At 43.6% G+C, this 288,358-nt stretch overlaps 4 protein-coding genes across 5 annotated transcripts; 3 read left to right on the top strand and 1 right to left on the bottom strand.

The window, feature by feature from the left end:
- The first annotated feature begins 14,119 nt into the window (after positions 1-14,119).
- TENM2 (teneurin transmembrane protein 2) lies at positions 14,120-140,255 on the top strand. Its single transcript, XM_066329554.1, has 24 exons — positions 14,120-14,231; positions 25,991-26,196; positions 32,848-33,043; positions 35,809-35,910; positions 54,557-54,751; positions 60,078-60,278; positions 61,888-62,073; positions 84,843-84,989; positions 96,526-96,736; positions 101,070-101,189; positions 103,191-103,452; positions 104,139-104,406; positions 105,562-105,705; positions 107,249-107,498; positions 110,439-110,459; positions 114,298-114,530; positions 115,983-116,137; positions 116,632-117,506; positions 123,763-123,938; positions 125,490-125,725; positions 130,612-130,908; positions 131,780-133,394; positions 136,027-136,157; positions 137,396-140,255. Exons 1-24 carry the CDS (start codon positions 14,120-14,122, stop codon positions 138,155-138,157), a joined length of 7,101 nt encoding a protein of 2,366 aa, XP_066185651.1. The 3' UTR covers positions 138,158-140,255.
- Positions 140,256-151,866: 11,611 nt separating this feature from the next.
- On the top strand, positions 151,867-218,141 carry WWC1 (WW and C2 domain containing 1). The gene is made up of 23 exons (XM_066328953.1): positions 151,867-152,125; positions 182,219-182,328; positions 187,080-187,283; positions 188,968-189,044; positions 189,941-190,020; positions 190,926-191,055; positions 191,400-191,546; positions 192,584-192,657; positions 197,843-198,085; positions 199,527-199,616; positions 201,881-202,419; positions 206,469-206,577; positions 208,303-208,383; positions 209,242-209,328; positions 210,068-210,260; positions 211,060-211,212; positions 211,693-211,793; positions 212,560-212,707; positions 213,382-213,546; positions 214,926-215,018; positions 215,859-216,089; positions 216,776-216,897; positions 217,397-218,141. The coding sequence occupies exons 1-23, from the start codon at positions 152,007-152,009 to the stop codon at positions 217,461-217,463; spliced, it is 3,363 nt and encodes a 1,120-aa protein (XP_066185050.1). The 5' UTR covers positions 151,867-152,006; the 3' UTR covers positions 217,464-218,141.
- Positions 218,142-219,138: 997 nt separating this feature from the next.
- On the top strand, positions 219,139-235,946 carry RARS1 (arginyl-tRNA synthetase 1). Of its 2 annotated transcripts, XM_066328950.1 has the most exons (15): positions 219,139-219,197; positions 224,502-224,636; positions 225,141-225,329; positions 228,494-228,605; positions 229,612-229,712; positions 230,123-230,244; positions 230,568-230,688; positions 230,997-231,126; positions 231,454-231,558; positions 232,431-232,609; positions 232,954-233,063; positions 233,714-233,819; positions 234,498-234,670; positions 235,211-235,458; positions 235,799-235,946. In XM_066328950.1, the coding sequence occupies exons 1-15, from the start codon at positions 219,153-219,155 to the stop codon at positions 235,906-235,908; spliced, it is 1,986 nt and encodes a 661-aa protein (XP_066185047.1). In that variant the 5' UTR covers positions 219,139-219,152; the 3' UTR covers positions 235,909-235,946. The 2 variants fall into 2 exon arrangements, with proteins under 2 accessions (XP_066185047.1, XP_066185048.1); XM_066328951.1 differs by lacking the exons at positions 228,494-228,605; positions 229,612-229,712.
- A 1,828-nt stretch (positions 235,947-237,774) lies between these two features.
- Positions 237,775-285,844, bottom strand: LOC136367391 (rho GTPase-activating protein 7-like). Its single transcript, XM_066328949.1, has 11 exons — positions 285,724-285,844; positions 250,591-250,662; positions 249,036-249,117; positions 247,617-247,680; positions 244,937-246,285; positions 244,430-244,600; positions 243,565-243,724; positions 242,040-242,238; positions 240,152-240,368; positions 238,382-238,496; positions 237,775-237,986 (listed from the first exon to the last, which is right to left on the bottom strand). The coding sequence occupies exons 1-11, from the start codon at positions 285,842-285,844 to the stop codon at positions 237,969-237,971; spliced, it is 2,568 nt and encodes an 855-aa protein (XP_066185046.1). The 3' UTR covers positions 237,775-237,968.
- Positions 285,845-288,358: the final 2,514 nt, after the last annotated feature.

Raw genomic sequence — 288,358 nt, 5'->3', positions numbered from 1 at the left:
TATATAGGCCATGTAATTTATTGCAGTGTAGACCCTTCTCTGCATACGTTTTCATCACATAAATTAAAATCCTAGGCATAAAACATTTTGGTTGGTGGGTCCCAATTTTCTCACATTTCTGCTGTTAGACAGTGGAAGTAATTCCTTTATGAGCCGTGCATCCACGCTTTCCAAATGACTCCTTCAGCAGCAGTACAGGGCTTATCTTTGTAGCATTGTAATGCTGGTATCCTCGTGAGCATCACAGTGCTGGCACAACCAGCACAGTGCCTAAAGGTGAGATAATCAGAGAATACACGCAGGGACGTTATTGGAGCACCATATCGTTGGACTGCACAGTATGTCCCTCGTTATTGAAAGGGCTACCATGAAATTTAATTTAGGATTTTACAGGCACATTTTGAATTGGAAATCTCTGTAATAACTTTCCCTTTGCTCAGCCTTTTAACTGTGAAATTCAGTTGGGGAGTTTTGAAGCAGCAGGTAGTGTCTCAGCACTCTAGAGGGATTTCGCCAGGATTCAGCTAAAGTGCTTGCAAGTGTCATTTCCATATTTAACTAATTTCAGTTTTTAATTAGCTCCATGTGAAAAATGAGAGTTCACGCTGAGCTAAGCTGTCAGCATAGAGGCTTGTTTCCTTTCTAGCCTCTCAGGACAATTACTGCAGCATCCCCTGGTTTTTTCAATGAGAGTGCTCAGCCCCTGCACGCTCCGTCCCTCCACTGTTCCCTGCCAGGAGCCGGGGAGTGTGTTGTGTCTAGCTTGCAAAAATGGAGCAGAGAACTTCTGACAATATTTCAAATGCAAAATTGGTTCAGCAAAGGTTCAAAGAACTTGAGAGGTCTGGCTCTGAAGCATCCAGCAGCACGGAGCTCGCTGGCACTGTGCAGTCAGTGCCATTGTTCCGAGCTGTGTCTGATCCTTCCACATCCATCCCTGCTGCACTGGGCAGTGCTGCCTTCCAGCCAGCACAGTGGGAGAGCAGCTTTTCCTGCTTTTCCGTGGGATTTCTGCAGCCCTCTGTGAACAGTGCAGTGTCCCAAAGGCCTGGGGACCTCCAGGAGAAAAGAGGTGCCTTTGTGTAAAGTCCCACCATATGGGACAGGCGTGGAAACTTGGTAACTGTGCATCTGGGCTCACAACTTACCTGTGAGGACCTGAATGCAAATGCTAAAGTGGTTCTAAGAACAAAGTGGGAGGTGCAGTTCATGTAAACTCTGCAAAGCCATGGGATGTCAACAGATTTCTAAAATAATTTTATGAACTGATAGCAATCCTGACTTACATTTACATGCCAGTCATATAATGCCATTGTTATTTTTGAAAGAGTGTAGTCATTAAATTTTTGAAATTACATTTAAATGGGAAAATTGGTGCAGATGTTACCTCAGGGTTGGTTTTGAGTTGTTTGTGGTTTTCTGAAGCTGTCCGATAAGATGAGATTTTTTAAAGATTTATGAATAGGTTAGGTAGTATCTTCATTTTCATTTTGGTTTATATCCTAGTAAAATACAGGTTGTGTGTATTTTATTCTCCACTAATTAGTATGGACAGCCACTTCCAGTAGGAAGAAGCAGATTTTCTCTATTAGACCATAAAATCAAATGCATCTTTTCCAAATTGGGATGGATGAGGAAAGAAAATCTCAGCTGTGGTACTTTTTGTGTTCTTAATGTTGGTAGTGAAAGAAGAAGGTAAATACATTGCAGAAACTTGTCAGATACAGTGACACTGAGGAGTTCCTAGTCATTTTTCTTTTAAGATGCTGAAGATCTGCTTTGATACCTGCTTTCAAGCTGAAGCAAATTCTTGAAGGGAAAAAAAAAAAGGAAAATAAATTTCATAGTGAAGAGTGAAGCTGAAATGCTAGATAGATTTTCAGTATAGTTTAGGTTTGGGGGTTTCTTTAAAATATAGTATTTACTGTTTCATCCATCAGAGGAAAAAATATATATAATCCTGGTTTGATTGCCAGCCAATTGGGTGTAACAGACATGAAGAAGCAGAACTCGAGTGTTAGCAATGAAGTACCAGTGTGTAGTTCTAGCTACCATATATATATTATTTTTGGCCCCTTGTAGTGTGAGTTATCTTCTCTTTGAAGGATAATTCCTGGTTATTTTATTGGTAATACTAAGTAAAGTTGTTACATATATTATGCTTGTATTAATCACTTAACTCAGTTATGCCTCACAAAGGGCGTGTAATTGAAGGCAAAGGTTTCTGAGGGTGTGTAATCTAGCTTGTATTTTATTCTATGCTACTTTAATTATTTGTATACAGTGATGCATATGCTATTGCATTAGAGCTCATGTCCAATTCACCCTCCAGTTTTAACCATTGAGTTTTGATGGGATGTGTTGCTGTTGCCTGTAGAAAACTGGTTTTTTCAGGCACTGGTATGAAACTCACAGTCTCAAATACTTTAGGTAGGAGTTCTGAAGGAAGCTCTCTCCACTGAAGTCAGTGACAATTTTGACCTCGGTTACTGGGCCCTGATTTTAACCAGCTCTAAATGGGCTGATGAGGAGCATTCTGCATTGCTGACCTCAGACAGTGCAGAGGCTCCTGCAGCATTTCATATGCAAGACAGAAACTTCATTAAAGTGACCAGGTATCAGATGCTCTGTACATTAAACTGGCATCATTTTTCTGTTGAGGACAGCAGCTCCATCTGTACAGTGATTTCTGCAATCTCTGCAGTGATTAGTTTTGGTACACCAAGAAGATCAAACTGAGCTAGTCTTAAAACCCCATCTTCTACAAGGCAATGTGAGACATAAGAGATAAACAAAATTAATAAAAATATTAATATATAAGTGTATATTATGATCTTCCTTATATTAATCAGGATGTAGGTGGCCAAATTAATTAAAAATATTTTCCATTATGCATGGTGCACAGTGCTTGGAGTGGACTTAGACTCTGGTGTGCTGTCATGGTGTCTCTTGGGACATCAGATGCACAAGCAAGTCCTTGTTCCCGTATTGGCTGATGAAATTGTGTGACAGATGTTTTGGTGATGCAATTCATAATCATATATGAACACAACACACACAGAGGAATTCCTTGTGAAACGTCCATTGCTGTAGTCTGAAAACTTGCAACTCTGGCACTTCAAAAAGGCAGTGATCTGAAATCAAAATCCTGGCACCATGAAACCCTTCACTGTTTCCTCATGTGCTTCCATACTGGTGTGATCACACAGAAATCCTGTCTTCACTTGCAGCTTGTATTCCCTTACCAGCTCTACAGTTCTAGAGGAGAAGGCACAGATGCCAGAGGGCCAGCTTTTAGTCTCTGAAAGCTATAAAATTCTGCTATAAAACTTGTTCTTCCTCTGCACATAAGCAAACTTCAGAAAGGTAAGAGACTGGAAACAGTTACAGTAAATCCATTATGGGAAATAATTAACAGGAATCATGTAAGGACAATGGGAAAAAAAAATCTCCAAAACATAACTAAAGTCCAATTTGATATTTAATTGCTTATTTCTTTCCAAATTACCACTAAAAAAGCAACCCACACAAAGGAATATGAGTTACAAGGCTGTAAGTGATTGACTATGTAAGATACTTATCAAATCTGTACATTTTATTTTCATAGGTTTCTGTTCTGGCTCAGTAGGATGTCTAAATCACAATACATTAATAATGTCAGCCTTTCAAGGCTTATAGAAAGTCTCAATCTGCATAGATGCCAAATATAATCTGTGCCTTCATGTCAGTATCAAGATATGATTTAGGCTAGGTTTATATATACACCTTTTGAAGCACATTGTGAAAGAAATATAAACAGCTTATACTGTTGAAAATGAATTAGAGGCTTTGGGAGAAGAAATCATGTTTTCTTTTCATCTTTGGATTTCTTTCCTCTTTGTAATGAACTTTTAACTCCAATAATTACTTTGCATAGAGAGTAAAACCTTAAACTTTATCATTCACGCAGTGTTTTAAATTGTGATTTTATCAGGTGATTAAATTAAGCTATTCTGTATCATTCCGTAAATTAATAAATTAAGCTGTTCTGTATCATTTCTATTAAGAATATACTTTATGATTAGTAATTACACCTTTTTTGTACTGTGGACAGAAATTTGGCCATTCATAATAATGCAGTTTCACTTCATTCAGTGTATGCAAAGGAGTAAGAAAGGTAAAAACTATTCTCTTAGCAGTGTGGCTAACAGAGGTTGAGTCAAGGTCTGAATGCTTTGGAACAGTGAGATTATGAAAATCTTGTTCAACATGTTTGTAGAAATTAGAGCAGTTGCAGTTTCAGAAGATGAACGTAGTTGAATAAATGTTTGACATGATATCCCTTAGGTTTATGATCAGTATTAAAAGTAAAGCAGTTATTTTAATTCTTGTAACTTCAGGCCTCAGTGATTTTCAAGAGTATATTTGTGTCTATATTCCTTGAAACACCAGTTTCAAGTCTCATCTAGGTTCTTCCTCCTCTTGGAAACAGAATAAAGACAAGCTGGGTACTTTGTTCATGATAATGGTGTCTTTTAGGTGTGAAATTAAAATTGGATTCAATTTGTTTTGTATTAACTCTGAATGCTCACAATTGCTCAAAAATAGAGCAAATTTGAGTTAAGAGCATTCCTTTCTGCTCTTCTAAGCCTGTTTCAAAAGTGGCAGTATTTTGGCAAGGAATCATGTGATCCGGGATCCTCCAGGCTGAAAGATGCTGTATTGGGGAAATAAAAATATATACACTTTTCTTATTAGTTACAGTCATCTAGTTCAGATGCAAGACCAAAAAGATTGCAGCCTTGACTCTTGAAATTGCCATGAGAAGCGAGTTCACGTTCCACAGTCTCAGGAACTGATTAATCGTGTGCCAGTTCTCTGCGCTCTGTACAATCTAAGGCCTGTCATGAGAATAAATGAGCAGTGCATGGTATTCTGCTTCTCTTTTAAGGTCTTTGTCATGAGATTCCAGATTCTGAAGGCAGCACGCAGGGCTGTTACCCTTCTTGTGACAAAAAGATTGCTCAAAGTGGCACAAAATCAAAACATTTCAGTGAAGAGGAGTGAAAGGAGCAAAGTGGAGGCCTGAGCCAGGGATCCTTTCTGTCCCATCACCGTGGGGACTGGGGAACAAACACCCCCCAGGGTACAGCTCGTGTTCCTGGGCTGGAACTCTGCTGGCCTGGCTTTATCCTGGGAATTGGGCACCAAATCTTCACATCCTGCACTTCTCCCTACCCACAAAGAAGCTGCGAGTGTGTGTAAGCTTTACAACTATTTTTGGAAGTAGAAAAACTGAAGATGGAAGTAGAGGAATGAACTTTCAAAGCATTGCACGGCAGATAAGCACACAAATCACATTACTCCTAATGGGATTTGTGGGTATATCTTTCATGCTGTGCTTTGAAAATCCATTCCATTCAGTTTATTGACGTGCACAGGGAAATAAATCAGTCAGCTTGGAGGGGGGTGATCAATTTGAAAAAAAAAAAAAAAACAACAAACTTTTTTGGGGTCCCTCTGTTTCTTCTGTGCGAACTCAGTGACAATGAAGCATCTTATAGCCCTTCTTCCATCTCCTTTTCAATCTTTGATAACATTTATTCAAAAGAAAGCAATTAATTCCTAGCAGAAGTTTGTCTGCTGCTGACAACAGCACAGTCACTCCTAGATCCTTTATGGTATTTCTATAAAACGCTTCTTGGGCTGGGTGCTTTAAAGCAAACATCTCGTTCTGAACTGTTTATTGTCTAAAATAAGTTGACATGCTGAAGGTGAAATTATGCCTAAGGATTCCTTTCTTATGTTTAATACAGTGTGAGGTCAGCTCTCCTTTCCATTGTGCTTTCCAATGGTTCCTGCCTTTCCCTGGTGAGTGGAAGGAGCACGGCTGATGCTGAGCTCATCCCTCCTCCACAGCAAGAACTGCCCAAAGCTGAGGGTCTGCCTCCTTTCCCTTGCTTCCTGTCCCAGAAATTTAGGTGCTGGAATTCACATTTCCCATGTCTGTGTTTCTAGGAATGCTCTGGGTGAGAGAAGCCCAGAGCTGGATTCTCCCTGCAGCAGTGAGGAGGCCAGCAGCAATGGCAGCCTGAGATTCCTTACGCTGATTTTTTATAAACAGTCCTCACAGCTTTCCTCCTGAAGCCAGAAAATACACTTTCTGTGTCAAAAGTTACAAAATGTTGCTGTTGTTGTTGTTATTTTAAGTATAAAACTATTGCAGATGTCAGGCACAATTAACAAGAGTATAAACCTGTGGCTGGGTAACATACAGAAGCTTGTATGTGGGTAACAATATGAGCTTAATTCAATTGATAGAGAAGTGGGAAAAAAACCACGCAGCAAGATATAAAAATACGCAGCAGTGCCATTATAGTTAATGGAATTTTCCATTTTCAGCACTGTAAACTGCAAAAAGTGACTCTGAGAAGTGAGAGGTCTGGTTCAGTGTTATGGGCAGGATAAATAAGACAGCAAAATGGGTCTTTATTTTGCTCTCTAGGTGTAATACAGGCAAGCCTATTGTTTTATTGAAAATAGTGGTATCTGTAAATTCTGGAAGTTGTGGATTTTGATCATGCTTTACATGGAGTTCCCAAATGAACTTTTAATTTAAATTTATTACAAAAACGTTGTGCATAGCAAATAGCATCCTGATGATTAAGATGAATTGCTGAGAATGAATGACCTTGAAAGTAAGCCATCTATTTGTTGTGGAGTTTCAATGGTCACAGTCAATAAGCAGGACATTTTGCATATATTTCACAAAAGAAGTATTAAATTTACATCAAATGATCTATTTTTGAAATGCTACTTTAACCTTGCCTACAAGCAATTGAATGGCCACAAGTAGAAGAATCAATATAATCAGGAATATATCCAAATGTTTTTATATGAGTTCTGTAGGATTCTAAGTCATTAATATTAAACCATAAGTTCATAAATACCCCAAGTACTGGTGGTCCAGACAATGATGCATTTTTTTTAGCTGACCTTTGATCTCTGCTATTGACCCTGTAAAAATTAAATCCTTATCTGCTGTGTCCCTGAGATCTCCCACAAAATATTTTGAAAAGGCATCTCTCATAATTATAACTGAATCTGCTGTGCTATTATTTAGAGTATTTATCATTGTATCATGAATAGCTGCACTGGGTTGAGACACCTGCAAAAGTTGTGGCATGACAGCAATTGCCATTTATGTGCTGCATTCTCTGCCTAAAATCATTCTGCTTCTAGGAAACATTTTATGGCCTGAAAATCCCAGGGCTTGCCTGTGATGAGTGAACCAACCATTCCCTGGATTGCCAGGCCTGGGTAGAGAAGTGGGACACGCTGCAGCAACTTGTATCAAACACTTCAAGAAATGCTGGCATTAGTGGACACACTCTGGGGTGTTGTGTATGTGTAGCAGCAGCTGTGTGGGGTCAGATACAATTCAAGTTATCTATTCATTCATCTCCAGCACGCAAAAAAGGTTATCCTGTAAGAAGGACAAATCATGCATGTACTTTGCCCTACTCATTCTCTAACTTCTGGTCATTCTAGGTGCTTTCTGAGAAGAGGGGTGGTAGCCAGCAGTATTCCTTGACTTGTTTACCCTTCCCATAATGATTCAGTGTTTGACTTGAGATTTTCATCTAACCCAAAATTTTCCTTCTGTTTCATATTAATCAGTTCACAAGTCATTGTTTTATATGTGGAGTTAAAATTACTCCTCTCCAGCATATTTTATTTTACGGGTTTGAACTTCATCTGCCAATTTCTGTCCCAGTTACTCAGTTACTTTATGTCCTTGTGCAGTTCTCGGTCAGGCCTCTTCTTGAATAATGCATTATCAGCAGCAGACTGTGCCCCTTCCCTGCATGGCCTGTTTTCTATGATAGAATTTGGACTTTTTAAAACAGTGCTTTAGACTTTCCTGCAGATAATACATCAAAAGTGGCAGATGTCCACCCAGCAAGCCATGTGGCTTTTGTTTTGTTTTAGAAAAAGGCGTGGGAATGTGATCAATTTCTGTGACATCTCTTGGATACCCTCAGGAGAACTCTGGCATCCTTGTCACAGTCACACGAGGTATTCAAGGAAGAATAGAAAGTTCTGACACTTCTGAATTTTAGGAGAGACGTCATTGTTTCTCTAGCAAGGAAAGGTGCTACTTGCTCACGTTGTTTATTTTAAGACTGCCCCTTTTAAGTAGCAAGACTCACATTCTTTGATAATGATATTTCAAGCCCTTTAATCTATGTTTAACGAGTGGATTGCAGGTTAGAGCTCCTGGAGACACTGTCCCTTTCTGCCAATAGCAGAATGTGAAAGGGCATGAATATAATTGTGAGCTTTCTTTGACACACCTTCCTCAGCCCTTGTCAAGGACTCCTGTCCCATCCCAGCTGCATCCTGACAGTGCTTGTTCTGCTCCTGCTGCAAATGTGGCTGAAGGCTGGCCAGCAAAATTATTGAGCAGAGGGTGGTGCCAGTCTCTGTAAATCATCTGTGATTTATTGAAATCTTTGTCTGGCATATGTGTTGCCAAGTCCAGTTTTTGTGGGAGAGGACTTTTACAGATTGTCCCCAGAGGACTTTTACAGATTTTTGTCCCCGGTTGTGACATACCTTGTACATAAAGGAACATGTGCAGTGCTGCCTGTCTGACAAAGCCTCCCTTCCCTCTGTTCAGTGCCTGTTAATGGTGAGGCAAATTAGCAAAGTATGGATCTCAGCTGAGATTTAATTCAGCAAATTCTGACCATTTGTGAGTTTGTGGACTCTCTTTCAACCTCTTCAGATATGAGAGGAGCTGGGAAAGGCTTCTTACTTCCCTTCTTACAGCAACCAAGAATCCACACTGCTCAGCAGAGAGCCCTGAAAGCCCTGCTTAGAGTCAACTGGAGTGTTTGCAGCACTGGGCAAGTTTTTCCCATGCAGTTCCCCCATTGCTCTTCCCTGACTTTCAGCCCTCTGCTATTCCTGTCTCGGGCATCTCTTGAGGAGAGGTTGTCAGCTGTGATGGATTGTGCATTCTTTCTGTAATGGGGGCAAGTAATCACTGGGGAATAGGCCTAATGCACTCGTTTCACTTGTGACTTGGGTTGAACTTGAACCTCTTTCTCCAGAGGAATAATAAAACTTTAAATTACTATGTTTCTAATCTTTTAAGTAACTGTTATTTTATGAATAATAATTGGGATCAGTAAGATCAATTTTTGGTATTCCTCAAGTTCTGCTGCATGATTAAGAAATAGTATCTAATAAAGGACCATGAGTCTCAGCTTAGTAAGATTTAATACAAGTAAGCATGCAATAATGTTTAATTTTTTTTCAATTTTGGGGGGAATACATTTATTCTTTTCAGGTTATTTGGATACCCATCTATATGCACCCAGAAGTGCAAAACACTAATTATTTTTTGCTTCATACAAATATTGTGGTGCATTAAAACAATGTTCAGAGCATATGATATAAAAAATAGGTGTGCAGATAGGTCTTTGAATATAGATACTATGAAATTATTATGATAAGATTTATTAGGTACCTTTTAGTTTCGTCACGTCTGTGATTCATTAGACCTGGCTTGGAAATTAATTAGATGTTGCTGAAAACTACATAATAAATAGCAAGAGTTGCATCATCGTTCACCTCATGAGTGGATGGAAAGGAAACTTTGAATATTTCTGCTCCTATAACAAACACAGTGGCCTTCAAACAGCAAATGTGCTTTTAGTGTACGTTTGTTCATGTTGTTTGTGATACAATGGAGTGATTTCTTGTTCATGTGAAAAGAGGTTGTCTTGTTCCAGACAAACACTGGATGTATCCTGACAAAGTGAAGGCACAGTTTGATGGGCTCATTGTGGATGACGTTAATTCAGGGGTTACTAGGCATGAAATTGGAAATTTGGAAATTAAACTATGGAAACATTCTTAATTCTGTTCAATTGTATAATCTTCCCATCTTTTTGAGTTGCTTAGGAAATACTGAATTTTCCAACAAGCAGCAGTGAGTATTTTACAGACCCTAACTGGGAAGATGCGGTAGGAATGGGGGAAATGATGACTCATTAGTCTGCACATTTCTCCCTTTGAGAAAGAATATCATCAAGTAAAGGGATAAGTGAAAATCCTCTTTCTGCTCTGCCTATTGGCAGACACTGAGCTGTACTGCTGGGAGATCTCCAGCTCACAAGACACCAGAGGTCTCTCCTTTTAAAAGTACAAGGTCAAGAGTGACAAGAGCACAAAGACAAGACAGAGAGCTTCCTGAGCTTGGAAACCATTGTCCTTTAGAGAAAACTCTGACTGAGTGGGCACTGGGTCCATGGCCAGAATGAGAGAAGACCAATGAAAGAGGACTGTGGGGACTAAACTGCTGGGTTTAGAGAATTTCAAGATAATTTGCATGTAAATTTTATCAATTTCCTGTGGCTTTGTGTGCCTTTTGGGACTTCTTAAAACAATATGTGATTCACTCTAGCAACCTCTATCTTATATAAGTCTTAGACTGATCCTTGGCAGCTCTGCCACCTGGAGTGATGAACCAGGTCTCTGTTTTTGTTCTTGCTGGGCATGCAGGTTTAGCTTCCAGGTGCTTTTACTCTCTCTCAGTAAATGGTGCTAGAGTGGGAGTGAGAGGCTGATTATTATTTTCGACCTAAATCTCAAAGGTTTTCCTTCAAAATGTATTGTTTCTGAATTCTCGTAGTTTAGAGAATATAAATACAATATTCTGAATTGCTAGATATTAGTGTTAAATCAACCCTATAAATTCTGACAAGCTCAGTGTTTGAAAATCAAGTAACAGAGATAAGAACTTTGAAAATATGTTTAAATGTTGAGGGGGGAAAGCAAACACATAAAACATAATACCTATAAATGCTCTGCAAAATATAATTTGTGGATACACAAATTGTTGTTGGAAGAAAAAAAAAATAAAACAAAGTCAGTTTCAAACTAGAAAAGAAAAGCAGAAAAAACCAGCAAACAGGCACAAATTGACTAGCCCAAATTTCTCCTCTGAGACACACACACTCAACTTCTGCGTGGATCCCCCCATTTCTAATTAAACGGGCTTCTACTTATTCCTTTGCTGGAGGCATTTTGTTTGATTAACAGAAGGAAAGGTTAATCATATAAATTTGCCATCTCACGGCGTTGTGAAGCAGCAGAGAGGAGGCATCTCCTCGTTCCCCCTGCTCGGCTGCTGCTCAGCTCTGCTCAGCCCGTGCAGACACGGAGCTTTCCCCCCAGGCCCCTGTGACACACTTTCCTGCACTCACTCCTGGTGCAAGGGGAACGTCCCTGGTGTTTGTGACTGCAGCTGTCTTAGTGGAAGTTTGTGCATCACCTCATGGACGTGTGAGCTGTGCAGGAGATTCTGTCTCCGCGAGGGATGGAGCAGACCTGCAAATCCCTGCCCCGTTAGGAAGGAGCTCTAATTGCTCCTACCTAACATACATCCATGATTAAAACACGGTTATTAATGAAACCATGGTGTGCTTGGAAGCAGATGGATAACAGGGGTTTTTTTAATACCATGTTAATAAGATCTTTTATAATGCCTTGTCTGAATTTACCTGGTAATTATAAGGTAGCCACTATAATTTTCCTGGACAGACTATTAGTTATGATTTCTTTATCTCTCTGTTGTAAGGACTGGTTCACACTTGAAGCAGCAGGCTTTCATCTCTGCAAGTGACCTACATTTATGGTTACGCTCACAATAAAATAAAATACAAATGGCAACTTTGAATAGACAACACTGAGAGTATAAAACACAAAAGTCTGATTCTCCTCTGTGACTTGTTTGCATTGTGGAGCTTTGAAATCGACTTAATCTTTATGCACTCTCGGCTTTCTGGGCTGGTCCAGCTGAATCTGGTGCCTGTGCAGGGTGTGGGGATTGCTGACAGCACAAACACACCCCGAGCTGCTCCTCTGCTGTCCCAGCCCTGGCACAGCTGTCCCTGCCCAGGGGGGCAGTTTGGATGAGCTGCATTTGGGTGGTGTTTGAGCTTTGGGAATGATTTTTCAGTTTCATTTGCCGTACTTAAAAAAATTGGTTGCTTGAGATTAGAGGGGAAGAGCCTTTTAAAATGTTTGTTTTGGCAAGACAAATAAGTTGTAATTGAATAAATCATTTGATCCCATATAAATTTCTTGTCTATTTTCAGAAATAAATTTTGAATAGTTTCTTTGCAAAATATCCTTTCCAGGTTCATGCCTGGTATTTAACATACCAGAGCCTTTAAGACATTTTTTTGTTTGGTTTTGAGATATTTTGATATAATAAAAACAAAACTTGCAAATTCAACATGAATATGAAATCTGGCAACTACCCTCTCCACATAAAATGTGTCCTGATTTTAGTTACTATTCTTAGACATCTGCTTAGTCCATAGGATGTCCAGGGGAAGATGGTTTTTGGAAAGATATCTTGCTCCCCTGCTGCTTTTGTCAAAAATACAGAGGTTAAACTCTGCATAGATTGCATGCTGAGAGATTTCCAGGGCTTGGGATAGATGGCTTCTGGGGGTGGGGGGTGCTTTTTGTTTTCTTGGGGCTTAGGAATGCACATAGGAATCAGTCACATCTAAATGGATTCTCTGCATTCTGAGATCCTCTGATAGGTAGCTCCCACTGTAAATGGCAGTTTCTGTGAGAAGTGTTTTGCCTCTCCTATCCCTAACATTTACTCTTTGAACACTTAGTGTGTGGCCACTGCTGGGCCATTTGTGACCACTACAATCACTTTGGATTGCATGCAAAATATCTGATAGTCTGGATCTGACTCTTCAGAAGAGAACAATTCTAAGGGTGCCCATAATCATATTTTTTTCCTGCCCACGAATGGACAGTGAATCCTCTCAAACACTTTTTGATATAACTGGAAATGCTGTTCTCCGTGGTATGTATGTTTACATACATCCTGTGTAAGCAGAAAGATGGAAAGAAAGGGAAAGAAGCAGCTTGGTGGGCTTTATCCCTCACCACTCTTCTGCACAGAGAGTGCCATGGGGATAATGCAATGAGAGTGCGCAGGTAGCTGTGTTTATACAAGGTGAAGATGCACATAAATCCACTGGCTGAATGATTCAGACCTGTCAAGTCTCATGCATTATGCACAGGACTTATTCAATTAGCCCTGCCACAGTGCCTATAACTCAGGCGCTTGTGCAGGGCGCTGCTTGGCCTTGCTCCCACTGCTCAGCTCGTGCTCCAGGTGCAGCTGCCCAGCCTCTGACGGGGCCACACCGACCTGGCTGCCACAGGGATGGCTGCACACCCAGCCTGGGGTGGCTGTGAGCAGGCAAACCTTCCCTGCCGGGGCTGTGCGGGCCTTGGCGTCCAAAAACTGTGAGGTGAAAGGTTTGGCACAGCCCTGGGTTGGTCAGGGAAGCTCAGTCTACAAAATGAAGATAGAGGCTCTATAATGGCTTCACACTGAAAGAGAATAGGAAGGTTGGGTGTTGGGAAGAAATTCATCCCTGTGAGAGTGGTGTGGCCCTGGCACGGGTTGCCCAGATGAACTGGGGATGCTCCAGCCCTGGAGTGTTCAAGGTGAGGTTGGACAAGGCTTGGAGCAACCTGGTGTAGTGGGAGGTGTCCCTGCCCATGGCAGGGGATTGGAACGGGGTGATCTCCCAGGTTGCTTTCAGCCCAAACCGTTCTGAGATTCTATTACTCTAATGTATTGATTTAAATAAGTTGTGCTAAACACAAAATAATTGCATTACCAAGTCACCACTTTACATAGGGCTAAAGCCAATTTTATAATCAACATATAAATTACCACCTATAATTTAAACTCGGAGCTGGTGCTTGCAGCAAGTGCTTTGTTTCCCGAGATGTTGGTGCGCGGCTCTGCCCGGAGTCGTGAGCATTTTGCCTTTAGTATTTGTATTTGTATTGCCTTTTGTATCGGTGCCAGACAGATGCGTGTGAATCACCAGGGCTCGCTTTTGTTTATGCGGCGTTTCGGGGGGTGGGCTGGGGGAATCGGGCCGTTTTCGTGCCGCTGCCGCCGCCGCTTTTAGCGCCCCCCATCCCGGCGAGCCGAGCGGCTCTGCGGCGGCCCCGCGGGGCTCCGGGGTGTCCGCGGCCGCGCTGACCGGTGTCTGTGTCCCCTGTGTCCGCAGCCATGCATCTCCTGGGGCTGAACTGGCAGCTGCAGCCGGCCGAGGCTCCGACCTTCAACAACGGGCTGCGCCCGCCCGGCGAGGACGGCCCGCCCGCGCCCCCTGCCGGCAGAGGTGGGTCCGCGCCGCGCCCCGACCGGCCCAGGGCCGCGAGCCGCCGCGAGCGCCGCATCAGCGCCCCAAAACGCCCCAAAACGCCCCAAAACGCCTCATGAACCGCCCAGAAACGCCCCAAACGCGGCATGAACCGCCCCGAAACACCTCATGAACCGCCCCGAGCGCCGCATGAACGCCCAAAAACGCCCCGAAACGCCCCAAAACGCCTCATGAACTGCCCCGAAACGCCTCATGAACTGCCCCGAACGCGGCATGAACCGCCCCAAAACACCCCAAAACGCCGCATGAACTGCCCCAAAACGCTGCATGAACGACCCAAAACACCTCATGAACTGCCCCAAAACACTCCAAAACGCCTCATGAACCGCCCCAAAACGCCGCATGAACTGCCGCAAACACGGCATGAACCGCCCCAAAACGCCCCAAAATGCTGCATGAACGACTCAAAACGCCTCATGAACTGCCCTAAAACACTCCAAAACGCCTCATGAACCGCCCCGAAACACCCCAAAACGCCGCATGAACTGCCCCAAACGCCTCATGAACCGCCCCGAAACACCTCATGAACTGCCCCGAAAGGCCTCATGAACCGCCCCGAGCGCCGCATGAGCGCCCAAAAACGCCCTGAAACGCCCCAAAACGCCTCATGAACCGCCCCGAGCGCCCAAAACCGCCCCAAAACGCCTCATGAACCGCCCCAAAACGCCTCATGAACCGCCCCGAGCGCCGCATGAACCGCCCCAAAACACCCCAAAACGCCGCATGAACTGCCCCAAAAAACCCCAAACCGCCCCAAACGCGGCATGAACCGGCCCGAAACACCTCATGAACCGCTCCAAAAACGCCCCAAACGCGGCATGAACTGCCCCAAAAAGCCCCAAAACGCTGCATGAACCACCTCAAAACACCTCATGAACCGCCCCAAAACACTGCATGAACCGTTCCAAACGCCCCAAAACGCCACGTGAACTGCCCCAAAAAGCCCCAAAATGCCGCATGAACCGTCCCAAATTGGCCCAAAATACCACTGGAACCACCCCCAAATGCCACCTGAACTGCCACAAACTGCCCCAAAACACCGTCAAAACCTCCCCTAAATGCCACCAGAAGCCCCACAAACTGCCCTAAACCACTGTTGAGCTACCTCAAAATGCTGCCAAACAGCCCCAAAATGCTGCTGAACCCCCCAAAATCGCCCAAAACCACTGTCAAACTGCCTCAAAACACCCCAAATGCCCCAAAACGCCACCAAACTCCCACAAACGGCCCAAAAATGCTGCTGAACCCCCACAAATTGCATCAAAATGCCCCCAAATGCCACCAAACTCCTGCAAACTGCCCCGAAATGCTGCCAAACCACCCCAAAATGCCGCCCATCCCCTCCCGTGGCTCTCAGCATGCCCTGGCCAGCCCTGTGCTCAGCGCTTGTGTTGGATCCTGTGGTTTCTGGTTTATCACTGATGAAGCTGTGCTGCTGCAGGGGCTGGGGAAGCACTCACAGAAGTGTGCTGGGTTTATTGGTGTTCTTTTTCCAGGTATAGCTTAGAGATCTCAAAGAAAGCAGAGACTGAGGGAGCTGGGGCCGTTCAGCTTGGAGAGGGGCCTGGGAGGAGACCTCGTTCATTGTGCAAATATCTGCAGGGAGGGCTCAGAGCATGGACCAGGCTCTTCACTGTGCTTCCAGCCACTACAACAGGAGGCAGCGGGCAGGAATTGATGCCCTGGAAGCTCCACTGAACGTGAGGCAGAGCTCCTGTGCAGTGACCAAGCACTGGATCATACTGTCCAGACTCCCTCACTGGGGGTATTTCAGAACCTTCAGGGCACAATCCTGTGCCATGTGCTCTGGGATGAGCCTGCTGGAGCAGGAGGCTTGGACCACATGACCCACTGTGATCCTTTCCAACCTGACCCTTGCTTGATTTAGTAGAAGTGCATTGTAGCGCTTGAGAGAAGTCAAGAACTGGCTTGCAGCCAGGACCACATCCCTGGTTTTTCCTTCTCCTATGAATTGTAATAGCAAACACCAAGGACAGCAGAATTTGACCCATGGTAAACAGTCTGTCCTGTGATATTAATGTGAGAAATTAGACAACAAATGGGGTTTTTTTTCTCTTAAAGAAAAACTGTGTTCTAGAGGAGGATGACAAAGACATGGCAGTGGAAAGAAAAAATAAGTAAAACCTAGAACAAGAAATACTTTCTTAAGTCGTGAAAACGTGTTAAAAACACAGAGAAGTTACATGTCACAGAAAGGATTTTAATCATTTAAATGGAATGCATTTTATTGGTGAGGTTCAGGGGTTTTCTTTGCTGCATCACAGTAAGGTCTTCTCTGGTTATTACAAAAATTGTGGGGAGAAGGCAGAACAGAATGTTACAATTAAACAAAGCACCTCCCACGCTTTAGTGTGCTGGGATGGTGGATGACAAGACTGGAACAGGAGAAGTCTGAGCTCTTGATTTTTGTCAGATGAGTTCTGTTCAGAGGCTGAGCACTGTCCCAGGCTCAGGATTTGTGGCTCATGTTAAATTTGATAATTGCCAAAGCAAGTGTTAAACCAAATGCTGACACAGGATACTCATATTGGGAAGACAGTTAAAATAGAGCTGGGAAAGGAAACTGAGTTGTTCTTTTAGGAGCTTGATCATTTTATGGATTTGCTTCTGTTTTCAATCAATGGTGCTGCTACTGCACCTCAGCTTCTCCATGCTTTCCACGGAGGGTCTAGTTTTGACTTCCTCCTTGTCATGAAATCCTACATCCTGATGGTGCCAAAAACCTGAACATTTTTAGACAAGTGTTCATTGGTTTGGCTTTCATCTCTGACTGGCTGTAGGTCAAAGTGCATGAACAGCACATCCCTAAGTGCAAGGCAGAATGTTTGCATTGCTGCTGAACTGCCTCCAGGTTGTGCACAGGTGAGAGACCCTGTGGTTTTGGACAGGAACCTGAAGAGCTCAGGTCGGCAATTATGGTCATTTAGCAGACAACTGCAGGGCTTTAACACCTTTCCCAATTCCCTCCCTGCAGCTTTTTGTTGCCATCTCTGTGCAAATACAGGGTAGCAGGACTGCAGAATTGGAATGTGCTCCCCTGCCTGGGGCACTTCAGTGCAAATTCTGGCAGTTTATCCCAGCCCCACTCTAATTAGCTTTGCACATTTGAAGAGGCTGAGATGCTGTTTTGGGAGTGGTAACCTCCTGTAGAGGAGACAAGGAGACAGAACTGCTGGTTATGTCTTAAATTGCTGCAGTTAGCTTTCCTGAGAGCATGTTGGAAAAGTTTGCTTGTTCTTCTGACATTTTGTAGAAGGTTGCTGAAATGCTGAGAACGTGGGGGAAGGAGGAAGAACAATATTTAGGCAAGTAATCTTCCACAGTGGAATAAATGAATGACAGGTTTGGATGAACGCAAGAAATATCGAAAAGACAAATTCTTAGAGCTGGGAAGGGTGAAAAGTTTTTCTAACTCATCTTTCTTTTTATTACGTCTAAGTTAATATTGCTATCCCAGCAGTTTTTAGGAAAGCCTCTGACAGCTTTTAACACAACAACCATTTCAGGGCTCTGGCTGTGGAGAGTGACCTTTCTATAATTGACATAACTCAGGATGAAGCCATTCTTTTCAAAACATGGGTCTCCCAAAGAAACCTTTAACCCCTAGTCTGAGAAGGGCCACTTAAACACAAGCTGTGCCTACTCAGCAAGCAAAGCATTTTAAAGTAGAGCAATTTGAAAGGGAAAAAAAAAAAAAAAAAAGAAGAAGAAGCAGGTATTCAATTTGATCTGCCTGTCCCTTATTAAGAGACTAAATTCTGGTAGGAAATAATAAAACTGCAATTTAAGAGGCACGTAAATTACTTTATTGCTGCATTTTCCTATCTGAATGAAAACAAAATTCACTATTAAGATAACACAGTTTCAGGTTTTTGTAATTACACACTACATCTCACTAATAGTGGGTATGTCTGAAAGCAGGAGGCAAGTGCAATGGGCAGAAAAATCCTCAGTGCTGCTTTAAAACTACAAGTGAGGTCCACCATGCTGTGAAAGTTGTGTTCAACTAGGGATTTAAATTAAGAGACAAAATTTCCTTTCTTAATACAGATTATAAGGCTGTATTCCTTCATAGTGCATAAAACCCCCAAAATTGATATGGCTGTGGAATTTCTACTGGGATGAGATAGATTGTAATGACATTTAAAAAGCTTTCTGAGGAAGAAGCCCATTTATCTCTTATGTATGTCTTATGTTACATAAGGATAATGTTTGAATTTGGGTGTGATAAATCTAAATTAAGGGGGAAAGTAGGGGGAAAAGAAAAGAGGCATGTTTGGGAATAATTGCTCTTTCAAAAAGAAGTGAAATAGATGACCTTATGAGATTTATCTGTGCCTAAATTCTGTTCATCTATGCCAAAAGTTTTCTACATTTAAAATTATGTGGTGGGCTAGACACACACATTTCCATAAAATCTGTGACTATGTGCTGTTTCCTTTCTAATTGACAGAATATACCATAAATTCAACTTTAATCTTTTCAGAGGGACACTTAAGATAACCTACAATTTATGTGGAAATATCCAAATTAACCCTAGCTGAAAATGCATAAAAAAATGCTTTGGTGTCAGGTTTTTTTTTGTTTAGAACCTATTGTCTTTGATGTGCTCACAAATTTAGCAAATTTTCTAGTAATTCAAAATTGGGATTTAGTGGGGTTTTTTTCTTGATTGTTTGCTATAGCAATGTTCTAAAAAGCTGAAAAACACAGGAAGAGATTGTGATCTCTGATTCTAGAACCTCTCATTTTAAAAGACACCAAAAAAAATTGTGGACAGTTGTGGAAAAATCACTTTAGGTACAATAAATACACTGACTATTTGGAAAAAGCTGATATGAATTTGTTTTTTTATGCTTACATAGTCCAAGGTTTGTTTCTCTTTGGATGAACCAACCTGATCCAAGTTCATGCTCAGTTTGAGGTCTTTCACAAAGTCTGCCACAGTGTTTGTGGATTTCAGAAAGACTTTGTCCAAAAACATTACAGTTATTAAATATTAAAATACTTAAGTGTCATGAAAGACACTTGTTTCCAGATACCAAATTCAGAATTGGAAATATAATGTCAATAATGAAACTAGGAAAGTTTTAATTAGCTGTTAAAATTGGCACCATCTAACTTGCTTGAGATGAGAGAGAGGAAAAGCAGATTTCTACTGATGTAGCAGAAATTTTCTTTGGATAGATGTGGAAAGCTGAGCTCAGCAGTCACTGTGGAGCCGTACAGGTTGTCTCCAGCTCTCTCCAAATGATGTCGAGAGCTCTGCCAGATGCTGCAGCTGGGAGTCACATTTTGGTGTGCACAAATTGTTTCCTAATAGTTAAGATATTTTATTAACAACGCAGCACACAGGCAATGCTAAAGGAGTAACAAAGTTCCGGAATGCGAGGATCTGCCATCCTGACAGAGGGATGAGCTGGGGGTCAGATGCAAACAGAGCAGCTCCTGACTCACTGCCTGAGGCAGCCGTGCTACCCCCGGCTGTGCTGCTGCTGCTGAAACCCACCCAGCACTGCAGGGAGCTCTCTGTCGTCTTGTACAAGATAAACTCATCCCTCATTAACAATGTAAACAACATGAATCTCTCGGTTTCTGCTATTTCCTGTCAGACGCTTTGAAGCAGGCGATCAAAATGGAATAACAGTCAATGTGTTTCAAATGTCACTCCTGTTACCTTCCTTCAGTTTAATCAAGACAAGCCATGATTTTCCAGGTGGATTAATCTTATTAAGTAGTTACGTGGCTAATGTAATGTAGATCTTAATTAACATGTTAGCAAGCAGAACTATTAAGATGGAGGCTATGAAGGCTTCAAGATACGGTCTTCTGAAAATACACCAGACTCAAGGGCTGTCTCAGAAAAGCAAAGGATTTTGCTAAATTCAGCAGAAGAGGAGTTTTAGGTTTGTGGGTGTGTTAATGGTGATAGCATGAGTTGCTCTGTTCAGAGTTAGGTGATGAAGTTTGGTATATGCCATCAGAGATGACTGTTACCCTGATTTAGAAATCCATACTAGTATGGATTTGCTCTTTGTGAAATGCAATGAACCAACAGATCTTAATTTTACTTCAGTTATAATTGGCTTTTGATTCTGAAAGCAGTGACTCTTGTGAAGCCATGCTCACATGAATGTGAAGAAGTGCCTAAATTTTTAGGTGTATCAGGTGTGTCATATTTTAGTAAAAGCAAACTGCTTCATTTCACTGCCATATTGATTGGCTGCAGCTAAGCCAGAGCTGGGGTCTTATGCAGTCACTCCCTTTGAAGATCTTTCCTCTTGCCACAATAGAAATTTAGGATGCTGACCAGACAACCTGAGGTTTTGGTTTTATACCAGCAGCTGTTTTCCTGGGCTTCTGAAAGCTCATACCCTCAGAAGCTTCATTCCTTCTTGCCTCCCAAAGCAGAGCTCATTGGTGCCTCAGCGTCAGCAGCAGAGTTGAAGTTCAAATGTGCCCCAGCAGCTCCTCCAGACAAACTCTCATTGCCTGGCTTTTTTAGCTCATTGCAGCTGAGGGAATTTGTTTTGCAGTAGCAGTCAATCTATTGTACACATTCCAGAAATAATCTGTTCTCACCTGAGTCCTAGGGCACTTAGGTGATGGTAGATAATTTGAAGTGCAAGTTCATATAGGGAGTTGTCAGTGTGGTAACAGTGCATAGCACTGATTTTTCCACTGAAGAGGTTTGTATAGAAAGGACATTTTCTACTTTATTTTATTTGTCTTTCCGGAACAATAAGACATGTCTGGTCATATAAGTAGCAAATTTACCTAAGGAAGAAAAGTTAAACTATCATGGAGAACCATAGTAATTCTCACACGGTCATTTTTGGCAAAAAGTCAGAGGAGTCTGTTTTTGTATTGAATGGTTCCCTTTACACAGCTGTACCATAAATTTCTTCAGAATTCCAAGTCATCTGTGAAAATCCCTGGCTATATAAAAAGAACAACAGAAAAATAAGCTGGATAAAAAAGGTAAGGTAAGCTGTGTCTGTAGCAGTGATTTACAAGAAATACAGAATTACAGGAAAAGAAGGTAAAGGGAATTTAACCAGTCCTGGTGGTATTTATTTTTTGTATTTAATTTGAGGCTTTCCACATTATCCTGGTAGTTAATTTCTGATCCGTTGGAATGGTTATTCTGCTAGATATTTTTCGAGAGTGCTATCAAGATGCAATTTGCAGTCATCCCCGTGATAGAGGCACACAGTCACAGGACTGCAGTTAATTGCTGTTTAAATGTGATGTCTGTAGTGTGACACTGCTGGTAGCCAGATTTCATTTTTATTTTTAATTTTAGCTACAGTGTAGGATACTGTAGTTATAAATAATCAAGTATATCTGGTTTCAGTGTAAATACAGCTCTGCCTCCATAGCTGACACTGCTTGACATCAGTTAAATTAAAGGCTGACTGGGCATGTCCCAGCCACTGCCACCTTGAATTGACCTCCAGCTCACAGATGAGACCTGCTGACAACTTAGCAGGAGGAGTTTGCATTGCTGTTGTCATGGATTGCCTGTCTGATAGCTTCAAAGGCAAATACACTTGAATGCTAAAACAGTCTTTTCAAATGTATATGCCAAAATAGTAATTCAGCTGGGTAAATAAAACAGCAGTTTAAATGAATAAGTGTTATTTAGTTGATGAATATATGTTTGACTGAGAGATTGAAATGGCTCCCCTGGGTAAGATGAAGAAGTATGCTTTTAAAACTCTTTTGTAGATGTTTATAGAGAGAAAATGACAGGGGGAAAAATCAAGTATCTATGGGGTTATGACATAAACATGGAACTTTACAACAGTCACCTACAACAGAGACTGATCTTGGGATTCATTTGTTCACAGCAGTATGAATAGTTTGGGTTAGTCTTTCTTCAGAGATTTGTCAGTTTGTCACATCTGTAACTTCACTTAAATGCAGTTGATGCTCTTTGAATGTGATCTGCAGTGGTCCATCCAACGGAAAAGCCTCTAAAAATAGCTGGAGGGGAGCGAGTCAGGTGGCATGAGACATTCTCTGCATTAGGAGGTGAGGACTGAAAGGAGCTATAAAAAAAGCTTGAGTCCCTAGTGACAGGGTTTGCCAGTGAAGCTGTTAGTGCAGAAAAAGGCATTGCAAAGCTGAAAAGATGGTCTGTTTTTCAGGTTAAAACAAAATAAACTTTAGCCTATTAACTAAGGTAGATTCAGTGCTCATATCTACTTTGCACTTCCTCTCTGTATTTGTATCCTGGGGAGGAAGGAGCATGAAGAGACCAGTGCTGAGACAACTCTTATAATATTTATATTTACTGCTCTGCCTTCCTCATCTTCAAGGTGAGAATTGTCAATAATTCTGTCATTGTTAATAATTCTGTTTTACAAGTAGGCATCTGAGAGCAGCAAGATCAAGACCAACCCAGGTGCACTGGTATTGTCAGAGCAGGGAGCAGAACCAAGATGCTGTCACTGGTTTTGTGTCTCACACAGGCAAGGGTAACTCAGGAGGAATTTATGAGAGCATGATTCAATAATCTTTAGAGTTTATTGATATCTTGTTGGACTTAAAACTTTATAAGTTGTTAGCTAAGCTAGCAAATATGAGACCTAGATTTTAGTATAACTACAAGCATTTCTGAATTTTGTTATTACAGCGTTGTAATGTAGCTCCGTAAAAGCAAGATGTCATGAATTAAATTCTTAAAAGCAAAAGGAAAGGATCCTTTCAGCATGCCAGAGGTGAGGCAGCAGCTGTTCCTTGCAGATGTGGCACAGGCTGGGTATGGAGCATGCTGCACTACAGAAACACAGACTGAAAAGAGTCACCCATCTGCCCCATTCTGTGCTGCAGGTTAAATGTATCTCAATCACTTGTGAGAGAGCTGATCATCTAACCTCTCTTAAAATCCTCTGCTGTGGTGAACCCCTGTCACAATTCGCTTCCCAAAGAGATTTTCCTAAGATGTTCCAGGAGGAGTGATTTGGAGAAATACCAGGTCATTGGTGCTGTAGAGCAAAATAAAAGTGCATCTATGGGGATGCTTCCAAAGATAATATCAAACTGAACAGAATCATTTCAGAGTTAGGAACCTGAATCATGACCCTAAGCTCAGTAATAACTGCAAATTTAATTATCTTATCTGCAGTTTACCAACTTTTATTTCACCATGATAACTTCAACATTTTGATCAGAAATACAAAGGAAAGATCTTCTAGTATTTGGGGGAGGGGGGGGGGGAAGTCTGACATCCAATACATTTTTTTTACCTTTGCATGCTGAAGTAGTATGAATGTAACTCTGGTTCTCCTGATGGCTGAAATTTTATTATTTTAGCTTAATTGTTGTATTTGAGGATCCTTGAGTCCTGAAAAATGCCCTTTCCCAGAGAGAAATACAGAGCAGTATTTTGGATATCCAAAGGAAGCTGAGGCTTAATTTATCCAGAAATACTAAAACTTGATCCTCCATTAGAATTAAATTTATTTACAAAGTTAGAATTCTAGAGAATATATGCATAATTAGCAAAAGCCATTGAGAGTTTTGGAGTTGCTTTAATAGCCAGTGAAACTGTAACTGCCAGCAGAGACTATTGTGGCCTTACCATTCACATGCTCTATACATTTGCTGCACTGGATAATAATAACAATTCCTGGAAATAGCTTTTTCTTTGACTGGTTGGCTCTGGATATATTGCTCCTGAAGAACAATGTTCTTTAGAGTGTGACAAGGAGCCTTTTGCAGGTTAGATGCAGTTGATGTTCATTGAAGAATGCTCAGTCTGCTTCCAAAGCAAGTATTCTGCTTAAAAAGCAACACTTTTTAAGAATATTGAAAAGATATTCATCACATATTACCATATGTTGGAATTGTGAAGCAAATGTAACGATCTCAAAGGAAGGGAAGGTGCCTGCAGTCTTTTGCTGACTTCCCAGCTCTGCCAATGATTCCAGCCTAACATGCCATAGGTGATTTTTAGTGTGTTCTCTGCCCCTGATTTTCCTCTCCACATGGGTGGGTAAGAACTAATTTAAATTCTAGTGAGATGGTGCCTGCCTTCACTGAGATAGGAACCTTGAGATATCCTCTGCTGCAGTAATCCATTAGAAATGAAATCCTGCAGTTTCCATGAAGCAGGACGTGGTTGGATCTGGTTGCTCTCTGTGCTTCTGGTGGCTCTAAGGGCACACTGCCTGACACTCTCAGCCATTTTCCCTTCCTTTGCAGCCTCTGGTTGCAGCTTCTTCTGCTTTCTCTTTCTTTGTTAGTGCTGTGATGTTATTGTAGACCCATTAACATAGAAAATGAAAAAACAAACAAGTTGCCAAAAACTGTATAGCAGTTGGTATTCAGAGCATTCTTTTACCATTTCAAAACACTGCCAACATAGTATCTGTTTCATTATGTACAAGTGTAAGTGCTGGTAACACAGATAATTTAGAATCTATAATTGAAACCGTGCTTTTGCAGCTCTCTCAATTAAAGATAGTCAAGACAGAAAAGCTGTTATGTACTTACCTGCTGGAATTATATGTTGTTCTGTGCCATCCCATTACATTCATACAGTTCTGGAATATATTTCAGAAGTAACTTGCCATTTATTGAATATAGCTTTCCACCATGGCAGAAAAACCCCCATGAAGTAAACACTGAGCTTTTACAAATGCTCTCAGGTTGTATCAGAGGTATCACAGCCATCCAGTCTGTGGTAATAGTGAATTTCTGTGATTGTTAACAGATACTTTCTGTGGTTTTCTGGTTTATTATGGTGTCTGTTGTAAGAATTTTTAAATGGATTTCTCACCATGTTGTTTGGGAATACAGAATCAAACGTTGCTGCATATTGTAGCTTAAAAACACTGTTAACTCCATGTTCTGCACTCCATGTTTAAAATATGTGTAGCCTCAGAACCTGTTCAGTTGAGAACAGAAGGGATTTGCACCATATTTTAGGAGTTGACTATTTCATGGGCTGAAAGCCAGAGCACTCAACCAGAAAGGTCTTGTATCTTGTCTTCAATAATGCATGCTGAAAAACCAACAAATGATGGATTTTAACTAACCACAGCACAAGGGGAAAAGACTTGTAGATAGAACTTGCTTCAGGCAGAGGGAACTTCAAAGGCACTGCACTGAGTTGTGCTAACTCTGTTTCAAGGAGAAGATGCACATTAGAGTACAGAAATTGTCCTCTAAACCCTTTTGTGTGCATTTCATTTCTTCTGTCAACTCTCTTGTCTGTGACCTAAAGTCTATTGGACTACTTTAGTGAAGAAAACAGTAGTAATAAAAATTTGTAATCAGTTCATTTAGATTGAAGTTACCCTTCAGTTCATCTTTCTGGCAATTTTTTATACCCTGGTTGTGTACAAGATGCAACTGAAAAGAGCACAAGGAAATTCACATGTGCTTAATTGACTCTCTGCTGCTGCTGTTTGATCAGTGAGGAGCAATCACAGAATTAAGGGGTTTGAGGGATGAGAGGATTGCTGATACCCCCCAGAAAAAAAGGGTTTGCAGAGTTCTTGCTTCATGTATAAGGGCTAAATCCTTACATACTGAATAAAACAGCAGGCAGATTGCATCAGAATAAGAAAGTTACAGTTTGATTTAAGAGGTGTCACTGCCACAGATGTTCATCTTGAATGAATAAAACTACCTGCATTAAAAGCCATTATCTCATTTGATTTATATTTGCTTTTGTTTTGTAGGACCATGGGTCACTAGGAATAGCAGCATAGATAGTGGAGAAACAGAAGTTGGCCACAGGGTCACCCAGGAGGTGCCCCCCGGAGTTTTTTGGAGGTCTCAGATCCATATCAGCCAGCCACAGTTCCTGAAGTTCAACATATCCTTAGGGAAGGATGCTCTTTTTGGTGTTTATATAAGAAGAGGACTCCCACCATCACATGCCCAGGTACTTTATCAATGTGTTTGTTGGCTTTGAATGTTGAATTACAGAAAAAATTACAGAATTTTTGCAAAAAATTAATTTTGCAAAATCTAGGTCATCTTCGTTAGGTTTGTGTTGGAGTTTACAGAATTCGAGTTTAGGGAATTCCTGAATTCCTTCATTTGTGATATTTGACTGAACCACCCTCATCTTAACATTTTTTGGTTGTCACATACTTCAGCAATATATTATAAAAGAAGTAATTATATCCATATCCTTGCCTTTCAAACAATGCTTTAAATCTCTGCTATAATCTTGGCATGAATTGGGATAAAACTATCCAGTTATCTATGAGACAAAAATGATGAGTTGAGGACCAAAATCTTTGATTAGACTTGGGAGTAAAGGAGTGAGGAGGTTGACATGGGTTTATTACCTCTGCTTCTAAGAATTTGTGCAGAGGGAGCTTTGGCTGTGCAAGATTCTTCGACTTACTGTAGTAAGCTGCTTTCCAATGTTCTGTGAGTTACTGAATGGGTGGGTTTGGTAAGAAATGAGGATCAGCAGTGCACAGCCCAAGGAGGGGAGGACGTGTGGTCAGTTTTCCATGTTAGCATATGGTGTTCTGAATTTTGATACAAAGACTAAAAAAATTTGGGAAATTGCAGAGGGCTGGTGAATGATTTTCAGTCATTTCCAGCCATCCAGGCAGCATAAAACATATCAGAGAATATGTTCAGGGTGGGAGCCTTTCTTAAGAATGCTTTGATTTTGGCTGTAAGGCTTCATTCAATATGCTGTCTTGAGGGTGAAATTATGTCTGTGGATCTTCAGCTGTTCCAGTGAGGTAATGGCATAATTCATTGCGCATGTCTCATTTAATTCAGAATTTCACTGCTCACTTTCCCTATCCTATCATGAATAAAATGGCAGTTTAGTTGAGGAAAACAAATGAAGTATAAATCATTAAATGAAAATTACTTGGGGCAACCAAAGCTCCAAAGCAATCATCAAAGTTTGCTATAAATACAAGTTAATTTTAATTTTTTGACTAAGACATGAGAGAGATATGCCTGTATCTTTTACAGGAAATCCAACTGGAAGTAGCTCATAGTACAAAATATTTTTTTTCATTCAGGGTGAGCTTTATATTGCAGTATGATCAGATGTGTTTGTTCTAGGTTTCATTATGATATTCTCATCTGAGAAGGCTGTGATCAGGCAGAGTTTTTTCTTTTCACTCCACCTCACATGAGTAGAATAGAAATTTTGTGACCTTTCCATTAAATTAAATAATGAGAAACATCATCTGTGTTTCCTCTTGAGCTGGATTCCTCCTCAGGGGATCTGTTTTCCAGTCTTCAGAGGAAGCAGTTCTAAACCTCTTCATAAGTGGGGTTAATGAAATCCGCTGTAAATAAACTAGTATAGATCTGGTCTGAATCTGCAGTATAAACCAGAATAAACTTTCCCACATTCCCTCCCACACCAGGAAGGGTCCTGGTGCTTGTTAACAGGGTGCTACAGCTGGAGATTCCATGGCATTTTTGCCCAGCAATCAAAATGCAGTCAAGCTGCTACCAAGAGAAATTATTTTAGAGTAAGAAAGGCAAGCTGTTACAGACCTGACTTAGTGAAAAGAAACCTTGTTCTGACAGAAAGGAGCACAATACTTCTGTATGAATGAAAACAGTCTGAAGTTGACACCAGACGATGTTTTAAAATTGAAATTTAAAATCCTTGTTTCTGTAGGTTAGGGACATGAGCTCTAAAGCAGTGAACAGCTTGACAGTTCATCACTGATCAGTGCTCATGTGTCAAGCTGAGTAAAATCCTTTGTGGGAACAAGTCAATAATCAGCAAATTAGGTACATGATTAACCTGAGACAACAAGATGCAGTTCCTGTCTGAGAGCCCTGCTGAGATTTAACCTTCTCAGTATTACTGTTTAGCAAATATTCCAAATGCCTGGTTTAGTCAGTCAAACTGATGTAGCTGTGAAGTTGTCTGGATGCAGCCTGTGTGCCATGGGCATGGGAAGTGGAGCTCTGGAGGAGAGGCAAAAAGGCAGTTTTGAGTGGCAAGCAGAGCACAAACAGGAATGCAGTGCTTTTGGGCAAAATCCCTCCAACCTCTCTATTGCTATGCAGAAATAACAGAATGCACACTGCAGGCTTGAATGGTCAATAGGAATTTAGCAGAAGAGAGTCATATTAATGGAATTGACAATGTATAGAAAACCAACTGTAAATGTCGAATAATGCATGAAGTGACTCTGCAGAGCTTACAGCAATTATGGTGTTGCTACATGCTGGTAGCACGTTCCAAATGATGCATGAAATGAGGGAACCTGAGAGGAACTTCACTGGAATGTCTGGAGAAGGCAGTGCATGGAGCTGGATTGTTTTCATTTCCAGCAGCGTGGTTTATACTTATAAATTTTTCATGTCAAAATGAAAACTGTTTTCATTCAGAACAGGAAATGGCTTTATTTAAAAAAAAAAAAAACAAACTTGGAGAGCAGGGGAGCATCAGTGTTCCCCTGTATTTTAGCAGGTGCTCAGACAGTTCTGGGTGCTCTGAGCACCTCAGAGTTGCCTGGTGGCTGCAGGGCTGGCCTGAACGGGCTGGCTTGTGACACATCCAAATGTGGGAACAAACTGGTTGGTTGGCTGCCATCATGGGTGTCAGATGTTTTGTGGCTGCATTTTAATGAATAATTACCAACTGGATTTTATGAAGAACTAATTTTAGAGTGCTTTGCAAACAAGTTTCCCTGCCATATGTTTTCCTGGCTGCTTAGATGCTACAGGGCTTTGGCATAAAGGCGAATGCTCCCCACCATGCTGAGCATGCTCCCCTTCTCCTGTTGAACATTACTTGCTGAGATAAGAGCTCTAAGGCATCTTTCCTTCCAATTCCTAATCTCAAAAACTCCTAGGCGTTTTGTGGAGGCATGCAAATTGTTTCAAATCTAAGAAAATCCCTGAAGCTTATGGTGGCTCTCTGCATTTCCAGTCCTGAGTCCTCTCTCTGCTTCACAGAGGTCATGAGTGATTCCCTTCCCCTGAGTGTGACTGAGCTCGGTGGGTCTGTGCAGTGGTGGAGTCACAACCCTAGGTGTAAAGTTCCCAAACTGTTTTGCTGACTCCCCCATGGTTACAGGAAAAATAAAGTCTTTATTAGCCTATGAATAAAATGCATCAGAGGGTAGAAAGCCTTGAATGGGAAAATTATAAAAACAAATTGCCCAGAAAGAACTTAGCATGAGATTTTAGGTTTGTAAATAAAAGTAAGCAGTAGGATTTCAGTGTGCTGGGTAGTAAAAATAAACAAACTCACCGAGAGAGTGAATTTGGAATTTGTTTAGCGATGTAGGCTGGCAAGTCACTTGCTTATATTGAGCTTTAATCATAGTAAGTACTCCCTGCTGCAAAATTGAACTCTGATGATGTAGTCATTTGGGATTTCTGCTGCATGTTGTTCCGGGGCTTTTTAGCCATTTTTATGTGATTTTTGGTATGCAGCCATGAAATATGAAGGATCATAAAAAAAGAAAACAGAAAAGCCAAAAGTCAGTGAAACTTCCAAATTACTTCCGAGATTTAATTTGGTTTGACATGTCCGTTCCCTAATTCATGTGATTTAGTGGCCTCTTCCTTAGCAGTTGTGTGTGTGTGTGTTACATTATGAATTCCACAGTTGCTTTTTAATGATCATGAAATTACTTGCCTCCTTTTCCTAGATGGGTCTTCTAATCTATTCATATATGCCAATAAGTAGCTTTAAAGCAAGAGTGATATCTTCAGCACAACATTATGTAGAAGTAATTAATCATGCAAGGGTGGTAAATCAGAAAATCAGCCGGGCCATGAAAAGCAAAATGATGGTTCAGCCAAGCATGTGAAGAAATCTTATCTGCTTATGAGTTCACAGTGTCATCCTGGTGACCCTTCAGTCAGGGATTTTCGATTTTGGGGCACGTATACCTAGTCCTTACTGGCATATTAGGATTAATACACCCAGGGAACCACCAGCAGATGCATTAACTTCCTTCTTTTTTTTCCTCTCAGAAATCCAAAGAGGGATAAAAATGTATTATTGTTTTCTGTATCACTTTGCACCGATATTCAGCATTCAGAGAGTTGTCCAGATTTGATCATTTTGCTTTTGCCTGGGCGTTAAATTATTTGTCCTAGTTCAATGAAAGAGGGGCAACACCAGTCTTAACTGTACGGAAGCTAAAATCATTGTGCCAAGGGACCTGCTCTCACTAGGTCACACACCATCATCGTGAAAAGAGATTCTGCAGCTAAAACTGCTTCAAGCAGTTTCAGGCTGAAAACTCTTCCCCTTCGATCTGGCCAACTGCTGAGCCTTCTCCACTATATGAGGTAGAATCAGCATCAAACAGAGGGAGGCAGAGGAACCTGCCAGCACAAGCAGAGACGAACAGCATGTTGCCAGTGAGAAATGTCAGCTTTTATTGCTGCTTCCTCAGTTGACCCTTTGTGAACAATTGCTCTGAAGAGCACAATTTCTTTTTCCCAAGATGTTGCCCAAGTAATAACATTTCCCAAGGAGGTGATGAGGCTGTCCTTAACCTCTGACTGTTAGACAATGGGCTTTAGCAATCCTTCCAAATGCCATTGATTTCAGAGATAGATGTATGTGTGTTTGGCACCTCACATATGCTGAAAGTTACTGGCATGCCAGAATCCTCTACATCTTTGGCATGCTTTGCCTGAATTTTGCTAATTTATCTGATTTACCTTTCCCTATAAGAATCATATGTGGAAAAAGCTCAAGTGACTGGCAATCTGATATTGAATGAAACTTTTTATTCCACTTCTCTTACTTTGGCCCTTGTTTAAAAGCATAGAGTAATAGGCAGAGTGGGTAATGCACTTACTGTGATGATAGCTCTCAAGATTAGTAGACTGGGGCTCAAATTCCTCCCTGCCATGGATTTCCTTTGTGGAAAGGCTGCAGGTCAGTGTCAGTTCCACATGTTTACTGGGAAGACAATAGCTCTCCCAGACATCTCCCTTTGCTGTAAGGCTGAGCATACCAGGGCTCTATAATGCTGGTACATAAGAGGTTTTCAGCTAGAAAGGTGAAGTTTTATACCTCAGTTTTGAAGAGATGTGATGGCACTAGTGTGTAAAATTTGTCTGTCTCTTCCACTAGAAGGGAGAATCTTCATTATTTTATCACATATCATGAATAATTTACTAGGGCTCACAGTTAATGAGTGGAATACAGTATGCAAGACAGCCTTCTCTGCATGTTTACTCTATTTAGGAGGGAAGGTTACAGTTTTCTGTTTTAACTGAAAGCGAAGGAAGGTGGATGTTTTCTCATGGCTGTTGTGGGCACAGCCTGGAAGTGTTAGAGATAACAGAGGGAAATGTAATGAAGCTACTGGCAAGCAAGCACATACTATTACTGTATTTTATTGAACACATACATCTTTCTTTAGACATGTCTATCTATCTCCATCTACTCCTACACTGATAAATGTGTCTAAAACAAGATGTGTTTTCATAGGGGACTTGTTATACAGCTATCAAAAGATTAGATATATTGGTTTTGGTGTTTCTTAAGGGCTTCCCTTAGATAGGGGCTGTGAGATCTACACAGTTGAGCTTGAGAGCTCCAGAATCACAGACATTAAAGACAGAAAAAAAGTCTATTAGAGACAGCTAGTTCAGCTGCTTTGTTATGCAGAGTTATTCCCTGTTGTGGACTAACCAATATTTCTTCCAGTCCTGTTTAATTGTGGCGTCTCCATTGGGAGGCTATTTACTGAGCTTAATAGATGGGAAGCTTATCTGACATTCATCTTAAATTTCTTTCTTTCTTTTTTTAGTTTCATGCCATTAATGGTGCCATCGCTCTTATGCTCTAAATAATCACTTGCTCTGTTTGATCCCTTTTCCAAAGATTAATGCAATGTTCTACCTTATTTGGAAGCCATCCAAACAGAAGTTCTCAGTTTCCTTAATATAAGCTCAATTCCCTTATTTGTGTTATTCCTTTCCATGCTCCCTCTGGTTTTTGTATCACACTTGTCCTGATTGTTCCTCATACAACCTCAGGTAAGCAACTTTTACTCTGTGATGTAAAACTTGTGCAGTGTATTTTTATCTGGCGAGGAGTTACATTAGACAAACACATTTCCTGTCTGTACTATTCCTGTTTCACATTCTGGGGGCCTCCATTCAATATGTCTGGAGTTACACCTCAGATGTCAGTTCCTTTTGCAAAGAGAATTTATTGCAGGTGATTGCTTAGGAAAGGTTGTGGATCTCCTGAGTCTCTGAAAGCTGTGCAGGAACCTAAAATTAATGGGTCAAATAATAGATTTCAAATTGTTTCTCAAAAACCATCCTCTCGATTTGTACATTTTATGATCACCTATGCAGAGGAAAGATGCTCAGTTCTAGGTCACTGTTTAAGAAAGAATAAAAGCCACGGACTCTCTTAATGTTCCATGGTCAGCTAGTAAATGTTAGATTCACATTTCTTACAGAAATATAACAAAGTAGAGAAGAAAACAGAGTCAGATTTTGAGCTGAAACATTCTGTATTCAGGTCTGTTTGTTTGGGGGTTTGTTTGTTTGTGTTCTCTTTTTTTTTTTCCCTTGGTTTTGTTTTTTTTCCTCCCTGCAGTACGACTTCATGGAACGTTTGGATGGCAAAGAGAAGTGGAGTGTGGTGGAGTCACCCCGGGAGCGCCGGAGCATCCAGACCCTCGTGCAGAACGAGGCCGTGTTCGTTCAGTTCCTGGATGTGGGTTTGTGGCACCTGGCCTTCTACAATGATGGCAAGGACAAAGAGGTGGTCTCCTTCAGCACAGTCATTTTGGGTAGGTGTTTCCACCAACTGGGCATTTTTCCTTTCTGTTTATACCCTCTCTTTCCTGAAGCTGTAATATTTACCTGCAGTCCTCAGTATCTGGCTTATTTGTCTTTATGCTGTGCGGTTTTTTTTCCCTCAACACTTCTCTGGCAAAAAGTCATTAATGAGATGTGCTGACTTCAATTCACTCATTTCTCTCTTAATAGTTTAGCATTCCCATAGATCTCGGGTTTAGTTTTGGAAAACAAGGCTCAGAGAAGTTCAGTGTGGTTTGAAGCATTCCCCAGCTGATATTCCTCTCCCTTATCTCTGTCATTTTGATACTTTTTATTTGCTTCTCTGAAGAAGCTTCTTTACACTCAGGTGGAATAGTATCCAATGGGAGAGTTCTTTAATCTTAGTGGAAAGACAGCTCAAGAAACAGATACCTGCAAATGAGATTATTGTTTGCAGCCACCCTAGAGATTAATTGAGCCAGTTAATTAGCTGTGTGTTGTTTTACAGCTTATGACTCACCTAATAGTGAATCATCTCAATGTGGTGGAAGAACATCCAGCTGCAATTTTGTTAGAATAGGATTACATTCAGTTGAAAACCAAACTGAGTCTAAGTTCTCTAAGCTTTATTAAATTTGTTGACTTTTGAAGCTCTTAATGAACTTTCTGACTATCTTTTCACAGTGGCATAACAAATTCTGAGGTATCATGTGTGATATTCTGTCCTGGCTGCTGAAGTCTTAAATGTTATATAAATCTGTAATTCCTCTTAGCTTAGGGAAACTGTAAAAAGTAAAAATGAGGTTTTAGATTTGATGAAAAATAGTCAGAGGTGTTTTCTAGTCTTGCCATATTAATAATATGCGTCTTGGGGTGGTTTTTTTTTTTTCCTTTTACATTAGTATAACATTCAGTTTGTTGGCCCACAGGTTTTAGGTGAATAATCAATATTGTTATTAAGTACAAACATAATTGTTTCTGTTACCCTGAATTAAGATGAAAAAACACTTTTCTATGAAAGTAAATATAAATAGATTTTTTTTTTCTGCTCATTTCTCCATAGAAGGTTTTTCCCACTTCTCTAAAAACAAGAGCATTTGTGATTCTGTCTTGTTATGTCCCTGTTGTGCTTAGAAAACCTTAGGATAGTATAAGCTGCCCTTTAAAGAGTTGCCTGGTCAAGGCTATAGCTTTCCAGAGCATCAAAGGTGTAATAGCCAGGTAGGCTACTTGATAGAGCAATGATAGTAATTGAAATGAAATCTGGAGAAAAATACAGTGTTTTATCTGGTTCTATAGACACCTTGTATCAGATGCTTCATAATGAAAGCGTCTGAGACAGCTGAACATCTCTCTGGTGTGGAAAAGGAGGAAGAATAACAAAAATTATGTTAACTCCCAGACAATACTAAATTTACCATGATTTTAAATGCATAGAAAATGCTTTTGTGTGCCATGAAGCAAAATAATAAATAAATCTATGAACAAGCTTCTTCATTAGACAAATTGATATCTTTGAGCATTACATTTCAATTTTTCTTTTCATTGTTTACATGAATCATGTCAAGAGGCCAAGCTAATGACATCTCTTTGAAAGTTTGCTTTAGACATTTTGTATTTGGTGTCCTGCAACTGTGAAATTAAAGTTCTACTTGAATCCTTTTCTTCTTTGCAGTTTAATTTGACAAATAAAAAATATTCTCTATAGTTCTGCTAGTTCCAAATCCAAATTTTCTTTTCTGTGTTGTACAGCAGCTTGGTTTGGTTCCTGGGGCTGACAGAACCATTTAGTTTGGAACCACAGGTCCCACAACAACGAGTGAGACAGTGAACAGTAATACTCCAATTAGATTTTTTTTTCCAATAATTCACTGCTGAAAATATGTTCCACTGAAATCCAACAGCTTTCAAATTAAAATAATTTTAAGAATTAATTTCAAAAATGGATTTTTTTATTTTTAGATTGTTATTATGCAAAGTAGTGTATGCTTTATCCAAACTATAACAGAAATTGTGGAAAATAAGTATTTTGGCACAGCTGAAATGTTATCAGGCTGATGTGTCTACTTTTCTCATATTATTGAAGTTATCATGTCTGTCAGTCACTCAAACTCCGATATTAAACTTTGTCGTCTATTTTTACAGAACTCTTCTTGATCCTCTTGCACACCCACTTGCACCTTTTTAATTCTTTTTTTTTTTTTTTTTTTTTTTTTTTTTTAAGGATCGAGTAGATTTGCTGGAGCAAAAGAGCTCCTCTTTGTCATGTTCAGCAGATATTTTTGTCAGCTTAATTAATGAGGCTTTAAATGCCTGTAGAAGGAGAAGAAGACACAGTCCTTGGGATAATCAGTTTCCCATGGGGGAGTGGGTGAGCAAGAACAAAGTGTCATTGCAAGAGGCAGAGTGTTGATTTTTCTGAGGAGGAAGCATTGTGTTTGCTACACAGTAGAAACTCAAACATGGCTGTAGAGGTCTTAAGACCTCCTGCCTAATTTTGGAACTCTAAGATTTGAGCACTATCAGAACACTTTGGGTTCTGATAAAGCCCAGAACTTCTTATGTGACTTCAGTATGGCACTAGATCTCCACCCATACTCCTGCTGTCATGAAACTCAGTGCATTCTGCTGCACCTGAGCCTTGTGGTGTTAATATTGTCAGGGCTTGTGCTTCTAAATATTGAGGACAAGTAAAAACGAAGAAAAATTAAACAAAAAATCTGTAGCCTAAGTAGGAACCAACCAATTGATGTGCCTGTGATGTTTTTCATTTCAGATTCAGTGCAAGATTGCCCACGTCATTGCCATGGGAATGGCGAGTGTGTGTCAGGTGTCTGCCACTGTTTTCCAGGATTTCATGGAGCAGATTGTGCTAAAGGTATCATTTTCCCTGTATGTACAAATAACCACAGACTGTGTCTGTGATCTACAGTGCCTGCTACCTAGCTTGGGTCTGAGCTACATTCAAATAGAACAATTTGTTTCTTTTATTCTTAGATCTTAAGTTAAATATGATCAAGAGGAAGGATTGCCACATTTCCAGTGAGCTTGCATAGCTACAGCTTTTTTGGTGGCAAAGGTAGTGGCAGGAATGGCAGAAAATACTCATTTTCTGGAAAAATGATGAATTATCAATGCTTTCTGATAATCATTATCTGATGTGCAAGAAAAGACTGATTGTCTTCATTGATAGAGTGTAGTACATGTAGTACATGTTCTGGCTTGCCTGAGCCTTACTTCTAGTACAAAGCATCTTTCTTGCATATAAAATGCAAGAGCTTTGACCAAAAGGAATTTTGCCCTTTGTAGAAAAATAGGTAGGACCTGATAAAATCTTAAAATTTTATCAGAATTATAATCAGAAAATAAAACTTCTTCTGTAATATCAATTGTAAATTTTAACAACTAAAAGTGGGAAATACATTGTTATCAAGGACTAAGTACAAATCCAAATGCCAGATTGGCAGTAAGTTTTTCTGAGAGTTTTGGGTGGCAGTCTTAGGGAAAGGATTGATAAAGGAGAACCTCTTTAGCTTGTCCAGCCAGTAGCAGATATGCTGTCTAAATTCAGTGGCTTGGTTTTATTCCCCTCTGCTCCTCAGCACGCTCAGAACATTTTACACTTTGCTTCCTTCTTAGTTTGTGTGAGATTTAAGCGCACTAACAATATAATGCTTGCAGTTATTTTCCAGGGAAAATGTTATTGTTCCAAAAGGGAAAGCCTGGTGTTTGAAAGCTTTTTGAAATAACTTGAAGGGCCTTAGAAATTAGCTCATTTCTTCTTAGACCCCCTGTGCAGTCATGAGGAGAGTTTATTGTGCCCCACCTCTGTCACTGCTGTAGCATATCCATGTGTCTATGAAATACTCCTTGAGTAGCTGCTATAGTTGTACTGGAGTGAGTAACTTCTGGGTTTTCTCTTCACATTTGGCTCCTGAAGGTGCCCCAGTACAAAAAAAAAAAAAAAAAAAAAAAAAAAAAAAATAAACCCCAAGGGCCTGTAAAGCTAAGGCTGATATTTCAGCACTCGCCCTGCTCATTTTACAGAACACTTCAGATAGTTGTTTGATTACCTGAGAAATTAAGACAGCTGGCAAATCTGGAGAGGAGATATCTGTATTGCACAAAGTAAATGGTGTGATAATGTGAGCTATAAATACAGACTGACAGCTCTGTGCATTTCTGTGGTGTTAACCTGTGAAAGTGTGCATGCAGTGACTGTGTGCTTCACTGCCACCCTTCACACATACATGACCATTATATCAACTCATTTGCATTTTGAGTTGTGGAGCAATCCTGCATTGTCTACTGAACCTCTGTGTAGCACTGTATGCCGTGTTAGTGCTAGAAAATACTTAATTCAGGCTGTGACAGATAAATAGCTTTTTTATAGGGTGCTTGTCAAACTGTATTTGTCAGGCTTCTCCTGCCCCTCAGTGATTCCCTCTGCTTCCTGCTTTGTCCTTTCTGTGTTGTCTCTTTCCCCTCAAAAGCAGAAATGGTTTCATGGAAGCTTCCTTCAACTCTTGTACTGTTCTCTTGTCTGACACCGTGGTATTTCTAAAGAACAAAGAAGTTTGAAAAGCTACACAAAATGAGAACATGGGTGTGTTGACAGAACTGGTGTTTCAGTGCAGGAGCAGCTGCACAGCATTACCCTCAGAGTTGGGTGTGAGGGTTTTTTGCCTCACCTGGTTCATGCCTGTTCTCACAGCCACAGGCTTTTCTGCTTACTTGAATGCTCTTCGTCTGTGAGAGCAGTTTCAGAACACAGAAATCAAAACTGGGATTCTATGCAGGGTAAGGCACAGTAAAATGAGATAGAGAATTACATCTTTTACATCATATTACATGTATGGACACATGTTTAATCTACCATAAATTAAATTTCTATTTGAACTGTCACAACTATGGAAGGATAATGTTTATGTTCGATTTGATTTTTTTTTCAATTATTATTTCCCTAGCTATGCATCTTTCAATATCTCATTTCTCCGCCATAAAATAACTTGAGGCAAGACTCCTCAGATGGCTTTTAGAACTCAGTCCATGCAGTAACAGCAATCTGAGAGCTTCCCTTTGTGTGAACCCCAGGTCTGATAGGAAATACATCCTTTATCCCACAAGTATCCTGTTCCAGGGCTGACCCTGAGGCATCAGAGGCAGTGAGACATCAGGGGAGCCTCTGCAAACCATTTGCAGGCTGTGCACAGGGACCCCTCTGTCCATGTGGTTCTAAAAGATAAAAATGAAGAAAAATGCTGTGAGAGACAGCACAGATATGACTTCAGATCCATTAGCTTCAAGAAAATACTGTGGAAATTATTGGAATGAGATGAACTTTTGGCCCAACCCACAGGCTGTAACACACTTTCCTGCCTTGATTGAAATGGAACAAACTTCACCCTCTCCAACACTCCTGCCAAACACTGTGTGGGGTATTTCTCACTCTTGTTCTGTGGGAATAGCTTATTATCAGGTGTTCAGTATCAGCAGATTTACTCCATTCTTGCCTAGGCAAGATTCCCTTTGGAGTTTAACCTTATTAAGGTTAAAGAATTTCATCTGACATACAGAAAAGGTAATGATACATTTTGATCTCATGGGGATAAGATATGGCATACAAAGAAAAAGAAAATCTGATAATCAAAGGATAATTCCATGCAGAGATGTGTCCTGATAAGGCAAGTGTGTACAGTTAAAGCCAGTGGAAGATATGCTTTGGATTGAACTGCACTGTGAGTAACCTCTTGTCCACAATTATGTCAAGGAGTTATTGGTGAAAAGTGATGCTCTGGCCAAGGATCAATTAAAGAATCATAGTTGCAACTGTGATTATCTTATTTTTTGGTGTGTTGTCACCTTTTGCTATTTATCTCTATTTTTCTATAACCACTGCGATATAACCACTGAAATATATCAAGAAGTCCTTCTTGCTTAGAATTCTTGCCGTTTATGTCTGATGATAGTTTGGATTTTCAGGGTCTGTGGTGAATCTGCAGGCAGGCTACCTCCATCCTGCCTTTCACCACCTGGGAATGGAGTTCAGTGTTAAAATGAGTTGAGTTCCTAGAAGTGACTCAGACTTAGCTATAATTTCATTTCATCCCATAAGATATTTGAAGGGCAAGCAACTCTTCCGCTCCTTTAACAAAGCCACTTCCAGAGACACTGTCAAATACTGTTTTGCAACTGGGAGCAGAGCCTCCCTTAATTCTGCATTTAAAAATACTTGGATTTGCATCCTAAGCATCTTCAGCTAATCTGAAAAGGTGAACAATGCACCATCACATCAGGTTTCTACATTGATATGGTGAGCATGGCCTGCTAAGAGATGGTGTCCAATTTGTGAAAGAAGGACAAAAGTTGAGTCAAGTAGCTTATGTAAACTGCCATGAAGTTGCCATTCAGCAGATACTTCTAGTTGATTATGCAATGTAATAAGAAACATGTTTAATATTTTAATCTAAATGAAATGAAGGCTTTGGGATTTTTTTAAACCAGAAATTTGTGCGATGTTTGATCAGTTGACTTTTTAATCTAATTTTAAGAACTCTAATTATTCAGATTTATGTTATTCGCAATTTCTTTTCCTGTTCTCTTTGTGTGGGTTTTTCATTATTTTATTTTCATTCTGTTTGTTTTTGGCTTACTGGCAAAGGACGGCGCCACTTTAATAAGTATAAAAAGAAGGGTAGGTTTTTTTAAATTTCTTTTTATTTCTTTTGCAACACCTATTTAGTTTGAAATAGTTACAAAGCTGTAAAGTGTAGTCTCTCTTTAAATTTATTCTAATGGATTTACTGTTTGCACCACAGTAAGAGTTCTTACCATTGCCATTTTCTTTGTTATGTGTGGGCTATTAATCTCTGTATAAAAAATGCAAAAAGCTGTCAATTATTAGGTAAGTAAGGTATAATTGCTAGAAGTAGCAACTCTTGCATTTTTTTCAGTTGTTATCTAATTTCAGTTGTTTGAGACTCATCTTGCTCTGAGGCTTTTCAGAGGCTTCCTGCTTGGACAACAGTGCATAAAGTAATGTTTTTTCATCCATTGAATACACTGCTTGAAACTGCTCTCGTTGTGCTGTGTCCAGAATGCTCCCAGTGGCATACAATGTTCTGGGAGTGATTGCAATGGGGACAGCATGAAATTTTGGTGTTCATCCTGCAGAATAACTCAGTGCTTGGTTCATTGCTGTAGAGCTCTTGGCCCACAGGAATGAATGATGCCCAGCACACACTGTTAATGTATAGGAGAGTAAATTTCCTCTCTCTGAGAGTCAGGGAAACACTGTTTGCCATTATAACTTGGCTTGAAATTTTAGGGACTGGAAATAGCTTAAGCAGACAGAAGCTCCCTGGACTCTGGAGGAAAAGGTGAGGGGACACAGAATCCTCTTATCCATTGCCTGTGCTGCAGATGGCCATGGCCTCACAGAAGAGATGAGGGCTGAGGAATGGGGGAATGGGTCTTGAACTATTGAAGTCACTCCCTGCAACTGCAATAAGAGGCCTCAGACAGGTGAGGGAGGGTGGGTCAAACATGGTGATGCCATCACCAGATGGGTTTGCAGAGCAAAGGGCTGCAGAGGAGCAGCACTGTAGGAAAAATGCCAGGTTTGTGGCATTACTAAGATATTGTCCTGAGCAAGTAATGTAAGTTAAAGGTAACCTATTGTGGTTAATCCTTTATATGCAAAGCTAATAAATCAAAGCAGCACCTGACTCCAGAGATGTACCACCTCCATACAAGTTTAAAGGGAATGAATGGGAACCAGTCAACAGATATGAAGATGCAGGAAAAAATGGTGATAATGCAGTGTAATAAACACACCAGCACTGTGACTGTTGTCAGCTTGGGGGAACACTGTGGTAAAGGCAGTTTTATAGAGGGGTGATGGGACAGATAACATCTTGTGGATAATGGAGGACAAATGAGGCTTTTAGAGGCCTTTCCTATGGCTAAGCATAGGAAACAGCTCAAAAAAAGCAGCAGTTCTAAAATTTGACTTTCAAAACCATCCTATCCTAAGTCCTAGAGAGGTAGATGTCAGAATTCAAGCAGTAAACAGTGCGGGGTGAAGAGAGTCTGTAAATGAAGTTAGAGCATGGAGCTCATGTTCCATAAGATAAAAGACCTCAAACAAGAATGGGAAAGAAGAGCCACAGAGCTGAAGGTTAAGTTAATAAATTAACAATATGATTATTGAAGCAGTGCTGCACATATACGAGACTGAAGAAGACTGAATTTATCAATGGGGAGAAAAACGTGTTTATTTAATGTAGGTTTTAATTACAAGAAGCCAGGGCAGAATTCTGACCTAGAGATGGAACGCAGAAAAGTCTGTAAAAACATTGTCAAAGCCTGAATGTGAGGCAAGAAAACGAGTCAAAAACAAAAATTCAGACTATGAACCTTAATGAAAGGTAGAATGATGGTGTTTTCCACTTTGATAGAGCAAGAATGCAGGGGAGGGCTTCTCCAGAAGTGAGATAGAGAAAAAAGATAAGGAAGAAATAACTATTGGTAAGCATTTTAGATGTTGATAACCATAGCACATACCATCTTACACTTACACTGTACTGTTGAAGGAAGAAGAAAAAGTGTGCTTTTCTCTTGAAATGCTGCATTCCTGACTTGTCACCCACACATATCTCACATCCTTTCTTACAGTTGACAGAATTCAGCATGTTCAGCTTCTCTCTTTGTATCTCTTTCTGGGTGGGTTTGTTTTTGGGTTTTGTGTGTTTATGTGTGTATGTGTGCCAACTTCTGTGCGTGCTGCAGCAGCAGCACAGCCCTGGCTTGTCACTCAAATCTTCTCTCACAGTGGGTGGAAGCATCATTTTGATACTTGAACAGACAAGGCTGTCTTTGGCAGTGTTCCCCTCCAGCAGTTCCCACCTCTCTGACTCAGTACCTTAAAATTCCTTTGTTATAAATTTTCTTCTCGTTTTCCCAGACTCCTATTTTATTACCAGGCTATTTTCATTTCTTGCAAACTGGTCATGTCCTCAGTTGCCTTCCAGTGATTTTTATGTACAGGGCAGTGATTGCCTGCCTACCCTTGTTTTTTTTTAGATTTACAGGACTGCATTACACTCTGAAAAGGGACTTGTGCCATTAACTCTGCCTAAAATTAATTACAGAATAAATAAATAGTCATGCAGCCTATTTTGACAATGACTGACAGCCCTTGCTGTCTATCAGCTGCTAGCCTGCCTGCATGAAATGAGATAGTAGCTTTGATCCAGTGTCAGGTACACAAGGAGAGCCAGCACAAAATCCATCACTGCAACTCTTTCTAATTGGCAATTTAAAGAGGAGCCAAGGGCTGCAGGGGTCACAGGCTGAATTCTCTCAGATTGTTTAGTGGCCATGGCTCCAGAAGGAGCTTGGGGCACACAGGCAAGAGGAGCCATCGTGTCTGGTCTGCAGCTTCCCTCATCAATCCTCATGGATCCTCTTGGAGATTACAAGAAAGAACAGGGGGCTGGAGGGTCTGGGCTCTGGAATTCTGCAGCAGATACCTTGTTAAATCTGTGTTACAACACAAGGCATTTAACAGGGTAACATCTCACTGATGCTTAGCAATATGTACCTGTCCCTCTGGTACGGTGTAGGTTGAACAGCGGGATGAGCAGCACTCAGATTGCTCCCTTTCCTGCACCAGGCTGGAATTGGTGCTTATACCCTCTGCATTCTTTGTAAGAGAGTATTTGCAAAGTTGAAACAGAGCCCAGGAGCTGCTTGGGAATACTTGAGAAAACAGACTTTAAGAACATTTCGACGTGCAAAATATTAACTTTACATTGTTCTTAAAGTTTCTATGGCTTCTGCTGATTCCAGCATTGAATTTAGGGTTATAAAGTATTTATCTTCAAAAGATAAATTCTTGAATCATTCTAAGTGGGAATTCTCCTGTTGTTTAGAAGCACATCCTTCATTCTTTTTCTTATGGCTGGGCCTCTACAGGACAACAAAAAATGCTTTAATTTTTTTAAAGAAATGTATTTCATGTTGTTAGATACACCTAACAGTTGCATCTCACATGGCAATTTCTTAGCATGCTTTGTGTATTAAACCACCAGTAAACATACAGGCAACTTCGTGCATGTGAATCACATTGTCCTTTCATGTGTTTCTTAATTCACACTACGGCCTATGAACTTGAAATTACGTATGATTCCTTTTCCCAAAGAGCTTGTAGGATAGTGGTGCAGCTAAGAAGGCAGATTTATTCTGCAGGAGAAAATTTCAGACAAAGCTAAAAGGATTAAGAAAAAGAAAATGGGGAATACTGAGGAATTCAGTAATGAAGGAAGAAGAAAATAATTGAACAGAGGTCACAGATGCCAGTGATGGACAAAATGTGATAGGTGAAAAGTGGACATGTAAGGAATTATAAGTCTCTGATTTCAGCAAACACTCAGGTATTTTTATGTGATCATTCACTGCCCCATCTGGAGAAACTTAGAGACCAAAGAGAGCCACAGGCAGTAAGCGCTGTAGCTGAGCTGGAACCAAATTTTATTGGCTTAGTAGTATAAGAAAGTTTGCTCTGCTTATGTCCATGATGGAAAGGCCATGGAAACACAGTAAAATCTTATTAATGGATTTTTCTTCAACAGAATTATGTAATATTTTCATATTTAATAAAAACTGGGTACATTCATTTGATCTATTACAGCTGCCTTTGAAGACTGCTGTATTATCAGTTACTTCTTGCTTCCCTTCTTATATAGATGCAGCACAAACACATCTATTTGCACAAATATTTTCTGTTTCAAGGGAGTTCCAATCAGTAGAATATTCCAAAAAGTTCTGAGTACAGCAAAGAAGTGGACATCCATATAAATACTTGCAGGACAAAAATCTCTGTGCAGCTTAGTTCTGGCAAGCCAAAAAGCTTTTCTCCTTCATAATACTTTTACTGGTGGCCAAGAATTTGTCTGCTCCCACTTGGTTCTGCTGAGCTGAATTGTGTTCGCTGTGCTGAATGCCTTGTAATTTGTTTTTGTGCTTAATTGGTTAGCTTATCTAATTGTGTTACAATCTACATTTTGGTTTTACGTTGCTTTGTCTCCCTGGAATTGTACTGGTGTTTGTTTATTTTATTAAGTTCTAAGTGTTCATCCTGGCAGTTGTGTTGGGATCATCTTGGAGTCCTTGTGATGATGGTAAATTTCACTGAAGTGACTATGATTAAGTAATATTGTAAATCAAATTCTAGATATACAGCTGTTGTCAGACATCCTTAGACATTTGCCATCCCTGAATAACAGAAACAGCCCTGAATCATAGCTTCGGATTTCAGCATGCATGACTTCTTTCACACCTACACTATATCTGGATTTTAAACTGTAATTTAGATATTTTTCTATATTTAGTCCTTTCTTCAGTAAGATTAAATTCAGTTAACTGTCATCCCCCTTTCACTTTCTCAAACAAACAAAAAATCTCTAATTCAAACGTAGAAAAATGTTTGAATATCTGCAGCTAATGTGGACCTGTGCAGTTAAACATGTTATGATTCAACTTTTCTGATAAATTTAACAAGGCAAATAATGGTAACTAAAATGAGACCAAACCAGCCTGAATAATAAATACCCTGAATGCTGCAGCCTATGGGTGCAGTCCTGCATCAATTCCACTGCCGTTTAGCCAGAACTAAGCCTCTACCAGAGGTGCAGTAGTTTTTACAGCATTCGCTGAGAATGGTGTAAAACTCAGCAAAAATACTTGAAGAATTATTTCACTTTTTTTGTTCCTTCTTCTAGAAGCATACGTGGTTTCGTGCTCTTAGTGCTTTTCTGTTATGGGTCACAACACTTATGTTTGGTATTTGATGTTTGTCCTTACTGCTGCTTTTTGTGAGCTTGAAGCATCATCTCTTTGATTCCTCGCTGACTCTTTCCACCGAGACAGAAACTGAAACCTCTGAAATAGTTTAGTTTTTCCTTCCTCCGCAGCTTTCCTAGTGATGAAGTTATCAAAACATACGAATGAATATCTCCATGCTTGTCTATGACAGTAGCTGATTTCAACATCTGTTGGTTTCCATCTGTTGGTAGGAAGTAAAACTTGTTTCTCTGCGTGGTCTTGTGTCGACTTGACTGCTTATATCTAAAGCAGGAATTTCACAGCTCTGATTCTGTGTTACTCACAGAAAAAGAGTTGGTTTGGTTGCTTTGGGTTTTTTCCTTCCTTTTCAAAGGCATAAAATAAGTGGCAAACTGATCAGTCTCATTCTCTGTGGTAAATGAGAACCAAAGCAAGGGAACTTCCATTTCCTTGAATGCATTGATGCATGCAAGAAAGAAATTGAACTGTGCTGCTCTTTGACAATGTAGCAGAGAGGAAGGACTGCAAATCACATTTCTGTACGGTGTGGGGAACTGCAGTCTGCCCTTAGCACAGGCAGTGACAGTGGCAGAGCTTCTGCCGTGGTGGAGAAAGAAACCACCAGGCTGACCAAGAGTTGAATCCAGAATGTACTGGCTGACAGACATTTGACTCCTGGCACAGCCAGCTGATTTATCAAGTGTCAGTGCACTCAAACATCCTCTTTTGTCTCCATCTCCAATTTGTAATTTGTTTTATGCCACTTGAAATTCTTTTTTATGTGCAGCTATGACTTCTCCAGTGAGACAGAACAGTGGTCTCTTTCCCTCCATGTGAAGCACTCCAATATCTTTATCTGAGACCTTTGTTGATGGTTAGTGAGATTGAGATAGAGAGCTCATCTTCACAAAAGCAGTAATGGGGCTTCAGTCCTCTCAATCCACCATTAAAATAGTTCTGAGATATTTGATATTGGCTTGGTTTTGATTTCCTTATTCTTATGGGCTGCTAATAAAAATTGTTATTTTTACTGAAAATATTAGGGGTTAAATAATCAAGCAAAATTTACTTTCAATAGCAGAGCACCCTCAAAGAGATCATTTAAAAAAAATTACTGTGTTTCTGGAAATTGGTGCTGGTATGAGAAGATGCATTTGTATTTCTTAAATAGATTTTTTGTAACAGTTGTTAAGCAAGCAATTATCTAATGGAAATAGATACTTTGTACAATGGTAGAGGAGGGAACAGCAAGTGTTTCCTTTTTGAAGGATAAGCTCATACTGAAGGAGTGAGACAAAATATGACCATTGTGATAAATTTGGGCCAAAGCAAAAGTTTGCTGAGTGTTCTGAAAAATGTAAATATTAATTGTGCACTTAATGCTGTCCAGTCACTTCTGTAAAAACCATGCCATTCTTTTTGTAGAACAGCTTAAGTACTTATCGATTGAGAACTCCTATAACTCCCAAAATGGAGGCATCCCCATATCTCTACAGGTATTCTAAATGAATTGAATTAATCATAGGCTTAAAAGTCTCTAGTGATCTTTGTTAAGTTTCCTGGGTTTAATTAAAACATCTGTGCAGTTTTAATTTATCGATTCATCCAACTCATATGTCATGTTTTTAACACACCCCAGCATGCTCTGCATCATTTTTAACCCGATTTCCACTTAACTAAAGCAATTAAATTCACCCCGGATTAATTAAAGCATCCATACTTTAGTGCTTAAGTCAGCGTGTGCTGCTTTCCCCAAATGGTTTCTGAATGTCAGAGATTTGACACACCTGATGGGTTTTTTGTCCTTCTGGAAATTCTTCTGTGGGTTTCCTCCTCACTTGCTAATGTGCAGTTTGGCAGAGCTTGGGAGCTTGGTAGGGCTGGGTTCGGGCAGCTGAAGGAGGGAGAGCAGAGCTTGGCTGCTGTGGGAGACATTCCCTCTGGATGGTGACCTGTGTTAAACCCTTTAAATTAGCACTTTGTTCTCTAGTCAAAGCAAACAGTTTCATGAAGTAACTATTAAACCACTTCATGTCAGTGACAGTTTTTCATAGTTGTTCATTCTCCTACTTCTGGGTGAATTTCTAGATGACTTCTGCTTGGTAGAGCACCTAAAGCAACCTCGAAGACATTGTAGATCTTTTTAATTGTCACTGTTCTTAAGAATGTTTCAGCCTGATGGGAGTTAGTGAATTTAGTGATCTCTGAAGAGCTGCCAGACTAGTCAAAAACCATTCTGCCTGACTGTGCAAATAGTAGGTTTGTGAGGCAAAAGGAGCAGGCAAGAGAAAACGCTCTTGGATTCATTCAGTCTCCCATTCCAGAATGATTTTCTTGGGTCTGATTTTACTAGGAGTGGAGCAGCATCTCCCAAGGAAAATAGTATAAAATAAGTGTAAACTAGTAAAAGAGAAACAACAAAAAACATGAAGTGGTCTTAAAAGTTATTTCAGATTTTCATATCCACAAATGAACTTCAGTAAAAAAAACGAGTAGATTTGCAGACAAGTAGTGAAATGTGCAGCCAAGTGATTAAAATTGGTTTAAACAGAAAATATGAAGGGAAGTGTCGTCAAACAAAACCATTGTATTTTCAGACTACCACTAAGTAGATTTATATGTCTTCTGATTTTTTTAGAAATTTCTGTGGGCAAATACTTGGTGTAACAAGGGATATGATAATTGCAGGCAAATATTTGGTGTAATACAAGACATATAATAAAACAAGGGATGTCTCAGTACTTTTTTATAATAGGTTTTAATAAGTTTATAATATTAATGTAAATTCTAGAGCAAACATTTTTGAATCAAGTTGACAGCAATTAATTTTTTTAATAACTGGGCTGATTTTCTAAAATGCAAATGCTTTAGATTCCTTTGGGTATAGTGATTTTTGTTGATTTTAAGCTATTTAGATTAAGATCGTTCATACAAAAATAGGAATGACTTCATTTTAAGAAAACAGAAAGTTGATGTAACTTTTGCAGTGAATCTAAAATTATTTGGGGCTTTGGTAGACAGTTGTAGGATCCAAGTCTTGCATCAGTGAAACACATCTTCTCCTGCTTACTTATTAATCTAATCTGTCCATTGAAGAGAAATTAATATGTGTAGTCTAGATGCTGCATTTGTATCACCAACATAAAGACCAAAAAGAGAAAAATGCCAGTACAGTGTGACTCTGCTCTCATCTATCAGGTTAGGAACCAGGCAGTTGCACACAACAATTGTCTTGGCTATTTCCTCTATTTCTGCTCCAGCTTGGGGCTGACCTGGAGTCCATTTATAGGCTTCAGATTAGACTGTCAAAAACTGGAATCCATCTTCTTTATATGTTGGCAAAGTCGTGCATAATCTCTCAGCAGTAGCAGCTTAATCTCTGCTAAAAGGAAGTTCAAGTGTGAGGTATTACAGAGTCTGAATTAATTATCCCCTAGAGGAACTGCACCCAGAAGGTCCCTGGTAGGGCTCAATGCTAAGAAGTTTGACCTACATCTGTCTTCAGTTTAGTTCTGGTGGCCAGTGAAAAAAAAGAACAACTTTAGTTTCATTATGCAAATGTGGATTTCACTCCTTTATATAACAAGGAATTTGTGCAACTCCATGTCCAAAGAGCATAGCAAGACTGCCCAAATCAGTTTAGTGGATTTTTGTGACTGAAATTTACTTCCTCCTCCTAAACAGGAGCACCCACAAATAAAAATAAATATTTTTCTTAGGTGTGGCAAAATTCTGTACAGTTCAACAAGGGCTGAACATATCTTACATAGGAGTTTATATAGTGTCTCCTCAGAATGTTTTTTTTCTGGATGTGTTTATTTGTTTAGAGGGAAGTTAAGCTGTAATGGCTGAGACCAAAATTTCTTTCACCCAGGATTTCAGCTATGATGGTGACGTGACAGATAGCTGAGAGAGTGTAAAAATTTTACCTGTCTTTTTTTCTTCTCCATTAAATTCTTCTGGTGCCAGAGATAGTGTGTTAGGACTTTCTACAACAGACAAAGCCTCTTTGTGTTCAGTAGCCTTTGCAGATCTTCATTCCATGAATTTGCCGAAATTCTATGATCGACCACAGAATGTTCTTCCATGAGTTTTAACTTGTCAATTAATCTTGTTAAAATTGTTTGATGGAACAGTCAGCAGTACTCAGGCACTGTAGATGATTTCCAAGTGCTCTTTTAGTTCAATCTTAAGCTCACACTTGAACACTCAGTCCTGATTTTCTGTACTATTTATGTGGTGAACAAACAGCCAAGCTTGTGTCTTTTGCACACCAGCTTGTGGTAAGAATAATGTGGTTTCTATGCAAGATTGGGGCTTGCAAGCATTAAGGATACAACCATTCTGGCCCTTACCCAAATAACATTCCTTGGTGCAGTTTTGTCATGGGCATCTCATCACAAAATTCTGTGGTACACACATTAAAAAATTAGATGGGACCTAAAATTATATTCTTCCTCTGCCATATTTGAAAATTCACGTTCGAATGTAAAGCTGAGCTGCTTGCAAAGTAAAAGTAATATAAGGACATTGCTTTTGACCTAGTGCAGGACAGGGAAGCATTGTAGATGCAAATTCAAAAACCTTTCAAGTCTGTATGTATTTGTGCCCAGAGACTCAAATAACTTTGAAGAGAAATATACCAATTTGTCTATTTTACGAGGAGGAACTGCAGAAGGTCTGCAGTAGAGAACTGACAGCCTAGATCCTAGTGGTACAGGAGTCTCTGCACCACGGTAATGTTTGCTCTACAGCAAGAGAAACCAAGCCAGAACTCTGCCTGTTTGGAGCTTCAAGTAGCAGGGGAAGGCCTGTCAACCCAGCAGCTGTGTAACTAACCCAAGTTCTTCAACAGCCTCCAAGAGTTTGTCTCCTCAGATATCCTTTGTTGGTTTCTTGCCATGCTCTAGAAGAACTGCTCTGGTGAGTATGTGTGTGTGAGCACTGGAAGGGGGAGTGTGCAGGGAGCATGTACACAGACTGCAGCTGGGACACCCATGAGTTGTCAGTGGACAAACTGGTGGATTTGGATGCCAGACCCTTTGAGCATTAGCCCTGGCCATCTCCTCTTCTCAACCGTGTTTAATAGGCTGTGACCAAATCACCTTTCCTCATGCATCATAACAAGAACATAGCTCCAAAATATCCTTTAGAGAGAGTTTTTGGAGGGATATTTGGCTTGTATTTCCTGCTCGTTTGATGTTCTCAAATGTGTGCAGCCCACAGGACTCAGAGGTCTGTAGTGTTTGTTCATGTTAAAAACTTAGTCTGATTTTTTTCAAATACCAGTAAAGGGCATAATCCCATAACCAAAGAACACTGAGGGCTAATAGCTGTTGTGCTTATCCAGACCTCACTCAGGATATACCCTTGGGCCTGAGTTGCCTGAGTGTTGCCATAACTACTCCTAAAGACTTCTGTCCACTTTTTGCCAGTGCTAGTGTGAGATATGCAATCGATCTCTCCACAGAAATGAGATGGAACTTGGTTGTTCCATTACATAAACCACCTTCCTTCACATTGCTCCAACAGATTTTGGGCAGCCAGTTCTGTCCTGGACCAGGGGCTGTCCACTTCATGTGGGGAAACACAAGCAGTCCTAGATAACAAGAACTCCAGAATATTCTTGAGGAGTTTACACATCAGCTGAAGCTGCCAGGCTGTAGAATGAGGGTGGACTGGTTTCATTCTGCAGCAATATGATCTAGGAAATAGGCACAGCAGAATTCTTTTTAGGCTACCTGCTCCTGCTCTCTGTAGAAAAGCAGCTTGACTCTGTCTCTTTCTCACACAGGACAGACTATAAACCTATAGCAAAAAAAAAAAAAAAAGAAGCAGTCATGAAGAATTACATGCTTATTACAGTAGTGGCAAGCCAGCTTTTTATAATAACCTAGACCTTCTTGCATTCTTGCTTACATGTTTCTCTTGCAATCTTAGTGACATGGCAGTCTTGGCAATGCTAAAATTTGTCCCAGAATCTCTGTCATTTTTCATATTCTCAAAGTGATATTCCTATAGTTTGCAGAAAAACTCCTGCAGAGAGTTGTAGATTAAACTGTGGCTTTAAGTTGCAAGTGTCATAGTCTTAGCTGTACCACCTTCATCTCTATGGTTAAGTGACAGATTCTCTTGTTTGTCCAAAGTCAGTTCTGGTGTCACTGGCACCGTGACTGCCCTGGCAAACCCTGAAGGCAGATTGCTGTTCAACTTAGAGACAAGCTTCACAAGAACTGAATAGATCCATGAACCACAGCACGACCTCTGACCTGACAGAAACATGAAGAGAGGAGTGAAAAGCTGTGACATGGTTTTCAGCTTTCCTTAAATTCCTGAAGCAGCATAGCAGAGTCAGAGAGCACTAAAAAACTGCTGTGGGAGCTCTTTAGCCCAAGACCCAGCACCATCCAGTAACCTTTCTTCTGCCATGCCAGGCTCTGGTATCCCAGAAGCTGAACCCTGCAAATCCAGGTCAAAAGCAGGAGCTAAGAATGACTTACCTACAGCTAAGTTCCAAATAGCAGATACACATCACCTTTAGCTGGGCTGCAGTTACCCACTGCTAATGACACTGAGGGGCAAAGCAAGCAGAGAAGTGACCTTATAGCAGGTGTCTGGCACAGAATTACAGGTCCAGACCACTCTAGCTAGTCTAGACTGGTCACAGTTAAGTGGCTTGGATGTTTTTGTTGTTTCGTTTTTCTCCTTTCATTTATTTTTAAAATGGTTTATTTCTGCTCAGTCCCCCTTTCAAGAGAGTGTGCTGTTTAAATTGAGTTATTGTCTTTATTTGAGTTTTCATGCCAGAGGAGAGGTTTTGCAGAACAGAAATCCTTTCAGGAGTTGAGTCACATGTTGGTCTGTAAAAGAACAAAACAAAAAGAGCTGTCCCTCACTTGCATCTGGCTGGTGACTCAGCTTTAAGTTTTTGTCCTTATAACTACTTGAACAAATGTGGTTTGTCCAAATAAACTGCCTGAAGCCTATTAGATTGTCTAGAGAAACTGCCTAATGCCCACAGATTCATTTAGCCTTCCTGAGACCTATTCTTTCCATGCAGCTTTATCAGTGTGGTGAGGAGTTGGTGGGCAGAAACAAGTGTGTCCTAGTGCAGCTGGGGAATCCACAGTGAGGAACCATCAGTAATGACAGCTCTGAGCCTCTGCAGTGGCATGGAAACAAGAGCATTTGCTTCCAGAAATATTTAATTCCTTCTGTGGTGGACTTGACCAAAGGGACTGCAGGCTTGGCCACCACACAAAGGAACTGAGGGGTTCTTGTCATAGAGAGAGAAGATTTTTTTGTATTAAAAGGGAGTTCCAAATAAAAGACCAGCATCTGTACAATGTTTCAAGGTGTGCAAGATGACACCAAGAACATGCCACTCATGATCACTCCAGGTCTTAAGGACAGGTTGCCTTCTGATCACTTGCCCAAAATCCTCTACACCATGAAAGAGCACGACTGAAATTATTACCTTTCTTACGCTGATTTGAGAAAATTATCAGTGTCAGCCCAAAACAAGCCTTTAAACTGCAGTGAAATTGAGAGTTGTGGACAAAGGAATTGTTCCCCCAGGTCTTCATAGCCGAAGTGGGAGTGGTGCCAGGTTGATCCCTTTCCTTCTGGCTCACCTGGTGACTTGTAGGAGCAGTAACAGCACACCTGGGCAGGGAAAGGCCATGCTGGGAACTGGGCCAGGCTCCTCCGTGGAACATGCAGGCAGGATTGTCATACAGCATTCAAGCTGCTGTTAGTCCAGTGTGTGGTACATGATGGAAAGGTGTTTGATGCTGAGGGGCAAAAAGATGTAAGACAGACTGTCCTGGAGTGGAGTGTGGGGATAATTTGTCTGTGTGGTATTTCTGTACAGCTGGCTCAGTAAAGTTAGTTCTGAAACCAGCTGCTGATAGCAAAACCAGTAGAAATTTAGTGTAAACTTCTTCACTGAACTTGGTAAAGCACTTGTGAACATACATCACATCTGAAATTAAAATGTTGCTGATGGAAATTATATTTTATTCAAATTTCTGTTCATTTTTGCAGTGCCTAAGAAAGCAACTGGACAAAACTTATAGTAAGAGAGAATGCCAGGAATGAAGTAGAATGAAGTCCTCTTGCTCCCAAAGGATGATTATTATGGATCTAAGACATAGGAGCAGTAACAAACCCCAAAGTTCAGCATACTGACTTTGATATTGTTCTGCAGAAGAAGAAAAATAGGCCAAAAAATTATTATATGACATGCAGCCCATGTATCTTTAGTCTTAATTGAAATAATTCTCAGCACTCTAAATTTTAGCTAACATTTCAGGTTAGACATCTGAATTTTATTTTTTATGATCAATTTTTTCCCATATCAAATAAGAAAATTCATAAAAAAATCTATCCTGAAATGTGTTTTCACAGCAGATCAATGGGACAGCTGAGATTAATAAGGATTGCAGGACTGAACAACGGTGAAGTTGAATAACTGGACCATTGCACATTTCTTTGTAGGAAATCAATTACCTGGGTTCTTCTTGATCATTCAGGTTAAGGGGATAATAGAAGCCAAGAAGACATTAGGACCTTTTAATGATTAATAGTAGCCTTTGAGTATATTTTTGGCACTGTAAAACTGGGTGTTCATTTCTAATTACTTTGAAAAGGGGAAAGACAGTGAAATACTTTTCTGTCTTTATCAAACTGCATCAGAGAGAGAGCACAAAAGTTCTCTAAGCTTTTCTCAAAGACTCACTTCATTACTCCCATTTTCTGTTACTTCTCTGTTATTATTTCCATTTCTCTGGCCAGTGACCACACACCCAGTCTTTGACAGGCATGAAATTCACAGATTTCCATGTTACCAAGGGAGACATGAGCACATAGGAGTGAATATGACTTAGTGAAACATTTATAGGCACCTGGGTTTTAATCAACCACTTGTTTCTCTCCATTGCTCTGCATATGTACAACATCTGATTCCAAGACCTACTGGCTACTTTTATTATTCATAGACTTCACTTCATTTGCATAAATTAATATTTGCTCAGAATGCGCTAGTCCCTTGAGTAATACAATGGTGAGGGGTAAGGGTTAATGGTGCTTTCTTGCCAATGCACACAGGGTAGAAGCTGTCACTGGGATTCAGGGAAACGAGGTTTAGCAGGGACAGTGGTGGCAAGGTGCATTTGTAGTAACTGAAAGCTTGTGCCATTCTCGTGTTCAAGATTGTTACACTGAAAACCAAAGGCTCTAAAAAAGTTTGGGAACATTACATCAAATAAGTGTTTTGGTAGAAGAAAGATGCCATATAATGAGCTGTTATGGGGACTGAATGTTTTGTGTTCTATCTGTGAAAATCGGATGTTACCTAGAGAAACAAAGCAGAGTAATGTCAAACTCAAATCTGTTCACATAACCTCATTAGTTATCCCAAACATTATCAGTATTCTCCAAAGAATAGGAGTTGTTTTCTCAAAATGCCCAACACAAATGTGCTTTATTAAATAGCAATCAAATTATTTGTTTGGGAAATGAAGAGCTGAACCACTACGAATTATCTCAGAATTCTTTTTTTTCCCTTAGTAAATGAACATATTTGAGTTTAAGTGTTTGATAGTGGATTTTTAGTGCACTTTCACACTTTGACATGCATGACCCTGTGTGTTGTTTCTCTCTCATTCATTTTCCAGCTGCCTGCCCCGTTCTGTGCAGTGGCAATGGTCAGTACTCCAAAGGCACCTGCTTGTGCTACAGTGGCTGGAAAGGTCCAGAATGTGATGTGCCCACCAGCCAGTGTATTGACCCCTCCTGTGGAGGTCATGGTTCCTGCATCGAAGGGAACTGTGTCTGTTCTGTGGGCTATAAAGGAGAAAACTGTGAGGAAGGTAGGATATTTATTTTTTCTATTTATTAGTTTGTTTTCTGGGTTTTGGAGTTATTTAATGGCTAGAGAAAAAGGAAAAAAGAGAATAAAAATCTTAGCATAAAGCTCCTATAGCAGGTAAAAGAGGGTAAAAACAGTGTATCACAATTTTACTGATCTGTTAGAGTTCAGACAAAACTTCAGGCCTTCTGTATGCCTTGCTTTGCAGTGTTAAGAGTGTCTGCCACATGCAAATCTGAGTAATTCCTTTGTTGAAGAGCAAAGAAAAACTTTTTCTTATGGATTATGTTTACTGAACAATTTAGATGTGACATTCAGAGGAAAAAGAGCTGGGGTAGACAAAATTGTATAGCTTCAACTTCACACGAAGCACATATTAATCACTATTAAGACAGAAACTGATGAAAAGTATTTGAAAGTCTTGGATATTCATGTTACTCACAGACTTAATGGGGGGTAAATTACTCGTTGGCCACAATCACATGGGATTAAGGAAAGGCAGATGGCACACAGGAACAGTAACTGTCCTTTAAATGCAGAAAAGCTTTTCAGCTTGGAAGTGTCCAATTCCTTGAGTATGTAAAACGAACAGATTAAAAAAAAAAAACATGCAAAATGTGGGCATAGATTAAGCTCAATACTGGTTGTATTCACAGAGTTTTCTGTTAGAAAACACAAAGTAAATTGGACTCCTTTTCTTTTTAAAATATATCGCTGTGCTCCAGAGTTTATTAATCCTCCAAACAGAGAAGCAGCTAGAGTATGGAAGTGATAGGGCTGGGATGTCATGCTGTTAGGACTGAGGAGTCTCTCTGGATCGTTCTGAATGGGTTGCAGAGCTGTATTGATACTGTGTGTATCGATTTTTATCTTACCCTATAGTAAACAGCTGTCTCTCCCATCAGAAAACAAAGGGAAGAAAACTGTGGATAAACAAACCACTAAGGGTTTTATTCTCAGGACCACAGACATCACCTTTAGGACAAGATCTTGCATTAGTCTGAGTGAACTTCTGGTAAAAGGCAAAAAAAAAGCCAGCAAACAAAGGATCCTCAGTGGTGGGATTGCAATTGTTTGTTCAGCTCATTCCTGTCACCTTCTTCCACTAAATCCTCTCAACACTGGTTACTAGAGCTTTTCTCCAGGATTCATTAGAAGCCAAGAGTTTTTGCATTGTTTTTAATGGATTATGTTTTAAACTATATCCAGAAAATGCTGTAACATCTTTTTTTTCCCCCTTAGATATAGTTGTCAGTTCACCCTGAGTGTATGATACTAGGAGATATTCAAATATTATCTGAAATGCCTTGCTTTAACTATCATTCTCATCAAAATCAAAGACGGAAAAGACTGTCTTTAACATGCTCTACAGCACCCAATCTATTCCCAAGGAATGCAGAACCTCTCTTTCTGGTACTAACTGCAATTATTTGCTTGGTCTCATTGAGTTTTATGCATTTCATCGTATTTTCTGTTGTTGTATAAATGCTTGTGTTATTAGAGAGATTATGGTAGATAGCCTAAAATGATCTTTGTTTCATTTAATTCAGGAAATTTTAACTTGCAAGCCATTCCCCCCTTACTCTGCAATTTCCTTGATTGTACTTGCATGGAATTCTCTCTCTGCTTTCAGTTCTCTAGAATGGCTGAGGGCCATGGATCCCCATGGATCTATCTACCCTGGATCCCCAAACTCCTCTAAGAGAAATAGGCTCCTGTAGTGCTTAACCCATCTTATCCTCAGGCGAATGTTTGGAATGGTGAAGCAAAGACATCAGCAGCTCCAGAGGAATTTATAGAAAAAGCCAGTGCAGGCCTTTTTGCAAAGGTGTTGTGTTAACTCCAGCCAAAACTGGAAACACAACAAAACCATCAGTCAACAGAGCTTTTTGGGAGGTGAATGGCTATGTGAGATGAAACGATATACATTATTTAATCAACATCGTGCTTGGAAAGACTTGTTTCTTCCTAAAAAGATAAATGGGTTACAAAGGCAGGAGGTATCGATTGCAAACTTGAAAGGGGCCAATAACTTGACAGGAAAGGTTAAAGTAACCTTTTGCATATATGATTGGGCAATAAATAAGTCAATGAATTAATTTGGAAATAAATAAAAATCACCCACCATGTTTCTGCTCTAAAATTCCAGTTCTTTTGTACATATTCATCACATTAATTTGAGTGCTATGGGAGAAAGGGTACACTATGAAGTGGTGTCTCTCTAATTAATCATCTAGTCTTAGTTAAAGTTTTTGCATGAATAGAAATGTTACACTTTTAATGGTAGAATGATAGAAATAATATTTCTGTATTTATATATAATATATGAAATCTCCCCTATTGATTTGAACTTCCAAAAGGAATGGCAAAGGTTGATTCATTTGCCATTTTCCAACAAGGATATTGAATTAAAATAAGTGGGTCAGCAATTTTTTTTTTTTTCTTCCCAATACCTTTTTATTTCTGATATTCATCATGGTTATGTTGTTCAAACAATTTACCTGAAATGAAAGTGACACCAAAATCAATATTTTTGATGCACAATTTTTGCAGCATAAACACTGTTTTTCTATTAACAAATTTGCACAGAAGATGAAGTGGGGTATTTGTCAGGCTTCATTCAGTCTGCTTTGTGAGGGACACAAGTGAAATTGCCAAATTAGGTTAAGTTAAGGGTGGTTTTCTTGTCACTTTCCTGGTAGAGTCATTTTTCAATGACATTTAACTTCGTAAGTGTAATTCATGGCTCTTTGGGGACTTCATGGTACATATTGTTCGGAAAACTCCTTGACCTCCTTTTTTGTCCTTAAGGATATAAATTGCTTTCAGTACCTTTTTTTGTCAAATCTACAGAGGGCCCAATACTAAATGAGCTCTAATGATCTGAGCTGCCAGGGGGCTGTGAGTTCCAAGCCTCACGTACTTGCTAAGGCGCCTTCTCCTTTGTTTAAACACCAAAGACGGTCCATTTATAAATCCTGGTTAAATACTATTGTAAACCCTGCTACACCTCAGGGCCAGACCCTCTGCAGCACAAGTCAGTGCAGTTCTGTTGCAGGTAATCACATTATGCTAATTTCAGCAGCGAGGATCTGGCCCGAGATGATAACTCTGAGCATGTATTAAAATAGAACGAGATTGGAGCTCAGAGTAAAAACTCTCCTCAGTTTAAACTTTGAAAGCTACTACTTACGCAGATGATAGAACAAAACAGCTGTAAAGCACATTTGTCTAGAACAAAGGACAAAGGTGTTTAGTGTGTTATTCTGTAAAACAAGGGAGATTGGGGGCTTAGGGGCATTGATAGGCTTGTTCTGAAGAAATAAATCAAAGCTGCATGAGCACTGTAATTCAGGATAGAGGGAAGACAGTTAATTTCTGTAGCAGAAGGTGGTGCTTTTCATATGCTCCACATTCCTTTCATTAGTGCTTTCATTTGAGAAGGAAGATGATACATTCCTGACAAGGAGGGTACGTTATGGCTTATCATTATCTCCTAAAGTTAGCTGTCCTATAATGATGTTATATATGTAGTACCCTTCTACATTTTCAGTTAAAATATATAGTCTAAAAAAACCAGAATAGACCAAATGTAGGGGGGAAGTAACCTTCATCCTTGAAGCAGATTGACTTAAGTTTTTGTGTACTTTACTTCTTTATTCAGTCATACTGTTTTATCACAGCTCTGTGTCCATTGAGTTCAACAGAAATTCTATAAAAGATGCATTGTAAACTTCAGACAGGTTATAATTTGGCTAAGCACAAAGGAGAAGTAACAATCCAGGACTAGAACTCTTGTGTCATTTAATACAGTTTATGAATTTGTCAACTTTGAGGTGAACCACAAAGCAATCTTGGTTTACCTATAAATACCAAATTGCATTATAATATTTTCATGTCCAATTAACTCAGCTTTAAATCTTAAAGAAAAAAAGAAAAAGCAAACACAATATAGCCAATGTAATCATTAAAATGAAGATAGTTTAAGAAATTTTACAGTAATTTATTCCTGTACTACTTTATTCTGAATTCTATACTACTGTATTCTGATAAATCATTTTATTGCATCTCTAAATGTGTCTGTGTCAATCCTCTGCCTGTATCTAATCTATATATAATCTTGCTTTAAATGTTCTGCAACTAAATAAAATAGTTTGGCGAGGCTCTGTGTTTATAGAAAAGTTGAGATTTGAAAGAGCAAGCATTGTTCACATCAGGTGGAGTGAAAATGTCTCTGCCTTAATTTAGAAGAATCAGTTTGGGAAAGATGAGAGATAAATCACTTTCATTATAAACTCAGATCTTCCTGGAGCACTGAGAGAGAATGCAAATCATTCTTGGTCCTGCTGTTGTGAGCTAATATATACCAGTCATGAGATGAATTCAAGTTATTTAAGACATGAATTTGACCTTGGCCTTCAATTCCGCAGCAAAAGACATTTGGTAAAGCCTCCACGTGGGTATTGGCAGCAAAGCATAGTATTGTTATACAGATTCATCATATAAGATAAAAATTTAGAAACTCATAATGAAACTGATAAAGTTTATTTGAAAGACAGCTTTTAACATTCCATTATGGGACTGAAACAGCAACTGAAATTTCATTGCATCGTTTTCCATCATAACTATTTTCACTTTGTTGTTTCTGGGTTGAAATCCATATCTATGTCTGGTTTTACCTCTCTAAGAGAAATAATCTGCTGGTTAGAATATGGGTTGAAGTAACAAGGGCTCTCAGTTTCACAGCTCAACTACTAATGGACCATGGATCAAACATTCAGAAGTGCCTGAATGATTAGGAGTCTAAATGAAGCTGAAAGCCACTGACATTTTGACTTCTGTGTACTTGAAGTGACTGTCCTAATGTTCAAACAGTTCTCTAACATTTCAACAGTAATAATGGCAGTTTTTATAAAAATAGTCCAAATAAAAAATCATTTAAAACTGCAAATTATTAACTTACTTTGTAATTGAAATACGGTACATGAGTCATTGGAGCTTCAGTGTATTTCAGAAGAAATGTCTCCAGGTTTATGTGTGGAACTCTGACTATATATATATTTAAGTGCTATTTTTAAGCCTTCATGCTTCTCCACCACAGCATTCCTGCAGTAAACTGTCATTGCAGAGTCAAACCCTGCTTGATTTATTTAATGTAAAATGTAAATTACTTCACTTTCCCATTGTCCGACCAGGTATTAGTATGACTTAAAGAACTATCTCAATTTGCTTTACTGATAACGCACTTTTTTCAGAGCGCGTTTTCCAAACATACCCTTGTGTGAAGTGACCCTTCTGTGCATGGCTTTTTTTGTCCCCTCCTGCAGTGGATTGCCTGGACCCGACGTGCTCCAACCACGGGGTGTGTGTGAACGGGGAATGTCTCTGCAGCCCGGGCTGGGGCGGGGTGAACTGCGAGCTGCCCCGAGCCCAGTGCCCCGACCAGTGCAGCGGGCACGGCTCCTACCTGGCTGACACGGGGCTCTGCACCTGTGACCCCAACTGGATGGGCCCCGACTGCTCCGTTGGTAAGAAAAACAGTTTCTCCTCGTTTTGCAATCACCTTGCTGCTTTGGTAAAATGCTGCTACCCGTATGGCAAGTTTGAGATGCAGTAGTAACTGAGAAAGTTGTCTTTGTTACACGAATGGGCTCTTTTAATTTTGTTGGGAAGAAGTGTGTGTATACCTCTATTTATATTTTTTTATATTTATATATTTTATATTTTTATATTTGTCTATCTATATTTTCATGACATTCTGAATTTGGGGCTGTGAGGTGGGTGCAAGTTAGGAGTCTGTGTTTTTGTTCTAACACTGATTCTCTTTTAGACTGAAAAAGTTATGTAAGTGTACTTCTGTTTCCCAACTGTAAATGAAAATGTCTATCATTTATGGGAAAAAAACACGGAATTTTGCTTTTACATTGTCAGTTGAACCTTGACATGGTGCTGTAGGTCAAAGCCAGGTCTCTCAAAACAATATTTACATTTTTCACAGTTATTCAGTTATTTCCTAAGGTTAATCAGCTGGAATACCCCACCAGTGATATGAATATCAAGATGTGTTTTCTGCTTTAAGGATAAGCAGTCAGAAAAAATCAAGAATGAGAGTTTTGCTGCCACTATCTTTGATGATGCATGGGGCAAAGACCCTCTTGCTTATCTGCAACTTCAGGTGGCAGAGAGCAGTAGAATTTTTGGAGTGAGACACTGGATAACTGACCATGTTAGTAACAGGAATCCAAAATCTCTCCTTGGAAAGTGACTTTTACCCATCATTCTAAATGACCCTGAATTGCTGCCATTCTCTGCCAAATGAGTTTTAGGTGAGTTTCAGTCTCAATTCTTAGCAAATCAATATCTGTCAAAATCACCTGAGGTCCAGGTTTCAGTAAAGCAGAGCCACCTGCTCCCCTCTTTTGCTGTTAGGGACAGCACCTGTGACACATTTATATCTGCGTGGAGGATGCAGCTCTGCAGCTCTGTCCAGCCTACATTAGCAGATTTTTTTAAACTGATGCCTTTGAGTGGCTATCTAGAACAGAGGCTAGACAAGCTTAAAAGAATAGAAATGAGTATTTATTAAAGGCCTTCTATAGATACACCTTGGGCAGTCAAAAGCCTCCAGGAGACTACACCAAAGATGTACAGTGGTCATAAGTTTTTCAAACAGATGTAAGTATGATCTACTTACATATCAGGGGTTTATCCTCCAATAACAGCTTCAGCTAATGAAGTCATTTACCTGCAGTTTGCTCCCCCCAAATTCACTTTTGTTTATACTTTTTGGGGCCTGAGGCTGTAGGATGTCCTTGAGTTTCAGGCCTAGAGGAATTGTTTAATTGTAGACAGTAGGTAACACTTTATATGGAGTTTAGAGTTACAAATGCAGTACAATATGGAGCTTACATGGAGTTTAGAGTGCTAATGCAGTACAAGATTTGAAAAATATAAAGGCTAAAATCTCAAGGCGTCAAAAGGACTTTTAATTCAGCTTGCTTTTCGACAAAAACTAGATGCCGGCTTTCATCCGCAGGTGAGCAGGCCAGCCTTCGAGAGGCTGCAGCCCTGTGCAGAGGCATTGCTCAGCGCTCCCTGTGCCTGGAGGCTGGCTGTGACTGCTGTTCTCTCTCCTAGAAGTGTGCTCCGTGGACTGTGGCACCCACGGCGTGTGCATCGGCGGGGCCTGTCGCTGCGAGGAGGGCTGGACGGGAGCGGGCTGTGACCAGCGTGTGTGCCACCCCCGCTGCACGGAGCACGGGACTTGTAAAGATGGGAAGTGTGAATGCAGAGAGGGCTGGAATGGGGAGCACTGCACCATTGGTAGGCAAACGACAGGCACCGAAACAGGCACATATTGCTTTCTTTTCATAAATCGTAGAGACATAGTTGCTGTCGTGGACTGTAATGGGCTGTTCCCTTAAGGACCCAAGTGCTCTCAGGTATTAACCCTGACTCAGTTGGGGGAAATGCAGATAGGCTTTTGGAATAATTTCAAATCAGTGACAAACCAGTTTATAGAGAAGAAAATAAAAGAAAAACAAACAACCCAGAACAACAAATTCCACATTAGTAAGTAAAATTGCAACAAATGATACCATGTGTGATATCAACAAATACAGCACATGGTACTATGGATGATGTCTCAGTATCATCCAAGCCTGAATGATTTTCAAACTTAACTAAGCATTCCCTTGTGTGAATGGCCTCTTTTTTTTAATTTCCCTGTCTGATGCATCAGTGCTCTCCTGCGGTTGTACAGCCCATGTGAAATACACCCCCAGCAGCAGCAGCACGAGCAGGGCTGGATTGCTGGGGGAATGTGTGTTCCTGGTGGTACTGCAGCTCCCTGCCATTCCCCCGTGCTGTGCTGGGACAGTGACCCTGCTGTTTGCACAGAGACAGTGCCAGCATGGGGGGACCCGTGGGCTGCTGTGAGCCCCTTCCCTGAGAGCCTACAGCTCACTGCAGCATCAGCATCACAATCTCAGCTGGGCTCCCTCAGCCTGGGAAGTTCAAAAAGGTCATCCTTACACAAGGCAATGATGTTCTATCCTCTCAATTGCCGTGCTTGAAAATTTACTCTGAAGAGGAATTAATTGCTCCTAAGTTCTTTATTTTGTCTCTACAAGCAGTCAGGCAGTCTATTTGGATCGTTTTAAAAAGCTACTTAAAACAAAGGAAAAAACTGTTATTTTCTCTGAGCTGTAATCAAAAATGTGAAATTCTCAGTGATCGCATCCCTTCTGAGAAGCCTGAGCAGATTTAACAAGAGTATCCCATCTACTGAGACTCTGAGATTCAGGCAAGTGTGCTTTTCTCCAGAGAATTTTTGGAGAACTCTGAAGTATACCTTAGAAGAAATCTGGTGAGTTCAAATCCAAAGTCATGTTGTTTTCATTATCTTAAGGTAGTGAATTTAAGAAAGAAAGGAGTAGGTCACTTGAGATTTTTCATGGCAATCAGGGACCCTAATGGGACAGTCCTATTACAAGTGAATTGTTATTTCTTTACTTAAACGTATGGTGAGATTCTTGCATCCCTCAAGCTGTTTTTCTTTTTCATTCCCCTCTGATTTCTCTTTGGATGTACAAACCATTTCCAAAACACACGTGAGTTGGAAACTAAAATATACTCCTATTGGAGAGATTAAAATAAAAATTAAAAAATAAAAAATATAGATATTTTCAGGGCATATCCTTTGATGTTGTGGTGCTGCATGCTTCCGCCACACTGTGCTAATATGATTTAAATCAAAGCTTTTATGACTGAACACTTTGTGACCAGCACAGATGCAGAGTGTTTTTTTCATAATTGCTTTCAGACTTCCATCATATCAACATACCTCTGCTAGATCAATCCAGGCATTTTGTTTTCAAAGTTCTTCCCAGATCTTTACAAAATGCCTGGTATGTAATTTTTTCATTAAATTCTATAATAATTGCTTATTTCAGAAGTTGATGCTTCGCACAAAATTTGTTTTGCTTTATAATCTCTTAGTAATGTGCCGATGTTTAGAAGTAATTAGTGTATGTAAAGTCTTCATTACTGTGCAGACAAAAAGATGCCTTTTACCAAGATCTCAAAATTGCAAGCTGAACTAGTGAACTCTGAAGTGAGATTTTAAGTCTAATTTTCAGAGCTTTGAACTAGATATCTTCCTTATTATTGATGTATATAATCAGTTCTTTCCAGAGGAAGGCTGATACTTCTAAAGTGATTAAAATATCGTAAGCTTTTTTTGTTTGGTATGTATTACACAGATATCCTTGAAACTTAATGTGCTCCTGCCTGTGGCAAAGATGAGACTAGTGCAAAAAATCCAGGTATGCCCTTCTAGTTCTCATGGATGAAATTTGTGCAGTCAGAAGTTGTCTGTTGCATGCAGACAGATATTCTTGTGACAGGCCTGTATTAGTATGAATTTTCACATGGTCGTATCCTGAGGCTATTTAAAAAAGCACAAAGGCTGATGCCAGGAATGGGATTGAGTTCAGAGGGACAACTCAGTGTGACCCCAGTGGTTCATGTTGCATGGAGCTGAAACACAGAGTTCAGAGGAAAAGGGTGGTAAAAGTGATTTTTGTCAGTATTGATACATAATTTCTAGAAGTTACCACTGGAAAATTTGTGCTTAGAGTGAATTGAGACTTTGGTACAACCATAAGTTGCTCAAGATGTTTTAAATGTTTGTGTGAAGAATTAAAGTGCACTTAAATTTTACAGAAGCTCACTGTCATTTAGAGTACTGCCTTTATGGTTTCATTTTCAGATGGATGTTTGACACACCATTTAATGTCAGAATTACTGAGGAGTGTCCTCCTAAAAAGATGCCACAAATTAGTCCGTTTTGGAAGGTACCTGACAAACTGCACAGTCTGTTTGTCCTAAGGCAGAAAATGCAAATCCTGTAGGAGAGGTTATTTACTTGGAATTTCTGGTTTTGCTACACCTAGTGTGAAATGAAGTCTGCAGAAAAACTTGCTTTGATGCCAGTAACTTTAAGTCAAGTCCACTCAGAACAAATTGATCTGTGAGGAAGAAAAAAAGATTTCTATATACAAACCATTTTCTTTTGTTTGTGGTTCTTTACCAGTTTCTTTGTGCTATATTTACATGGCAGTGGAAAAGAAATCATCATAGCAAGCTGCAGGTATCCGAGTTCATTCAGGATATTTTATTCCAGTTAATATCAAGTTAGGCTTTCATAGATGCTTGACAGAATGCATACTCCTTGTCATTTCATTGTTGAGTATCTAAGCTCAAAAGTTGTAATAGAACTGCATTTTTTCTCTCTGAATTACCTGGTTTAAGAAAAGCACTCAGAAAATCCTCCCAGAACAGCAGTGTGAGCTCAGTGTTAGCACAGTGTTTGTGCAAAGCAGCTTTTGCCTGTGTGCAGTAGAATTATGTGTAAGAATCAATGCAAATACAAATGCATGCAGTTCCAAGTTACACAGATTTTGATAAATCTATATCCAAATAATATAAAAGTGAAAGGAGTGGGTGTCTGGTCTTGCTCAGCTGCTTTTGGAAGCAGAGCAGAACTTCAGTTCACTTTGCTGCTTCAGGTAAGAAAAGAAATTGCTTACTGGAGTGGTGATAAAGAAAATTAATCTTTTCCCAGTGCAAAAATAGACCTGTCAGGATATGTTTATTAAGTGATTACTATTCATTGATTGCAATTATGGAGGAAGTTATAACTAAATAATAGAGGGTAATCTAGATGAAAAAAATATTGGAAAACTAATAACAAAGTGAAAGAAAGGTATAGAAGTTGTTAATCTTGAGCCCATTTCATGACAGAAATTTAAGATGGAGGATTTAGCTTTTCCTTGAATCATCTGAATGTTGTTAAAGCATGCTGTTATAAAACAGATCTGTTACTTTCACTGAAAATAATATCTGGATGTTTAAAACTGTTGTTTTTAAATGCTTGCAGAGGATGTTCTGCATATAAACTGTCAAGATAGTATTCCAAGGACAGTGTGATATATATGGAGATCTTATGAAACAGTCAGAAATACCATTTTAAAAGTGTAATTCCATCTGTAATTCATATCCCTGGAGCATGGACTCTAAGTTATTGGTAAAAATCTCACTGGGAGACCAGTGAAAGCAGGGTTTAATCCTAGATACTTACAAGTAAAATTTAAATGTCTGCAAATGGATCTTTTAAGGTAAGCTCTGACCAGAAGGTGATAGAGGAGGTTTTTCTTTGTGGCTGCTTGTCATATTCCCAAGCCTTGCTCTTGTCTGCTCATGTCCCCCATTAGATGTAGGTTAAGCACTCCTGTTCAGACAGAAAGTGAGGGAAAATTGTACTCAAGGCTATTTGGTAATATGAATACTCTACTGCAGATTTTGATCCAGACAGCTCTAATTTTTTATGTTCTTTTTTTTTTTTTATTTTTTGATGTAAATGAGCTATGCCCCTGGTATAGACACTGAAGCTGAACCTCCACCTGCCTGGAAAAACACAAGCAGGTGATAAGTCCATCTCTTCAGGCTCTTCTTAGGTTCATTTAGCTTAGAGAAGACCCTCAAGATCATCAAGTCCAGCCATAAACTTCACACTGTTCTGGCCTTGGTGCTGCTTTCTGAAATCTAACTCCAGAGCTGGAGATCAGCAACTTGCCCCCACTGAGTCGTTGGCCATTGTACTAAAGCTGTCAAAATTGTAGAGCAAGTTCCTTAGTAAAGAAGGGGTTAGGAAATCTGTATTAGCTCTGTATCTTATCTTCTGTGTTTTCAAGGCCTTGAATAAAGGAGAATGGTTTGAAAAAAACTAGGATTCAGTCACCTGTGTGGTGGAAAAAAACCTAATATTTTCATATGCATAAAAATATACAGGAAAAATAAAGGACTCCATATTCATGATGATTAGGAAGTTTAAGTTAAGCAGAAAATATCTATCTTAGGAAAAAAGCATGTTACCAGTAAGTGAAAAACTGAAGGAGGTTGTCCAAGCAAGTTGTGAATTCCTCATCATTGGAGGTTTTTTTAGCGACCATTTAGAAAACACTTGTCAGGAATAACAGAGGTAATTCATCCTGCCCTGGGGCAGCAGGCTCACCAGAAATCATTGAACTCTATGAGCTCTCTTCCAGCCTCCTTTTAAATGAACTTAAGAGGAAGCATTCCTTCTAAGGACTTTATTTTTAATGGCCTACCTTAGGAGTTGGACTGTCATTCCCTTTGAGAATCCAATGCCACTGCTGGAAGTAGAATTTATCCAGCCAGGGAGACAGACTTATCTATGTGTTCTGTATTCTCAGAACAATGGGTTATCAATGTGGATGCCACTCAGAAACAACCAAACTAGCCCACACCCAGTAGGTAAATACTTTAAATACTCTCCCTTTAAAGATGAACGCTATGTGGACCATATTCTACTTCTGGTTCCAATTAAAAAATCGTTCACTAAAATCTTTTCCCTCCTGAGTGCTTTGGGATGACCTTTCCAGCTTTTAGACATGTTTATATGTTCTATCAGCTGGATGGAATACCACAAGTAAAGTGTAAAGATTTGGTTCTTTACCTTATCATGGACTCAATAATCAATAGAAACATTAATAACGGGGCATTGTGTTATCTTTGGATATAGCAAGATATTTTTGTCCCATGATAATGCTCTTTGTGTCAAGGTTTTTTTTTTCTTCTACTACTGATTTCTCTTGTTGTAATTACAATGGTAATGATTCAAAGATGAGGCAATTTTCAGGAGAGATGGAAAGTGTGTGGGAGGAGGCAGTGGAAAGCCATCGTATCTGACAAAGAGCAATTTAGAAGGAGCTAGATATATTAGACTTCTCCAATGGATTTCTAACTTAAAATTAATCTGTAACAGTTTATAACCTATCAAGGCATAAAAAACCCTCTAACCACGATGACAGGAATTCAGATTGCACACTCTGAGGAGGGAGGAACACTGGGTTTTTTTCATTTTATTTGAAAAATGCATAGAATATTTAGGTCATGACCACTTCTCATTACTGCTGATATAGAAATATGTTGGTAATATATATATATGATGACATGACCAAAAATGTTCGAGAGGTTGGCTGTTCCTGAATGTGCAGATTCCTGTTCATCTCCTGTATCACACAGTTATCCCACTGTTTTTACACTGGGAGCAGATTTCTCGTGATGCAGCCTTTTGAGTACGTGGTGCCAAGCATTCACTGGGGTTTGAGTTGTTCCCCCTGTGCCTCTTCAGCAAAGCAGAGGAGCAGCAGGTATCTCATGGGGCAACCTCAGAGATTCTCAATTATTTCTGTCACTCACCGCACATCTTCACATTTTCACTTCTGTCATTCAAACACAGAGAGATTCAAAAGGTAAAAATCTTCCTTACAGGGTGGCATTTTGGAAATACACGTTATGTCATGTTACATTTTATAACCAAAGCCAAGGAAATATACTCATCACTTAGATAAATAAATGCTCATCTAGACCAAAATTTCTGTGCTTCAGTAAAGGTGTGAGTTCCTGGTAAATAAATACCTACTAAATAAATTTCTTCCTGGAAATCTGATGCTTCTTATCTATCCAAACTACATTTGCTATTGAGGTCCTTTGTTGGTTGCCTCATCTTTGTCATCTTTTATTTCACCTCCAGAACTTCTGAATAAAATGTCTTGGCTGTAGAGTCCCCAGATTCCAGACTATGTAGATTGCTCTTGCTTGGGATTTTTGGTTCTGGTTTGTAACTTTGCAAATTCCTATATCAAAAACTGAAATACAGCAGCTGATTTTGTGGATCAGGGATGAGTAAGCTTTCAAAATAATTTCTATAGCACTAAGGAATCCAGAACTACAATATGCATCTACTTAATTTTATCATAGCCAAGCAAAGTAGCTGATTATGACTATTTGGAAGGAAGCATTCTGTGTGGAGATTTATGTATAGTGAGAGTGGTTTGTCTTTCAAGGAGTTTAGAAACAGAATTCCTTTTTCTTTGCAGAATTTACAGGGGGCAGCTGGGGATCTTTTTTGGCTGAAAGGCAAGCTTATTCATGAGGAAGAACTTTTCCTGTTTGCATTCTTTGCTGAGGGCTTCCTGTAAATGATTGAAACATGTCACTGCTCAGTGTCAGAACACTTGAGTAGCATTTTTTTCTTTCTCCTTTTACAGGATATTTGCAGAACATGACCTTATTTCTTTTCTTTTCTAGCCCAAAAAATTTAATGAGTATGTTTTCAGCTAAACTTCCTGCATTTTGTCTGGTACTTCAAAGGTGCACCCAGAAGATACTGGTGAATAGTTTCCCAAACTAAAACCACATTTCTCTTTTCTCCTTTTGGAGGGGCTTTAACATGAGTCAAATTGATTTTCTGGCCAATTCTTGAACTCTTAAAAGACCACAAAAAGGGAGGGAGGGCAATCAATCAGGGAGCTGATCTAACTTTTGAAAGGGCAGAGCCGATTATGCTGTACATAGCAGCATTCCCAGAGTCAGACAATCTTCTCTTCTCCTGCGGATAATATTTGCTGTATGATTTTGTACCCCATGGTGTCAAGCAGAGCTTCAGCAAGTGAGTGAATTACACAGTGTTGCTGGAAACAAAACAACAAAGACATGGGAATGCTTGGGAGAGGTCAATGGCATGGATTGTATAGAGATAGAAAGGTAGAGCTGGATCTTGAGAAATAGACATGTACATACATATAGATCATATTTATACTTACTAAGAAAGAAATACAAAAGAGAACAATACCTGTCCATCCTTTTGAGATCTACTGTTCACATTCCTGTTAAAGATAGTTTTTTCTTGATCAGTTCCATTCTTGCTTATACATTCTCAAGGTATCATTCTTGCATCTTCAGTATCAGTTTCACATAATCTTTCATGCTTGAAGATGCAAATAAAGCCAAATATGTTTTGCCTGACTGCTGCAAACTCAGTGGAATAATATTTCAGATGCAAAGCTTTGCAAAGGTTTGGAGTTTTTTTACCAGCTTCTTGCCAATCTAGTATCAAATTAACAGTAGGATGCATTATAAGTTAGAGACTTGTCTTCCTAAGATATTTAATGCTTTTGAAATTCTCAGTATTTTCTTAGTTTAGTGTTGTATTAAAAAATATTAATGTCAGAAATAAAAAGGAATTTTTTTTCAGGATTTTGCTGTGTGATCTATTTAGGGCTTCGGGGGAAAATGAAACTATTGAAAGCCTTCTCTTGAAGCTGTCAGTTCTCTCTTGTGCAGTAACTACTCACTGAGGATGAATACACGCTGATGCTGAATATTGATACATCCTTCTTTCACTAAAAGCCCTTACTTAGACAGTTTTTTAACAGATCTTAAGGAATGAATATGGGGACTTGTTCAGAGCACAAGTTACGCGAGGTATCATGAGCCATTTTTATTGAAGAAAGTTTTTACAAAATTTATGTTATCCAGCTCTTTTCTCTTGTTCCTTCTTTCTTTCCATCCCTGTTCTGACCTGCTTATGAAATGCTCAATAGGATAGTGATGCTTCTGGAGATTATTCCTGTGTGTAGCCTCAGCCTATTTCATTTTACATACAGCTTTTCTATACATATAAAAAGAAGCAAAGTTTGCTGTCCAACAGAAATCACCATATAATATAATATATCTCATTTGCCCAAAAAAATTACAAACATAATTTTGATTACTGAAATGCAAGAGCTGAATCCAAATGTGAGTATTCTTAAAGGCATCTGGGTCTAATGTTTTAGACCATGTTCATCTCTTCATGTTGAAAGTGAAAATAATTGGAATAATCCTGAGGTTGTTACCTGATTTATAGCTTCCAAGAAATTGTGACTAACTGAGTAGATTTGTACAATTTCCAGCACATTCTGCTGTTGTGTCTGCAGTGATGTAGTGTTGATTGACATATTACTGTCCATCTCAGGCTGTCAGTTGTCTTCAAAACACATCCATGCTGGGATAGATGGAGACAAAGCAGTGCGGGTGTCTCATTAATCAGCAGTCCAGAGCCATGCTGCTGAAAGCCAAAGGAAAAGCAGGACATGATATATTAAGGTTGCTGTGTTTGTCATCATCCCCTCTCCATTCACTAACGGGATTAGAGCAGAAAGAATTCATAGCCCAGCTGTTCCCTGAGGATTTTTAACTCTGAGAGCTGACCCTGAGCACTGCACACTTAAACATTTCACTCCAAAAAAAGTACCTCTCTTAAACAGTTAAGCAGTTTTCATGGAAAAGTAGCAAGTTTGCTTTCACAAAGGCTTTGCTGTGACAGGGATCAAAACATTATCCTTAATGAAAATTTAGGCAGGGGAGACATGGCTGTCTGCTTATCCACATAAAGATTTTCTCCCTCTTGCTCTACTGCACTTCAAAGATATTTTTGCTCCTGCCATACTGTGCTCAGCCAGTTGTGTGGGCCATGGGTGGTGTCTGACATCTGGGATAGAATTTCTTGTGGTGGCTCTCTGGTTTTTGGGAGCTGGGCAACAAGTCCCAGATGTTCAAGTGTCAGTCTCTGGGTTCTCTCAAACATGATTTGAAAAGCAGCCCCCAAGTCCTGCCCACCTCACTGGCACTTCCTCTGTTCCACAGTGCCTCTTGCAGTCCATGGGTGTCCTGGAACTAGGGAGCCATAATTTTGACAAACAACCATCTAGGTTTATTGCTTTTTTCCTAATCCCACTTAATTTTTAGTTTCTGTTTGCGGTTTTTAACAGTCCAGTGCAAAGCAGGTTGATCAAACTCAACATCAATAGACTGTAGCCTGCTTTTAAAATGCTGTAAAACAAGATACTATCAAAAAAGCTGCAATAAAAGGTTTAGATTTTTTTTAATGTTCTGGCTTGATTAGGGTAGACTGAACTACATGAGCTAATAGCTAATTGTTCATATATTTGAAAAGTATAAACACTTCTAACATCTCAGTATATTTTTACATGAACCCATATAAAGATGAATCTTTTCTCTGTTTAATTATAAAATTTTAGATTACTATTTTTTTTAGGTAGATGTTGGAAGACTAAAGTTATTCAAGTTATGATTTGAAAAACAGGTAATATTTATAATTCATCTAGACCATATATGGTTTAATTTTCCTTCAAATAGTTTTTTATAACATTGAACAACTGAGCTAAAGAACCACAATGCATCAAGGTGCAGTCCCTGTTCTGAAGAGAATTAGTAGGGATAATAACTGGTATCTAAGAAGTAAATGTAATGGTGTAATTGTGATTAAAACCATTCTTTTTAATTAAAAACTACATCAGTTTGTAGTGGAAAATATTACTAGGTTGCTAGGTTGTGATTTTAGGTTAGAAGCAATATTAAGAGGACAATTATCCAAAAGCAAAAATTAGAAAAAAAAATCTGCTTAGGAATAGCATTTTTTGCCTGAATCATGGTGGTTTATTGATTTTGAAAGTGGTGCTGCTTCAAATACTGTGATTTTCCAGTTGTTGGGAATGAAAAGGCATTGCTGAGTTTCTTGTGGAAGGAGCTCCTCAAGAATAGCACTGAAGCTATTTTTGTAAATTCAGCATGTACAAACACAAACCCCTAAACGTCCCAGAAGATGCTGATTCTCCTAAAAACAAAGACACATTAGTACAGATGAGAGAACTGACTTTTTGTTTTAACCACTGGGAATTCCGGAGAGCAGAACTCAGTCCCTAATGCAGCACGTTGCCATCCACCTTTCAGCGCAGTTTAAATATAAACTGATCTGACTGCTTTCTATTTCATAAAGCAAGGCAAGATGTGTGTATGCTGGGTTACAGATCACTTATCTCCCAAACTAAGAATTAGCATTATAGCATTCAGTCCTACAATGGAAGATAGTGTGCTCAGAATTAAGTACTTCTATAAAAAAGGTGTTTCTCTTCCCCTTCTGTATTTTGTTTTTAAATTGTAGAATCCCTTGCACTTGGACCATAAAGATATTACTGCAAGCAGGAAGCCATGAATCATTATTTGTTGTTGAAAAGTGATTTATTAAAATGTTTGCAGTTTCTGATTAATCCTTACTTTTTCTTTTTTTTAAGAGTAGTTTTATAACAGTACAGGAAATGCAGTAGCAATGTGCCTTTTTTCAAAAACACTTGAAAAGATGTTTTAGATTTAAGACAGAAAATCACTGCACAGGGCTTTGTTAGGATTCTGAAATGAAGGTTAACATTGCTGCCATGTGCTGTTGCTAATAGCCGAATCAGGGTGGGGGGAGTAGAGTGACACAGATTTTCAGATACAATTCATCTTTTCATTGGCTTTGGAATAGGGGTAAAACTGCTTTTTTGTTACTGTCTCCCTTGGAGATTGATTCTTTATCATGAAACCAATCCATATATGTCTTCATGGTGTCCTGTGAATGTTTGAAACCTTGTTTTCTTCTAAATAAGTCAGAAATATTAATTTAGAATGGAGAAAGCCTGCCATATTTAGAGAACAGGGTATCGAAGTCAAGGTCACCCTGTTTGTGAAGGCTGAGTGGACATTGGCTGATTTCTCATTGGAATCTTGTTGTATATTCCAGAACAATTTTGATTGCTGGTATGCTGAGGAAAAAAGTGAATTAAAATCACTCAGACCCACCCTTAATTACAAACAGTAGTTCATATACTTAATGAAAAGGGTTAATTAGCAATGAAATATCACTCAGCAGACTTTTTGGATACACTGAAATGTCTCCTAAAATTGTTAATATTTCCATTCCACATAAAAGGTTTTTTTAAATACAATTAAGACAATGCTTATTACAATCTAATTATATCCCCATTCCTTTCAATCTTTCAATCTTCCATACACAAAGAATATGTTAAGTAAAATCTTTGACCAGTATTTGTGTTTCTAGTTACCATGAAATTCCTAAGAACCTCATTAACTAATTTAAAAGCATCTACTGCCTGGAAATTTTAAAGTATGAGACGCTTTGTAAAGGGAAATATTTATTCAGCAAAACTGGGGTAATTTAACATGTGTGCCTTCCATTGAAGACTGCATCTATTTCCTCAACTTTTATAGTTACAGTTTCCCCTATTTATTAAGGATTTTTGTCAGAATTTCTGAGATTAAACACTGCAGTTGTAAAAATTTCTAGCAAGTTGTATATAATGTTTCTGGTTTCTGAAGTGAGCATTCCCATTGATACTAAATGGGAGATTTAATAAAGTTATTTGCAGAATATGTCCCCAGATCTTAATTATTTATTTTCTGTATTTTAATGCTTGAGATAAAAACATAATGAAATGTGAGGAGGCAGGTCACTCAAAAGTGAACAAATGACAATGAAGTAAAAAGGAAAATGTCAGTTCTCATCAGTATTGCTTCTGAATTTTTGTCCTGTGACTAAAGATTATAGTTTTATTAAAGATGAACTTCCATAGGGCTACTGCTACTGATCCCTTACTTGGATTAGGTAATTTCAGCCCAGCCTAGGAAATAACTACAATTAGTTAGTGGCTTCCTTCAGTGAGAAGCAGGTAAGCATGCTGGAGATCCCACAACAAAGTCTTGTGTTGACAGATTTGTACCTTGAGGAGCAAGGCTGTGTCACTAAACTGCAGGAGAGCTTTTCCAGTGAGTGACACCGTTAAAAGGGATTTTTGCAGAAACTTCCTGAGTGCTTACAGCAGTTATTAGAGTAAATTGGATCTGCACTGTGCCTGATTAAGCATATTCCCACAGACGTGTTTACCATGAAAGCCAGAGCTGTCCCCAAGTTCACTTTGCTTGATTGTGATCCCTGAGATCTCACAGAGCCAAACTGCATTAAACCTCGGGGAACATTCTGGTGTGGCAAAGTGTTCCTTGGTCAGCTGCTCGTGGCACATGAGTGGGACCTGCTGGAAATCAGCCCCAGTCCAGGCAGGATTGTCTTGGTGCTGAGCAGTGGAAAAGGGCTGCACACTGCTCAGGTTCACAGCTCTGAACAAATGGTCATTAGCTAAAGGAAAGCCTAATTAATATGTTTCTAACATTCTCCTTGAAACGAGGTGGCAGTTGAGCTATAAGCAATGGACAATGACACCATACCCCACTGAAATTATGGGAAACAGGCAGAGCGGGGTCACCTAAATTAAGATTTTATTTGAATGCTGAGGTTCAATAATGCTGACCTTCAGGGCAGTCTCATGTTCTGGTACCTTTCCTCTGGAACTTTTCTAAGAAAAGTGATAGCCTGGATAGAAAAGAAAAATTTCTTTGACATCTGTTTGTTATGTTTAGAGATACTATGAGATACATTGTATTTTTAACATTACAAAGAAAGAGTTAATTACACAAAGCTCTAGCAAGTTCTTTTAGATGTCCCTTACATAGACCATAGATTTGCTTCATCATCATTATTACTATTATTATTATTATTATTATTATTATTGTTACTGGAAGTTTCTTTTAACCTTTGTTTCTGCTTTTCCTTGTTCTGTTGGGTTTTTTTAAACTAAAGCAAATATCCTGACAATACATAGCTCTATACTTTTTTGCTTGACATGAATTGGTGAATGAAGTTTATTAATTCAATATATTGATTGTCCTGGTTGCACAATCCTATTACAGATGAGGTAGAGTGGTCTCCAGATTTCTTGGCTGCATCTCCCATTCCCATACCTTGTGTTTCTCTTCCTAAGTTATTCTGGAAAACAGTCCCCATGTAAGAAGTGACAACTTGCCTGGCCCAGGATGGCCTAAAAGCTGTCAAGTAGAGATGCAAGGCAATCAAGTTAAAAGTCTCATTGGTGCTTCTGATGCCTTCTACAGAGAAATGGAAAATAAATGCTCTGCCCAGCAGCAGAAAGACTTAAGTATTCGTTCCAGAGAATTAAGGACACTTCTAGTGAGGCGAGGGGAGGAGCAGAGCCATCAGTTGCCTGGTAGTAAATATGTTTAATGTAAAGCAAGAGGAGCTTAAAGAGCTCGTTTCTCTTCCAAATTTCTTCCAAGTGCAGATTAAATACTCTTGGCTTTCTTGGGGGTGAGATGGAGAAGATGATCTCCCTTGTAGATCAAAATCACTTTCACAGATTTATTTAGTATATAAATATCAAAGCAACTGGCTATATCTGAAGGATTATGAGGTTTCTTCCTTCACCACATAGATAAAAAAGGAACAAAAAGAAACTGTTTTATGCATGCAGGATTTAAACCAATTCATTTGTGAACACTATATTTTTACTTCTGTAGCTTTTATTAGTTATTTGTGCAGTTAGTAGATAAAAAAAAAGGAAAATGGTATGATATTCGTGAAGCTTATGGATATTGACAAGGGATGCAGAATGGTGCCACTTTAGAATTAAAGTGATGTTTATAAAGTATATTTTAAGTACTGAAATATTCATCCTCTATCCTATATCTGCTAAACAACTCAGCATACACAAATACTCACATAATTCAGAATACATTGCTTATCTATTTTAATTTGTTTTGCATACACTGCCCATGTGTTGGAATGCTGCTCCTAGGTCATGAGCATTATTTCATACTTTATATTTGTGTGTATTCGAACTCTATAAATTCTAGCCTAACAAACGTGAGATATATTTATTTTAATATTCAAATACCCATTATATTTGGTCAGTTGTAATCATATTTTAATGTCATGAAGATTTAGGATTTATGCAAGCCAGAAGGCATATGAGAAGCATTCAGTGCATTGCTACTATTTTTCATTCCAAACTATTCCACAATACTTCATAAAAACTTCTGGGGTTTTTTTTCTCTGGCACATTCTTTGGGTTTTTCTTTTGGACAATTGGAACTCCGAAGTCCAAACTCATGCAGTGTTGCAGCCTTTAATGGAATTGATGTGATTAATACTTTAAGAAGATCAGCTGCAAAATATAATGCTCATCTAAATAGTGCTTTTCATCCTGGAGGGATTCCAAAGTTCTGTACCAAATTTGAGGGACAGAACATACTAATCTGCCACACAGTAATAGAGGAAACTGCCTACTTCTGTTCAGGCTCATATTTATTCTTCTGTTGGAGATAACCTGCACACTTACATGGGATCAGCATTTGCATACCTGAAAGTTAATTGCTAAATTATAAATTCTATGCAGGCATTAATATCTAATGAATAGCAAGCAATTTTATTTTAATAATGCCTCAGAAAACTGGGATTCCCTACCCTAAAATTATGAAATACAAAGCTCTAAAACTGAAGGGACCAGAGATAATTCAGTTTAGAAGGGATATCAGTAGGTCAGCTGGTCCAGCCTCTCCTTCAAAGCAGGGTGGTTTTGAGGTCATACACCAGACTCAGGCCCATAGATTTTAGGACAGGCTCCCTACAACTCCCCTACAGGCTGTTACCTCTCAGTGTCCTTGCTGTGCTTCTGCAGTGTATGGAGCTGCTTTTGCAGGTTTTAGCATCTCACTGCTGTTATACTGTTCTCACTGCAGCTCCCTACTTGTGTATTCCTCTGTGTGTGCTCAAATCCCATTCCCTCACATTACCGAATACAAACTGAATTTGAAATACTGATGCAAACTACTATTAAGTAGCACTGGCAGAAGGGGAGCAGTTCTATTTGGTCATTCTAAATGCTAACTTGGCTTACTGGGCATTTTGATTGACTTAAACTCCTCAATTTGGTGAAGTTTTTTTGTATGTTAAAGGAATTATGGTCAAAGAAATGCAATTAGCATTGGGAGAAAAAGCGTGTAACGCGATTTTTATTTTTCATCTTATGTGAAGGTTCTCATCTAAGGAGGAAAGGAATTCATTTCTCCTCTATGCAATATGGGGAGGATTTGTGAAGTGGAAAAGGTATTTGGAGCTAATTACTGAACGGAGAATGTCTTCCTACAAAAATCCTCAATTGCATTAAGTCTAGATTACATTGTAATTAGGTTAGATATTCTTTCAAACATGAATTCAGTGTTTTGCTTGTTGCCCTTCAATTGACTGAATTTACACATCCTATCTGAACGGTCACTTTATCATTACGCTGCCACAAAACTATTTAAATAGATGTTATTTCAGAGATAAATTCAGCTTGAGAAGGCTTCTTTCTCAGAAAGGATATTATATATTACAAAGGATGATGCCAGTGCTTGTATGTGATATCAGAAACATTAATACAATGAAAGATTATGGTTGTGGTAGTAGTTTTATGAATGCAATTTCACCTGGAATTATATTCTAAATGGATTTTGTTACAGTAAGATTAATTTGAAAGACCCAGCTATCTTAAATACAAATTTTACTGGATCTTTTATGTATCTTTTTATTGAGTATATGAATAGGAGTTGGATATGAGTCTTGTTTGAAAAGAATACACTGTGTAACTCAAGTCTGCTGGTAGGGTCACATTTTAGGTCCTGCTCAGAATTTGAGCAAATAACCTGCTTGGCCTCTGGAAGGAACTGTGTGGCTCTGCTTCACTTACATTATGTGAAATATAAGCTTCTTAACTTATATTTCATATAACTTCTTCGCTCATGCTGGTGCTCAATTGGAACTCAACACCTGATCACAGGGCACAGCATTGGGTTCTGTGCAGAAGGAGAGGTGTGCTCCCATTAACAATTTTGGGGTGCAGGGAGAACCCTGCCTGGCCGTCACACAGCCCCTGAAGTTCAGCACTGCAGAGACTTCTCAGTCTGATGACTGACTTTCCCATAGGGCAGCCTCCCTTCCTTCTGGAAACTTTTTTGCTATGTATAAGGAGCCCAAATTCTGGGCTCAGTTGTAGCGCTATGTACACACACAACATTATGATGTAGGCATTTGATTATTGATCTGTTTTGTTTCCTCAGGTCTCAGGACACTGTAGCACAAACTGTGCCCCTCTTTTTCCTGCCTAGCTGTTGCCAGCTTGGAGGGGGTCACACCAAAAGCTGGTGACAGAAAATTCTGTTGGTTGTGCACAAGAGGGAGACCTCAAGGGTGTGTCCCTCCAAGTTACAGAAGCCTCTCTGCTTGAGTCAATTCACATGAAGTTGGTTAACGTCGAATGTTCTGGGAGCAATCCCCTGTTTACAAGGCATGAAAGCTCTTGCATCCTGGGGTTTTCTTCAATCTCAAAATTTTTTGACCTGTATTGCAACATGAGCTCCCCTCTCTTTTTGTTAGCATGTGTCTCTGTATCTTTTTTTTTTTCTTCAGAAAGATGCAAGTTACTTTAATTGAAACTCTACTTTTTCCTACCAGCAATTCCCTTTTGTGTGATCTTTACTTCTCTTCTAAACAGCACACATTTTTTTCTCCTATTTCTCTGCCTTGTTTGGAGAATTGGATGTTCCCTGAGTTCCTGCCCTTATGTGCAGAAGACTGGAATTGCAGAGCTAGATAGTAGACAGAATTTAGGGGGAAATTCTGTTATCACAAAATCACTAGGTTGGAAGAGACCTTCAAGATCATCAAGTCCAACCTATACCCTAACATCTCAACTAAATCATGGCATGTATTATTACATACATATCTCAGGCAATTTAAGAAATCTTACTTAAAATTCCTAATTGTTGTTGCAGCAGCCCTCTTATTAGAGGATAAAAATGAGCCAAGGCACAGACTTCTTGTTAAATATAGCATAAGAAAAGTCCTGGTTTATTCATCTTCACAGCTTATTCACCTTAATAACTCTAACTATTCACTGGCTCTGGCTGCAGCAAGCTCCTGCTTCAGGTTTCCCTTGCAGCCTCTGAGTGCTGGTTGTTTCCTGCTGAACTCTTACTGCAGGTGTCACTTCACACACTCTGCAGGCTTTTACCCAGCCAGACTGTGACTGCAGGGATCAGTTCACACATTCTGACTGCAGGCTTTTACTCAGCCAGACTGTGACTGCAGGGATCAGTTTACAGACTCTGACTGCAGGTGTTTACCCAGCCAGACTGTGACTGCAGGGATCAGTTTACAGACTCTGACTGCAGGCATTTACCCAGCCAGACTGTGACTGCAGGGATCAGTTTACAGACTCTGACTGCAGGCATTTACCCAGCCAGACTGTGACTGCAGGGATCAGTTTACAGACTCTGACTGCAGACGTTTACCCAGCCAGACTGTGACTGCAGGTTCCAACAAAAGGCTCTGACTGCAGACCCAGACTGAGCTCCCAGCAGTGAGATTCTCTCTCCCCAGGATCCTCCTTCATAATTCTTTCCTTCATGCTCCTCAAGGTTCCTCCTCCATGACAATCCTCCCCTTCTCAGCTCATCTCTCGTTTATCTCACTCATCCTTATTGGATACAGCTGGGACTCATCAGGGGTGAGGCTGGATCAGTAATTAACAGAACTGTTACTTATCAGGGGTGTGACCACTTGTATTTCCTTATGCTTCAGTTTGCATAGGAGGTATTGGAGTGGAGGATTTTAGGGCTCTTTAAACATACTTTATGGCCTTCCTTTATTTTTTTTCCAGCCAGTTTAATAAATACAATTATAGTTGGCCAGTCTGTCGTTCTAACTCAGGCACATCTGCACAGCACATCTGCAAGTAGATATTTATTATTTACTTCTTTGTTTGATGTGTAGCTTAAGGAACTGTTTGGGGTGTTGAGTAGCTTTTAACAAAATATTTTCTCTAAAAAGAAAAAGGAAATAGCAAGGAAGCCAGTCAGAGCATGCTGGTGACAAACACTTGAGTGCCACAGAGAAGCTCCTGCTCTCCCTGAGCCCTCTCTGGAAAGCAGCAGCTCTGCTGTGGTACGTGAGCAGTGACACTGGGTTTTTGCTGCACTGAGAGCCTGGGTTCACTCTCAGCAATTTGTCAATCAGTGTCACTACCCTGCTTCAGAGCCCTGGGCTGGAGCCTCTGCATGGCTCCAGCCTGTTCTGGAACTGTCGAAACTCACTCGCAGGGGCCTCACCTCTCACTCAACCAACACTCTATTTCATTGACATGTGTTTTGTTCCATGTTTGGGGTTTATTTCAGTTGAAGTATTACTCTGTAGAAAATGACTTGTGCATGTGCCTACCATAACACTGTGTCATTTTTATTTGTATGCCCTTTCTTTGGCTTTAACTAAGCCCTGCAGGCTTTGGAATTGAAGGATTAAAAAATAACAATGGCAAATAAAAAGCATAATTTTATTTTCAATGTTGCTAGGTACCTCATTCTATGTACCTCATTTATTATTTGCTAGATAGCTGTAGGCATACCAAGCAGCTCACCGAAGGAATGAACAGGAAATATGAAAACAGTGATTATCCTCTAAAATCCAAATTAAACAGGCTATTGTCATTACTGCTTTTATGTCATTTCTCTAAGTTCTTTAGGTGCCATCGTATCCCAGACTACTTTTATTTGCTGCAGTTCTGTAATTAACAGCTGTAATGAGAAGAGGAGGATTGAAATGTGATTTAAATATTCCCCTTGAAACTCTTGTGCATCCTGTAGTGAGGAAGCACTGTGCTGTATAACATACTCTTCACTGCAGGGCTTCTTCACCCACAGGACCACCTGGTCCAGCCTCAGCTGAAGTCACTGGAAAGGCTCCAGTGACTGCCAGCAGGCTTTGGATCAGGATGTGTGAAATGAGGTCATGTGAAAAGATAAACACGAGATACCATATTCCAGACTGTAGCTGTGCACATGTGCACTAAATGGGGAGAGCTGCTGGGAACCCACTCTGCTGGAAGATGCTGTCTGGAGAATAAATGGCTGATGGCATAGGATTAGAAAGACTCGAAAGACACAAGCTCTTGATTTATTTCTATTTTTCCCTGTACAAAGTGAGCAGAGGCTAAAAGCATAATGCTTTTTTTCTAAGTGGCTCTGAGATACCACTTAGATTTTTTCCTTCCCCTTCTCCTATTCTCTTTTTTCCTTTTAATTATACTAAGAGGCTGCCTCTTTCATCAGATATTGGAAACTTTAAAAAGAGCAAGGTTTCTCTAACTTATTTTTCCCTGACTGCCCTTTTCTCCCCTTTTTTTTTTTTTTTTTTTTTTTTCAGAAAGATTTGCCCCTCCATAAATGGGAGCTCTGATGACGATTCTGACAGAAACCACAAGTTGGTTGGGCAGACTTTATGTTTTAATTTACTTTAAATGTTTGTTCTGGAGTTTAAAGTAGCTTATGCAATGGAAAATCTATATATGTGTGTACTTGTATACCTAAAGTTTGGGAATACCAGAGTAAAAAGGAATTCTGTGCAGAATTTATCCAAAATTGGATTAGAATTCTCAATGTACTGCCTAGATACTAAAATTAATTTGCCAAGTTCAAAAATGAACTAATGCCCTTAATCTCAGAATAATTTCACTATAGATGAAACCTGGGAGTATTCTCTTGTAAATATATCCAGCACCCTCCATTTTTGAACCAGGCACAGTCCATATTATGGTTTTTGCTTTCATAGTGATTCTGATATTTCTCATATGCTCATTACAGATTCCTGATGCAACATTGGAAAATGCTCCGAGATCTTTCTTGCTGTTTTAATTGTGAATTCACCTGTAAAGCTCCTAACTTCCAATTCCACTGGCAGGCTGGAGATAGAGAGGAGGGAGGCTGCACTAGTGTTTCACCTTTAGCAGCAGCTAGGAAAGTGTGAGACACTCGAACTGCTGTTGCCTGTACTCTGCCTGTTCTGTGAATAAATAGGTTGTCAATCTAGCACTTTAAGCAAGCACTTTTTTCTTTTTTAACCTTGCTTCTTGACATTTTCCATTAAGCATACTGTAATGGAAAAGATGAGGAGAATTTCTCTACACACCAGGAATAGCAACCTGTCTGCTTAGCAGGAAGGGCCCTTTTCTGTGCGGTGACTGAGAGCTTCATCCCACACTGGATTGCTTCTTGAGATGAGATGCTGATAGCCCTTCCCTGTGTGCCTGTGGCCTGCCGGGCTCTGGGAGAACTCCCCAGCCAGCCAGGAGGCAGCACGCTGCTGGGTGTGGTTACAGAATGAAGGCAGGCTCTGCCAAAGCACTGAGCCCTGGGTGTGCTTCCTGCAGTGAGCCTGGCCAGCAAAGGCCATCTGTCCAGCTGTGCCACTGAGCCTTGGCTGAGGCTCTGAAGGCTCCTCAAGCAGGCACTTTGTCACCTTGTCCACTCTCCTTGATGGCCACCAAGCCCATGAGATATGTGGAAATCCTGTGTGTGCAGATGATGTTCATCAGTAATAATCACTGCTCACATGCACCGGTAGGAAGATTTAAATTGAGATAGTCAATTCCTAAATATCAGCCTTTTTTAGAAGAAAACTGTTATTACTACATCATAATGGAGCTCTGTGTTTCTGGTTGGTGTAAGAGACTAGAATGCTATATAGATATTTGCTTGAAGAAAGGCAAAACCAGAAATCCATATATGCACATAGGCATATGTGGAGATATAACCATGCAAAATACCTAATTAATTGTCCATTATGTAAGGCTGTTTCAAAGCTAATTCATCATTAACTTAATAGATCTTTTAAGGAAGATGTTGTTGTCCAAGCACTCGGATCCTATTGTAGTGTACTGCTGTTCATTCCCTTCCTTCTGATATTTATGCTATTCAAACACCAGGTCTGTCTTTGGAAGGCTGCAGTTAAATGAGCTCTGTGGAGGTAGCATCTTGTTTCCTAGCAACACCATGTCTGTGGCAGTGATGCTGCCTTCCCTCTCTTCTCTAAACGCAAAGTCATGTCCATTAATCCCCAGCTGCATTTAAAACTTTTCAGAGATTTTGCTAGCTCCCTACTGTTCATGTTTTCATCTTGCTCATACGCTGCAAGGCAAACTGCTTCAGTGATTTCATTCTCGTCGGTGCCTCAGTATAAAACCAACCGCGTGGGTATATCCACAGTTACTATTTGTTTTTCATTTAAAACAAATAATTTGTCCTACAGCATGATGCCTCCCCTCAGACATTATCATTTTGGTCATTCAAACAACCTGACAAACGAAAGAGATGAACTAAATGTCTTGAAAATCTATTACCTGTGCTGCAAAAGTAACGTAATTGTAAAGTGATTTTTTTTTAAGCTAAGATATGTAGTGGCAAAATAACCCTAAATTTAAGTGAAATGGGCTTTTTTTTTAATACATAACATTGAAATAAAACTTGTAGGACTTGTTTCTATCTTCTGACAGCTTTCTGTGTAACATGAACTGCATAGTCTTTCACCTGTTGTGATACCAGCTGTGTGAGTTCCAGGGATATCACTTTGTTGTGTGGGAAACTCCTGCAGCATTGCGATAATGAGTCTGGGGTCAGGGAAACTGCTCTCTGACTTCACCTGGATACAGCCAAGGCAGCTGGGAGGAGCAGAAGAGACAAACTCAGAGCTGTGGCTTTCTGAACAGGTTTATAAAAGCAGAAAACTACTGTCAGGCCACACAGCCTTCTCCTCCTGATCAGACTCATGAAGAAGTGCTGTGAGCTTGGCTGCAGGCCTCAAATCTCCTGTCACCCCACAGACAAATATTCATGCTTGTATGGATTGGGGGTTGATGGATTTGGTTGTATGTACCAAGGCTGCAGTTTGGTTTTCTTACCTTTTTTCATAATGAATATTCAGTAAGATACAGTAGTGTCTCCTGAGACTCATTTAATTCCAGGAAAAAGGAGTTGAGGTATTCTATCACCTGTGGACATTTGTTAGAACATGTAAGCAGCTTAGCTCATTAATGTTTTTGTTCCTAATTCAGCTCTTGCTATACAAGAAGTCATGTCATATTCATAGTCAATTCAAAACATACATCTTTTAGGTGATCTTTTGGTATCTTCTAATATGTTTTTCAGAAAGTGTAGGATGTGACACCAAAATATAAGTAAACTTAGTGTGAAATAGGTAGGTATTCTGAAATGACCATCAATGAAGGAAAAAAGTATTTATTTAAACTCTGTGTTTAGACACGTTCTGGAGAATGATGCAACACTCAGTACAAGAAGTCCTCTGAGCGTTGACGAGCTTGTTGAAAATGTTCTCCCTCTCATTTGTAGGCATTTTTAGGGGAAAAATAAGAGACAGTTCTTCTGTCAGCAGACTGTCATTTTTATGAGCTCAAGGTCTTTTAGAGGGTTCTTAAAACGAGTTACAGCAGCCAGGGCGCCTCCTCCCTTCGGCCTGAGCTAGATCCCCATTTCTGCAGGGCTGCTCCTGCCGGCGGCGGGCCCGAGCCTTTTTGTCTGCACAGTAACGCGGCCTGAGCGCAGGGGTGGGAGTGCCCGGGGCTCACCTTGTCCGTCTGTCCTCGCAGATGGCTGCCCGGACCTGTGCAATGGCAACGGGAGGTGCACGCTGGGCCAGAACAGCTGGCAGTGCGTCTGCCAGAGCGGCTGGAGGGGCCCGGGATGCAGCGTGGCCATGGAAACCGCCTGCGCCGACAACAAGGACAACGAGGGAGGTGAGCCGGGCCCCGGGGGTCACCGGCTGCACGGCGGCTGTGCCCGGCGCTGCCGGCAGCTGCCGCGTCTCTCTGCAGCCGAGGACAGGGGGCTGTGGCCGTGCGGGACACGCGGGACCCCGGCGGGAGGCTGGCTGCCGGCCGAGCCGAGCGGCCTTCTGTGGGCTCCTGGGGCCGAGAGAGCCACCGAGCCGCCTTGTCCTGTCCGTGCCGGGCCGGGGCCGTGCTCTGCTGGGCACAGCCTGTCGGGGTGTCCTGGCCTGTCCCACAGCCCCTGTCCCACAGCGCCTGTCCGGCTGTCCCTTGGGGCCGTGCTCTGCTGGGCACAGCCCACCAGCCTGTCCCTGCTGTGCACAGCCCACCGGCCTGTCCCCTGCTGTCCCACAGCCCACCAGCCTGTCCCTGCTGTCCCACAGCCCGCCAGCCTGTCCCCTTCTGTCCCACAGCCCGCGGCCTGTCCCCTGCTGTCCCACAGCCCGCCGGCCTGTCCCCTTCTGTCCCACAGCCCGCGGCCTGTCCCCTGCTGTCCCACAGCCCGCCGGCCTGTCCCTGCTGTCCCACAGCCCGCGGCCTGTCCCCAGCTGTCCCACAGCCCGCCGGCCTGTCCCCTTCTGTCCCACAGCCCGCCAGACTGTCCCCTTCTGTCCCACAGCCCGCCGGCCTGTCCCTGCTGTCCCACAGCCCGCCGGCCTGTCCCTGCTGTCCCACAGCCCGCCAGACTGTCCCCTTCTGTCCCACAGCCCGCCAGCCTGTCCCTGCTGTCCCACAGCCCGCCGGCCTGTCCCTGCTGTCCCACAGCCCGCGGCCTGTCCCCAGCTGTCCCACAGCCCGCCGGCCTGTCCCCTTCTGTCCCACAGCCCGCCAGACTGTCCCCTTCTGTCCCACAGCCCACCAGCCTGTCCCTGCTGTCCCACAGCCCGCCAGCCTGTCCCCTGCTGTCCCACAGCCCGCGGCCTGTCCCCAGCTGTCCCACAGCCCGCCAGCGTGTCCCTGCTGTCCCACAGCCCCTGGCAGGATGTCCTTGCTGTCCCACAGCCCCTGCCGGGGTGTCCTTTCCTGTCCCACAGCCCGTTTCAGCCCGTCCCTTGCTGTCCCTCAGCCCCTGGCCGGCTGTCCCCTGCTGTCACACTGCACAGCTCACTCGCCAGGCTCTGCAGGGCTGGCTGACGTGTGCTCAGTGGGGTGTAGGCTCACATCCCTGCTCTGTTTTCCCTGCCCTTCATCAGGCAAGTCCCCATTAAACATAGGATGTGACCTGTGTTTCCCTTCAGAGACGTTTTTCTGGTTTTGTAGAGCCTGAAAGCAGTTCTGAGATGTTTGCGTTCTAAACAAGATTGGTTAATTTGCTCCTTCAATTAAAGGAACTTTCTTATTCCTGTCAATATAATGTCTTTAGTAAGTCACATAGATTCTTTTTCGTGTGTTTCTGCTCTCTGTTATAAACCAAGCATCAGACACAGCTTTTTTCCTTGAGACTCCTTCCCTTTTCTTCGGCCAAAAATTAATCTAAAGAAAACATTTGCTGTTTGTTAATAAATATTTTATATATGTATTTCCTAAAACTGCAAAGCAACACTGAGCTTTATCAAGGGTAAAATTATCATTAGGTCGAGTGCTTTAATTTTACGTAAGATTTCAGGATTTAGAAACTCTGAGTCCCAAACTGAGAAACAGGTGTATTTGGGTTTGATTACATGATATTAACTACACCTGAATATCATCAACTTGTTTTAATTTGTAAATCCTCTGTTAGTTCCTTGGTTTCACAAACTGAGTGTTTACAAATGTGTTTTAAAGTTCTAAAGCTAATTCAGTTTCAGACAGCTAGAAATTGCTTTATAATTGTTACTGAATCTTTAAAGAGCAGAATCTAACTGCCAGAGTACATGATGCAGCATTTAAGTATACAACAAAACCCACGAAACTTGTGTTAATATTCAGTGTAAGAAACAAAAACATGAAATGCTTAGGTTTGTAGGTTTTACATGCTTTGAAGATTATAAAGGGAAACTTGAAAATGGATGTATTATTAGAATTTCCTCAAAGAAAGGAAAAAGTTTGGAAGTATTATTAGAAAAATTCAGGACATTATTTTGCACTTTTAAAACAGACAGGCAAGCAGGGGAAGAAATGACCATTGACACTATTCAGCTGCTCATCCTGATGAAAAATTGTAGAAATATAAAACTTATTCAAGGAAGGCAAACAGGAACTCATCAGAGGCACAGAATACAGAGAGAATTGCCATACAACAGATACATAATATTATGAATTAATAATTAATGCAGAATTGTACATTTCATTATCCTGCAAGTTGCATGGATTTTGGTTTACCGCAGTAAAGCGCCAGAAAGAAAATTAGTTGGTCTAGCTGAAGGCTGGGAAGGTTTAGGAGAGAACTCTTCAGATGTTCTCAGTGTTTGCATTTTAAGTAATTTTTTTCTGGAGACTAGAGAGGTTACTGGTCACTGGTTCCTGTGAGTGTAAACAGTTTGAAAATCCAAGCTTGATCCAAGAGCCAAACAACCTGAGAAAGTCCCTTTGACCTCCATGTTTCCACATGTTTTTGATAAAGGAGGAAATTAATATCTTGTCTTCTCACCCTTTGCTCAGCACTTAACTCAATGATCATTCCTGCTCTTAATAGCCTCATCCTTATTAATTCCCATAGAATGTTTGTATAAGGGAACTCAGGTGTTGTTCAACACCCGTTCAGCTGCTGTTTCTCCAGAGCTTTCTAGGCATTCCTGAAAATCCAGAGGCACTTTGAGCTTTTGTTGTTTCCTACTCGCAGCTTCCCACAGGCTGTGCCACTGCAGCAGCACTCTCAGTCTCTCTCATGCCTTGGTGGTTTGTGCTGCTGCAGTTTGCTCAATTATATTTTGGGGTTCAAGTTTCTCTGAGGTGTCATGGGGTCCTGTCCTGTGTGTGCTGTGAGGACAGAGGCATTGTCCTGACCACCAGCTTGGCAAATTCTCAAGAACCAAAACAAAACTCTAAAATGAATATAACATTAATCACTTAATGATTAATATCTCAGAATGCAGTCCTGCCTTTGCCTAAGGAGGTGCTGCTCTGTCCACGTCTGCTTCACTACACACCTGGCCAGGAATCTGTCCTCTGACCTCTGTGTTTGTAGGGGAGTTTGCAGGAATGGAGAGGCTGGAAGGGATGTGTGTTCTGCACTTCAAGCTGCACCTCTGTGTAATTGTGACTCTGTATATAAAGGAACAGATAAAATTAAGTTTTCTCATTAGACAAAGCTGAAAACTGTACTGTGGGAATCAGTATTAAGATCCAGCCAGTTATCAGAACCCCAAGTTTCACATAAAATGCAAGTTTATTGGAACTTAAAGAAATTGCCTCTCCTCCCAGTCACTCGTTTCATTTGAAACTCAGCTGAGTTTATTTGCAGCAGAGTGTTGAACTCATTTGCTGCTCCATTACCAACACTGCTCTTGTTAACATAAGCAAGTAGTTCTGGGGTAGTACAGAACACACAAGCTGTTCTTCTGGAAGGCAGTAAGGTAGCTAAAAATACTTCTTTTTTTTGCCTAAATGAGGTCTTCTCTGGACAGTTGAGCCTCCTTCCTTTCTGTCCATCTCTGCATGTTGTTAAAATACAATTCCTTCAGCATGTCACTGAAAGGCAACTATCATTTCCTGTCTTCTGTGGCAGCAGATTTAACATCTTTTGGAGCTTTTTCCCTGTTCAGCCATTCTTATTGCAATTGTATCTCACAATCAGATTCAAAGGCCTTGGGCCAAGTCTTCATATTATGGATGTCAAGGAGAGCATTGCCACTGACTCCAGAGGGTTTCCCATTTGTCCTGCTTTGTCTTATTATCTGCCACAATGCAAACTCCATACCATAGTTCAAAAAGTGAAAAATGAAAGATTATACTTAATATTTTCTTTCCATTTTAGATTAATGTCCTTTAGTTGGTTTATTCCTAGAAGAGGCAGATGAGTCGCCCTCTCTTTTAGACTTACAGATCTTCATTTTAAATGAGATGTCAGTGTGGATTACTGGCACAAATAAAATGTGATTCCAGAGCAGGGAGAGGGGAGAGCTGCTTTCTCCACTTGGGGCTGTTCAGGGTGAATGATCTGAGGTAACACTGGGAAATTCACCTGCTTTTGTCCTTGCCATCACATGTCAAATCAAGATATGGGCTTAACTAGTCTTTATCCTGAAAGTGCCAAAGGTTGGAAGGGCTTGGAGTAACCTGGGACAGTGGAAGGTGTCCCTGCCCATGGCCAGGGGTGGGACTGGATGAGCTTTAAGGTCCCTTCCAACCCAAACCAGCCTATGGTTCTGTGATTCATAATGAACTTGTTTGGGTTACTATCGTGCATAGGCTACGTTGCTGAAAAAACTTGGAAGTCTCTTATTTATCTTTTTGTGGGTTTTTTGCTGGGGTGGAGTTTGGGGGGTTGTGGGGTTTTTTGGTTTTTTGTGTGTGTGGTTTTTGGTTTTGGTTTGTTTTGGGGTTTTTTTGGGGGGGGGGGTTGTTTGTGTTTTTTGTTTTTGTTTTTTGGTTTGTTTTGTAGTGAGGAAAAAGCCTATCTGAAAAGTAAAGGGATTCTGGCATTGACTCGCTTTTAAGATCTCTCTAAATTGGAAAGTGCTTCTGTTTTCCAGACCATGTTTGGATTACATAATTTGCACACTCTGGCTGCTTCTAAAGCTAAATCTATCTTCCCTTAATCAGTCCCTCAGTAATCTAATCATTATTAAGCATCTTTTGGAGGGATTAGAAATAGCTTTATTTTAAGACTTGTAATTGTGATTACAATACAAAATCCCCCTAATAGACACGTATAGCCCGTTTAATTCACCGTGGCTTTATTTTAGGAAATGAAGGCATTACTGATGATATTTTGAGGAATGGGAGAGGATATGCTACTTTTTACATTCCTATTTCTTTTGGTGTGTTGCATAAGGAAATCACTGCCGTGGCTGTTTATACTCATCATTTTGAAAGAACTACTTAATAATAATTTACTTGTTCCTAAATAGAAAAATGTTTTTAGTGTCTCAAAGCAGTCTCCTTAAATTACATATGTTTAACTAAATTTCACCTTAAACTTTGCTGCGCCTCCAGCTGCATCAGACAGTGAGATACACAGAAAAACTCAAATGTCTTTCCTAAAGTACAGTTTTGTTAAATGTTGGATGCAGTTAATATCCATCACATTTGAGGAATCTTTCTCCTGAGTGTCTTGGCGTAATTTGGGAGAGAGATTTAAGAATCCCGTCCTCTGCAGAGGCAGCCTTGGCACAAGCCCTTATTGCCCACTGGGGTTGCTATTTCTAGACTTTTCCTTCTTTCTCTCTTCTCCCACCTTTAGCATCTGTTCAAATTTTCTCATTTTTATAGTTTTTATTGGCAAGGTAGTTAAATTCTGTCATCTCAGAGAAAGAAAAAGAGGAAATAAGCAAAATTTTGCTAAACTTTGATCAGGATGGAGAGGACAGGTGCAGGCAGGTTTAAAAATATTTTTTAAAAGCTTAAATGCAATCACTGCTTCTGTCACTTCCCAGATCACATTTCTCCTCACAATGTAATTATCTGGACTAAAATGGGTAGGAGAAGGAAAGGAAGCAACCCATAGCAGTATAGAATACTAAGCCAAATAGAAATGAGGAATTTCTTACTTGTTATGCAAAGTGGCACATTCTTTTTAGAATACATTTTAATTTCTTTTCCACTTGGCTTTCCAAAGAGAGGTATGCATCTCTCAGAAGGCAAATTTTCCCCTTCAGTTTGTTACTCTATATCTTTTAACCCCACCAGGACGTACAGTTGGTGGTAATTCTGTTTGGCACAATAGATTAAAGATAATGAATCAGAGAATGCCAACTATCTGCTCCAGTAGGAAATCTCTTCAGTTCACAAGAAAAATGCATTTCTAGTGAAGTTCACTGTCAGGACAGTGCACTTGACTGATTGAAAGGCTGTTTATTTGAGTTGTCTTAGAAAACTCATCTCTGAAATTAGACAGAAGGAAAATAGAAAGAAGAAAGAAGTGTCTTCCTGCAATAAACATTTAGAAAAAAATTGCTTTTAGAAAATTACAAATCCTGTGACTTGATACAGCATCAGGCTCGTGACATTTAAGATAATACAAGTATTTCACAGCACAAAAGCAAATCATGTAATTTAGCTTGCCTCAACAAGCATTGCCTCAGCGGGGGTCTCTAATTCAGCACAGACAAAAGATTTTATGAAGTTCTCAATATAAATACCCAGAATACTCTTGGCACAGAAAATACCTTTCCTTAGCCTGTACAATAGTCAGTTGTGGAACATTAAATGCAATCAGGAGCTGAAATCTGTAGTGGATGGGGGCCAGAGAGAGTCACGTGGGCTCAGGTATAAAACCTATATCAAAAGTAGGCACTCGAAGTTTGACAAGAGCTAATGAGTGTACTTGTATGTGATTGTGTTACAGCTTCATGTCAGCCTCTAATCGCCTTTACACACATTAGCCAGCTTATCCTTCCCCGTCCCTCGTGGGATGTACTGCAATAACTCACTCTCACAAACTGGGGAGAAGCAAAAGCAAGAAGCTCAGAGCCTGCAGATCCCATGGTTTGAAAAGGCACCAGCATCCCTGTAGGTGTCCATGTAACTGGAGCTGGGCAAACATTTTTTTTCAGGGTTGTTCCCACCTTGCAGCCCTTTGGGTCAGCCTGGCTCTGAGCAAGGAGTGGTTTGGAGTTGGAGCATCAATCATCCACAGGTTCTGAGGGCCCCCCAAGCTGGAGCTGCACCTGCAGTAGGTTCCTGCAGCTGGGGCACTCAGGAATGAGGCTTTTCCTGCCTGCCAGGGCTCCGGGCAGCACAGGGATCCTGAGTGGGCCAAGGAAGTGGGGCTGGTGCTTCACCACTCTCCTCTTCCAAGGTACTTTAACACCTCTTTGGGGAAGGTTTTGGGTATTCCAAGGCACAACCAATCTCCAGGTTCATTCTTCCTTACCACAACTTGGGATTTACTATCCAGCTTGTTCTGAAAGGCAGTTTGGGTTATAAAAATACTCTGTTGTGCTCACAGTTAGATACAAAAGGCAGTGTTGTATTGAATGTCCATATAGTTTTGGGAGTCTTCACAGGGCTGAAGCAGGAATAGAAGCATTTTCTTTCTTGTTAGCACTGGGAACTTCTGAGGAATTATTTTGAATGATGCATGCCAATATAGATAAGAGTAATTAGATCAAGCTACAAAAGTGTGAAAATTTGGGTTAAATATTAGATAAACTTCCTGGTAATAAGATACACTGTGCTGTGGCATAGTCTGCCTATGGAAGCAGTTTTGCATGCAGTTTTAGAGCTCAATTAATATATTTCTGTGTTGGCAGAGAAGGCCTACTCTTTTGATAATCTGATAGAGCATCTCTAATTCTTTCACCTTGGGTATATTAATACTGCACATAATTAAAATCGGTTCATGATAAATTAACTAATTTGCCCTTAGAGTGATCAAAGACCCTTTTGCCCTCAGGGTTCTTAGTAGTTGCTGTCCCCCCCCTTCCCCACCTCCATTTTAATCATCAGTGTGAAATGTTTATTGGAAAAAGAAAAATTTCCAGGAATTAGGCTCTGAAAGTCCCCAGCTCCTGCAGCTAGTGAAGTGTAAGGATGCCCTCTGCTGAGCGTGGGCTCAGGAGTTTTGGGTTGGAAACAGAATTGTCCCTTGCTGAGTATGGAAAAGCATTGGCTCAGCAAGATGTCAGGTCAAAGGTCACTCATTCTGATGTGCATCATGAGTTGAACCTGAAGCACAACCTGCAGGTATTTGAAGACGTGTGGAAACTGTAGATAGTTTACTCATTGAGATTTAAAACCCCAATGGCTCAAGCATCAACTTTCAGCAGAAAGGTGAAGCACCTTTCTCATTCTGCAGTCCAGTAACCTGGACATGGTGAGAAATGTTTTCAGTGGCACTGGAACACTGATGCTGAAAGATTCTAAATAAATTAGAACAGTAATGTGCTAAAATAGGTCACTGTTCCTCCTTAGAGCTTTTTTAGTCCTTCTAATGATGGTCAAGAGGAACACAACCATAAGGCAGTCTTAAAGAGGGCATGCATGAGTAGGTTAATCTACTTTCAGGTATTTCTTTGAAGTTTTCTCTATGCTGTGTACTGCAGTCTGCCAAAAAAACTTGTGGAACAGTTCACAGAAAATTGAGAAATGTGTGGATCCATTAGCCAAGTGAACTCTTCAAGAGGAATACCATGTCACTTGCTTCATTTCTGCAAAGATTTAGGAATTCACGAACAGCAATGGAGAGCTAATCCTGCACTGCCAGTTTAAATTAGATCAAAATTTCCTATTTCTTTCATCTCAGTTAAGGCCAAGTCAGGACTTGTGTTGGTCTCAAATTGTTGGAGGAGGTTCAGCAACATCTTAGCTCCCTCTCCAGTCTCCTCCTTTTGGCATGCATAGTGGTCATCAGAGAGGTCACTGCCCACTTGAAACTCAGCTGTGTGCAGTGAAAAGCAGCAATATTTGGGTGAGGCAAGTGGTGAGGGTTTGTCACTGAATTAATCATATAAATAATTCAGAATACCTGAGGAAATTTGGAAGATGATAAGCTCTGAAATATATATTAAAACCCAAAGTTCTGAATTCTAATTAAAATTTATGCTAATAGCAGAATTATTTTTTTTACAGAAGGTACTTCTTTCTAGCTCTGGTTTTAATCAGCTGAGTCTAATGCAAATAAATGATTCTGTAACAATTTACTTCATATATAACAGTACAATATGGCTGGGGAAATGGGCTGAGAGAAACCTCATGAAGTGCAAGGTCCTGCAGCTGAGGAGGAACAACCCCAGGCACAAATGGATGGTGAGGGGCACTTTTTTGTCCAGTGACTGAACACTGGAGCAGGGTGTCCAGTGAGGCTGTGGAGTTTCCATCCTTGCAGAGATTTCAAAAGCTGTGTGGGCAACCTGGTGGCCTTGAGCAGGGGGCTGGACCTGATCACCTCCAAGGGTCTTTGCCAATCTCAGCCATTCTGTGATAATACTCCAGATAGCAAATGAGGCAAACGTGAGCTAAAAATGGATATATTCTGACAGTAACCACTATTCTTTCATGCATGTAGTCAGAGATTTCAGAGCAGCCAAGTCAATAAGAGTAGCAGCTGTGGATGTGAGCAGCACAGTGGTGTCTAAGCCTTTGATACCAAGCAGCAGTGCCCAGGGCCTGGCTGTGTGTGTGCTGAACAGAGCCAGACCTCGCTGCTGCTGTTGCAACAAGCTGGATCAGCTAGTTCACTTAAGGTAAAAAAATCCTAAATCCTGAATCTTGCCATCGGAGAATAAATTACTACAGGGGAATATAGCCATGTAAGTAATAATGTTCTAAAAAGTACATTGTGTCATGCTTTATGCCTGTCTTTTTTAAATATTCTTGTAAGGCATCTGAGTCTGATTTCACAGAACTGCAGCAAAACCTTCTTACATGGAAGGAATCACAGGCAGGTTTTTCCCTGCTGTTGAATGGAGAGGTTTCCAGCCTCCCAGGTCCTGAACTGGCAATTCAGAGCAGTTTGATTGCCTGCTTGATTGTTTGTGAGATAACGGTGAGATTGGCAGTGGCAGGGTAATTTACTGAAGATTGCAATGTCAGACAATATCCAAGGGGGCTCGTGAGCATAAAGATGTGATTCACATGACTGACAGGAGCCTGAGGGATTGATATGCCCATTCCAAGTTCATGGTATCATCACAAATGTTTGGCTACAGCATCCCATAATCAGCTGCATGATGAGGTCATCACAGGCAGAACTGATGCTCACCTCTAATAACAGGTATAGCCAAAATATGATGAAGCTTGAACAGGTAAATGTAAATTTGTCAGAGGGAGTAATTTATATCCTGTGGTTTGCCTCTGCTATTTTTAGTGTGTTGATAGGATTTCCTTGCCTGGTGGTCATCTGAGTAACAGAACTGAGTGGACTAAACAGTGGGCAAAGCTCAGTTCATGGTTGTAGAGGTCTCACAGACTGGGAAAGAAGCTGAGAAATTCTCAGAGCTTAATAGGAAAACTGCCTTGAGTTATACCCTGGAGCTAATGATGTCCTCAGAACGATTATATGAAGTGGGGAGAAAATGAACTGCAGCAAAACAGAAAGTTCCTGTGTCTCTTTGGAGAGGATTTCAAGATGAATGGAGCTCTTAATGTGAATAGGCGAGTGACCTTAAAGCAACATATAGCTCTCACAACAAGGTATTTTGTCTGACTTAAATCTCCTTAGAGGCCTGAATGAAACATTGCCAGCATACCTTGGCAATTTTGTTTTTAAATCAGGTCAGGCACAGTCATTTCAGGCACACACAATGGGTTGGAAATACAAGACTAATTGTAAAATAAGAGCTTTTTTTTTTTATAGTTTTAGGTTGGTTTTTTTCCTTTAGGTTGTTTTTCCAGTTATTGCTGTGCTGGTCTGTTGTGCACTTGAAAATCCTGAAAATGCATGAGTCATGATCTTAACCTAAGGTACTTTTGTCTGCTTCCCCACTGGAAAGCTCTCTCTTGTGTATGATTTTCAGTGAATGCTCAGGCCATATTTGTATTCAAAAATGAGATTGATACACTTTGGGAAGTTTTACAGACATAAGTAGATTGCAGATTGATTCTTGCCAGAGTAGATGAACAAATGTTTCTAAATTGTTAGAGATGATAATATTTTAAAGCAAATGGTTATTAATTTCTAAATCATAGCAGAACTCCATTGAGAGAACATATTTTAGTTAAGTAATTATACCAAATGAAGATGGTAGAATTGTTACTGTATGTGCTACAATGGTTTATTATCAAGTATACGGGTTGATCTCCCCCTTGGTTCTCTTTTAATTTCTGGTGTTAAAATTTTGGAGTTTTTTCTTAAAAATCCAACTTAAGAAATATTTTTGATGGACAACCTAATCTGTAATATGATGACTGAACCCCCCAACTTTGTGACTGATCCTTCCTTATCCAAGCATGCACACAAGTTGTGAGCCAGGTATCCACAGGTGGGAGTTCCAGCAGCCCTTCCCTGGGAACTGCCAAAATGACTACAGTGTAATTGGTGTTTTACTTAGGAAATTATAACTTTGTCATCCCCATCTCCCATCTCCTCTGGGCTCCTCAGAGAGAACAAATGAAATCAAACAGCATAATTCTCAAGATAGAAAAAAAAGAAAAAAAGAAAAAGCAAGCCAAACAAGCAAATAACCTAAACAAAAATCCTTTATTGCTTCCACTTCCTTTTCCTCCTTTTGCCCAATTTCAGCCCCTGACAGATTTATTGGGATTTATTCTCATCTAACCCTGGTTTACATAAACAGTAGTGCTTTTTAAGCAGTGTACTCAAAAGCAGCATCCTCATGGCGCTATTGACTGAATGACCAGGTTTAGGGCAGAGGAATGGTATGAAGAGTGAACTCCAGCTGTTTTCCCAGTGCCTGAAGCTTTCCATGGGTATTACCGCTCCACAGCTGTGTGCTGGATCTCAGTGCCTGTTGCCTTTCAGATGGGCTGGTGGACTGCCTGGACCCTGACTGCTGCCTGCAGGCCACGTGCCAGAACAGCCTGCTGTGCCGGGGCTCGCGGGACCCGCTGGACATCATCCAGCAGAGCCACGCCGGGGGCCCCGCCGTCAGATCCTTCTACGACCGCATCAAACTGCTCGTGGGCAAGGACAGCACCCACATCATCCCCGGGGAAAACCCCTTCAACAGCAGGTGAGAGAACCCCTGCAGCAGCAGGTAGCAGCTGGGAATGCGACCCCTGCTCGGTGCACTTGCTGTATTTAGTGATTCTATTCGTGTTTTAGTGGGAGCTGTCTAGCCCTGGTTCCATGCCTGAGGTGTTTTGGTTTTCTGAAATTCTTTTCCCAGAGAATTTTCTGTGAACGGGAGAAATGTTTTTGTAACTGTATGTATGTTACTTATTCCTTTTCCCTAGGAGGGACTTCTTCTTGATGTCCCTCTGGTCTGACCAATGTGATTGAAGAGGTTTGCCTTTGTTTCACCAATCAAATTGGTCTGTGTAGAATAGTATAAAAAAAAGACATATCCCAAAAATAAAAGAGTCATTTTCAGCCTTCTGAATCTCACAGTCTGTTGTTGTAGTGTAAAACAACATCAGAGGTGCTGCTTTCAGGTGGTTCATCCCAGGCATTGATCACACTGAGGCCACACTCAGATGTGGCTTCTGTTTTATAGCACTGGGTTTATTAGCATTTTACCATTCTGGCAACACCCAGAAGAAGGTTTCTCTCACTGAGTAGGAGCTTCTGAAGTATATATTTTATGACGACTGCAGTCAAGAGAAAGGAAAACACAAACTAGTTTCCAGTTAATTTTTAATGTAGTGCCATTAACACAAATTTCAATAATGGAGTAGCATTTCAAATAATTTTAAAGATCCATTGATTTATGGAGTTTTATTATTTATTCTTTGTATCAAACCATTTTACTTGTAACATTGATCCACCTCACTAGGTTTTCTATTTCTTCTTGTTTTTTCTTTTTCTATGCTTGTTTTCTAAGATTATTAATTATATATTTGCAATGAATCTAAAAGCCAGCACATCATTAATTGATATTTGATGCCATTGTATGCTTACAAGAAGATTGGTATTTATCAATATTACATAAATAGGTCTCCATGGAAAGATGCTAAGAAATTGATGAGTATATTGATTATGTTCATATCAGCAAAGTTAAAACTGAAGAAAGAGCTTCATTTGCAGTAACACCCAAAAGATCCACTTCATTACAGGAAACTGTTTTCTCAGTCAGGATTACAGGCTTAGTGGGTGATGTAGAGCATGTCCCTAAATATTTGTCTGTGAAAAGAGGATAATAATGTTTCTGGATACACCAGGCAGGTCCCATTACATTCACCCCTATGCTGCACACAAGCATTTCCATATTCCACCAGGAAACCCCTGGTGGCTCCTACTCTATGTAATACAGATTTTATGCTATAAAATACTCCATGCATACACACATGGAGTTTCTCAAAAAAAAAAAAAAAAAAAAAGTTCTGTTTTCACCTAGATTTGTGGTGATTTTTCTTTTTTAATCCTGGAAGTGTTTAGGGCCAGGTTGGACAGGGATTGGAGCAGCCTGATCTAGTGGAAAATGACCCTGCCCATGGCAGGGGGTTGGAACAAAATAATATTTAAGGTCCCTTCAAACCCATTCTATGTTTCTATGAATTAGTGCTCTAGAATAAACACGAGCTGAGCATTTCAATCCTGAGGCTCTTTAAAACCAAAACCTCATTAGAAACATTAGGCTTTTTTTTTATGTTCCTCATGGTAGGAGTCTTAGTTCTGTTTTATTCATCTGAGCTACGCTGCAGATTTTAACACATCTTTGCAAATGACCTATTAATGATGTTAAAATTGGTAAGTTTTGATGGTACTTCTGATAATTCTATAGCTCAGCTGTTATTTTTGGTACCAATCTTAGACAAATCTAATGCATAGTGTCAAACTCTAAGTTTTAGGACTAATGGGTTTGTCTTTTAAAAGTGCCACAGAGTTCAGCTCACAACTTTTCCATGTACTGAAGCTGCTGTAGTCTCAAAAAATAGCTCCCATGTCTGTAAGCTGTTTGCTTAGCTCAGTCTGTCATTCCATTGAAAGACATGAAAAAGTGGGACAGAATAATGGTTTGGGATTTCTTTCCAGTCTTAGTATAAGAAAAAATAGTTGTTTCCTACTCTGCTTGAAGCAATAAGTAACAAAATTTATGATTGCAAAAATAGGTAAATCTCAATTTTTTTTTTTTCTGTGCAGAAACAAGATAGTGAAGTTTTCAGGGAAAAAAAAACACTACGTGTTTTTACATATTTAAACTCCTTGGTAAAAAACCAAAAAAATTCTTTTATCAGGTCAATTTGTCCATTATACCTTTAAAACATTACTGAAGAAAGGTGATTATTGTATGTGTGACTATTAGTCAAAACCTTGCTTCTTGTAAATCCACATTTTAGCTTATTCTAATATCCATTGTGTTCCTTATTTAGAATTTTAGAAATAAAAAGGAATATTGTTGACAAAAATATTTTTATTCAAATGATTTCCTGAAATATTAAAATTGAGAGTAGAAAAAATTAAGTCATGGGCATTATCAGTTTTCTTCTGCCATCTGACAATTTCTTTCTAAATCTACTTTCTGCACAGTTTCCCTAGAGAACCTTGAGTGACTTTTTTCCTGCAACTATTTCTGTGTGTTTGTCACATAAAATAATTCAAACAAAATGAATAATGCCAAGACAATTATCTTGGTCCAGTGTGTTCCCAAGCAGATTTTTCTCAACAGGTTTCAATTTCTATTAAATTCCATATTCTGTTACAAAATGTTGATTTTGCAAATTAAAAATTGACCTGAAGGGTCAAGAAGCACTTGAAAGTCCTAAAAGAAAAGTAACAGAAACGGCTTGTCTTTATTAATTAGATTTTTAATGTAATATTGAAGAAAATATTGCACCCTGTTTGGAATAAAAGTGTAGTGGTTTCACATTTGCCGAATTCTGATTTGCCAAATTTAGTGTAGTGGTTTGAGTGTTTGCTCTTTTTCGCTTCTGGAAGATAGGATTTGGGAGAAAAAGGCAAAACAGGCCCCAACTTAAGGTAAACAGATAGTTTATTAACACACACTAAGAGAAGCAAAGGAGAGGGAAAGAAAAAAAGGAAACCTTCAAAACCCTTTTCTTCCTCCCACAATTCACCCAATTGGTTATTCAAAAGAAATCACCAATTGGTCCCCAGCATCCATATTAAACCACCATAATTAGTAAATAGTTGTTAAATAGGCAATATAATACAGTTAGAAATGTACATCACAGCCCCTGAACATCGGAGAGTTGGCACAAGAGACCTGCAAACAATCCCTGGTGATGAAAAGAGCTGATCTCTGCCAGGGGCCCTCCCAGAGCCCAGCACAGTTTGTCAGTGTCCAGCAGAGCTCAGCCCAGGTAAATCCTCCTGTCCAGCTCAACCTGGGGCCAGACATTCCTGGTTCAGGGTGCTGTGCCTGGAGCCTGCTGAGCTTTGGGAGCAGCCCCAACCCTGCTGGGAAGGGGCTCTTCATTCCCTGTCTGTCAGCAGAGCAGAGTTGGTGGCTCAAAATTTTACAATCCCGGAGATTATGGGTTAAGACTTCACTCTCTCTCTGTTTCCAGTGTAGTACTAGACAGAAGCCATCTACGAAGAGCTTTTCCTTTTCCATTGCCCTTTTACCAAACAGCTTCCCCCCTCCCCAGATCTGCTTCTCTCAGGGTACAGGGAAAGGAGCCAGGGGCTGGAAACTCCTCACCAGCTGGGAGCAGCAGCACTTTGTGCCTGCTGTGCACTTAGCAGCAGCAAAGCACTTGCCAAAGAGAAAAAACTGACTGTGCCTCTTAGAGGAATAGCTCATCTTCATCTCCCTTAGGTTAAACAAAGCTGCTTATCCTGCTGGCCAAAGAAATGCTTTGTCTCTCCTGTGTGTAAAGCTGGACTTTAAACCAAATCCTCCTTTTGGCAAAGTGCAAGCAAGGGTTCCAAATCAAGCCAGAATGCAGTGTATGCACATTAGTTGTTCCCTAAGATGAGGGAATTTGTACCTTGATGTGAAGAATTGGTCATATAAAAAACAGAGATGCGGCATTGCACCATATTTGTCAGGTGCATTGGGCACCCACATGTGTGGTACTGTACCCTGTAGGGAGGTTTTGGAGTTTCAGTGTGGCTGCAGGGCCACAGCTTTGTCCTGGCTGAATGTGAGGGAGCTTTGCACTCTGCAAAGCCTCGTTGGACAGTGAGGCAAACCTTTGTTAGGCAAGAAAAGCACTGACTGCCATTCTATGTACACCTCTCACTGCATACACAGGCACTTTCTTGATTTAGGTGCATAGAGGGAGCTGGACAATATTGTGGTCCCTCAGCATTGTAAAAACCTTTGGAGTAAACTGTATTTAGAGTAAATGAGGTACAAGAGCTCCACTACTTCACTTATAAATGACATAACTACCCTTTTGTAATTAGCTGTAATACCTTTAATTCTCTTTCTTTTTCAGTCTTGTGTCTCTCATAAGAGGCCAAGTGGTGACTACAGATGGGACTCCTCTAGTTGGGGTCAACGTGTCGTTTGTCAAGTATCCAAAATACGGCTACACCATCACTCGTCAGGATGGCACGTGAGTGTCCCTGCTTCACTGAGCCCCTGTTTGCTCTGGAGTGTCTTGGCTGATTAACAGATGGTGTGATCTAATGGAACCATGTGGTACCAGGCATTGCCTTCCTCCCAGGGCAAAGAGCTATTAAGTAAACACAAAAGTAATTTTTCACGCAGCATTTTGAATACTAACTGCATGTAAATACGAACAGGCTGACTTCTGATAATGACGTGTTAGCAGGCACTCCTTTCAGATAGATTGCTCTGAATCTATGAAAACATTTGTGGGCTACAGCAATATCCAGCTGAGACAAGAAATATTTTATTTTAAAATGCAGAGCAGGCTAACACTTCTAGGAAAAAAGAAAGCATCATTATAGAATAGTGTATTTTGTTAAAATTTCCCTTCTGCTTCTCTTTGCTTTTGAAGATACACTCTCTTTTGAGTTTTCTTCAGGGTAGAATGTAATCAAAAGATTGTAATTGAATATATTTCGACAATTTCCTGCTGTGCAAAAAAGTGCCTTTTCCCCCTTGTATCAGCTTATTTGAAATGCACACAAATTCAGATAAACAAAAGTGAATGTGTCATGCTTTATATGGTTTACTGGCTGTGGTAGCTAAAACAGTCCATCTGACACAGGCATTGTAAACATTTGCCATTTTATCTTGATCTTGCATAAAAACAAGGGAATTGATAAAATTAACAGGAGTGAACTGAACTATAGGGAGTATTTAAGTTCCATATTTTCCAGAATATTAATGTTATGATAAAAGTATAATGTTGATTTCAGTGGTTTAAAATTGCAGTAAATGGTGAGGTGAATTATATTTAAATCTGCTTAGATTGTTGATGTCATTGAGTAATTTGTTACATTGCCAGCATTTACATACAGCAACTGATACCTGCTTCTGTTGTCAGAACAACCTGGAAGTATTTCTCATTTAAGCCAGGTTTCAAATGCCTCTGCAGCTCCACATTACTGCTGCGATTTTGTAGGGGGTTGGGAGTAAACACCTAATTTCCCTGAAAAATTTCCTGATAAATTCCCTAATTTCCCTGATAAATCATTTATCTTGGGGACAGGAATTCTTACTTGTAGAACACTTCTCATTGCTATTCTCTTACTGGCATGTGTTCCATTCTATGCTTGATGGACAGGATCTTTTAGGAAAGGAGTATTTCAGTGTCCAACTCAGAATGCACTTTGGCTTCTCTGCTGTTTCTATATAAAGGTGACTTGCAATAATACAGGTGGTGGTTTGTTTGCTGTCTATTTTTAAAATTATTTAATACAGAATTTATTAATATTTATAGTATCGTAATATTTATTAATATTTATAGTATCGTAATGAGCTTTGTCCAGGTGGCTTCAAATCATTGGTTGTCTTCACTGGTTTTCAGCTGTTTAATTGCCAGAGGTTCACAACCCATTATTGATCATTGGAACCATGACATTTAAAACATAATCATGGTCTGCTCACTCTCCCCACCTCTGGTGGTGTGGGGAGAAAATCACTAGGGTAAAGTAAGAAAAATCTTTCACTGAGATGAAAACAGTTTAATAACTAGAATAATAATTATAAAAACTGCAATGAAAAGGAAAACAACAGAAAGATAAATTAATTCCCAGCCAGATTCTGAGCAGCTTTCCTTCTAGCTTGTATAATGAGAACAGCACTGTATGATCTGGGATATCACTTGGGCCCAGCTGTGTCCCCTCCCAGCCCTCATTCTGATCCCTGGTGGGATGGGGTGAGGAGGAGGAGGAAAGGCCCTGACTCTGTGTAAGCACTGCTCTGCTTAAATAATAAAAGCATCCCTGTGTTATCAACATTATTCTCATCCTGAATCCAAAACTCAGCACTCCACCAGCTCCTGGGAAGAGAATTAACTCTATCCCAGCCAAAACCAGACAAATGCCCATCACTGTTGGCATGCCTCTGTAACTGTCTCATTAGCCAGGAATGTTATTACTGGAATTACTCAGTCTTGTCACTTCTAAAGGCTACACTTTCCTAGGTTTGACTTGGTTGCAAATGGTGGAGCATCCCTGACACTGCACTTTGAACGGGCCCCGTTTATGAGCCAGGAAAGGACAGTGTGGCTGCCATGGAACAGCTTCTATGCCATGGACACCCTTGTGATGAAGACAGAGGAGAACTCCATTCCCAGCTGTGATCTCAGTGGGTTTGTCCGTCCTGATCCAGTCATCATTTCATCACCACTTTCAACTTTCTTCAGTGACGCTCCCAGCCGCAATCCCATTGTGCCAGAAACCCAGGTAAGAACAGTGGGAGTGGAAAGGGTACAGGAATCAGTGGTCAGGTGACAGTTCTGACCTGAGCCAGGGCCACCATGTGTCCCCTGCAATTGCTACAGCCAATGTCTCTGCAGAGCTGCATTTGTTCTGACAGGTGCCAGGTTTTCTAATGAGAGCTGCAGGAGATACCCTAGGTTTGTGTCACCCAGACACATTTATCTTTGATTTCCTTGCACCCTCCCATTATCATACAACATATCAAGTATATCTTTTTATTTCAGTTGCCAGCTTCATGAGAATTTTGCAAAGGCTTGGCATGTGGCGCTGACCACAGACCATTTCCTTATTTCTTACTTAGGACAAAGCCAAACACTACTGGTGCTATTATTTCACTGCTGTATTCAGTTAGGCTTTATAGTAGTAGTGGAAACTGTGGGTTCCTATGATATTTCTTATATTTCCCTTGCATACAACTTGCAGTAAAAATGCTTGAACTTATTTGCCCTTTTGCCAGCAGTGGCTCTTCAAAGGATGTGTACACAGACAGCAAATAATTATTTGTCAGAAATGTCAGCTGAACTGTATTGGTTTGAGGACATCCACCCACTCCCAGTATGAGAAAGACAAAAGTTCAGAAGAATACACAAGGTGATACATAAAAAACCCAAAATCATTAATGTAAAGTGTTTGATCTCTTTCCTACCCAGGTTCTTCATGAAGAAATTGAGATCCCTGGCTCTAGTATAAAGCTCACCTACCTGAGTTCCCGCACTGCTGGATACAAATCCTTGCTGAAGATCATCATGACTCAGACACTTGTGCCACTGAATCTGATCAAAGTTCATTTGATGGTAGCAGTAGAAGGGCATTTGTTCCAAAAAACATTTCAGGCATCTCCCAACTTGGCATACACATTTATCTGGGACAAAACAGATGCCTATGGTCAGAAGGTTTATGGGTTGTCAGATGCTGTAGGTAAGTCAGCAAATACAAGCTCCAAAACTTTCCAAGTAACACCTGTAATTCTCAATAAGAAAACTGCAAGCTTCCTTATGGAGGACCAAATGTAGACTGAACAGTTTTAGTCTCCCTGACACGGTTTATCTTTGTATTACAGTTCTTTTACGCATTAAAGATCATAATCAGAGAGTCTAAAGTCCATCAGCATGCCTGGGTTTCCTGCTCAGTACCTGACTTAGGAGGTTTAGACCAGGCAATAGCAAAAACTGGCCACAGGAACTTAGGTGAAACCTAAGCCATCATTACGATTTCATTTTCTTTAGTTATAAAATGATCCTCATGCTGGACTGGCTGGCAGTCTGCAGTGCATTTGGGTTTTCACACATGCCCTTATGTAGTCTCTTGTGGTATAACACATTTGAAATGAAAATGCTGTTCCTCTAATGCTGTTCAGTCTTGTAGTTCTACAGCTATTTTTAGTTAGCTTGGTTCTAGTGGGTGGGAAGCAGAGTGATCATTTTAATATTTTTCAGTTTTCATTGACTGTCTGAATAATTTTGATACAACAGGGTTAAAAATGAGCATCAGAGCTGTGCTGGTGTGGAAAGAGCAGCTTTTTTAAAAAATAATCTTAATTATTTTCAATATTTTGTAAATTCTTCTTTGCTATAACTTTACTTTCTTACATTATTGCATGGGATATTGCTTTCCTGTGTAATGCTTACAGTGCAATTTTGCTTAAATGCACACAAAGTTTTCACTGCCCTTTAGTACATAGTATGTAAAATGAATACACTAAATAAATGCTGTGAACATCTGGTAAATTAAGAATTTATCTTGTCCTGCTATCTGATATTTTTAATTATTTAATATAATTTTACTATATTTTAAAAATTTTATTTCTCACTTTCCTCTCAGCAAACTCATCACTTCCCAATGTGAGCTATTAAAATAGAAGTGATCAGATCCCTGCAGAGTACATGTGAATGAAGTTTCAAATTTGTGTCTAGTCAAAGATCTGAATATAATATAGTAGAATAAAAGTGAGGAATATAATCACTCCATCTTCTTAAGGGGCTGGGGGACTGGAATACTCAATGACTTGAATGTGCTCTGGACATTTAATTCAGTGTTTGTTCAGCAAGTATATTAAATTTTATTTTATTTCAGTGTCTGTGGGTTTTGAATATGAGACTTGCCCCAGTCTCATTTTATGGGAGAAAAGGACAGCACTGCTGCAAGGATTTGAACTGGATCCTTCAAACTTAGGAGGATGGTCTCTGGATAAACATCATGTACTTAACGTCAAGAGTGGTGAGTTAGTTCATTCCATGTATTTGCTGTCCTATATGGAGTTTTTATTTGCATTATTATCACTTCCAAAAATATGATTTCTCCACTCTTTTTTGTTTCATCTTTAGCTTAGTAAGGTATGAGGCATATTTCAGTTGTCAGAAAATTTTTGTAGAATTTCAACAGATTTTTTACTGTTCTGCACAGACTGAATTTCTTAAAGTCTTAATCTTTATCCTCTATTCTATTTTTCATTTATTCTCCTGTAGTATCTTTCAGTCTTCCCTGTTTTTCTCATGTTAACCACATCTATCCCTGGCTCCTTTAGCTTGACCTCCTTTTCCCCCTAACCTGAGATGGGGCTTACAAGGAGTATGAGTCTGTGACAAGATATTGAGTCTTCCTTGACTTTCTCATTAGTTACCTGATTTTTTTTTTCTTTTTTGGTTTTTTAGGGTTGTTTGTTTTGTTTTTGGTTTGGTTTGGTTTGGTTTGGGTTTTTTTGTCTTTACATATCCTAAGCTGAATCTTCTTGATCCTTGTATTTTACCAACAATTCTTTGGGAGCTGAATACTCAGCATACATTTTATTTGTTCCTTGCAAAGTGTTGTTTTGAGCCTTCCTGCTGATCATTACCAAATAACAAAGTGTATTTCTGCTTAATAAATCTCAAGTACTGTTCAGAATTGGCAAGATCAGGCTATTTGAACTCACTTCCAGTGCTGGGCAGTGGATCCACATTTGGGTAGTACATGCCAAGAGAGAGTGTTGCCTCCAGTAGGGAGCCAGTTATGTTACGGTCATACAACTTCATTCCTACAAGAACATGAGGCTGAAAGTTTCCAGACAGATTTCCACAGTTTTTGATGACACAGAATATGGTCACACTGTCTGAAAATCTACTCCCTTCTTGGAGCAGGAGTCTGCTCTTTGAACAAATATTTTGAAGATAAATCCTATCTTGAAGGTATTTTCTTGAAGTCTAATAGAGATCTGTACCACCAGCTTCCCTCTTGCCTTTTATCATTGATCCTTAGCAGCCCTTCTGGGAGCTTCATCTTTCTCCTACCTTTTCATTTTCTGAGCTATCATCTTCTCTGGTGCCTCCATTTCTCATTTTTCATTTTCCATTAAAAAAGTGTGAAAGACTGAGAGGCGGAAAGAGAACAGTAAGGTTGGCACAGAATTCCAAGCAAAACATGATACAGGAAACTGGAGTGAGGCACAAATAAGGAACAGCTCTTCTCCACCCACGCAGAAACCATCTAAACCACAGCCCCAGGCCAGAACTGTGGCAAGGTTTTCTCTCATAACGAATACCAGAGGACTCTGAGTGTAGGTTTGGGTCTGTGGGTGTGTATGTGTGTGGGTTTTAGCACTGAATCTTCATTACACCTTTATTTTTACTACTGTGAAATCCTTCTGCTCTTTTTGCACCACTGAAAAACCAAACGCCGGAGTTGTTTCAATGTACAGTCCTTAAAAGCAGCTATTGAAAAGAAAACAGCCTGAAGTCCCCTGCAATGAACAGTGGTAATAACCACTTCTCCTCTCTGTCCTTAGGTATATTGCACAAAGGCAACGGAGAAAATCAGTTTCTCACTCAGCAGCCGGCTGTGATAACCAGCATTATGGGGAACGGGCGCCGCAGAAGCATATCCTGTCCGAGCTGCAATGGTCTGGCAGAAGGAAATAAGCTCTTGGCCCCTGTAGCACTGGCAGTGGGTATTGATGGAAGTCTCTTTGTTGGGGATTTTAACTATATTCGGCGTATCTTCCCCTCCAGGAATGTCACGAGCATACTGGAGCTGAGGTAAGGCTTAACCTCGGCACTTCGCTTCTGGAGCCTGTGCTCAAATCAGCCTTTACCATTACTTTTTATAATTTTGAAAAACATTGTCACTTTCAACCTATTTAAACTCCAGTGGAGAAATGGGGCACAGAAATGCATAGTTCAAAGTCTGTAACTTACCAGAGCAGTACTAAACTGAAGGACTTAAGAGTACAAATTAACTTGAAGAGAAAGTACAAACCATCTCTTTCCGTCTCATTAGTGATCACTGATTCAGTCCTCCCTCAGTGCATCTTTTAGTTTTGTTTGAAAAGTCTGGAATTGACTGCCCTTAGGTACTGAGCCACAGTGACAGGCAAAGGTGTAACAGTCTCGTGCGGTCAGAGGGAACGTTCTCGTGCCAGTGGTTTTGAGATCCACTTTCACATTTCTTCTCCATGCTTGTGAGTCTATTTCTGTAGGTTGACAAGTGCAGTTCAGGTTGACATACAGAGTCATTTTACATCACTAGAACTCTTTTTAAGATTGTAACTCTTTCCCCCTGTCCTGTTTCCCCTTCCAAGCTTAAGATTTGATCACTTAATAGGAAGACATGAGTGTAGAATGTACCACTTCACCCATTTCTGTTCCATCTCCTTTTTTCATTCTTCTAGGAGAGGCAAGAGCTATTGCTTCAAATCCTAACTCATGTAACTGGACCTTATACTTAAAGCACCACTGAGTATTTGCAGAAAAATGAGGAAAAATAGCATGCCCTGGCTGTCTGCTGCCCCTCCTGGAGCCCACTCAGGCAGTAGCACTGGTGCTTCTGGAAATTGGATATAGCTGCAAAGTGCATTGAGTGAATTTAGGTCACAAGTCTTTTTTTAATGATATGACCAGTAACCAATTCCTCTGCTTCCACATTTAGTTTTTAATTAGTGGGAAAAAGTGCAAAATGATTGGACTGTTAAAGAATAGGAGGCCTAGCTCTATTTTACACCTCTCTTCCATTCATGTCATTCTGTTGATGTCACTATTGTGAATTCTGATTCTACAGAAAAGAAAAGAGATCTGATTCAGGCCAATTCAACTCTGAAATCACTCTCTGACACCTACCTCATACACCATCAGGCTGCCTCATTATATTTTTTTTAAAAAAAGTCATGGATCATCCAGTGCTTTCTGCTAGCAGCTCAGTTTAAACCACAGAAGGTAGCTGGCATGGAAGTGTGACCTGCTATAAATATTTATATCAATATGCACTATAACTCTGCATTATATAGAATATGCTAATTATTTTTTTCTAAGTTGTTCAGATCTTTTTAGTAAATAGGACTACAGCTTTATAGGTGAAGAGAAACATTTTCAGATTAGGATACTTCTTATAATGCATTTTTATGCACCTCACTTACCAATATCAGCCAGTGACAGTTTCGTAGCCTACCTTATGTTTGAAAATGTTGCCTCGAGATTTACAACAATATTAGTGTGAGTACTTCGCTTTCTCTCTCTGTGAGAGATTGAGAGGAAACTTGGGTTTTCATCATGTGTGAGGGAAAATTGGAAAGGACATCAGTAAAGAAATAGAAGATGAATTTTTATCTGCTGTTGTCCACTTCCTCCTTTATGAAAGTCTGTTTTCCATAGCACAGTTTCTTTAGCTTCTGTTATAACTAGAAGCAATTAGCAATGAAGGTGATGTATTGTGAGTACTGTTGCACAGCTGCAAAGGACTTGACATACAGATTTTTAGGATTTACAGACTTTAGGATTACATTATGATGTCCTTTACCCCCCGTTCCTCTAAAGGGAATTGAGTTCCATTCCAGCAAACATAATCTATAGCAGTAATTGTGATTCATTGCTCATCTTGAAATCTGCATGAGTTACACGGGTAAGAGTTTGAAGATTTGAGCCATTTAAGTGTGAATGAGAGCAGAGTCTTCAGCTCATATTGAGTAGTCTAGATTACATCCACAAATACTACAAACCAAATACATCGCTTTGTTTAGATTGCACTGCTGATGTAATTTTGGTTTCACCTAAGCCCCTATAAATCTTGAGTGCCTTTCTATGTCAGACTCTCCCAGTGTGCATATTTCTTTCGCACTGTCCTTTGTGAAGGTGCCTGGTTGGAATGGCCAGCAGGAATTTGGACTCCAGCATTGCATGTGGGGCTTGACACTGGGGCTGCAAGCTGGGGGCTGTGCTTGGAGTGCTGCAGCTCAGGAGTCACAAACCTCTCTCCTCTGTTCAGTGCAAATTCCTAACTGGAAATTACATCAACACAGTGAAATGCTGTGTGAGTGGAGAATGTGTTCACTTTCTTGTGGGAAGTAGAGAGCACTTTTCCTTTTGCTTTATGTCTAGGCAGTAAGCTGTGGGTCAGTTAATGCTGTTTATCTCCCATTTTACAATACCTTACTGCTCATTTTGAAAGGGCTTTTTTACCCCAGCATGGGCTTTGATAGGCTTAAACAGATACCAAGGAGCATCCAGACATGCTTTAAGCAATTGTTTTAGAGACTGGGAGGAGAGAAAAACAAACTGCATAGTAAAAATTTGTCTAGAAATAGCCTGTTGGAAAACTATTTTGATTAAAGAGGTTGCCTCCAACTGGCAGACCATATCCAAACCCAGTGCTTCCCCCTGCCCAGTTCTGTATTCAGAGAACTGCCAATTTCTCTCACTCCTATCCCCCGAGCTACATGTATTTCATGGGAAAATTCTTTCAGTGGTTCAGAAAGTTTCCTAAATATGAGGGGAGGGGGGTGGGGGTAGGGGTCTCCTATAGAGAATTAGCTTGCAGCTCTATCCCTCCCAGTCACTTTTCATCTGTAAAATAAGCTAAGGCTAGTGCTGAAAAGAGATATCTTCTCCTGTGTCCTTTTGTAAAATAAAACAAATACTATGTTTGCTTTACCATCTATTCTTCAGCTAACTGTTTGTTCTTTTTTCTTCTGTTCCCTTTCTATAAAGAAATAAAGAGTTTAAACATAGGTAAGACATGAGCTCTTTCCCATATAATTTGATATGGTTTGTTTGCTTCATTGTGTTTGCTTTTTGTGTTGTGCTTCTTGTGTAATGTTATGTTCTTCATGTACCATATATAGAAACATTTTTATGTGCTAATTGTGTGTTATGAATATGATAAGCATTAGCAATTACAAAATGCAGTCAAAAAGCAGCCAATAAGTTCTGACAGTAATTAGAAATTTCTAGTAGAATGCAAGTATAATGAACCCCAAGCTAACTTCTAGATAAACACCTCTCCCTGCTGTCTATAATTGGTTGAAATGGTCAAGGTAAACTACAACAGCATTTTCACAAATGCCAGAAAGGTTCACAAAGGCACTAATGATTGCATATAGGTCAAAAACTCATTTTCTGGTCATTAATGATTTTCTGAACCTGCTGTCCTTTGCCATAATTTAGTTTATATTTCTTTTGTCAAACACATTTAATGGCCAACCTGTGGGGCTGGCTGTGTGCAACCACTAGAAGCAGTCACTGTGAGGTTCAGGAAGGAGGCATAACTCTCCTGGATTTTAGGAGGAGAGCACTAGGTCTTCTGGATGGCTGCAGCATAGGAAACACTTGTGCCTCCTTTCATGCCACACCTGGGACAGGGAGGATATTCACCCTGGAGAAAATCAAGGGCAACAATAAGAAGAGCTCTTGTAAACTGTTTCATAGTGTCCTGTGCATTAAAACCATACTTTCCATTTCTGTGATACAAGTTGATGCAATATATGATCTGTACAAAACAGGATCATTTCCTCTTTAACAGTGTATTTTGGCATAATAACACCCCTAACTATGTGGGTGAATTCATTCACAATTTGCTAATGATTATTGGTGATGCTGGAAGCTCCTCATTTGCTTTGACTGAGGCCAGTTCGCTTTTCATCTGCTTAGAGATTTGCTCTGGACAGCTTCTCTTTTGGTTAAACGTAAAGAAAAGCTGCTGTTGAAAAATCATTTGATGCACCTGTGAGAAGAACAGGGTTGAATGAGCTGCCCTTGCTGCCAGGCCCCAGGCTCCCTCAGAGAGCAGAGTGAGGCTGCAGGTGGTGGTGACCACACATTCACTCCGGGGGCTGTAGGCACAGAAATTATTGGCAGGGGCCTCTGGACAACACTGAATGCCATGGAAAATCTTTTAAACAAAGTACAATCCTTGGCCTCCTATAATTCAAGTGAAAGATTGCAACAGTGTGGAAAAAAGAGAGGCAGAGGTCTTTAATTGCTCAGATGGCAGTTTGAGAAATATTGAGTACTCATTTATAAAACAAATCCGTGTTTGAGGTAATAGTCTCATCGATTCTTTGGGAGCACAGTGAGTGCATGTCACCTTCCAGCAGTCATTTTCTGCCAAATTCCCTCAAAAATTTGTTTAGAGTCTTTCACTGTCTGTTCCCTTACCTAGTTCAGGAGAGAGTAAAGGAGTATGAAACAGGTCTGCAGCTCCAGTGAGCTGCTCTCTGACCTGGAACTGAAGCTTTGTGACTGACTCCCTGGCACAACTGCCCTGAGGGAGATTCCAGAGGAGAAAGGCAGGGTGAGCTCCATGGATGCACCATGACTGCAGGAGAGGAGAGGGAAATATCCCATGTTCTGCCATTGCTCTTTACCCTGACTCATGTCTTATCCCATCCTGGTAGCAGCAGGGCACACCTAGGGCTGGCTGAGGGTAGAGGGCAGGCAGGGATGGGCACAGGCTGGCAAAATCATGTGTGAAAACAGTGAAATCATGTGCAGGGTGGCTGCTGCTCCCCAGGGCACTGTGTGAGCAGCTCTCACCACTGGGTTCAGCAGGGCCCTCACTTCCAGGTGCAAGCAGTAGTGTCTGTGCCCAGCTCCAGTCCGTGCCCAGCTCCTGTCTGTGCCTGCCCCGGGTCCCCATTTGGCCAGGGTGGGGGATGTGCCTTGTTTCAGAAGGGCCATGCAAAAGGCACCAGCTGCAGGGCAGCCTTGAGCTAAGTTTGGGTGTATTTGTGAAGTACAGCACAACGCCAGTGCCACAGCAGAGCGTGTCCTTCAGCGTAAGGGGAAAGCATGGTGGGAGAACAGAGCAGAGTTTCAAAGTAATGACAAACGTGCAGGTGCTTGTATGGCTCAGATACCTGGGAGACTGGAAGAATCTCTAAAGTGGAAAGAACTATTTTTCTATGTTGCAAAGAAGATTGAGCATTATTTTGGAGGGATGAGAAGGAATGTGATAAGGGCGTAGTGAAGAGGTGCAGTCTGCTGCTGAAGATAAGGAGAGGAACTTGAGGAATAATGAGATTGTGCTCTAATCTCAAGCATGTCACTAGTTTCCCTGCACAACTTTGTCTACACCACTTAACCTCTCTGTGCCTCAGTTTCCTCCTCTGTAAAATGGGTGCTACACCCATCTTTTTCAAGTACTCTGAGATCCATGCATGAAATAAACCTGCCAAGTATTTTTTTGTTTATTGTATTTCTTCATCTCTAATTTCTACACTCCTAGACTTCAGCAGATGGTATTGCCTCTGCCTACTGAATTGCGATCCAACCAATCTCCTTTCTACAGTCTTAGAACAAACCATTATTGACCTAAACCCATGGCATGTCAAAGACTGGCATAGAGGAAAATAACTGTAGAAAGTGATATTTTGGGGCCTCCTCATTCTTCCAAATCTGGTCATGACCACGTGACCACAGTTATCTTGGCGTGCCAATGGATCCATCTGCCGAAAGTGGCTTTATTATAGTTTCAGCGATTCTGAGCAAGAAATGGCTTATGTCCATCATAACCTACCTCTGTGTATCCTCACTCTTGGAGATGGGCACTTTGGCCACATGAGACTAGGAGTGTGGATATTTGGAGGCAAATATCTCTGGTTACTGGTAAGTAACCTTCATTTTTTTTCTTCCTGTCTTCATTTGTCTTCTATGCTTTGAAACCACCATTGACCTTATTTACGCTCACCCATAGGCTCCAAAGGCTGGAAAATTCACATCATGCTTAAAATCCAAATAAACTGAGCAAAACTAGCCAGGCAAGATTTTGAAAATATTTCTGCACTGCAGTTCTGTGTGTGTGAATGTATATATATTGTGAAGATTGACATTTCTCAATTTGCAGATGATTTGCTAAAGTAGTTCCAAAATGTGACAAGCTGTCAAAAAACATATATTTCAGAAGAGAAGTAGCTTTCCATATGAGCGCCCATTCCAATCACAAACTGAGGACCAGTTTTTCAATAACAGAAGGTTTGGAGTTAAAGTCAGACACTTGAGGTCTCTGGTTTTGGTTATATAACCAACTTCATCTGCTGCAAATGAGATTCTTGATAAGAATGAATGAGAACAAATTTGCTTTAGAAATAAATTTGTTATGCCTCTGCCTCCTATTTATACAAGACCTCACAAATCTTGTGGCATAATCTGAGTAACTCAGAAGCTGATTCTTTGATCTTACTCCTATGACTTCTGCTTCCAAAGGAAGTTAAACAAGGTAGCAGGGAGGGGGGAAACAGATAAGCCAAAGAGAATTGACCTGGAGCAGATCTAAAGGGCTAAAGAGATCAAGAGGAAAGACTGCTGTGCAGCTCTGGCTTATTGGGCTCTGCTGTGCAAGGTTCAGTGTAGAAGGATGAGTGAGATTTAAAATAAAGTCCCTCTGAACACTGACCAGGCCTTAATCAAGTCAGGTCCTCAGGTGATGGTCCTTCAGACCTCACCTCTGTACGAAGGTGTCAGACTTTCCTTCCAGATCTTTCTGTGCCTGATGAGTATCCAAACTCTGAAAGCCTGTGAAGTTTCTAGACTGCTCAGCTGTTTCTGTTTTATGCTTTCTTTCTCTCTAAAGCAACAATCCCGCTCATAAATACTATCTGGCCGTGGACCCTGTTTCAGGCTCCCTCTACGTGTCGGACACCAATAGCCGACGGATTTACAAAGTCAAGTCCCTCACGGGCACGAAGGACCTTGCTGGTAACTCTGAAGTGGTGGCAGGGACGGGAGAGCAGTGCCTGCCCTTTGACGAAGCCAGATGTGGGGATGGAGGGAAGGCAGTGGACGCAACCCTAATGAGCCCTCGAGGTAAAGGAGGAAAAAGAAGCTGGAGAAAATGACTGCGTGCAGCTAAGCTGGATGTGGAAATAATTATCTGGCAATTAAATCACTCCTTGCTCGGTGGTTTTTATTCTGGGCTTTAATTACAGTGGATTGGCAAGTGTTCGTGCTTTGTTTAGTTAAAGCAAACTTTATTACCTCAGCACTGAGTGCTGCGAAAGGAGAACAGAACACAAATTAGTAGGGTACCGCTCACTCCAAGAAGCAAGCGTGTAAACCAGGAAACTGTTTGAGATGCAGTCTTTGGGGAGAGAAATTGCTTGCTGTGGCTTTTCTCTGAGGTTTTCCTCCATGTATCTCCTTTTTCTTCAGTCAGAGAAAAAAATAGAAGGATTTTTGCCCTTTCCAGTTTATAATTTTTGACAAAAACTTTTCAAGACGATACAGAGATTTGGGGACATGTTTCTTTTTAAGGCTTTCTTTCCCCTCCGTTGTTTCATCTTAATTGTAAGGATGAATTAATCACTATTGCAATGTGTTTCAAACATCTTTGCGTTTTTTCAGTGGCTGAAATAACTAGATGCTCATAAAGGTACACAAAAATGGGAAGTCCTGTTTCTCTGTATAGGAAGTAGTTTCAGTTAACATGTAGAAATTAAAAAGATGAAGCTGTATCTATCTTCTGTCACTGCCCAGTGGGATGAACACTGCAACCATTTCAAGACAGACTTTTTTTTAGATCAATATTTTATTTTCAGCCTGAGAAATGGACAAGGCAGTGCACCAAATCAAAGCAGGAAAGACAAGTGAGAAAAAGGCTGCCCTCCTTCACAACGGGCAGCAGCATCCCTCTGTTCCTCCGAGGGATCACCTTTCCATTCTGTGTCTTTCCTCTCTAAGGACTCACAGCGTGACAGGCATTGAACCTTCCCTTTTTTTGGAGTGTGGCAACCCCTGTGACTTCATCTGGAAACACCAGATGTTCTTTCTGTATTTTTACTGCAACAGGTCAAAGAAGTGAAAAAAGTCCAGAAATAATACAACATCCTCCTAGTTTTCAAAAATTTTTGAAGGTATTTTAAAAAATTTCTAAAAATTTTTCATCCTCATTAGATTCTTCAGATGAAGAAAGCAATGCCTCAAATTTCTGAGTAAAATTAGGAGATAATTTTTTTACTTGAGTTTATGTAATATATCAGAGAGTTTGAATCTAGAAATAAGCTGATGCATTCTGCTGGGTCTTTGGCATGTTTGGGGATTTCTGTGGTTTTCTTTAAAGCCTTGAAGGATAAACCTGCTTGATGCCATTTCTTTGGCAGAACTGTGGGTTGTTGGAGGGTTCCAGGACCTGTGCTCAGGCTGGGAGGGAGGAGGGAACAGGGGAAATGAACAAATTTCACCATCTTGCAAACAAGACAAAGCCTGCCTTGAAGCCAGGAGCCCCACTGCTGTGCTGATGCTTGGATTTTATTTTTGCAGGAATTGCAGTGGATAAGTATGGCCTCATGTATTTTGTTGATGCCACTATGATTAGAAAAGTCGATCAGAATGGAATTATATCAACCCTGCTGGGCTCCAATGACCTAACTGCTGTTCGACCTCTCAGCTGTGATTCCAGCATGGATGTCACCCAGGTAGATTCTTACTGCATTTATTTTCCTCTCTGTCTTAGAAGAGGTGGGCTTCTATTTTGGATGACTGCCTGGCCATTTAAGAAATACATTATGCAGCACAAGATGATAACGTATTTGATTGGTTACTGAAGTGGGTGAACCATTCTTTTTACTGTGGCTAACACAGTTTATTTATGCAACTATAGAGAAATAAGGTTGAGATAATGGGAGTTATTGCCTTAATTGCCTGTTTCTCTGTAATTATTGTAGAGCTTCCACAATGTAGCATCCATTCTTGCACAGAAACACAATTAGCCAAAGTTACAACTGCACGTAGCTTTAATATTTCCGAAAAACAAAAGCATTGTTTGAAATAGTTGCCGTTCATGACTTGGTTTCATGATTTACGCTGATAAACCCCTCACTGATTTGCTGTTGTTACACGTGGAATTTTAAACACTAGGAGTGTACTTTTCAGTTTCGAGTTTTACAGTAATAATTTGTGCAACTCATAGGTACGGCTGGAGTGGCCTACTGATCTCGCTGTCAATCCCATGGACAACTCCCTTTATGTCCTAGAGAACAATGTTATTTTACGGATCACAGAAAACCATCAAGTTAGCATTATTGCTGGACGCCCCATGCACTGCCAGGTTCCTGGTATAGACTACTCTCTTAGCAAACTGGCTATTCATTCTGCACTTGAATCAGCCAGTGCCATTGCCATCTCACACACAGGAGTTCTTTACATCAGTGAGACAGATGAAAAAAAAATTAATCGGCTACGCCAGGTAACTACCAATGGAGAAATATGCCTTCTTGCAGGGGCAGCTTCAGACTGTGATTGCAAAAATGATGTCAACTGTAATTGCTATGCTGGGGATGATGGGTATGCCACTGATGCCATCTTAAATTCACCATCTTCCTTAGCTGTGGCCCCAGATGGTACCATCTACATAGCTGATCTCGGAAATATCCGCATTAGGGCTGTCAGTAAAAACAGGCCCATTCTTAATTCCTTTAACCAATATGAAGCTGCATCTCCAGGAGAACAGGAGCTGTATGTCTTCAATGCTGATGGGATTCACCAGTACACTCTGAGCCTCGTTACCGGGGAATACTTGTACAATTTCACCTATAGCAGCGATAACGATGTCACAGAGGTGATGGACAACAATGGCAACTCCTTGAAGGTGCGCCGGGATGCCAGTGGGATGCCCCGCCATTTACTGATGCCGGATAATCAGATTGTCACGCTGGCTGTTGGCACTAATGGTGGACTCAAGCTGGTCTCGACACAGACCCTGGAGCTCGGATTAATGACATATAATGGAAACAGTGGTCTCTTAGCAACGAAGAGTGATGAAACAGGATGGACAACATTTTATGAGTAAGAATGTTTTTGGATATATTAAGCATACATTTATTTTTCAAATGGTAGTGAGTAGGCCCTAGACCAACCCTGCTGCAATTTGTTGTAGGTTTTTTGCTGATATTGAGCAAAGCTGTTGCACCTCAGTCCAGGGCAATGCTGGAAATGGTTAAGTGGTTTGTGACGGCGTCAGTTGTGCTGGGTCCTTTGGGTGGGTGCCGTTCCCCCTAAATCTCTGCCTGGGGTTTGAGTTTGGGGCAGCTCATCCCACCCAGCACAAAGGACTGTGTGCCATGGCCAGAACCCCAGCTTTGTTAAGCTGCTGTTCATGGTCAGCACAGCTGCCCAGAGCCCACAGCCAGAGCAGCCCAGCACTGCCCCTGCAGCTCCCACAGAGCTGCCTCTCTCTAGGAACCCTCATGCTGCAGCTTCTTTTGGAACTCAAATTATCTCTCTTTCTGTTCAGCCTCATATATTACTCATGGTTGTTAAAATGTTGATTAACTTCAATGATTGTTCATTCCTGAGACAAGTGAGGAAATTAGATCCCCAGCTATCTGTCAGACCCCTGGTGTAACTTCCATAATTTGTAGATAACCCAAAAGCACACTGGTGTTCATGAGCATATAGATTAAACAGACAGAACTTCTTCTCTAAATGAAATTCATCTGAAGAGATAAGATTCAAAAGTATGCTAAACATCTACAAAAACTAGTCCAATTTTTATTAATATTTATCCTATTCTTACTAGTCTTACTGCCATTTTCAATCAAAACAATTTTTAAAAGAGAAGCTAAATGACATATTGAAAAATATAACTATGGCAAGTCTGATGCCATATATTTTGTCTGACTTAGTTAATGATTAAAAGTATCATTCCCCAAATCAGCGAGTCAAAAATAGGAATAAAGCTTTATATTTCATTTGAAATGGCAGGCTTACTTTCAAGGTGGCAGACTAGCAAAGGCGCACCCCTCTTTAGTTTATTGGTGCATTCAGCTTGGCCACCTGTTTTCTCTGTGTAGAGAAAACGTAAGGAATGCAGGAATAGAAGGAGCAGCGTTCCGTGTGCTGGGAACGCCTGCCCTGCACAGCAGGGATGCTGCAGTGGCTTCTCGTTGGAAGGAAAGCAGTGCCCTCTCGTGGGGCCCTGCGTGCCCAGCCGCTCACTCCTCTCCTCCAGACTGGGGCTTCGCGTGGGGAGGGGCTCGTTTTTCCTTCATATTTTACAAAAATTATCTCTTTACCACAAATTCGTTATACAAATAGTTCAGTTATGTGACTGCCTGAAGGTATTACCTGCTGAGCATAAGCTCAAGTAAGAGCTCTCTGGACTAGGCAGAATAAAATTTTGTATCATTGCTGATGAGATGTGGACGCTCTTCAAGGAAGGTTTTTTGTTGTTTTTTTTCCTCAATAGGTAGCTTAAGATGCAGTCATATAAATTAGTTATTTCTCAAAACACTAGAAACTAATTATAGAAAACTAAGTAGCAAAGTAATTTAAAACTCTATGTGAAAATCCATAAAGCGTTAAAAAATGTCATCACAGAATTACTGGTTACAAAACCGGTGCAACTGGTGTCTGAGAGTCACACCAAATGCTAAGATAATGTGGTTTATTAGAAAAATTGAATTATGAGTCCTAAGAAGATACAGAAGGTAGGGGCTTTGGTTTCTTACTGAGATCAGCTGAAAATATTATTTAATGTGTACATAGTGCTGCAGATTTTTTCCAAGATCAAATAAGAAAAGATGCACAACCTTTGCCTCATGTCAGTGGAAGTTAAATACCGTATTTAGATCTAAATATTACAGGCTGAGGTACTCTCTTAGATAATTAGTAACTTTGATGAGGCAGCAGAAATAACTTATTTCTCCCTGATTTATACACACATTCTCATAAGCGTAGAGCCCATAGATGGGAGAACTCGAAAGACATTATTCAAATTGAATATGCAAACCTAAACAATCACAGTCCACAGTCAGTACTGGTTTCTGGTTTCTGTTTGTTCTTTGAAACAGCTCCTATGAAAAAAAATCTGTATTCATCATTCTGCAGTAATTTTTGGTAACTATAGCTTAATATCAATTGAAGATAAAAGAAGTGTTCAGCCAATGAGAGTTTATAAGGGCGACAAAATAGGTTTCTGAGCAGTTCATTCAGACATTCATGCATTCATACAGACATAATCAGCACTCAAAGTTGTTAATATGGCAGCAGAACTGGAAAAGAACAGAGGTCTTTTAAGTGGTAAAACACTACATGAGCTAAAGTTCTTATGAAAAATTTATGTCAGTGCATTTATATCAACCAGACGCTGAAGTGCCATATTATCTTATTGGGTATATTCCTCTCATTTATCTGAAACTTTACCCTGAAAATGCTCTCAGAATTAAATTTGTACAGTTCATCTAGGTGTACATGTGCATGTGCAGAGAGTTGCAGACACAAGCTGCTTTGTGTGTGCACACTCCATACGTGAATTCTATAGATAGCATCTGTGCACGTGCATGCAGCTCATTTGCAGTAGGAACAGCCAAGGCTCTTCAATAATAGAACAGCTACCAGCAGGCTCACATGGGGTAATTTAAGCTTGGCTTGGGCATGAAGCACAGATCTTTGAAGCAGTTCCCAGTGGTATTCCTCTTGGTCTAGGGAGCATCCTGAGAGAATGCTGCAGGTTTTTTTCTTGCATCAGTTTTAAAAGGGAATAAAACCAGGGCTGTGTGTAAATGTGTGCAGATCTGTGCCTTGCCCAACTATGCGTTGAGTCAGAAGCTGCTGTTCCTCCTCTCTGGATGTGGCTCTGTCCTTCCTGCTCCACCCACGAGCTGTCAGGACCCCAACTCAAACCTGAGACCAGGATGCTGGTCATAAAACTGGCCTAAGGAACAGAGGTGCCACAGTAGTGGCCAAGGGACAGCAGCCCTCAGGGTACTGTGAGGCCACTAAAGGGATGCACAGATGCTTGTAGCTACCTGAGAAGGTACCAAGTGCTCAGCTGTGCCAGGGACAAGGCTGAGCTATAGGTTGTGGCCATGGGCAGCCCAGAACCACCAGGCTGGCAGAGACAGGCACCAGCTTTGTGCCTGGTATCACCCAGAGCTGTCCTGGGAAACCTTTGCCTGCTGGCAGGGGTGTCTTGGTCACAATTAGCAGAGGTGATGAGGTAGCAGCGGGGAGGTGCCAGTTTTTTGTTGGTTTTTAAGATACTATCATAGAGAAAGTTTGTTTGCCCTTGTAATTTTATTAGTAGAAAAACTAGGGTTGAAACCTTACTTTAACTGAAGTCGGTAACAAAAGCTGAGCAATTTCAGTGTGCCCAGAGCCCACCTCATTTGAAAATGTAAAGGTTGTCTTGTCAGACCTGATTCATCCAGGCTGGTGCTGTGTCACAGACTGCAGAGGTAGAGACTGCTTCTCTAGAAGCAGAAGAGACCAGGTCAATTAATATATTTTTCATTGTAAATTTTGGTTTTTTACTTCATTAGGCCCAGGCTCATGACATGAAGAAGATGAATACATAATAATTCATATGTAGTTTATTCTTATTATTCAGATGAATGTCTGGGTGTTGTATTCTACAGAGCACTTGCTCTCGCATAATACGTAATTTTTTGAAAAAAGTCAGGAATATGTCACTTAAATTTTGTGGTACAGACAAGGTTTCTGTTATATTAATTTTATTTTTTTTACTTTTAAGGTATTTTTTAAATAATATTTTATTTTGATACAATGGACAATGTAGAAATGCCTTCTTTATATATTGGTATCACTGCATGTATATATCATTTAAGTAGTGAATTTTTTATATATCCAACTCATAATCTAAATAGTCTGCAGATCTTCAAGGAGACACTTTCGTATGTATTTTGTTAAGTGTATCCATCACTTATAAACCCTTTTAATCTCTACTGTTGCTGCTTTCAAAGCTGTGAGCAGCACTGGGGAACACACCCCATGGTAGGGGTAAAACAATAATTTCTTGAAATAGCACTGGAAGATTTTCATTCTTCTGCTTCAATCTCCGTACATCCACAACCATATTTACTTTTTAAACTGCACGTACACTTTGAATAAAGATTTCCAGTGAGTAGCCCACAGCAATCCCCAGGAATTTTTCCTAGGTTAATTAAAAACCCAGCAATGTGAATGAAGAGTTTAAATTAATGTCTCATTTGCATTGCCTAAAATATATTTGCTGATGGGGAATTTCACCAGCCATTTTTCTGGAAGTTCACCGAGTGCTGCAGAGTCACACTGGAGACACTCATGGCTTTTTCTAGTTTGTCCTAAATAACATTGTGCTGTAAGATTTGACATCCAAGTGTTCTCTTCATCACTCCGCTCATCATGAAACGCACCACATACAGACTCTTAAGGGGCCTTATTAACCTTTAAGATTTTCGAAATTGTCCATCTTTTGTACTTTTTCTTTTCCCCTGCAAGACATGCTTGGCTGGATCGAGTTCTTCCTTTAGATATTCTTTTGGAGTGCTTTTCAGTATTTTTTTTGTGAAGACCTTTATTAAGACTTAACTGAACCCACTTTCATAGATTATCTCAACATACTATTTTTTTTTCAGTATTTTACTGATATGATAATGTATCTATATATAAATATATATCTATCTGTGGAGAAAAACTTGTGACTATATTGAGAAAAATCATGCTGCTTAATCCTTCCTTGATTCTGAACTACTTAAATGAACACAATGTATTATTGATCCCTTTTAGGTCGCATGATGCTTTGTTTTATTGGTTTCCTTCTTTGCCTAATACTTCCATTGGTACTGGTAAGGCTTGTTGCTCCACAGGTGATTTTTTCCTTCCTCCCCAATATTCAGCTGAATGGGTGTAACCATTTGCAATGGATTTGAAAGTCATATATTATGTTCATTATAACTGAGGAGGCAATTTCTGTCTGAATTTTTTAGATATGCTGTACAGTTCAGGTGGCCTAGTCTGAGGTTTCTGAGTGTTTTAATTGTAAAGCCATGTTGAAAGCTCTGATTTTTTTCCATCTTTACAGCTGACCACAGTCGACAATGAACTGAGCTAGCTCCATGATACTAAACGTGCTCCTCTTCTCTTCTGTTACTCTCAGGCAGTGCAATGGATTTACCAGTTCTCTTCCAGGCTTCCTGCTCCCTGCATCTCTACATTCCAAGGATGACCAGTTGGTTTCAATCTCTACCTAAACTTTTCCCTTTATCTACACAGGACATTTTTTCTTGCCTTTCTGCTCTCTAGAAGCACACGTGCTTTGGTAGTGGCTGGGTGAGAGACTCTTGCACAAGCAGAGAATTGCAGCAAAAGCAGAGTGTCAGACTGGAATGCTGGTTTTGTTTCAGGTCCCCATTTTTCGTCCTTAAGATCCAAGGGATTGCTTCTTTAGCAAATGTATGCACACAACTAGAGCATACTGCAGGAAAGGGGGAAAGGGTGTGATTTGATTTCCAGCAGCATGCCTTCTTTCCCCTCACCTCAGGCTTTATACCTCTAAAGAAATTTAACTCAATAAAATCATGGAAAAACCATTTTTTTCTTTTTTTTTTCCTTTCTTTTTTTTTTTTCTTTTTTTTTTACTTTTTTTTTTTTTAATCTGTATGCCTCTGGAGCATTTAACTCATTTTCTAAGGTCTATTCTGAGTGCTGACTGCTGCCCTTTGTGCAACTCCAACCTCTGTCCTGTGCTTTTCACCTTTCATCTTTATGAGCCAAAATACTGACCCCAAAATGCAGTTCAATACCACAGATAAGATCTAAATGAAATTATTATGTTTTCAAGCTGATGTCTTTTTTAATACTTTATGGCAAGTTTATTCCTTGATATGTCACTCAAGACCATACATAGTTTCCACTAAGTATTCAAAAGCAAATGTGCAGTTTATGCAATTGTTTATTGCAGTGTCCATCAGAAGTCCACTTCCTTAGAGTGAAATGCAACTATTAAAATGCAGACTAATTTACTAGTTATAATTGTTTGAGCCAAATATTACTCCACATATTCATAATAATTTAATTTAATAATTTAAAATATGCTAGCCTGCATTTGCACCCATGTAGTTGAGATCAGTATCTAAAAAATATTATTTCATCATTATAGACTCTTTCAAGAACAGAGAAATAGATCTGGCCAGGATGTTCTTGAAAATCTGTTTCAGTCTGGGGTTTTTTTTTGCACAAATGTGGTGCATTATTAATACATTGGGTATTGAAATGAACATATATCCTCATGCTTTTTTGCTCTCACTAACTTTTCTATTAGCTATGATCATGAAGGGCGTCTGACCAATGTAACACGTCCCACTGGAGTGGTAACTAGCCTTCATCGAGAAATGGAAAAGTCTATTACCATCGACATTGAGAATTCTAATCGGGATGACGATGTCACGGTCATCACAAATCTCTCCTCTGTGGAGGCTTCCTATACAGTTGTTCAAGGTACCAAAGCACACTTCTCAGCACACCTCCTAACCACACACACAGCCTGGGAAAGCAGTTCGCTAACGATTCGTGTCATTAGTACACTTAGGAGCAGGGGGAGACCATATAAGGTTTGCAAGAAAAACTCCCGTAAAGTTTATTCCTAAAATGACAGGTCTTCAGGACAGGTAAGAGCCATTTTGCAGTCCTGCTTTGTGTCAAGTACAGATGGTCACTACCTGCTGGGGAAAGTTAGTCCTGCCACTGCCTCCTGGGTCAGGGTCACTTCATCCACTTGCATATTTCTCTGTACTTCCCTGCAAAATTGGTTCTGATTTCTGTGCCGCAGAGATGCAACCTGACTGCTGGATATGGCTGCTGGGGGAGATCCTTCTGGAGAGGCTCAGGCTCCTTCTAGTAGAAGAAATGTTCTAAATTTATACACTGCCATTAATTGCAGTGTAGAACAGTCAGGGCAGTGGATGTTGTGGTGCCAGAGATGGCCCTTCCAAGAACAGTGTTACAGCCCGAGTGTGGCAGGAGGCAGCAGCAACGCAAGTTCAGAGTTTGTGTAGAGCATTCCAGCACCACCCAGGCATTGTATCTGATGGAGTGAACTCAGTTATCAAACACAGAGTGAAAGGGGTTGGGTGAGTGATGGGGCTTTTTTAATTAAGATATAATGTCACTGGACTGAGAATATCATCATCAAACAATAGTCTCCTCCTGACATAAATGTCAACATTTATAGACTATTATACCGTGACAGGTCTGGTTACAAAGACTTAATTTCTCTTATACCAGATGATTAATTACGTAGATGCTGTCCTTCTGTCAGGCAAATATTGATGTGTTGCTGACAGCTGCACACTCTGGCACTCCATCCTGGCTGAGAGGGGCCTTGCCTGTGTCAAACAGCTGGAGAACTGCATGGCCAGAGAAGCATGGGATTGTTTCTGTAACTCTTCTCCGACAGGCAGGTGTGCACATCAGGCCTGGGGAGGCAGGGAGGCAGGAGAGGGAACCACTGTGGCTGCCAGCTTGCACTGCTGGAGCCTCACACCTTGAGGATGTAAAGCCACGCTGTAATTCTGTAATACAACACCTCTGCTTGGAGACAGTTTCTAAACAGAGGAAAACAAAAAAGAAGAGGCACTTACTTCTTCCTACTCATAAAGAGTCCAGCAATCATCTTCTTTTCCTTTTTGTCCTGGAGTTTAATGCTTTGTTGTTTATCCAGCAGTTCAGTTTTCAGGAGTTTTTTGTTCATATCAGAAATAAATTACGTGGTTCAACACATATCACTGTGCATTTTGATTCACAATTAAGACTGAAAGGAAAACATAATGAAATAAACACAGTATCTCTCTGCAGGCTCACTGTTACACTACTGTTCTTTACATGAATCAGTAACATCTGTAATTTCCACCATAGTACCACGTAAATGGTAATTGCAGGCTGACTTCATTTAACATCAACAGGAGTGCAATAAAAAACCAATCAAATTAAGCTATATGTTTTCTTTATGACTGGAGTAGCTAAATTATTTTCTTTTCATTATTGCTGTAGATCAAGTGAGGAACAGCTACCAGCTCTGTAATAATGGTACTTTGAGAGTGATGTATGCCAATGGCATGAGCATTAGCTTTCACAGCGAACCTCATGTCCTGGCTGGGACTGTGACTCCCACCATAGGACGATGTAATATTTCTCTACCCATGGAAAATGGTTTAAACTCAATTGAATGGCGTCTGAGGAAGGAGCAGATTAAAGGCAAAGTGACGGTGTTTGGAAGAAAGCTCAGGGTAAGTAGAACCTGTTGTTACAATAATCACCTTCTCCTCTTTGGGCAGAAAATTCTTTTTTTATTTTGAAGGACATCACTTGTTAAAAAAGTACGGCTCTGGATTGTCTTTTGTGTGACAGTGTTTGACAGCTCAGTTGGCTGCATGGGATTATCTGCTGCAATCAGCTATAGAGCTTCGTTACTAAAAGTATTCCAAAAGAGATTGGTAAGAATACCTAAAATATTACAGAATCACAGACTCATCAATGTTCAAAGAGACGTTCAGGATCATTTAGTCCAGTCATGACCCCAGCTCCACCATAATTGCTGCAAACCATCCCCAGATACCATGTCCCAATGCCTGTTGAACGCATCCAGTGATGGTGACTCCACCACCTTCCTGGGCAACCTACTCCAGTGCATGAACACTGTTTCAGTGAGAAAAGTTTTTCAAATATCTGAACCTCCCCTGGTGCAACTTCAGGCCATTTCCTCTTGTCCTTTCATTTGAGATACAGCAGAAAAGACCAACCCCCAACTTGCTAACTCCTTTCAGGGGCTTGTAGAGAGCAATTAGGTCCCCCCAAACCAACTTTCCTGCAGGTTAAACATCCCCAGCTCCCTCAGCTACTCCTCAAAAGATGTATTCTAGGGCCTCCCCCAGCTTCATTGCCCTGTTGCTGCAAAACACTGCCTCTCAAGGGGGTGGGAATCTGAGCATTCACCACTTGTAAAACTGCCAGGCCTGACGTACCCCAGCTAGTGCTGGGGAGCAAACATAACTACAGCATCCTGCTGCTGTAAAATCCCCCTACAGACTCACTGAGAGACGCATATTGTGTTTATTCCCTTTCCCAAAAGGCACGATTGGAAAATAATTACCATAATTACAAAATCGTAGGCACAGGACAAGGAAGACAGTCAGGTCATGTAATCCATCCCCTGCCAAATTAAAGATCTGCTGCAGCTGGATTAATCCCATTCTGTGCTTTGCTGGCCTGATTTTCACTGATTTTTTTGACTGTGTGGTTTTGGAAGCAATTTGAGATGCTGGGCAGAAAGCAAATGTAGTGCTGATCAAATCCTCATTTTTTTAGCAATTCTTTCAACATCGCTGAACACAAGATACAGTTCAGTGTGCTCAAGATCACATAGCAAATGGAATATATGTAAGCAATTATATCATTATTTACAAAAAAAAATACTTGGATGTTAATTTTGTATATTTTCCTATTGCTTGGCATCTAATTCCCAGTGTTGAGTTAATGTATCTTTCCTTATTCTCACAAGTGCTCAGAATGTACTTGTTGGGGAGAAGGGGAAGGTTAGACAAAAAAATTGAAGGAGATTAGCAGCTAATCCTTAATGACTGAATTTCATGGCTGTGTAATTGATTTTTGATGTGTTGACCTGCAGCAGTTGATTGGAAGTGGAAAATAGATCAGGTCTGCTTTTGACTAGGTGTTGTTCAAAATAAAAATAAATAGGATGCTGAAATGAAATTGCAGTAATCCTAACTCTAAATACTAAAAATTTAATAGAGGTACTTGTGGTAATTAGCTGAAGTTTAACACATCTTAGTGCTGAAACCTTGCCTGAGATAGGTTTTCTTGCATCATGTTTATGCAAATCAAAACAATGCTTTATCTAGCAACACCTCAGCATTTAATTGTGTGGTGTTAGTTCCTGTAACAATAATCACATATCCATTTAGCTCTTTTAAATGAAAATCACTATGAGATTATCACAGGTTGAGTGGACTGAAAATGAAATTTGAAAACGAGGCAGAAAGCATAGAATGTATTTGCATCTCATTTATTCTAATTCATCTTTATAAATCGTTCAGTGAACGAAGCAGAGCAAGTGTGTTGGAATGCTGTGGGGAGCAGGTGGCAGGCAGGGGCGGCTGTGGCACATAGTGACACAGAGCAGGGCACTGCTGCAGAGCTGACAGAGCACCAGGGCCACCTCCTGGAGCCCCAGTTCACGATCAGTGTGACTGGAGGGGTGGGTTTTCCTTGTCATTCCCCTTTTAGCTGAGTACTTCACCTCGCAGTACTGTGAGGAATATTTGCTGGAGCCCATGCCCCTGTGCTTCAGTAGTGAAGATGGAGACAGACTTTTTTTAGGTCCTGTTTTGACAGGATAAGGTGTGGCAGCTTTATCCAAAAGAGGGTAGTTTTTCATGGTGATGTGGTGAGGCACTTGCACAGGTTGCCCAGAAGGGTGGTAGATGCCCCGTTCCTGGAATCATTGAAGGTGAGGCTGGCAGGGCTCTGCACAGCCTTGTTGCTGTTGAAGATGTCCCTGCTCAGTGCAGAGGAGTTGTACTGGGTGATTCACAGGTCCTTTGCAACCCAAAGTACTGGCAGATTGTGTGAGCCCTCACACAGTGGTGCTGCCTGAGCTCAGGCCCTGCCCATCCATGCTTTAGGCACATCCCAGGCACATGTTGGAATCTGCACACCTGCCTGGGCACATCTCATGAACCTGAGAAAGGAGCTGCACTTCACCTTTCTCTTCCCCACTCAAGTCTGCTGCTGTTTAATGCACTGCACGCTCAGTCTCTTGCTGTAGTTTCAGATAAAGTCCTGATAAGATTCCTGTGTGAAGAGTTCTTATTACAGGGCAGCATCATGTAAATAATTTCTGTGGCCAGACCTTTCCAAGGCACAGAGGGCTCATCCCTACGGCCACTTCAGCAGCAGCCCAGGAAAAACCAGATGTGGGTAGTGAACAAAAGAGAACGGGCTTGTTGAGTAATCTGCAGTCGTGATAGTGGTGACTGCTCTTGGTGTTCCCAGAAAGGGTGGGAATTAGTCAGCCTATTTGGGTTTCTGTATAATTAATATGATGCTGCAATGACAGTCTCTGGTTTTACTTATTTTACAAATGCAAATAAAGGTACTGAATTATCCAAGCAGGTGATGTTCATGTGTGCATCTCCAAGTGATGTCTGCATGTATGCACAGCTCTTGGGTGTGTTATCATTTTTAAAACCCTACTAACTTTGTTTTCTATGGCAAAACCAAATAACTGTTACAGTCTTTTTGAGAAAGAGAGGATACCTGGAGTCAGACTTTCCTTCATGCAGATTACTATTGCAGTTACTGTAGTGGAGGGAACAAACTCCAGAAATCCTGACTGATTCATGAAGCTTCAGAAGTTCCAAAAAACCAAAACAAACAAACCCCCCCAAGCTAAAAATTCAGTTCATAATCTTTCTGAAAGGCTTTATTTTTTTTTTCGTTTTAGAAAATCTGCTCACCATTAAGAAACTGGGCTTTCAGTCATACACTAACGGTTTAATTCTATAGCTAAATGTTTTTCAGAGGTCAGACCTCTCTTCTGCTGATTAAAAGGGAGTTTTTTTGTCTCTGCCATCAGGGCTGATCCTACAAAACAAGAATAACCAGCTGGGAAACTACTGATGTTGAGTTTGGCTTCCCTGGTTTTGTTTTCATTGCAATGGGAGAGCAGAATATTACTTGTTTTGCCCCAAGGTGTTTTAAGAAAAATACTCTGTCTTCTCTGTGAATCACAGAGGAAGTTGTTGCTGGGATAACCTTTGGGAAAACCTACAGAAAAGAGCTTTTTTTCCCTAGTAATTGCCCACTGAGGAAATGCAAACTGTTAAAGAGATTAATTTCATTAATGGAAAAAATTAGGATAATGAGCGATAATTTGAAATAATTATTTCTTTACAAACACAAAACTGTATTAATTTTAAATGTGTCTGTATAACTGAATTTCTACTGAGTTGGTTGGGGTGGGAATTGGGTTTGCCCCTGCCAGTGAATATATCTCAGAATAACTTTCATGTCCTCAAGAAAGGCTCAGGGTTAATTTACATATTGTTTGATGTACAGTTTAATTTTGGATAAGAGGAAACGTTGCATTATCAAAGCCACTGTAAAATATAAGCTTAAGAACAAATTCCCAGAAATTGATGAATACTTTTTAAGTAGCGATTGCTCTGAAATGATATCTAATTTAAAAACTTCTACTTTATTAATGATACATCTACAATTAAATTACATTAGAAGCTTTATCAGGTTACAGCATTAGCCTGAATTCTATGGCTTTCCCCCCCAGTGAATATATTTTGGGATCTCTCATTATAGCACTCTCATTAGAAGCCTCCCCATTTGGCATTCTTATTCTCCTTTGCCTCTGTTTTGCTCTTTTATTTAAAATAAATAAATCTGGCACTGAAACACTTCATGCTGTACTTTGAATGAAAATTATAACAAAAACAGGGGAAAAAAGAAAAATATTTAAGCTAATTATTTAGCACCTTTACATTCAGCACTTGAAGTCCATCTTTCCCAGTTTGTATGATAAGGATTTTAAGATCCCAAGTGAAGGATCTATTCGATATTTGGAGAGTAAATGAAGAAAACAGTAAATAAATTAATTCTAAGCAGGATGTTTCAGTTATGGAAGCCAAGTGGCTAAACCTCAGTAAAGATACAAAAATTTCTTCTGTTGTTCTTAGAGTGATTGTAGGGGAAAAAGAAAAAAAAAATTGATGGTGGAAGTACAAAAATAAATGAAAAATAGTAGGAAGTAGAAAAATAGAAGAAGTAGAAAAATATTCCATGCAAAATAATTTGTTTCTCTGCACTTTAAGCCCTAGGTGTGCAGCATGTCTGTCTGTTCTGACCATAGTGGAAGCTTTTTTCTGTAGGATATCATCGCTCATATTGCAGTGAGATGGGAAATACCCCAGTGAGACTCAGAATTATTTGAATACACTACCAAGTAGAAAGCAAAAGCCAGTTAACAGGAGCCCCACACTTTTCACAGAGGATTTGCCTGTTGGGCAATCCTATTTCCCCGCTGTAAACCCAGAGGGACGGCGTGCCCACCCTGCACTGAGTGCAGCCCCCTTCCCTCCCACAGGTGCACGGCAGGAACCTGCTGTCCATCGACTATGACCGCAACATCCGCACGGAGAAGATCTACGACGACCACCGCAAGTTCACGCTGCGCATCATCTACGACCAGCTGGGCCGGCCCTTCCTGTGGCTGCCCAGCAGCGGCCTGGCCGCCGTCAACGTCTCCTATTTCCTCAACGGGCGCCTGGCAGGGCTGCAGCGCGGAGCCATGAGCGAGAGGACCGACATCGATAAGCAGGGCAGGGTCGTGTCGCGCATGTTCGCCGACGGCAAGGTCTGGAGCTACACCTACCTGGAAAACGTAGGTGCTGGTGTCGTGTCTCCTCCTGGCACGAGATGCAGGGACACAAAGTCCTGTTTGGCTCCGTGATATGTAAATCACACGCACAAACTAGCTAAGATTTGATGTATCCCAGCTGTTACCATCTCCAGTCTCAAAACTACTTATTTTTCAATTAGTCAACTGAATATGACTCATTCTTCATGGGAAATATTTTGTTCATGGTTTCTGTCTTTTGATATTTTCCTGCCATAGAATGGCAATAAATTAACACAATGAATTGTGTTTAATTAAGCCCAAAAATGCATGACTAAACCTGACAAAAGGTTCATGTAGAAACAGGTAATTCTTCTCTAATTGTTACTTATTAAATGAAAGTATGGTAGTGCATTTTTACTTAGCCTGATTAGCACACTTCAGTCATAAAAGTGTCTTGAATACTGCAAAACTGCATATTGTTTTCCCTTTCCCTTGTAAGTAAACCAGAGCTGATGTTCTCTGCTTAGTTTCTCACATATTTCACAGTAACAGTTGTAAATTACAACTACTGGCAGAAAGATAAATCAAGTCATTTATTTAACTCCTCTGCATCCCCCAGGAAAAAAAAAGGAAAAATAAAAAAAAAAGTCCTCCTGCAGGGAGGACAGCTCACAGGTTGCTAACCTACACTTTCTCTGGAGCATCAGCATATTGATTTCCAAGGAGTAGATCCTCTCATCTGGCAACCTGACAATATTCCTGAGCAGCTCTGTGCCCCTGACTAATATATCTGATTCCCTTTGTACTCATTTAACATTAGTGCCTGTCCAGTAAACTTTCCTTTTCCTGCGAGTTCCCTCTCTCGAGCCACATGCTGACAGGTGATAACAGTGTGTTGTTGTTTCCCCTGCAGTCGATGGTGCTGCTGCTGCAGAGTCAGCGCCAGTACATCTTCGAGTACGACTCGTCGGACCGCCTGCACGCCGTCACCATGCCCAGCGTGGCTCGGCACAGCATGTCCACACACACCTCTGTGGGCTACATCAGGAACATCTACAACCCCCCCGAGAGCAACGCCTCCGTCATTTTCGATTACAGCGATGACGGCAGGATTCTGAAAACATCGTTTTTGGGCACCGGCCGACAAGTCTTCTACAAGTATGGAAAGCTCTCCAAGCTGTCTGAGATTGTGTATGACAGCACGGCGGTTACTTTTGGGTATGACGAAACTACGGGTGTCCTTAAAATGGTGAATTTGCAAAGTGGAGGATTTTCTTGTACGATTCGCTATCGGAAAATTGGCCCTCTTGTTGACAAACAAATCTACAGGTTCTCTGAAGAAGGAATGGTCAATGCAAGGTTTGATTATACGTATCATGACAACAGCTTCCGAATCGCAAGCATCAAACCCATCATAAGTGAAACGCCTCTTCCAGTTGACCTTTACCGTTACGATGAGATTTCTGGCAAAGTAGAGCATTTTGGCAAATTTGGAGTTATTTACTATGATATAAACCAAATTATCACCACGGCAGTTATGACGCTGAGCAAGCACTTTGACACCCACGGGCGCATTAAGGAAGTGCAGTATGAAATGTTCCGGTCCCTGATGTACTGGATGACTGTGCAGTACGACAGCATGGGAAGGGTGACCAAAAGAGAGCTCAAACTGGGTCCCTATGCCAACACGACCAAGTACACCTATGACTATGATGGAGATGGGCAGCTGCAGAGCGTGGCAGTCAATGACAGGCCCACCTGGCGCTACAGCTACGACCTGAACGGGAACCTCCACCTCCTGAATCCTGGAAACAGCGTCCGACTGATGCCGCTGCGCTACGACCTCAGGGACAGGATCACACGCCTGGGAGACATCCCCTACAAGATCGATGACGACGGGTTCCTGTGGCAGAGGGGCGCGGATGTGTTTGAGTACAACTCCAAAGGGCTCCTGACAAGAGCTTACAACAAAGCAAATGGGTGGAGCGTTCAGTACCGCTACGACGGACTGGGCCGGAGGGCTTCCTGCAAGACCAACCTGGGGCATCATCTACAGTACTTTTATGCTGATCTTCACAATCCAACAAGGGTAACTCATGTCTACAATCATTCCAACTCCGAAATTACCTCTTTGTACTACGATCTGCAAGGCCACCTCTTTGCAATGGAGAGCAGCAGCGGGGAAGAGTATTACGTGGCCTCTGATAACACAGGCACTCCATTAGCCGTGTTCAGCATCAATGGCCTCATGATCAAGCAGCTCCAGTACACAGCCTATGGAGAGATCTATTACGACTCTAACCCAGATTTCCAGCTGGTCATTGGGTTCCATGGAGGGCTGTATGATCCTTTAACCAAACTCGTGCATTTTACTCAAAGGGACTACGATGTCCTGGCTGGGCGCTGGACATCTCCTGATTACACCATGTGGAAAAAAATTGGCAACGAACCCGCTCCTTTCAATCTGTACATGTTCAAGAGTAACAACCCTCTCAGCAATGAACTGGATCTAAAGAATTATGTAACAGGTGAGACTTCTTCACATTTATAATATATAACACTACAGCTTGGAAGCTGATTTGGGAAAGAAATCCAGCTTCTCCTTATGAGCTCTTTGCTCAATCCTCAAATCAAGTTTGGGCCATCTTCCTCTTCCATCTATGAAAAAAACTGGGTATTTCTGATTCCTTGGTCTTGCTCTTCCCTGAATGAAGGGCTCTAAGGGAGAAGCCATGATAAATTATGGAGGAAAAAATAAATATAAGTTTGACTGAATATAAAATTTCACAGCTATAGTGCTCTTCCTATTGAACTAGTGCTGTATAAAGAAGTGTTCATTCTAATTCTGTATCAAGAAAAGTGAAGTCACTGACAGGTTGGTTCAGAATCACAAACCAGAAGTGCTCAGATCTCTTTCTTTCAGGGCTGCTTTCAAAATTAACTACTGACTGAACCCATGGGCACATTATGAATTAGCACCAAGAATGGATTTAATTAGACCTCTTTTTCCTATTTAACTTTTAATATGTAAACAGTCTTTAGTCTTTAAAATTAAATCCTTGATGTTTTTTAAGATTATTTCATCCTGAAAGACTAATAAACATTATGGATTTTGTAGAGCAAAGAAACAAAAGTAGTTTTGATCACATATGTTAGAATTGGGTAAAACTTGTAACCCTTTCTTAATTAGGAATAATTTTTCACTTAGTAACATCACACAGTACTTGAACTAGCTGCTGGCACTTTCTAAAAGGAAAGGTAATTAATATGTCTTCAGGAAAAGCTTTTTTTCAGAATTGAATATGCAGTATACAATAATTAGAGTAGTGATACCATTTTTAAAAAGGAACGATCCTAATTTTAGCAGTAATTTGAATTTCAAGAAAAGTCTGCATTTCCTTCAAAGAAAATCACAGCACGTTTCATTAGTACATTGCAACCTAACAGTAGGTGTAACACACCACAGGTTCTAGTGGAGCAACTTTGCAATTAGGAGATAATGTGATTTGTGTCTGATAGTGTGAAAATACTGGTAACTAAAATTACCTCATTGTCCTAAATTCAACTAAAGTCCTATTTTTATTCACCACCCTTTGATTTTCAACATCATCTTGTTGTGTTTCACCACATTCTGAAATCATATTTATTTAATTTATCTGTCCACTGGTTGAAATCTAATAAGATAAATTACATTTAGGGACAAGACTGACCTTGTAATCTGTAAAAATACTTAACCAGTGGTGCAAATATTTGTTGCTGTAGGACTGAAACAGATAATCTTTGACAAGAAGTGATTATGGTGGTACCTTTATTGTCATAGTTAAAAAAAAATTGAGAAAAAAAAATAACCAACAAAAAAACCCACCAAAACCCCTCCCCCCAGTCCATTCTTACTTTTAACCCCTGATACTGCTTTATTCACAGGTTTTGCTGAAAACAAATTGCTGTAGCAAGTGCAGTGCTGCAAAGCACATTGGCTCAGCAAAATGTGACTGTTTTGTATATAGGTCCTCCTCTGGCTTCTCTGGAATTAGAGCAGCTGAATTGAATTGTTCAGGAGATACCATTTTACCATAAAATAAAACTGAAACCTTATAAGGACAGTAACCCTGTGCTGTCCAAAGCTTCAGGAAAAATACAGTAGGCACTGTGTGATGGATACACATACCTTGTAGAGGCAGAGTATTTTACTACTTATTTTAGAGTCAGAATTGCCAAGAAAAAAAAAAGACTTTTGGGGACGAGAGGCTTTGCAACAGCTCAGCTCACAGAAGTGGCAGGAGCAGCATCAGGAGCCAGTGTGCACCAGCAAGGAGAGATGGCCAGTGGGAAAGAAAGGAGAGATTTTTTAAGCAAAAATTATCATGAAAACAGGAAATGTTTCTGTGTCAGATGGAGTCATGGACTCCTTTTTTGTTAAAAGAGTTATCATTTGGATAACTAAAATACATCATTAGTTCTTAATTCTTGCTGAGTGAGAATTACTGTTATTAACTTAGTTACTCAGCCTTTACAGCTAAATCTGAGGACAGAGTTTTTATGGTTGAACCCACATCTGGAACTTGCTGAGGCTCACCTCAGAGCTGAGCTGTAATCCTCCCACACAGCTCCTGCTTTCCCTGGAGGGATGGGGAGGGTATTCCAAATTTAGACATCTGATTTACAAATCTAGCTTCTCACTGCTTTTAATGGAGCCTCCTGAGACCTGATGACAGCTGATAGAAGTAGGACATAGAAGAGAAGCCATGTCTTTCCCCGAAGGACTTTGCAGATGTTTTTAGAGTGTTAACCTAATAAAATATCATTATACAATACAGTTTATAGGTTACATATAGTAGCCACATCTGGCAGAAGGTGTCAGAGATGGAACAAGTACTGCATCCTGTAAAATGTTTAGATAATTCATGTGGTCAAATGAAAAAGAATGAAAGAGCTGGTATATCCCTGATTAATTATTTAGGGTGAATTTAATGTACTGTTTCCTGTGCCTGTTCATGGTGGATTGCTACAGTTCTGTAAAGTTTCACACTATAATATGAATTGTGACTTCATTTGCTACTTGAAATTAAAGATGTCAAAGATGGATTTTCTAATTTTTTAATTTCCTCTATTTGTTAAATACACGTGTTTCTCACTTAGCTGCTTTCTTTTGATTTTTAGATGTCAAGAGCTGGTTGGTGATGTTTGGATTTCAGCTTAGCAACATCATTCCTGGGTTCCCTAGAGCAAAAATGTACTTTGTGTCACCACCATACGAGCTGTCTGAGAGTCAAGCGTGTGAAAATGGACAGGTAGGCAGAAAGATTAAATTACTTTTCTGGATAAATTTGCCACACTCTATGGGTAGAATCACTGGCTCTTCTGTAGTTACAGCAGAAGGCCAAGCACTTAATTCAGTGTAAAGTGAAGTGACTATAGCTACATTTTATACTAATGAACATATGCCTTTCTTGCCAGCCTTCGTTGTTATCACAATTACAGTGTCATTAGTTTGTCTTTTATTGAGTTATTCCTTGATTAACAAGTTGTAACTCGATTAACTTGATTAGCAATGACAAAGGGAGACTTTGTCAGGGTAATTTATCATCTGTTGTACCTTTGGTAAAACCATCCTCATAATGCGTTGCAATAAACTTAGGTTGGTATTTGGTTTACTGGTAAAAAAAGGTTCTGCTTCTCACCCTGTTAGAGGATTTCTTACCACAATCTGTCATTTTTCTAGTTACATTTTGATTTGTTACTCCATTTCACTCAGTTACAGAGTTTGTACTTACTTGTCAGGTTAAGGGTGGACAACAGTATATGGGTTTAACTTCTATAATAAATTTCAACCCATTTAACAAACTTCAGAAGAGTACTAGGCCAATTCCAAACCTACTCTTTGCTAGGGTTACTTCATCTTTGTAGTAATACAATAGAAATAATCATCTAAACCTAAGCACACCGCTTCCTCAGGCCTCTAAGTCATTTGAGAGTCTAAACCCCCCCTTCAGGAATTGCTTTGGTGCTTTTGGGCCCAAATTTCATCTGTTTTCAAAAAGCTTATATTCATAAGCATTTTAGCTATATATAGTGATTGAAATCTCTGAGAAAATGTGTCCACAAGTTAACTGCCACATTTTAATACATTGATAATCTTTGTTTTCAGCTCTGATTAAAATTGTGCTAGACTTGGGTCTTTCTTATTCTTCCACTGGGCATTATATGATTGGCCAAAATTGAAATGTGTGGTGCATATATGCTACAGAGGGTGGTGAGAAGTATTTTATTTGGTCTTAGAGATGGCAAAATAATTTGCTGAATGAGTATTTACCTGATTCTGAGTAAGATATGGATAGATGGAGGGATGGAGGGATGGATGAAGGGATGGATGGATAACTGTAGGAGGTCTTTTGTAGTGTAGAATTTTTCTCTGCATATCTTTTCTTTAGAAAAGCACAGCAAAGGTTATTATTGGTCTCTGAAACTATTATGTTCAGATCTGCATCTTCTTTGCTGGTTTTTCTTTTGTTTGTTTTGCTTTCCCCAGCTAATTACAGGAGTGCAGCAGACGACAGAACGACACAACCAGGCTTTCATGGCTCTGGAGGGACAGGTCATATCTAAAAGGTTACATGCCAAAATTAGAGAAAAAGCAGGCCACTGGTTTGCCACGAGCACTCCCATCGTGGGCAAAGGAATCATGTTTGCCGTGAAGGAAGGCCGCGTCACCACCGGTGTTTCCAGCATAGCCACGGACGACAGCAGGAAGATCGCCTCGGTCCTGAACGGCGCTCACTACCTGGAGAAGATGCACTACAGCATCGAGGGCAGGGACACCCACTACTTCGTCAAGGTGGGCTCGGCCGACAGCGACCTGGTCACCCTGGCCATGACCAGCGGGAGGAAGGTCCTGGACAGCGGCATCAACGTCACCGTGTCCCAGCCCACGCTGGTGGTCAGCGGCAGGACTCGAAGGTTTACGAACGTTGAGTTCCAGCACTCCACCCTGCTGATGAACATCCGCTACGGGCTGACGGCCGAGGCGCTGGACGAGGAGAAGGCGCGGGTGCTGGACCAGGCGCGGCAGCGCGCCCTGGCCGCCGCCTGGGCCAAGGAGCAGCAGAAGGCGCGGGACGGACGCGAGGGCAGCCGCGTATGGACGGACGGAGAGAGGCAGCAGCTCCTCAGCACGGGAAGGGTTCAAGGTTACGAGGGATATTATGTCCTGCCCGTGGAGCAGTACCCAGAGCTAGCAGACAGTAGCAGCAACATCCAGTTTTTAAGACAGAATGAAATGGGAAAGAGGTAACAAATTAACCTGCTGTCATCCTTTGCTGGATGAATCAGTAGTCGTAACTGTTATCTCCTCTCCTAAGGAGATGAAGACCTAAATGGGGGCACTAGGCTGAGCTACTCTGGGATAGTAAAGTGGCAAAAAAGCTCATATTTTTTGAGTTAAATGCTACTGTTCAAGTGATTAAAAAACACATCCTGAAGTGGACTAAAGCCAGACTGAAAACTCTTAAACGTACAAATTAAAAAGTACCCCTGAAATATTACCCACTTGTTCTGGGTCTAAAGAAAAACAAAAAGAAGGCCTCGTATTGTATTACCTCACTCCATTCACACGTGAGCAAACTAAGAAATCCAAGTGGGCCACTTTCACTAACCAGCTGATGAAACACAGATGATTCAGACTGCTTGTTTGATAAATATCCAAGAGGTTTTCATTTAAAGCAAAATACAGATGCATTTAAAACATGACTTTGGGGTGATTCGTGTGTAGCAACTGGAGGACAAATGAAATGCAAGTGAGAGCGCACTGGAAATAGGAAAGGAAAATATATTTAAAAGTTACAAAACCACACTTGCACTCTGACCCTCCACTTGTCTGGCCTGAAGCTTAACTTATTCAAAGAGGGCAGAGTGTAAAGTTACATTCAAAATGGTGGCTATAAATCACTACAGATAAATTTCATACTCTGTTTGTCTTTGAAGATTTCCATTGTGGACAGTATAACACAGTTACAGGGTGTAGTCTGTTTAGATTCAGTAGTTTGTTGGTATCAGTTCCAGTAGAGCTGTGGGCATTGTGTTACACTATTGCAAATGGGCACCACGTCAGATCACCCTGTACATACATCAGCCAGAAGGCACAATCACTGTTTCAGATTTAAAAATTATTAGTGTGTTTGTTTGGTCGAGAAACTGAGACAATCACATTACAGTCACCAGAAAAAAAAAAAAAAAAGAAAAAAAGAAAAAAAAAGTCTAATAAGAACTTTGGTACAAGAACTTTTTTGTAATATACATGTATGAATTGTTCATTGAGTTTTTATATTAATTTTAATTTGCTGCTAAGCAAAGACTAGAGACAGGCAAAGATAATTTATGGCAAAGTGTTTAAATTGTTTATACATAAATAAAGTCTCTAAAACTCCTGTGAATTACTTGTCTTCCATTGCAAAATCTTGTAAAAGCGATTTTTGTCTGGCTGTTTCTAATGCACACAGCATTTTGTTTGTGGAAATGACTTCCTGTGGTTCCATGGATCCTGCAGGGTCCTGCTGGTCCTTTGATCTCTGGGCAAGCAAAGTCACACACATCACCCAGAAATCTGCTTAGGACACAGGAGAAAATTGGTAAATGCTTTAGAAATCCCCTCTCTGCACCTCGTGACTAGCAGCCCTCAAATTGCCGTGTTTCAATTCTGGAATTAGTTTAATTGCACTGAAGTAACCTCTAAACAGTTTGAAAATGTAGTAACATAATATTAAATGAAACATGCAAGGCTGTGCTGTGAGCCAGGAAGTCTCCATGAAATCTGTCTTCTTTGGGAGATTGCTTATTTCTACCACATTTAAAAACGGGAGGTAAGATCAAAGACCCTCTCCTAAGCAAACAGTCACTCCTGGTGATGATAAAAGGGAGCCATCCATCACCCAGAGCCCTGCCGCTTTTATCTCATTTAAGTATGTAGCTGGGGAGCTCTACTTAATTTTGAGAACAGTTTTGCTTTTGGGGTTGCAAATGAGGTTTTTAATGATTCATGATAGCAACAGAGATGCTTGAATTGATTATGGGCATAAATTCACTCCAGGGCATTTTTAAAGCTGAACTGTTGAGTGCCTGTGTGGTGCAACACCTGGAGCACTCAGAAAGCACATCTAATTTTTCTGTGCAAACGAGAGCCACCCAGCTCTGCCCAGGAGTTACACCTACGTGTGCACCCCGTGGGCACCCCCAGCCCTCTTACTCATCCTCTGAAGAGGAAGTCTGGCTGCATTTTCAGATGAAGTCTTGATTGCCCATCACTGCAGGTGTTTTTCTTTGTTGAAGGACTTGGAGTGCTGTTACATTAATATTTTGTTCTTTACAGGTGAAATCTCTTAAGGAAGTGGTTTTTTTAATGGGGGGAATAAAACATGAAATCACGAAGTGGAGACACTTTGCATTATTGCAGTTTGTCTGGATTACCTGGCCCTGTCCTGGTAAGCTGCTTAGCTCATTTTTTGGGAAAGAAATTTTTATTGCAGTTTGAGAGGGTTGAAATGAGAACCTGTCACACAGTCCCCGGTGTCCTTCATTCTGTTACCATTCTCCTAAAGCTGAAACTCTTCAGAACTGGAGATTCTGCTACTTCAAAAGGAAGCTCAGTTAAGCTAAAAGGGAAGCATCCTTTGAATATTAATGACTATCAGAGGAGATGTAAAAATTTCAGGGCATGCACTCCCTACTCATCTCCTTCGCAACTAACATACACCATTAGGATGTTCTTAAACAGAGTTTTGGGAGATGGTGCTAAATTCTCACCAGAGATCACTGATCCAGGGTTAGCTGTAGTTTCCGAAGCCAGTGTGCAGCTCAGCACAGGCTGTGTGGAAAACCCCAGCAATACCCTTGAGCTCTCAGGCCCAGCTTAGCATCGTGCTGAACCTGACTGAGGTCATTCCCAGCTCTGCCACTTCCCTTTCCCTGTGTTCTCAGCTTCACTCCCATCCACATGGGCTACCCAGCCTGTCCTTTTGGCAAGAGAACTGCACTGTGTCCAGTGACTTAGAGAACCTCATGTGGTGCACCAAAGAGGTTGGAAGAATTGCTGTGTTTCTTGTAATTATGACAAAAGAGCTAAATTCTCTCGTGTCTGGAAAAAACAGCTGACTGGTAGAGACCATTTTAAAGAGTTTTCACTTGACAAATGAGGGAGATGACTGGTGTGGCCATAGCCAGCTCTCTTGTGGTCCCATCCGAGTTTCCCATTTCTTGAAGCATCTGTTTCTCCCTTTTTCTTTCCACAACCTTCCCTTTCCTCACCTCAAACTGGTAACTCCCGTTCCTTTCAAAGCTCTTGCTTTTCCTCTCTTTTCCTTGCTACACTTTTCCATATGGAATAGATGCTTAACCTAAAGCACTGCCAAGGAGACAGGAACTGGATTATTTTTATGCGGGAGTGGTTAAGTGGTGGCTTTAACAGTGGCAGTGTGTCTGTGTCCCCAGTAGCATTGTGACCAGGACAGAGCAAGGTCCATCAAAGGACCTGGACTGAAAAGCAGTCCTGGCTGTGGGAAGGCACAAAACACGAGCTCAGGCAGCCTAAGTACCATGAACATGGGTTTGCCCTCCCAACTCACTTGAGTGCAAGCTGAGTTGTTTGCAGAGGGATCAGGAATCCAAGAATAGGCTTCTGTTTGATGCTAAAACCAGATGGAAAATCAGCATTAGAGTCCATTTCCTTTTTTTCCTATTGGATTGCTGTAACTGAAGGAATTTAGTATTTACAACTTTGCATTTCATCTTGGTAAAAAAAACCCTGTGTTGTGTTTCCTCACTTACCCAAAGTGTGGACTGGCTGTGGGTGTAGCACGTGTCTGGCTGGCTGTGGGTGTAGCATGTGTCTCAGCACACCTTGCCCCTCACCACCACGGGAGTTTTGCCTCTCCAGGTGGCACCCGTGGCACTTTGGCCACACGATGGCAGTTCTGCCCACGAGACACCCAGAGGTGCCAGCCTTTGCCTCTGGCGCTGCCTTGCCCACAGCTGTGCCCTGTCACCTTCCTCAGGGTTGGTGTGTCTCGGATGAAGGGACACACACAGACATTCCTCCTAAAGCTGGGCCATGCCAGGGGATCCACACTACTCCCATGGGAATAAATAAAGGGAAGGAACCACTTAGGCCTTTTTTTTTTTTTTTTTGCTGTCTGTAGAGCAGTGGCTGACACAAGAGCCTACACTGGGCTCTGAGGGTGCACAGAGCCAGACTGAAACCTGCATGGAAGCCTGGCTCTGGCACTTGCAGTTTTCACCTCCCATCCCTTGGGAAATGCAGCCTCTCAGAAATTTCCTGATAGAAAGGACTGTGCCAACACCATTCTACCTCTGTAAGCCAAGTCCCTGACCTTCATGTAGTCCAGGCTCATCATTGCTGCAAGAACAGAAGAGCCAGACGTCCTTCACCAGCCCTGAACACGACCATGGCACGGCCTTCATGCTTATTGGCCATTTCCTGTTTAAGAGTCCAAGAAAAACATATCAGGCTTGAATGCCATTCACTGCTTTGTGCTGTAATTTCTGTAAGGTTCACCCCTTGACAACAGACTCACAACAGTTCTCAAATAAGCACTCAGTAATGATCAAACATGGGAATATGTTCAACACACAGCCTTGAAGGTACAGCCCTAGGAAACTCCCAAGGTAAAGTGTCAGTCACTGAATTGTACTGTCCTGTGTTCATCTGGCGATCTTGCATGAGAACCCCATGGGAAGGTCAGTCATAAGCTTGTGAGCTTTGAACTGTGACTGAGTTCAAAGGGGGGATTTTACCTAACAAATTATGGCAGCTGTAATGAAGAGGTACCAACAGTATAAGTTCCTTCCCAGCCTCTTCCAGTGCAGCCTGCAGCATAAAAGTTCCTTATTTACACGGATTTCTTAGTTTAAACAGTACTCACTGCATTTGAAACCTGTCACTCCTCTGGAACCAAACTCACTTCACCTCTGTGGCACCGACTTCCAAGGGCTGTGCTATGGAAGAGGGTCAGCACCCACCACAGTACAGATGCTGACACAGCTGGAAAGATGCTCTGCACATCTCTGAACTGGCAGCAAGATCTCAGAGCCTTGGAGCCACTTTCACCTGCAGAAAACAGTGAGGGAGCATGGGCAGGTGGCTCCACTGGGCAGGGTCTGTCTCTGAAGGCTCTGCTGCTGCTTGTACCAATATACAGAATATATTGTATGCTGTGACTGCCTGGTTAGGTCAGTAACACCAGAACAATTCTGTCTGCCTGCCCCTGTACATCTGTCATCTCCCCAATGAGCACAGTTACATGCAACCTTTGAGCATGACTAAGAGCTCTAGGAAGGCAAATACCATTGCCAGTGTCAAAGCACCAACTCCCCTGTGTTGATAAGGCCTTTTCTGCGTCTGCCTAACCCAGCAGAGCAGTGCTGGGCACAGCTGGAGCCGTGGTCATGAGCTGTGTGTGTCTGCAGCAGCAACACCTGAGCTGCTGGGAAGAGCAAGTGGCATTTAGCAAGCAGCTGAGACTGGGTCACACAACAGTCATCACAGAATACTTTGCAGCACCCTCACAGTGGGACCCATCACGCTCAGGGGTTTAAGTTGGTCATTTTAATCTCAGCTGACTGACAGCTCCCTGTGCCAGCTCAGCCTCCCCACCACAATCACCAAAAATAAGCAAAACCACGAGGGTGGAGGCACCTGTGTGATGTGCTCAGGTACCCAAGCCAGGCATGCAGCCAGATCACCAGCAAGCAAACAGCTTGGCAGGGAGGGCAGAGGCTGGACCCTGCCAGCCTCTCCCACACACAGTTTAGGGTCTGCCTGCCAGCACCCTGCAGCCTGCCCAGCCTTCTCCACCACCAGCCCCAGGAGCCTCTTCTAACCTGCTCAATGTGGGGTTTGCACCAGGCCAAGAGTCGGTGCCCAGCAGATGCCCTGCACCCACCCATGTTCTCCAGTTCACCTGGAGCTCAGCAGCTGCCACCAGCCCTGCCCAGGCTTCCCCACACCTCCTGCAGCAGGAATGGGGTGTTGCTCTTCAAAACACACATGTAATGTCGCAAGTTAGTCTCCCCCTCATTTGCTTGTTCATTAAAATACTAGTGTAGCATCTTAGGAGGATTTAATGGTTATGGTCAGGCTACTTCTGAGCCAAGGAGGGGGACAAAGAAAAGCAAGTAATAAAGCAAAATGTGGTAAAAACACCACGGGAGAGAGCTGTGTGCCAACTTTCAGACAAGCAAATGAATGCAGCCAATTTATAAATCCTTAACAAATAGGATTTACAATGGAAGTGGCAGTTAAGCCATCATGAGTACAGAAGGTGGCAGGCAGTGCTCTGTAATGCTGTCCGTGCTCTGCTGCAGCAGCTCAGCAGCATTGCTATTGGAGAAATTGTATTTACAGAACTTTTTCGTCTGTAGATGACAGCTTTTGGCAGGCTTTAGTCTAATTTGGTGGTTGCATACAAAAGGAAAATCGGCCAGCAGGACTCTGGGCTGTACCACTGACTCTGCTGCTAAAACCCAGGCCTTGTGACTGTATCAAATACCTCCCTGTCCTCAAACTCCACTAGCTGCAACCATCACATTAATGAAAGTAAAATATTAAGAAATATTAGTGCTATAAATAGTAATTCACTATCTCATTTTTAGTTGTTGGCAATAGTCACTGACTCAATAGGCTCTACTGGATAAATCAGACTTTTTCATGAGTCAGAAGTTCTCTGTAGAGATAAAAAAAACAGATTCCTGCTTGCCTCTGAAGACTGAGTGATCTTTTAGAAAACATCCCCTCTCAATGCCTCGGTCTCTGCCCAGGTGAGGAAGAAAGGTTATTAAAAACCTTGGGACAAAGCACATAAGAGCAAAGTTTCACACTTAGCACAGGGCCTGTATTGGAAAGCAGGGACTGGTGTGGGTGCAGGCTGCTGGAGGGCTCGGAGTGCAGCTCTTTCTTTGGTTCCAGTCTCCCGGGACAGGTGAGGATAGCCCCATGTTAAGGGCATGTCCAGCTGACATATGAGTATCTTCAAGGTTGACAACAGCAACCTACTCAGTGCTCAGTCAGCCTCACAGCAAAATCAGTATTTCTTACGTTTAACCAGAACTCTCCATTTCTTCCTTTGCCTTTTTCCTTTGCCCTGTCACTGGGCACCACGGAGACAATCCTGTCATTACTCTTCCTTTCAGATACACAACTATCTGATCACCCCTCTCTGGGCTGAGCAGCCTCAGCTCCCGCAGCCTCCCCCTATTCCAGATGCTCCTGACCCTTCAGCATCTTACTGCCCTTTGCTGGGCTCTCTGCAGCAACTCTGTGTCTGTCCTGCCCAGGGTCACTCAGACCCAGACTCAGCACCCCCACCACATCTCCTGAGCAGAGGGGAGGGATCCCCTCCTCAGCCCCTTGGTGATGCCCTGGCAAATCCAGCCCAGGCTGTTGCTGGCTCGTCCTGCCACAAAAACATACTGCTGGCTCAGGATCAACTCGTTGTCCCCCAGGTCCTTTTCTGGAAACCTCCTTTACCTCTGGGTTGCCTCCAGCTCATGTTGGTGCTTGTTCCTGCCCAGGTGCAGGACTCTGAATTCCCCTTTGCTGATCCTCACGAGGTTCCCACCAGCCCCTTTCTCCAGCCTGTGCCCCTGGATGGCAAGATGTGCCCCTCTGCTTTATCAGCTGCTCTGCCTCCAACCTCCCGCAGTTGCCATGGCACTGCCAAGCGGGCAGGGAACAGCCTGGCAGTGCCATCAGGCAGCTCCCTCGGCTCTCCTGGGCGCATCCCTCAAGTCACAGGGATGTCCATGCTCCTTTTGTTGCCCTGCTCCACCGAAACGCAGGGCACCGCGGGGAGGGCAGAGCCTGTGCCCAGCCCTGGGCAGCTGCAGACAGCTGTGCACCGGACAGACTGCCGGGGCCGCAGGACAGGCCTGTCCCAGCAGCAGCAGCCCGCTCTCGGGAGCAGCCCGGTGTTCCTGGCCCGCCGAGGGGCGATGGTCACTGTCCCTTGGCCACTCGGCGCTGCAGCTGCCGCCGCAGCCCTGCCGCCCTCCACACGGAGCAGAGGTTCCGCAGGGCTGCCGCAGCCCAGGAGCCCGCTGCGGCGCTGTGGCAGCGGGAGGTGAGCCTCCCTCGGCACAAACATCCCACCGGCGGGTTAGGAACACAACCCGTCCGGCAAAGCCCAGCCCTGCTGCCCCTGGCTCGGGCACCTGGGGCCCAGCGGTGCCTCCGGGACCCGTCCCCAGCTGGTTCTGGGGACACGCCGTGGTGGCACCGGGGCTTTGCGCAGCTCAGGGCGCATCAGCAGTGGCCGTGCGCTGGGCACAGCCCTGTGACAAGCCGCGGCCGTGCAGGAGCTCCCCTCTGCGCAGCGAAGGGCACTGTCACAGCCGCTCCGGATGAGCTCCGGCCGCGCCCTGCCCGTGTCCCGCTGTCCCATCGCTGCGGCGGGACACCCGCTCGGGGCGGCAGGGACACCTCGCTCGGGCACCCGCATGACAGGAATGCCAAAGTTCTCATTTTCAGGGCAGAAAGGTGGAGCTGCCATGTGACCAGGACAATCCCGCTGGAGGGAGGAGTCCTCCCCGACTTCTGAGCGAATAACGAGCCAGTGAAAAAAGCAACATATACCAAACCGATTGATTTTCCTGCCAGATGTGATCTCCATGACGGGTTGATGGAAATTTATTAGCCATTATTTTTAAACTTTTATAACTGGGAGTGACTGTCTGGCCCCGTTCCTCGCTCCCATCCGCAGGGCCAGGGCTGGCAGCCGAGGGCAGACCTGCCTCTGCCTCTGCAGAGCTCAGTGCCGGCCCCACGGCCACTCCTGAGCGCTGGGTGGCCCTTGGGTGACACCTGGGTGGTCTCCCAGGTGGGTTAAGCAGCTCCCAGTTATTGCAATGGAGAAGATTCACAGGCACACACAGCTCCGAGAGCATGTGACAAGGCTTATCCACACTCTGGGAACACAGACACCTGAACTGCCCAGCAATGTCGAGGGGTGACGGCAGTGCTTCCAGAGGGCACAAAAGGGTTTAATAAAGCAGCAGAGATTGGGGTTATTTTGGGGTAAAAAACCACTCAAACCTGTTTTGTTCATAGGTGAAAAAAAATCTGAGCACCCAAAGGTCATAGTCAGGAATTTATTCCCTCACTGCAGGCTTGTTTGCTGAAAGATAAAGATCTTTGATGCAGGTGTACAAAGTGCCAAGGATCAGGAATGCAGCGCAGAGCAAACTCGTGGCCAAGTGACGTGTTTGTGGCAGGAATCACTAGAGCTGTCAGAGGTGTCCTGCAATGTATCCTGTTCTTCCAGAGGCAGAGCTCAGCTGACAGAGGGTTTCCTGCCCTGCTCACTTGCTGGCAAGGATGCTGCCCTGTTGGAGCCAGCCTTGCCCGTGGCCAGGGGATGGCCTGAACATTTGCACTGGTGTAAATATTGACTCATGGCTTGGTAGAACCCTGACTCAGGAGTGGCTGGGGACTGTCCCACAGACTGCAGTACCCCAGGTCATAACAGTAATGTTACGTGTAATGGCCCCACCACTGGGGACTTGACCACTTAAGGTGGTTTTTTCCAGCCTCGATGAATCTACATGATTTTATTACATCTCGTTTCATGAACAAACTAGTCAGGGAATTCTTATGCCCCGCTTTCAAGAAGACAAAACCTACAGGAATCCAGCCAGCAGGTTTCCTGGTGTAGTGGGAAAGCCAGCTGCTGCACGGGCCCTATTTAATGGCCACCTTGTCCCAGGAAGCTGTGACTCTCCCCCTCCCTCATGTCCCTCCTCAGCCACACTGCACGGTGTGGGGCAGCCCTGTGCCACACGCTCCCTGTGCCCTGAACACAGGGTGTCCTTGTATAGAGCAAATTTGGGAGAAAACCTCTGAATGGAGTCCCTCTGGAAAGCAAATCCAAACAGCCCCTCCCCAAACTGGTCCAGGAAAGAATTTCTTTGGAGAAAAGTGGAAAAGACTATTTATTTAACAAAGTGTTCACAAACATAAAGAATTAATAATATGAAACAATAAAACCTCTCGCTGCCCTGAAGAGAGATGGCAAAATTGAGAAAGTCCTTGCCATGGGTTAGCTCAGCTCTCCCAGTCTCTTATCAGTTCCTCTGGTGCTGGAAAAAGCCAAGGTTCAGGCCCCAGTGGGACACAGGTGTGAGATCTGGGTGTCTCTCTGGGTTTTCAGCCCAGAACAGGTTTAAACAGTCCCAAGAAAAATGGAGGGGGAAAAAAAAACTAGTCTGGGGAACTTCTCTGCCTCAGCTAGCTAAACCAACTAAAGGCACAGGAGGTCTCTGTCCTGCTGTCTGTCCATGCTGCAGACAGCACAGTCCAGGAGCACAATGTGGAGGAGTGAGTGCTGTTTCTAAAAACAAACTGCATGCTTCTTCTTGCCCCACTTCACTCTGGGACCCAGTCTGAAAGGCACAGAACACAACATCCAACGTACAGACCAGATGATTGGAGACACAATCATCATGAAGGCACCCCAGGACACAGGGCAGGTGCCTGGTCTGGAACGAGGGGTGCCAGGCCCAGCAGGACCCAGGGCACGGTGCAGCCAACACCTGCCACAGCAACAGGATGGCTTTGGGGACGTCAGCTGCCCTTTTTTTAATTATTATTTCAGGCCTCCAGCAATGGGTCTTTCAAGGAGTAGTTTGAAAGAAAACAATGCAGTGGCTTTGCCAATGTTTACAGAAAATCCCTTTCATGTTGGTACTGGAAATACAGCAGGTTGTGTGTGCTCTTCCCTGCCTTCTGGGCACCTCTGCTTTTCCTGCTGGGCTGGAAACAGCTTCTGAAAGAGGGAAGGTTTCAGGTTACTTCCACAATGAACATTGCTCCAAACCCGCTTTTGACCACTCTAAAAAATAAAATTCCATTTGGAAATGGAAAAATATTGCCATACAGTTTAGAGGTGGGCAGGATAGGGAAGAGGCTTTCTAGAGCAGTACGGCAGCTCCCCACAGAAATGATACTGTGTTTCAAGTTGAAAAAAAATGGAGGTTTTAAGTAAAATGTAGTTGTAACTTATGTAGTTATAGTTGTGATTGTCATTTTAAAAGAAAATGGCTAAATGTAATTGTTTCCTGGTAATTGAATTTAAATCCATTTTTCCTCCTATTTCACTTCAGATATCTGAAGGTGTTGGCTAAGAGACCAATATTGTGCCTCAGCCACTCTTCACCTTGGAGTTTTTGTTATTTACACTCAATTAAAACTAGAACTTCAAGTGTCTAGTACAAAATTAGAGACGTTTGCATTTATTAGGAAAAAAGAAATCTGAGTATCAAGCAACCAGCTCCTCTAAAACAGAGACCAGCAGCGGATAAAGGCAGCTCCCGTTACTGAGCAGGTTGTGGACTCTGGTGTGATTGGGAGGTGCAGCACATGAGGTCATGCCAGAGATGTTGACCCCAGGGCAAAAAAAAAAAAAATTAGTTTTCTGCAGACTTTGTTCTCTGCTCTGTTCTTCCTTTTCACATAGGTAAGAGCTTACCTACAAATGAAACCTTCCTCTTCATTGCTCATGAGAAAACAATCGCCTGTTTGTTTATTGTTTTACAGTTCAAACAGACTCTGATAACGCCGAATTCTTTTGTTGTGAGTGTAAGTGGTAAAAGGGAGTAAGTTACCATATGCACATTCCTGATTACATTTATAAATTCATATGGTTCAATGACAGGTTGGGTATTTTTCTGAGTTAATAAATAAAGAGGAGTGGACAAATAAAATCTTTTGCCTTGAGTCAGAACTACCTGCAAATATTTTCTGAGGTATTTATTTCAAAAGCAATTACGTTAAAAAATTTACACAATTACTTTCTTCCTAAACACAGTTGATGACATCTGGAAAGGAAGGGTATTTGGGCAGCTTCTTTACATACAGCCTTTTGCTGTATGCTCTACATATGGTCTGAAAATTTGAAAAAATAAAAGGCTTTAAAATAAACATGCCTTTTGGAAGTAGCTCTGTGCTGGAACATAAGACCACAAATACAGGACCATAAAACTACATTTTCATGTATTTTTTTATCACCTTGCCGTTTACTTCTTCTCTCACAACATTTAAAGACACTGACTGCCGCCGATTTTTTTTTCCTATTGCCACATTTCCCCTTTTAAAATGTTCTGAGCACTTTGCTGAGCGTTTTACAAAGAGAGGAAGGCCATTAGCCCGGAATTGAAAGCAGAGAAGAGGGAACCAGCAGGCACGGCGAGTAGCCCAGTGCCCCAGAGAAGCGCGCTGCCCGGCGCTGGCGCGGGCCCAGGCTCCCGGCGCTGCCGTGTGTGCTCGCTGGGGCGGCACTGCTGCCAGCGCTCCCTGCCCAAAGAAACCGCGAGCCCCGCTTACAGCTGTGGGCAGAAACAGTGCTTATGCCTCTAGTCTTCATTTATTATTAATTTGAAAGCCTTGCTTATGGCGCCGTTCTTAAAAGCCACTTATTTAGTAGCCCACACCAAGACCGGCTTCAGATAAAATGGGGTTAAACCAGGCTGTTTTCCAAATGCCTCACTTTCAGTTTTACTTGTCTTCATTTTCTTCCCTGCTCAACCACTTCATCAGCCAACTGCGACCACATTCTGCTTCGGCCTCCAGAGAGTTAGCAGTTCTGACTCCCAGCAGGCTGACAGAAAGCCTGAGACAAAAAAAAAATATCCCACAAAATCTGGCACAAAAGTGAGATGTTATTTCTAATTGTCTTTTTCACTTTTACTTTTCCTCTCCAGCCCTTCGAGGCTCCCCTCTTCCCATCCTCCAGTTTCCTTTTCCACCCCTGTGCTTGGCAGGGATCCCTGCTCCCATTCTGCTGTTTCAATAGCTGCAGCTCGACAAAACTTGTTGCTTTCCCCCCGCCCTCGGCAGTAGGGAACCGGCGTTGGCCGGTGCTCACCAGGGAATAGTGCCGCCTCACACAAAACTCACACAAAACTCGCACAAAACTCCCCTCAGGCCGCGCCGGGCGTCACCCGCCTCAGCTCACGGCCCCATCGCGTGCCACCGCGCGAGTTCTCATTGTGACACTGTGTCACGGGCTGTCTGCTCAGCCGAAATGACTGAAATGTGGGCAGAGAAAGGCTGTGGAGGGCACGTCCTCAGAGCTGCTCCCATCCCGCACGGCCGGAGCCGCGCTCAGGTACCGGCAGCGGCCGCCCGGGGAGGGTCCGTGCCCTGGTGGTGGGCACCATCACCGTCCCTGCGGCGTGTGCCTGTCCCGGGCTCTGTCTGTGCCGCCCTGGCTACTTCTGTAACCCTGCTGCCCGTGGTCCGAAGGGTATCCATGTTCCAGCTTTCCCTCTGGAACCCACGGAAAGTCACCCCTGTCGCCCCCGTGGGCTCCTCCGATGGCTCCTGGCCCCCCGCCAGACCCTGCGGGAAGCCCACCCCGGCTGAGCCGGGCCACCCGAGGGCACTGCACCCGGGGCAGGGCCACCTCCTGGCCCAGGGGGCCCGAGCTGCTGCGCCCGTCCGTGCGATGCCACCAGGGCACCGAGCAGCCCCGATCCGCCCCCTGCCACCCGCGCTGTGCCCTCGGCGCTTCCCGTCGGGACCTGGCCCGGTGCTCCGGCCCCGCGGCCCCACAGCCGGCCCCGCCGCCCCACAGCCGGCCCCGCGGCCCCACAGCCGGCCCCGCCGCCACGGGGCGCTCGGGGGCGCGCAGCCTGTGGGACCCGCCCGAGGCCGGGGGCGTGGCCGTGGGTGTGACCGAGGGGGCGTGACCATGGGGTAACAAATGGGCGTGGCCGTGGTCTGGCGGGCGGTGGGTGTGGCCGGGGCGTGTCCCGGGGCGTGTCCGGGCCGGGGGCGGTGCCGCCGCGGGACTGGCGGCGCGGCCGCCGGCGGAGCAGGAAATGGAGGCGTGAGCGGGCGGAGCGGCCGGGGCTCCGTGCCCAGCGCTGACCGCGGGCTCGCCGCCGCCCTCCCGCACCGCCCCGGCCCGCCCCCGCCGCGGGGCCGGCATGTGAGGCTGCCCGGCGGCGGCGCCTCCCTGCGCGGCTGGGCCGGCGCGGCCCCCGCACCGCTGCGCGCCGCCCGCGGGAGGGGAGCCCCGGCGCGGCCCCCGGAGCGCGGCGCGGCGGTGCATGGGGCGGCGCGGCCGGCGGTGCGGACCATGCCGCGGAAGGAGCTGCCGCTGCCCGAGGGCTGGGAGGAGGCGCGGGACTACGACGGGAAGGTGTATTACATCGACCACGGCAGCCGCACCACCAGCTGGGTCGACCCCCGCGACAGGTGGGCGGCGGCGGCGGGCGGGGGCCCCGCGGTGGCGGTGTGCGCGCAGAGCCCGGCGCGGCTCCCCGTGAGCCCGGCCGGTAGCTGCCGCCGTCCCCCGGCTCCGCTCGGGCTCCTCGGCAGGGCGGGACGGTGCTGGCGTTACCTGCGGGCCCGGCCGGGCAGCGGTGCCCGCCGCCGCCCGGGAGGGGGCGGATGGAGGGGGCTCGGCGAGTTGTGTTGCGGCCGTTCCGGGCTCTCTCCTTGGCCGGCCCCAGCCGTGCCGCGGACCCGCAGCGCTCGCTGCTCCGCGGCTGCGATCGGCGCGGCCATGCGGCCCTTGCGGGGCCGGGAGCCCGGCCCGGCCGCGCCACGGGAGCGGCGGGGGCTCGGTGCGCTGGGGAGGGACAAGGCGGGGTCGCCGAGGTGTCGGCGGGCCCTGTCCCGCATCGTGGCCCACCTCTGCGAGCAGCTACGTGGCCTCAATCGAGTTTGGCCATCGAGGAGATCACTGACTTCAGGGCGTGTCTCTGGTCGCCTCTCTTTGCCGCCTTCTTCCCTGCGGAATCCCCTTGCTCCTGCTTGCTCCGAGTAGTTCTTTTCCTGCATCACTCACTTAGAAAAGTAAGATAAACAGAAGGCAGGGCGCTGCTCAAGACCGAGGTCATTTCCAAGCAACACTCTGTCCTAGCATGTTCCATGCTTGAAGCAGTCATGGTGAGCCAGAGCACGGGAGCTTAAACGTGCAGGAAGCTCAACTGCTGGATCACCATTGGAACTAGAAGTTTTTAGATTTCTCGTTTAATGCTTTGTTAGCTGAAGTTCCCAGAAACAGGAACTCAAAAATCTATCCTAGCGAGTTGGAAATTCCTAAGAACTGAGCTATGCAGTTTGTCATTGATAAATTTCACACACTTCCCCATCTGACAGTGAGTATTTTCCTTGCTGTGGGGCAGAAAGTGCAGTTTCTGAATTGATGTTCCTTTCCTCCCCTTGCTCCAGCGATCAGTTCCTTGAAGGGGCTTCCATTCTTGGTGGGATGTCAGGACTTTGCCTTCGCTCTGTTTACTTAGATGGGGTTTTTGTTAAGCGTGGAAGTGAATGATTGTCCAGTTTTACAAGATTTCAAGGCGTGTTCTGCATTCCAGGAATAATCCTTGTGTGTACTGTACACAAATGTAACCTGCTGCCAGCCAGGGCTTTGGAACTCATCTGGGGGTTCAGTTTTAGGAATGTGGTTGAGAAGGGCCAATAACAGAGTTGTTCAAAGTGTTTCTTTAACCTTCATAGAAGTTGATGGAAGCTTAAATTACAAATGCTTTCCTGGCATACTTATTTTGTCCAGAGAATGAAGACAAGAAAGAAATCTAACAGGCCTAATGGAGGCTTATAAAAATTCCTGTGTGTCCTTGGTTAGCGATTCAAGAATGACAGAAATGACTAAATGGGTGCCTCATTTAGCCATGTGTACTGAGCTGTCACAGAATCATTACCTGCTCACCACTGCTAGAGGGGAGTAATCAGACACATTCTGATAACCCTTATCACATGATGCTTGTTGTGCACTTAGAAATACACCTGAATACACGTGGCCCTGAGAGCTTTGCATCTGAGTCATCTTCCAGTAGTGCTGCCAAGGGAACAACCTGCCTTGGACACTGCCCCTGAAAATCTGCAAGGTTCTGAAGAGTCTATTGGTCCACAGCTGAACAACTGTGTGACACAGCACTTACCCATCAGCTGGTGGACCGTGAGCTTTTATGAGCTGAAATTCTCCTCTGCCATACAGGAAAGAAGTTTTTCTCCCAAGTAATTACCACTGCCTGTGGAAACCAGTTGATGTTTTCTCATCAGCTCAGGTCAGAAGATGCCTGCTCCCTGCAGGGGAGTGAACTTGGATTTACACCCTGAGTATTTTAAAGTTTAAATGTTTGAAAGGTTGGTCTTTTGCAAGTCCTATTTAAAACTGATGCAGCTGAGATGTTGGTTTGTGAATTTGTTACAGTGCTCTGTGTGCTGTGCTTGCACATTCTGTCTGTAACCCAACAAAAAGCAATAGATATTGGGTAACGTGGCTATAGAAATGCAAGTTTGAGGAATGTGGAGAAAGATGTGTTTGTTAGAGCTCACTCTGAACCCATTGTCAGTGGGGACCTTTGTAAACCTGATCAGCCAGTAGCAACTGGTAGTGAAAGATAGAACACAGGTTTTTAAACCTTCCCTAACTCTTTCATTCTAGCTTAATTTAGTGGAAATAAACATGAGCAGGGATACCATCTAGCTGCAGGGCATGGGCCATCCCATTGTTTTGTGACAGCAGGTTTGCAGTCCTGCTGAGGTTGGTCTCACAGGCGGCCAGGGAAGCAGCCCTGGCTGTGGGCACACGGGGGTCTGCAGCAGGGAAGGGGAGGCAGGGGGTGAAAGTGGGACCTCAGCTGGCCTTGGGCTGTGAATCAAAACCTGGGCTGGTGCTTTCCCAGTTCCTGTGTAACACGTGGCTCCAGTCCTGCTGATGGGCTCTTGGTGAAAGGGGCTGTTAGACTTTGCCAGGAACAGGTCCCTGGCACCTGGTGCCATCTCACTGTCCTGTAGAGTGATCTGAGTGATGCTCAGGTGCCTGGAGCCTTGGTTGAAGCAGCTGCATGTCAGAACATTTTTACCTGGTACCTTTTAAGACTCAGGGTAGTCCTGAGATACCTGTGGATGTTGGAGCATTTGGGGAAATTGCCTAAAATGAAATAATCTGAAGAATTTTGTGATTTAACTGTTGCTGTCCCTGTGGTATGGTGTAACAGAAGAGAATCAAAGTACTTTGCATTACAGGAATTTCAGGTTAAAAAGCTCTAAGGCAATTCTTCTGAACAGGTTCTGGGGAAAAACCAAAACCCTGCTGTATTTTCCCTTTTGTAAGAGGAAGCTCACATAGGTGACTTTGTTGGTAGACCTTGGAAATTAGATAATTCAGGAATTGAATACAGCATGACAGGAGATCAAACCTTATTGAACTGGGGGAGAAAATTTGTCATTCCTGGTTTTAAAACTAAGCCTTTAAAACAGACCTTTCAGGTCTGCACCAGTACATACCAGTTGGTATACCATGCCAGAGAGCTGTCTCAGTTGCTTTCTTAGCACAGAGGGTGCATCTGCTCTGGAAGCTGCTGTGCTGGTGGCCAAACAGAAAATACCAGTGGTGTCTCAAAACTTTAGCACCAGCTGCTGCCTGTTCATAAGCATCAGCATGAGCAGCACTTGAACAGCAGAGTGCCCTGAGTGAGATTTCAGCTTTCATCAGGAGTGAGGATTAGAGATGGGAATCTCTGTTCCAGTGCTGTGTTGTCCTTGGGCTCTTTACACCAGGTTTAGGGGAAGTTCTACTCTCCTTCAGACTGTCTTGTAAGAGGATAAAATTTTTTAACTTCTCCTTGCCTTTCAACACAGAAGCTTCAGGATGCACTGAAAAATTGGCCATGCCTGATAATCCATCCCACTCTTGAATATCTGTGTTGTACTCTCCTGTTGGCCTCGTGGTGTAAGCAGGTTTTTCTGGGTTATTTTAGAGGGAGCTGACTGAACTTCTCATTTCACTTCTATCACTGGACTCCTGCTGAGAATGAAACCTATTGAAATAGTAGCAATTGGAGCTTAAATTTGGGGAAATTACTGAACAGCATCAGATGTTTTCAGTTTTGGGAGGCTGCAGTGCCTTAGTTGATGGTCCTTCACTTCTTGAAGGCTCTTATTGCTGTAAAGGGTTGGGAAATGTTCATTAAGTAAAAGCCCAGATTCTGCATTTGCTGCCTAAATTCCTTTCCTACTCCACATGGAGGTTTTTCCAGTATGAACCTCCAAAGCAGAGCTTTGGTGAAAAGATTTGCCAAGGTTGAGGGCCAGTGCATGTGGTGTCATGTGTAACATCTTGTGTATTTAAAATAGTTAGGGCCACCTGTTTACTCAGGAAGATTCAGCTTTGCTGAGCACGAGGATTTTAGTGGAGAAAAGCCAGGCTTATGATATGGAGAGCACCATTTCTAGCCATGCCCTTCTAGGCTTTATGAGAAATGCTGCAGAGTATTGTCTCCTCTGCATTATTCTGATCTTTAAGCTTTTCATCCCCAGTCTGCTCTGCACACTTGGTCTACAAACTGCCTTTATTAAAGATTTAGAAATGTGAGCGTTGTGCTGAAAATTGCTTTGTAACTCTCTGCTCCTCAGATTACTTGCTTAAATGTAGAATAACTTTAATGACTGGAATAAAGCTGCTATAGTTAACTTAAATGTGAGAATCCTTAAAACTAAAAGGGCTGGAAGAAGGGAGGGCAGTGAAAGGCAGCGGGAACAAAAGGCGTTGTGCTCTTCTGTAGATGAATATCAGTAAGCATAAGGAGAAGAAAGAAAAATTCTCCAAGATAGAAGAACCAGGGGAGAGAAATGCTCTTTCATCAGTGCCAACAGCATAGGTCATGCAGCTGAAGGCTGCTAGTTTGATGCCTGTTGTTGCCTTTCTTTGCTGATCTCTAGCTAAGCACCCTGTCATATATATGTGAATCTGCTACTTTCTCCTGTTTGCATTCCCCAAAATAGCTGACAGCTTTATAAGGAACAGGCAGCTCAGTGTGTGCCCATAGAAACTGCTGATGACCATTTTCCACGAGTACAGAAGGGACTGACAGAAATGCAGTCTTCAAAGTCATCCAAATGCCACCTCTCAGAACAGGTGTCCTAATGTGTAGGATTTGTGCTGTTCCCACTTTTCCCCCATAGTAATTGGTTTATGTAGGTGCTAATGCATAAGGAGACAAGGATAGCAAGTAAGATTGTGACACTTGGAATTATTTTAATTTGTTAATATCAAGTGTCTTCCAAGATGAGTTAGGTCAGGATGTACTGGTAGATTGAAAAAGTGGGTTGGAGCTGAAATCCATCACACCACTTCAGTTATAGAAGATCAGACTTTATTATTTTTGGGGTGGGGTTGGGTCAGTTTTTCCCCCTCTGGACTCCACAGACAAGGCTGGATGTTTTGAAGACTGCAGGGACTGCCTTCAGAGCCAGTGTGCATCCTCAATTGTGTAAGCTCACCTCCTCACACTGGGGAGGGAACTGAAAACAACAGGTGTGATGCTTTTTAACAAGGGCATCACTGCTAGAGGTGTGGTATGCACACGTGTATAGAGACAGAGGATGCTGGCAGTGACTTTAGGATGACAAAAAGCATTATTTTATCTTGCTTCTCTATGGAACATGAAAAAAAAAAAAAAGAAAAATGTGAGGCTTTGTTCAGCTCAGCAGCTTTTTAATGCATCTTGGGGAATTCTGAGCCTTAAAGGATCAGAAGTGCTTTTGAAGAAATCTCCGTAAATCACGTTGTTTAGAAATATGTAGGTTGAGCTTCATCTTCTGCTCTGGCAAGGTCATCTTGCTCACAAGTTCGCTCCTTTAATTTTGTCTCAAAAACTGACAGCATGTGAAGTTAGAGGTTGCCACTGACTGGAAACTTACTTAGCAATGGAATCAACAATTCCATCTCTATTTAGGTCATATATTTTCATATCAGCATAGTTATCTTGATCTCCATCCAGTGGAATGGCAGGAAATTGGCTAGTAAATTCCACAAGATGTGGCTATGACAGGGGAGAGGTGGCTGCAGTGTTGGGTGTTTGGGGCAGGTGCTTGGTGCTGTTGTGTTTGGGGCACCTTAAGCTGCTGCTTTTGCCAGGGTAAAATTCTGTATCAGTGCAGGGAATGAGGTCTGGAGCTGGTCTGGCTGAAAAATGCCATTTTGCTGTCTGGGTTCATTACAGAAACACTTGATCCAGGCTCTGTATGCTTGTGCAGAAACTCCTGGTGGCACAGGTGGGGCTGATCCTTGGAGGAGTGGGAGTGGGGCTGGCTCTGGTGGCAACCCGGGAATGCTGCTGAGGGTGCACTTGTGAAACTGTCCCCGGGCACTTGACCTGGGCAGGCTCTCTGCCAGCCCAGCTGAGGGGGTGTTTCCAGGTGCTTAGCTCTGCCCCACGATTTCTGATCGGGTTTTACAGGAAGAATGGATTTTCACTTGCTGGAGCCCATGTGAAACCAGCAATGAGGCAGAGCATCTCATCTTCTAAAGGTATTCTTCACAGGGCAGCTTCATAGCCAGTACAGTTATGGGAAGATGAGTTTGCAACAAAATATTCCATGTCTGAATCTGATTTAAATTCCTCTAGGCTGTCCCAGTAAATTTATTGGAAGACATGAGGAGATTGATCCAAAGGAGTTTAATGAAATCAGTTGTACATAAAGAAGTGATGTTTGCTCTGTGGCTCGGGGGGGGGTCCTGTCACTGACCCACCACTGCACCTTTTGGGACTGGCTGTAATCTCAGTTGCTGGAGGAGTCTATTAGGAAATGACTGCTGCTGTGTGCTCCTGGAGGTGGCTGCAGGCTGCCGAGGCTGTCCTTGCTGTGTGCACAGCAATCCCAGCAGCGTCACCGCCCCACGGCGCGTTCCTGCCCGCGTCACGGACACTGCTGAGCTCACGTCTGGCACCAGGGACATGTCCTGGGCTGGGCTTGGCACTCGCTGTGCTGCATGGGACACCTTCAAGCCTTTCTCAGAGACAGGGAGAGACTGTACAGCTGGCTTGGGAAAGCCTTGCTGGTCTCCCTGTGCCAGGGCTGGCTGAACCTGGAGGCCTTGAGTGCTGCGCCAGCAGGGCAAGTGTTAGCTGGGATAATTAATCAATAAAGAGGGGTGGCAGCAGCTTGGCAGAGTCAGGTGGAGGTATGTAGACTAATGCTACTGCATGCACCTGTGGGAGAGCTATGCAGATTGACCACTTCCTTGGAGAGAAAACACTTTTCATGCTGGCTGCTTGCCATTGGTGAGACCTGTTTAGTAAGGTTACATGCTTTGCTTGTGGTAATGGGGACTTGGCTTTATTTAAGCTCAGTTCTTGTTCACTTGAGAGCCTAAGGTTACTGTTCCCTCCTCCCTTTAAAGCTACATGCATAGATAATTGGCTGAACAAACAGTGGGCAAAACTGCTCCCCACAGAAAAAGCAGAAAAACCCCTGCTTTTCAGTGCCACTCATTCAGTGAAGTGGCATCTGGAAGACTCTCCAGATAGTCACAGGAGGTTTGGTGTGTAACAGGAAGATGCAAAGAAGCCAAATCCTACAGCTGTCAGTGTTCTCTGTTTTTTTCATGCTCTTGGATGGGTTCTCCTGGCTTGGTTTGTTCTCAGTTTATGCTGATACTTATGGATTCCACCCCAGCCACGATGTTCTGCAGTATAAGTACCCAACACATTTAAAAAACAGATGAATTGCTTTCTCAGTCTCATGGAGGTGCTGTAGGGATTAATTAGTTCTGACAAAGTGCTTTCTGGCTGAGATGTCAAACTGATGTTTCAGGACTAATGGTATTGTTTAGTGAAACTGTTTGGTTCTCCTCAAATGCCTAATTACTATTTTAGGAGAATGTTCTCTATGGAGGGAAGCTTTATTGATTTAAAGCACGCAATAAACAGTATTGATTTGCAAGAGGCAGTCATTCATATCTGCTCTGTGCAGAGTTGAGATGTAAGGTGGTCGCACAGCTCCTTTGAACTGAAGTGTAAGTGAAACTGTTGCCTAAATGACCCTGCAACAGCTTGCAGATTTCTCATAAGTGACTTTCAACTGCCTTAATAGCCTTGTACTCAGAGCAAGGGCAGTCCCCTGCCAGGGAGAGGGCTCTCTGCTATTTCATCCTTCACAACCCTACCCCACAGGGAAGATGGCCTGCAGAGGAACAGCAGTGGGTGTAATAACCTTCTGGACCCTTCCAGCAGCACAGGAAAATGTAGGTAACCCCAGAACTGCTGTGTGAAACCATACTGTGGATAATTTAGTGGTTGATTTTGCTTGTGCTAGGCACAGCTTTGGATGTCACGAGCCAGCTGAGGCTCTGCAGCCGCCAGAAGACATGCTGGTGGCACAGCTGTCCCCTTGGCCATGCAGCCTCCAGGGCATCAGGTGCATGAATGCCATGGGACATCCTCCCTCAGGCAGGTTAGCACCGTGGCTTGGCAGCAGAAACCTGTCACACCACAGCACTTGGCCCCTGAGTGAAGAGGAGGAGTCATCTCCTGACATCTTCATCCTGGACACTGCTCCATTGTTGGGCTGTTTGAAACACTGAGTATATATTTGAGCTGCTTATCCCAATTATCTCAAAGGGGATTTGGGTGGGGATGATAATGGAAAGTATTTGGCTGCCTCATGTGATGCAGCTCTGAATTATCCAGCTTGTTTCCTGTGAGGTATCTCAGCCTGGTGGCCTGTCTTGGGTGGTGCTGGGTATTTTTAGAAAAAATAGTAAGAATTATCTAAATTCTGATGACCTATACTGTATCTAATTCCAGGTGAGCTTTTCATATGGAATTGTGTTTTTTTTTTTAAAAAGTAAATATTCTTCGCATGAATAACATTTGGTATTGCAGAGTTTTGGCATGGCTAAACATGAAATTAAATCATCACTTTGAACAGGTTTTTTGTTGGAGCATGGATGTGGTGATGCCCAGGTGTATTTGATTAGTGCAGAGAATAAGGAGGTTAAACTCTCCTATTCAGTATATTATTCAACATTTCTCAACATCTGGTCTCTCTCCACTTCAGCTGTCAGTTGACCCACTTGTTTAGGTTTTTCTGAAATTCCTTGAAGTTATCTCCACATCCAGCTAACCTAAATAGCTTGTCAGCCAGCAAGGCAGTAAGCCAGGTTGCTATTTGTCTTTTCTTATGTCACACCACAAGGTCTAATCATCAGAGTTAACACAAGTTATTGCCTTGTTGGGACTGTTTAATTCTTGTACATGGAAGGCTTTAGGCTGTTTAACAGCTAGTTCTCAAAAAGTTTTCCAGTATTCTAGACATGGGCAGATTTGTCTGGCAAAGGGATCTCTTTGCAGCCCTCAGTGAGTGTTACTCTGTTTTGTTTTAATCTGTGTGTGGAGGGAAGTGAAATGTCATGGCTTCTGCCATGTCCCATGGTTTTGTGTGGCACTAAAGTTTTGTAAGATATCTTAGACTTCTTAACTTTTCTATGTTTTGCTTTTTAAATTTGGATGTGAAAACTGACCTGGTCTGTAATTCTGAGTAAAGGTAGATACACTGTCATCTGTTAATTACTTATTGACTGCTGTGTGGTGGCCATGGTGAGTTTCTCATACAACTGGCTTACTAATAATTCGGTTCAGAAGGTATCTGCCATGATCTGCCTGATGCTAATTAAAGCATAACCTGAATGTGAGTACTTTCTTAAAGCACATCTCATTTGCTTCTCTTACTTTCCTTGGGCAGTACTTCTGACTTCCTTTTTAAGCTTTCTTTTCAGGAGAAGGTTGTGTGGATGGAAGAGGGAGAGGTGCTTGGCAGGAGCCTGACTGGTCATTTGCAAAAGGGTTGCATGGATAAAAATCTTAGTTTGCAGAAACAAATTTGCAACTGAACTGGTCACACAAAGTCTTCCCCTCAGGCTTGTTTTCACATATCTTTTGTAAATGCCACTCTTATCCCTAAAGCAAATGTTCTGTGTTGAATTTTCTCATCTTTATTCTCTATTTGTCCACTACTCTGTAGATAATACCCCCGAGTGCTTCCTGCTTCCCAGATGCAGGCTCCTGCAATTTTGGATGGCAGCTCTGACAAGTTGTGTTGCATCTTCAGTATGGCTGGGCTGGGGGTCCTTTCCAGTGCAGTCACTGTGGGGTTTGGGTCAGGTGCTGTGTGGTCCTTCCTTCCTGTCAGGAAAAGATCCCTTGATGAGTGGAGGAACACATGCCTGAAGCTGAGCATGCTGCAGTTCCCAGCCTGGTTTAGACCTGCCTCTTTGGGGTGGGAAGGTTTGGTCCTGTGTCACACCACGTCCCATCGTGTCTCTGCCACAGCCCCAGGCAGCAGGATGGGCCTGGAGGCTGCTCTGGTTTTGTGACCAGAGCCAAGTGGCACCAGGTCCTTGAAAGAGAGTGGCATTTGGTGCAGTTAGCTCCTGTTTTGGTGTTGGGGTTTTGTTGTGTGTAGTAATAAAAACGAGAACAACCCAAGTGGTGTTCACACCTGTATGCTTTATGCTTGGAAATCTGCTTGTGGCACTCACTTCTGGTGGAGTGTGGCTGGTAAGTGTTCCTTTGCAGTCAGATTTAATACTGAACAGATTTGCAGTGAAATAACTGAAGTTTAATAATTTTAACAATGCCTTTTAAAGGCTTTATTGTTTGAAATATTTGTCTGGAATAGTTGGGCAGTTGTGTGGCAACAACTCTGAATGACAGTGCTGCCTCTTATCTCTTTTTGTTGAAGACAAGCTGAAATGCTGCTTTGGTCCAGCTGCTTTGTGACCAGCCCAGATGCCTGTTCAGAGGTGTAGGGAATAATGAGGTTATGTCACTATGAATTAGGGGTTTCACAACAACAGTTGTATTATTTATGTTGCATTCTCCATATTTATGGAGGGTTTACTCCCCTCTAGCTAGTGGCTTTGCAGTCAAAGGCGAGCTGTTGACCTGTCATTTTATACCTTTGTTTTCCCAGCTCTGGTGCACTCCTTTTTCCAGTGACTGTTGCTTCAACGTTTTCTCTCCCAAGCCATATAACACTGTTGCTTATTTCCCTTGTGGCCGTGTTTACAGGGTCTTTAAAGCCTTTCATAAGTAAGCCCTTTGCCTGATGGGAGAAGGAGGTTTATGGAGTTAAAAAAAAAAAATAAATAAAGGCAAGGAATACTCTGTAGGTAATAGATTCCAAAAATGCAAATTTGTTCAAGCAACTTCTTAAAAAGAAGGGAGGGAGGAAGGAATTGAAGATTAAAACCTGTGTTTATATACATGTAGAAGCTAGAGGCAAAGCAATCCATTCATAAATATACAATAGGATTTATGTCATGGTGAGAAGTGCTACATGCATATTCATGTGTAATTTGCAAATCCTTTGGCGATTAAATACTTTACTCCAAACTCGAGAACTAAATAACCTTCTTGTGGAAATGAGATGTCCAAAGGCTCTAATGCTTCTCCAGTGGAGGGGAAAGGCTGGGTGGTGTAATAGATCCGATACTTTAATTTTGACTCTATTAAAAGATTTTTGGTGTGCTTTGGGCATTATTTTATTAGTATAATCAGGAAGTTTTGAACAAAGCATGAAGCAGAGAATTGCAAGAAATACTGTAAAGCCTGTCATGCTAAGAAAAGCAAATAGGCTTAGGAACTTGTTAGGATGTTTTTCTCAACTGATTTTAATGTCAAATACCTTTATCTAAACTTTCATATCCCACAGGTAAGCAAAGAGTCGAACTAGTAACAGCTTGGAGTGCAGCTGTCTTCAATAAGTAGCTTTGTGCAAGTGGAAGTGATTTGCCTTAAAGGATGTAGCCTCAGTTCTTCACTGAGATGAATATGAATACACTGTTGCCAGTGCTTTAGGTTTTCAAAAGTCTTTAAGTATTATAGAAAAAATACATCCTTTCTAACATGAACAGGGAGAAATACCCCTCCGGAGTAACTGTTGGCTGCACCTGGTGTTGCAGCAGTGAGAGCTCAGTGACAGTGCTGCGTTCCTGGGTAGGGTGTGGTGATGCAACTGGTTTATCTTGTCGTCAGTCATCTCACTAAATGATACTCTGAAATGGGACAGCAACTGCGGGGTATCCTGCTGGGAAAACAGAGCTCAGCCTGTGCCTCTAACACTGCTGTGATAAGATAAAGGAATTGTCCTGTGGTTCTGTGCTCTGTGCCTGCCCTCACCTTCCTCGGGATCCTGTCACAGCTGGAAGTGGCAGTCCCGTGTCCCTCTGCAGCCACCAGCTGCTCTGCTCGTGCACTGGACCTCTGTGGTGGCTGGTGTTTGTGTATTGCTATGGGCAATCACTAATGAACCAGAGCTCTTCTTAAAACTGGACCTAAGCCTGGGCAGTTCCATCTAGGTAAATTCCCTGTATGCCCTTTGGGAAAGCTGTGGTTTATTTTTGTATCTGGACCATCACAAAGTGTTTCTTACTCCACTCTCTTGGTGTTCCTGATGGCTTAGTTTGGAATTGCTCCTTCTGGTGGCTTTATGGGCTCTTTATCCTTTATGCATAGTTTTGTTTTGGGAGAATATGAAGTATGTCGATACTGGATGGGAGAAACGAGCAGAGTTCTCATGTTCTTTCTTCCCCACTGAGGTTGGTTCCCTCTTTGGAAGTTGTGTTGTCTGATTTAGTTTTCCTGCTCCTGTAACAACCCACCTGTGGGATGCTGTGATTGAGCTGAACAAGAAGACAGAGCAGTGCACTCAACTCACTAAGGACTGTATGTGCATTCTTCTGGCTGGCACAGGCGTAGCAAATTGCCCTTTTGGTCCTGTTTACTTGTTTTTCTCATTCAGTCACAGGTAGTTGCTGCTCCTTGGTGATCCCTGGATCCCCTGCTGCTGTCTTGTGCTGTGATCAAGGGGGCATGTGGCAGAGACACTGTCCCTTCCGTGCCTGGGGGCTCTGCTGTACAAAACTGTGCTTCAGCTGATTTGAAATAATGTTTCCAGGTAACTGTGAAAAGCTGTTGTTTCTACAATGAGCACTGAGAATTTGTATCCTGTGCCCTGTCAGAGCAGCAGTGTGTCTAAGCTGGTGGCTGGTCACACAAGGGCGTGAAGATACAGCACCGAGTACTTGAAGAATATGAATTGGTGTAGTTCTGTAAGAAGCACAAAATTGAGCTAAAGAAACCCAATTCTCCTTAAGCTGAGTCCTGAGTTGGTGACTTCTTGGCTTTACGGGGTGGGCACTTGACCCATCAAGCAGTTCAGATGCACACAGGGTGAATGGGTGGTGTGTGAGGTGTGGTGTTTCTGATTACTGTGACAAGATGTATGAGCTAGTTTTATGCCAGTATTTTTTATTATGTGTCGATGAGGAAAGCTAGAAGAAGTAAAATTATTAACAAATCGCATGCCTTAAAAGAGTGCTATACAGGTAGAGGCTGGACGGGAGGTGAATTTGATTTCCCCCATTTTAGTAACTATAAATGGTTGCCTCTGGATCCATCTCAGAAGGGTGCAGCGAACCATTGCTTACACTATTGTAACCACTTGCAATTTCGCTGGTGGAAGAAGTAAAAATCTTTGCCCTAGAGGTTGGTTCTGGCTGTGAGCCTGAGCACAAGCCCCACTGGCAGGGGGCTGGAGCTGGCTGAGGAGTGACTGAGTCATCCTGCTGTGGGAGGTGGCCATTCCTTTAGCCGGGTGCCCATCTGACTCCTCACTGATTTTGCTGGCATGCAGAAAACTGCTCTCTCTCTTTTTGGGCACAGTTGCTGCTGCTGCAGTCAGTTGGAACAGCCCGAGGACTGTCTGGCAGCAGTGACAAGTTGAGGTGGGAGTGACCTTCTGCCAAGCATGGTTCCCCTGGAAGTCACGGCTCACTCCTGAGCTGCTGTCAGTGCAGTTGTGCTGTGCCTGCCTGGCACCACGGGTGGTGGGTGTGGGTTCAGCCAGGCAGCTGTGTCACTTGTAGTTTGTCTTTCAAAGCAGACAGCTTAAATATCAGATTGATGCTTTCTCAGTGCTGCGCTGTGGGCTGTAATTCCATCTGCTGCGACACGGTGAAGGTGACACCTGAAAAGGTATGTGCTGCTCTCTGGATGTCCTCCCTGTACCTTCTGCATGCACAACTGGAGGCACCATTTTACCTGCTTGTTGGCCTTGCTCAGTGTCTGGTTGCTTGGGAGCCTAGTAAAACACTCAGTATTTTCTGAGAAGTGCTGCTAGAATTTCAATGTCATATTTCATTCATCCTGACCATTGCAGTTTCTGCAGTATCATCACCCTTTGTCTTCACTGCTTTGGAGCAGCAGAAGCATCTGTTTATGCCATTGATTTGGCAATTATTAAAAGGACATCAAACAAAGGACATTATTAGTGGAAAGCAGGAGTGTTCAAACACCTGTGCCCATAAGGTCTGTGTCTTTAACAGTTCTGCAGATTCATCACTGATTTTGGAACTTGATAGCAAGATGGCTCTCTGGATTAGTCTGTAGATTAGATTAAAGTTACTAGACAAGGGCAGCAGGAGTACTTTGTTTGTCAGAGAATTTCAGCTTGATCTTTGCGGGTGAGCTGAACTGTGGATAATGATTTATTTAGCTGAGCTGGTGGGAGTAAGTTAATATGCATGTTGTGAATTCTGCATTGGTGGTGTAGATCAGCATTTGGGTAGAAATGAATAAAAAGGGTAACACAGTGAAACTGCTGAAAAAAATTACTGGCATGGAAGTTGTATTTCATTCAGGAGCTGATGGTGAAGTAGCAGTGAGTTAAGCAGCAAATTTCAAACCTGTAAGCTCTCATGATGGCTTGCTTAATAGCAGGTGTACGGTACTGTAAGGCACAGTGTCAGATCCATTAAACACAGCTTTGACGTAAGGATGAAAATGAATAGCTGAGATATTTTAGGTAATTGCCTTGAGCAATAGTGATGGTTGTATTCCAGCAGCTTCAGTGAGTTATAAACAAGCTTCAGCTGAGGCCAGATAAAGCAACTGATGATTTGCACAGTGCCCAGTGTGGTTTGCCTGGAGAGCAGCACACATGGTGTGTGCAGGCTGTACTCCTGAATTCCTCCTTTTCTGTACCCACAGAGGAGTGGGTGTTCAGATAACACTTTCCACCTCCCCAGCTGCTTTAGTTTTACCTCAAGTGTCTTGCAACAAATACTGGTTTTGACTGAGAGAGACTGACTCATTCAGCTGCTTCTTATCCCTTGGCATATATAAAGGCTACAGAACCTGATAGTGATGGAGAAAAAGTGTTACTGAGGGATCTTGGCAAGAAATACTACTTTACACTATCTAAAAAAAAAACAACCCAGCATTCTCCTTATTTGATTTGGATGGATGAAGGGAAAGCACAACTGAGGTAAGCTGGACAGGAATGTCTTTCTAACAATGTCATCTATAAAAAATTTGGTTTATGCATAGAGAAGACTGGCTTTGAAGTAGCTTGTTTTTCAGAACCTTGCTTTCTGAATTTAAGGGGAAGGTACTAGTGGCCTGGGGTATTCCAGGCCTCGTAAGAAAATTGCAGGAGTGAAATGTCTTGTGCCTTAAAGCACCTGCAGATCCTGCAACTTGTTTGCTAGGTTGCTTTGCAAAGAGGGCTTATTTTTGTGAGGAGAGCCTAGGTGTAGCTCACATCTTCTTTTCCTGACTACATCCTTTGCATTGAAAACTGAGAGAAAGAAAATACCTTGTTACAGATGGATAGGAGCTGAGGCTTGACACAGCACAGCACAAAGAAATGTGATTTCCTACTGTGCTAGGTTGTGTGGCCTCTGCTAGATTTTAAGAGCTTATTTTGACCAACTTGTATTTTCTAAGACAAAGCTGAAATTTTTACAGATTTGTGCCTTCTGCTGTTTACCTCAACTTGCAGGGAAGAAAAACATGTGAAAATGGAGGTGGTTTGGCTTGACTTGTTACAAAGCCCCAAAATAATACTCTGTGTTATGCACCAAATGCTTAAAATCCTATTTTGGAGTTCACATTAAATAATAGGCAATATGGCAATGCATAGATGGTAGAAATGGAAAATCCAGTGCCAAATACATCTTTTGAAAGTATAAGCATAAGCTGTAGGTATGTGATTGCTTTGGGTAGGGCTGTCCATAGGATGTAGCCATGCTATGTGGATGAAACCAGTTGGGGTGGTTAGAGTTCATCGGCATGTTGTGTTGGATATTTAGAGTTTTGGGAAGCTGAATGGAAATCCTCAGCAGAAGAAATTCAAGAATTTCCAGAAAAATCATATGATCCACAAAATACATAGCTATTGCTGTCAGTTTTTGCGTGAAAAGCACCTGGATGATTTGGCCATGTGCAGCGTGGAAAGGAGCCCCAGTCGCTTCACCTGGGCTGCTCTGGGGAGAGCTGCTGCCTTGCAGAGCAGAACTGGGCACCGGTAAATGAAGTGGTGATGACTGAAGGGAACAGACATCTCTGGTGCGCTGCAGCAGTCTCTCTGGCTACCACCTAGGACAGGGATCTCCATCTGGCGTGGGCTCAGCCCTCAGGAGCGGCTGCTGCCATAGGAACCGCGATCCCTCCGACCCTTCTGCCGGGATTAAACCCGGGACAGCTCGGATATCGAGCTCTTTGTCCTCGCAACCCATCACCTGCACTGCTGCCCTGCCCTCCTACATCCCTCTTACAGCCTCAGAATACAGCTTAAACATTGTGCTGCGCTCTGCTTCCAGATAAAAAAGGGAGTAAGGATTTTAACAATCTCTGGGGAAGCGATATGTGCAACTGAGGGTCACAGCAGCCGGTGTGAGCCTCGCAGGGCTCAGCTTTGTATTCAGATGCGCTGGCCTGCGAGCTGCAGACATTCCAGATACTTGTGTTCGTTTTGGCTGTATCCAGGCACGCACTGACAAAGAGCAAGATGCGTGCAGTGAAGTATAAATCCCGTCCTCTAATGACTCAAAGCACTGTTGTGTGCGCATACATGCTTAACAGATTGTATAATTAGCTGGCTTTGTAAGCGGGCAGCATGTATGATTCTCCAGTAGCTCCCTAAAAATCTTGTGTGGCGTGGGGAGTGTGTGCGGGTCTGAAGCGGCTTGTATCCCCGCAGTGATGGCACAGAGAGGGGCCCGCAGCCCCTGAGCCCGGCCAGAAGGGCTTCCCAGTGCCACCACCTCTGCCTGTCCCCGAGCCCTGGGCTGGCAGCAGCTCCTCTTTTCGCCTTTGCTGCTGGGCTGGTTGTGCTGGCTGCTCTGGGGGCTGTCCCCACGGCTGTCCCCACGGCTGTCCCCACGGAGAGCCCCCGAAGACAGGCTCAGCAGATGGTGCGGCCCAGTGCTTCAGTGTGCACAGGCTGGGCTACCGCTAGAGCCCGTGAGCTCCATGAGGCACCGGCCCAGGCTGGAAGCCGGTTTTATTTGCGGTATTCAGTTCAGGAGCGTTCCTGGCGGCGGTGGGAGGCTCCGTGCAGCACAGGCACAGCGGTGCTGCCGGCCCTCGGAGCGCTGCCCGGGGGAATGCGGCAGCTTGTGCCGGTGTCCGGGAGACGCCGGGGCCCATTGCGTGCCTGGGATTTCACTGGAGACGGGGAGGAGCCGGCAGGGCAGCGAACATGACCTTGAAAATCCTTATCGAGATGAAAAGGTGCGGTGCGGGAGCGCGTTCCTCCGCGCACAGCCCGGCTGACAGCCCGCGGCCCGGCTGGGTCCGGCTGCCTCAATCCCAGGGATCCGCTCCGGGAGCTGCCTGTTTCTGTGCGTTTATAAGTTACAATGAGCCTGGAGGCAGGAGCAAGGCGAGCTCTGGCAGCTGCAGAAGATGGGCCTCTTGAGGGGACCGGGTTTAGTTACGGTTCCGTGGCAGGTGAAGCTCACCTGTGAGCTTGGTACCAGAGATCTGGTGAGATCAGACAGCTGATCCCAACCAGCAAGGGGGTTGTGGTTTCCCCTGTGCTGCTTCTGCTGCTGACACTCCTCTGTCCCCGGCACACTGCTGGCTGCTGAGCCCCGGACCCAGCTGGGAATGCCCTGCTCAGAAGGCTCTGGCTGCTCTGCTGCTCAGCAGAAGCAGTTTGTGGGAGGGTGCAGAGCTGCTGGTCTGGGGAGAGCAGCAAGGAAAAGCTGTGTAGAGAGAGGTGGGAGAGATGCTTTTTGAAGGAGCAACAAACCCTTAGCCTAGCTCAGTTGCTGATGCCTTTGTGCCGTGGATCCAACACAGTTCTCCCTCTCTCCCCTGTACAGTACTTGTACAGTCACATGCTAATTCAGGTTAAATAACTGCATCTCCTAGAAACTGATCCTTTTCTAAGATGCTTTTTGGGTGCTTCTAATCCTGAAGCGTGTCCCAGGAAAGTGACACTGTACAGATAAAGCAACCCTTGTAGCGCAAAAAAGTAATCAACACTTACTCCTATGAATATGTGCTGTAAAATGAAAAATGCTGCATTCCTGAAGAAATGTTAGTATTGTTACAGCTTGACTGTGGCACTTCTGTTGCTGAGGCTGTGCTGCAGCTTTGGAAGCAGATACTTAAAATTCATTGGTTTGTGGTTGGTTTTTTTTTCCTCTTGACAAGGATGGAATAAAACCTGTCTTTCTTCATGGCTATAGGAACATACCCTTGTGTACTGTGTGTTTTTTGTTGGAGGAATTCAGGCATTTGCTGATGTCTTTGATAATTCCTTTCTAAATGCTTAGCTTAGAGCATTTGCATAAAACCTTATCGCACTTAAGTTCAGATTTTTTTCCAGTTTTAGAGGATCCAGGAATTTGGATGTGTACTAATGACCTTGAGACATTTGTTTTTAGGTCCTGTGGAATGGTGTAGCCTCAGCCCAAGGGAGGTGGAACTTGTCCCTGCTGACAGAGACAGTCCCTATTGCTGTAGCACATGAAGACTTATTTCCCTGAGCTCCCTTGAATGAGCTGAATCAGATTGCTGAGGAGTGACATGAGTAGTCATGCCACCACCTCTGGTGCTCCTGTGGAAATAGTATTTGGTTGTGTTAAGTAGCAGAGTTGTCAGGGTTGGTATAGGCTGGCATGTGCTGTATCTGGTGACATTACAGAGGATGTGTTGCATGTCCAGAGCCTGATCTGAACAAAGCACAGGATGCTGTGAACACCTTTTCTGTCAAAGCTGGGGGCCTTGCTGGCCAGCCTCTTCATTGCTCTGAGCTTCATGCCATGGCTTCACCGTTTGTTTGCCACAATACTTAAGATAAATCTGGCATCTCTGGCCTTTTCCTTTGGGGTTATCTGGCTTGTAAAGCTGGGATGAAATGCATCCTGTTTGTTAGGATTCACCTCCTTCATTTTTAGTGTGGAACAGCTAGGGTGGTGGTAGTGACACTGATGCTGTAAGACAAGCCAGGAGCTTGACTGAGGTCCATGCCTACTGCATATGTGTGGGAATACAGAGATGGCAAAAAGACACAAAGTACCTGTGGATTTAGCCACGTTGACCAGGGAATACTGGAAAGAGGAAGAGTGTTCCTTTGGAAGGAAGCAGGTTCCTGTGCTCTTGGTAATAAACTGAAGTAAAATATGGCTAAATATTAATAATGAGACTATGTAAGGTGTGTCTCTGACACATACCTGGAGCATGAAGTGTGAGCAGCAGTGATAAAGTGATATGTATGCTGAGTCTCTGCTTAGTGGAAAGAAATGCTGCCTTTTGAACTGAGGAATAACTGAGAAACAGAATCCTCAGCTGGCTTGTGCCATTTCTAAGCTGGCAGAAGGACTGTAAAGTGGGCTTTAAACTACCCAAGATAGATGGGAAAGGGGAATGTAAGAGAGCGAGTGGCATTATAACTTCCATGTTAACACAAATTTGATCTGTTGGCAAAATATATTCATAGCGGATCATTAAAAATAAACTATGTTTGTGAGAGTAAATCAATCAAACTCACTTGGTGATGCAAATCTCACTTTTGCTGTCCTCAGATGCGTGAGCAGCCTTCAATAGTTGTTGATTTGTATCGACTCCCTTGCAATGTGTGAAGTACTGAGCTATGTTTAGTGCTTTGTACAGTTCTGCCTATAAACACAGTTTGGCATGAATTTTTTTGTGGCTTAACTACATGGTAAATCAAGGGTTTGTTACTTTGGATGAAAAAGATACTAAACCTATTAATTTTATACTCCTACCTTCTAACGCTGTATCTCCTAAAGCTTTACTCTCACAAGGTTGTTCTGGAAATCTGGATCTTATTTTGACATTTCTGTTCATTTTTATGCAGTATGGCTTTTCAGGATCTGAGAACACGTTGCCTCAACACTTACAGCAACAGTAGTAGATCGTAAAGCTCATATTGTGAATTCCAAGTGCTTCTGTGCTTCAGCTGTGCTGCATTCATGAGCTGAGGGCAGTGCAACCTGGGCTTTCTCCTCTTTGGATCAGAAGTGGGTTGCCATGCTTTCATTTCTGAAGGCTGTCCTCAGTGCTAACTCACAAGGCTGAGTCTGTTGAAATAGTTTTGGATCACCACTCTTGAAGGAATGGCCTGGATTGCAGTCTGCAGGGCTATGCATATGCTCAGGTGAGTATTCTATATCTTTAATTCACAGGTGCTTTGCAAACAGAAGGATTTTTGTTCTCATGTGTTCTCCACTGCTCTGACATCATCTTGACCAGGCATTTGCTCTGATTTTTGCAGGCAGCCAGAAATACTCCTATTCATACCTGGTCCTGCTGAGCTTATGAAGGCATTGAAGGGACCCTGTGAGTGCCCTGAGCTCCTTGGGGATTCATGTGGCTTGGTAGTTTTGTGTGTAGCAGGGTTCTGCTCTATCTGGCCAGATTCCTAAGGTGGAAGGCTGGTACCAGATCAGAGCTATGCAGTACACCAGTAATGTTTTCTGAACTGTTTTCAGAAAGAACAGAACACCAGTTCTGTTTTCAGAACGAGGCACTGCATAGGAGCCGAGTGGCTGCAGCTGATCTGACTTAGGACAAGGAGCAGAAGATGCTGTTGTGATGCCCTGCTGCTTGCCTAGACTGTGTTCTGCAAGGGGTGCAGACCAGAGAGCCTGCTAGTGTTGCTGTTGGGGATTGGGACCATCAGATAGCTCTGTAACTCAGTCAGAACATTTATAATGCAAAGACAGCAAGGAGGCAGCCCTACCAAAGCTGCTGTCTGGATGAGCAATTAGCCCAGTGCTAGCAGGAGGTGAACCAGGGAGCAGCATGCAAGCCCATGTGCATGGAGAACAAACTCCTGTGCTTCCCTTGTCCTTTCCAAAGAGGTTTTCATACTAGCAGTGCTTGTTTCCTACACTGGAGACATTAGATGAGTCCAGTGATCCCACCCTAGGGTTGTCTGTTTTCCCACTTCAAATGTCATGTGAATAAAGGGTGCAGGAGCTGGCAGGAGGCATTTGCTGTTCGCAGATAGAATATGCTGGCAAGAAGTACAGCAGCATTCTTTTTTTCTGAAAGAATTCAGGTTTGTAATCACTGGACATGAAATGTGAATTCAGTGTCTGATGAAGCCCAGTTGTGGAGTGAATCCCAGATCTCTTCCCCATCATTCCTGCCTGGATGGTCAGCCCAGTGCTCACTGCACTGCATGTGTTCCTGAGTGCTGAGGTAGGGCAGTTGTTCCATACGTGCCTCCTTTCCGAGATCTCAAATATTTATCTTTTTCTGACAGTAGCTATTGGTTCCCTGCTCTAGGAGCTGTATTGTGGGGGCAGTTTGTCCTATACACCTCCTTATCTTGAGGCATCTTGCCAATATAAACTGCTGCCACCCACACTAGGCAGCCTTTCAGAGAAGCAGGAATGCAGGCTGTAAGAGCAGAGACAGAGCCTTCCAGTTCATAATCTTCCAAATATGTCAGGAAACTAGTCTGACTACTCTGGATGCTTGGTAGGCAGTTTACCCTGTACTCTGAAGTGACCAGTCCCCTTTTTCAAGAACAGTTGACATTCCAAGTGAAGAGAAAGCTGACTTATTTTAAGTTGATCTGCTCAGGCTGTGCTTGTGGCAAAGCTGCTTTTCATCCTAGAAGGAACTGAAAGCAAACTTAAAAGCCAATTTCAGCTATTTAAAATCAAAGATGTTTGAATTACTTGCATGGTTAAATTCCAACTCTTGCATGCTTTTAATTCAGTAGTGTTGTACTGTTCTCATCAAGTTGTACCTTACACTTTTATATCTTTCCTGCTTAATTGGTTCAGGAAAGCATGCAGGATATAGAGGCTGGCAGGCAAGTTAATGTTGTGAGAAGCCTCATCTCCCATTTCCTGACTTTTTAACCTTGAAATATCCCAGGAATTTTTGCATTTGAGTGATTAAGAAGGTATGACTGACCTCCTGCTTGCAGAACCGGTTTGTTAATCACCGGGAATGATCTAAAATCTGCAAGTGGGTTTTGATAGCCTTCTTGCAAATAACTTCGTTGTTCTTTGCTTCCAGAGGTAAATGACCTGCACTGAGAAGATGTGCACAGGCAAACAGACTGTCAGTGTGTGCAAAGCAGAGCTTGTAAACACACAGGCCTTTTCAGAAGTGGAAAGAAGAACAAGCAAGTGGCTGACTGTACTGGTGTTCTAGGCATACGTTTTATGCCTGGTGGGGTCATAAACCATGTATTATATAGATTAATGTCTCTGTGAATCTGTTTGACTAATAGAAATGTATAAACGCATTTGTGTTCAGAATGCCTAAAATACAGACTGGTGCCTGACTTTCAGGTGTCTTTGGTGTCTCCTGACCTCTTTTGTGGAGAATCTACTCGGGCAGCAGGTGACTAATTTCTGTGTAAAGGAAGAATTTAGATGTTACCTGCTCATGTGAAAGCAGTAGATGGTCTAATTGGAAAATTACACACAACTTAAGATCACCTTTATAAGGTTGCCCTCGTGGCCTGGCCAGGAAACACCACTGAGTTCTTGTGTGTCAGTAAAAATGTGCAAAATTATGATAGGTTGGAAAATAAGCTCTGAGGCTAGATATTGGACTTGCTTATCCTAGAGATGGCCCAATGCATGAAGCATCGGGGGCCAGGAGGAAATAGAAGGTGAGAGAGATCTTCAGGAGGCTGAGAAGATGCTCAACAACCACAGCAATGAAGGCAACCACTTCTGAAAAGCAAACAGCTCTGCAGTTTGAGTTGCTTGAGGAGATGTGTTGTCTATTTTAAGCCATTTCTCTTGGTAGTGTTTATGTTGTAGTTTAAGTAAATTTGTTTGGCTTACATTAGCAGCTTCAAATATGCTTTTTTTCCCCCTCAGACTTGACCTCATTTTACTGTAAGCATGTAATTCTGTTCCCAGTTATGCTTTATCACAGCCAGACCAGGACCACACACTAGCAGTCAGTGAAATGACATATGTTTGAGGTAACTAGAAGTTTAGGGTGACTGGGCCTTTTGTGGGTTTTGGCATAAATGTCTGCCTTTCAAAACTTTGAAATGTATTTCATCACTCTTAGACTCCTTGGAGTATAGTTAAGAAGCTTCTCAAACCTGGGATCACTGCTTAAAAGCTTCTCCTTGTTACCTGGCAAGCACATTCCTGTTCGTGGTTCCTCTCTGCTAATGGTGATCCTGAATTCGGCCTTTCTGCTCCTCTGGGTGTCCAGATCTCCCTGTCCAACTCCTCTGCAGCTGGTGAGGTTTTGGTACCACTGAGGTGTCACTTGGCCTGGAGCTGCCTGCATGTCATTGCTGAGGTTGCTGGCTGTTGGGGATGAGCTGTTCCCATCACCTGTTCTCTAAACTGCTGTTGGAGTGGGAATCCAAGGGAGCATTTCATCGTGGGCACACGTGTGGAGGTGGGGTGATCTTGCCAGCAAGATCATAAAACATTCACTGCCACACCTGCAGCCTCCAAAGGCGATCCTCCCTGCAGTGGGAGAAGATGCTCCCAGGGAAAACAGTTACTATAGTGACGAATGGCCCTGGTGTGTTTGAGGGCTGGATCACCAAGTTGAGTAATAAATGTGTAGGTGTCTATTTTTAAAGGCTTTTGTGAGGAGGGGATTGCAGACAAATTTTCTAGGACTACAGCAAAGTGATATTTTTTTTTCTGTGCTGAAGTTTAAAAATAATCATTGTCTGTCTTGAGAATGAGATGACCTCATTAAAAACAAAGAAGCTTGTATGTCATCGTGTGGAGCCTCCTGGCAGTGATTCTTGCAGCAGCCTTCTGAGTTCCAGTAGCAGCTCTGCTGGAAGTTTGAGTTCCTCAAAACTCCATGTGCTCAGCAACTCCAGTGTCACAGCTGGAACTGAGGTGCCTTTAGCTCATTCTCTGTCCTGGTCTGTGCCACATCCTGGCACGTAATGAGCACTGAGTTTTATTCAAACAAGAAACAAAGAAATGCTGTGTAAAAAAGAAAAAAAAAAAAAAAAAGAAGCCATTGAAAATTAAACCTGACTCCATGCTTCTCCTGCACAATGCTGCGTTCAAAAGCTGTTTGGTTTTGTAAGAGAAATGGTATGAGTGGAAGTATCTGCCACAAGTCATGATTGTGTCATCTGGCTTGACTTCTGGTCCATGGGGCTTGTCTGTCTCACACACTCTGTGTACCTGTGGGTGCAGGAGGGAAGGGGAGAGCTCAGCAGGGCTGGTAGGGTGTTTGTCAGGGTTTGGTGGCTCATGCTGTAGCTGTAAGAGGAGCTGACATGATGGTCCTGAGTGATCCAGGTGCTGCCTTTGTTCCTGGTGCAGTGAGCTGCTGCTATGGCTACAGCAAACTGCAGGAAGTCCCCTGCTCTGTCCTCTCCCCTATGGAGTCATGAGGGATTTCATACGAGGCTGTGTGATCTGTCCTGAACTAATCAAAATCAGGCTGTCCTGGTGAAATGGCTTTACTTTGTTGCAGGGTCTGAGGAGCCCTGCAAACACAGAGATTAAGTGGTTTGATGCATGGTGCAGAAGCTTGGCACTGCACTGTTGGTTTATAAACCTTGTCTCAGTGACCCAGGCACGATGTTTGCTGAGTGCACATCCCCCTGCGTGCACTCACATCCTCGTGGCTCTGAGCCTCACCAGGAGCTGCTCCTGGTTTGCTGCTGCAGGCCCCCGATTGATACCAAAATGCTGTCATTACAAAACCAGCTTTTCCTGGTTTAGGAAGTTCAGAATTGATTTCTGTTACCATTGTAGTATTAACTCCAGATTTGTAAGTGGTACAGGTCACCCATCTCCAGCTGCCGCCAGGAACCTCTGTACAGCCATGTTTAACAAACCTTCTGTCAATCAAAAACTGGTTATACAAGGATTATTTGCCTTCAGTTTCCCATGTAATGAGGTTTTTGATTGACATCAGTGGAGTTCAAGAATATAGAAAGGCTTTCTGAATCTAAGATGAGCAAGTTTCCATTTAATAGTTTGCACATGATAACATTGGCTTCCAGTTTTATCTGTGATAGAAACTGAAGGTGATCAAAAATAAGAAATAGAGAAACCTTTCTCATTTTAAAATAATGTGACTTCGAAAATAGAGGTAGGAAGCTAACTTTCTATTTCCTGCTGTGGGAGTGGGATTTGGACATAATTTGCTGTACAAATAGTTGAGCTACTGTGGGCAAACATTTTGCAGAGATGGAAGTGTCACCATAGAATGTTCACCATGGCTGGTGGTGAGTAGTGGCTTCACTCTCATCCTGCCTCTGCCTGAAGACTGCCAGATACTCCTCAGATGAGAAAGCTGGGTGATGCTGTTCTCTTTTACCTCAGTTACCAGGATTAGTTTCTGAAACAGTGACCTGCTGTGTGTGGTGGTTGCTGTGAGTACCTGTCTTCCAGGTGTCCTAATGAGCAATTGCACTTGTTCAAGTAAATTTCAATTTCTTGAATGAAATGAAATTTTGAAATTACATACCAGAAGCTAAGAAAATATGATGGAAATGAATAAATGTAAGTTGATATGATTTTTTCAAAATACTAAATAGTCATAATAATGACCCCAATTAAAACATACCTATGAGGGAATGACAGTCATGGGTATGATGAATGTGAGATATGGGTGAGTTCCTATGAGAGGAACCTATGGGTTACTTGTGGGTGAGCTGGAAGGACAGAGTTAGGCTATGATTTATGAGTATCTTCTCTAGCCCAGGCTAGTCTCTCTAGTAGAGCTCTTACACCAAGCTCAGCCTTCAGCTTAGAAGCCAGTGAAGCCCTTGAGGAGTAGTTCAAGTCTGATGTCTGATGGGTGTCAGAGCAAAGGGAGCACGGGTCAAAGGTGCAAACCAACTCTTGTCCCAAACTGTCATTCATCTCTTTTAACTAGGCCAGTTTGGGTTTCGTAAAAAGTGCTGTATGTACAGACCTTAAGGTTTAGCTCCTTGGTTCCTTCTGTGACTGGAGATCAGAAGTCATAAAGTCAGGATTTTCTGAGCTTTTGGGTGCATTGCTTTCCTGTGAAAACTGAGTGAATGCATCTGAAGGTTTCCCTAAGGAATGCACAAACCATTTTGCAGGTTTCCTTCTTTAGTTACAGGCACAGTGAAAGGGTCCATTTTTGTGCATTGCTGCTTAGAGCCCAGCTGCAGGGAGGACCTATTGTGTGGTAATGTGGTTTGACTGAGCTGATGAGATTTTTTTTGAAGGCAGCTAGGAAGCTTTGTGAATTGAAAAGGAGATGTTTCAAAGGAATAGTCCTGCAGATGTGTCCTAGCTTTAACTTCCCACCTGCGGAGGAACAGTCCTGGTTTATGCAGCACTAATGCACTAACTAAATCATGTCCTGCTGTGAGAAAGAAGCTTCTCCTTTTGCTCTTTAATCTGTCATTGTGAGTATGCTTGGGGAAACACTGCATTTTTGGATCCCTTTGGGAAAATTGGTTTATTTTTGTCTTCATAACAACCCCTAAAATCGTATCTTAAAACAAGAAAATAATCTCTTTTTTCTTTTTATGCTGTATTAAAAGTCTTGCTGCACAACATATTACATGTCTTTCATCTAATTGAACCATTGCTACTCTGATTTGTGCCTGTTTTTTACCCACAGCAGCTAGGGAAAGGAGCTTAGAAAAGTAAGTAATATGGTTATGGAGCTGTAGTTACTTGGGGAAATAGCTATTTTGTCTGTAACAAGTGGAATTGCACTCTTAGTTATAAAACTAATTATTACTCTGTTTGCTAGTTGAATGACAGACTTCTCCTCTTTAAAAATGGGATAGTTGGAAGCTTTGGGCACCCAAGGAGGGCATTAGTCTGTACTTGGTGATGGGTGCTTCTTGTGAGATATGCTGCAAATATCAGTCTCAAAAGTGAAATAATTGTCTGTTTCTGAACCCTAGTAACTGGCAAGTCTCCAGTTGGCTTGTGTCATTGCTATAGCAGACTGATCCTGCCTTGCTTTTTTCTTCCTTTTTCCAAAACTCTAACTGAAAGAACTGGCTGGATGTAGTTCATGCATTGCATTTCATATGGAAAATAGGAATAAGCATCCTTCAGTTGCTTGGTCCTGGCTTCCTATTGAGTCTGACAGTTTCTGAGCACTTTTATAAGGAATTCAGCTGCTTCCAACAAAATAGGAGTGGACAAAGGCCGAACAGAAGCTTTATAAGTTTGGTGTTACACTTTGGAGCACCCAAGTTGGCACTACAGTACCATTCCCTGATGAAAGTATTCCAGAGGCTGATAGTGCAGCTCCACACTGGTTTTGGTTTTTACCAAGACAGCATTTAATATTAGTGTTAGGTGTGATTCTTTAGCAGAATTCTGCAAGAAACTCCACTCAGTGTGTAACAATAATTTACTAAGGTGTGTTTTATGTCTGCATCACACCCTCACCTAATGTACTTTAAGTATGTGTTTAATTACTGCTCCATGTTGAAGGATTCTTGCGTGGATCACTCACAAGAAATGCTGAGCACTGTAGCTGGGACATGGGAGATGCATGGCTCCTGGTTTAGTCACCCTGCAGGGCTGGATGGAGCTGGTGTGCAGTGCCACGGTCTGCAAACCCAGGATGGAATTGCACCTCTTCTTACAAAGCTCTCGACAGAAGTGGCAGAACAGCACTCATGCCACCAATTCACAGTGGTGTTTATAGAGTGTTACTAACCAAATTATGTACTTGGACTTCCTGTGGCTTTGCAGCCCCACCTTGATTCCTGGGGGAGTTGTGGGCACCACAATATGAACAAAAACATGAAACCATTAGAGGACAGCCTGGAGGATGGTGAGGGGAGGGGAAGCTGTATGAGGACTGGCTGAGAGCACTTGGTTTGCTCAGCCTGGAGAAGGGGAGATCTAACTGTGTTCTGCAGCTTCCTCTTGAAGGGAGCAGAGGGGCAGATCTGGAGCATGGCCACTGACAGGACTCAGGAAACTGCGTGAGGCTGAGCCGGCAGGTTTAGGTTGGATAGAGGAACACATTTTTTCAGCCAGAGGGTGCTGCCCAGGGAATGGTTATGGCCCCAAGGCTGCCAGAGCTCCAGGAGCACTTGGACACTGCTCTCAGGGATGCACAGGGTGGGATTGTCTGTGCAGGGCCAGGAGCTGGACTCGATGATCCCTGTGGGTCCCTTCCAGCTCAGTGTATTTCACAGTTCTGTGATCCCAGCAGGACTGTGCCCCTCTTGGGAATGGGAGCAGGTCCATCTAGTTCAGCATTTAGCACTGGGCCCTCCTTCTTGTGTTGCTTCCACATAAACCACTATCATTAAATAAAAGCAGCTGCCATTTTCAGAGAGGGTGAAAGTGTTAACCCTGGTGTTTAACTTAACATTGCCAACACGTTTGCTACAGCACTTTCATCTCTGTTATCTCCTGAGAGTGGCTTTTATCTGACCTTGCTCTGCATTTTTACCCTTGTGCATCTTTGATTTGATCAACTCAGAGCAGCACATATTGGGTTCTCAGGCTGGGGAGGCAGCTTGATCCACAGGGAAGAACATGGGATAAGGGATAGCAATCACAAGCATTAAGATTCTGTTTTATTTTCAGGTAATCTCTATTTTCTATACAAACACACTTTTGGTACCCAGTCTAGATTAAGAACTGTAAAAAATAAACCATTCAGTGAAACTTTATTGAGGAAGTTTCATGGTCTATGTTGTGAAGCTCTGAGTTCTTTTGCAGTGCAGAGCTTTAAATTAAATTGAAATTTTCTGGGAGAATAGTGATTGAAACTCTGCTTCATATGGCAGAGGCAGTGTGTTGAAGGGGAAATGCAACAGCGGGTAAATTAGAGGTGTTAGTGGCTTACATGGCTTTTACAAAAATGTTCCCACCCCTATTGTTACTGCATACCAGGCTTATAGGTCATATTTAGGGGGAATTACGTTAGTTGTTAAATGTTGATTTTATGTCAGACCTCTTCTGGTTGAAGGCTTTTTTTCTTAAAATTCCTCTTAACAATGAGTGACTGTAAGATGTTAATATGGCAGTACCAGCTGGTTTTCAGTGCCTCCAGATGACATCTGCTCAGAACTCGGTAAAGCTCTTTGTCTGTCAGCCCTCCTCAATTACCTTTGGCTAGGGAAGCCTTGCTGGAAGTTCAGTCCCTTGCAGTGGGTTGCAGAGCTGCTCTGTGTCCCCGTTTGCCTCGCTGTGATGTGCTGCTGGTGTGTGGCAGGGCTGGGCACAGCTCTGGGGGTGCTTGCCCAGCGCTTTGCTCTCGGTGTGTGCCTGCCCAGGGGGACAGTGCTCCTGCACAGTGTGTCCTGTGCTCTCTGCCACAAGGGCTTCTCGGGGAAGTCAGGCTCAGCCCTTTCCACACACACCACACAGAGCCTTGGGGTTGTGTGCTGGGTCTCTGGGCCTCTGGCACATTGTGGGTTTGGCAGCTGGGGGTGCGAGGCACCTGCAGGATTAATTCCTCCTGCCTTGTGCCTCCCCGCAGTGCTGTTTGGTTTGGAGTTTTGTTGGTGCAAGCTGAACCTCATTAACTCCGAGTCAAAGGGAGGAAAGGGACACGGTTTCGGTGATTAAAATCTGGGGTCACTCAAGGAGTGGGCACTCTAAGCTTTGTGTTCAGCCATACAAGCCTTCAGAGTGTCGCTGGGTTTTGTTTTTTTGTTGCTGGATGTGGTCTGTAATAGAAAAACTCATCAGAGCAGTGCTGTGGAAATACTTCCTTGTTCGGACGGAGCGGGTTACACGTTTTCTGATACTGAGAAACTAATCTTGTTTGTCATTAATGAAACAGAGCATATTGCAATGCAAATGAGAGAAGTTGCATGACAAGTGGTCCCACAGTCCTCAGCACTTGCTATTGATTGTTCAGTCTTACTTATTCATGCTATGCAAATTGCATTTCTCATCTTGCTCCTTCTTGTCCACATATTTTTGGTACAGGACTTGCCTGCAAACAGTCTTGTTCTTTCACTGGAGAGACAGGGATTGTTTCTGGCAAAGTTCTTAATGTTCCTTTGTCGAGCGAGTACTGGCTGAGCCCGGCAAGGCTCCGGAGCTCTGTCAGGATGAATTCATCTTGCTCTAACTTCAGATGGAGAAAGGGAAGAGTTGGTGGTGTATTATTTGATAAGAATAAAAGCTTTAAAATAGTTTTCAACTCTAGTTTGTTTGTGATACTGAAGCTCTTGTGGCATTTGTTTTCTGGTCAGTCGTTTGGAATAGGCATGTGGGAGTGTTCTTTTATTCCTGCTAAATATTTTTTTGCCTTTCAGGTATACTAAACCACTGACCTTTGCTGACTGCATCAGTGATGAGTTGCCCTTAGGATGGGAAGAAGCTTATGACCCTCAGGTCGGAGTCTATTACATAGACCACAACACCAGTAAGTGACTGTGTTTTTGCAGAGTGATTTGTGCCTATATTAAAATACACTGAACACAAAACCACAGAGTCACTAACAGCATGTTTTAGGGTAGATGAGAGCTGCAGCTTGTGAAATCAAATCCGGTCCTCCATCATACAAAGTACTTCCCTCTCTAAGCAGGAATTTGAGACCTTTTGGGTTGCATTCTTCAAATTGACAGCCATGTTCAAGCCAATACTATGGACACACCTCTGTCAGATTTGGTTCTACTGAGGAGTCCAACTGGGTAGCAGTGATCTGGAGTTTGTTCTTAGCCTGGAATTTGTCCCTGTGGCAAGACCATCAGAAACAGTGAGTGCAAAGGTCTTGTGTTGATTCCCCTGGCAGGGGTGAACTGAATGAGCACGAGCTCCTTTGGCTGCAGGAGCTCACACTGCCTTTGCTGGAAACAAAACCCTCAAGTAAGCTTGGGACGTCCTGTCCAGGGCTCAGACTTCTGGTGTCTATCCTGTGTCCACAAATTAAGCCACTGCTTACACCCTTTGCTAGATTGCTTGATAGACCAAAAGAGCTAATTTTGTAAGTTCATTGGAATTATAAAAAATACACCATTTGATATATCATTACAGCCATTACTAGAATAACTGTAATGGGTTATGCTGGAACAAATCCCCTGAAAAAGTAATAAGCAAAACAAATCAGTGACTATGATTCTCTTTACAGAACAGCTCCAGCTGCAGCCCAGAAATTCACAGCAGAACCACACCCAGGCCTTTTTAGGGGAGCTTGCAACTTGTGCTGAGAGCAACTTCAAAAGGACAAAAGTGCCTTAAAGTGCTTTGAAGTTGTGGGGTTTTAAAATGAAATTTACTTCTAGGACTTCAACTGAGAGCTTTTTTTTTTTTTTTTTTTTTTTTCCCTTTTGTAAATTACAAGATTTTTGAAAATAAAAATGTAGAAGTCTGGTGCATATTTTTTTCCTTGGTGGATTTTTTCCCCTCTTGGGTATTAAAAATGCAGAATAAAAAAACCTATTCCCAAAAAGCCTAACTGACCCCTGCAGTACAAAGATCGTAAGTTTCCAGATGTAAAGGTGACGCAAATACTTTTATTTAGCACTCACATAAATCCTATGATTTTAGGATGACATATCATTAAATGGCTTCATCCTAAGTATTTTTCTGTGAGGTAGGGGATGTTGATTTTTCTTTTCGTTGGAAAGGGTTAGGCAAGTCTACAGGATCACACAAGGGAGATGTGCAGGGGAGAGGAGTGGCCAAATAGAAGGTGCTAAGTTGCAAGGCACAAATTTGGATCTCCTACAGGTTTGTAAGACCAGGTCTGGTGTCCATTTCACAGTCTAGGAATGGGAAAATATCCTTGACCTGAAGCTGTGGGACATGGAAACCTGTTGGATCCCTTGAGTGTTTCAGTTAGCAGAAACTCCAGCATTGTTGAGTTTGTGGTTGGACTCAGTGATCCAAAAGGCCTTTTCCAACCTAAATGGTTGAATGCAGTTGGGACAAACCAAACATGGTTTTATTTATACATTTGAGTTGGTGCAGGTGACCATGCAAAGGTCTGAGGCAGGTACCCCTGGTCTGTGTCACAGGCACCACAGGCTTCAGGAGCATGCAGAGAAGCCTTCCAACTGGGCTGACACCTGCTTAATAACAGTGCCTTTTTAAAGGTTCCACTTCTATGGGATGCCAGAGGCCACAATATTTAAATGAGAATTTCAACTAAAAAGTTAAAAAGATGAGGGACAAACTCATGACATGTTTCTTATGCCAGCTCTAATCCAGCTCACCATAAATCAGAGCACATCCCTTTACCTTAACCTAATAAAGCAGCTCATCCTCGTGGTTTATGTTGAAGTATCCTCTGGAGAGTTTCCAAAACCACCTTCTTCTCCAAGGTTTCTGGCAGATTCCCTAGTAGGAAGGAAGGAGCTGCTGAGGGTGGGAAGGGGATGGAGCCATGTTGGGTCTTGCTCATACAGCACAAGTATTTGAGACTAATTATCAGAAACAAGCCCAAGGATAGACTTAAATTAAATCTAAAGCCAGGGGCCATTAAAAGAAGCAAGATGGAGAACAATTGTAACCACCTCTCTGAGGGAAAATAAATACAATTAAATTGAATTGAGTACCCAGAATATTCCTAATACAGTATTAATGCATAGCCTTGAGTGTGTCTCTGTGGGAGAACTTTGGAATGTGATTTGCACAAAGAAATGATGCTGATGCAGGCATTGTAAGCCTACATTCCTCCAACATGAAGCAAGCAGATTTATTTATGACAAGCTCAACATGAAATTAGGAATTCACGAGACAACAAATGATGTCATAGCCTGCATTTCTATAGTTCTTCCATCTCACTTCTGAATCTATTTTGCATTTCTCAGTAGCTGGGGCTCAGTGAGAGCCCTTGGCCATCATTTTCATTGATTGGTTTTACATGTTTGAAAACCAAAGCTCAAAGCCGTAATTAGGGGGTTACATTTAGTGCCTTGATTACTGAAAAGGTTGAGGTGAATATTTAGAATAAATCTGGACACAAAGCATTTCAATACCTCAGTGTGTTTTCTATCCTCTCTGTGAGCTGTCTGCTGAGCATTCCCTGGGTCAGATTGTGTCCCTGGGTCAGGGCTTGGAGTGCTTCACCACCTGACAGAGATGTTCAGGATTGGAGGCTTTTGCAGTCTTCCTCCTTATTGGTTATACTAGAGGAATTTTCCTGCAGCAGCTTCCACCACCCTTCTTGGGATTATATAAAAAATGGGCTGCTAGTCAAGCCTGAAATAACCAGGCTTGAAGACTTAGTTGAGGTAAAGTTATGACCCAGTGTTCTGCATCAGACTTCAAGAGCCACAGGTACTTTGCCAACATGTTTTTTATGCTGGAAATTAGAGAGCCCTAAGCTGCAGTTGCCGGTGACTGTGCAGTCGTGTCCAGGGAAGCTACATGTCTGGGAATGTGGGGCAGCTCCCTGGGTAACAGCAGAATTTCCCCTTCTGGTTCAACTGTGGAGAAAAGGCAGTTGCTTCATCTTGGTGTGGGTAATGGTTATCTGGAAAATGGGATTTGGGGGCATGAATTGAGGCAGGCATATAGGGATTGCAGAGTCTTACACATTCTGTGTCCTCCTGATCTTTCTTTTGCTCCCTCTAAGACCACAGTGCTATCCATGAGGACACCAGCACCTACAGCTGCCACGAGCAGCTGCTTTCCCCTCATAATATTTTGGGACAGTTTTTCAGGTCCTAGCTTTAATATTTTATCAGCTGAAATATTGCTTCTGCTTGCATGACCTGTAAAGGACTCTGTGTTTAAATGCTTCTACAAACTATACTGGGGTTTTCTGATTGCATTTTGTGGTTTCTCCAAGTCTTGCCATGTAATTTGAAATGCCATGTGTTCTTTTGGGTCTTGAGATATTGTTAAAACAACTTACTGCAGCAGTCGCAAATTAATTTTCTCCTCAGCATGATCATGGACAGCTTGTGAAAAGGATTGTGTGTCCATCCCTTGGGTAAACCCCTTTATTTCTAGTTCTGCTGCCAAGAATATTGTCTAAGTTCTCTTCCCCACATCCTGCGTACTGCAGTGTTAGTCTTACGCCTGACTCACTTAAGAGCTGCTCATACCTTCCACTCTGGCAGCTTTTACTAAATATTTAAAGAGGCTCTTAAGATATGCAGATTAGATTCCCACTGATAGTTTCAAGCAAGTCCTTTGTATTAATTATTCATTATGTGGTAACTAGGCATCCTTATTCAAGCATGTTAGTTTAGACAGTTCAGAGCACTTGGTCAACTAAATATTGGAACCTGCTCCAAACAAGAACATGTAAAAGCCTTGAAATAGAAATGAAAAATGTTTTGGGCACTTCTTCACAAAGCAGAGACAAACACTGACAATAAATTCACCTTGTTAGTATCAGGACTAGCTGCATATCTGTGACCTTGCAGGTTTTTCATGATTAGAAACCTGGAAAGCAATGTATTGGTTGTGCTGGGGTAATGGAGATGGAGGTGCTGTAACTGCTGCATTCACTATGTTACCCTAAACTGCACCTTCCATTTCTTTCAGTCATTTACTGCTGTCCCTGCTTTCCCTGAAGGAAATGTTGACTCCTCTCTCAGATTCTGTTCGTATAATGTCATTTAAGATGCTTTCACAAATTTGTGATTTAATCAGGCTTTATTTTTACTTACCTCTGGAAAATGAGTGAGCAGGTTTTCTTCCCCCTCTGCAATAAAAGCCACTTGGCAGCCAAGGAGGATGGGCAGAGTTGTAATTGCTTTCATCTTGTCAGGTGCAGTATAATGCAGTCATGTGGCAGTGATATTTTCTGAAAGTTTTTTATCGGTGAAATAGTAGAGGTATTTTATTAGTAATGCTATAAAGCAATTGCAATAAAGATAAGTCTAACAGTCAATGTCAGCATCTTAAGCTGTGCATGCATATTCTTGGGCGGATGTTTTTAAGAGCCAGAACCAGGGCAGCTTCAGCAGCAGAGTTGGAGAATTATATGACAGTCTTGTTGTGAATTGTTCTATTCAGCGTGGCAGAACTCATTGGAATTCATTGTGGATAAACAGTCACCTCCTCAGAAAAGAAAGGAAAATGTCTTTATTCAACTTTTATTGCAGGGATGGGGCAAGAGAACTGTTTTAAAATGTCTCAAAGAGTGGAGCTTTTCCAAGCAGCAGAACAAACCTGAATTCTGTTGATCTTGTCTTCTTCTCTTGTTTTCTCTCCAAGAAACTACTCAGATAGAAGACCCTCGGGTGCAATGGCGCCGGGAGCAGGAGCACATGCTGAAGGATTACCTTGTCCTGGCCCAGGAGGCCATTGCTGCCCAGAAGGAGATTTATCAAGTCAAACAGCAGAGGCTTGAACTGGCCCAGCAGGAATATCGGCAGCTGCACGATGTTTGGGAGCACAAACTGGGCTCTCAGACAAGCTGTGAGTAGTTAGTGAGCTCTTAACCAGTGACTTCCTCAGCTGTGGGCCCAGGAGGACAGTAAAAGGCATGAAGCTGCTCCTTGAATAGAGCAGTGGGATGCTACACTATGTCACTCTTCATGTTTGATCAGTTTGTTTCAGGCACGGTGTCTGCCCAGCACCTGTTTGGTAGAGGCTGATTGTTATGGAACACTCCTGTGTGTGGCTCAGTCACTGCAGCCAACCTGAAGATTTTCTGCATGGGCTTCAACAAATGCTAAAAAACGTGGTGGTTGGCTCAGTGTGAAAAAGTTAGCTTACATGGTATTTTATTTGATTTCCTCTGTTTAAAGTAGAGAAACACAGCAAGAAGTCCATCTTGCATAGCATTCCCAGGCCCTTTTGTAGTTTTATATGCCAGGTAGTTGAGTGATGGTCTGGTGGAGCTGAGGATCTGTGCTTCATGCCACATTCCAAGTCACCACTGGTGGATTCCCTCTCTGTGTGTGAAGAGCAGCAGTTTGTCTCCATATTCTGTGTCACACACACGTTAATACCAATGTCACTTCAAGATTTGGTGCAGAAATGTTTTATTTCCTCCTTACTGGTACTAGTTACGAGCTGGAAAATGTCCAGAACAGGATTTATTTCCTTCATGTATTCCAGAATTTTTGTTATAATCCTCAGTATTGCAGATTTTCTGTGTCCTTGCCAGCCAAGAACCTCCCTGTGTTTCACTCTTGTGAGTTATGTGTGATGGTGGAGAATTGGAGAGCTGGCTAATCCTGTGCCTGGTGTTAAAAAATTTTAAGCAGTTTTCTGTCAAGTGAAGGATTCTTGTTTGACAAGGGTGCTGTCCTTCATCTCTAAAGAACTGGATTTGCTCTTTTCTTAGGAGTACTCTACCCAAGTACTGGTGTTCCAGAGCAGTAACACTGAGAACACGAATTACATGGGCGAGATGGGATCTGTCTTGAAAAATACAACCAAACAGAAATAACTAGAAATGCTTTCCCATGTTTTATAGGGCATAAACTGATGGCTGCAAGGATCAAAATATCTCCCTTGCCTACAGCTACCTCTAATAATATTGCACATTGGGGAGCTTCTGTACCTTCTAAGGCAAAAGGGTTCAACTGCTGCTGAGAAGAGAGTTCCGCTCTTAATGGGACATTGATTTAATCTGGTGTGACACCTTGTATGGTTGGTCATGTCCTCAAGGCTGTGAAAAGGCTTGCATCACATTTTTCAGTTTCTTCTCATTCTTTGCTTTTCTTTGTTTCTAAACATTCAGTGGATTGTTTGCTCAATGAGGAAATCTGAAAAAAATAATTAAGTAAACCTTCGTGCAATGCCTGTCCCTTCAGCTCTGTCAAATGCCTTTGGAAATGCAGGAAGCCACACTACTGAATGAAGTGAATGTGTTTGGGAGTTGGAGTTGAGTGTGTTAACCTGGAACAAATCCAGACTTTGGAGATGCAGGACATGCTTTGGCTCCTTCAGTCTATACTTTTTGTGGAGTACTTGACTGCACTATTGCCTTTCCCTGTCTTTGAGCAGTGGGATGTGGAAACTGGGTAACAGACCAGCAGTGTGTGGATGTCTGGGTGTGTAGGAGTGATGGGAGACCTCAATCTGTGGTGGGGCTGGTGAAGGTGTAGGGAGGAAGGCAGAGCTGCTAAACTGGCTGCTGTATTTGTTCCAGTGCTTTCTGGCTCCTCGTCAAGTTCCAAGTATGACCCTGAGATCCTCAAAGCAGAGATTGCTACTACAAAATCCAGGGTGAGTACTACAAATGGACCTTTGCCTGCCCTGAGTAACATTCAGATATTTCCAGACCTCATGGCAAATACTGAAAGGAGATGCTAAAGCAGTTGGAGGAGCTAATGTTGCTGTTCAGGACGTCACTTGTCAGAATTTTCTAATGTTGCAGTCTTAGAAATTTGAACCAGGCTTTTTTTTTTTTTTCCCCTTAGACTTTAGCCTGGCTTGGCAGCTGGCAGTGCAGGATGGCTGTGGGATGTGGAGCTGCATGCTGGCTCCTCCAGTGCTGGAGAGCTGTGGGTCCTCCCCGGGGACTGGCAGCTGTTTTGTGCAGGGCTTAGCACAGGCTGTCAGCAGGGGAGGGTGTGCTCTCATGCAGAGCTCACTTTGGGAGGAAGAAAGGACTAAAGTAAAGTAGGTCAGTGTGGCCTCTGTGGAGGAATATAAAACAGCAAGCTGTAGGGTCAGTGGATTTACAGTATGGATTATCATCCTGCTGTGTTCCTCGTGCAGTGGGGCCTTTTCCTTGGGGAGCTTGGAGGGTGGCTTCAGTTGCTGCAGGGTAACTCCTGTCCTGATGCTTAGCAGTTTTTTGAATGACTGGGAAGATTTTAAACATTTCTGAGCAAAGTTGATGTGTTCCATTGCTGCCTTTTTAGAATTTTTCTCAACTTTTCAACTTACATGGCTGGAACTTCCCTTCAGCCCCTTGTTGAGAGGTGTAATAGCAGCTGCTGGATAAAGTCCTGATGAGGAGGCAGGCAGGGCTGTTTGCTGCTCTTGAGATGACCTGATTGCCTGGAAACTTTGTTTGGAGTACTGTCTCCACTGCCTAAGTTTGGAATTGAATGGGTAATGCTATACCTAAATACTCATATAAAGTAGCATTCTAAAAATGTGCCATCTTGCTGCAGGTTAATAAACTCAAGAGAGAAGTAGCTCACATGAAGCAAGAGCTCCAGTACAAAGAGCATGGATTTCAAACATTGAAGAAGTAAGTGTGTTCTCAAGATCCCTTTTTTTTTTTTCCAGAACATCTCTGGCTTGCAGTGCATCCCCCACCACATTTTTAAATAGCTGCCTAAATAACACAAGCGGAAATATGCTGCTAATGATATCTTTAGGCTTCAGCAGTACACAGCCATGGGGGAGTTCTCTCAAATCAGTGCCTGTGTGGGATTGGCCACATTAGAACTGACTTCATAGCAAAGAGGTTTTGAACCAGGATCTGGTCAGTTGACTGATACTCTGTTTTACTCAGTATTGCTCAGTATGGATGACACTACAGCCCATTGCCTTAATTAACCATGGATTTAGGGCACTGAGGAAAAACTGGAGGTGGAGTGGAAGGGGAGGAAAAGCTTCAGGTACCTGCCTCTGTGTGACTAGACATCTGGCATCTCTTAGATAAGTATTTATTATAAGGGTCAACATGGTAGAATTCCTTTGAGAAAAGGGAAGGAGGAGGTGGGTTGTAATTAGGTTGTGCAAGCAAATACATCTGTGCATGTGAGTGTGTGCCTGGTTTTGAAATCATGACTGAAAAGAAGGTGATTCTCATAGATGGCTAAGCTGATCCTCTCTAGGTTAGGAACAAGGCAGCAAGCAGCAGTCTGCCCTAACACACTGTTTTGGGGGATTTATGTGCACCTTCATCCTCCCTAAGGAGTCAAAGAGATGATGATATTGCTGAAATCAGAGTTCTGAAGCTTAATGTACTGCTGAGTGGAGTAACTTAGGCAGTGGGGAATGGGGTCCTTTGTTCCTTCTGCTGTCCTTGTTGTACTTTGGAGTGTGTTTTTGGTAAAAATTAATGTCAAGATGCATACATCTAGGATGATTCAATTAAGTGGATGTTATTAAGTGTTAGCTTACTGGGTTTTTGAATTTTCTATACAGAATTGACATGAAAATGTCTGATACTCAAGGTGGCTACAAACTTGATGAGGCACAAGCCATTTTAAGTGAAATGAAAGCTCTCAAGAAGGCCATCACATCAGGGGAGAAGGAAAAACAAGACCTCATTCAGGTATTGAAACAAGATGACTTCATAGCATTCTGGGTCACCATTGCTAGAAGATTGAAATTCTGAGAAGTAATTTAAGTATTTTGTATTTCAGATACGTAATTCAGGTTTTTATTGGCATAAACTAGTTCTGTGTTGTGGTTGGACCACAGCCTTTTCAGTTCTTCAGATGCTGGAAATGGGAAATATAAAACACAGTCCAGCCATGCCTGACCTCAAGTTTGCAGAGTCTGAGTGGGCACAGCAAACATGGTCAGATCTGAGTCACGGGGTTAGGCTAAAGTTATGTAGCTGCTGAGGTACTTTGGACAGAATTGAGCTCACCTCATGATTTTTTATGGTTTTAGAGCTTAGCCAGGTTGAAAGACAGCTTTGTGAATGACAGAGGATCCCAGTCAGACCTGTGGGCCAGCAGTGTGTCTGTGGACAGCTCCAGCCCTCTGCTCCCCCGGCAGTACCTGGACGTCAGCTCCCAGACAGATGTTTCAGGAAATGTGAGTAATGTGTGCCAAGCCTTGTGCACATGGAGACATTCCTCTGAGCTGTGTGTAGAACCACCTCACCGTGAGTTTCCAAACATAGACAAGTTTCTGTGAAATCATGACTTCTCCTGGTTTGAACTGCAGTGTGACTCTGTTTTTGTGTGCAGTGTTAATGTATCTCTAAGGGAAACCTGATGTTTCCCACACTGTCTCTATCAGAGCAACCCAAGTAGGAATAAAAGGGGAGGAAGTTTGACTTAGCCTGTAGGTGTAGCTTCTTGTGATACAAATACTCCCTGAGCTCTTTATAGCAATGTTAAATTAGGAGACAAGAAACATTTAGCAGGTCTCTATGGGCTAAGCTCCAATGAGGATTCTTCCCCTAAGAGTGTTTGGCTTTCACTGGCTTACAAGGGGAGAACAGCAGCTTATGTGCAGATATTTTGATGTCACCCAAGTTGTAAAGCTCATAAACCTTCAGTCCCACACGTGCAAGGAGATCAGAAGTGTCAGGTTGGTCCCAGCCTTGGTAAGGACTCAATCAGTGCTGGGGGTACATCTTACTTCTCACAGGACAGCACAAAGCCTCTCCTGTGAACCTTTACTTAAAGGTTTGCAGCCACTTTCAGTCAGGGCCACACGTGTTAGTAAAGATCTGCAGATTTGGGCATGATGGGATGTCCCTTGTCTTTAAGACTTTACAGTCAAAGCAAGATGTCATCCAAACAAAAATGCAGTGCAGCACTTAAGGATGCTAAGATCATTTAAGAAGAAGGATTACAAAGGTATTTGTGTGTTCATAGAAGTAGAAGCCTAAGACAAATGTGGTGGATTTTCTCTTCTTTCCAGGCCAGAAGGGACCTTTGATTCTTGTCAGGGTTTCAGTATTTGAAGAAATCATGAACAATTATTTAAATGCAGTATGTGCCTGTTCTGTGATTGGTTTAACTAGGAAATGACTGACAAGATCTAGTGTCACTTTAACAGTGTGAAGGAAGTATCAGAAGAAGAGTGGTTCCTAAGTTGCTGGTTTGATGTTTTTGTCTCAGTTCGTTGGCAGCAGCAGTAACCAGCTGGCCGAGAAGGTGCGACTACGACTGCAGTATGAAGAGGCAAAGAGAAGGTAATTCTTTGACCCATTGCCCTTTTTGGTTGTCACACAGCTCATTCTGAGGATAAGTTTCACTAGAAGAGGTGCCACCAGACTGAAGCCCAGCATTGCTGCTAAATAAATGCGGTGATTTCTGAGTCAGTGAGACAGCAGGATTTTTTCACCAGTGTTATCTTTCAAGAAATAAACAACCATCCTAGGAATTACTAAGGCATGACTAAATACATAAAGAATTCAGTCTGGCCACACCTGTGGGGAATAAGTGGTTCTGCTACCTGTTGCCAGTGCTTCCCCATTCCTAATAAGGAGAGTGTACTGCAAGGCATCTCCTTGCCTTATTCAAAATGAATGAATGCTTGCATGCCTAAGTGTGATAAGGAGAAATGTATATTGTGTTAACACCTTTAATGGTGTTATATCGCCAATGGCTGCAATTCCAGAGCTTATCTGTAAGAATGTAAGTTTTCACCTTTGCTCTCTGATCTCAGATGAATGAAGAATAGATTAAAAAAAAAAAAAGTGTATCTACTTAACAGGAAAATTTAAGCAAAAGTTTTTCAGGATTTACTTTTTAATAGATAATACCTAACACAACTGTGTAGTTAAATGAAAAACCACCAAGAATTATTTCTTAGACTTTGGCTGGCCTAGTCTTCGTTCAGTGATGCAACCATTGCTGGGGGTGACTTTCTTCACTTTTAACTGCTCTAGAGGGACTTTGCAACTCCAGAATAACAAAGTTCAGATGCGTGGTATGATCTGTGCTTGGGCAAAGAGAAGGCTTTTTCTCCAGCCTCTGGTTAGAAATAAGAGCCTTAAGGCTGGGGTTGCTCATAATGCTCTCATTTTGGTGTACTGGCATGACCAGTAGGCCTTATTTCTCAGTGGCATAAAATTTGATCTGTGTCTGTGGCAGTTGTGAAAAACTGTGTGCCCAACTGCTTTTGACACAAATTTGTTTTTCTTTTCTTAGGTGGAGCAGTTTTATCAGAACTGTTTATTTTGCCAGTCCAAGATTTGCCAAACGGCCTTGACATTCAAATCATTCAGTGACTTTTAATAGCAACATTAAAAATACCATTCCTTCAGATGCAGTGGTTAATTTGGAAGTGTTAAAATTGCCTTTTACTTTGAGGATTTGCTGAAGGCTTCGATTTCATTCACACTGACTTTACACATTCAGATTGAAGAGAAATACTCTTCCTTTATCCTGTATCTTTTTCAGGGAGGGGCAAGTGAATAGTGACAAGCCTGAGAACATATTTAATATACTCCTTATAAAGAGAGAGAACTTTAGAAAGACAGCACAGTGGTTCATTTGAAGTGATGATGTGGGGCATACAACACACCTTGCAGTTAAAGAATACTTTCAGCTCATACCCCATGTTTATCTTGTGTTATCTATAGGTTTTTCTCAAAGTTTAAAAAACATTGTCATGAAGAAAGATGGATCTAAATGGACATGAATAGTTGATGCTAAAATGAAAAGATCTCCAGCTATCAAAGCACTGTGGTTTTGGCACAATATTTAATAGGAGCTGCAGAAACAAATACCTCAACTGGTTTAGAGCTGGAACAATACTATGGATATAGTGACTCACAAGGAGCCTTCTGTTCCCGTGAAAATTCTTCCTTGTGATGTTAGAAGTGTTTCCTGTCCCCACAGCAGCATTAAAATGTTCCAAAAACACAATAGAAGACTAAGTACTTTGCCCACGCATGTACTGTGAAGGAACCAAGTGATGGAAATACGCGTGTTATATTAGCTCTGCAGGATCTGGAAAGGTGACATTTAAGGTTTGAAACCAAGATGGTTCCATATTAATTAGTTTAGAACTAGTAGATCTGTAAGGGGCTGGTGCTTTAGAAAGCAGGCTCTGGCAGACGCTGTTTGCACCATCACTGTGGACCAGACTGAAAGCTCAGGTGTGGGAGAATATCTGACTGAACTTCACCACAGCAGAACTGCCAGGACCCAGCTCCCTTCCCCACCACGATGTGCTTTCCTGTCACAGCTCAGGCAGACAACAGATCCCTAGAGCAGATAATACAAAACCCATAAAAAGACACAGGGCAGCTACAGTGAAAAACCTTTGGCTTAATTATATTCAAAACTGATAATGGATATCATGTCAAAAATCAAAAAGGTTGTCATTGCTACATGTCAGCAAGGTGATAGCTGCTGCAGCATAAATGTAATCAGAGATGCAACTAAATGATGTTGTACTATTCCAGACATGTAGCAGTAACTCAGTTGTGTAGCACTTGCACCCTGCACTGTTCTAATTTCTTGAGCAGTTAAACTTTCAGCTTGGGTTCTGTGTGACTGGTGGTAACTCAGGGATTTTAGCCATACGGTTTTTTAATCTCCTAAAATGAAACATTTTAATGTCACATTGAGCAACATTACAATGATGGTGGGTATTTGAGTGGTCAGTTTTTAAACCACACCTCCCACTTCGTTTGGGTTGGTGGGGGTTTTTGTGGTTTTTTTCTCAAGAACAGAAGCTTATCTGATACAGGTTTGTTAATTACTGATTGTAGATACACATCTCATGCTCCTGTGGAGATGCATGTGCTCTGAACAATCTCTGGAGAGACTGAAAAATTTACGTGCTATGCCTGCGTTGCATAATAATAGAAATAACTAACTTTCCCTAATTAACAAAAAAGAGCCTTGTTAGGCCAATGAATAAATCATCTAACTGCTTTTTCTAGGCAGAAGGAGAACAATTAAATAAAACTGGAGCCTCCTGTTGTGTATTTGTTCAGTCTGGTGGCCATTCTGAGAGGTGGTGTGACCTGAGGCCAGCGTTGCAAGCCCAGCCTGGCTCAGCAGTGGTGCAGTTCAGACTCAGGCAGTGAATGCTGGAGGGCTGGAGTGTTCAGCCAAGTGCAGACCTTCTGCAACGTGTTTCCTTTGTGATGGTGCTGTTTTATTGGAAAAATAGAATAATAAACCTCCTTTTGACTGAGAAAGGGGAAAATAACAATCATGGACCAAGGGTAAAACTGGAGGTTAGTTTAACAAAGCTTTTAGGCTCGGAAATGCATAGAGAACAAATTCCAGTGGAAAAGCCATATCCATGCAAATGTATGCCAAAAGTGATCAGATTTATGCCAGCCAATCCTCTTAGACTCATATCCCTTCAAAATGCACAGAGGAATTCTTGGATTATGAATTAATGCCACTGTTAATTCTTCGTTGGAGCACAGTATTGCACTTAATCAGGCACTCAAAAACAAAACGGCTCCTAAGACGACCTAAAAATAGTTGAGCTGAATATCTATCAATTATGGAACTTCATTAGAGTAAGCAACCTGCTGTGGGAAATGGGTTTACAGAAAGTGATGCTTCTCTTCAGAAAGGTGATCCCACTTCTGTCTGCTGTGATGGTGGAGGCAGGTCAGTGTGTGTGAGCCTAATCCTTCACAGGGTCTCTTGGGGCTCCAGTTGCTCTTGGCCTCTGGAGCTTGGCAGACAAAGTTTTATTCTTCAAGGTCTTTCAGGAGCCTTGTAGCTGCTGCTGCCCAGATCTGCATCTTATTGCTTATTCTATACACTTTGATTTTGCTGGTTGGCACTGAGTTTGCTCTGTGTCTGCCTGTGTGCTGGTTTGCTGGAGGAAGCACTCACCATCCTCTGCACTTATGCAGCATAAACCAAATTCTAGAGACAGGAATCCAAATTAGTACCTGCAATTATTTCCTGCTCCTAATTTAAGTCCAGTCAGTCTGTCACCAGATCACAAAGCCCCTTTCAAAGAGAGAAGCATATTGGACATTTATTTTACATGTCACTTCCATTTCTTATTTGCTAAACCTGAGTGAGGGTTTGAGTCCATCATGTGAAGGAGCACATATGCCTTGCCTCTCTGATTTTTAATCAAGTGATTTTTTTTTTTTTGCAAATATCTTTCAAAATACTTTTTCTCCTTGTTTGCCTTCTAAGTTTTCAAATTTTTTCATCCCAGCCCATTCTGTCCTTCCCATCCCCTGCTTCCCACTTGAGTTTTTGGATTGTGTGAGTTCAGAAACACAGGTCCTTGGTAATTCTAATTCAGATTTATCTGTACCATTGTTTCTCATCAAACTACCATGATCAGCCTGTCAGGTCTTGAAGAGTTGTAGGTTAGTGAGTGCAAAGAAGGCAGCTTCCTTTGGGAAGACTGACATTGCTTCCCTTGGTTCTGTATCCTGGCCTGCAGCTGATTTTCTGCTTCTCTCTGCATGTTGTTGCATTGCAAAGCTGACCATTTGTGGACCTAACTGAGCAGGTCAAATATTTGGGAAATTTGGAACAGGCAGATATTTGGAGTGAGCAGCCTCCTTACCTGCCACAAGCTGTGCTCTCCTCCTCTGTCAATCAAAGATCTTGCTAAATTCTACATCTGTATTGCTGTTGTTTTTAGTCATTATCTTCTTCCCTGAGCTGATGAGGTGCTGAAGGACTGGTGATACAGGCTTTCAGCTGAAATCTAGAATGATACCTCTAATGAAAATAGGCTTTGATTCCGGTGCAAATAAGCAGCTCTGGATTTTGGTAGGATCACATTGCCTCCCCAACTCCTCACATCCTCAAGTGCAGGTTGCACCAGAAGTAGTATAGCTCCTTAATGTGTCTAGAATACTTACTGTTGAATCAACAGGAGGATTCTTGCAGTAGCAGCATGGAGATGTGATTAACTTCCTCATTGTAAAGACAGAAAAAGAGTTTCTAAGCTTTTGACTAACCATTGATCTTTATATGAATCATATATGGAGAGTACACAGTTATTTCCATAAAAGTGATTAACAAGTAGGTAATTATCACATCATACCCTCCACACAAACTACTCTGAGGTCACAGCTGTGATGCATATGAAACACCTGTAGCATATCTGATCACCTTTTCTGACATGCAGAATTTTTGTTGTATTATTCCCTGGCTGGTGGACACTGCATATTAGCTAGAGCCTTCATTTTCCATTGTGAACAAACCTGAGTTAAAATCCCATTCTGCATGTGCACATCCCAGCAGTGCTGTCACTTGGCACCATTCTGGCAAGGGGGACTGAGGGTGGTTGTCCTGGAGCTTAGAGCCTTCCTCAGGGCTCTGGAAGATGTTGTTGGTCATGATGCACCTCTGCATGTCTGGAGCAGGAGATCAGGCACTCCTCAGGGAATAACTGTGTGGTTTTGTTTTTTTTCTCTGCAGAATAGCAAACCTGAAAATCCAACTGGCTAAGCTTGACAGTGAGGCCTGGCCTGGTGTGCTGGACTCTGAGCGGGACCGTCTGATACTGATCAATGAGAAGGAGGAGCTCTTAAAAGAAATGCGATTTATTAGCCCCAGGAAATGGACTCGAGGAGAGGTGGAGAGACTGGAGACAGAGAGGAGGCGCCTGGAGGAAGACCTTCAGGCTGCTAGAGACACTCAGAGCAAAGCTCTCACTGAGAGGTAGGTTAGGGGGCACAGGGCAGTGCCTTTTTGGACAAGAGGTAACTGGGAGCAAGCAGCAGCATCCCCTGGCTGAATGCCCACAGCAGTGCCCTCACATTCCCAGGACACTCCAGGCAGAAAGCTTCTGAACTCATCTCCCAAACAGCCCATCTGCAAGTCTTACTGTGCTAGTGGGGAAAGGTGGCTGTTCCTGCAGTGGATCCTTTATGGGAATGGAAAGAATGCTCAAAATAGCCCAGTGTAGTGTTAGTGTAGTGTAACATTTCTGTATGCAGCCAGCACCTCACAGCAGCTTCTACACTTGCTATGCAGTCTGGGCCTTGGTAAATGTCAGCAGATGGAATTTTAAATTTCCTAAATTTGCTGTTTGTTCTGAGCATCCTTGTATGTGATTCCTGTAGGATCTGGTATTTGACAGGGCTGTGGGGCTTGCAGGGAATATCCTGAATCTAAACTAGCTGGAAAAATGCCAACTTTCTTCCCTAATTTTACCTGTGTTGCAGGGGGAGATCTCACGGGAATGTACAGTGAGGATGAATACTGCATTAGGCATGGCCTACAGATGTTTTACAGTCTGGATGTATTAATGAGGGTGGTTCAGAAGTGTTTCTGGTAGCTGCAGTCTCTTAAACATATATGGAGTAGGCACACTGCATTCACTCTCTCTTTGGCTCTGTATTTTCATTTTCTTCTACACGGTCAGTGTCTAGATGACACCAATTTTCTACATAGGCTTTTCATGGTTTTATTATGCTGGAAAAAATGTAAATGTCTTGGCCATGGCATTTTGACCTGCCTTAAGTGCCTGTGGTTTCACAAATGGTTCTGGTCTTGCCATAAGGTGAACACCTTCATTTGGGATTTTTGGGAATATGGTCACATTCTAGACTGCCAAAGACATTACACATTTATGGGGAAGAATTTTGTGTCCAGATACCTGTTCAGTTAGGGTGGGAGCACCCACATGCATATGCGTTTGTCTCAAACCAATTCAGGTGGGAAATAAAGCTGAGATGCTGCTAAAGCAAGTAATGTAAAGCTGCAATGAGATGGTTAATAACTAAATCAAGTAACCCATAATCATCCATAGACTTCAGTGGAAGGAAATGAAAACATTTATACTTTTATTAGCACAGTGACTATAGGAATGCAAACATGTATAGTGAGTAAAATCTGCCCAGCTCTTTTGAGGCCTCATCCTAGAAACATGAACTTTTATGGTACCAACTATAATGATTTTCTTTTGTGAATGCTTTCAGGACTGAATTTTGCATTTTAAAAGTTTCTATACCTGGTAAACACCTACACATCTTGACCAAATTCTGTCCTGTGTGTTTCTATCAACTTTTGTAGGCAAAAAAGTAGATTTTTTGCTTTACTCCTTATTTAAAATAGTAAATGTTGCTTTAGCTCATCTCTTTCTCCGATCTTCTCTTAGATTGAAGTTGAACAGCAAAAGAAATCAGCTTGTCCGAGAGCTGGAGGAAACCACACGGTTGGTTGCCATGCTGCACACCCAGCTGAAGAGGTAGGTGACCCTTTCAAAAGCTGTGGTTGCTTTTGCTGCACATTGTGCCACTGCCTTTCTGTGCCAGCAATTCCAGCTCCCAGCTGAGGGCTGAAAGGCCTTTCAGTCCCAGCAGTGACCTAAGGCCCCTGTGTAGTCAGTGGAAGGAGAAGCCTTAGGATCTTAGGTTGGTTTAGATGGGCACTTTTCAAAGGGCTGAACAACCTCCTGGTGGTGCCTCTGTCTCACGGGAGGAGTTTGCACAGTCCCTTCTGTTTCAGTAATTTAGGTGACTAGGGATAACTGAAATTTATTCACTAAAGTTTGAAGTACTAAAGTATTACGTTAATAAAGTATGTTAAAGACAGCTTAATGGACAGAAAGTGGAGTGAATCTTACCAATGCAACTACACATTAATGTGTCAGTGATCATATTTCTCTTAATTCCTAGTGTGCCTTTGCTTGCAATGTGGATAAGATACAGAGATATCCCTGAATCTGTTGTGGTTCATATGGTGTAAAGAATGGCTTCTAGTTCAGGCTGTAGTTTTGCTTTTTCCAGGCTAATGCATGACTGCAGGCACTAAGGCCAAATCATTTTGCTAAAACTGTATTTTTATCATTCTGATAGCAAGAAAGTTTGGTGCGGTTTTTGTTTGGTTGAGGTTTTTTCCAACCAGTGTGTACTGAATTTACTCTGTTTGTAGCTTCTGCTCCACTTGGATTCTGTTTCATTTTGTGAAGATGACACCGAAAAGACTGGAAAGAAATCATAGTGCAAGACTGACATGTAAATAAGCCAGCATGGAGAATAGCTATCTGTGAGGCTCTTATGCAGTGGAAATGCATCATATTTTCATTTCATCTAGCTGATTAGGGATCTTTTGAGGTGACCAAGAAGCATGTGAAACTAATTTCTTCCTAACCGTGTGCCCAGTGTTCTTGGCATGCTCCTTCATAAGAATAAGTGTTTGTTATTAACCCCATAATGCAAAACGTCTGGCATTCAAAGGCATGTACAAAAGGAAGTGGAGCCCAGTTTTTTTGATAGGGAAAAGATTGATTTAAAACCCCACCATTTTCATAGTACACTGAAAAGCTGTAAATTCATTAGGCTACAACAGATGTGTATATACTGCCAATATGCAAAAACATCTATCAGAAGCTTTTTTGAACAAATGTGATACAGTACACATCTGTCAGAAGACATTTTCTGCCAAAATTAAACTAAATACAGCATACTTGCCTTTTTCTCATAAGGTCATGCACATAATTATAGAAATGTAGCTTCCAGCTTTTACCCTATAAATAATAAATAAGGGATTATTAGGCTTATTAATATCTCACTGTTTTTCAGTGGGGCAACTTAAGCCACTTATACATATTCAGAAATTTTTCAATAGCTAATCCCTATCTGAAGTGAGGGTCAGTAATGACCAAGGTCGTCAATATGCAGAGCGGGAGTGTTGGTTTAAATGGAATTTCTAGAGATGGTACATGTTGTAGTCACTACTGGAATACTGGATCTCCTGGGCAGAAAACTGTGCTGTGGTGTCTGGACTTTCTCATATGAACAGACTTCTATGCAGCACCTGCTTAAAATTAATTTTGTTGTCAGTTCTGTTCTGAACCTAGAACTCCAGGGATAAATAAGGCGTGTGAATTGATTTCACAGCCCTGCCCCAGCTTTTTCCCTTGCTCTCTTGGCCCTGGATTCCATGTAGCAGTCTTCACATGGATAAATCCTGCCAGCTTTCTGGGAACTGCTGGCTGCTGTGATCTCTGAGGGCCAGTTCCAGGCAGCTGTGATACTGCCTTTTGGCTGCAGGTCCCAAGATTGAGGCAAATGCAAGAAAATTTCCATATGGTCAGACAGTTCATTGCAATAACTTCATCTTCTTGCATGGGCCTTGCTGGCTTTTGCGGTCTGCTTTGGAGATTAACAGGAGCCACAGGGACTTTCCAGAGACATGTGGGAGGAGGGGGATGGCACTAATTTTAATTGGTCTGAAACTGTTCAGTAGAGTTGTTTTGGCCAAACAAGGACTCTCAGGAGTCTGATGTGGTGAGTAGAAAAAGGTGTATGATTGATGCTGTTTTACCAAGCAGTGACCCACTGTTTCTGCTGTGTAGACTGTGTTCTGGACTTGCTCTGGGGACTAATGCGTGTGGCCTGAGCTAACAAAGCAGCACCCTGTGGGCTTAGAGATGTGGTGACATTGCAGTGTTTTCAGGAGAAATCAGAAGATAACAGCGTCATGGTTTTTCTGACTTGTTCCCTTCAGTCTCTCCACCAGCATGCTTTCCCTCTCCTCGAGCAGCAGCCCTGGTTCTCTTGCATCTAGCAGAGGATCTCTCGCCACCTCCAGCCAGGATTCGTCCACCTCAGCCAGTTTCACTGATCTCTACTATGAGCACCTGGAGCAGTTGGAGCAGTTGGACTCTGAATATCAAAACAAGCTTGACCTGCTCTTGGAAGGAGCCACTGGGTTTAGGCCATCGGGCTGTATCACCACTATCCACGAGAATGAAGTAGCAAAAACTCAAAAAGCAGACACCACGAGTCGCATGCAGGCTCTGAGGTCCTTGTCTGGTACTCCCAAATCCATGACATCACTGTCCCCAAGGTCATCTCTCTCTTCCCCATCCCCACCTTGCTCTCCACTGGTGATAGACCCACTCCTAACTGGCGATGCCTTTTCAAGCCATATGGATTTTGATGATGCAGAGATAAGTGCAAATCTGTCAGAACTCACCCTAAACACTGGGAATGGCCACTGTAGACTGGAAGAGCCCCGAGCAGGAGATAAACATCTAGGTCAAGGTATGGTAAGAAAAGATTTGCATGCACTGCATGCATTTATATTTAATGTCATTCATAAAGCATTGAGAAGCAAGCGTTTCAGAAGCTGTCATCTTGTTAGCTTTATGTTGAAAAATGTTTTCAACTCTGTGTTCTGTCTTGTTTGGGAGGGAGAGTTGGTATTTTAATTTGTGCAGAAAAATACTGATCTGATGAGTCTTGCAGGAGACTGATTTAAGTGTGTTTTTATTGTAGACAGATACATGTGGACACAAATCACAGGGATTTCATTTGCAAATGTAAATGGTCACGGTGGGATTCCTGGTTTGATTTGGCACTAAACTGTTCAGAATGTCATCTGCTGTTTTGGGTCTGGGAGACACACAGTGCCATATTGATGCAAAGTTTTTGACCGAGCTTTTGAGGAGGGCTGGAAAAGCCATTTAGGTTAATAGTTAACAAATTACAGTAATAATAATCCTTCCCTACCACCTCAGGGTGCATAAGATTCTGCCCCGGTTCCCAGTAAATCAGTGGCAATGAATTTATTAATTTCAGCTGTGCAGACATGTCAAGGCTGTGCTCAAATTCTGCTGTTTTGGTCTCTTAGCAACAAAAACGTGTTTAGATTGTAAGCATGATAAAATAAGACATTTAGACATAGTGGATGTTCTCATATATGCATATGGCTTGTTGGTGGGTGGGAAGGGATCATCCTTTTTTGGAATGGAGGGGCTGAAGCGGATGGAAAGCAGTTGGCACAGCCAGGGCACAGTGCTGGGGCCTGTCTGAAGCCCTTGTGACTGTAGTTGGGTTAAATCCAATGAGTGAAAGGACTGGATTTGTAGCTGCAGTGAGGAAGAGCTTTAAAGGCAGCATAAACTTGCAAGCTCTAGTCCTGTGAAGCAGCAGTACAGTTTGCTTCTGTTTTTCGTGGGATTATTGAACAGCCTGTGTGAATAAAGGGAACTAGTACCATGTTATCACCGCCTTCTGCAGTAAGAAGGCTGACGCTATTTAAAACACAATAAAAAACACAAGTGCAAATCTTCCCCTTTGAGGTACCATTTTCCTACAAGCAAGAGGTATTATGCATTTGAGTAGGAAACACTAATTATTCTTATTAGAACTGGGCACTGATTAGTTTTAACCTTTTTAGCTCTTCAAGATTTGCCAAGGCTGTTAAAGTGAAAGCTCAGGTGTTAAGCAGATTAAGCGATTACTGCTGTTAGCCAGTCAGCAGACAAAATAATCACCATAAGTAGTTTATTTCAGGGCAATAACGAGATGAGATTCTACTCCTCAGGCATTTTGGGGGTGGGGGGTTCAGGGTAACACCCGAAATGCAAGGGCTGGCTCTGGGGTGGTCAGTCCTGGGCAAAGCATGCTCACGTGTCTTGGAGCAGAGCTCAACAGTACATCTGAGGGCTTTGCTGCTGCCTTCTGGTACAGCTGAACCTCCTCTACCTTTGAAACTGAAATAAGGTTGCCTTTCTCACCTGAAGAACACCTGAGCAATTTAGGGGAAACTAATAGCAAAGCCTGGAATCTGGCAGAGTCCAACATTCTTCTCAGTGGTCTGGATGTGAGGACAGTGCATGGCATGGCTCTTCAAAGCCCATGGAAGGGGGAAATGACAGTAAGAGAAGAGAAAACTTCAAGTTCCTGATGGGAGTGGAAAAAAAGCGTAAACAACACAGGTAGTGTTATCCACCTGCTTGGAAAAATGGAGAAGAATTGAGTCAGTTCTAAACTCCTCCATAAAATTCCTTATTACTGTGATATCTCTTCAGAGACCTAAAGCTAAAAACTGAAAGTCCAAATCTTGTGTTAATCAGCTGCATGAAAGGGTTGAGCTTTCCAAGTCTTTTGCAAAACCAGTAAGGAAAGAGATGGCTGGAATTGTTGTCAGGGAACCATTCATCTTTATTCAGCTTTACACTGTAGCAGCACTCCACTGTACAGAACTCGCTTCACTGTTGTGCACTTTCTGTATTCACCCTCCTTGGCCCTGAGGTGGTCAAGAATGAGCCTTTCTGGGTTGGAATGACTCCATGGCATTGGGAACCAAGGGAGGAAGAGAGATTTGGTGTGTGCAGGCCAACCTGCAGTGCCTTTCCCAGTGAGCCAGTCCCATGTAAAGGGATTCTCAGAGCAGCATTTGGTGTGTAAAACTCAAAGAATCAGATTTAGGAAGCCAGCCAGTGGGGAAGAAGTTATTTTCCTACTAAAACCATGGGCTAGGAGGTATGAAGGAGCATTGAGGAAAGAAGTTTTGATGCTGCCCACGTACCTCTAGCACAGCCTATGATCCACAGCACTGCAGGGGCCGGCACCTGGCAGGAGGGAGGATGGATTAAACCGGGAATGCCAGTGTTAAATGGATCCATTTGTTTTAGTTAATGACTGATACATTGTGTTACAGGTGCTAACTTGTAGTCATGTGGATTGGCCTGTGGGGAAAAGGTCTGGACGTTCTATTTTTGTCCAGTGCTTCCATGGGAGTACCAAGATGAGAAATGCCATTTGGTGGTAGTGTCAAAAAATCTGGATAAATGGGCCTGAAATGGCCCAGGTGTCTCAAAGGATTGGAGTTACCTGTAGCACCCTCTGCTGTTGGCTTACAAGTCCTTATGGTATTCCATAACCCTTGCACACTTTTCCACCAGTTTATTCAAAGCTGGATTTAATTCTTTAAGTGGCTTTGTGAGACTGTGAAGAAAACAGCACCCAAAAAAATCTGAGAAAACAAATTCCAGCCCTAGAAAACCAACCAAACCCCAAACTTGCTTTGTAATAAAGAAAATATGCATTGGAAACCATATATTGGTTTAGGGGCATTTGCTTGTCTAAGCCTATGGGAAAGAAGGACCTCTTCTGAAGAATGAAAGCGTCTTGGAGAGGGGTGTTCTGCTGTGCTGCTGTGGGGTTCCAGCTGCTCCCAGGGTGACACATGGCACCTCCTCCCTCTTGGAGCAGGTCTCCCACATCCCTGAGGATGAGAGCCAAGAGCTGGGTACGGCCCAGCACTCGTTAGCCATGTTGGCAGATGGAGTTCTCCAGACTCTTGGCTGCAGCTCCTCTCCCCTGAAATGTTCAAGTGGAAAGATGCAGAATATGCAGGTTTCAAGGGAGAATCTTTCCCTGTTTTGAAGCCCAAGAAATTAATGTGAGATAACACTGATAACACCTCTGTGCCAAACTTCTTTGGTTTCTCTTCCCTATCTCCTCTTCCCTGCATTCCTCCTTATGACTGCTCTTTTAATCCTAGAACTCTGTTTCTCTCCATGTTCAGCCAGTTAACCTGGTCTTTCTGGACCTGCCTTTTGTCCTGTGTACACAAACATTTTGGATTTAGGTGGTGGTTTTTTTGCTGTTTCTCTCTTGAAGGGAAATTTGGTATAAGCTCTCCAGGTGGGATATGGAGCTGCACATGGCCCATACCTGGCCAGAGCCTGGTCAGCAGTGCTTGCCCAGCCACTGTTCTCTGGGGGCAGAGTGACTGCTGCCTGGCTAAGGGTGCCTTGCAGTAGGAGCTGGTTTATTGGTTCATGTTTATAAGTTCACCAGAATTTAGAAGTCCTGCTGCTTCTGAATGTTGCTCATCATGTCATGGGTAGCTCCCTGCCTGTCCAGAGCTTTGGAACCCATCTGTTTCTCCTGGCATCTCCTGCAAGAACCTGTGCCAGGGCAGGCAGCTGTAACACCCTGGGCCAACCCATGTGTAACCTCAGCCCTCACTCTGCTGCAGGGCCCAGGGAATAAATGGGCACTCACTGTGCAATGAAACCCTCTCAGCTCCACCACACACTCAATTCCTCCCGTTTTCCTGGGACTTTTTGTTCTCCAGGTCGTTTGGCACGTTCCCTCACTTGAAGGCCACCTTTGAGCTCAGCCTGCCCTACCTGTGTCCTCTCTGTCTTCAGAAATGTGCTGTTGCTTAACAATACCTGGCTGGGGAGAAAAAAAATGCAATTCAAGGGGAGGATAAGAAGCAAGGCTGCTGCCTGTCCAGACAGTTTGTTGTCATTAACACCAGCTTTTGGTTTTCCTCTGTGCCTGTCTGATAGGAATGAACACAGCCGGAGGGACGGCGCTGAAGGTGGCGGGTGTGTCAGCTGCAGTGTCTGATGAATCTGTTGCCGGGGATAGCGGCGTGTACGAGGCCTCTGTACAAAGGTACACAGCAGATCTCTCTCCAGGACCAAGGCAGTGACTCAGCCTTGCACAAAAGTCAGCTGGAATACTGCTGGTTATGACCTCTCTTTCTAGTATGGTGGCTTAAGCTCTCAATCTCAGGTTTCTTAATATTTCTGAAAACACCTGTGAGTAGGTCGAATTTGATTATCGAAATGACCGATGCTTCCCTTAACAGAAGCAGCTGAAAGGAAGCTCACAGAGAGCTGTTTGAACAGCTGGCATGTTTGTGAAGGTGCTGCTAAGCTGTGGCTGCTGCCTTGGTGGGAGGAAGTGGAGCCATCTGGCAGGTGGAAAGCTCCCCTCCTCTCAGCCAGTGACAGCCCTCAGTCAGCGTGAGAGGACTTTGGGATGTTTAAGGAAGAGAGCAGAAGCACCTTGAACTGCCTGGTGGATGTGCACATGCAGTGATGCAGTTCCCAGGTGCTAGGAGCAGGATGTGATGCCCACAAGACTTCTCCCACTAAGGACACAGCTGGGAATCACTGCTCTTGCTGGTTTTCTGGATAGTCTGTGGGGGCTTTGTCAAAGAGTTCACTGGAAGGTACTGATCTTGCCTGTACCTGGTTTGGCTGCATCTAACCTGGATTTTCCTACTGTTTTTAATAGCACTGAGATGAATTACAGGGTTGTTCGTTGCAAAACACGACTGTAGAGGTGAAATACCACTCATCTCAGCTCCCCCCCCCCCATTCATTAGCTATCTTCATTAATTCTCTAGATAAATGAGTAATTTTTATGTTTACAGCACAATTCAGTTTGACAAGGGAGTGCAATGCTTCTGTAAATCAGAGCTCCTGGGCTCAAGCAGTCAGCTGGGAGTCCCAGGGCCCCTGTGTCCCTTCAGTGGGGTAGGGAGCTCTGTGGAGAGGGGAGTGGGACAGTCACAGAAGGCATCCCATGCACACTCACACGTGATGTCAGTGCTGTTTGGGCTATCAGCTTCCCAGCCCCTGTGGTGCCTACAGTGTCATTTTGGTGCCTCTCCAAGCGGTGAGGGTGGGATGAGCCACCCTCTGCAGCTGAAATGTAACAAAATGCAAGAAAGTGCTAAGCAGTAATACAGAAAACACTTAAAAGAGAAGAATGCTAATCCTGTTTTCATGTGCTACAGCATAGCCTCTGGAGTCAATTAGACAATGAATGCAGTTTTGGGGACTTTCAGTGCATAAAAACTTGGGAGGAGGGATACATTTGGAGGGAAATGATGCAGAATAGCTGTTTCCAGCAAGGCCAGTCAGTGTACTCTGTCACTTTCAATGTGCTTAAGAAAGTTTGATTTCTTAAAGAAACAAAGGAATTACTTAAATCTAATAAAAGTTGAGAATTTTTGCTGTCATGATGCAGGACAGGATTGCAGTTGTTAAGTCCTATTGCTCTTGCTGGGCAGTCAGCCCTTTTTACTAAAAACCAGTCAAGGGAACCCTTCAAAAATCCCCCACTGCCTTATTTTTGCAGTCTTTTGTGTGGCTTTTTTTTCTTTTGGCAGTGAAGAGGGAAGACATATGACTTTCTGCTGATAAGCACTGTAATACATACCTCTAAGGCTGATTGCACTTACTTCTTAAGGGGCTTTCTTTTAGCTGCTAATTTTACAAAATCCATATACCAAACCACTGAATGGAAGGGAAAAGATCTTGTATCACCTAAATGCAAACACTTCAATAAGAGGCAAATCAAATCCTTAATTACCTTGATTCCTTTCAGACCTTGTGTGTCAGAAGTGATGGTGTTTGACAGTGACGATACAGAAGCAGTTGGAACAGCCAAAGTGCAAATTGCAATGAGGTATGTGCAACATATTTTACTGGATTTGCCTTCCAGTGGAAAGAATGATAAATGGGATTTAAAAGATACTGCTTTCTGTGCTGTTTTATTCTCCTGTCCTTTTTTAGTGTAATTAAGAATTACACTTGACTCCAGGAGGTTCTTGGCCCAGTTGCCCTCTTTCATGTCAGTGGAAATCAGCTGGTGATACTGTGGTATGAGGGTGCAAACCAGCAACAGGAGCACTGGCAGTGCTGGGCTGGAGAAAGCCTTTGGCTGGGTTGCAGAATCCTTAAGGGGGCAGCTTGGGTGGGGAAAACTGCTGAGAATAAGTGGCAGTCACAATCCCTGACCTCATGTGCATCCCACAGTAGTGGATAAGGTGTAGGAGGCAGGCACAAAGGCAATACCTCCTCAAATGACTTTCTGGAGGTTATGTAGGATTTGAGAAAAATAAATAGCACAAAACTCATTTGTCAAGGCCATCTGAAGCAAAAGGTTACTCATGACATCCTCACTGTTGTACTTCAAGTATTTTTACTTTTTCTGTATTGCAGCCTCTCAAAAAATTGTGGCTACAATACAGCAATTCAACCAGACCCCAGGAAAAACAGTGTGCATTTCATCAAATCTACAGTCCATTGTATCTGAATCCTGAAGTTCTGGATGTTCTGGACTGTTCTATATTCTGGATGCTCTGGTAGCAAAACTTGATGTAATAGGAAACTGGTTTTATTTTAAACTATGAGCAAGTCATGGTCCCATTATAGCTGTTGTCTTGTTTGTAATTTTTTTGTCTTGTTTGTGTGGAATACTCAGCCACAAAGTCTAAGGCAGACTTCTCTAATAATAATGCTTTTCTCTGTCTTTCTGATTCAGATATGATGACAAAAATAAACAGTTTGCAATACTAGTCATCCAGCTGAGTAATGTTCCAGCATTGCTGTTACAACAAGATCAAAAAGTGTAAGTGGATGAAATAAACACACTTGATATATTCGTGTTGGATCCCAATGAGAATGAAAGTGAGAAGAGCTTATGATTTTTCACACTCTTAAAAATTTACCCTTCCTTAAGTGTTTCTACACTTTGTGTAGTGACACTTAGGAACTAATAATCCTGTAAACTGAAATAAGGTGCAGTTTTTTTCCTTAAAGGTCTGTATTTGCAAGGGAAGGACTTGCTTGGAATTAGCACTGGCTAGTCAGGTTCTTAATTGTAGCAATGCCTTGAGCACTTGAATCCAGTTAAGAGGGGGAGCTTGTCCTGCTGCAGAACTCCTTGGACACCTGCACAGGGGTGGGAAAATGTGCAGCTACTACTAGATTCATTCCAAGCACAAGGCCTTTAAATTCTGCTGTGTGCTGAATAAGCTGACAAAAATTGGATTCATTTTTGCTGTTCCTACCTACATAAGGTAGGCATGTGAGCCGTGTGACAGGTTGCACAGATGTAAACAGCCAAACCATGTAAAACAGGATGCCATGATGTCTGATCTCAAAGTTCAGGAGGATGAAGTCTGTGGCACCTCGTGCCACTTCACATCTCTGACGCTGTGACGAGATGTTCCTTTTTCTCAGCTGACTGCAGCTCCAAAGAATGGAAAGGACAGCGGTGCCGACAGTGCCTAGGCTGGCTTTCCCTGGGGGGTTTGTGGGGAGCTGCACACTGCAGGGCAGTGCTGAGGGCAGTGCTGTTCCCACAGGAACATTCGTGTGGCTGTGCTGCCCTGCTCAGAGAGCACCAGCTGCCTGTTCCGCACCCGGCCCGTGGAGCCTTCAGACAATCTCGTGTACAATGAAGTGTTCTGGGTTTCCATCTCCTACCCGGCTTTACGCCAGAAGACTTTAAGAGTTGATGTTTGCACTGTAGATAAGTCTCACCTTGAAGAATGTTTGGTGAGTATCCAGCTCTATTTTGATACCTTTGTGTTTGTTTCCTCTTTTTAATTAGGCACGTTGTTACACTCTTGAGGCATGGCAATTTCTGTGAAAGCTTTCCTGATTATCATCAGCTATGTGGTCTCACCCACCAGTGTTCTTTGCAATGGCAATTCTCATCAGGAAAAATAATTATGAGATAAATGTTTTGTTACAGAACTACCTTGTCGGACTACTAGATAGTCTCCTTCACAATTTGATGCTGAACTCTAACTAGTTTTCTTCTTTTTGGAAACATTTATGGTATTGCAACTGAGAACCAATTACTTTGGGTTTGGATACATCAGGTTGTGTACTAAATGCAATGTATTTTAAAATGACAAGGCAGATGAAGAGAAATGGGATATGCAAAGCTTAAACATCTGAGGTTTGGGCAGTGATTTTTGTCAGCCTTGCAAATTTCTTGAAAGGGACTTATCCTCTCCTGTTCCCTTCTCTTTGTTCCCTTCTCTTTCTCTTGGAAGCTCTGGCTGTAATTTCTCCCTGGTGCAGTAGCGCTGTTAGTACGTCTGGATTCTTGTACAGTGGAGCTGTGGTGAAACACTTGCTACTTAGATTGGAAGCTCTTGACAATGCTAAAAATAATTAAACATAAACCATTACTAGTGGTGTTGAAATGGGATAAACAGGCAATTTTTCTTTTTGTTGAATTTGCCAAAATCAAGCAGTCCTAAGATTTTCACTCTGATTTCTCTTGACTGGTGTGCTAGTTGTTCATTTTGGTGTAACACTAAAACTCTGTTCTTGTTCTCAATAGGGTGGAGCACAAATCAGCCTTGCTGAAATATGTAGATCCGGAGAGAAATCAACACGTTGGTATAACCTCCTTAGTTATAAATATCAGCAGAAGCAAAACAGGAAAAGTAAACAAGGAAACAGCCACTCTGACGTATCCTGCACTGAAAAAACAGTAAGAACAACTGCTTAAATTAAACAAATCTCTTCTAAACAGGATTATCAAGAGGGTTTGTGTGGCTGTTACTATGGAGAAGTGAAGGCTGGTGTGTTTGTATTTACAATTTGAATGTGTCATTAGGTGCAGCAAAATAATTAAGTTGATGATTCCAGATATGCCCTTGTCCTGGGCTAAACACTTACTGAAATCTGCTGCTCAGGAAGCTGAGGGATGTGGTGTGAGTGATGTGTGAGCTCCAGCAGGCAGTTCAGTGTTGCCATGAACTTGCTGGGCAAGTCAAGGCAGAGTTTGCACGTGCAGGTACAGAAGGTGCTCCGGCTGGGGCTGCACACCTGTATGTGCTGGGGGAGCTGGGCCAGCTGTGCTCACAGCTGGGGCTGGGGGCTGCTCTGGGGCTGTTCTCACCACAGAGGCTGGGCATGCTGCAGTCTCTGAGAGCCATTTCTTCACAAGAAGCCTCTTTTTTCCCCTCAGGACTCTGTCTCAGCACTCTTAGAGCAGACAGCTGTGGAACTGGAAGCTGTGGAGAAGAAACTGGAGGAAAGCAGAAGCACTTTAACTAGTGGAGAGAGCTGGTAGGTGGCATCCCACCATCTTGTTGCTGTGGCATGATCAGAGCATTTGGGTGCAGAGAAAAAAGCAGATGATAGTGAGCTGTGGGAGGCTTCTTCTTTCTCTGTTTTGGTGAAAAATCCTGTTTCTTCTGTTCTGGATGTTGTGCTTAGAAAATGAGAACAAAGCTGATAAATGTTGAAAATCGTCAGTAGCACTATGCTAATTTTGTTATTTCTACAGTCTTCTATGGATGCCCTGAAAATTCCACTCTGTGGTGCAAGGCTTTGCTTGAATTTTAATGTGGCTGTTCTTTATATGGTTCAGATTCAGATCTCCTTAAAGAGGTCCAACATTTGAAATAGAAAGCAAGCCTGACCAATGGGATTGATGGAGAAGCCTGCTGTGAGTTTAAGGGAGCTGAAAAGGGTCTTTAAAAAATGCTTCAGTTTTGTCCACTAACACTTTTTTATCTAAGATAATGGCATCCTGAGAGCTCCCCTCAAGACACACTTGCCTTGAACTCAGACCACATGGCTGAACCCTCATCTTGCTTCTCTTGAAGCCAAATCAGGATGAAGCTTTTGGCTGTAATGTGGTCTTCTAGTGCAGCTTCTCTCCTTTCTAAGCTTGTATTTGTGTAATCCCAGTGGCTGCAGGACCTGTCAGGTGCACCTCGCTGCCTTGGGGACATGTTTCTGTCCAGCAGCTTACAGGAGACACCTCCTGCTCCAGCACCAGGGTATTGTCCACAAGAGGCCAGTTCAATAACAAAGCTCTTCCTTTCAGGCAAGACGAAGAGGTTCCTGACCTGGAAGAACAGGATGAGATCAGTGAAAATGAAGCAGAGGAGGAGGAAGAATTCTGTGCTGGAAAATCGCTGTGGGAAACAGAAGAAAGTCTGAATTCCCAACTGCACACAGAGATAGCAGTGAAGGTACAGTCAAGGCCTTTTGAACAGAAAGATGATTTAAGCTTCCCGTTTCTCAGCTGACTGAGTTGTTGCTGAGCTGAGCAAGGCTACAGCAGTTATTTGAAAGTTCATCACTGATGATTAAATGTTTATCTACCTGAAATCTTTGTAAATAACTCTGTGTGACCATTTTGTCCCACAGTTAGTACATCACCATTTCATACCTTCTTTTTGCTGCTCATGAAAAGTGTTTTCATTGATGTGACAGTGGTTTTGACTTTGTTTAATTCTGAATGGAGCTGTAGTCACACAGGGGTGTGCTGTACACAGCTCTCTCTGTGCATTGATTTGGATCTTTGCTGGAGATGCACAAGAGGTAAGGTAATGGTCTTTAAAATCATACCTGCTCTCTGTGGGATTGCCAGGTCACAGGGATGTGTTGGATCCACAGGCAAAGCCCCTTGGAATCCATTGTGTTGTAGAGCAGTCAGTGGATGCAGAGCCCTTAGGGAGCAATGCAGGTAATGCAGCAGAGCTCCAGGAGTGAAGTGTCAGGACACACTGCATGAGAAGGGCTAAACAATGTCTGGGTTTGAAGGCAACAAGCACAGATGGGGCACAGGTGGCTGTCACAGCCCTGGGGGTGTGTCCTGGGCACATGGAAAGCTGGCATTTACACTGCACTGTGTGTCTTTCAGGTGGATAAAGAGACCAACACAGAGAGCCTTGCACAGTCCTCGACTGTAGTTCGTCCAAAAGACAAAAGAGCAGCAAATCCACCCCAAAGTCAGTTTGTCAGGGGCAGCACCATCATCCGCTCAAAAACCTTTTCCCCAGGACCGCAGAGTCAGTACGTGTGTCGGGTAAGGAACACGAAACCTCAGCTTCTAAGGGCTTGTTTTCACTCAATTTCTCACAGAAACCCAACAGTGCTTTCTTCTCTCCCCCTCTGACTTCAGAAGTTGCTCTGTCCTCACCTCCTGGGCAGTATCTTGCCTTGGAACTAACACCATTAAGCACAGATTTATCAGATGTGTATCTGCATATATATTTGTGGCACATGCAGCTTGTTGAGATGCCCAAACTGACCTGGAAGGGCTGTCTCTTATAGTGATGAATAAGCTGCATATTGAACTGTTGCTTGAAGTGTTCTGTGCTAACTCAGCTCTGTCCACCTGACTTCAGATGAGGGAAACATAAAACCTTCATAGAGATGGAAAGGTAAGTACCTGATAATACCAGCAAAAAACTGTGGAAACCTGAAAGTCACCAGTGTGCTTTGTATGAAGGTAACTGAACAGGCCATGTGTTGGGTCAGATGTCACTTCTTCTGCTTTGAAATGTTTGTTCATAATTATTTTCTGAATTGAGGGTCAGAATGAACTATAAATATCTTGTCTTTTAAGTGGAATTGGCAAACAAGCAAGCACTGTCTTTTACTACACATGACCTGTCCCAAGTGGACAAGCCCTTAATACAGCTGAGCCAGATGTGCAGTGTAGGTTCTGCCTGCTTCAGAATCAGGTGCTTCCAGAGGAACAAACCTTACTCATTCTGCAGCAGTGGCCTGTGCTTGACTGGTACAGGTGCTGTGTCCCTGCACACAGATCCCAGTGCCTGTTCCCCTCCTCCCTCAGCTTTGAGAAGGGACATGAGAAGGGAATTAAAATGAAACCTTGCTTGAGCTGAGCTCTTTGTAAGAGTCTACAGACAAGCACAAAATAAGGTAGGCTGTGTGTAACAAGCAACTCTTCAGCTGATAAACCCAGGGGGAGAGCTTTCAGGTAAACTTGCCTCTTCCACCACTAGCCTAAAATACAGGGTATAGAAAAATACAGATTAGAGAAAACAGAAATCTCTAATTAAACAGCCCCATGTTTTACATATGCTAGGAAAGAGTACTATTTTTATTACTACTTACAGCTTATTTTTCTGGGTCATTTTGCTCAGCCTAGTTACTTGCCCAGGAGAAGAGCAGTGGGGCAGAGTCTCATATCATAGCCTAATTTAGTGTCTCTCTTTGCTCACAGCCTATTCCCAAAAAGGGACAGAGTTCAAGGCTTTGTGGCAGGATCTGGCTGTGCCAGTGCATGTTGTCTACCCAGACTGGGGTGACAGCTGTCTGCCTTTCACAAAACCTCACAGTTCTGCTGACAACACCCTCTGGTCTCGCTGATAGTGTGTGTATGCACTGCTTGTATTTCTTTCAGGAAAACTTTGTGTTTTCCACCTTCCTTTTCAGCTGAACCGCAGTGACAGTGACAGTTCCACACTATCCAAGAAGCCCCCCTTCGTTCGGAATGCAATGGAGAGACGAAGTGTCAGAGTCAAACGGGTAAGAACGTCACCACTTCTTTTTTCCTCTAACACAGACACATGCAAAAACCAGAAGACTGTTTTAAAGGAAAAATTTGCAAACATAAATCAGTTGCCACATGCTTTCATTCACAACCTTTTCTTTGTGTGCGAGAAGTCTCTCAAGGGTTCTTTGAAATACCAGATTATGACAGAACTCATATGAGTTGGAACTAATTTAAAACAATTAATTTAGGAAAATGCGTCCTGGTATTTTCCATCTTGTCAGAGAAGCAGCACCGTTTAGCTGTGTTTATTGTTGTAAGATTCTTAAGTATTTATAATAAATTTGAGGAGCTGGAAAAGAAGATGAGGAGAACAAAATCTAAGGTGACTGTTTTAGTGATGCCATGGCACACAATAAACCCCTGTGCCCATTGTGATGGTAATCACTAAAATTCCCCCAGAACACTGACACTGAACTCCTAAGCAGATGGTTTTCTTGGGACAGTCTGTGTTTGAAACTAGCAGAAGACAATACGCCACTGGAAAAAGCAATCACAGGTTTTTCTGCAGCACTGTGGATTCATCTGAAGATGAGACATTAAACTTAGGGGGAAGGTGTGCAAGCAAGACTTGTTCTATTTGGAGAAGCTGCCAAGGAAGAACTTGAGTGGAAGCACTGAAATCAAAACACTTAGCTATAAGAGTTCCTTGAGTTTGTGGTATCTGTCAAGAGAGACTGGAGAGCAGGCTCAATAGAGATGGTTTGTGTGAAGAGAACCATTAGAAAGATGGGTCTCATGATGTGTTTGGCACTTGCTGGGTGGAGTGGTCGGGACAGTTCCCTCACTGTGTTCACACAGCCCTTCTCTTCCAGCCTTCAATCAAGTCCTTCGGTTCAGAGCGCCTGATCCGCACCTCGCTGGACCTGGAGCTGGACCTGCAGGCTTCAAAAACCTGGCACGACCAGCTGGTTCAGGAGATCTCAGTGCTGAGGGAACTGAAGGAACAGCTAGAACAAGCTCAAAGTCAGGGTGAAAAAGAATTGCCCCAGTGGGTGAAGGATGATGAGAGATTTCGGCTGCTGCTGAGGCTTGTGGAGAAACGAGTGAGTCACACCTGCCTTGGGGTTTCGTTCTACTTGGTGGAGAAATTTTGGGAAAAGGGGACTTTGGACAGTCAGTAAATGAAGCCTGAGCACTGCTGGTAATTCTTGTCTGCCACATATGGCTCTATCAAGCTGTCAGTCCTGAGCCCTTGCATTCAGCAGCAGAGATTTGCTGCCCTAGCAGAGGTATGAATATGAGAAGTCACAAATGCCATCTGTTCTGCCAAGCGTGTCCCCCCAGTCTGCAGGAGGTGTGGTGTGTGGTGGTTGGCACTTACCTTACTCTACATCACACCCTCCCCCATGCACAGGGCTCCTTCTCAGCTTCTGGGATTTCTCAGCACCTCTGCTGGCACCAGGCACAAGCTATGCTTGGGAGAGAGCTGTGCTCTTTGGGGTGCTGTGTTCTTGTGTGGGCTAATCTTCTGCCTTAGAAGATCTATCAGGAACATACAAAGAGAGTAATGACAGAAGCCACAGGCTGGAAGGACACTTTAAAGAAGCTCTCTCCCTTAGAATGGTTAGTTGACAAGCTTCAGTTTAGCTTCTGTGGCTTGTGACTTCCAGAGTCAACAGTTTCCAAACCCCTCAGACCTGCAGCTGAAATACTGCTGTGTTTGGAGATGAGTCAGGATAAGATAATTCCTCCTGGAGACACAAACAGCTCTTCTCCATTATTCATTTAGGTGCAAAATCCAGAACACAAGTGTGAGCTCAAGGCTGATAAAATGATGAGAGCTGCTGCCAAGGACGTCCACAGGCTGCGAGGGCAGAGTCGAAAGGAGCCTCTGGAAGTGCAGTCATTCAGGTAATTATAGGTATAGAGCAGGAAAAATTGACTGCTACCATGTTTTTTTTTGTGGATGACTGAGATGCTGAGGAGCAAGACTGGTCTCTGCAGAAGTAGTTAACTGTTCTGCTTAAACAAAATTTTCTTCTGTATTTTTATATCAAAGTATAAGGTCTGACTCAGGGAAATTAGTTGCAGCACTGCACATGATCAAAGCAACCAAGATTCTCCAAGTCATTCCCCAACAGGAAACAAAATCTTTAACACAGAAGCAGTCCTTTGCTTCCCTAAGTAGCAGACCCAGAAAGGAAAATGCCCTGAACCTTTCTGAAATGCCTTTTGGAAAGGTCAGTGTTGTGGGTTTAACTCATGTCTGGTAAGTAAATAAAAGGTGTAGGTTGTTAGAGGATGTACATCTGCTCCTTGTGGGGACAGCTGGTGGGATAAATTCTCATGTGGATGATGGACATTTCTGGCAGGATTTCTGTTGCATTAACAGCTGATCATCTTTTTTCAGAGAGAAAATGGCATTTTTCACACGGCCAAGAATAAACATCCCAACGCTCTCTGCGGACGATGTGTGATCACCATAAAGTATTTGCTTTCTGGACAATGCTACAAATGCAGATTGGGTTTTGAAGTTATTTATGTGGTATTATGAAGGTACCAAGGCATTTGTATATTAGAGCTTTTGTCAGTATGTGGATGTTTTGAAGATTTTTAGGTTAAAGTTATATCATCACAGAAACCAGCATTAAAGTGACAAGATTGTATAGTTTGTATATTTAGGAATGTATTTTTGGGAAATAGAATTTTAAATAAGAACAAATGCAGCGTAAGGTGCTGTTATTCTTAAATAATGCTGTTTAGACTTTTTGTACAGCTCTACCTTTTAGAGGTTTTACTGCAATAAAATAAATTTGAAGGAACCTCACCCCTACCTTCTATGATGTTCTGCATCAGACTCTCCTTTGAGTGATGTATTTTGTACCCTGTGGGGAATGCTGGGAGCCAGCTGGGACTCCCAAGTGCTGTGAACGAATTCTCTGTGAGCTGTGAAGCATTTGTGTTTCCTGCCAGGTCATAAAAGTAGGTGTGAAGTTCAGAATACTTGCACTTTTAACATTTGTACTGCAGCTCATGTCTGTAATGGGTCTGTTAAGGTAACGTGGGGAGCCCATTGAAACCACTGCTGTGGGAGGAGGGCTGCAGGTTTAAAGTCCATTTTAGGTTTTTCCAATAAAGTGACCTTTCTGGACAAACCCGCCTTCTTGCTTTTTGTCTTGAGTGAATCTTCTCATCCCCTGGCACCTAAACTGGGGCTCTTTAGTGTCGCCAGCTGGAAGCACGTAGCTTTTCACGTCTTGTCAGATGAGATGCTGTAATTGACACATTTCATATAACCGTGGAATATCCACAATCCAAATTGTGGCAGGGACACACAGGGATCACCCAGCGCCTGTCCCTGCACACACACCCCAACAACCCACCCTGGGCACCCCTGGGAGCACTGTCCAAGTGTTCCTGGAGCTCTGGCAGCCTTGGGCTGTGCCCATTCCCTGGGGAGCCCGGGCAGTGCCAGCATCCTCTGGGGAAAAACCTTTCCCTGAGATCCAGTGTAAACCTCTCCTGACACACAGCTCCAGCCATTCCCTCGGGTCCTGTCACTTGTTGGTTTTCCTCCCTGCCTGAACATTCCCTGTGCCCATTTTGTGCCCATCTGCTGGGGATGGGACACGTTTCAAAGTGCTGGGTGGTGACACGGAATGAGGGGGTTTGGGAGGGTGTCCCCTTCCCTTCCCTTCCCTTCCCTTCCCTTCCCTTCCCTTCCCTTCCCTTCCCTTCCCTTCCCTTCCCTTCCCTTCCCTTCCCTTCCCTTCCCTTCCCTTCCTTCCCTTCCCTTCCCTTCCCTTCCCTTCCCTTCCCTTCCCTTCCCTTCCCTTCCCTTCCCTTCCCTTCCCTTCCCTTCCCTTCCCTTCCCTTCCCTTCCCTTCCCTTCCCTTCCCTTCCCTTCCCGCTGCAGGTGTCGATGGCTGCCGCCAGCCCCGTTCCCGGCCCCGTTCCCGGGGCACCATTCCCGACCCCGTTCCTGGGGCACTATTCCTGACCCCGTTCCCGGGGCACCATTCCCGTTCCCGGGGCACCGTTCCCGGCCCCGCTGTGCCGTCCCACCGGGGTCCTCCCCGCCGCCAGGGGGCGCTGCCGCCGCGGCCGCGCCGCTCCGGCCGCCTTCCGGTTCCCGCGGCGCCAGTCCCGGTTCCGGCCGCCCGAGGATGGAGGCGCGCGTGGCGGAGTCCGCGGCGAGGCTGGCGCGGCAGGTGCGGGGCCGGGCGGGGCGGGACAGGGCAGGGCAGGGCAGGGTAGGGTAGGGCAGCCGGGCACGGCACCGCACGGACCGGGGCAGCCGCGGGGCGCAGGCGGCGGGCGAGCCCCGGGAGCGCTTCCCCGGTACCAAAGCCCGCGCAGTGCTCGGAGCCCCGGGCGGGTCGCTGGCGCCGCGGGAGCGGAACGTCTGTCTGGGCAGGGAAGGAGGGGAGCAGGCAGGGCTGAAGCGCTTCCTGGGCTGCTCCCGTCTCTCCCGGGACTGAGGGCAGGGCTGCAGCGCTGCCTCGTCCCCCAGCCTGGGCGTGAGACGGGATCGTGAGAGCGTTCCCAGGAAACTTCCCAGAGCAGTCAGCGGGAGCCGGCTCCACACGGCCTGCTGTCACCGCGCCGTTCCCGGGGCCGTGGCCGGGCAGGGATCGCCGGCGAGGGCAGGGCGGCAGCAGCGCCGGCTCCGGGCGGCCCGGGAGCCCCGGGCAGGCGGCGGGGGATGCGCCTCCTGTGCCGCCGGCCCCGCTGTGTGCCGCCGGCCCCGCTGTGTGCTGCTGGGCCCCGCTGTGTGCCGCCGGCCCCGCTGTGTGCTGCTGGGCCCCGCTGTGTGCCGCCGGACCCGCCGTGTGCTGCCGGCCCCATGTGCTGCTGGGCCCCTGTGCTGCTGGGCCCCTGTGCTGCTGGGCCCCGCTGTGTGCTGCTGGGCCCTCTGTGCTGCTGGGCCCCATGTGCTGCTGGGCCCCATGTGCTGCTGGGCCTCCCAACAGCGGTATTGCAGCTACAAGGTGCTTGGGTTTGGGAAAAGATGGTGACAACCCTCTGCCTTTTCAGTGAGGGTAATAATAAAAAATAAAACTGCCAGGTCTGTCCTAGTCAATGGCCAGTATTGACAGTAGAGTGCAGAGGCAGCCTCAGGAAAGCTTTGACTCCTCCGGATTCACTTCTCGTACCTTGCTCATTGCCTCAGGAGCATCGAGCTGAGAGGTTCTGGACTTTGGCTCTTGGGTTTCTGCCTGCCGTACTTGTGTGCTCTTGAGCAACTTCGGAGTGTGTTTTCTGCTCACACCTTAAACATACAACAGGCACTGAGATAATAAATCTGGCTGTTGAATCTGTGCAACTCCTTGCCTTTGATTTTCCCATTCTCCTTTGTTGCTGCTGGGAGAGGAAGGACATCTCAGATATCCTGGCAAGGTGGCTCTCCCTTTGCTGTCCCTGCTGTTTGGTCTTGAGTCCATAGGCAGATTCCAGGCCCTGGATGCAGAGCAGGAGGGGCTCTAACTCCAGGAGGCTGCAGGAGGCCACGCAGAGTTACTGAATCTCACTCTGCCTGTCACTCCTAGCCACATGTTCCCTGATTCCAGTTGCAGCATGGAAAAACCATGTTTCCACAGCCCTGGAGCCTATGGGGAGTCAGCCTGCAGGAAAATAACCCAACAAAGAGCAGGCAGTGTGTGCTCAGCCGGCTCAGCAGGGATTGGCAGAGTAGGAGTAGAGATAAAACCGAGCAGGAGGCAAGGAGGGGAAGGAAGAGAGGTGTTCTGCTCCCTTTGCCATGCTCTCTCAGGCCATTTTCTCTCCTTTGTGATTTTTTTCTTTTAAACGTGTTGGAGAAAAAGCTCTGTCATATAAAGCCCAGAGACAGAAGCCTGTGCAAGTTTCACGTTACCCACCTGCTCAGGTAGGGTTCTTGGAAGACAGTCTTATGTGCTAAGAGAAGACATAAGCATGATTTTGGTCCTGTTGAAAAAGCTGTAGTTTTTTGGTATTCACAGGTGAGGGGGAGATTTCTAGTACTCAGCTGAGCAAAGAGCCCTTGGAGATGCCAGCATGGCCTCATGTAATGCCCACAGCTCTTTATGAGGTGGTCATCAGGCATGACCCTTTACTGACAAGTTGGGCTAGACAGTGCAGGAATAAACCAGGGTGTGACACTTCCTGACCTGAGCAGAGCTTTTTCCTTCCTTTTTTCAATCACATGTCTTTTAGATCAGAGGTGTATTGGCATTGTCTCCCTTCCTCACCTGGATGATACCATGAGAGAGGAGTTAGTGTAGAGTATTTTATTTTTTAGAAAGAATGTAGCATTCATAATATCCTTTCAATAACATCTAGCATTCACAGATCTTTGCTAGAGAATTAACTTTATCACAGGGTGCTGTGATAAGAGGCATTTCTGTTGTAAACATCTGAAGACCTTTTTTCCAGGCAAGCTCAGCATGGCTATGGGTGTGGGGGTCACAGAATCAATCACAGCATACCTCAAGTTGGAAGGGACCCAGGGATCATCAAGTCCATCTCCCCACTCCTCTCAGGACTACCTAAAACTAATCCATGTTGTTCAGAGCATGTCCCAGATGCTCCTTGACCCCAGAAGGTTTGATGCCACAGCCACTTCCCAGGAGAGCGTGTTTCAGTGCACCAGCACCTTTCTAGTGAAAAACCTTTCTGAACCAGTCTGAACTTCCCCTGACACAGCTTCATTTAGTTCCCCTGTCACTGGTCACCAGGGAGTGGAGAGTGGTGTTCCCTGAACAGGGCTGCCCCCACTGCCAGTTTGGAGAGCAGAGCTGTACTCAGCTGTCCCAGCCCCATCAGTTCTGGAACCCAGTGAAAGCATTGCTGACTTCAGGCTTTTCTGCTGGGTCGTTTTGAATGAAGACTTCATTTCATCATCTGTATAAGCTGTTGATGAGCACAATAAAAGGGAGACTGAAATGGCAGCAGCAGCACTGGGGTTGGCAGCTGGGCCACCATGGTGGAACCATTCAGTTTCTCAGTTCACACTCGGGTAGCAACATAAAGACTGCTGCTGGTGTTTTATGAAGAGGAGCAGTGAACAGGAGGGACAAATGTGACAGTCTGGGGTGACACACAGGGCTTGGTCACATCTCAAATGGAGCCATCCCGAATGCCTCCAGGTACCAGTGCTGTGAATTTGCTGGTTTCATGCAGTCATGGGAAAAAAGTAAATGAGACTTGCTGAACTGTGGCAGTATTTTAGAATATTTTATCTCCTGACCAAATCCAAGTGATTTTTGGATTCCACAGTGCTAATTGTCACCCTGTAAAAGAGCTCTTTGGACCAGATGTCTGCCCAGGGGTCGGTGATTCCTGGGCACTTTGGTTCTGGCTTCTGACCATGCACATAGATAAACCCACTCTTTTCTTGTCCTCATTTGTAGTGTAACAGTGTGGAAAGAAGCTCCAGTAGGTTACTGGTCATCTCACCTCCTGTGAGTCTTCCCTTGGGTGGTCAGAGGTACTTGTGGTTATGTAGGAAAATCCAGCTCAGATTCCTCTTCTGTAAAGCTTGTCAGTGGTACTGAAATACCCCAGTGGTTGTAGCTTTGGGGGAGTCTTTTAATGCAGGAGGAAACTTAGGAGCTGCTTGTTGTCTTGGACGTGCAGGGATTTTAGTTTTAAAAGCAGAACCTGATTTTCTGGTTCTGGAGAATGTTTGCTTTCTATGCAGAACTCTCCTTGGGGTCTTGGAGGCCTGTCCTGAAGCTGGTGACTTCATTAGAGGGAAGATTATACTGTGTAGACACAGAATTTACAGATTATGTGATATTGGGGGTAGAAGACACCTTTGCACTTATCTTTAAAGCACATTCTAGACTTAGGGGATGAGTTATGTGTGTCACTGCTCTGATGTTTGTAGCAATAATGGTCACTGAAACTTAGAGTGACACAGCTGTGAAAACACAGTGAAATCTCTTGTGCTATTTTTAAACTTGAAGTACAGAAGATTTTACAAGTGGGTCTATAAATTATGTGAAATGCTACCAGATCAGGCCAGGAGGAAAAGTTGGAAATAAACAAATCTATCTGCTGTTGCTTATATGGGGGAAGGTTTGTGTGTGTGTGTAAATGAGAGAACTACTCTGATTTTTGGGACACTTGCCTTGGGTTTTGAAAAGAAAAACTGAAATGGGACTATTTGAAGTTGTTGCTTATAAGTTACAGCAGTGCTGGTCAGTGGTTCTGCTTGTGTTAATGCCAAACCCGAGCATTTGATACAGGTTTGGGTTTTTTCCCTCAAAGTCCTGTTTCTTCACATCCAAACTGCAGGAAGCAGCATTGTCTGCTCCTCTGCAGCAGAGGAGACCTTGAGGCTGTAAGAGAAGTGTGTGATAAACTGAAGCACAACTGAAGAATGACCTCAGAAGTACTGATTTTCAGCTTGGCCCACAAATAGGCCATTCTTAACATTGTTTTGCCTCAGCCTTGGTGTTTGAGGATGTGCAGTTAGTTACAGTAGCATTCCTGGGAGCTGCTGTTCAGGTGGACCTACAAGACCAAGAGATTCAATGGCCCAATTTTTTTCCTAATTAGATAGTCTGATTGTTTCAAGAGCAACAAAGAAAAGGAGCCCTTTTTGATAAGGTTTGGTGGCCTACAATAGTAATAATAGCTTGATCTGCATCCTGCTGTGGAAGTGCTGGCAAAGGAGAGCCTGTGTGAGGGAGCCCAGGGGGTGACCAGCCAGGGTGGGCAGTGCTCAGTGCCTCTCTCCATAGCAGCACCTTCAAACCTTCAGTAGCCTCCAGGATTCTGTGTCAGAGCCAGCTCTGTGGCTCAGGGAACAAAGCCTGTGTGGGGTGAGGAAGATTCCTCCTCCTTTGCAGCAGCTTCAAACCATTTCGCTGTTGACAAATTTGTCTGAGTTGGAGCTGTGACATCTGGTGGGACATGGGGAAGTTTGTTTGGAACATAGAGGCTCTCGTGAAATTCTCGAGTGCTCCTGAGTGCCTTGTGTCAGTTCTAAGGGAGAAGACATTGATTTCCTTTCAGGACAAGGCAGGAAAGGTGTGGCCAGGTGGAATTGAGTGCACCCTGCAGCACACTGCTCCTGGCCTTCCTGTCTCTGGGTGAGCTTTGAGCTTGCTGGGGTTGTGTGAGTGACCGTGGCTTCCTCCTCTGAAACTGTGACCTGTGAGATGGTGAAATAAGCTGAAGGAGGCTTTAAAGAATTTTGAGTCAAATCATGTGATATCTTTGTTTAAAAAGCTGGAGAAGGTGCTTATTTGGGGAATATCTCATTAGCATGTTCAGTTGTCTTCCTTGTACTTCTGTCTTGATACTAGTGAGACAATATTCTGACTGCTTTTTTTAAAGAGTGTTTCAGAGTCCTTATTTTTCACACAAGTAGAAACAATATTCAAATATCAATTTTTGGGATACTCAGCTTACTTGTCATTGTTACCTTTACGAGGCAAACTGGCACTGTACCCAAGATCTTGCAGCTCCTCACCTCCTGTCCCCTCTCCAGAAATTACTGTGTGACAGCTCAATTTCCTTTTCAGGAAAACGAGATCAAGTTGTTGACTGCAGAAATTGAGCGTCTGAAGAACTTTGGGGGTTTGGGAGTGTCCCCAAGTTTGGAAGGGCTGAGAGACGAAAACGCAAAACTCAAGTACCGGTTAAACTTCCTTAAGAAGGTAAGGGAATGAAAAATTACTGCTGTACCATGTAGGTTTTGTTCTCATTAGGACAAGCTAAATAAATGGTGTGAGTTTGTTACAGCTCTGATGTGTGACGGCATGTCTGCTCTGCATTCTGACACCTTAATTGGTGGCACATCAAATGTTTCTTGGTTCCTTAAACAGAAACCTGTTTTATGGAAAATGTCAGTGGGTCAGTAAGCCCACATGGTCATGTCTTGGGCAGTCTTCAGGCAGGTGGCCCAGCTGAGGTCTGTCCCAGGCTCAGCAGCACAGGTGTGACAAGTAATGCAGCCCTGCAGTCAGGGGAGGGTTTGTGCTAGGAAGTTCAGCAGGAGAATCATGTGATTTTTATGTTGTATATGTTGCTCCTGTGCCTGGAGGTGTCAGCCAAATCTGTCAGCTGTGCTTTGCCAGGCAGCCAAGGAGAAAAGTGAGATGTAACAGTTCCTCAGATGTTGTGAATTTAGCCTTCTGGATTTTGGTGGTTTTCTTTTTCAGAGCCTTCAAGAGGAAAGAAGTAAATCAGTCAAAAGCATGATTAATATCAACAGCTGTCTCCAGGAGATCTTTGGAGCTGCCATTCAGGCTGCCTATCCAGACTTAGAAAATCCTCCTCTGGTGGTGACACCAAGTCAGCAGCCCAAATTTGGGGACTACCAGTGTAACAGTGCCATGGGCATATCACAGGTAAACGATGTAAACTGTCTCAACAAAGAACAAAAATGGGGATGTTGTGTTGGAAGTTAAGGGATAGACAGCACAGTGGATGTTGCAATACAGGACGTATTCTGGGTTTGCTGCAGGCACCTGGGCTGAGAATTGAATGAGTATTTAATGGCATTTTAAGGGAAGCATTGGCCTTTAAACCTCTGTTCAGGTGCCTGGTATGAGAGAGTTAACATGTGTGACACAGAAAAACTGCTCGGTTCGTGGGATCTAAATCAAATCAGGATTTAAGTGCTGCATCGATTTACTAATGATGTGCAATTAACTACCAATTAGTGAGTTGTATGTTTGGAACTGAAAACAGCAAAACAATAAATCACAATTCTGGAGAATTGCAAAATGTTGAGAAGCACCTGCATATCTCTAAGTGCTCTTCTCTAGTGCCAGGAAAGTATAATATCCCCAAATGTTTGTGTGCACCTTCCCCCTTCTCACGGGGCAGGTGACAAAGGGGCATCTCCAGCTTCCCCTCCTGGCTCATACCTCCCGTTGCTGCTCACAGACACACACAGCAGAGCAAAGGGGCTCACGTGCTGCCCTGTGTGCTCTGCTGAGTTTGGATCCCTGTGTCTTACATCCCAAACTGCCCTCCCTGAGCTCCAGCCAGATGAAACTGGGCATTGTCAGGCCTGGGTGTGCTCAGGAAGCACCTTCTCAGAGCCCAGCCAGGTGTGGATTGCTGCTCAGGCACTATCCTTCATGGTCCTCTGGCTCAGTCCTTTGTTTAACATCTTTTGTCGATTCCCTGGGTACAGGGAGTTTGACCAAAGAGGACCCAAATAGAATCAGAGACCCTTCAGCAGTTGCTCAGTGGGCTGGGACTGTGCTGAAGTAACTCCAGGAAGTGTGTGGGGAAAGGAGGTGGTGTGTTGTTCTAGCTTACATGCTGAAGTGCCCAAACCTGCAGTGCATTGATGCCTTTGGGTGACTAAGTAGACCCTCTGTAATTACAGATCTTTTATTTGGCAATCTAAACAGAAACAGCTCCCTTTTTTACACGTCCTGCTGTCAGCTCTCCTTTATTAACCCATTAGACTGGCAGTTGTGACACTGAACTTGCACTGCCACTCACGGAACTCTGCTGTCCCAGGCTCACGGAGGGTGAGTGGGGCACACGGCTCCCATACGTGCCAGGCAGCAGGCTCTGGGCTGCAGTGCCCTCCCGGATCCCGTGTCTCCCCTCGGTCTCATTAGCATATTGTGACAGTGCTGCTGCCCTGGGTGACTGCACTGACACGGGATTCAGGGCGCTGCCACTTCCCTGACCGCCGCGTTACCCCAATTAAGTCGCGGTTGGGATTCTCGAGCAGTCCTGGCCTCCCAGTGCCGACGTGGTTCACATAACTCGGTGTCTGAACGCTCCCCTCCAGCCGGGCCTTGGAGTCCCAGGTTGTCAGCTGTGGTGGGAATGAGGGTTCCCAGCGCTGGCTTTGGCTGTGGCGTTTGTTCCCTGGGCAGGCAGGCTGTGCACTGGGCTGGGGCTTGGCTGGGCTCACACACGGCAGCCAGGGGATGAGAGCAGCAGATTGGGGACTTTCTGACAGCCTGTTCTAGGAGCTTGGCTGTGGTGCAGGTGTTCCTAGGGTGTCCCCTGGGCAGAGCTGGAACACCAGGCAGGGTCACTGGGACTGCCAGCGGAGCGGGAAGTGCCTGACTGGGGCAGCACTGGTACGTGCCAGGCAGCAGCCTCTCCCTGCAGGAGCGCTGATGTGGAAAGGACCCTCACAAGTGCCTATTGTTTTCCTGGGAGCTCATTAGCATATTAATGCTTGGGGCTTCAGCCAGGAGCTCCACTTGCTCCTTAGAGTAATGGCAGTGTGATAACTATTTCTGGAATGATTCAGATAATGTGCCTGTAATCTGGTGTAACATGCCTGTAATCTCGGTTTGCATTTATTTTCATGTAGTTTACACTTTGATTAACACTAAAACTACTGAGGTTTGCTTTTCTTGCCCTTTTTAAGCCTTTACCATCTTGTAAGGACCTTGTGTATGACAGGTTAATCAGAAAACTGAAACTTTAGTAGAAATACGTTTTAGAGCAGACTGTAAATTAGCAATTAGAAGCACTGAGTGTAAATTCTGAGTTGACAAAGAAGTACATCGTCTTTGTGGCCTCAGTGGGATTTTTTTCAGACACATCACTGTAATACTGGAAAATCATGTGCTCAGAAGCGAATACTTGTGGTAATTTTATACAAGTGTGAATGTAGTGTTTTCAAGGGATGGGTTGGGCTAGCTTACAAAATCCTCCTAAAGGGTGTTTTTGTGAGATTTGCAAAAAGCTATGTGAGAAGATGCTTTGGGAATGGACAGGGAAGTTGTGTACTTGCACCAGATGATCTTCAAAGGTCTGTTCCAACTCAAACCACTCTGGTGCTATCATTGTGTGTAACTTGTGTCCTGTTCTTTGAGTTCCTCACAGTGGGCTGCTCATGTCTCCAGGGAAATGGAGAGTTATTTAACAGCAGTTTTTCTGATGCTTTTTGAAGAAAATTGAGTGGTGCTGGGATTATCTTTCTTTGCTTGGGTTGTTGGATTTTATTTATTTATTCACTTATTAATCTATTCACTTATTTATTTATTAAGCTTGAGACTAAGACAGGACTGAAGGCAGTTTGCTTTGGTTGTGTTTAATCATAAATAAACAGACCTGCTCTGAAACCATGCTCAGCATCTGCTGGAGGCACAGTTCAGAACTTCAAATGGGAATGCTGGCAGAGCTGAGGACACCCATGAGACTGATCAACAGGATTGTGAAGCACTGAAGGACTCTGCCAGCTATGTTGATTTTTAAAGGGTTTGTCCCTTCTACCAGCTTAGAAAAATATAAAAATTCCAAACAACTTAGCAGGTTTTGGAAAATAGCCTGAGAGATTCTCTTCTGACATAGGGACTGCTCTGAGCAGGAGGAGGTGAACATGTTGGGTCCAGTCAAGGCCTATGCTGTGGAGAACTGATCTAATCTGTAAAATTTCCTAGAGAAGTTTCTCTTTGTGTGTGTCTCTGTATTAGTAAGCTGAAGGACGATGAGGATATTTCAGTGCCTCAGTATCTGTGTTCTCTGTTTTGCTCTCTAGAATTTTTGGAGGATTGAATTTTACTTGGTCTTGGTTGTGTTCCAGATACTGCTCAAAACCCGGGAACAGAAGGTTATCCCTCGAGAAATTGCAGAGAAAATAGCAAAAAATATTCCTGCCAATGAATGCATTGAGAAGGTCGAAATTGCTGGTCCTGGTAAGATAGTTTGATTTTACACACTTTGTATATCTTAAAGCAAAAAGGGAAGATTTGTAGTGAGAGGGAAGCTGAGTTGAGTTCTACTGTTTTGTGGTTTAAAACTACAGTTTCATGGTGAATTAGTTTCTTCTGTCGTGGTGAGCTTTGCAGCACTCAGACTTATGCAGCAGCAGCAAATCTATTTCTGTATTAGGTTTGGCAGGTATGGTGATGAGCCCTTTAATGAGCAGTTTTTCCACTGGTCCCTAAGGGACCAGCTTTTCCTCTTTCAATATTGGTGATGGGAATCAAGCCACTATTGTGAAATCACAGCAAAAATCGACAGCACTTCCTGCTATTGCTTGCATGGTGAGGAGACCTTGTCCTCTCAGAACTGAGAGGCTGGAGTAGCATGGAGGTTATTAATTGCTGCATTTGTTTTGTCCCTGTGACCCAGGGAAAAATTCAAGGGCTCATATTCCTTAGGGCTTCAGCAGAACGACAAAAATCCCATGGCACAGCCCTTCTAGGGCTAGGGCTTGTTCACTGGCTCTGTGAAACAGGAAGAGTAAGACAGTATCATACCATGAACATAAATTATCCCAGATGAAACTATATGGTTTAGGATATTAATTTTTTTAAAAAAAGATAGAACAGGATTTGGTTTTGCATTCTGGAAATTTTTTGCACTCTAAAACTTAATTATTTTCTCACAAAAAATTGTTTCTATAAATTCATAGAGTGACAGTGTACAAAATGGAGTTATGATAGTAGTGCAGCTTGCAGCATCTGACTGCTGCAGTAAAGGCTATAGTGGTGTGAACAGACTCTTCTAATCTGGGAACAGAAATTGTCTTTATGTGACAGCTTTGTTGTTCTGTGACTGAAAAATGGTTTGTCAAGCTGACTTCATGTGCTCTTATGCTTGATGCATGAAAACAGAAATCCAGTGTGGAAGGAAACAAAAACTGGTTTGAGGCACTTCTGCAGCCTCAGCACTCATTGCTGGTTTCTTCCTGCAAAGGTTTTATCAATGTCCACTTGAGAAAGGATTTTGTGTCGAAGCAGCTGAGCAGTTTATTGATCAATGGAGTTCAACCACCAGCTATTGGCAAAAGGAAAAAGGTACAGCAGTAAGCACACAGCCATCTTACTACAGGGGGAATGTTCTGGACTGCAGGGAGCTTAGAAGTTCCCCCCCGAAGGGATGTGCTGAGCAGATGTCCATGTCAGTGGGTTGTTAGAGTATGTGGGATGCGGCATAGGAACTGGGGGCCATGGGGTAGGTCACCTGTTCTTGCTGTGCTCTCTGGTGGCTGAGGGACAGGGCTCCCTGGGGGTGGGGGTTTGCCCAGGTCAGTCTGGAAGGGATCCCTGACCCTCAGCTGGGCAGCAAAGCTGGCTCTGACGTTCCCTGCTGAGGGTCAGCAGAGGTGATTCTTGTTCCCCCTGCTCCCCCTAACAGGACCCAGACCAAACACAGGAGGTGTGGTAATGACCTTTTATTCATGTGTTCCTTTGGTTCTGTGCCCAAGGTGGTGGTGGATTTTTCCTCCCCCAACATTGCAAAGGAGATGCACGTCGGGCACCTGCGCTCCACCATCATCGGGGAGAGCATGTGCCGGCTCTTCGAGTTCGCGGGTTATGATGTCCTGAGGTGAGACTCCCTGGCTGGCTGGGCTGGGCTGGCTGGGCTGTTTGTGCAGTCCCTGTCTCTCTGTTCTGCTCTCTATTGGTCTGAGTTTATAAGCACATAGCAAATAACCCTTTATGGGCAGTAGATACTGAGCTGAGCAAGTGTAGCAGGGTTAGGAATCAAGGTGGGCAGCAGCTTCCATGCACTGAATTTGGGGAGCTTGCCTGGGCTGGGTTTCTGGTATTATGTGTGTTTCTTTTAGAAGATACATATTTTTAAAATGTGTGTATCTCAAAGCATATGTTTAAGAGATTATTATTATTGTCCTCTTCAATTGCTACAAGGTTGAACCATTTAGGAGATTGGGGCACACAGTTTGGAATGCTCATTGCTCACCTCCAGGACAAATTTCCGGATTACTTAACTGTTTCTCCTCCCATTGGGGATCTCCAAGCTTTTTACAAGGTATGTGTAGCAAGATAAGTGTGATGTTTATGTCAGCATCTGAAAAGCAGATTGAGGAGCTTTACAAATGGCAGCATAGTTTTGGAGAAATGAAAGAATCTAGTCACTGTTAGTAGATGATTGTGATAACCAGCCACAGGATGCTGAATTGTGGTCCCTGGTGTTGAACTGTGTGTATGGGGCACAATCAAAGGCCTTTGGAAGCACACAGCCTTTCTGTGTTGAGATGAGCATACTTGGAGAGCCTGTTAGGAGTGGTGGTTTGTTTCAGGGGAGAAAACAGTGCTTTTCCACGTGTTTCCCTGCAGGAATCCAAGCGGAGGTTTGACACAGAGGAGGAGTTTAAGAAACGAGCCTACCAATGTGTGGTGCTGCTGCAGAGCAAAAACCCTGACTTCATCAAAGCCTGGAATCTCATCTGTGACGTGTCACGCAAAGGTGACTTTGCCACATCTGGAATCATGTCTCAGCCATAGAACAATGTGGCTTTCCTCACTTTATGTCTGAGCACACTCTTCTGTTTTCTCTTGAAAATCACTGCCACACTGCTAAGAGAAGCTGAAAGCAAAAAGCTGGTACAACCAAAGTACTGGGCTGTCTTAAGTGGACACTTTCAGCTAAATCTTTTGTCTCCCAAGTCCTAGTCTGATGGCCTGACCAAGAGATGGATAATGCTTTTTGGGCCTTGCTGCACCCACTGGTAAACATGCCACTGGTTCCCACTGTGTGCCTTTAATAGAAGTAATTTGTTCTGTTTTCCTCAAGAATTCCAGAAAATCTACAACTGTTTGGACATCACAATCACTGAGAGAGGGGAATCCTTCTACCATGAGATGATGAAAGACATTGTGAAAGAATTTGAAGATAAAGGTGAGGCTTTTGGTCTCAGGTCAGAAGTTTTGCAGCTGTGAGGATGAGCATGGTAACCTCAATCCTATTCAGCAAGGCTTAGGGCTGATGCTTTTCAAGTTGCATCTTCTCCACCTTTGCTTTTTTTTTTTTTTTCTCAGCCACATTTCCTAAAAGGATATTCTGTGGCTTTTCCTCATTCTAGAAAGCCTGAATCTTTCTTGCTGACATCAAAAGCAGTTTGTCTGTGATATTTGGAGGCAGTAGCACAGGGTACTACTGGAATTTATTGTATTCTGAGTCAACAGTCAAAGAGCAATATATGACAGACTTCCCAGTCTTAGTGTTGTGACTGTGTGGGAACTTTGAGAAATCTCTGTGAAGACAGTGGGATTTTTGGATCATGTTGACTTTGAAACTGGCAAAAAGCCAAATGCAGCATAAAAGGTCTGTGGTTTTATGTGTTCCTGTCTGGATTTTGCAGTTCTTGAGTCTCACCATTTGAAGTGTTCTGACTGTCTCACCTCAGAAAGACTCTGTGCAGAGTCTTCATCATACCTCTGCAGAGTTTCTGTTGCCTTTAATGCCACATTTTGTGATGGGTTTGTGGCTGTACAGGCAGATCTGGATGCAAGTGATGGGAGTTTTTGAATTAGGTCTCTCCTGGTAAGGCCACATTTGTGCAAATCTGCTTCCTCATGCATAGTTCTGGAAGTGCTGTAAAGAATGGGACTTGTATTGACAAGGGAGTTCTCATGTAGGTCTTTTCATATTTTTTTATTATGTGAGTGTGTGACCTTTTCTTCCTGGTAGTAGCAAGGAAGGGAAGTGTTGCTGCTGGCCCAGAACTCCTGTAGTGATTCAGCACAGAATGTTTCCCATGGCTTTTGCAGGATTTGTGCAGGTCGATGATGGCCGGAAGGTCGTGTTCGTGCCGGGTTTCCCTGTCCCGCTGACAATCATGAAATCGGACGGAGGTTACACCTATGACACCTCAGACTTGGCTGCTCTGAAGCACAGGCTGTGTGAAGAGAAGGGTGACATCCTTATCTATGTTGTGGATAGTGGCCAGGTGAGTTCAGCACCCTCTGCTGTAACTGTTGGTGCTGGTCGGCACAAAGGGTGTGAAATGATGGATGCAACAGTAACACAGGTAGAACACCACACAGGCTCTTTAGTGTGATTGGTATATTTACTCCTTATCTGAGCAGTGATGGGAATTTGCCAGTTGCTGCTTCTATAAAGGTGGAAAATTCTTGGAAAGGTTGAACTTTTCAAAGCAGAATTTGTCTGTGGAAGCTGGGAACACTTAAAGTCTTATTGTGAGAGCATTGTTGTGAATAGGATAAAGCTGTGAAGAAACTGCACCTGGAGGAGTGGATTGAGAACCAGTTGTTCGTGTTTATTTCCTTGCAGTCTGTGCATTTACAAACAGTGTTTGCAGCTGGACAGATGATTGGCTGGTATGATCCCAAAGTCACCAGAGTGGCCCATGCTGCCTTTGGAGTGGTGCTGGGAGAAGACAAGTAAGTGTCTGGGTGTACTTTTTCCTCTATCTATGCTTTGGAGAGAAAGTTTGAGTGAATGCAGGAGACTTGATCTCATTTGTTGACAAGTATGTATGTGGCACACACAAAAAAAAAAAAAAAACCCAAAAGAAAGCACTGCATCCTGTGCTGTTACCCATAACTGTGTCATTGTGCTCTGTGTCATTGTCCTTGATCCACACAGTCACTGCTGCTGTGCTCACCTTCCCTCTCGAGCCTGGCTTCTGCTGCCTGGCACTTACTTGACTGGCTGGTGGGAGCTAATGTGGGTACTGGGATGGCAGTGGTGAAGGCCAGGATTTTCATTACTTTCTGCCTCCTTCATGGTAGATGAAACAAAAGTTGGGAAAAGTCTGGTACTGGGATTGTGTGCTGCTTAATGTCTGGAAGTGGACAGTTCAGACTGTTGAATCCTTCCCGGCCATTCCTGCTGACCATGCTGTGAGTGCTCTCAGATTTGGAGCTGTCCATGTGATGGACAATTTCTTCAATACAGAAGGATTTGCCATGTGCTTTTTTTCAATACAGGATTTGCCATATGCTTTTTTCCTAAGCTTGTTGTGCACTGGGCAGAGGGTGGGGGGGTTTTGCCTCTTATGCAGGTGGTCATTTTGGCTGTATGTTTTCAGGAAGAAGTTCAAAACTCGTTCAGGGGACACAGTGCGTCTCGTAGACCTGCTGGAGGAAGGGCTGAAACGAGCCATGGACAAGCTGAAAGACAAGGAACGGGACAAGGTAGTTGTGACAAATTGCTTGTGTTTCCTGAGAACTTTGCAGATTTGTTCACAGACTTACAGTCTCTGCATTAGTGAGATTTCTGTCTTGCTTCTTGGTGCCTGCAGAGAACTGGACAGTGTTGGACATGGAATGTAACAGAAGGACCAAGCCCAGTGTGAGGCAGTGGAATTGGGAAATCTAGTGTAGGATGAAAGTGAAAAGTCCCTTTTTGAACAGGAACACAAGGACGTAAGGAAAAAAAACCAGCTTGAAAATCTACAAAGGGCTCATAGGAGTCAGGCACAAAGTGCTTTGCCCTGCTGCCACTGTTCCAGCAGAGAGGGCTTTGCAAGTGTTTGGATTGAAAATGCTCCATAAGGGTAGAAGGACCAACGTTTTTTCCATGTACACGCAGTTTGTAAGAAGCAGGAGCAGAGCACATCACACCTGGCAGGTTGTGGGGCACAGAGGTCCTTGGGCTGTCAGAAGAGGGAGTCAGCCCTAACCCGAGCAGGGCTGTGGTGCCAGGGGACTGTAGAAGTGAGGGGTGGCTGTGAGGCTGTGTGTGAACTGAGCACCATGTGGGTAAACCCCCTCAGCAACCTGGGCTTTTCCTCCTGAGGCCTGCTGAGAGGCCAGGGCTGTGTTGTGCTTCATTCTTCCTCTTGACTGTTGCCTGTTTTGGAATTGCACCAGGTCCTGACGCCAGAAGAGCTGAAAGCTGCCCAGACATCGGTGGCTTTCGGATGCATTAAATACGCAGATCTGTCCCACAACAGACTCAATGACTACGTGTTCTCCTTTGACAAGATGCTGGATGACCGAGGGAACACAGCTGCCTATCTGCTCTACGCCTTCACACGGATCAGGTGCGTGGGCTGCAGGGAGCTGCAGGACTCCCTGCTGGTCCTCTCTGCATCTCTGTCACAAAGGGACATGTGGGCAGAGGAGTGACAGTCACGCCAGTGCTGGTGGAGGTGTTTGTAAGAGAAGCCAGCTACACTGGTATGCACCGCAGACAGGATTTTGTCATTGCACACCATGTGTCCAGTGCCACTCCAAATGGCTCCTCTTTGTGACACACAGCGCAGGGAGGGAACTGTGGGAGTTCCTGGTAAGCAGAGGATTTAGGTGGTTGCAAAAGAATTCATCTGTATTCCATCTGCTCAGCTCAGGTATTGTCACGCCCCAGATTTTCTGGCACCCTGAGCCCTGGTTTGATTGGCAGTATGAGTGTCTTTGCTGATGCAGATGCCCTCCTGGATCTCCCCGAGGGCGGACTGTTCTCTTTGGCTGGTCACCCAGGACTGGGCAAGGGAGGCCATCAGCCCTGAGCCAGGCCAGAGGTGACCAGGCTGGCCCTGGGCAGTGGGACCCTCACAGACAGACTCTGTTTTGGGCCATTCCAGGGCAATTGCTCGCCTGGCCAACATCGATGAGCAGATGCTGCGGAAGGCAGCCAGGGAGGAGGTGCTTGTCCTTGACCATGAGAAGGAGTGGAAACTGGGCAAGTGCATCCTGAGGTTTCCTGAGATCCTGCAGAAGATCCTGGAGGACTTGTTATTGCACACACTCTGTGACTACCTGTATGAGCTGGCCACCACCTTCACTGAGTTCTACGACAGCTGCTACTGTGTTGAGAAGGACAGGCAGACTGGTGAGTGTTGGCCATGGGGTGCTGTATGTGCCTGTTTCACATCCTGTGGTGTTACATCCATCTCAAGAGTGTTACCCTGTGCTGGAAAGGCTGTTGTCACACTACTGTGTCCATGTGGGAGGATTGACAGAGATTGACAGAGCCCGTATTGTCACTGAGCAGAAGGGTTGAGCTGGGAGCAGCCAGGCACTTGGAAACAGGAGGGGTGGTCAGTCTGCCTGGCTTAGGGAGGGCGGGAAGGGTTCCATGTGCCAGTCCACGGCCTGGTTTTGGGTGGAGAGGCTTCCCCTGGGGAAGGTGCTGTTCCAAGCAGCCACTCCAGCTCCTCTGTGTTTTCCAGGCCAGATTGTGAAGGTGAATATGTGGAGGCTGCTGCTGTGCGAAGCCACTGCCACCGTCATGGCCAAAGGATTCGACATCCTGGGGATTAAGCCTGTGCAGAGGATGTAGCAGTTCCCTGTGGAATGACAATAAAGGGACTAAACAACTGCAGTTGTCTCTGTCTGTTGGAAGGGGGTTGTAGTAAAGGAAGAAAAAAGTAGAGGAGGAGGGAAAAGGAGTGTGGCTTCAAATACAGAGGCAGACAAGTTGCTGTGAGCACAGCTCAGAGCAATTGTCAGTGCAGGAGCCAAAGCTCATGAACTCAGAACACTCAAGGGTACCTCCAGGAAACCCTCCAGCCACCGACACTCCCAGAGCAAATAACACTCTGATCCATTCTCCCTCCATCCACTTTACCTTAGGTGCCACGTATGAGCAGGTCACCCAGCCTTTGATGTCATCTGTGATGGTCTGAGGAGGCAGGCAGCAGTTTTACCTGGAGGAGCAGGAAGCCCAGGGGAGGAGCAGATCAGTTAAACTACATTCCCTCTGAGTAAAACACAAGGGAAATGTCCTTTCCCTCAGCAGCACTGCTTTGAATCCCTGTGGAGTTGCAAACCTCTTTGTGCAATGCATATCAAACTTGGGCAGCTATAAGGAGCCACAGCTCCTGCCTTTGCCTTGGGGTTTGTTGGAGGCTCTGCTGTGAGCCTCCTAAAAAAAAACCCAACCCTAAAAAAACTTCCAGAGTCCTAAAGCAGCACAGAAATGCAGCTGGGCTACCACTGAAGAGGTGCTGCATTGATGCAGGTGATACCTGACATATATACACACATACATCTATGTACAGATATAGATAAGGGTATATATGTATATACAGATATAAGAGATCTGTATCAGGTTCTTCCATGTCCAGAGAGCTGGGGAGGGCTCCCACAGCTGGTCAGTGTCCAGCACCAGATGTGGTGGCCACCAGCTGGCATTTCACCAAGTGCAGACCTGTGCAAACACACTGTCCCGGTGGCTGAGCACTGCCCACAAACCCACCGTGCTTGGCGCTGGTGCCACGGTGGCAGCAGGGTGACAGCAGGGTGGCATCACCAGCTGCCCGGGCCGTGTGCTGTGCTCCCTGTCCCCCCTGCAGTCACACCGGTGCTGTGACAGCCCATCCCGCCCTACCTGTGCCCGCTGGACGGGCTGTGACAGCCGCTCCTGCTGCGGGGCCACTCAGCCTCGGTGGCACAACGGCGACAGCCGCAGTCCAGGGGTGGCCACAGTGACAGGCCGGGTCTGGGTCCAGAGCAGCAGACCCGGGTGTTCCTCCAGGCACGGGCTGCCACGCTGGGCTGCCACGGTGAGCCGTGGCCTCCAGCAGAAGGGGGACAGCCCTGTCCAGGCCATCCCGAGTCCCAGCACCACAAGCCTGCCCTGGCAGGGTGGGGGTCACACCAGCAGCACCCCGGGGTGAGGGGCAGCCCCACGGCTCAGCGCTGGGGTCAGCAGTGGTCATAGCAGGGCTTTGTGGGATGTCCATGTGTGCAAGGGTAGCTCAGAGCTCCATGGGGCTATTCCATGGGGCCGTGCAGCCAGGAACAGGGCCAGAGGCAGCTCCCTGCTGCCAGGACTGACCAGAGGGTACAGGGCAGGCACCCCAGGGGCCTCAGAGCTGGGCAGAGGGGTCCAGGCATGGGGACACAGGGACCCACGGTTGTGCTGGGGGTGGAGGGGGGCATTTAGGAGCCTTGTCTGGCCTGGAGACTGATGCATGCAGGGTGTCACTCAGAAGCCAGGCACTGGTTGTGGAATCAGTGCTGGGGGAGCCCTGGGGCAGGGCCATGTGTCAGTGCAGGGGAGCCATGGGGCACTGTCCCCTGCACAGAGGAGGAGCTGGAGCAGAGCATGAGAAGGTCTGAGCTGACTGTTGGAGTGTGGACAGCACCCCTGAGAGAAAGGAGACAGGTGTCAAGTGGGACAACAGGGCTGGCAGGGCACTGCCAGAGCTGGGCCAGACGTGGCAGCCAGGGTCAGCCAAGAGTAAAGGTCATCAGACACATCCATGGCGATGAGGTCCGAGGTAGAGCCAGGAACGTGAGCAAGGGAGGTCAGGATCAGGTCCAGGGACAGCAACCAGGGTCAGCCACAGTCTAAGGATCACTAGGCAAGTCCAGAGTGATGGGCAAAGGCCGTGGTCAAGCTGGGAAGTCAGTCTGTGGGCCAAGGTCCAGGTTCAGATTACTGGGGTCAGTGGCCAGGCACAGCCATGGCTGTGGCTCTGGCCAGGCCCCAACAGCAAAACTTCAACCCAGTGTCCAGCAGGGATGGCCAGGGCCTCCCTGCCCGGGCACATGGCAGCCACTGCCCCACAGGTGCTCTCTAAGCTGTCCCCAAGCCCCTGGAGTCAAGCCCCATCACACTGGGGATGGAGGGGGGAGTGCAGGAGTGCTCACAGTGACACTCATTTTCTCTGGTGGCAGCAGCAGGACTCCCATGTGTCACAGAGCAGCAGCTGGGCTGGCAGGGACATTGCCCAGCTGCTGCTCCAAGCCAGCCACCCCTCCCCAGGGTGCCCAGAGCTTTTGCTTGGTGACAATGAGTGACATACCTGGAAAAGCCTGTTACACTCCATTATCATGTGGGCCAAGCCCTGCGTTGCTGCCAGGTTCTCATTCAGCTCCCTCTGGTCTGGCTTCCCCAAGCTGCACTTCCTCTGACTGGATCTAGGAAAGGGGAAAGTGAAAGGAAGGCTGAGCAAGCAAACTGCTGGGAGCCACACACAAAACACACTGCACTGAAGGAGCTGCATGTGCCATGCAGGGCTCATGCAGTGTGACCACTGAAGGTCAATTCCCTCCCAGCACATCCCAAACGTGTCCAGGGCAAGGAATTTATTCCCCAAACACATTATCACACACTTGGCCAAGAACAACAATGATCTCAAGCTTATTTGTGTATAATCTTCAATATGAAGCTCCTTTGATACCTGCAAAGCCCACGTAGAACCTTTTAAATACTTTGGCCCAAACCACACCCAACACATTTCATAAACAGTCCCCTCTTTTAATTCATGCTAGTGGAATTACATCATTAGTCCTGGCTTATGAAACTTTTATCTATGTGCATTCCTGCCAAATGGCTTGAAAATTGGGTGGAAGATAATAGTGCTCAGTGCTGCTCCTCAGAGTCAGACCTGTCAGCTTGAACCCTTTGAAGTGGGAACCCTGCACCAAGGCATTAATGCACAGTTACAGCAGAGCTAAAGCTTCAAAGCAATCCTGGCTTCTAAACACTGACAACAAAGAGAAAACTCCATTGCTATCTTTGGTCCTAAACATTTCAGGGCAGTGTTGATGTAAAGCAAAGAGGAACAACTCCCCGAGTGTAGCTCCCAGAAGCTCAAACAGCACAGCAATCCAGCAGGACCTGCTGCCCATCATCACATGCCCAGGTGCCCTTGCAGTGGCCCTGTGGCTCCCTTGCCATGTGCCAGCTGAGCTCAGGGATGCCTCAGGCATTTTCTGATGTTTTGTGACATTCAAAAGGAAATCCCTGGTGTTTTCTTTCCCTTCCCCTGTGCTATCCAGAGCCTGAAAGATGCCAACAGCACATCTGACAGCCTCTGCTTTGGGACTAGTCCTCCCCTGCAGATCCCCAAGTGAGGTGTTCAGCTCGCTACACTGTTGGGAGCAGGATGCTTCCTGCACAGCCAGCTGTGCTCTCCTGCCCTGATCCATCTGTCCACAGCCCAGGAGCACGAGCAGAGCTAACAGCCCTGCCTCAGGAGGCCAGATAAGGCATGAATGCTCCCAGAGATTATTTGTCTGCTTTGGCCCAAGGGCACCTTCCTCCCTGCACGTACAGACGGGGGATGTTATGCAACCCAGATATTTTTACTTATTAAGATAAATTTACAGAATCCCTGTGGCTCGATTTGGCAGGAGTGATCCCCTTATCACCCAGCAGAAGCAGTGCCCGTAGCTGCCTCAATCTGCCATGTATCTGCAGGTCTGCAGTTGGGCTCAGGTTGCCAGTGAGGAGCACATCTCCAATGGGGCCAGCACCAGTTTAGTGCCAGCAGTGGGCCCCATGCTGGGCTCCTGAGCAACCAGGGCAGTGCAGCAGTGGTGGGGGACACACACAGACTAGTCAGGAGCATGGCAGTGGGGCCCTACCAGGGCCCTCTGCACTGGGCAGTGAGTGGCCATATCACTCCATGCACTGCAGGCAGCTCCTGCTGCACCTGAGCAACCAGATTTAAGGCAAACCCCAAGGCACACAGTCTATTTCCCCCTCAAAATCAGACACTGAGCCTAGGCCAGCTACAGAAAGCATTGCTCCAGCAAGAACACTGTGGCCAGCAGCAAGGTGCCAGTACCTGGTTGAGGAGGAGCTGTCCCGCCTCAGGGTGTTGAGGTGAAACAAAGAAGGTGCAAGACAGACAGCGATGTTGGTTGGAGTCATCTGGTTTTCCTCAACAAAAGCCACCACATCCCGCAGGAAGAACAGGAGGATTTTCAAAGCTTCCCGGTTTTCCTTTGGGAGAAGGAGAATAGCAGCCTGGACAGCCTGGAACTGCTGGTCCTTGGGCACGTCTGGAAACGTAAACCATGACAAAAATCACACGTGACGTGCAGAAGGAGCATCCATCAGCAGGGTCCCAAGCAGGGCACTGAGCTGGTAGGTTCATCCATTTCCTTGTCCCAGGCTCACAGCAGACAAGGAAAGGCCATTATCCCATCAAACATGAACCATTTCTCCTCCTCCTGCCAAGTGCATGTCCATACCCAGGGATGCTGCTGCCTGGCTTCAATTTATCTTGAACACCGTGCTAGTGAACACATCCTGAACTGAGTCACAATCCAAATAAGGGCCTGTCTCCCCATAAAATATTACTCTGCAGTGATACTTTGGAGCAGGTAGCTGCTCTACTGTCTTTTCCTTTCAGCTTCAAGCACAAAGAGAACAGATGCTCTCAGATAACTCAATTCAGAGACCAGCTTTTTGCCAACAGATTTTAATTCACACTAACCCCCACTGAGACTGTCTGCCCAAACAGCTCCAGCAGGAGGGTGGCTCTGGTTCATCCTGCCACACATCCCCAGCACAAGGATTTCTCCAGTTAACACCACTGCAAAGGGTGGAAGATCACTTCTCATTCCCTTCAGGTAGAAGCACATATATAGAACACACAAAACACTCTTCTTAGTGAAAGCAGCACAATTCTTATCTTCAAAAGAGTAATTTAATCTGTGCACTTGCTCCAGTGACATCTGGCAGAAGATGGGTGACTGGGGTAAATAGAATTTGGGCATTTGCTGTTTCTCTCCTAAAACAAGAGACAGGAGGTAAAGAGTGGCCAGATTACAATAACTGGAGGAGAACAGTTATACATCCTTTGGACATGGGAATTGTAGATCTCCTTACAAAGGAGGATTTGCGAATGTAAGAAAACTTACCTCAAACAAATAAATTATTTCAGACAAAATTTTAAACCCCTGATAGGTGATGAAATAAACCCCAACAGAACATTAATGAACCTACACTGTATAGAGAACAGCAGATTTATGTCAACAAAAGCCATACAGGTTAGGCTGCAAAACCAGTCCTCTCAGAAGGTTCACACCTTGTCTTTCAAAACCTTTTCTCAAAAGCAGAAGAAACTTGTCTGTCCCAATAACATTATTAACCCTACTTCAAGTTCCTTCTGCAGTCCATCTGCTTTTTGAAAGTGAATTCCTTGAGGGCAAAGTACTGGAAATAGAACCTGTTTAAACTGTATGAGATGCAGTATTTCAGCTTTGTGTTTCCTTCAGTTTTGGGTTGAGTCTCAAGGACAGAGACTGTGTGAGCATAGACAGAAAGCTGCTGCCATTTCCCAGCTGCTTCACAGCAGCTGGCCTTGGGCACCTTAATAAAGAAATGTCATCAATATATCAGGTCTTCTCACTCAAGGAGCTATGCCATGAACAAGGGGACCCAGTCATTTCTTAATTTTGCATAAGGAAATGACTGTTCAAAAGCAGAGTTTATGCTGCAGCATTCCGTTACAGTCATCCTTCAGGGAAGGGAACACGCTGGTTCATAGGATGCAGACAGAAACTCTCAAGTCCAGAGCCACAGTGAACTCATCTTGTCAGAAATATCCTGCCTGACTTGTCTCCTGTGACTTCAGGGGGACTTGGCACTAGTCCTAGTCTGGCCACCTGTACAGCTGAATATTAAAATATCCAAGGCACTGGAAAATGACAGCTTTGGGTACCTACATTGGTAGATGTGGAGGAAGGACTCACAGAGCCTGCTGGTAAATATAGGCTCAGGAAGGTCTCGGAAGTATTGCTTCACCATGTCTGCCACGTCAAATGCTGACTGCCCTTCGTAACAGACATTGTTTGGGTTGGTTTCATTCATCTCTCTTAAAGACAGAATCCTGGATTTAACACCGGATTTTCGGAACAGGCCAACCTGTGGGTAAAAGAAATCATTAGAGACAAAGAGAATAAAAATTTTGATCCTTCACCTTCCTTGTAATAGGAGTATCCTATTGCAGTGGGACCAAAACTTGAACACCAAAATACTTTTGTATCATTAGAGGCCACATGGACATTTCTCTGAGGCAAACCACGCCTGATGCCCACAGAATCAGCTGTGACATACCAATTTTCATGATTTTTGGCTTTTATTTAATACAAAAGTACTCATTTTGCCCTTTTAAATCACAACCATTGAGGTATGTGTGTTTTCTTGGGCAGGCTGTGTTTACACATTGCAACTCTAAGTTTCAAATGCACCGATGTGTGTCCACCAAAGACAAACATACATCAAGTGCTGGCTTACACAAACTGACTGTGAGATCCACAAGGCTCCTTGTCACACCTGATACATCTGATACATCTAATCCTTCCACAGGCTGGCAAAGGGCAGATGTCATTTTGAGGGAAGTTCTGATTTCCTTTGTAAAGTGATTGTCAACTGAGTGAGATTTAGGAGTTTCCCATGAGCTTGACCCCATCAAAGCTTCTGGTGACAGTTTTACCCTGTGCCACTGAGACAGTATTTACACTCTGGTTTATTTCTATGACCTGAATGGATACCATAACCTCAAAATAAAAAACACTTGCATTGTCACTTCACAGAACCACACACTTTTGCACTTTGGTGTGATATTACACACCTAGACAATGGCAAAGCACAGGAAGAAAAGGCCTCCCTTTAACTAACATGTCTCTTGTCACAAGATCTTCATTTCTGCAGCTATGCTACAGAAATGCCATACACAGCACACACTTCCTCTGCCATGTCCACTAAGGGGATAAATACAGAGCTGAGCTCCAGAAAAAGTTGTTACAGGCACTGCTGTAATGTTTTCTCTCTGCTTAGTGGTGCATTTCAGCTGAAACAAGATTAATTTTCACATTAGCTCTGGCACTATCAGCAGCCTCAGAACAGAGGGAACAATGACATTGTCTCACAGATTTGCCTCCTTGGGGAGCAGAGATATGACACCTCCCCAGGCAAAGACAGCCTGACTACCTGCACCAAGAGACCCAACTGCAGAGGATTTCAGTGAGGGAAGGCACAAAAACACAGTGCAGGGCTAAAGGCATTCCCAGAGGGTATTCCCAGCACTGGTATTTCCTTGCAGGCCACCTGCTCAGATCTACACCTTTTTGCCTACTCAGAACCTTAGGGAGCAAGAAAGTCCTTCACAAAGGTATGAAAGAGAGTTTGGTTCCCTGGAGCAGATCTGTTCATGGCCCAGAGCTCCTCTGGGCTGCCTCGAGTTCATACCTGGTCAAGAAAGTGGCTCCTCAGATACTCCAGGGCTTGCAGGATGCCATTGGGCAGGGGGTGGCTTGTTCGCTGCACATTCAGCAGTAAAGGAACCCCAAACACATTTTTGTCCTTGTAGTCTGAGGGCTTTGGTTTTTTAATGAACTTTGGTATGGTCCTGGAAATGAAAACCAGTAGATGCAGCTTACTAGGTACCCAGAACTTTCCACCTGCTGCTTTATATTCATCAGGAAGGGCTCAGCTGTACCTTGTCACAACCCCAATTTCTGCCCCACACCTGTACACACAGAGTCAGGAGGGAGAGAAAATCAGCAAAGGCAATCACAGGGATGACTTCCTCATTTCATTGCTGAAATTAACTTTACTAAAGCGTCCTCAAGGGAAATACACTCCATCTCTTTATAGGACTGCAAGGTTTTTTCATTCTTTCTATATTGGAGTATTAGCTCCCTACCACAAAATGCTGAATGATGTATGTATGTTCTCTGAGAGTCTGAATTTGTCACTGGTTTAGTTCAAACAGACACTCAGTGCTGAAGGGCTGGATTCTCAGTCCAGCCAACTCTCACCTCAGGTCCCACAGTCCCTGGGATCGTCTCTGATAAAGCCCTGCAATTGGGCAAATTTAAAGAGAAACTCTGATGTGCCCTAACAGCATGACCAGCAGTGAGGTACTGTACCAGCACTACAGCCCACAGCAGAGGAAATCCTGGAGCCATGGAAATAACCATGAAGCTGCTGGCAATCTAACAGGATGAAATTCTTCACCTTGAACATGTGCAACGTTCAGACAAGGAAATTCACATGCTTACATCAGCTCCTCTCTTTCCAGCTCAGGTTGCTTTAATATCAGACAACTTACCAGTTCCAGCCCTGCTTACTGGAAGGGGAATATCTGTCCATCAAAGCTGTGAGTTTCAACAGTGCCAGCTTCTGTGTGCGGGCCAGCTGGGCAGCTGACTGGCCATCAGCCTGCAGGGAAAGGCTGTCCAGGTTCAGGCTCTCTTCTGCAGACCAGTGCTGCTCCCCATGCCTATGGGATAAATATTGTTTAAGCTTAAGACCATTTCCACCACCCCTGTTTTCCACCTGCATCTGTGAGGCACTAAGGGACCTGCAGTTAGTTGCATTTAAACAAGGTACTTCCCACCCAGGAGGGCCTCTGGCAATACAAATTGTTTCCCTGATTCCAGTGGAGATTATGAGTGTCCCACTTTCAGCAGAGGTCAGATACTGGTACCTGTGGAGTGGTCCCTGCCACTAGCAGTGCAGACCCTGCTACCTAGGACAGACTTTAGAATACTTTGTCCTTGCAAATCAATTGTATTTTGAGTGGACAGAATTAAAGGCAAACCCGAGGTTGGCTGACCTGTTGGTCTTTTTGGAGTCTGTGATGTATGCCAGGTCCGCAGAACCAATCTCCTTGCCCAGGCCACAGCTGGTCTCTCCCTCAGCTTCCCCTGCTGTCTTATCTTCTAAGCCCTCTGTTTCAAGTGAGCTTTCTTTAGGGGAGGGTGGATACAAACAGGTCAAGTCACTGGAAAAGTCAGAATCCCCATCATCTGAGAACTTCTCTGTCCACTGATCAACCAACTTTTTGAGACCATTGACATCTGCTATGACACTGTTCAGCTCTGAAAAAACATCATCATCACCGACTTGTGCTGCCTCCAGAGCCTCCAGGTCAATGCTGGGCATGTTGTCATACACACTCAGCCTGTTGTCCCTGCCTGACACCGGGCTCCTGGGGGCTCTGGGATCCTTGGAACCGCTTCTGCTCCGGCTCCTCCTGCACCCGTGGAAACTCCCAGTTCTCCAGTTGACAGAAGAGCTGTCTGCAGGGGACAGGGAGCTGTCTGTAAGTTCTGTGGGGAAAGTGCCGGGTTTATGGCCTTGTGGTATCTGAAACATCTGGTTCTTTTGTAACCTCATGTCATATTTTGGGTTTTGTTGGGGTAGATCATTCCCCAGCAACAGCTTGCTGGAGTCCATGTGCTCTGCATATGTCCCCCTTCCTTCACAGGGGTTGCCTGGTTTTGTAACAGGACTTGGAGTGCTCCCTGAGCTGCTATTTACAGACTGATTGCTGCTATTGCAGCTCTGGGGAGAAAAGGAAGAATTGTTCTTTGTTCGGATGCCAGAGAGGTCAGAAATATTTACACAGTTCAGCATCTTCATCTTTTCTTCATTAAGTCCTTCCAGCAGAACAGGTTCACTTATTATGGGTTTGGCCTTTGACTGACCACTCCTTAAATTGCAGCTCCTTAAGTGCAGCTTCTCCATTTTCTTTAGAAGGCTCTTCCTCTTTTTCGATGGTGACTTATCCAAAAGCTTCTCCTCGCTGGTGATATTTAAAAATTCACTGGGAGGAGGAGAACAACTAAAAGCAGAGTCGAGTGAAGGTACCTTAACTGAGGAACACCTTGAGGAACTCGTGCTGGTTTCCACATCTTCAAAAGCTTTTTGGGAGTTAACGATGTCACTGTCAGCACTGCTGGTGCTGTGAATTGAGGACACATCGTGCTTCTCACCATGATCCCCAAAGACACTGTCCTCGTTGTGGATGATCAGTATTGGGCTGCCTGGGGTGGAGGCCCCAGCACCTTCCTCTGCTGGAAAACGTGGCAGGCTCTCGATGCGGGACCAGCGCTGGCTGCACCTCTCATAAGCCCATCTGTCACTTATTGCACAAGGCTCATCGTCTTCAGAGTCGTCACTCTTAGCAGGAGAGAAAAAAAACAAAACCAGTTCAAGGGCAAAGTTTGGCAAATTCTAAATTGCAAAAACCAGTTTACCATAAAAAGGAGACTTAAATTTTCTGCCAACCTCCAAAACCCCCCAAGACCAACTTAGGGAAATGTGATCATTCAGTCACTGAAGATATGATTAGATGAAAGACATGCTGACAAATGATGCCCAAACATGCTGACAAATCTGGGAGGTTTGCCACAGGAAAAGTTTGTTCTAAGGGTGAAAAAAACCATGTTTTGTGGCAAATCCAAGGGTTTTGAAAGATTATCTTATTGGGTTTACACTGCTTTTCCTTAAGTCAAACAAACCAAACACTCTCACACTTCTGTGACCAAATCTCATCCATTTTCAGGTAAAGAAGTGTTTAGCTGTAGGATTGCAGCAGCATCAGTATCTGTGGCACCCTTTTGGAGCCCTCAGCCTCCCTTGCCACCTGCTCCAGGTGCCCCTTTTGCTGGACTGTCCCCATTCTGAGGGAACACTGGGACAGTGAAATGTTAGAGAGGTGGGAGCCACCTGTGTCTTCTCTTGCCCCGTTCTGCCCTAAAGACAGAGCAGAACTCTCCAAAACCCAGACACTTTCCCAGAAGATGACATTATTTTCTCTCTAGTCCTGCAGTTTAATCCATGGTGGCTCAGAGGCTTCACAGACCTGCTGCTGCCCAGCCAGCTGTGGCTGCCACTCTGATGGAGCTGCAGCAGCAGAGCACAAAGACAGCACAGCTAAAACCTACCCAGTGTATTAGCTGAACATGTGGATTGCCCTTTCAACTTCTTTGTTTAGTCAACAGGAGTGAACCTCCACTTTCAGCACTTAAATAAGATAGGAAACTACTCAGGAAAGCAATGAGAGCCATGTTGAGACGGGGCTTTGGGGCAGCTCTTGGACAGTAACACATGTATTCAAATCAAATTTTAAAAGTGCTTCAAAAGTCACCCCTAACCTACCTTGCAAACCTTCAAGCATTATGTAGTTGCAATCTCCATCCCTATGTTTTCTCAACATGAAATGCAAATAGCAGAGTTTTGCAGGATGGGATGGAATGGAATGGAATGGAACGGAACGGAACGGAACGGAACGGAACGGAACGGAACAGAATAGAATAGAATAGAATAGAATAGAATAGAATAGAATAGAATAGAATAGAATAGAATAGAATAGAATAGAATAGAATAGAATAGAATAGAATAGAATGTTCAGAAATTGCAAATCCTTCATTCACTTTTAAACCCAGGTGTTTGATACAATAGCTAAACACATCTTTAATGAGAACAGGAACTGTGTGTTACAGACATACCCGTTTCCTATCACGGCTTATTTCCACTTTCATTGATGCATACTTGTTCAATGTGTTCAACCTCCTGAGTTTGAGAAAAAACACAGGAGTTTTAAATTTCAGCTATTTTATTTTTTGAAAACAAACATGCACCAAACTAGTTGTGATCTTCTACCATGGGGTCTTCATTATTGTCAAAGACTGACATTTTGTTAGAGGCTCCCACACACTGTTCCCTAAAACCAGCACCAATAATAACACCATGACGTTCACACTTCCAGTTCTGCCATCTTAAGACTAGAGAAGACAACCACAATCAATCGTTTAATTAAAAAAAAATCATATTATTAGCTTTAATGATTGAGAAAAACTTCATATTGATTAAGGATTTTGAAAATTAATGAAACCCTGTGGGCTTCTTAAAAAAAAGAAATTTAAAAATCAAGATGTTAACCTGTATCCCTGGAAGGATGGTATTATCTAATTATCTATCATTTTAATTAAAGCTTGTGGAATCAGTAAGGTCCCAAACTAGTCAATCACTTAGCTATCAAACAATAGGCACATCAACAAGAGGCACATTGAGAATCTCCAAGGAGCACTCAGGACAGAAGTGATACCAAGAAAAAAATATACCCAGAGTTCTCTAATATCTGCTGTGCTTTAGAGATGAGTGTGAACAACTCCCCTTGTGTGGTACAGGCAGGGCTGGAATTTGGGTGATCTGACATGACAGAAAAGGACCAGGAGGGGAACTTTCCAGTGCCTTAAGAGTGAGAAATCATCATTTCTGCTAAAGAAACTCTGCTAAACAATCTCATTATAAGAAAGCTTCAGTAACTGCAGTACCAATTGAAGCAGAAGCCTCACACTACACTGGCACTATTCCACAGGGAAATTCCACAGGGCCATGAGTCTGACTCGGCACTGCCAGTGCAGGTTCACTTGTGTGCTCTGAACAGCTGTGGCAAAGCAGTAACTTCAAATCTATACCTTTGCTTCTCACCCAAAAAATATTCAGGAAAACAGAACAGATCTCATGCAGACAATTTTTTTCTGTCTATCTGCTGGAACAGAAGTTGGAGGAAATTCCTGCACTCCATTATACATGATCCTAGAGAGCAGCCTGCTATGCTTAATGGGAACTGGTTATTTTTAATCAGCTTGCAGCGATTTCACATTACAAAAAAGATATTTAATGCTCAGTGTAACATCCCTGAGAGCTTGGCTGAAGGGGAAGTGCAGACATGTGCTTACTTTACCTTTTAATTTCTAAAACAACCAACTTCAGTGGCACTATACCATGTGCTTAAGTGATTTCCTTCAGCCACAGATTTGGTGACTTTGTTAGTCTCTGACAAAAACAGAGGCATGAAAAGATGAATAACAAATAACTGCAGGGCCTGGGACTATCAAAGATGATTCATGATTAACATTTACCTGAACAGTGATTCAATCGCATCTCCATCTAAAAATTCATGATCTCTCCTCACAGTTTTTACATCAATGGGAAACTGCATATCTGTGAACAAAGAAGTTGAACCTGAAATCTGAGCTGTAATTGCAAAGACTTTCAATTCTGCAACTTAGTAATCACAGGTGAAATGAAGCTACTTCTATTCTGTAGCTGTACATTGATGCAAACTTCCTTCCAGCACATGAGGATCAGCTCCTTAGGGCAAGTGGGAGAATAAATAAATGTAGGGATCTGCTTGCTGCTGTTATTACAGTTGGACAAGCCCTTCTGCATTTCCAGGAGTCACCAGGTGCCATAGACAAGAAACACAAAATAACCTTGATATTTGCTCTGGTTCTCTGCACCTTCTACAGAATTAACTGAGATTATTTTACATGAGTCTTTGCCTTGAGGTGCAATGCAGCACAAGAGAGAATGTTCTCTGAGCTCCAGAGAGCCTAGACATCATGCTGGGCTGGAAGCTGAAGAGTTCAGTGTTTCAACTCCTGAGATTTAGCCTTGCACATGAGGCAACCACTGAGGTCTGTGTGTATTTCCTTAGCTTAAGCTTTATAAGCTGAATTTTCCTAGTCAGGCGGGACACCACATAAACAGCAAGGTAATGCAGAGGATTGATTTTCCAGAAGCATGGCAATGCACGTTTCCAACAAAGAGCTTATGGACTAAAATCTGCTGCAGTCAGACAGGAAGCATTTCCAGGTTTCATGGAATACAGTTTTCAAACTCAGCTCTGTGGGCTTGACTCGAAATCTTCAATTTTGTAGTGATCAGAGGAGGTGGGAATGAGAGCAGTTAATATTCTTTTAACCGAAGTTCTTTGATAAAATCTTTCTTAAAATATATTAACTTTTGTTACTTTCAATGTTTGTAACAAAAATATATTTTAAAGAAGAACAGTTTTTAAGGTATATTTAAGGCACAAGCATGGCCTGAAAAATTACACCAGTTCTCAACAAAACCATACCTCCTCCCAAGAAATAAGCACTCTGTAGTTTTAACAACATGAAAACATGCTGAAATTGCATTTTTGACTGGATGGCTGCTGCTGAGTATTTCTTCCGAACACTCATGACTGCAAGACAATTTTTTCCAACATTCTTTTTCAAAACAGCAGTAAAGCAACCTCACTCTGACCACAGGCTGGAGAGCCTCAGAGAAATTTTGGTTGCAATCAGTGGTTGGAAACATCGCATCCAGCACTCCAAAGGAAAAGAGCTGGAAAAAAATATAAGCAACTATAAATAACAAAAGCAGAAATTTGACTGAGTTACAGTCTAACAATAGGAAAAGAAAACCAGGGAAGAGTTGGTCCTTTATAGAATTCTGCTGAGTCCCTGCTGAGATGTCCCCTCTGCAAGAAAACACACCAGGTCACTACTTTCCTACAGGTTTGCATGAAGATGTAAAAGAATTTGGAAGAGCTTCCATCAAAAGTGTCAGGTTCTGAAATCTATTATTTATGTGAACAATTCCACTCGAATTCAGTGTCAGCTGCTTGGCAAGTCTTTGTGATCCTACCTTCAAACAGCTGAGCATACTGGGGAAATCCAGCAGCTCTCAGCCAGTTGCAGGCTTCTCTGGCTTCAATTTCTGCAATGAGAACACACAATTGTTCATGGACAGTGCTCACCAGAGTCAGTGATCAGCTAATTTCACCTGGCACATTCTCTGAGAATCTTGTACGTTGATGTTTTGTTAGCCTCTGGCTAAAAAGGAATGAATCTTCGTATCCAATGCACTTACATGCACATAGCTCTGCAATAGTCATTCCACCATAGGACAGATAAGCAAACACAGGGGAGAAAAGATGTGAGCACATACTTGGGATGTCCTACATGGGGGTCAATCAGCTGTCCCTGAGCTGGGGGCAGTGGAGCAGCAAGTCAAAATGAGCCACTAGAGCAGAGTGTGGGACACACATCCGTGCCCTCACACGGCACAGCCCGCTCCTGCATTCCAGCGCTGAGAGATGCTGATAAGACACAAACAAACCCTATAAATAAACTTAAAATGCTCTCACAACTTTAGTAACACTGGACAGGGCCTGAGCATTCCCAGAACAAGAGTTCTCAGGAGTACCTGTTGCTAGGGTCTATCAATATTTATTTCCCTGCCAACTACCTACGCAACTTGGCAGCCACTGCAGCACAGCAGATGTCAAGAATTGCTCACTTTGTGACAACTGGGAACGGCCTGTGGCCAGAACTGTAACATTCCCACAGAGGCAGAGCAGAAGAGAACCTCACAGAATCACACACCAGACTCCTCAAAAACACGAGCAGGTCAGCATGAGTACATGCTGTCAGGCTCTAATCTCTGCCAGCACTGGGAATGTCTGAGTCTGTGGGAGAGGATTCCCAAACACACTTTCTGTAGGTCTGCGTGTACCTCAGCCTGTGTTACACCAGACACCAGCCTAAAGGCAAAGACTTCTTTGAAAGGAACATTTTTGAGCTACCTTAAAATCCAGCATGCTCAGTTGAGAGAAATGTTTCTAAAGTACCTTAAAGTGCAGCATGATAGGCCAGAGGAACAGAGCTGTTCCTTAAAACTATTTTCTTTACACATACACTCACAGATTAGGAATCCAAGGCACTTCACATACATACCTGCTCAAATTTACTGCTTGCTTTGCTCAGATTCTCAGTTGTAAGTCATCAATTAGACTCTAACAAAAAAAAAATCACACAACTTCCATGGTTTTATTATTCCACTTTAAGACTTAAAATTGTTCCCATTGTCACTTAATCAGATTGGATAATGCCATTCTAACAGAGGTTTCCCTGCATGAAACTGTATGGCTTTTTCATCTGAGAATAAAGTGATACCACAGGAACACCAGGATATTTTTACACAAAACAGATGCATGAATATTTCTTTTTTTCCCACTGCAGAACAGAAACTAATTTATTCTACAACAGCCTATATACACTATGCCTATATTTATTGCTATACTTAGTACCATAATTTATCATAATCTTTACCACAACACAGCCTTTGCAGGAGACAATAAGAAACAAGCATTGTATTCACAGAGCAAAAAAAGGAAAAGAAAAATTATTTGTAGAAAAGAGTCAGGAGGATGACCAGTCTAACATAAAAAGTCTTCACAAAGACAAAGTAATTTTCATTTAGAAAACCCCAGGAGATTCACTCAGCCATCTCAGCTGTGGAGAAACTGTCGCTCTCCTCATTGCAGACCTCAGCCTGCTCAGGCAGAGGCTGTGCACAGCAATCCTGAGCTCAGACAGGGACTTTGTAGGAGCTGAAGCTTCCCCAGTTCCTAACACATTAAAAGCACGACTCTGTTTTTAGACCAAACCAAGCCATGATGCAAGAAAGAACAGAAAAATAAGGCAGAAGAATATTTTGCACCTAGAGAGGGTATTTTCAATGAACATGACTGAAAATGTAAGGCATTGTCACACTTACAGGTGGCCTCTTCCATAGAGCAAGGACAGAGGAGCTGGGGGAGCTTTCTTTGCTGATGTAAAATTCAGGCCTTTTAACATACCTCTGCACAATCACAGGGCAGGTTTGGATTAGATATTAGCAAGAAATTCTTCCCTGAGAGGGTGGTGAGGTCCTGGCACAGGCTGCCCAGAGAAGCTGTGGCTTGCCCCAACCCTGGAAATGTTCAAGGCCAGGCTGGAAAGGGCTTGGAGCAACCTAGTCTAGACAAGAGGATGACAACTTTTTAACGTCTTCTGGGTGGTATCTGCACAACTGAAACAGCAGAGCAACCTAAATGTGTCACCTCCCTCTCCTGAACTGATTTCATAATTAAACAGATTAAAAAAAAAATCTGCAAAGCTTAATATTTCTAGTTTAGAGGCTGCCAGCAGCCTTTCCATGCCAAGGCAGCTATTTCCCCACGGGCTACAGGTGGTAGGTTACTACCAGATGTTTATGAGAAACAGAACAGGGCACACAGCCTGTGCCACCCTTGGCTGTCCTGTGCCCCACAGGTACATTCTGTGCTGGAGACCCAGCCCAGTCCCCCTGCAAACAGCCCTGCAAAGCTGTCCCCATCCGAGCACTGGCCTCTGCACACTGCAGGGCTCTCACTCCTCAGGCACTTGGAGTCCAGATGCTACAGTGTGAATTAAATCCCTGTCAGAATGAACAGCAGTGTTAACCAGATTGTTTGCAATAAAGGAAAGACATCTGTGCTGAGATTTGGGCATTGTCTCTGAGATGTTTTCCTCACAAGAAGCAGCACTTTCCTACCAACAAGGCAGAGGCAGCAACCAAAACCAGTGACAGCTGCATGTCAAACAGGCCAGTCAGCCTTACTGTGAGGTGGTCTCAAACTTCAGCTAAAGAAGAACATCAGACTGTACTTTACATTTTAAAATACTCTAAATAAAATGGAAGAACATTGGTTTCTATTTGAAAGCAGCAGCTCAGTGATGCAGTCTGTGTTTCAGCTGCTGCCAAAGCAGGACACCTCTTCCATTCCCCAAGTGCGAGTTCCTCCCTCTGCTCACTGGCACCCTGAGCCAATGCCAGCCAAATGGGCAGGAAATGAGTCACTTTTGTTTGGCAAGATGGGATTTATGAAGTTTTAGCTTTCTCAATTGGCTACCACGTGTTCTGATAGGTTCCAGTGGCAGGACAAGGGCAGTGGTGGGTCCATGCAGGGAGGGTTGTGGGAATGTTCAGCTGCCTGCCCAGGCCAGGGAGCTGAGCCTGCTGTAAAACCTTTACCTAAATGTAGTGCTTTTCACAGAGGTGTCTCATTGTAGGCCTATTTCAAAGCAATTTTTAAACAGGTTTTTAAAACCAATGTGTTACGTCTATCTCCATCCAAAATAGTTTTCCAGTTTCAACAGGTAGGAATCACATGGTGATCAGGACTTCATTAATTAAAGGGATTTTAGTCTGAACACCTCCCAAAACCATGGCAAGAAGAGGAACAGTTGGAGAGGTTTTCTTGCTGTTTGCAGCACTCCTGCATTAGTTACTGCAGGACCCTCCTTGTCCCCTTTTCTGTAGGATGTAAATGTGGTGCCTGTGGCAAAGGAAGGATTTCTCCATGTGCCCAGCAGAACAGAACAGAGGGTAGGACTGACTCCTCCCTTTGACTGCACATTGCACCAGTCTGTAACGAAACAAAAAAATCCAAAGCATTTTGCCCTTTCCCAACCTCTGTCATTATACAGGAAGACTTGTTGGGTTTTCTTTTCTCTCTAAATGGCAGTAATGCTCCTCAACAGCCACAGACAGGCAGGTGCCCAGGGTCCCCACTGTGCCTCACAGGGGAGTGCTGCTGCTGCTCTTGTCACTGGCACCCCAGGCTGCCCTGTCCCCCCAGCCTCCCAGGGGCTGGAGTCCACAGATCCACATGTCAAACTCTGCCACAATTTCTCCTACAGCTCCCAAGGGCTGTGAACTGGCAGGTCCTTCACACACTGACTTAGATCCTGTCATGCCTGGTTGTGCTGGCAGTGGTGGAAGTGACAAGGGGTTTTCAGGTTCCATTTGAGCATCAAGTGATGAGCTTCCCATCAAATCTTTCTGGTTTGTGCATCTTCTTAGGGCTGTAAGAATTGATGTAACTTCTCTGTGACTTACAGCTGCTAATGAGGCATTTCAGTTTACACACACGCTGTGAAAAATGCAACTGCTGTGCTAGAACTCAGATTTCTGGATGATGTTCAGAATTGCATTTTACCTGTGACAGGATTTTTAATAACTGATTTTATTTACATTATATCCTTTCACTTAAAAAGAGAGTTGGAACATGATGTCTATGCCATGCTGAAGGCTCAAACATGATGCTTTCAAAGGAGGGTGTTTGCACTGACCAAGATAAGCAGTCAGGGACTTGTAAAACTGTCAAACTCTCCAAGAGCTAAGATGGATCATAAATAAGTGGAAATGTTTATTCTGTTTTCCCTTGTGCAATGCAAAATATCAAAGCTTAATTGTACTTTACTAAACCACTCGAGGAAGAGGGGGGAAAAGAGATTATAGCTTGGAATTTAGCCAGGATAATTTAGGCTCCATGCAGATAGTGAACATAAATGTCTGGAAAATGAAAAGGCCAAGATATTTGTCCTTCCATTCCTACTTTACTATCATGCTGGTGTTTTGGAACTGCAGCCAACTCTTCAGTTATCACAGCTGGGACCTGCAATGTATCCCAGAACTTTGTGGCAACCTCAACTGCATCTTTATCCAGCTCCTTGGCATCAGCTCCCAAGCTGATTACCAGGCCTCCCAAGCTGATAGTAAGGTCTTTACTCAGGTCCTTGTCATTTGCCTCTCCTCTTGGTTCCTGAGACCCAGACAAGTTTAATGGCATTTTCTTTGCAGATCACATTAACTGGCTTGTCAGTGCTGGCTGATCTTTTAATTGCTTCTAAGTACGTTAGAGAAGGTAGTGTTTGCTCTACAGGAATTTCAAAGGGCTCCAGGAAAGTAGGTACCTAACTCACACCAACTTTGGGAGAAATGAGAGTGTAACTCTCTAATTTCCAATCCACACCGGAAAATCCTTATCAAAGTGGGGTTAGAGGGGGGATTTATGTCACTGCAGTCTGATCCCAGATATGCTGCTTCACTGTGCTTCAGCCCTGCTGGCTGCGAAGCGGGAACAGATCCCACATTTCTCTGACGCAGAAGCTCCTTATGGATGTTTTTTCACAAGACCCTTGTACACAATTGAGAAACACTTGATGCAAGATTCCTGGGAGGAGCTGTAGCAGGGAGGGTACTGCTTGCAGCCACTAGAGCCAGTATCAAGAACCCTATAGCACAGAAGTAACAAACCCCAAAACCAGTGAACTGTCTGTGCTTCTTCACTGCGTAGCACGAGGTTTTCCTTAATTATACAAAACGCCAATAACACCACAGTGTGTGATACAGACTCAACCTACATGTAAGGAACCCAACCCAACAGAGACTGACCAGTAACTAAAGGCAAGCTGGATTACTGGCCCTGCTAAGGCTGTGCTGAGCCTGCTGAGCCCAGGGCAGTGGACAATCTTTTACTGGGTCACTCTACCCTGATGGAGCTTGTTGATACTCAAAGACATGCAACAAAGTCAGACAGTCTACCTGGAACATTCCAAGTGTATCCAAGTCAGCAAACGCAGCAGCTACTGGAAAATCACGATCCAAAGTGCTGACAGCAGAAGAGCTGCTGTCACACAAACAGAGCAGTGGTAGGAAACAGCAGCACCCACCTGGATCCTCACCCGGGGATGTCATCTGCCCCAGCACCCACCTGGATCCTCACCTGGGGATGTCATCTCCCCAGCACCCACCTGGATCCTCACCTGAGGATGTCATCTGCCCCAGCACCCACCGGATCCTCACCCGGGGATGTCATCTGCCCCAGCACCCACCGGATCCTCACCCGGGGATGTCATCTGCCCCAGCACCCACCTGGATCCTCACCTGGGGATGTCATCTCCCCAGCACCCACCTGGATCCTCACCTGAGGATGTCATCTGCCCCAGCACCCACCGGATCCTCACCCGGGGATGTCATCTGCCCCAGCACCCACCGGATCCTCACCCGGGGATGTCATCTCCCCAGCACCCACCGGATCCTCACCCGGGGATGTCATCAGCCCCAGCTCCGCTCCCGGCCGCCGCTCCGCTCGGCTCCTGTCTGGCCCTGCCCGTCCCCGGCCCTGCCCCTCTGCCCCGGAGAGCCCCGCCCGGCGCGGGGGAGCCGTGCCGCGCCACCTGCGCCTCCCCGCCGGGTGTCCCCGGTGTCCCTGCCGGGTGTCCCCTGATGTCCCTGCCCGTCCCCGCCGGGTGTCCCCTGATGTCCCTGGTGTCCCTGCCGGGTGTCCCCTGGCTGTCAGAGCCGCTGTCCCGCACCAGTGCCCCGCACTCGTTCAGATGAAGGCAAACCGACACCCGCCGGTTCCCTCGCTGGCTTACCTCCATATTCTAAAGTTTTGATAATGTCGTTCGTCAAAGTTTTACAAAACCAGCTACTTTTTTTTTTTTTTTTTTTTTTTTTTTTTTTTTTTTTTTTTTTTTTTTTTTTTGTCCCTGAGACACACAGAACCCCTACCCTACCTGTGACCTGCAAAATAAAACTGGAGCGATGCTGCCTCCCACAAAGGGGACAGGAGGAACAGAGCAGAGCTGGGGTTCATCCCGAAACCCGACCTCTCATCCCACCGCCGGGTGTGCCCCAGCCTCACGGGCTTTTGCAGTGTTCTTTGGCAGCCAGGTTCCTCACCTCTGTGGTTTTCACGGATCACACAGAACCAGGGCTTTTATTTTGCTTACGTGGACTTAGTCTAGACTAAAAAGAGTTTGTGATCTGAAAAGCTCACATGCAGCTGAGCAATGAAATCTGGCTGCTAAAATCATTTTAGCATCTCTTTCAACCTCTGCAACAGACTTGACTTCTTTGCTTTTGCTGTAGTTCATTGCTGCAATGATTTGAATTTCTGCTTTTAATGATGCAGTACAAAATGTAATAAAAAACCCATGATCAGTCTCTGCAGCCTGAACAGCCATCAACAGGTACAGAGTGGCATGTTGGCTGCTCTCAGAAGAACATATCAGAAGTTTAAAATTATTTCACTAGAAGTTAACTTTAAATCCCTAATAATTTTTTTATCTGCTGGACTGTCAGGCATTACAGTTCAATAGGGCAGATGGAAGGGTGGGATGCTGTGTTAATTTACAGAGGCTGAAAGATAAGTCAGATTCTGTGAATCACTCCAGGAAGTCAGACCAGACTCTAAATTTCTGTAGAAAAACTTCTTGCAGTATTTAGGCTCTTAGGGTTTGGAGCCTAAAACGCAGCAGGAAAAATAAGAACTTGAATGAAGTGGATAAGCAAAAAAAGTTTAATTAAAATTAGAATTCTTATAGAGGAAGAAATCTTCTGTCTCCCAATCTGCTTTAGGAACATTGTACCCTAATGAAGTTATAATTTATGGGTGCATTTCATTATCACTAGTTTCCTGTATAACAACCAACTGCAAAATTTGCACAGATCTATGATTTATTTTTGTGCAATTGCTTCCTAAATGGACCGTTTGTATGGCACAATGAAAAAGATGTTTCATACTGGCACTGGGTGACACAATGCAAAAGAAATTAGGGTAGTGTGGTATATGGCATTAGCTATGATTACCTAAGAAAATGCTTTCTGTCAGACCCACCCAAAGCCATATAAAAAGTACACACCCTGCTCTGATTAAATTTGCAGCTATGTGCTTGGATTAGGGAGACAGAATGTATCATTTAAATCTGGGGATAACATCAGCAGACTGCTCCCATCCCATAGCAATGCTCCAACCAGAGCATGTCGTTTCTCTTTCCCAACCATTTTCCTTTGGGCATTTTCTAGGACATGACAGTGCCTAACCCTAAAATGCTCATTTTCTTTCTCTTTAACAACACACTACCATCAAGCTCCCTAGTGTTGTGTGGGTTACCAGTCATGGAAAGACCCACATAAAAATCTCAGGGGTGAGCTCCTACAGTGAATTCAGTGAATTTCTGTAGGATTTCCAGGAAGGAATCACATTCCTCTGTTTTGATCATTTTATGTATCCTATAGGACAACAAACCCAGGGAATCCTGGCATCTGCCTCTCACTCGAGGAGGTCCAACCCACACACAGGAGGCTTACATGCTGGAGTGAAGGGTCTGCAATAAGGATGTCTCAGCTTCAGAAGGGGCAATTGGGTGTTTCACAAGCCCCCCATATTCAGCTGCCTGGCTGATGACTTGTGGGACTGCTGGTGGAGCTTCCCAAGCCAGAGGGAAAGATGACAAGGAAACCTTTCCTGCTCGCCTGGGCTTTTCAGTTCCCAGCTCTGCAGCTCACCAAGGACCACACAATAACATCACTAGAGCCTCAAAGCTTATGCCACTGTTTGGGACTGATGCCTGGAAAGGGGGATCATTTTCCCCAAATGGTCATTGTTGCTTGATTTCCTGTTTTGTGGAACCACTTACCCTCGCTGAAGGCCCTCAGAACCTTCCTAACAGGCTTCCTTCCAAGCTTTGGCCAAACCCCTGGCTGTAGTCAGCACAGGCAGGGATTCTGTCCACAGCAGCTCCAAACCAGTCACATTCCACATCACTCAAATGTGGTGAAAACAATCCCAGAGTGAGTCATTTTAAAAAACTTCACACAGTACTGCATGACCAAAATTAATTGTTTTTAGAAATGAGCCTGCTGGTACTAAATCCCTCACTCATGCTTAACCAAAACTCTGCAGAGCTCCCAAATCACCAAAGTTGTTTCAGACAGTCACTGTGCCAAGCAATGGAGTCACTTCCCATTAAAGCCAAGCCCCCTGCATATTTTAATTCCTGTCACTGGAATATTTCCGTATGTTTCCAAGAGATCACCTCAATTCTTTCTTCCCCTCTCTCCTTTTTACCACCTCCCTCAACACTTTCCCTGAATCAAAGCTGAGTGATATGAAATATCATATTCATTCTAACTTTCTCCTGGTAAGATCCCAAAGTAACTGTTTGCTGTTTTCTTCTCTGATGATCTTGAGTTAACATAGAAGATCAAGGAACATAACTTCAGCTGTGACTATAATAGGAGGCATCAAGAAAGATATTTCTATGGAAACAAGTTGTGCAGAGAGAAGCTAAATGATTAATTAACAAGTTAGACCAACTGGGAGGAAAAATGCAGAACAAAATATAGGCAGTACATTGAGACAATTAAAAGAAGAGAATGTTAAAGGTGCTGGGGAATAACTGTCAGTTAAAAAGAAGAAAATTAATAAGCTCACTAGAAAAAGATTTAAAATTGAAAATAATTAGATGAAATTAGGAGGGGAAAAAATAGGTTAAAAAAAATCAAAAATTCCTGAGAGGGAAATCCATTGGTTGAAAAGTATTTTTTCAGGGACAAAGACTGAAACTTTATCATCTATGATGCAAGAGAGGTTAGAAAAACTGCACATACATCTATTGCAGGGAGAAAGATGTACAAGCAGAAACACAGACTGTGTCACTGTTTTTCCTCTCTTGTGACAAGAGTAAGCTGAATAAAGTCTTTAACCTCTTTTAAAAGAGGAAATAATATTGTTAAATATACTCCTGGATATGCCGAAGTGCTGTTGAGGTGAAGTCAAAACATAAACCCATCACATTATAACATCTTGTTACCACTCTGGTTTTTCTGTCAGAAAGCAGCTGTGTGAGAACAGAAGTAGGAGAAAATCAGCACATTCAGTGGCCCCCTGAAATTACCAGCAATTTTTCCCCTGAAAGTCAAGATAAAATGGTTTGTGTCCAAGTCATTCAAAAAGCTCTTGGATTACAGGAAACCATTCTCTTGGTTTGTCCCCCTGCAGTAATTCAAAACCATTTAGATCTGATTTTCTAGGCTTCACCATCAAAATCTTAGGACATGATTAAAAATTTTCAAATGGTTTTCATGTTATTTTTTCCACCTCCCAATGAACTTTGCTTGGCTGCTTTCACTGAGACATTCCAGAGAAACCTACAGCAGATAACACATTATACCATTTCCAAGCTTACTTTCACAGAGCTGAACTCTAGATAATGGATTTTAGTCCCTAACAGGACGAAGTAATCATTAATTCTAATTTTTATCTTCTTTTCTAAACTCAGCCTTCAATTAAAAGATCAAAACACCACAAAATGGTAGGGAATTACCCATACCCTACCCTCCCTTACCTCCTCTGGAAATCCCAGCAAAATAAAACCCAGAGAGATTTTCCCTTCTAATACCAGGTGACAGAACTGACATTCAAAGACAAACCCTTTCTTTAAATGGAAATGTAAAAGTCCCTGTTATTCCTGTCTCCCTGAGAAGTCAGTCGTTTTACATGGCTGTTTACCTGCTCCTGTGATAATCACAGCTACTCCATGTTGTTATGAAAGGAAACACTGTGGAATTGTTGCTCCTGGAAAACAACACAAGGTTGCTTCAGCCAGCAGGTGTCAATTGATTTGATCGTCCCTCCTTTAAATTCCAGCGCCCCCATTTCCATTAAAATTGTGTCGTCTGTTTCTCATTAGAGCAGGTCAAATCTCAAGCTGGATTTTAGCTTTTGCCTTCTGCTGTTAAAAGTTAAGCATTTTTTAGAGAGGATACAGATACTATGCTATCATGATGAATTCCAGGGATTTTCTCTGGAACTTTTAGGGTTAGACTAAACAAATTGAAGAATTCCTTCAGAACTATTGATGTTCTTAAAATGTGGGTGAGAGAATGTAGCAACAAAACCCATAACTTCTTTGTTTCATAGATTCACTGAGACCATTTAACATTAAAAAGCTCGGGAGAAAATTAGTGGGTGCATGGAGCTGGAGATCTGTGTCCAGTGTTCATGTCTAGGAGCAGAGCATGAAGGAGTTTGGCTAGTGCAGGGAACAGGGTACCCACAGCAACATCAGAGCTCTGAGCCCCTGCCAGCCAAGAAAAACGAGCAGAGTAAGCACTTTGATTTTCTCAATCGCTTGACTCCTTCTCCTACCTCAAGAGCCACTTCAAAGCAAAGGTGACATTGAAGGCAGAGCCACCGACACCTCTGAAGCCTCTACATGAAAGCTTTAACCTGCAGAGCCTTGGCCAGGGTTCTTGAGGAACAGAGCAAATCTGTGCTCACAACCAGACCTTCCCAAGGAGGGAATGCACGTGATGGATAACGCAGCCTTGGAGGCTCCATTTCAGTTCTTTCTTCCAAAATGTACTCAATGCTTTGGATAAATATAAATGGATTGAAAACATTTTGCAAGAAAAGTTCAAGTTGAAGTCAACATCTAACTACTGAAGCTTAAAAAAACAGTTCTGCATAGGTTGCAGAAAAAAAAAATTGTTGCTTGTAATCTCTTATGTTTCCTACTCCCAGCATTGTCTCTCAAAGGTTTTGTCATGTCTGTTATTAAAATGCATTTCCAGAAGCATAACAGAACTTGGGCTTGGTTTATTTATGCTCCAGCAAGAGCAGGCCCTTCATAGTGGAATGAATAAACTGCTGAAATGGTCCTGAGGAAGTTTTTAGATTGCACCTGCTTACATTTGGCCCTGAGATATTTGGGAATAGATGACTCTTACACAGAGAAGCACTGTCAGTAATGCTTGTTTTTTAATCAAAGTAACATCGTTTCAGAAATGACAAAATATTTTTTTAAGCAAAGCAGTCTGGCTAGAATTTGCTACTCTCCAGAGTAAATTTTTGAGACTAATGGTCCTTAGAAGGGAACTCTTGAGGGTTTTCATGTGAGGAATAAATCCAAAAGAGTAAGTCACTGCATAACCAGCATGTGTCCCAGGCATTAGTGGACACAGTGTCCTGCCTTGGACAGTGGTGGTCATTGCCAAAGACATTAGATGATGTGGGAAAGCCAGACAAACACATGGGAGCAGACAGAACATCACAAAATACATGAAGTTCCTCTACATAATGGAGCTGTATGGAAAAGAAAAGCATCCTCTTTGATCTGCTCCCACAAAAGAAGCCGCAGATTTTATCTGGCTTTGATTCCCAGAGCCTTGTTTCCCAGCCCACTGCCTGCCTGTGGTGACCTGGATGGGAGTTCCACACAGCCCCCACTGCTACTGTCCAACAGGGATATTTTACACAGAGGGAGAAGTGAGGGACAGCAGGAGTCCCCTCTGCCTCAACACTGAGACACAATCTACAGTCAGTGATGTCCTTGGTGTTCCAAAGGGGGTCTGCAGGCCAGGCACACCTGGGAGAGCTCCTTCCTGCTCGGGGTGACTGTCAGGTCAGCAGCACACAGAGAGAACAAACTCACCGGGACACTTTCAGCTGTTTAAATAAATAAATAAACCCAGATTGCCCACTCTGTGTCTTACCGGTGGCATGGATGGGTGATCCATTCTAGAAACAACACTTTGACACTTGAGAAGTAAAACTGTTTCCATAAAATAACCAACAGGAATCACTTCTGTGCTGCTGTGTCCCTCTGACACGAGAGCAGCTGTGAAGTTGTCCACATTGAGCTGCTCCTTCCTCCAGCCAGCGCAGTGTGAGCCAAGTGCCTTGGCACAGACAGGAACCCTCCCCTCTGCAGCCCCACCATTTCACCAGGGTTTGAGTTTGGTTTGTAGGGAAACTGTCACAGAGGAAAATTCTTCAAGAGACCTTCGTGTGCCACCATCCCTGGCTAAGGAGGTGATGTGACACAGAGACTGACAGGCAGCTCAGCCTCTGGAGATCAGACACTGCTGTGAACCAAGAGTGAAATGGGATCTTTATCCAAACTCTGCATCCTCTTTCAGTCATGGTTCTTTAAAAACCTGACCAGAAAAGCAGAACTCTACCATTCTTCCTATCTTCATTATATCTCAGCTGTGGTTGGACAGAGGATTCTTCAAAGGCCCAGTGGGTGCTCATACCAGCAACAAATCAAAGCAGGTGGATAGGTCAATGTTTTGCCAATCAGCCAAAGTCAGTACCTCCTAATTTTAGCAGATTGATTTTGTGCATGAAAAGACAGTGTCTCTTTCTAACAATGTGGGTTAACAGCTCAGGAACAGCAACAGGCAAGTGCCATATCAGAGCAAAGACTGTCCTGACTTTATCTGTGCCTGCAGTCAGATCTGGAAATCCCCTGAGAACAGGTTTGCTTGTCAGGGTTTTCAAGAACTCCTTACTTTAGAGCTAAATAGATGCCAGAGAAATAAAGACATGTAAATGTCAGAGCTTGGGAACTGGAGCTCCTGTGTTAATTCCAGTGGTCTGGTATTGCCATCAGTGTGAGCAATGGGATGCAAAGGAACATGGAGTGTTTTATTATAAAAGAGAAAAGTAGGATGACTCACATATATAAGAAGCACTAAAATGTATTAACTTTGGAAATTTTATTGGCGAAATTGAATATTAATAGTAAAATCTGAAAGGCAATTAGGTTTTGATAGAATAATGATTAAATAGATTTAACAAATACTGGCTTGCATTCCCCACAGATTGGCCATGGTCACATCCTTGTTTCATTATTTTCAAGCATTTGTGAAGCCATAATTCTGTCCAGATGAATAATTGGGGACCAGGAGATCTCACCTAAGTTCTGTTTGGTATGAGCAATTAATATCAGTGACCTTGACGAGTTTGCGTTCTCCAGAAGCTGAAACTATTTCCAAAGGTGTTTATCAAGTCTTAACCAATCTTTTTCCAGGAATGTGACAATAACAGAGAAGGAAAAAGTAATGGTGGTGAATTTGAGCCAAATCAATCATTATGGATTATGGACTGATTCTATCATACAGGTGAGGCCTCTTGCTCTTTTCCTGACTCAAATTTATCATCATCAAATAATTCCTTGAAATCTTTGAGAAAACACTGCTGTTTTATTTCTGTGGGTTTTTTTAAATGTGCTCATTTCTATGGCAGATGCTTAAGCTTTTCATTTGAATCACTAATGTTAGGCCAGTGGTAAATTTCTGAAAATGCAATTGTTGTTTGGGAGAAATAACAGCCAAAAGATTTTGAAAAATAGCCTCAATAGATTCCCCAAGTATATGTAGCATTTTCATCTGAAAAGGAGCACAGCTCGTATTTGGACCTCAGAGGAACTGAGACTCATTTTGGCTTTTCACTCTGGCACTTTAAATGAGAAGAAGATGTCAAAGGGAACAAGAATAAAGAAACCAATGAAGAGGAAAAAAAGAAGGAAACTGCAGATCAGAATCTGTAAGGCAAAGTGTAAAATTGCAGTAGCAACTTTCAAATCCATTTTCCAAATGTACAAGATGTGCTGTCTAGTCAGGGAACTACAGAGGAGATCCCCTTGCAGCCATTCCATGGATTGTGACAAGAGCCAAGAAACAGGTCAATATTCTGAGTGCTTCAAAAATAATTTCCTTTGTAGCGACTGAAAAAGTGGAAATACCTTGGAAAGATGACAGTGTCGCTTTAATCATGTATGTCGTTTTTACAATAGGCCTGGAATTGATGTCAAATCAATTTAAAGGCAACATAAAAGCAGATTCATATGCTATAGTAGGCTTAGCCTCCTTAATAGACTACAATGTATCTCAGCAATGCCTGGGAGCTTGTTTTATTCTCTGCATGATAGTTGTTTACTGAAAGAAGAGAATACAGTTCTCATATAAAATCAGCTTTTTAAAATATTTTAAAATATATTAGATCTCTGGAAATAAATATTTAGCCAAATAAATAGATAGTGTCCAAGCTCTCTTGTCTACCACAGGAATCAATTTCCCCTCTGTCCAACACCCACCTGTACTGACCTAAAGTGCTCTGTCTGATAATACTGAGAAGAAACTACTGAAAGGTGTCACAGTTGGATTGAAAATTAATTCCCCATTCCTAAAATTTAGTTTTCTAAATGTACAGATGGGCACCAAGCAGGGGAGCGAGCTATCAAGAGAGCCTAGCTCAGGATGGGATGGGGATGCTGGCACAGTTTTCCTGTCCTCCAGCTCCCAGAAGGTATTTCTGCTTCCCATTTCTGACAGCCAAGTGTCCCAGGGCATGGCCACAGCCCAGGCAGCGCCTCCTGCCCCAGCCAAGGGGGACCAGAGCGTGGGGACTGACCGCAGCCACCGAGCACCCCTGCAGCCCCTGCTCAGGAGCCCTGCACGGGGGCTTTCCAGCAGGCTCTGTGCTGTGTGCAGGCAGTGTGTCTCTCATCAGAGCCAGAGTTGTGTACATAACTCGTGCTGACCTCCTCCTTCCCCACCGAGGCTCTCGTCCGAGCCGCGGATCGGCCGGGCGTCACCAGGCTGCTTATTTGACGCACTATTTTTAAATAACTCACAAATATTTAAACAACATTTCTATCAGCACTACATGTTTAGAAGACATCCAGGAATGTCAAGAGTACCCGAGCTGGCTGGCCCACATTGAGCACAGCCCTGCAGCAGTGTTGAGTGGCCTGCAGCTCACACCAGCTCATGCACAGCCCCTGGCAAGCGGCGCTGAGCTTTCAGCACCCCAGCGAGAGAGACAGGCTGGGTATGCACAGTGTGACTGTCTGAGACACCCAGCCCTAGTCATGGTTTACTTGTGAGTGGATCTGGGGGGACAACAAAGAGCCCAAAGGCACTGCTGAAGACGTCAATATCCAATTTTTGATCCTTTCATCTCTGTGACGTCTCCAGGGCACTTGCAGATCTGCTGTTGCAGGAGCTGACAGCACCATTCTGGCTGACAAGGCTTTGCTGGTTCTGAGAAAGGTTGTGAGCCCAAGTCCTGAGACTAACTCAGCCAGTGCTCTGCCACACAGAAGTGTGAATAAAAAAAGCCAATTGGATTTTAGTTCTAATTTAATACAAATTTAGGACTCATGGCTGTATCTTCCATAACATCTCCACAAGATCTCCACTATCAGGTGACGGGTGTAAAGGCATTCACTATCCAGGCAATACTGTAAACCAATTTAATAATCAATTTCTGCTTTGAAAAACGAGCAAGGCCAGTAAAGCTTGGGTTTAAAACCTGAAAGCCTTTGCATCAGTTATTTTACCACTTGGCTGTAACAGACTTTCAGAACTCAACAGAAGAGTATTTCACACATTCTGAATTTGAAGAAGATTACTGCTAAGATGTTCAAAATAGAAATCCTGACACTGAAGCACCCAAACCAATACAATTGCTCATAAAAGCACTTCACATTCAAAAGACATTGATGTGCTTTAGCTCACTTCAGATTTCAGCAGCACTCAGTCCTTGCCTGAGACTGGAGCAAAGCTTGCTGCCAGTCTGTGATGGGAGGCTGCATCCGTTCTTACATGTGTCCAGGAATAACACAACCCCTTCATTGAGACAAACTATTTTCCTTGGATGGCTTTCCTGTACTTGTTATTACAGGACATGGAGCTGACAGGTCACCACAGCATTGTCTTGAGAGAGGGCTGGCAAGGAGTATGAAGCACATTGCAAATTTTCACCTTCTTCTTTAAGCAGTGGTGACTAAGTCAGACTAATAGCAAACACAAATGCATTTCTTTTGCTCACCAAGCATCCCCAACATTACTTGGGAGGAATGTCACAGGCTGGAGCAGAGTTAGGTTTGGAAGGAACAAGGTACATATTAGCTACTTAGGCAAGGTGGCAAGTCAGGTATGAATTCCCCATGTAAATGGCTTTAGGAGGACCAAGAAAAAAGCACATTTTCCTGTCAATATTAGGATGCCAGCACATGTAAACACCTGTAAGTTGTGCCCCGCAGACAAGCAATTTCTCACTTTCTGCAAAACATCTTGACCTAATATTTTGCATACTGCAAGGCTATCTCAGTCAGATCTGACTCTCTTTGGCAGAGAAGACACTATCCCTCTGTCTGTCAGTGGCAGAGAAGTGAAAGGGTTCCAAAGAGCCTTTCCAATATGCTGCCACTACATACAAAGTAGGAACCCAGCTCCCGGCCAAGGCTGGAGAGTTGGATGTGCCCTTTTCTGTAGGTGCAAACCCTCTGAGAATGGATGGGTAGGTGTGTGCTGCAGTTCATGTGTTGCTAAGTTTAGGGACCTTTACCTTTGCCTACAAAGCCCTGCCACATATTTCTGTGACAGGAGGCTTTGCCTTGTCTCCCCACATTTAAGAATAACTATTGTTGTCAGGTTCCAGCTGGACACAGGAATGCTGTGCAGTTTCTGCTGTGGCATTCAGATAGTCCTTACCTCTGATAATAGAGAGTGAGGGAGTGCCTGGGCTGACAGGACCTGATGGGTTGGTTTACATCAATATCACTTACTCAACTTCACTGTAACTTCTTGCAATTCTTCTAAAGGAGGCAGTATAGAAAAACAAATATTCATACACGGCCTCTTTGCTCCTCTCCACAAATGATCCACTTCATCTTTAAGAAATAAAAACGGCAAAAGGGAAAGAAAAAAAAAAAAGGAAAGGACACTGCTGTGTTGCAACATCAGGCCAGCATAAGCAGTGACAGCACCCACATGAAATATTTTACCATTAATGGCTCCAATAGAAATCTTTGTGGATGATCTATGGAAGCCCTGCAATCAGAAACAAGCTTTGCTCAGCCCCATTTCAAAATCATGGTTCTCTGATGAGAAGGGAGTTGCCCTCACATGTACCATCAAATTTAGAAATCCATTTAAATCCTTTTGATGTTATTTGAATGATCACTTCTAAAAGGTTATAAAACAAAATGCAGCTAAGCTGTATTTGTTTTTTCTGCAAGGTTTGGAAAGTGTAAACACTTAAATCATCAACCAAGTGCATATCATTCATATTCACCATACCTTTTAAAAGCATACTTAGCATACCGCTGAGAAAGATTACTCTGCTGACAAAAATCAAGTGTCTGGATTAATTTAAAGGAGTGCATTTCACAATCCATCATTCCAGAATAAGAGAACAAGGAACTGCTCAGTTAAATTGAATTGTGAGTTACTCTGGAACAAATTAAAGGAAATTAATCTCTGCACTGTGTCTAGTCCAGACGTGTAATTCGGGGCTGATGCTATTAAAAGCCAAATGGTCTAGCTGGGTTTCATAAAAACTGAATCATTTTACAACTAATATTTGTTTGCACTCTTGCACAACATGAGAAAGCAGCAGGATTTGTGGCTTGTAAGACAAGCTGGCACTTTCAGGCCAGTGCTCTTCAAGGACTTTTTGAAGGAGAACAGGTGTGGGAAACCAGCCCAGGAATGGTGGGGCAGAAGCAGAGAGGTCAGCAAAGAGAGAGGATGCTCAGTGCTCCCCCATGGTGTCTTTGAACAGCAGGACATTCCCCAGGACACTTGGGTGGCCACCAGAGCTGGATTTGGTCCATGTGGGTCAGCTCAAGGGCTCTGTGTCACACCCTGACCAGCCCCAGCTGCTCCACTGGGGCCCTTCTGGGCTGGAAGGGGTTTGCTCTCTGAGAAAAGGGTTTTATTTGATAACCCCAGAGCCCACATGCAGACAGAGTCCTGCTCAGCAGAACAGATGATCTCCTGAGGAGACTCTAAAAACAACAAAGTGAATGAAGAAATTTAATGGGAGAGTGTAATAAGTGGTACCAATCAGTTTTAGCTTTACAAGTGTTACCCAAAGCCCACTTCTCTAGGGTACTTTAACTCTTTTCCTTTTCTCATTTTTTCCCCACCCCACAATTTTAAATAACCATTTACTATCAACTGCCTCCTTAATTTTCAGTTTAAATTTTCAGTTTCTTTTGTCCCTATTTTGTATAGATATATTTAATTTAAACTTTTCATAGCAGAAGAAAGAGCAGTTTGAAAAATGATGTTCCAATGGGATGAAAACCCCTTTATAACCAGTTACCCTTAAAAAAGTATATCAGAATATTATCCTCATATGCCTGACAGCATTCCAGGGAAAATATGGCCATATTTAATTTAATTGCCCTAACTGGGTCATTTAGGCACTGGTGGCTGTGGCCAGTGGAGGAGCCAGCTGAGCACTGAGAACCTGAAAAAGTTTAGTGACATGGAAGGTTTAATAGCAGAACAGAACTTGTGTCAGAGTGAAGCATTACAGAAATCTCAGGGCACAGAACTCCATTTTTCCAAGTGGGGCAGACACTGGAGGGAGAGTGAAGCTGTGTCTCTGTGCTGGAGCTGAAAGGAAACCTGCAGGAGAGGCAGCAGTGCTGCTCAGGCTTCTCTGCCTGCAGAGGGAGGCTGTGTAACTCTCTGGGAAATGCATGCCTGCAGGCTGCTGGGCTGGGACAGGCTGTGGCTCTGGGCTGGGGCTGTGACTCAGAGCTCTGCAGCCTCACAGCCATGGAGTGGCAGCCACAAGCTGTGACCTGAAGCTGGATCTGGTGCTGCCACCGGCAAACAGGCCAAGTGGATTTCATCTCTGGCAGAAAGAGCTTATTCCTCTCTCATGTCCAGCCTGATGTGGTTATCCCAAATTTGTAAATCCACACACTAATCAGCTTGGGAGTTAATATTTCCATATATTCTGTTAGCAGAAGAGGGATTTTGGTACCCCAAGTTCTATCTGCACACTCCAGGAAGGACCAAAATACAGGGGAAGGTACTGAAGAGCTCTGCTGAATGGGAGAAGGTAAGGTGGCAAATCAAGTATGAATTCCCCATGTAAATGGCTTTAGGAGGACCAAGAATAAAACACATTTTCCTGTCAATATTAGGATGCCAGCACATGTAAACACCTGTAAGTTGTGCCCCGCAGACAAGCAATTTCTCACTTTCTGCAAAACATCTTGACCTAATATTTTGCATACTGCAAGGCTATCTCAGTCAGATCTGACTCTCTTTGGCAGAGAAGACACTATCCCTCTGTCTGTCAGTGGCAGAGAAGTGGAAGGGTTCCAAAGAGCCTTTCCAACATGCTGCCACTACAAAGTAGGAACCCAGCTCCCAGCCAAGGCTGGAGAGTTGGATGTGCCCTTTTCTGTAGGTGTAAACCTACAGAAGGCAAAGCCAGAGAGGAGATAAGCACAAGGTCATACAGCAGGTGAATGAATGGGAAAATCCAAACACAAAAGCCCTTGCAGACCTCACCCTTCAGGCCAGCCACACACTGTCTCTTCTGAAATCAGGAAAAATGAGCATGGGAGATCATTCCCATCATCTCGCTGTCATTAATCCTACTCTGCTGTAACCGCTGAGATACCAACCATTTGTTTTTCTACATTTGGCAAAACACCTTCCCCTTTTATTGCCTCAGCCAAATCAGCCCAATTTTTCAGGCTGATTGGGTGCTTGGCAGTAATGCACCCAAATGCCTGTGCTGCTGCAGGATGGCCCAGCACTGGCACAGGGAGATGGATAGCCCTGAGCCCCAGGTGAGGATGCTCCATTTTCCTGCAGAATGATTAGTACTGTCTATTCCAGCCATTTAAGTGTTTTTTCAAAGAACACATTTGAGGAGCTGAAATGGATACACACTGTCAGCTCCTGGCAGTTTAAGTGCAAACAGCTGCCCCGAAAGCTCCGTGCTGCACCACAAAGAGATGAGCCTCTATGAAAGCTAGTCAATCAAAGAAGATAAATCTTTGTGTCAGTTCCAATTATTGAGATACTCCAGTTAACTCAGGGAATCATAGACATTAGACTAGCTTTAAATGCCCACGTGGTTGAGACTATACCATTGCTCCTGGGAGGCAATTTCACTGTCTGACAGATCAAGAGGCTTTTCTCAGCTAGTTAATTCCAATTAAGTTTTTCCTCTCGATTTCATCCTACTATCCATTATCCTCAGTCAGCTACCCATCACAATTCCTCTCCTGCCATGCTGCTCGTGCCAAGACTTCTGGAAATAGTGACATTATTACAAGTACCTGGTGATGACACCCGTGAGGCCTCCCAGTGCCTCCCAGGCCTCGGAGAAAAGATGGTTTCTGTCTTAAAGAGCTTTTTTCCAGCTTCTACAGCCTTTAAATAAAGCTCTACACTTTAATTTAGGTATGTCAGTAACCTCCCCTCCTTGTGCTTTGACTCTTGCCCTCTGATAAACTTTGTTTCTCCTGACTCCCCTGACTTCAGGCAGCAATCAAAGCGTAGAGGACACGTGTTTAGATGGTGTAACACTTGAAAAGAGCTGCTGCTGTGGAATCACCTGATGATATTTTTCTAAAAGTCCACAAGCACTGGTGTCTTGGAAGACGCCATGAGAATAGATAACAAAACACAAAAGATTACACTGCTGCCTCATGAACTTTATATAAAGCCAAATCACAGGGGATTCTAGTAAATAATTCCCTTCCTTCCTTCTCCAAAAAGTAATGGGGCTGGCTGTACCCTTCAGAGTGATGAGATTCATCAGTGTCTTGTCTCTGATACCAAAAGAGGCCGGTCACAGCACAGCTCCCCCTCCCTTAACCACATTGCTGTCCCTCTCACAAGCTCAGGAAGACAAATGGAATTAAACAATCTGTAAACATAATCTTCCAGCTCAGGAAGGTCAAGGGCTTTGCAAGTTTATTTCAAGAAACAAGAGGAATTTAGCCCTTTATTCCACAGAGCAGCGAGCATCAAAGGAAGGCGAGCTCCTCAGAGGAAGCAGGTCCCTTACCCTGGGCAGGGCTGCCAGGGATAAAGTGTGTGCATGGCCAGGTCAGGCTCGGAGCTCCAGCCCAGATTTACACCAGTGTAAAGGAAAGCACTCCCCAGCCCAGTATTTACATTATTCAGGCCAAGGAAAAAATGTAGTGGCAGCTGTGAACAGCCCTGATAGGAGGACCTTCAGGCAGGGGTTTGGTTTGTTGTTGCAGCTGACTTTCTGCATCTCCTTTATATATTTTTTTCCTCCTTTCAGAGATAGTTGACCTTAAATGCAAAAGGATAACGTGGGTCAGGAGGAGTGTTTATTATGTATGAGTTATTTTCTTTCATGTTAGCAAAATCCTTTTGTAAAAGTTGGCAGAAGTCCCTGTTACAGCTAAATTTTGGACCCATGGGTGATCTGGAATTTAAGATTATTTATGTCTCCCTATAAAAAAGCAGTGGAAAGGAAGCAAATTCAAAGAAAATAATCAGAGCACAGCCGAGGTCTGTAGCTCTACTTCTTTAAAGCATCCAAGTCTATCACTGCCCTCATCTTCACTGATGTGGGGTGACTGTCTCAGTGGTTTGAGGCTTGTGTGTAGAAGCTGGAGCATTTGTAGAGATTACACATCACACTGTTTCAGTGTTGTTTCACAAGGCAAGGAGCATGAAGCACTTTGCAGATTCCAAGAACTGGCTTGCACAGCAGAGCTCCTGTGTCCAGGTGTGCTGACATTACCTGCACCCCGTGTTGCAGTTTAACTGCTTTGCACTGCAGGTACAGAGAGGAGCAGCAGGCGGGGAGCAAATCCTGCTGCTGCTGTCACTGCAGTCTCCTGTCCCCAGTCCATGGCTGTCACTGGGCTGGGTGACAGGCAGCCAGACCCTACAGTCCCCACTCTGGTACGTGGCTCCTCAACAAATCACCTCTGTTTGCACTGTAAAAAGGAACTGCTGAGTGTGAACCAGAGCTGAAGTTCAGCTCCGGTCTGCCAGTGCTGTCCAGGCTGGGGTCATTGCAGGGAACATCATTCCTGCAGGGTGGGGCTGTAAAGAACATTTTTAGGAAAGGGTTATTTTTGTGTGCTTATTCCCAGAATGGTCCCAGGGTAAAATCCATACTGGCTGTTTTTCCATGTCTCATTTACTCTTAATCAACATTCACAGAAAACAGAGGCAAAAGTTCTTAAAATATTCAGACAGCAGCTTTGCTTCTTGACCATGCTGTTTCACAGCCATCTTCCAGCAAAGGTAAAGGGAAAACCACAGTTGTTCCTTACACAAACATGCACAGAGAAAACTCTCAGAACCCTGTACATCAGAGTCAGAGTCAACCCCAGCGACAGGATCAGCTCTGCCCAGACTTCTCCTTTGGCTGCTCCTTTTTCCAGCAAACAGACCCCATTCCTTGATCCCACAGCCCACTCCTCCCATGCAGAGACCAAGGAAGAAAGCAGCACCCCACAGCCCCTCCAGACCGTGCCCCAGCACACAGGGGTAGCTGTCAGTGCTCAGCTCGAGGTTGGGGAGACCTGTCTCAGCTTTGGAGAACACATTTGAATGCAGGACAGTTTTCACTTGGAGCCGTCCTCCCCCTCCAGCACAGCAGACATTAAATATGTGCATATTCAGTGCTCTGCCAGCTCTGCAGCCATCAGGCTGGATCAGCAAGGGGAGCTCGCCTGAGTGATTCAGGTGTCTGTGGAGTGTCACAGCCTCCAGGTACAGCCAGGATGACATTTTCAGAAGTATCTACGTTTCTTAGGCTCTTCAAGCTCCATTGAAACTTGCTTGAGGTGAATTTGAATGGAACATAGGCTCCCAGATCTCTTTTGTACTTTAGGTTAACTTCTACCCTTAAATTTTGCAATAAATAATGAGCAGACACTGCTTGGAAAGTTGGGAGTAGAGCAGGAGTTTGGATAGCTTGACCATGGGCATCAATGAGCAAAATTCCTTTGAATATTGAAAGTATATTTGATGTGGTGCTCAAGGTCACACAGCAAATCAATGGGCAAAACTGAAGCAAAGCCCTGAGGGCATATTACTTGCCATCAGATGCAGGAGCTATCAAGTAATTGCACAGACTTGGAAGCAGCATTACATCAACGTAACATATGGCTAGAAAGGGGCTTGGGGAGCTTCAGTGATTTGCTGAAGGGGAGAGAGAGTCAAGAGCAGGGCTGACATTGGATTTGAGCAGCTAACATCACACAGGTAAGCTGGCACGGGGAAGCCTGCTGCTATTTATACTCCATAAAAATTCTGATTTCTGTGCCCTAGTTTTCAGTATATCCATGGCTGGAAACATGAGGAGTCCTCCACTTGAAGGACACATTTTGCTGACTGTTGGCACTGTGTTGGGAGATCCTGAGGTGAGAGACACCCAGTGACTTGGCTCTGGCACCTGGCATGGCAGTGCTGGGTAGTGTCCCAGTGAGAACCTGCCCCGTGGCTGCTGAGCTCCCCCACGAGCTGCTGGCCCAGCAGCATCTTTACCAGCCCCACCTGGCAATCACTTGCCTCTCATTTCAGCTGTCAAAATTATATTTATTGCTAGTCCAGTATTTCCTGTTTCCAAATTTGGATGGTTCCCTCAGTCATTTTTCCACTAAAAAGCTTAAGCATTTTTTTGAAAACATCTAAACAGGAAGAGACCTGACCTCTCCTCCCTGAACATCGTGTGCTCCCTGCTCCTGGCAGCAGCACATCCCTCCTGTGCCAGCTGCTGCAGCGACTCCAGGACACGCTGAGAATGGATCCCACACCTTGGGATGCTCGTGGGCTCTGCTTTGTGCACTCATGGGTTGCCTTGAAAGGCTCAGAAGTCTTGGGATCCCAGGCAAAATCCTTCCTATTCACACCCTGCTGGCCCCCAAGGCCAGCTCACTGACTGTGCAGATTGATCCCAGGTTCTGGTCAGCTGCTCATCCCCTAAAAGGGAAAAATGCCCATTGATTCAAATGCTTTGATGTTGAGCCAGATATTTACTTCAGGCAGATACTGGGAAGCTCCTCTCCTGTCCACTTTCCCTGGGAACAGAATGGCTTGAGGAGTTTTCTCACTTGTAGACCTGCAGGGTGTGGGGTATCCATCATCACTGCACCTCAGCTGGGGCAGTGCAGCCCCTGGGGCAGAGCCACCCCAACCCCTGCCTCCAACTGATTCCAGCAAAGGGAAGAATTTCTCTTTCCCTGAGCTGGACAAGCTCTACACCGCAGGGTTCAGGTCTGTGCCTGCACTCCCTCGCCACGGGGATGCAGCAGGTGCATAGAGCCCAGCCCAGCCCCACTGCAGGACCCACAGACACTTCTGGGCTGCTGGGATGGGGGCCTGGGAGCACTGCCCACTGCTGGGCTCAGCTCATCTCCTTGGGAGAGCCGTGCTGCCCTCAGCAGACATCACACACTGAGGGCTTGGACAGACAAACCCCCTGCACGTGGCTGATGTTGAGTTGGGCAGCTCTGAAGTAGAGCCCAGAAGCAATGAGGGGGCACTTTCCTTCCTGCTGGCAGGGCACAGTTCCCTGGCACTGGCACATCCCAGCTCTGGGGCACTGCACACCACCATGGGGAATGCAGCAGGAGCCTGTGCTGCATTCCCAGCCAACAGGGGAGTGGGATAAATGGGGAAAAGTTGGTTCTGCCTTCAGGAGGTGGAGAAGCTAATGCACTTCATTTCCAGGAGTATCCACATAGCCCCAGGGAAGGAGAGAAGAGATGGCAAAGCCTCTGTCAAACCCTCTGGCTGTGGGACAGTGAGGGAACTGCCCTGTAAGCCCACTGCTAAAGGCTGGGCTAAACCCATGCTGCCCTGGGCTCTCCCTGCAGAGAATTAATGGCCAGGCTCCAGATCCTGCCCTTTGGCTGGTGCAAATCAAAAGCTGACACACCCGAGGGTGACAGGACAGAAAAAGAGTGAAAAAACCCAACAAGTGAAAGGAAACTTGGGGCCCTGCACGTGTCTGTGCCCACAGATTGCTCCCGCAGAGCTCTTGGGCAGCTGCCTCGAGCACGCCCTTATCTGCACTCTCCTCCAGAAGCCCTCAGCCTGGAAATCACATTCAATACATGCAGTGGGACATATTTAACATACCAGTGTGGGGCCTTGCAGCAGTTTGGTCATGCTGCAGAATTAATCCGAGATTGGTGATAACTGCGGAAAATTAGATTTATGTTAATTTTTATTTTTTCTTTTTTATACATAGGGGTTTTTTTTCTCAAAGAGTTGCTGTTCCAAGTCCCAGCTCTATCCTACAGCAGTGAATCTGTATTGCCACCCTCCTGTGCCACAGGAAGGAGCACTCTGGGGTGTTTTTGGAGCTTGGGCAGGTGGCTTCACCTGGCAGTGTCTGCTTGGAGCAGGAGTCAGATTGTGTCCATGTTTTTATGGAATGCTCTGAGGCTACACCACTTCCCCAGAGCTGGAACCAGCCCCCCAGCAGAGCAAATCCTCCTTCTCCCAGCTCTGCTCAAGCACCTTCTGCTGCGCTGGCTGCTGCAGGGGGATGGGAATGACAGTGTGCTCAGCTCTCATTCTCTAAGGAAAGAGCAGCACATGGAGTATTTCAGGAGACTCCTAATACTAAGGCACAGTCACTAGCTGTGGCTAAGATCTGTAGATGTTCTGGACTGGTTCCAAGGAAGGGGGGAAAGGCAATCCCAGACAAAGGAAAGCAATAATGTGTTGTTGGTCAGGAAGATTTATGTGGTGAAAATTAATCGCAGCGAGTGGCTTGCAGCAGCAGCCCATCCATCTTGTCTGTGGCAGGGAGCACACACTGCTGGGTGCCTGGGCAGCACGGTGTGACAGCCAGGTCATCACTGGCTGCTGCTTACATCCCTCCAGGTTCAGGGGTGCAGGCAGTGGCTCCCCTGTGCACACACAGAGCACAGCCCTGCTTTCCCTCACTCTCTGCACCTCTGTATCCACCCAACATCCCTGTACACAAGGAGCTGCTCTCCAGGCTGGACCAGCATCCAGAGCACAATATCCCAGCTCAGGCTGGGCAGAGCCTGGAGTCAGGATCAGAGAGAACACGAGGAAAGTATCCCACTGCACATCCCTGGCTGTGTCGTTTGTTTAGTCTTAGACTGGGAAAGCTCTGTTTGATTTTGGTGGCACAGAGTGATGCCATCATTAATTCAACAGCTACACTTCACCCAAGAGCTGCCTGGGTGGGGTGGCCTCACCAGCCTGGGTCTGTACATAAACCACTTCAAACAGGAGGCTGTGAATGTTGTCATTGCTTTAGTTACTCAGCAAACGCTTCACACTCATATACTCCTAGTCTTTAAATAATACCTTTAATAAAGGTTTTTACAGAGCTGTAACAAGTTCAGAAGATGACTTGCCTATCCCATCACCAGCCTGCCCAAAGCTGACCATGTGCATATTCTACCCCTGCTCAGCACAATGCTCAGTGGGAAAACACAAAATTAATGCTCCCTGTGCTACTGAGCTGATTAAAGATTCAGCTTGGACGGGAGAGGAAGTGCAGGGTCCGGCATGGTTTCCTGTGTGCCTATAAATATCCATGGGGATGGTTTAGGCAGAGGTCAGCCCCAGGCAGCTGCACGAGTGCCTGTTCCTTTGCCTTGTGCTGGTGGAGTGGCAAAACTTGTTCCCCCTTAGAGCAGGAGCTTTGGGACACAGACAGTGAGCTCCTGCTGCATCATCTGATGTCAATCAGAGTTTGACAGTGGGAGCAGGGCCCCTGGATACCTGCCAGGGCAGGGGTCCCACCAGGGTCACCCCCATGGGCTGGCACCAGGTGAACCTCTCCAGTCACCTCTTGGTCTCTCAGACTTTGCTGAGCGCCACATGAAAGCCAGAAATGTTTCCAAAATGCTCTAGAAGACAAGAACAGACAGAAAGATGCTATTTGTGTGCTTTGGTCCAGCAAAGGGACTTTAGGGAGCAGTTTTGCCCTGCCCAGAGTGGGTTGGTTGGGGGTCCCCAGCACAGGTGGCACTCCTCATCCCCGCAAACCCAAGCACACTGTGACATCTAGTGGCAAGTTACCCCAGAGCCCAGGGAAAGCTGTGTGTGACAGGCCTTTCCCACAGCTCCAGACAGCCAGCCCACACAGATTTGCTTTGTTACACACTCTTGAGGTGCCTCTGTGCACCTAAACCTGTATTTACGTGTAACAGTGAGTGCTGCATGTATGTATGAGCAGGCATGAGTGTGTGTGACAGCTCATTGCCCAGGCTGAGGTGTGCAGGTGACAGGGACCATGTCTGGTCTGCAGCTTGGGCCATAAGTGACAAGGCTTTCAGCCAGTGTCCCCCAGCAGTGACCAGTGCCCATGTTTGACCAGCTCGGGTGGCCTGGCCAACATTTCCCAGAAGCCAGATCAAGAGGTGGAGCAGCAGACAGAGCACCCTGCACCCTTCCTGCACATTCACCTCTACCTCCTCCTCACCCTTTGGCAAGGTTTATTTAATATTTCACCCTTTTTGTAAACTCTGTTTGATTTCATGCACCACCATCAGTGACATATTTGATATTAGCTGAATAATGATACAGAAATTAAATCAATAGGCTTTTTCTAACAAGTAGAAAAGCCCCATCATGGGCAACATGAGTCAGGGATGTCATCTGATTACTGGGCTGCTTTGTGAAAGCAGGGACAAACAAATACCAAATATGGGGAGTAAAACTGAAAAAAAAAGGTCACATTTCAAGAAGATCCTCATTCCTGTGTGAGAGTTCAGAACTGGGCAGGAAAGTGGGAAGCTGCTGTGCAGCACAAGAACCTCTTCACACAAGCACCCTCTGTGCACCCACCACAGACCTGCCCCTATAAACTCCCTGCTCCTGGGGGAACATGGAAACAACAGCAAAATCTGAAGTGTCAGAGCCCTGGGAAGCTGAAAGGAGGGTGAGCAGCACCAATCCTGCTTCAGGGGCTTCAGGTCTCTGATACAGTGATGCCCAGGCTCCAGAGGCTGTCAGGCACCACAGTAAAACCTCCTGAGCCACCAGCAGGGCCTCTCCTTTGGATCTGCCTTGCATAAAGCTTTGTTTAATGCACAAAACGGATCCTACATGATTTATTCACCAGAGAAGCCAAGCTCCCTTCCCACACAAACATTCCTTCCAGCAGCTCCAGGTCCTGCCTTTTCCCAGGAGCACTGAGGGAAGAAGGATGAGGTGGAGGAGGGATGGGAACAGCAGGCAGTGTGTGTGCTCAGCCCCCTGCTGCACAAGACTTGTTGGACCAGTTTTTAGCAAGTGTCAGATTTTTTTGGAGAGCCAGATTTTTGGCATGTGTCAGGTAACGTTAACCCTGGAAGTGTGAACCATGGAAATGGTGAACTTCAGAAGCTGAAACAGCAAATTTATACCAAAAAGAGCAGCAATCCACACAAAAACACTCCCAGAAACACCTCTCCATTTCTTAATAGCTCACATAGGGTGAGTGCTGGGGACAGGGGGACCCGTGCTGCCAGCCAGGAGTGCTGACCCCAGCAGCCCCCCAGCATCTTCCTCACCACTGAAGGGCCCCGTGGTCTGCTGGGACCTGGCTGGCCCTGCTGCCCACCTCAGGCTGGGCTTCATGCCCTCTGCTCCTACTGGCCCTGCCAGCAGCTGTCAGCAGGGAATGAACCCACAGGGAGCAGGTGGAGGCTGGCTTCTCCCTGCCCAGCACCCCCATGGAACAGCAGGCATGGCTAAAGGAGGGTTCCTCCTTGTAGCTTGGCTCTTCCAGACCTCCAGCCAGCATCCCCCTGGTCACCTCCCACAGTGGTCATTGCATCAGCTCTCCAGGGCACAATGCTCATACAGGGAATACCTGGCAACACAACCCATTCCTGTCTCATGACTCTTAGCTTATGTTAACAATTTATTCGTTTCTGAAACACAAGTCATTTTCTACCTTTAAAAGTACACCTCCACTTCTGCCTGGGAGACCTGTGTGGACCAACAGATGGATGCTCAGCTCTGGCCTGAAGTGCAGCAAACTAATTGTGTTTCTCCCCATTTCTCGTGCTCGGCACATTGCCAGGGTGACGCAGAGCAATGAGAAATAAATTGACTCGAAACTTGGCCAGAAAGCATCAGCAAACAGAGGGTTGAAAACTCAGCTTGATTTATTTTATAGAGAGGCAAAGGACAAGAAATGCAGTACTATTCCCAGCTGTGGTGCTGGCAAACAGGCCTCCAAGATCCATGTGAGAGCAGAGCTGCTGGTGAGGCTGGGCAGCCCCAGGGCTGTCTGACAGGGGAGTGTCGCTGGGAAGGGACATGGCACTAATTCCCTTTCTGAAAACATTCACTGCAACCCTTGCCTCTCCTGCCCAGAGAATACAAAGTGTTTTACATGAAGCAATAAAATAAAGGCCACCTTCTGACACGCAGACGCTTAATACCCTCCTACAGAGCTGTCGGAGTTGCTGTAGGATTTTTCTGGCATTACAAAGCAAGCCTTTGGCAAAGGCAGGAGCTGGGGCTGGCCCAGCTGATGGCCAGAGAAATGCCAGGATTGCCCCAGCATGGGGCACCAGTTCCTGCTGTCGGGGAGCTCCAGCCCTGGCAAAGGGACCTGGGCACAGCAGGAATGAGGTAAGAGAGAAATGGAGGGGTTAATCCAGCTGAGACAGAAACCACCCTAGGGGACATGGGAAGGATGTGGGAGCTGAGCATGGAGGCCTGGAGCAGCAGCACTGTCCCTCTCCAGCCCCTGCTCATGCTGGGTGACAGCCACACACTGCTGCAGGCTCAGGCACCCCCAAGGTCTCCTCTTGCCTTCTTTCCTCCCAGAAAAAAGAAAAAAAAAATCACTCTTGCTATTGCTTTTCAGAAAAAAATGCATTTATGCTCAGAGTGACCTCCTCTGATGCTGGAGGCCTGACATGCTGTCCCCACAGAGAGTGTCCCTGCTGCTGCTGTTTTCCCAGCTCTGCCATCCCCCTGGGTCCCTATGGGAAAGCCATTCCCTGCCCTGGCTGTGCTCACACCGCAGGGATGAGGCTCCCGTGGGAGCTCGGAGGGTCCTGGTGGTCCCTGGGGGACAGCAGGGCTGGGGCCAGCCGGGTGGCAGCAGGATGGGTGGCTGCTCCCCTCGGGAGGACAAACCTTTGCCAGGCAGGGACCTTCTGCCACACTGCCTCTGTCCAGGGACCGCTGAATGCCCACCGTGGGACTTGCAGATGCTGAAGTGTTAGACCTCAAAATTCCTAGTAACTAAATTTTTTCTTCTAAACACTAAACAAAATCTATCAAGGAAAAGCTTGCTGTTTGCTGTTGAGTCCAAACAGAAGCAGCACATCCCAGGAGGGAACAGGCAGACCACATCTCTGCCGTTCCCTCCTGAGTTCGTGCCTTGTTTTCTGCCCAGTTGCGCTATAGTTTGACTGCTGGTTTAAAAACCTTAAAGAAATAGAGTAACCACGGAAAGAAAACAAACCTCCTCTTACCTTCCATGGGGAGAGGCAGCTGCAGCGGGTCCCTGTGCCGTGCACAAGTTACTCCTGTGTCCCTGCAAGTGAGCAAATCCTGCCTGGGGCCACTGAACTCCCAAGCCCATCTGCTGGGCTTTAAGCGGGACGGCCGAGATCCCACCCAGGACGGGGTGGAGAATCCTCCCTGGGAAAGAGCAGCCCGGTCACAGCTCCCTGCAGCCGCATCCCGGCGGGGCTGGGACACGCCGCTTCCTTTCTGTCCCCGTCGGAATTCCGCAGCGGCCTCTCGGGCTGCCATCGCTCATCGGCATCCGCGGCCCGGGGACCGCGTGTGGCACTGCCGAGGGGTGGGTGGCACTGCCCCGGCCGGGAATACCGGCGGGATAAACACGGGATACACACAGCTCCGTCCCGCTGCAGGATGGAGAGGAGTGGAGCGCACAGAGGTGCTCCGAGCACCGCGGGTCCATCAGTGAGAAATCCCGAGGCTCTGGGGCAGCGGCCGGCAGAGTGACACTGCTGAGGGCTGCAGTGTCACACCACCCTGACACTGCTCCGGCTCTGCACGGGCAGTGGGGAAAGCCGGCTAAATCCAGGGCTTTGGCACCAGAAGGCTTTCAGACTGAAACTCTTTTGGACAGCAAAGGTTATTTTCTTGAAAACGAAGTCTCTGTGGAATTCATTCCGCCTGGAGGAGAGGCAGCTGAGCACGGTTTGAATGTCCCTGACAGTGAACAGTCCCTGGGGTGAAGTGACCAGACCCTGCCACACCAGGGTGCATGAAGACAGCACCCACCTTCGTGCCAGCTCACCCCAGGGCTGTGTGGCTTGGAGTCCCCTCGGGCTGTGGGCAGGTAGAGGATGCTAGTGCTGTGTTCGGGCTTTGAGGTGTTTATTGCCCATCCACATGCATTTATCCAGCTCTGGATGAACTCCCTCTTTGTCTGTGACCGAAGTGCCCAGCACCAGGCAGCTCCCAGAGCCCTGGTCTGGCTGCACTGCCACAGCTCACACAGGGGACAGTGGCATTTACATTACAGCGGAGAGATGGAGAAACAGATAGGGTACAGCAGCAGAGACACAGGTGTCATTGCTCTGGGACCAGTGCTGAGCCCTGGTCTGTGTTTTCAGCGCTCACAGCACACAGAGGATACCTGACAGGGCACTGGTGTTCTTTGCTGATTCACTCTGCGCCACGCAGCCTCACACCAGCTAACAAGATTAAGCACTAATGAAGCAAAATATAAGAATATTACAGGTCTCAATGCCTACGACGCATATAACTCAAACTGAAATTTGCTACCACTGATGAGGTTTGTGGTTGGAACCAGCTTCTGTGTCACTGGACAGGGACATTCACACTCAGGCCCTGGTCACTCTGACCAGGGTGTGGTTGGGACAGTCACATCCCTTCACGAGGTACTTGGGTGTGGTGAGGAGAGAAATTAGCTTCTGATGCCTTCTGAAATAGGATGTCTGAAGGAATAGGCTTTTCTGACTTCCTTTCCCAGAGGATATGGAGAGCCAAGCCTCACACAGGGCACCCTCAGCAAAGGGGCTCAGCAGACCTGTCACCCCAGCTGGGGGGAGTGGCAGCGCTGGAGAAGCCACACTCTGCAGGACACTGCTTCCTATAACACTGAGCACGGGAACTGAGTAGAAAAGGCAACAATTCCTCTTCAAAAGAGGAGCACAAAGCCCTGGAGCTTTCCAAGTCACACTTGCACACCCACAAGCACTAATGTGAGGAGAGCTGGCCCTGCTGGCCCAGGCGGGCAGGACAGCAGGACAGCAGGACCACAGGACAGCAGGACAGCAGGACAGCAGGACAGCAGGACCACAGGACAGCAGGACAGCAGGACAGCAGGACAGCAGGACAGCAGGACCACAGGACAGCAGGACAGAAGGACAGCAGGACCTCAGGACCATAGGACAGCAGGACAGCAGGACCATAGGACAGTAGAACCACAGGACAGCAGGGTGGCAGGACGGCAGGACAGCAGGACCACAGGACAGCAGGACAGCAGGACAGCAGGACAGTGCTGTGCTGTCCCTCTCTGCAGCCAGGCTCGCTCCCCAGAGGGAACCATCCCGTGGCTCCGGTGACGCCGCTCCCCGGGGCCGCCTGACCCCGGCTTCCTTCCCAGCCCCTCTGAACTCCCGGGCCCTCCGAGGAGCAGCACCGCGGTATTTTTAGCCTGTTTACAAAGACAGAGCAGTACATTTGTGTGCAGCTTGCAGCCAGGGAGCACAAGCCGTGCGGGCAGCAGGGCAGCTGGCAGCCATCTGGGCAGCAGTGGGGAGGGGCTGCGAGGGCAAGGGATGGCTTCAGAGGTGGGAGGAGAACCAGAAGGAACACCAGGAAAACATCAACGTTTTGCCTTTAATAAGCATTTGATAATTTTCCTTTAGTAAAAAAATTTAGTAAATTTTAAAGCCCTTCTTCTGGGGCTCCTTCAAGTGATGAGGGTTTCAGCACCCACCCAAGTGACAGCCCAGTGCAGAAGCTCTACAGGCTCCTGCTGTTCCCCTCTGTCACTGCTGGACACCACGGGGCCAGAGGAATCACAGGGATCCACCACTGGATCTATGATGCAGTCTCCAGTGGAAGCATTGTCCACTGTACCAATTTCTTTCCTGAACTGTGATGTTTGAGCTGAGGACAGCAGTGCAGGAGCCAGCTCCTCCAGGAAATCCCCTGGAGTTGGTGCACGCAAATCACATCAGCCTTTGGGTGTCCTGTCACTCACTGTACCTGTGGCAAACCAAGAAGCAGCTGTATTACAGCTCCTGCACCTAGTGCAGGCTGGCAAACACCACCCACAGCTCTATCCCTTCATCTTATACAAATATGTCCATGCTGCTTTCTCACAGCCCAGCTCAAAAGGCTCCCTGATGGTGCTGAGCCTTCTCCACACCATCTGGAGTGAAGAGCTGCAATTTGAGTTCTGGCTGTTGTCTTGCAGAAGGGAGAGACCATCCACCTGGCAGAACGTGTGTCACTCAGCTCCTCAGTAATGGCCATGCCTGACACTCCTCCTGCCCAGCACGTCCTGTGCCAACATGTGATGAACCCCCAGTGCTTCCAGTGGATTGTCGTGCAGGTCTGCTGGGATGGGCTCCACAGATGCCAGCACTGACTGGGTTTGGCACAAAACCCCAGAGGCATGACCAGCACACTCTAATTAAATCCAGGATTTTCAAAGTGGTTCGAGGGCCTTGGAGGCACAAAAATCATAGATCTTGTCCACAAAAGCAATTCCCAATGTCCTGTTCCCCCTCTGAAAGTCCCCAGTTAATCTGACAGCCTCTTTGCTCCATCCCAGCTGTGAACTGAAAGACGACTTCAGCCCAAAGGGTAAGTTGGCTCTTGCTTTGACAGAGGAACAGGGATGTTTACAATAACAATCCAGTCCCTTGGCACCTCTGAAAGGTCTGCTTATAACAAGGGAAGTGTACATGGGCTCGGGGAAAAGAGAAATACCTTTACTCATTTTGAACTCTCTCTCAGGGATGCGGAGAGGGACACCCATCTGGCCAGAATCAAAATGCTGCTACAAAACCTCCCGTCTCTGTGAGATGAACACAAGCCCCAGGAGGAAAGATCTGTGCACAGCCCATCGAGCTGCTTGAAAGAAAAAGAATCTAGACAGCCATTTTCAGTAAGTGGAGCAGTTATTATTTTTGCCAGATCCCTGCTGGGCACCATGCACCTGAGAGGAAGAACAGCTCAGGCCCTGTGCCCAGTGCTCACCCTGCACAGCCCCACACGTGCCACCCCCAGCCCATCAGCATCCCCACACAGCCCAGGGTCTGCTCTGCCCACCTCTGCACAGGCTTGTGCACAGCTGGAGAGCTCGGGCTGCAAGACCTGGGGAAAGGTGGCTGGACACAGAGAAGGATTATTTCTCACAAGGCTTCCTGAAAAACCACGCAGGTTCAAGCTCACGAGTTTCTGTAAGCACCAAAAGTGAAGGTTTAAAAGCCACTCAGGTCAATTTTGGGCATTATGGTTTTTGGGCACTGCATGGCTGACTGACACTGCCATGTTTTAAAGTGTCTACAAAACTCCAGCTAAACGAAAAGTATAAAATTTAATTCTATGTAAATCTGAGTATTTCCAGCTCTACATAGAAATCATCAGCTCAAAATACCTGCATGGTCCCACCAGTGGAAAAGCAGCCTGGGTAAAAGCAGCTCTGTGGTGTGACAGAAAATGCAGCAGCATTAAAGGGCCACCAAAAAAGTAAAGGTATTTCCCTTCCTTGATCATGGCCATAGCCCTGATGCCTGAATCACCCCGGTGTGGGATTACAGCTGCCCTTGGACTGACCTGCAAGGCGTTTTTCCCTGGCTGTTCTCCAGAAGCCGTCCCAGCCCCAGCTGCTGGAGCCCCCGGGGTGGTCGCTGAGGCATCTCCTGAGGTGGGGCCTCCCCCGTGCTGCCATCCTCATCCTCGCACAGGAGCCACGGGTCAGCACCAAAGCAGCCCCATTCCCTCAGCTCCTGCCCTTTGGGCTGGAGAGGAGCAGGTTGAGCCCAGGAGAAGCCTGCAGATCACTGCTGCCCATGGCTGTGGCAGGAGCAGGGCGAGGAGCCCCCAGCAGGGTCCCAGAGCACAGCCCCGGCGAGGTTTGGCTCCCACCTCCTGTAAACACAGCTGGTCCTCCCACAGGCAGGATAAATAAGGAGCTCTGCACCTCTGCATTCCCAACCCCTGTGTCAACTGTCTGCACACTGCACTTCGTTGTGGGGTGGGTTTGCTTGGCTTTGGGAGTCTTGATTCATTTTGAACGGAGCAGCTCGGTCTAGAAACAGAATAGAATGTTTCTCCTGTGTTAGGGGATTTACCTGAGTGATCATTTGATCCACTCCATTCTGTTTGAAAAGGACTCGGATTAAATATTCTCCAGAGAAACTCCACTCCAAAGGCACTTCCTTCCTGTGCTGTCCATTCTTTAAGCAGCAACGGGGATATAAAAAAAATCCTCTGCCACTTACCTGTCCAGTTATATGCTTGGAAACAGTGCCCACACAAATCTGCTCTTCCAAGCACATGCAACCATTAAATTTAGGTTTCCTTCCCATCTGGGATGTGAGAATGAAACATCTTTACAGTGGAAGTGTGGATGTACAAAAAGCAAACACCTGACTCCAAGCTCAGCACTGGGGAAGCTCCTTGGCAAAATCAGGCCTGGAAAAGGAAAGAAATCAATGGGGAGGTGACTTGAATTGCAGGGGGTTGCAGGTGGCAGCTGGTGTTACATGTCACACATCCACCACGTCTAGTGCTGGCAGTTTGGGTCAGTATCTCACAGGAATGGGCTCCAGTGGTGTTTACTGGGGTGAGTTCAGCACACAGGACACTTGCCAAGCTGCTGCAGCACACACATCACTGCCACACACATGTCCCTGCCACACAGCTGTCACTGACACACTCCTGTGACTGCCACAGTCACCACTACCTCAGCTGGTACATCACCAGCCCCCAGAGCTGCATGGATGCTCCTCACCAAGCACATCCTGCATCCAGGAGAGGTCTGAGAGCACCCTGGGAGTCCCTCAGGCTGATCCCTTATGTTGTGGACTGATGTTGCAAGCCTGCATCCTGATTAAGACAACTTAATTAATGTCCCCCAGAGGAAGGAAACCCAAGGCTGACAGGCACAGTGGCTGCTCTGAGCTGTGAGCTGCAGCACTGAGCATCCCCTCCTCAGAGTCCTGGGGACCAGGACCCCTCCTCAGAGACCTGCAGAGCACACCTGGCAGCTCTCAGCCACACATGATGCTTTTGATACAACAAACTGACATGCAGGACTTTTTCTGTAATGTCTGAAATTAGGATCAGGATGAGGAGGAAGCATGTCCTTAATGCTTAATGCCATTACAAAAAGGTCTTTACGTTTGGATAAATGCAATCCCCAGCTATCACTGCAGGAGTATCCAGGCCATGCAGCAGCCATTCCCTACTCCTCCTTGACTTGAGAATTGTCCCTTGAGAAATGCTCAGGGCAGGAAGCTTGTCCTGCACAAGGTGACACATCCAGGGTGCATCACAGGGAATTACACTTTCACAAGGATGAGACTTGACATGACAAAGGCATTTAGGTTTGAAAAAATTCCATAAATGGCCACCTGAACACCAGTGGCAGACACACATGTGGAAGAGGCTGTTTCCCACCCCAGTGCCCAGTGAGCCACACAGGGGGACATGGCGACAAGCTGAATCCTGTAAGGGCAAAGCAGAGCTCCTTGGCAGCTGGGGACATCACACAGCCTTTGCACATGGGTGCTGCTCAGGGGAAGGGAAAAGCACCCTGAGAAGCTGGGACTGAGACAGCAAAGTAACAATATTATGCTCATTTCCCTTCATTTTGGGACACTAAACACTTAATCCCTGCAGTGTCACCTCCCACTGTAGTTATACTATCAAACCCCAGAGTATTTTGGTTCTAAAAGAGGTGAAATGCATTTTGTGCCTCCTGCAGAGCTCTGCTACAGCCTGATCCCAGGGCAGTGTAGTTACCTTTGTGCTGCTGGGAGAAGGAGCTGTGAGTTTGGAGAAGGAGCCATCGGGGGCACAGTGGCCATGGCTGACCTGCCTCCTCCCACGGCAGCTTTTCTGCAGCCTGTGCTCTCCCTGCCCTGTGCTGGGCTCCGGGCATGTGCTGCCTGTCCCACACACAGCTGCTGTGGACAGCTGGCCCCTTCCATGTGGGGACAGCAAGCCAGGATGAGCTTCAGGTCTGGTGCCTCTTGGAGCACAAATTCGTCCTGAATTTAACTTGGTGAGCCCAGTGAGCCTGTGGCCATCACCTACAATTTCACGGAGCTATCACAGCTGTAAAGAAGAAAATCCGTTTCATAAAGCCAAAAAAATCGAGAATGAACAGTCAGGCTGTTCATAGAAAGGAGTTAAAGTACCTCCTATTGTTTCCCAGACATGGCCCTTAAACATGAGGCGTGCT

This window comes from Sylvia atricapilla, chromosome 14 (genome assembly GCF_009819655.1).
Source record: "Sylvia atricapilla isolate bSylAtr1 chromosome 14, bSylAtr1.pri, whole genome shotgun sequence".
Lineage (NCBI taxonomy): Eukaryota > Metazoa > Chordata > Aves > Passeriformes > Sylviidae > Sylvia > Sylvia atricapilla.
This window is presented reverse-complemented; position numbering and strand designations above follow the sequence as displayed.

Coding starts and splice junctions, on each gene's coding strand:
- TENM2 (XM_066329554.1), top strand. CDS start 14,120: ATGCATCTCCTGGGGCTGAACTGGCAGCTGCAGCCGGCCGAGGCTCCG. Junction 60,279..61,887: donor GGGCCCCGACTGCTCCGTTG/GTAAGAAAAACA, acceptor TCTCTCTCCTAG/AAGTGTGCTCCGTGGACTGT. Junction 125,726..130,611: donor TGTTTGGAAGAAAGCTCAGG/GTAAGTAGAACC, acceptor TCCCTCCCACAG/GTGCACGGCAGGAACCTGCT.
- WWC1 (XM_066328953.1), top strand. CDS start 152,007: ATGCCGCGGAAGGAGCTGCCGCTGCCCGAGGGCTGGGAGGAGGCGCGG. Junction 206,578..208,302: donor TACGAGGCCTCTGTACAAAG/GTACACAGCAGA, acceptor GATTCCTTTCAG/ACCTTGTGTGTCAGAAGTGA. Junction 211,794..212,559: donor TTAACTAGTGGAGAGAGCTG/GTAGGTGGCATC, acceptor TCTTCCTTTCAG/GCAAGACGAAGAGGTTCCTG.
- RARS1 (XM_066328950.1), top strand. CDS start 219,153: ATGGAGGCGCGCGTGGCGGAGTCCGCGGCGAGGCTGGCGCGGCAG. Junction 225,330..228,493: donor GTGCCATGGGCATATCACAG/GTAAACGATGTA, acceptor GTTGTGTTCCAG/ATACTGCTCAAAACCCGGGA. Junction 233,064..233,713: donor GTGGTGCTGGGAGAAGACAA/GTAAGTGTCTGG, acceptor GTATGTTTTCAG/GAAGAAGTTCAAAACTCGTT.
- LOC136367391 (XM_066328949.1), bottom strand. CDS start 285,844: ATGAGGATGGCAGCACGGGGGAGGCCCCACCTCAGGAGATGCCTCAGC. Junction 250,663..285,723: donor CAGGGAAAAACGCCTTGCAG/GTCAGTCCAAGG, acceptor TTCTCATTGCAG/AAATTGAAGCCAGAGAAGCC. Junction 246,286..247,616: donor TAAGCCGTGATAGGAAACGG/GTATGTCTGTAA, acceptor TCTCCTGCTAAG/AGTGACGACTCTGAAGACGA.